Raw genomic sequence first — 287,425 nt, forward strand, 5'->3', positions numbered from 1 at the left:
TATGTGAGTGTGATTTGAACTTTTGTTATTTATTTAATAATTCTAAATGCACATGTTTGTAGACTTCTTCAGTTTTGGAAATGAAAATCAGGTTATTTAAATAATTTTTTTCTCTTATCTGACTGGCAAGGGGCTTTGCAATGTATTCTTAATGAGAGATAAGGTACTTCCATTCTTGTCCACTTTATTTTACCAAAGTATATCTTTGTGGTATTAGGAACTGTTGATTTTTTACTTTTGTAAATACCCAGGTTTCAGATATAGTTCTTTCTTTACCTTTTATTCACTATATGGGGCTGACACTGGTTAACAAAATTATACAGGTTTCAGGTGCACCATTCTACAGCACATCATCTGTACACTGTTGCTCTTTTACTTTTATAAATATATGAATGCCAGATATAATTCTTAAGAAATCAAAGTTATGCTGTTATTATTAAAATTATTTTATCTAAATCTTTGGGCAAAATCAAAGAAATAATCTAATGCTCTTAATTATTTTTTATCGCAACAACTGTAATGGGAAGGAAAAACCCATATAAATTGTATATTTTTATCTTGTCACTGACAAGTTGTATGACCTTGAATTTATTCTTTATCTCCCTGATGATGGAACAAACACTGAACATCTACTTCACAGAAATAACGTGAGTGTAGAAGATCAGAAAGCACTTTATTAGTTCAAATAGTGTTACTTTGAATTTCAATATAATTGGAAATCAAAATTTGAAACAAAACTCATTTGAGAGTTTAAAAAAACTGAGCTGTTAGTAATTTTCAATATAATGATATGGAGATTGTTTCTTCTCTGATAAATATGTGTCATAGAAGTATTAAAATATATTTAGTGATCAGCAGGATTTATCTAACAGAGAGAATGCAAACTTCAAAGAAGTCTGTAGACTACTCACATTCACTCCATAGAGGAATAAAATTTTATTTGTAGGATGTAAAAAAAGTATAAATTTTATTCATATATTTAGTTGCTTATGCAATCATTTTCTCTCTAGACCAGAGGTTCTCAATGGGGAAATTTTGCACTTTAGGAAACATTTGGATACATTTTTGGTTGTTTATAGCTGATAAAGAGGTATAATTATCATCTAGTGGACAGAATTCAGGGATGGTGCTCAACACCCTACAACAAAAAATGTTCTGCCCCAGATGCAATAGTGTTGATTCGAGAAATCCTGCCCTGGAGGCTAAGGTTGCAATCTTTTTTCTACTTTTTAAAAATTATTTACACTATTACAAATGTCCCCAAATAGGATTGCAAGCTTGATTTTCCTAAAGTTGCACACCTGGTTGTGTTTCTTTAGGGAAATTGCCATGAGTTTTCTAACTGATCTTTCTCATCTGTAGGTAAAGAGTAAATATTACTAGAATATGGAATGTTAAGATGCAGAATACTGGCCTGTACTTTCACAGCATTTTGAAAATATTAAGGACAATAGAATTGTGAATAATTATGAAAACTACTCTTAAAAGAGTTTTGTTTCCCAACACAATTTCCAGAATTAACACACATTAAGATGAGAAAATATTAAGTATATGAATATGAAAATTTCATAATTTTGCTTTATTTATGAAAACCCCAGAAAGTATAGTTTATTGTTAACAATTGAGTGTCTGTCCATGATGTACAATAGATACAGGGAAGAGGAATGGAGCAGAGATGGGGGAAGTTACTTACACTCTGTGTTGATTCGTATTGGAAATGCTGATGTTTTTCCAATAATGATTGCTGATATGAAGTCAACTGAGTGCATGACCATTTAGTTTCTGAAAATTCACTGTACAATTTAGTGATGGTAAAATTTACTTTTATGTTTAAGTTGTGTACCCATTGTTTGTGAAAAAACTTGAGAGACTTGAAGATTATCATGTAAAACATGGTTGCATTTCTGATTTTTCAACTTGTTGATTAAACTCTCTACATGTGTCTTTGAAGTTGTCTGTGGGGGAGTGATTATAATTAATTTTATCAGCTTTTACAATGATTATTTCCACTCTATTTACCACATAAGAGACTCTTCCTATATGCTATATATAGTTTATAAAAATGTAGGCAAATAAACATGCAAAATTTTTGTCACTGAAGAATATATAATATGTTTTAATAGTTTATTTCTATTGTATTTTTACCATTCATCCCCCTTATACCATCTTCCACCTCCACCAACCACCTCAGCCCTGCAATCACCACACTGTTATTCATGTCCATGAGTCTTTTTTTTGTTTTTCCTCAATCCCTCCACCACCACCTCCACCCCCAGAGCTGTCACCCTCTCTCTATCTATGAGTCTGTCTCTATTTTTCTTGTTAGTTCAGTTTGTTCATTAGATTCCACATATGAGTGAAACCATAATAATTAACACTATATTTGAAAGTAGAAAGTAACATCTTTAATATTGGGTATGTCTTAGCCATGATCTCTTTGAATATTCCCCCTTTCCCATGGTCTCTATTCTACAACTCTTTAACTCCTATTACATGAATATTGAAAAATTTTATCCTCTCCTCCATGTCTTCTAATCTGGTTCATAACTTCTATCTTTTTGTATTTATGTGATACATCCTCAATGATTACAAAGAAATGTCACTTGAGAACTAAACAGAAGTAAAATATAATGTAATTTTGAAGTAGGGAAATACAAAGCCTCCTATTCACACATTTAAGACACAATAAGGAACATGATGTTTCAGTAACTATGATATACCAAGTGTTATAGAACCCCTGGGCTGCCCCAATTGAAAACAAACCCACGGGCTCTTTAGTTAGGGGTCCGATTGCCCGCCGCCAGAATTACAACTCTTAATACTTTAGTTGAGTGAAAAGAAAATTATTTAACAGTTACACATATCCTTGCCTCCCCCCTACCAAACCTAGCCAGTTTTAGGAAGGTCAGAAACACCATTTCCCTACTTCCCAAACACAGTTCAGCTTTACCAGCAGCTGCCAATCATTCAATCTGATTGGGGAGGTCCTTTCTGTGCTGTGGTGCCCTTCAGCTGTCCATACAAAACCGCCGGGATTCTCAGCCTCTTTGCAAACTGTCTTCTTTCTGTAAACCGCATGGATCTCCTCTCCTTCTCCAGAGCACCCCTGCGAACACCCGCCAGCGAGGGAGACAGCCCCAGAGCGCGCCCCCCCTAAAGTGTTCGCAGCTGCCTATATATCCCTGACTGCGTCCTCTGATGCAGTGGGTGTTGCCAACAGTTCCGACCATTCACAGAACCCCACATAGGCTCTGTGTGCTTTCCATGCCATCACCTGGTTCAAGACTCCTCCCATCCACCTGAGGCCTTGGAAGCATCCAAGCAATTTTGCATAATGAAAGACACCAGCCACCGGCCTCAGGCATGTGGAGGCATTCTGAAAGCTGCTTCCTTCTCCACATCCCCCAGCCGCAAACTCCGGGGATTTTTGGACTCCCCTGTTTCTGTAACAAAAGTACAGTGCAATTTAAAATAGGACCAGACTTCTGGCCAAGATGGAGGCCTAGACAAATACGCTGCGTCTCCCTCCACAACTAAGAAGAAATACAACTACCTCAAAACTAGAGACAACCCGAAGTTCCAGAAAATCTAGCTGCATGGAAATCCAACAAAAAATATATAAAGAAGAAACACTCACCCAGACAGGTAAGAGCGGCAAGGCTGGGGCAGAGAGGAGAAGGTGTGGTGGTGGCAGCAGTGGCAGCAGCAGCTGCAGGCCAGCAGAACGCACAGTCACACATTTTAAAAAGTAGGGAGGGACACCTGGGGAGCGCTCCTAGCACCAGGCCAGACTGCACAGCTCACAGTGCCAGCACCAGGGAAAATCAAGGCTCATTGCTTCTGACTGTGCAAACCAGTGGGGGTTGGGGCGGAGGAAGAAACTGCTGGTCTCTCAATAGAGTCCACTTGTTTAAAGGGGCCCCAAGCTCCTAGAATGTCCACAAACCCACCCACTCTAGGAACGATGGCCAGGGCAACAGCTAGAGAGGCGCCAGTCCCATAGGGAAGTGGGAGGAGTGCCTCGAAAAGGGGCAAGTGCTGGGCAAGCGGCATTGTTCCCTCTCAGACCCCTCCCACACACACAGCACTACAACGTGGTGAAATGGGTCGCCCTCTACTGACGAATACCTAAGACTCCACCCCTTACAAGGTAACAGGTGTGACAGCTCTACCTAAGACACAGGCAAACAAACACAGGAGACTGTCAAGATAAGTAGACAGAGAGATATGGCCCAAGAGAGAATAGATCAAGTTTCCAGTCAGAGAGCTAAGTGACAAGGAGATAGCCAACCTAACAGATAAGGAGATAGCCAATCTAACAGAGGTAGCATTCAAAACACTGATGATAAAGATGCTCATAGGCTTGACAGATACGCTTAAGTATGGCAGACACTTAAGGGAAGAAGTGAAGGCTATGCTAAGTGAAACAAAGGAAAATCCACACAAAACCAGTGGTGAGGGGAAGGAAACCAGGGTTCAAAACAATGATTTAGAACATAAAGATGAAAAAAAAGTCAACCAGCACAGAATGAGAAAACAAGAATTGAAAAAAATAAGGAGAGGCTTATGAACCTCTGGGACAACTTTAAACATGCCAACATTCAAATCATAGGGGCCCCAGAAGGAGAAGAAGAAGAGCAAGAAATGGAAAGCTTATGTGAAAAAATCATGAAGGAAACTTCCCACATTTGGTGAAGGAAATAGACATACAAGTCCAGGAAGCAAAGAGAGTCCCAGACAAGCTCAGCCCAAAGGGGACCACACCAAGACACATCATAATTGAAATGCAAAGGGTTAAAGATAAAGAGAAAATCTTAAAAGCAGAAAGAGAAAAGAAGAGAGTTACCTACAAAAGGGTGCCTATAAGACTATCAGCTGATTTCTCAAAAGAAACTTTGCAGGCAAGAAGGAGCTGGCAAGAAGTATTCAATGTGATGAAAACCAAGGACCTACAACCAAGATTACTCTACCCAGCAAAGCTATCATTTAGAATGGAAGGGCAGATAAAGTGTTTCCCAGACAAGGTAAAGCTAAAGGCATTCATCATCACCAAACCATTATTACATGAAATGTCAAAGGGGCTTATTTAAGAAAAAGAAGATCAACACTATGAACATTAAAATGACAATGAACTCACAACTATCAACACCTGAATCTAAAAAATAAAATCCAACTAAGCAAACCAGAATAGGAACAGAATCATAGGTATGAGGATCATTTGGAGGGTTATCAGCTGGGAGGGGGAAGGGGGAGAAATGGGGAAATGGTGCAGGGATTAAGAAGCATAATTGGTTGGTACAAAATAGGGGGGAAGTTAAGAATAATATAGAAAAGGGTGAAGCCAAAGAACTTATATGCACGACCCATGGACATGAACTAAGGGGGGTGGGATTGCTGGAGGGAAGCAGGGTACTGGGTGGAGGGGAGCAAAGAGAAAAAAATGAGACTACTGTAACAACATAATAAATAAAATATACTTAAATAAATAATAAAATAAATGAAATAAAATAGGAGATAGATGGAGGAACAAAAAAAGGAGATAGGGGAGTGAGGTAGAGAGACAAGATAGGAGACTGTAGACTACATAGACTTACCTTCCTTCTAGGGCCACACAAAGACAAGATTTCAAAAAAAGGTAGAAGAGAGTCAGGAAATACGTTGTTTTACACGTTGAAGAAGCAAGGGCCTGGCTCAAGGGGGCCATGTACTGGGGCAGTAACCCAGCAGAGAAGAGAGGCATGTGAAGAGCTTCAGAGAAAAGTATGGTGGTGAAATAATTCAGAAAATATAAGCAATGACCTTCCCCTCTTCCTGGAGCATTCAGTTGCCTCCTTGGCTAATTTTTGCATTGCAGTAGTCAAGCCTTTGGTTTTATAACTCAGAAATGGGGTGCTTAAACAAATACCAGAGAAAAGAAGGATTTCTTCTGGGATTTTGAGTGTCGAAAATCTAGCTTTTAGCATAAAATATCTTGGAATGTAAGAGCTAGCTTCTCTAGAGTCTAAATGGATTCCCTTTACTGGGAGGGTAAGAGGGAAGGCATGAAACTCTGAGGATGGGTTTCTGTATGTCTCTACTGCACGTGCTAAGCCCTGGAATGGCCACAGTGAATCATCGTACATCTGTGGGATTTGAAAATCAACAAAGCTTATGCCTCTTTTCCTGGTTAGAGGGCAGAGCCACAAGACCCCATTAAATACATAGCTGAGTGGTATGTCTGGGCATGCATATGGCTTTGGAGTGTTAGAGAGACTACCACATTTAGTAAGTTCAGAAGCAGAAGTTGCTGAATGAGGTGTCCAGGCAAATATGAATTCAGCCTCACAATTTCCTACAACCTAGAATAGTAAAAGGCACAGAAAGAAAGCTGTATGGAAATTAGGTTCAAATAGCCTGAGACCTGTTTAGACTTGACAGTCAAGAATTCTATGATTTTTAAACAGAACATGAATACTACAATCTTAGACAATTTAAAAAAATCTAGGCAGGTGGGGAAATGGTGATAGGAGGAAGAAATACCATTCTCTTTTTATAGCAAGTAATCAATACTCTAGCTAAAAGTTGATTTCCACCTCTTAAGGCTTTTCATGATCTCTTTCTTAAAATAGCCATCTGTCTTCACTGCTATATTCTCAGCACCTAGAACAGATTCATACAATTCCTGCCTCTTAGAGTTTTCATCCACTTTTTTGCTTGTTTATTTTTAAAGGTGTCACAAGTTTTATTCCCTAGGAAGCAGAGTCTGAAATGTAGCGTGATGTGCTTAATGTTTATTAAGGAGTGCCTTTAGGATCAATCAACATGTGTGGAAGGAAGACGACAGAAGCAGGTATGAGCAGAGATGAAGTTTGAGCCATAAGGCAGATCCAAGGACAATCCTCCCACAGAGACTCTGGAGAGGAGCCCTTCAGAGTTATCCCAAGCTGGGCCAAGATAGCCAAGCATTGGTATTCCTGCATCAATGAGTCATTGATGAGGGCTATCACGGGAAGGTGAGTGTCTTAGACCAGGTGATCCTCTGCAGCGGGGGCCCACAAGAAGGGGTGGAGAGACAAAGGCTTGCTGCCAATACCACCCCAAAGGCAGGGTCCCAAAGTCCTTTTGTGAATGGGGATCTCTGTAGTGTCCATTTCATGAGGTAACTGCATTTTAAAAAATTTAAATCACTTATCCAAGGTCATACACCTTAGATCTGAACTTAGTCTTATCTCACTCCAGATCTTTGTGTTCTATTGTACATGTTGGTGTAAGCTCACTCCTAAATTGGTGAGAGTGGGGGCTGGGGTTCAGAGGACTTAAACTCAGGTTGTTGGGCTAATACTGTGCAGGTCAAGATGAAGAAACTTTGTGTGGCGTGGACTCAGTCCTTTAAGAAATGCCCAGGGTTTTGCTCAGCTAGGAACCTGCAGTGAGAGTGCTTTGTATTGAATAATATGATTAGCAGGTTACCGCTACAATTTGAAATTGCTACCCACCCACCTTTCCACCAGAATGATATTCTCCAAATATTATATAGTCAGATCAAACTAAGTTCAGCTGGAATTACAAAGCATATTCAAGTAATTCAAATTATGGCAAATACTGACTAGATCAGCAGTCTGCAAAAAATGGGCCCCACTAGCAGTATCAATACCACCTGGGTATTTGTAGCAGTTGACATTATTGGGCCAACCTTAGACACACTGAATCAGACCTGGTGGTGTTAGGGTACAGGTGATACTAATGCAGGCTAGAGTGAATGTGAGAACTACTGATCAGATGATAATGATAACTAGTAGGGAAAACAAACTGTGTTTATGATCCACAAATAAACTACATAGAAATTATTTCATTTAAAAAAATTTGTATTTTAGAGAGGGAAAGGGAGAGAGAGAGAGAGAGAGAGAGAGAGAGAGAGAGAGAGAGAGAGAGAGAGAGAGAGAGAGAGAGAGAGAGAGAGAGAGAGAGGGAGAGAGAGAGAGAGGGAATGTGAGAGAGAGAGAAACATGGATGTGAGAAACATTGATAGGTTTGCTTCCTGACCACACCCTGACCACACCTGCAACCCAGGCAATGTGCCTGCCAGAGAACCAAACCCATGACCTCTTGGTTTAGTGGTCCATGCTCCAACCAATGAGCCACACTGACCAGGGCTAGAAATGATTTTTTAAATGGTTTGTTCACAGTATTTGTTTTGCTTATTAGACCTTTCAAATGATCACAAATTCCTAATTAGTAAGGTCTGAATTAATGGAGTGAATTACTTTCCTGGGGACCAGAGAGGCAGGCTGAGTACAGCTCAGCACAGGGTCCCACTAGTAATAGCTTTAGCATTTACCTCTCCCTATCAGGTAATTAATGGATCCAAAATGATTGCTAAGCAAGCCTCCCTTACATTTTTGTTGTTGTTGTTGAAAATATTATAAAATTGGTATCTAAAACCAGACAGTTCATGGTTAATCTGGGGAAATTACTCTATGCCCCTGTTGGAAAGAAAATAGCTAGCCCTTAAATCTGAGTGACTTTCACTTTTTCACTAGAGTAGAGGATTATATTGTAAAGTTGAGGTCTTACCCTTGGCTCTATCATGGTGAAACACATTTATAGGAAGGTGAGTTCAAACTGATTGCTTGCTATATGCAAATGTGTGTCACCCTCTTAGACTTATTTAAGAAACACTGGAGCTTGACCTGCAGACATCACACTCTGTTAGGCACTGGGGAAGGGGAAGGTGAGGTTCTTGACCTCTGTCACTTACAAGCTCTCTGAGGCAATAAGGCAGATATGCATGCACTAGCTAAGGAAAGAGTCTGAGTAAGTGGGACAGATGATCCAACGGGGGAAGTCTAGGCAGAGGGAGCCCCATGGAAGGACTTGCCGGGAAATGTATCAATACTTGTTGAATAGAGTTTGAGCTAGACCTTGAAACTAGAGGTGATCTGAATAGGCAAAGAAGAGAGGAAATATATTTTACCAGGAAGTGTGGTGCATGAGGAAGAGGGTAAGCAAAGCTGTGAAGGGAGTGAAGGAGCCTGCTCTTCTGGAGAATGAAAGGAGATGGACTTGGTCAGCATGGACTCAGGACTGATGTGGAGGAGGACATTGTGAGTAGAGAGGCCAGCTTCGAAGGCTGGAGGCAGGGTTAGGACTTGCACCAGAACTTGCCTGAGAAGCATTTGAGTTAGGTAGTGTTGAATCTAGTAAGCCCTGCTGCCTGGTAGGGGCATTTGGTATATTCTTAATCTGCCTCTACTGCACATCAGAATATATATTTACACTAATGACACTGAATCATGAAGGAAGGGCACATGGGCTTCAATTTCCTTTGTTTAAGAAACCCTTGAAAGTGTATGGTACAATGAGAAAGAGTTCTGTTTAAAAATATCAGCTAAAATAAAATTTTGCCAGTTCCAAGATGAATCCCCTTTGCTAACTATTTAGATAACTATCCAGGATCACTACTTTCCTGAGGGATGACCCAGACAGCCAAGGTCTTAATGACAATTAAAGTGTTGAAGTAGGATATTTTTAATATTCTAGTCTTAAGAAGATTCATAAGATTAGGTAGATTAGAAAATCCTCAAATTATGGCATACTCATTATGCATGATATTTAAAATATTCTACCATCAAGATGGGGAAACAAAGTTCATAAACATATGACGGTTGTATTATTTGCTTTGCACACATTCATTCAATAAACAATTTCTTTCTTCTAGTTTTATTGAGATATAACGGACACACCATGCTGTATAAGTTTAAGGTGTACAGGAAATGATTTGACTTATATATATTGTGAAATAATTACCACAGTAAATTTAGTTAACATTTGTCATCTCATATAGATATGCAAAAGAAAAAAAATGTTTATTTTCCTTATGATGATTACTCTGTTAGGATCTACTCTCTTAACAACTTTTAATTATATCACACAGCAGTGTTTATTATAGTCATCATATTGTACATTACATCCCTAGTACTTACTTAGATTTTTTAAGTGAGATATAATTAGCATACAACATTATATTAGTTCCAGATGTTGTACATAATGATTTGATATTTGTACATACTGCAACACAACCACCACAATAAGTCTCATTAACATTCACCACCACACAGTTATATTTTTTTCTTAGGATGAGAAATTTTAAGATCTATTTCCTTAGTAACTTTCAAATATACAACAGAGTATTATTAACTGTAACTGCCATGCTCTACACTACATTTCCAGGACTTATTTAGTTTATAACTGAAAGGTTTTGTACCTTTTGACCACCTTTATCTGCATCTCCCACACCCTCCCCACTGCCTCTGACTGCAACCAATCTGTTCTTTGTATCTATGGGGTTTTTGTTTGTTTGTTTTGCTTTTTCTTTTTTAGATTCCACATGTAAGTGAGTTCAAACAGTATTTGTTCTCTATTTGACTTACCTCCTTTAGCACAGTTCTCTCAAGGTCCACCCATGTTGTCACAAAGGGCAAGATTTTCTTCTATTTTATGGCTGAACACTATTCGGTTGTGCATATACATACACATGCCATATTTTCTTTATCCATTCATCCAGGGACAGACAGGTTGCTTTCATGTCTTGGCTATTGTAACCAATGCTGCAACGAACATGAGGGTGCAGATATCTTTTCGCATTAGTATTTTCATTTTGTTTGAATAAATACCCAGAAATAGAAATGCAAGTTCAACTTGTAATTCTATTTTTAATTTTTTGAAGAATCTCTATACTGTTTTCCACAGTGGCTGTACTAACTTACATTCCCACCAACAGTACAGTGTACAAGGGTTTCATTTTCTCTACATTCTCACCAACACTTATTTCTCTTCTTTTTGATGATGGTTGTTCTAACAGGTGTGAAGTGATAGCTTATTGTGGTTTTAATTTGCATTTCTCTGATGATTAGTGATGTGTATTTTTTCATGTACCTGTAGGCATTTAATGCTATAAATTTCTCTCTTGGAAGTGCTTTTGCTGCATCCCATAAGTTCTGGTATGTTGTATGTTCGTTTTCATTTGTTTCAAGATACTTTTTAATTTTTCCTTTAATTTCATTTTTGATCCAGTGCTTATTCAGAAGAGTGCTGTAATTTCCATGTATAGTTAGGCATACTTCTGAGATATTGTGGATTTAGCTCTAGAGCATTGCAATATAGCCAATATTGCAATAAAGCAAGTCACATGATTTTTTTTGGTTTCCCAGTGCATATAAAGGTTTTTTTTTTTTTAACAATAGGATTCTGTAGTCTATTAAGTGCAGTAGCATTATGTCTAACAAAGGTACATACTTTAATTTAAAATACTTTCTTTTGCTAAAAAATGCTAACCATCATCTGAGACTTCAGTGATTCATATTTTTTTGTTGGTGGAGGGTCCTACCTTCAATTTGTAAAGAATGCGCTATCTCTGCAGCGCAATAAGTGAAGCACAATATTGGTGACTTTTCCAATCTCCCTCCTGTCATTGATTTCTAGTTTCATACCACTATGGTCAGAGCAGATACTCGGTATAATTTTAATCTTTTAAATTTGCTAAGAACTGTTTTGTGACCTAGCATATGGTCTCTCCTAGAAAATGTTCCATGTGCACTTGAAAAGAATGTGTATTATGCTGTTGTCCAATGGAATATTCTGTATGTCACTTTGGTTTATAGTGTTCAAATCCTCTGTTTCCTTATTGATTTTCTGTTTGGATATCTATCCGTTGCTGAATGTGGGGTCACCAACCATCCTTGTAAGGCTGTTTAGTTGCCCTTTTAGCTTTATTAGTTTTTGCTTTATATATTTAGGTGTTCTGACACTGGGCGAAAATATTTGTAATTGTTATAGCTTCTAAATGGATCGAACCCTTTATTATAATATAATGACCTTCTTTGTCTTGTTTTAACATTTTTGATATAATGTCTATGTTGTCTGATATAAGCATAGCTACCCCTGCTTTTTTTTTTTTTTTTTTTTTTTCCTTTCTGGTTACTATTTGCTTGAAGCATCTTTTTTCATCTCCTCACTTTCATTCTGTGTCTTTAGACTAAGGTCAGCCTCTTACAGGCAGCATGATATATTGGATCTTGTTTATTATCCATTCAGCCATTCAGTGTCTTTTTGGAGAACTTACGTTCAATTTAATTTTTGATAGGTAAGACTTAGAATAACATATTGTAGTTATGGTAATTTTTAATACATTCATTTTTAACTTTTAAACCAGAGTTCTAAGTGAATTATGAACCACCATTAATTACCATATTATATAATCTAATTTTGTATACATCGGTGAGTTTTCTGCAACCTTCTTGTGTTTTTATAATGTTAATTAGTGCCCTCATATTTTGACTCAAAAAATTCCCTTTAGCATTTATTTTTAATATTTTATTGTTCTATTACAGTTGTCTCAATTTCCCCCCCTTTGCTGTCTTCCAGATTTAATGGTGCTAAAACTCCCTCAGCTTTTGTTTGTTCAGGAATATTTTCTCTCTTTCATTTTTTGGTCATAGAATTCTTGGTTAACAGTTTATTTTCTTTCAATAATTTGAATGTAATACCCCATTCTCTCCTGACCTGAAAGTTTCTGTTGTGAAATCCACTAGGAAGTTCCCTTGCATGTAACTTCTCTCTTTTCTCTTACTGCTTGAAAAATTAGCTTTGTCTTTGACTTTTAGCAATTCAGAAATAATATCAATTTAGCCCTATTTGAATTCAACCTATTTTGGAACTTTGGGACCTCATGGATTGGGATGTTCATTTTTTCCCCCAGTTTGGGTATTTTTCAGCCATTACTGCTTTAAATATGCTTTCTGTCCTTTTCTCTCTCTCTTCTCCTTCTGGAATAACCATAATGCAAATATCTTTTTTTTTTTTATTGTCTCCTATAAGTCCCATAGTCTTTCTTCATCTTTCTTCATTCTTTTTTATTTTTGCACCTCTGACTAGACAAGTTCAACAAGATAAAAAGGCAATTAACTGAATGGGAAAGACATTTGCAAACAATACCTCTAATAAGGGACTAATATCCAAAATATGTAAAGAATTCAACAACAACAACAAAATAAACATAAACAATCCTATTAAAAATGGGCAGAGGACCTGAATAGACCCTTTTCCCAAGAAGACAAACAGATGGCCAACAGATACATGAAAATGTTCAACTTGGAGTCTATTTCTGAAGCTCTCTATTTAATTGTTCAGTTGGACTTTTCAGCCCTAGGTTACTGTTTGTCATTTATGGTTTCTACTGTGCGTTCCTTAGTGTGCTAAATTTCCTTTAGAGGATTATTCTTTTCTGACAGGTCATAGATCTCCAGTTCTGTAGGGTCAGTTATTGAAACTTTATTAGTTTCCTTTATTGGGGTCATGTTTACCTGATTTTTCACAGTCCTTGATTTTTCATGTTGGTACCTACACATTTGAGTAAGTGATGTCCTCTCCAGACTTTACAGTTCGCCTTGGCAGAGATAGCTCTTCACGTCAGCTTAGTGCGGGTTTTGGATGTGTGTGCTGGTAATGTCCTTGGGTGGGTGGGGCTTGCTATTAAGGTATATTTTGGGGGTGAGGCCCCTGCCCAAGCTCTCAGGTTGGGGTGGTAGTGGGGCTGACTGAGAAGAGTTGGATTGGTCTGCTGGCTTAGTTCCCTGCCCAAGCAAGGGTGTAGGATGGGGCTCCATAGTTGTCTGGGTTCTCTGATCAAGGTTACTAGATGGTCAGGACTGGGTATTATACTTGGCAGTAGATGGGGCTATGAATGAACTTTCCTGCCCTGGTGAGACAATAGGATAGGCCCCATGGCCTGTGTGACTCATGGACTGGGGACCAAATTAGGCAAAACTATGTGCTGAATTCCCTGGCCAGACAAGGCTACTGGCTTTGCTCTGCAGATGGGGAAAGCCATGACATGTGTTGAATGGGCTGTGGCAGCTTCCAGTGTTCTCTGGTTAGGTTTCCAGGTCGAAAAGGTTGAGGCAGTATTTAGCAGTAAGTGGGGCTTACTAATTAGTAATGTTAATTAGTTTTCCTGCCTGTGCAGAGCAGGAGAACTGACTCTAAGCCTGGCAAGGCTCTTTGTGGTCTTGACTCAAGCCAACCTATGCCCCATGTTCCTTGACCACTGAACAGATCTGCTGGCTTTGCTCTGTAGGCAGTCAGCTCTGCTTGCTGTTCTCCCTGCTTGAGTGTTGCTGGGCTACACAGCTTCCAGTTGTTCTGGCTAGGCTTTCTGGTTGGGAGGGGCTGGGAGCTATACTCCGCATGGGGTGGGGCTAAGAACTTAGCACCCCTACTGAGTGGAAGGGGAGCGCCAGCTCCAAGCAGCCTCCCAGGTGTTCTTGATCAAGCTTTCTGGCTGGGAGGGACTAGGAGCCACACTCAGCAGTGAGTGGGGCTCTGACTCATAGCTCCCCTGCCTGGGTGGGAGCAAACCAGACTCCAGGCCTGGCAAGGCTCATCATTTAGGGACCCAAATGAAGCAGACCTTCACCCTGCCAAGTTCCTTGGTCATGGCTCTGCAGATGAGCAAAGAAAGCTATTGGCTGGGACTACTCCTCAGGCACTGCAGGTGGGAACTCAGTCCCCAAAGATCTGAGAGCTGGTTGTTACAAGCTCCTCCCCTTTCTCCATCACAATCAAATGTCTAGTGCTTAAGTCTTGCAGATTCTCCTACAATCCCTGGGCAGTGAAACCTAAGTGGGGGTTCCTAAGAAGTGACCCACAATTCTGGAGGAGCTGGGTATTCACACTGATCCTTCTCTTTCCCCTGGAGGAACTGTAGGACCTCTTGATGTGGTGCTGCACCAGCTTGGGGGAGGGGCCACCTGGTGAGTGTGTAGCCAGCCAGTCTTCTCACTCTTCTGTTGAGGTCTGTTTTGGTCTCCATGGTGCAGTGGGGTGCTTCAGCTTCACCCCCATGTCCTAGTATTCTCTTAGTGGTGTTGTTGCCCACGAATACTTGTTTTCTGCTTCTGAGAAGGAGGAAAGTTGGGAATGACCTATGTTACCAACTTGGTGATGTTATTCCCAACACTTGAATTCTTACAAAGTCCCTCAGAAACTTCCCCCTACAACCTTCTTTGCCTTTCTCCCTGAAGAACCTAAAAACATCTTAAAATATTCATCACGTCTTCCCTCTACCCAAAATAGGACAGGTGAGTAAGTACATTCATTATGCTGCTAAAAAGAAATGAAGAAAGAGCAGGTGGGTGTGAGGGAGAAAAGAGGAAGGGAGGGAGGGAATGAGAAAGACAAGGAAGAAAGGAGGAAGGAAAGAAAAGAATTGAATAATGGAAACATATCAGGAATTGTGATTGCCAGAGGCACTCGAAATTGCAAGAGCAAAGGCAGCATTCCACCCAGTTCTGACTGTTTATGGGCTCATCTCAAACCCAAGGAGGAGCTCACAATTCCTTCCCCTGCTCCCCCCCCCCCCTTTGCCACAAGCAGTGGGTGAGCAGCTATGGATATGTCAAATTTAAGGACTTATTGGGCCACGATGCTTGGAATAGAGCTTCAGGCATGGCAGCAAAAGTTACAATGCCAAGTCGTAGAGCAAGTTGTCTTTTCATAATTTCTCTCTGTGCTTTATCTCTTGAGACTTTCCTTGGAGATTCCTCTCCCTGGGGCTGGTGTGAAATACTTCACAGGCTCCTTGAACAATGATTAAAAAGAAAACTCCATCAATAGCTTCTTGCCTTAGTTCCAATAGAATGCACCTCTTTAGTTTAGGCCCTGCTAAGGTAGCTCTCTCTCCCAGGAAAGTCCGATCAGGAGCACTAGAAAGATGAAACTCAGAGGTGGCTGAAGTTCTGGCTTGCCCAAAGCCACTGAGGGGTGAGAATCAGTCAGCTCAGGTGATGCCACAACTAAACCCAGGCAGTGTTTGGTGGGTGTGGTAATGGGAGCACTGTCCTCTCCCCAGCTGGCCAAGGAAGGGGATAATAGGGTTCGAGAGCAGGTTCTACAATCTCTGGAAGAAGAGTAATTACAACAGGTACTGCTTAGAAACACCTTTTTTCCCGGGAGACAGTCCCTGTCCTAGGATTAGCAGAGCATTCTAGTAGGCGGGATAATAAAAACCTTGTAAATATCATTGGTCACATTTCCTCAACAAAGTGTGTCAATGGCATTTCCTAAGCTCCTTCTGATTAGTTGGCATGGTACCCTAAGAAGCAAGATGGAAGAGGTGGGTTAGAAAGAAAAAATGGCATCTCCTTGCAGGGTCAATGGATTTCTGAGGGCTGTTGGGGAGTGACAGACCTTTCTTTCGATTCCACTCTGCCATGATTCCACTAATTCTATGAGAAGGAACTACAACAGAATTTCAGAAGATCCAGCTGAAAATATTTCATGTGCATAAATTTATTTTAAATTTTATTGCATCACATTGTACAAGCATTAAACATGGCTTCATGTTGGATGACTATTTAAATGTGAAAATTCATCATTCACGTCAGTACCTTTTGGCTATTTACAAGTAAGGAATTTTTATGTACTTTATATATCTCTGTACTTGTATGTACATATGTAAGAATACATGACTATACATATGTACACACAGAAATACATCTATGGCCATACACATAGCTATAGATATGTCATATATAAGAATCTCCTCAGAAAGATCTGAAATTAAAAAAAGAAAAGAAAAAGAAACAGTTGTAAACAGGGTCTTGTTTGTGTTGTTTGGGTGACCATATGATGACATTCTAGTAATGTGTGTCCAGGGGTCCGAATACCCTTTTTAGCCCGGTGTTTGTAAAATTCCCATGGGATAGAATGCAAAAAAGGTAGCAAACAGGCTGAAAAACAGGCCCAGTAGACAAGTTCCCCTTGGGTTTAAAAACTGGAGAATGAACTGCCCATGACGTGCATGCTTGCTTGGTCGAGAATGGTCTATGGAGAGATAGTGATTGAGTGCCGGGCTGCACGGCCATTTCTCAGGCAGTCCTTGAAGGGGGCTGAGGCCCCCTGCCGCTGCCGGTGTCTGCGACATGCACTGCACTTGCGTTTTAGTCATTCACTCGAATGTGCTTTTGCACAGCCAGAAGTAAACAGAATTCAGGTCCTTGGCCTGGAAATGAACTATTACCTGGAGAGGGAAAAGAAGGCATTAAAATCCTATATACACACGCTGGTTTAAGAATACAAGTGCAATGGTTTGTACTCACCGTGAATCAAAGGCGTTCACAGAATTTGTAACCCCAAACGGAGTCATGTATGGTATAAACATTATTGTGCCTGCTTTACAGAGGAACAGACTGAGTCAGTCAGAAGCAAGGTGACATCGTGTCAACTGTTAGGGGAGTAGAGACAGATAAACACTATGCTTTTATTTATTTTCTTTTTAGAAATATGTTTATTTTTAGAGAGAGGGAAAGGGAGGGAGAAAGAGGGAGAGAAATATCAATGTGTGGCTACCTCTTGCACACCCCAAACTGAGGACCTGGCTCGCAACCCAGGCCTGTGCCCTGACTGGGAATCAAACCGGCAACCCTTCGGTTCACAGGCTGATGCTCAATCCACTGAGTCACACCAGCCAGGGCCAAACACTATGCGTCTAAGCAAAACTTAGAAATGGCCTTGTTAGGGAGAAAGCACATAATGATGAGGCCAGAAGAAACTCCCAGCTGGTTACTGGCCCTGCAGTGCAGCGCAGCCCTGAGGTGTAGAAAATGCCACCTCTGTGCCTTAGTGTCTGGTCCCTGGAGCTCCCGGGAGCAATTCTCTTCACTAATGTCTGCTTCCCACCTCGACTAAAGCTGTCTGGCAGCCAGCCGTTCTCCTCCAAGGCTGGGCAGAGCCAGAGAAGAGATAATTAGAATAGGCGGGAGAGCCAGGGATTTGGGCAAATTATAGAATCCCAGAAGGGTAAAGCAGAATAGGCTCTTAAAGTATGGTTTAGTCCAACTTCTTCACTTTTGCAAATGTGGAAATCAATGCACTTCAAAGACACCCCAGGTCATACTGGCAGAGAATGGAAAAGCCAGGTCTAGGATCTGGTGGACTATGATGCAATGCATAGCAAAAATACAAATCCCTTCCAGTATTCTATAGGAATTGTCTCACATACAGTGACTATTTGAACTGCATATTAGTTCTGCCAAAGAAGCCAGCTCAGAAAAATTAAGTAATTTTCCAAAAGACGTATAGCCAAATGGAAGATCAGGAAAACAGTAAAATTACTAAATAACAAAACATTTCTTGCCTTTGGGGAAGCCAAGGTCTACTTTGGGATCGAGGCAGGGCCAGCAGTCAACATCGCTATACCACTGTTACTGCTGTGGGCCGGGGGCCTAGGTGAGGTCCTCCAAGTTCACTCTTAAATCCAATGCATGATAACTTCCTGGACTCTTAAAATTTCACTAATTTAATGACAAGCATTTCTACAGATATCTGGTACATCTTCACCTCTATGAAAAGTGAAAAAAAAACCCATACCTTTTTCCCTGTATATCTCATTTTCCTTTTAGAGGCCAAATTTTGGAAAAATGTTTTCGAAGTTAGTCTTCAAACAAGTGGAGAGAAATGAAGGGCAAGGAAGGCAAAATGAAATGCTACAATATTCATTTCACAAAATATCAAAACTGAGAGCTTATCTAATTATTCTATCACTGAGGAAACGGAGGCCCCGGGAAGATAAGTGACTTGTCCAAGGATACAGTAGTAATTGACTCGCCAGAATGAAGGTTTCAGAAGAACTTTTTGATAAGATATGTGGGAACATTATGGAATTTTCGTACAATGCTTTTATCTGTAATCCATCCAAACTTTACTAATTGAATTTAAATGGGTGCCATGTACTTAATTAACATTGTGCTAACAAGTTGTAAAAATAAAATTACCATTCATAGAGTTTTTTGTAGAGATGCTTACAATTGTGCTGAGGAAGCCTGATAACTCTTTGAGAAATCATAAATTGGCAATACAGATCAATATACGCCAACACACGTACTGATGCAATAACCAGAGAAGTTCATAAGAAATGAGTCTCAATGGGCTAAGTCCAGGGAAACTTCTTGGAGGATATGGCTTGACATGGATCAGTCTGGGAGCCAGCAGTAAGTGGGTGATGGAGAGAATGTCATCCTGGGTGAGATGAAAAGGTGACTTTAACTAGAAAGAAGGGCCATATGGCCCTGGGAATGTTAAAGAGCATGGCCAGGCCGGAGTAGAAGGGACAAGGCTGATTTCAGAGAACACCTAGGCCAACTCATGAAGAACTTGACTGACTGGCCAGAGCGTGGCATGAAAGCAGAGAAGAGTTGCACGTGTTGTGTGTAACGGGAATAACAAGTTAAATTTACATTTAAAGTAGGAACCAGGCTGGATTTGGAAGCATCTAAGGAATTATTTTGATCCTTCTCAGTAAAACGACAGCAAGCTTTGATTCAGGGCATTTAAAGCTCCCCCTCCCAACCAAGGAGAGGTTTCTGACCATGAGCGCCCCTCTCACCCACCTGATCACGGCCACTCGTTGTGGTGTGCTTTGCCATTTTTCTTCCTTTCCTTTCGTTCCTTCTGGAGACGCTCCAGTTCTGCTTCATACATCATCTCCTGAATCAAGTACTTTTCTCTTCTCATTCGATCCCTTAGATCTTTTGGGAGGTCTGGGATCAGGTATGAAATGAGGTGCTTTATACAAAACACAAGGTGCTAAAAACACAGAGGAGAAAGCAACAGAGTCAGGGCTACCGTCTATCCTTAGCCAGAAAGAGCGCTGGCAGTTGGCTCAAGAACTCCTCTCGCTCCAGGGACATGGAGCCCCTCGAGTGTCGGGAAAGTGGGGTGAGGCCAGGGGAGGTGTGTGTGTGAGCAAAGAATATCTAGGGATAGGTGAGAACTGAACTTGGTCTGATGGCACCACATAGGGAATGAGAAGAGAAGTCAGAAAAGGACGTCAAAGAATGCGAAGGCCAGAAGAACATATCCTGTGGAATCAGAAAACCTGGGTCTGAATCCCAGCTCTGTAGCTTTTACTACTTCAGAGCTGTCTTATCTACTGGAGGATAAGTTACTCTGAGTCCCAATTTGCTCATCTACAAAATGGGTATTATTGTGAAAATTATAAGAAAATGCTTAAAAGATGCTTTGTAGATCAATAAATACTCTGCTGATCTGGATTGTAAGAATTATCAATGAGTTTAGAGAAGTGACCATTTCAGGAAGAAACGTTTGGGGCAGGTAAACTCCCACAAGTTCTTTACCTGCAAAGCTAATAGCCAAAACTCTAGAATCATTGTCACTTCTGTTCACCTATATGACGGTGACCAATAAAGTACCAGATGACAATTTTAAATGCCCTTACAATTCTAAAGTTTTAAATAAATATTCAATCATGTTCAAACAATACCAGTAAGTATTCTTAATTTTATTTAAAACTTGGTAAATGTGATGACTGCTGGATGGCTTATGATCCTGCCAATTAAGAAGATCTCTGTATATTCCTAGTATTTTTAAACAGTTCAATTATGATATGCTGAAAAGAAATGGAAAGTTCTAGTTGATAAGCCAAATAACCTAATGCAACTCTGTTTTTATTTTGCCTGAGAAATTTTAAGACAGTGATGGGTTAAAAAAGTTTTTAAAGAGGGACTGAGCCATTGATAAGCTAATTCCCAGGGAAAATCAGCTTAATATTATCATTCTTGGTTCCCTGGAGTGAAGGAAAAAAAAAAAAAAAAACAGTGATGGAATAGTTTCAAAGAAGTATTAGGAAGCTTCTAGTCCAAGCCAAAATGCAGACTTGGCTTGTGTTAATTTAGCTTTAATATATGTGACAGGAGATGCAATTTCTATTTATGAGTACAGTTATAGAAATGCAAACTATTTTTAGCAGCAATTTTCTTAAAGACTAAAAGGAAATAGGTAATATATTTTTATTGACACAGAATACATGCAATTACTAGGTAGACTATACTTTTGTATAATTACATTTTTTAAGTCCATTTTGAGTCTTAGGTAATGAATATTTATTTGTATGCTTAAACATAAGTAAAGTCATAATGCTACCCAACCAGAGGCGGCCACTTGTAATATCCAGTTCACTGTTTTCCAAACTATGGCCCTTGAACACCTGCATCAGGATCATCTTCAAAGAGTACGAAGGAACAGTCGAGGAAACTGACCTCAAACACAATGATGAAGGCCAGTCGAGCTGCCAGGACATGCCAGAACTGCAGTGTGTAGCCGTAGGGCACCAGTGAGTGAGGAGGGTCCCGGTAGTCTCGGTATCTATAAGTATACAGGAGAATGTCACATTCCAAACTATGATTTTTCTGACTTCCATGTATCCTTCACTCCCATTTCTGTACCCTAGGCTTCTGATGTTTTGCTTGTCCAGCAATGTTTTATTCTTCTTCTGATAAAAGAATATCTCTTCTCCTCTGGGGACTCATCTGTGTGGCTTGGGCAGGGCTCACCCCCTCCCCTGACCCAAGCTCAGAAGATGAGCCAGACCCGATCAGTGAGACTCATCACCAGCACTTCTGTCAGATGGACACTTAGCGAATTACCACCAAGCCCACAGAAAGGAAGAGCCTGGAGCTGTCGGTGGCCATTACAAACTATAGAGAGAGCCTACTCGAGAATGAAGCCAATAGAACAGAGAGGCAGTATCTTAATGACTAGAGGCTTGGGAGCCAGCCATTATTTACGTCAATATCACCCCTCCTACCTCCCAGCGCCTTAACAAATGAATTTCATTCTAAGTCAGTCTATACGGAATTTCTGCCACTTGTCATTAAAAACTCCTTCCTAATATATGCTCCAATTGTAACTTGTGAGTCAGCATCAAATTCCACAAATGTTTCTTGAGCATCTTATTAGGGGTAAAGCATTATCCTAGGAACTTAAATCCATGTGATTTCATTTTATCTTTACCATACCATTCCTATTATAACAGGTGGGAACATTGAAAAGTGACTCTCGCAACATCATATAGTTTTTATGTGTTTTGAATCCAGTGTTCTTTTCATAAGCTCTAGAAATGTGAAAAGATCTGAAAATACTGGCTATTCCAATAGTTCTGCTGTTGGATATACCAGATTCCCTTGTCTGAATAAAAATTATGATTATCCATATTCTTATATAATATAGTACTTAACCTTAAGGTCAGCACTAATTTGCATAGGAGGATATAGGACAATTTCTATTCAGAATATCTTTGAAAAGTATCAAGGACTAAAAATATATGAGCTTTCACTATTGTTATCATCACACTCTTCTTTATTATATATTATTAGTTTCTATGAATTGTAGTAGTAATATACCATAATTATTTTGTCAGTAAAGTGATATTTATGGTGAGTACCTGGTCTGAAATTAAGAATGAATCAGTTAAAAAAAAAAAAAAGAATGAATCTGTTAGTATCTTCTGTTGGTTATATGACAGTGAGGATTAGGTAATCATCTAAAATACTGTTCTTTCTACTATGTAATTACACCATCTGTTTTTGTCATCGGTCCAATAATAATGCCTGAAATTTTAGGGAGAAAATTTTACTCAGGACTAAAAGTTTGCTTGGACTATTCTAACTTCTTTTTACTTTTTTAATAGAACAGCGAGTCAAGATCCAGGAATTGGCCCTGGCTAGTGTGGCTCAGTGGGTTGGGCATCATCCCTAAAACCCAAAGGCCACCAGTTTGATTCCTGGTCAGGGCACATGCCTGAGTTGTGGACCAGATCCCCAGTTAGGGGCCTGTGAGAGGCAAGTGATCATTGTTTCTCTCCCTCTCTTTCTCCCTCCCTTCTCCTCTCTCTAAAAAAGAAAAAAAAAAAAAATTTTTTTTTTAAAGAACCAGGAATTATTTTCTGCAATTAAGATAAGCCCTGGCCAGGTAGCTCAGTTGGTCAGAGCATAGTTCTGATACACCAAGGTTATGGGTTTGACCCCTAGTCAGGGCACATATAACAATCAACCAAAGAATGCACAAATAAGTGGAACAATAAATTGATGTTTCTCTCTCCGTATTTCAAATATGGTTCAAATAAATATTCTAGAAGAAAAAATACAGTATGCGTTTAATTACACATGTCGTTGATTCTTAGACAAAAGTATATATATGAGGAGGGAGCCTGAATTGTTTCAAGAGTCACCTTCATTGATTCCTTAAACCTTTTCCACAGTCATAGTCACTAGAATAGGACAGTCTTTTCAGGACCCATTGGCTGGCCCCTTTCCTGTTTCTCTCTCCTCTGCTCCCATCTCTAAGCCTCTTGGCGGCTCCGCCTCCCAGCTTCTTAGACCCTGTTTGGCCATTCGCTTGAAGAGTTTTGACCAATCTCTTCCTCCTCTGATCCCGTCTAAAATTCACTGGGTGGAAAACCATGAATTTTTCTTGACTACTTCCAGAAAATACAATTCAGATGTGTCATTCTTAAAGTTCTTAAAATTCCTCTTACAAATTCATAGCAAATACGTTCATTTATTCAGCACAGCTGAACAGATTTGAATCTATCAATCAACTATTAAGTATAGTATGAAAACTAACACGTCTATTTGTAAAATGGTACACATATAATATGCAAAGTGAAAACAGTTTTTTTTTTAGGTGGTGATTTTACATTTTAATGTATAGGTTTTTAATATTTTAAAAAGTAATGTTCTTTACATTTTTTTTTTAATATTAGAAAATACATTCCTGGCTCTAGTGATTTAGCAACATTTTAGATAATTTCTAGGTAAGGATCCAGTTGTTGAGAATATGCATCTGTTTTTTCAGCTTCTGTGTAATGTATACCCACTGGTGGACCCATCGGAGAGGGCTGCTAACCTGTGCCTAGCAGAGTACAATGTGCCTATGCTGACGCTTAGGTTCTGAGGACAAAACTCAGACGCTGTGAAATTGTGAAGAAGTTTCAGTCTTCAGAAGCAGCAGGTTCCTGGCTTTCCTGCTCTGAACTCGCTGTACATAAAGTCAAGTTTCTCTCTAAAAACTTTCTATTGCAAATAAATAAATAAATAAATTAGACAACTAACTTATACCATACATGAGAACAAACTCGAAGTGAATAAAAGACTTCAATGCAGGTTGGGAAACCATAAAAATCCAAGAGGAGGGGACTGGATGAAAGAAGGTGAAAGGACTAGATAAGAACATACATGCATGACCCACAGACACAGACAACAGTGTAGTGATGGCCCGAGGGAAAGGGGGGTGGGGGCTGGGTGAAGGCGGACAAAGGGGGGAAAATAGGGACATCTGTAATAATGTCAACAGAAATGAAGTTAAAACAATTTCTTATCGTTATCCTAAGGGAATTAAAGATCACTGGTGCTAATGAGCTGGCTGTCATCTGATTCATTGCCTCCAGAATTATGCACAGGCAAGCAAGCACACCGGAACCAAGTTTGGGGCTTGCTTGATTAATATGATCTTGGTTAATACGTGAAGTTACTCTGGATATCAGTTTTCCCTACCAACAAAATTAGGGTCTCCATCTCACCCTGCTTTTAAAATTTTGGACTCCCACTCTTGTATTAGTTTTCTGATTGTTGCAAGTGGTCCAGCCCACCCCTCGTCCCCCTGGCCTTTCCCATGAGGCAGAGGTTTGAGGGAGGACCATACTCAGGTTTCATGTGTGCCCCATGTCTCTGATTTGGATGCAGTGCTATTTATTTGCATAATGACTAGCTACATGTTCCCTGGCACTTGTACAAAGAAAATACTTCCCTGTCCTGCTGTAGAAAGAGTCAGAAAGCCAAGCTTCAAAGCTAATTAAATCAAAGTGTTACTCCTCTAATTTTTCAGTCTAGTACCTTCAAAGGCCCTAAGTATTCCAGTGTTGCTAATGTTTGGAGGAATGTTTTTCAAGTGAGTCAGAGTTATTTTCATAAAATAACACTTCCTTTAAGAAAGTAACACTTTCAATTCCTTGGCTTCAATTTTACATGTGGAAAAGCTGGGATGTTCCCTTTTGACTTAAATTAGCGCATTCTCTAAAGCTGCTTTCATTTCTCAAGAAATGGATGACCAGCTTGCAAACATCATTCTTCTAGCACTGGGCATAGTTAAGGTATTCCCATTTTTAAACTGTAAAAATACAAGTCCATGTGCATTTGAAAGAATGATAAATGAACCTCATGCGACCCCCATCCAAGTTAAGACCTGGAATGTGGTCAGTAGCTTAGGAGTGTTTCACTGGCAATTCCAGACACCCTGAGAGGTAACTGTAGTAATTTTCTGCTTTTCTTTATAGTTATGCTACTTATGCAAGTGCTCCTAAATAAAACAGTGCTTATTTTTGTCTGCTTGGAACCTCAGAGAAATGGAATCATACCGTGTTATTTGTGATTACATCTTGGTTATGCAATTTATTTTTGAGTTCTCAATTCTATTCCATTTTCTGTTTATCTGTTCCCTCTGACAACACCACACTGATTATTGTTATTATATACTTTACTTTTATTGTTGACATTATTACAGATGCCCCTGTTTCCCATTTCCCTCATTTAATTACCATAATTTTATACTATGTCTAACATAAGGTAAAGTGTCTTGACTATTCATTCTTTGCATTTCTGTATAACATTATTTGGGCCCTCAGATGCTCAGAACTGGCTTAATCATAACTTAAATTTTTATAACTAACCTAATTGGCCTATTTATGCTGTTTTTCTCTAACTTTTACATTTATATGCTACTTTAAGAATATAATGAACTCTTGTAAATCTTTCATTTGGCCCAAGAATTAAAACATGACCAGAAACTTACATCGACGTCTGTGCTCCTCCCTCTTTCCCTTAATTCCCTTATCCTGAATTTCATTTTTATAATTAACATATATTTATGTATGTATGTGTATATCCATCTGTCAGAATATTTTACTGTGTAGTTTTGTTTGTTTTCAAACTTTCTAGAAAGGATGTTATACTGTATGTCGTCTTCTGACACTTGCCTTTTTTCAGTTTCATGCAACTATTGTAAGACTCACCCATGCTGTTTCATGTAGCTAATTTATTTCATTGCTATAAAATAGGTCTCGGTATGAATATATTGTTGTTTTATGTGGTGTATATTTACATTCATACTCATAGGCTAGCCATTTTTCTCTTTTCTTTCAACTTCCGGTAAAACCTTGAAATACAAAGCTCAAGTGTATCTGGTTCAGCAAAAGCCCTTTGGGTAAAATCTAGCTGCAATGTCTGCTGCCGCTGTGGGTTCTGCCGTTAGTTGTTACTTAAAAAATTGTTTTTTCCTGTGAGGAGAACTTTTAAGATCTACCCCCTTAGCAACTTTTAAAAATGCAACACAGTATTATTAACTGTAGTCACCATTACATCACCCACCTTCTTTATTTTATAACTGGAAACTCATTCATTTTTTACCACTTTTACACATTTGGTGCATCCCCCACCCCAGCAACCACCAATCTGTTCTCTGAACCTATAAGTTCTTTAGATTCCACCTACAAGTGGGATTACACAATACTTGTTTTTTTCTGTCTTATTTCACTTAGTGTAATACCCTCAAGGTTATACATGTTGTTGCAAATGGCAGGATAGCCTTCTCTTTTATGTGAGTGATATTCCATTACACACACACACACACACACACACACACACACACAATATTTTCTTTATCTGTTTATTCATCAGTGGACACTCAGGTCGTTTCTATGTCTTGATTATCATGAATAATGTTTCAATAAACACAGGATGCAGATATTTTAAAGTATATTTTATTGATCATGCTATTATGATTGTCAGAGAAGGAAAACTCTGACTCCAAAAAACCTCCGCTGCCTTGCGGCATACCTCTTCAGGGGAAAGGCTAAGGGAGTAAACCCCGACAGAAAATCCGGAGCCGGAGTCCCTAAGGCGGTTTGACGTTGTAGTCAACACCGGCAACTCCTGCGGCGCACCTGAACCCAAGCTGTATTGACTCGTCTTTCCCTTGGACCCTTTAGCTGCGAAGAGAGGGGGGGTCTGCTGCATGGGCAACAGCAGACCCTCCATATCACCCTGCCCAGGCTCTGTAGCTTCAGCGTCATCGCAAGATGTCGATTCAACACGGGAGGAGACAGATACTACCATGTCACTCCCGAGTCGGACTGCACAGCCATTCTCGGCGGTGCAGATAGACTCTTAAGAAGCTACACCATCGTCTCTCGAGACGGACGGCTGCCGACGACGACGATTATGATTGTCCTAATTTTTTCTCCTATGCCCCCCTCTGTCTGGTACCCCCGTTCCCTTCAGCAATCTCCTCCCCGCTTAGTTCATGTCCATGGGTTATGCATGTAAGTTCTTTGGCTTCTCCCTTTCAAATACACCCCCCTATTTTGTTCCTACCAATTATGCTATTAATCCTTGTACCTCCCCCCACCTCTTGTATTTCCCCCTTCCCCCTCCCAGCTGATAACCCTCCAAATAATCTCCATATCTATGATTCTGTTCCTGCTTTGGTTGTTTGCTTAGGGTTTTTTTTTTGTTTGTTTTAGATTCAGTTGTTAATAGCTGTGAATTTGTTGCCTTTTTAATGCTCATAGTTTTGATCTTCTTCTCAAATAAGTACCTTCAACATTTCCTGTAATATTGGCTTGGAGGTGATGAACTCCTTCAGCTTCACCTTGTCTGGGAAGCACGTTATCTGTCCTTCCATTCTAAATGATAGCTTTGCTGGATAGAGTAATCTAGGTTGTATGTTTTTGCTTTTCATCACTTTGAATATTTCTTGACAGTCCCTTCCTGTCTGAAAGGTTTCTTTTGAAAAATCAGATGACAGTCTTATGGGAACTCCTTTGTAGGTAAATCTCTGCTTTCCTCTTGTTGCTTTTAAGATTCTCTCTTTAATCTTTGGCATTTCAATTATGATGTGTCTTGGTGTGTTCCTCTTTGGGTCCAAATTGCTTGAGACTCTCTGTGCTTCCTGGACTTGTATGTCTATGTCCTTCATCAGATTAGGGAAGTTTCATCTCATTATTTTTTTCAAGTAAGTTTTCAATTTCTTGCTCTCCCTCTTCTCCTTCTGGCATCCTTATGATTCAATGTTGGTACATTTGGAGATGTTCCAGAGGTTCCTAAGCCTATCCTTGTTTGTTTGAATTCTTGTTTCTGCTTCTTGTTCTGGTTGAATGTTTATCTATTTCTTATGTTCCAAGACATTGGTTTGAATTCCAGCTTCCTTCCCTTCTCTGTTGGTTTCCTGTGGATCATTCTTTATTTCACTTAGTGTAACCTTCATTTCTCCCTTTATTTTTTTTCCATACTCTATGAGTTCTCTGAGCATCCTGATAATTCATGTTTTGAACTCTGCATCTGATAGGTTGCCTATCTTTGTTTTGCTTAGTTCTTTTTCTGGGGTTTTGTTCTGGTCTTTGATTTCGGCCATATTTGTCTATTCAATTTAGCAGCCTCCCTGTGTTTGTTTCTGTGTATTAGGTAGAGCTTCTTTTATGTCCTGTCTTAGTAGCATGGCCTATGTAGAAAAGGCACCTGTATAGTGTATGAGGCAGAGCCTCAGGTAATTGCCAGGGTGGGACAACCTGCTTCACTGCTTTATGGTTGTGTGGTGAGGGCTCAGAGAGGGGACAATATCACCTGGTTTCTGGTGGTTCATCCGGTGCTTGCCCTGTTTCCAGTCACTTCTTCTGTGTGTGACTGGTGCCCTTTCAGCTGCTGCCCTGGTGGTGAATCACTGATTGGGTGGGTTTGTGTACATTCTAAGACCATGCTGGCCCTTTAAGCAGCAAAAATATGGCAGTTTCTTCCACTGCCCCAACTCAACTCCCACAGGTTTTTACAGCCAGATGTAATGGGAGGGGGGCGGTCTATCTTCCCAGCAGTGCTGGAACTCTGGGCTGTGCACTCTGGTCTTGGGATGGGATCACTCACTCCGAAGGTATCCCTCCTGTCTGTTCTGTCACTGCTGCTGCTGCCACCTTTCCTCACCATGCCACCTCTCTGCCCATCTGGATGAATGTATCTTCTTTAAATCCTTGGTTGTTGACTCTGTCCCTCCTACTTGTCTGGATGCATGTGTCTTCTTTAAATCCTTGGTTGTTGGACTTCCATACAGCTCGATTATCTAATGGTTCTGGGTGTTATCAGTTTTGAGATCTTGTTGTAATTCCTTCTGTGGTTGCATGAAGAGACAAAGTGTGTTTACCTGCACTTTCATATTAACTGGAAGTCCTTGTGATCCCTCCTATGTTTGTGCAAGGAGGTGAAGTGTGTCTACCTATACCTCCATCTTGACTGGAAATGGGATGTAGATATCTTTTTGAGTTAGTGTTTTTGTTTTCCTTCAGATAAATACCCAGAAGTAGAATTGCTGAATAATATAGTAGTCCTATTTTTAATTTCTTGAGGAACTTCCATAGTAGCTGCACCAATTTATATTCCCAAGAGCAGTGTATAAGGATTCCCTTGGCTCCACATCTTCACTAACACTTGTTATTTCTCATATTTTTTATGATGGTCATTCTAACAGGTATGGGGTGATATCTCATTGTGATTTTGATTTGCATTTCCCTGATGATTAGTGATATTGAGTTTCATGTACCTGTTGGCAATCTATTTGTCCTCTATGAAAAAATTTCTATTTAGAGCATCTGCCCACTTTTAAATTATACGATATTTATGTATTTATTAGCTATTGAGTTGGATGAGTCCTTTATTATATGTGCTGCCAAAGTGAGTGCTATGAGACCTTTATATACCCCTTGTTAGACATATGATTTACAAATAGTTTTTCCCATTTTGTAGGTTGCTGTTTCATTTTTGTTGATGGTTTTCTTTGCTATGTAGAAACTTTTTAGTCTGATGTAGTCCCACTTATTTTTCTTTTTGTTGCCTTTGCTTTTGGTGTCAGATTCAAGAAATCATCATCAAGACCAATGTCAAAAAGCTTACTGCCTACTTTTACTTGTAGTTTTATGGTTTTAGGTATTATATTAAAACTTAGTTCATTTGAGTTAATTTTGGTATATTGGTCCAGTTTCATTCTTTTGCATGTGGCCATCCTGTTTCCTGACACCATTTATTGATAAGACTGTTCTTTCCCCCATAGTATCTTCTTGGCTACTTTGTCATAAATAAATTGACCATATATAAATTTATTATCATTTATTTATGGGCCTTCTATTCTGTTCCACTGACTTGTACATCTGTTTTTATGCCAATATCATACTTTTTTGATTAGTATAGTTTTGTAATATAGTTTGAAATAAGAAAGCTGATGCCTCCAGCTTTGTTCTTCTTTACCAGTTTGGGGTCTTTTACGGTTCCATACAAATTTTAGGATTCTTTGTTTTATATCTGTAAAAAAAGTCATTGGATGTTGATAGGGATTACATTGAATCTGTACATTTGTTTTGGTAGTCTAGACATTTAAACAATACCATTTCTTCTAATACATGAGCATTGAATATCTTTCCATTTATTTCTTCAATGATATTAATCAATGTCTTAGAGTTTTCAGTGTACTGGTCTTTTACTACCATGATTAAATTTATTCCTATGGATTTTATTTTTCTGGTGTAACTGTAAATGAAATTGTTTTCTTAATTTTGCTGATGGCTTATTATTAGTTATGAAAACACAACTGATTTTTGTAAATTGATTTTGTATCTACAACTTTACTGAGTTTATTAGTTCTATCAGTTTTTTTGTAGAGTACTTAGGGTTTTCTATATATAATATGTAACCTGCAAATAGTGACAGTTTTACTTCTTCCTTTCTGATTTGCATGCCTTATATTTATTTTCCTTGTCTAATTTCTCTAGCTAAGAATTCCAATATTATGTTGTCTTGTTCCTGATCTTGGAGGAAAAGCTTTCAGCTTTTCACCATTGTGTATGACATTACCTGTAGCCTTGCTTGGTAACCACAAGCAAAAACTTACAGTAGATACACAAAAGATAAAGAGAAATTAATCTAAGCACGCCATAAAGAGAGTCATCAAACCACAAAGGAAGACAGCAAGAAAAGAAAAGAATGGAGAAACAAGAGAACATCCAAAAAGCAAGTAAAACATGATAATAAGTACACTTATTAATAACTACTTTAAATGTAGGTAGACTAAATTCTTCAATCAAAAGACACAGAGTGTCTGAGTGGATTTTAAAAAAAGACCCAGCTATATGCTTGTGGTTACCATAATGATTACATATAACAGTCTTAAGTCGATAACAAATTCAATTTGATCATATTCTAAAGCTCTACGTTTTTGCTCTCCTGCTATGTTTTATGTTTTTGATGTCACTATTTACATCCTTTTAAATCTGGCCAATCTCTTAACTAATTATTTTCATTATAATTACTTCTATAACTTTTGCCTTTTAAGCTTCATACTAATTTCATAAGTGATTACCACCTTTTCTATATATTTACCTTTACCAGTGAGATTTATAGTTTTATATTTTTTCTTATTGGTAATTTGAACCATTTTGTGTCAGTTTCTAGAAGTCCACTTAACATTTCTTGTAAGTCTGGTCTAGAGTTGCTGAGCTCCTTTAGCTTTGCTTGTCTAGAAAACTCTATCTCCTCCAACTCTGAAGGACAATTTTGCTGGGTAGAGAATTCTTGGTTGGAGGTTTTTGTTTTCAGCACTTTAAATATATTGCATCACTCCTGGCCTGTAAAGTTTCTGCTGAAAAATTTGTTGATACTCTTATTAGGGTGCCCTTGTATGTAACAAATTGTTTTTATTTTTCTGCTTTTAATATTCTCTCCTTGTCTTTAACTTTTGACATTTTATTATAATACCTCTGTGTGGGTCACTAATTTGGAACTCTATGGACTTCCTGGATCTAGATGTCAGATTTAAAAATTCTCCAGGGGATTTTAATGCATATTAAGGTTGAAACAACTGCTTTAAACCAACTCAGTCAGAAAGGGATGTCTGAGTAAAACCTCCCTACTTAGGTTAAGTGTGCCATGCTCACCTGCAGTACTTGAGAGGAGTCCCCGAGAACTCACTGCCATCAGACTCAGGCTCAGATCGGTTCTCAAAGTCAGCAATTCGAAACACAGACAGGCTGGCATTCACATAGCCAACCATGCACCTAAAAGAGAAAGCAAATTCTATAATTAGAACTCCTATTACCTCTGCATCCAATTCACTTAAGGCTCTTCCTAGAATTTGCTACAGTTTTGCATGCCTTTAGCTTGCTCTACACTATCATAAGCACTCAAGTTAGGGTACACCAGAAAACCCTGGGTATGTTGAATCAAGAACAGTCATTTCTTTTGTTCATTTCTATGCAGAATCATCATACAGAACATCACTACCCCAGTCAATGCCTCAGAGAAATAAGTGAAAGACAACACTGCATAATCAGCATACATTATAGGTGTCGCTGCTCCTTTCATTGATGACACACACAGAGACAATACACACGCACATATAAACTCATTACTTCATTAATGAATATGTATGTTCTCATAATGCCGAGTATAACTGATGTATATATCGTCCCCCCTCTCCAAATCACATCTGTGCCAGTTACGACAGAATATATTCCCTGCATGTATCATATGCTTTCATGCCTCTACTCAGTTTTCCTTTTCTGTTGGGATTCCCTACTCATTTCTTTAAAAGTAAAAGCAGTGCTCATCCTTCAACAGCCAACTGAAATGCCACACCTTCTGGGAGGATGTCCTAACCACCTGTGAGAAGACTCATTCCCTCCTCCCTATGGTGCTGCTATCCATCACAATTGGCATACAGCTTGAACTAGAGTTGGCTGCATACATGTATGTCTTCTCCTTTGGACTATAATTTTTTGAAGCAGAACAGGTGTCCTGGATATTTTTGTATCCTTGGAGCTAGGGCAGTCTCATACAGTGTAGGAATCCAGTAATATTGATTTAGTTGATTTGATTGGAGGCAAACTAAAGTACCAGAGATTCTATCAAGGCTTCGGAAATGAACCAGGAATTAAAACTACTGCCTAGACCCCCCAGGGATTATAAAGCTCTTGAGGACATGTCTTTCATTCTGTACCTGGGGTCAGTATATTATAATACTAAATACTTGGGCTTTGGGGTCAAACTGTAGCTCTGTTGCTTTTTAGGTATGTAATCTTGGAAAATTATGTAACTTCTTTAAGTGATGAAAGTCCCCACCTCATAGGGTCATTAGGGGGATTAAACGAAATGATACACATATACGAAGTAAGTGATATAGTGCTCAGCTTATAGCAAGATCTTAATAAATGTGAGTGGCTATTATTAATTCATTTTATTTACTTCTTGTACCTAGCAGGAGGTCATTAGTAATTATTGATTGATTGAATAAGTCATGGTCTTTACACACTCATTATTAACATTAACTGGTGTGACCATCCCAAGTTGCTGACCACTAAACCCAAATGATGACATGAACACAGTTCTGAGAGCACATGGGTTCCATCTGTTGTCACTTCTCTTTTATTTTTTATTTTACTTGGGTCCTTTCTATCTCCCCTTTTTCTTTCCTTGATGAGACTGGCTAAAGGTTTATCACCTTTATCTCTTCAGAGAACCAGCTCTTAGTTTCACTGATCTTTTCTATTGCTCTTTTAAACTGTATTTCAATTATTTCTGCTCTGATATTTATTATTTCCTCCCATCTTGGTACTTCGGGCTTTGTTTGTTCTTTTTCTGGTTCCTTTAGGTATAAAGTTAGACTTTTTAAAAAAAGTTTTCTTGTTTTTGAGGTAGGCCTGTATGCTATGAATTTCCATCTTAGAACAGATTTGGTTGTGTCTCAGAGATTTGGGGTTGTTTTGTTTTCATTTTTGTTTTTGTTTATTTTTTTCTTTCTTTCTTGATCTGATTGCTAACCCATTCATTGTTTATAGCACATTATTTGGCCTCCATGTGTTCATGTTTTTCAGTTTTCTTCTTGTTACTGATTTATAGCTTCCTACTATTGTGATTGGTGAAGATTATGATTTCAGTATTCTTAACTTTATTGGGACTTGTTTTGTGGCCTAAAATGTTGTCCATATGGGAAATATTCCATGTGCACTTAAAAATGTATATTCTGCTCCTGTTGGGTGAAATATCCAAAAAGGTAAATGAAGTCCATGTGGTCTAATTTATCATTTAAAACCACCATTTTCTTTTGATTTTCTGTCTGGATAATCTATCCGTTGATGTCAATGGGTGTTAAAACCCCTATTATTATTGTATTACTATCTCTTTAGGTCTGTCAGTGTTTGCTTTATATATTTAGGTGCTCCTACATTGCTTTATATATTTAGGTGCCCTGGCTGGTTTGGCTCAGTGGATTGAGCGTCGGCCTGCGAGCTAAGTGTCGCTGGTTCGATCTTCCAGTCAGGGCACATCAGAGAAGGAAAACTCTGACTCCAAAAAACCTCCGCTGCCTTGCGGCATACCTCTTCAGGGGAAAGGCTAAGGGAGTAAACCCCGACAGAAAATCCGGAGCCGGAGTCCCTAAGGCGGTTTGACGTTGTAGTCAACACCGGCAACTCCTGCGGCGCACCTGAAGCCAAGCTGTATTGACTCCGTCTTTCCCTTGGATCCTTCAGCTGCAAAGAGAGGGGGGGTCTGCTGCATGGGCAACAGCAGACCCTCCATATCACCCTGCCCAGGCTCTGTAGCTTCAGCTTCACTGGAGAGGACACTCCAGCGTTGATTCAACACGGGAGGAGACAGATACTGTGTCACTCCCGAGTCGGACTGCACAGCCATTCTCGGCGGTGCAGATAGACTCTTAAGAAGCTACACCATCGTCTCTCGAGACGGACGGCTGCCAACAACAACAACATTGGGTGCATAAATGTTTAGAGGAATTATTTCCTCTTATTGGACTGAGCCCTTAACGATTATGAAATGGCCTTCTTAGTCTCATTTCAGCCTTTGTTTTAAAGTCTATTTTGTCTGATAAAACTGTTGCTACTCCAGCTTTTTTGTTTATTTGTTTTTGTTTCTGTTTGTAGGTAATTCCTTCCTTTCTCTTTACTTTTAGTCTGTGTGTGTCTTTCAATCTGAAGTGGGTACACGTCTCATTTTTAAAATCTATCCAGCCACCCTCTGTCTTTTGATTGGAGCATTTTAGTCCATTTAGACTTAAAGCAATTATTGATCGGTATGTACTTTTGCAGATTTTTTTGCTTTCTGATTATTTTTCTTCTCTGTTCCCTTATTGTTCTCTTGCTCTCTACTCCTGTATGTTATTTTCCATACTCTCATGTTTAGATTCCTTTCTCTATTTCTTGTATATCTCCTGGAGATTTTTGGTTTGTGTTTATCATGTGTCTCACATATATACCAAGCTATGTTTATAGAAGTTTTAAGCTGATGGTGACTTAAGGTCAATATTCTAAAATTACTACAATACTCATCCCCTTCATGTTTATGTTTTTGTCACTGAGAAATCTTTTCTTTCCTATCTTTTCTCATTCATATTTTGGATCTTTTATTCTTAAACAAATCCCATTAACATTTTTTTTGTCATACTGGTTTAGTGGTGATGCACTCCTTTAGAATTAGAAGATAAAAGGTAGAGCTATAAATATTAAAAGCAGCAGAAGATTCTCAAGTCAAAGAGAAAGGTTATTAAAAAACCCCAGAGAGCCCAATAAAGCTGAAATAAGAAGGCGATTAGATAAATACTTTAAGCATTATGAATGCTGTCTTAATCTAACAGGCTGTTAATATTCAAAAGTTCTGATTTACTATAACTGTGTGAATATATTCCACTTTACTTTTTGGTTCTCCCCCAAACAAGACAGGTTTCACCATATTTGGAGTAGGGAAAGAACTGAAATAGCCATTGGGATTTAACCCACCAGGGAGTATGTTCGATGAGCTGGAGAGCCACTTATTGGCAAACGCCACGAGGGCTGTGTGGCTCAGGATGGAGAGCACAGCATGAGCTTAGGCATGGGGTTAGGCTTAGTACATTCATGTGGAAGCTACACTGCCCTGTGATTCCGGATTCACTTCTCTTAATCTCCACTCTTCAAAGTAAGGGTAATAATGCATGACCCAGGTTTGTTTTGAGAATCAGATGCAAAACATATGTGAAACTGGTTTGAACAAAGGTAAGCTTTTCTAGGCTAAGTCAAGCAGAGAATGTTGAACAATGGTCACAATTAGAAAGAAATGCGTGGGTAGTACAACACACATCTTTGAATCTCTCTTAAAATGGGATGGTATGCTCATTAAAAGCTGCTACATAATTAGTGTTTAATGGCCACATAGTTAATATTGTAAAGAACTTTATAAAAGCCTCTTCAAATAGCTGGCCTGTGAGCATTATTGCATTTGATCATCTATGCCTTAGAACATTTACATAGGATTAATGAAATTGAGCCTAGGCCAGGTGTACACTAATTCAGTTGTTTTGATTCAGTGACACTTGAATTCTTGGGGCTACCTGAACTACAATGGCTCTAGAGAAAGACTCAATTTGGCTCAGACCAGTGAGCCAGAAGGCAGGGCTGCCTATATGAGTTGGCAGGAGCGCACATGGAATGATTTATGGGGCACTGAAAAGACCCCATGATCCAAACACACACCCCACTCTGACCCACAGACACGTAAATGCCATAAATTGTATTAATTATTTTGACATTACCCAGATACGGACTTCTCTTCCATGAAAGTAAGTTAATACTTTCTGTCTTTTCCCCAAGTCTATAGCAATGAACGCTATGGTACATGCTATAATTTTGCCAAGGCTTTATCTGACGGGAAATACAGAGCCCTGACTTTGGTATTCGCTGAGGTGATACCACAGAATGGAGCTCCCTGGGAGTTAAGTTCACCCAATTTGCCTGTGGTAACATAGACACCAGTCAGGTCAATAGCCAGGAAATAATCATTCAGTTACTTATTTCACAAATATGTATTGAGTACCCGGTGGGTACTCAGCACATGGTTATGCATTTCCCATGTAGAATTTGCAGAGTCTACATACATATAAAGACCCAAGGGGTATCAGATTGTAACTATCCTTTTACAAACTCATAACAATGGCAAAACATACACTACATCATGTACTGCTCTTCTGCTACACACATTACAATACCACATCACACATTTCTGAATTTATGTTTAGGAGATGGGGAAAATGATTCATTGTTGCCCTCACAGTGGATTTCATTTCAAACTAGTCTGACTCTCATCCCTTCAGTAGATCAGGATGTGTTCACTTTGGCTGAAAGTGTTATATAATAATTTCACCTCCCCACCACTGGACTTCTTGTCCTTGTTTTGTGTTCTACGTGCTCCACTGCAGAGGCTTCTGTCTGAGTGTCTACCACCACACAATGGCCAGGCAATGGCGATTCCATGATGGTTTTATAGCGAACTTACTTTTGCCCAGCTTCTCCTTGGCCTGCACAAGGTCCATATTTATAAGCGTACACCAAGCGAGGGATGAAGTCAGATGTTATCGCTATGACAAATGCATTTGTAATAACAGAGAGAATTCCAATGCCTTCAAGAATTCCATACCAAATTCCTATTCAAAGAGAAGTGTTGTATTAATTCCAGACACACAGCAGAGGTAATATGAAATTAATTAGGGTAACTATTTTTCAAGAGTTCTTTCCAAGGGTCCTTTCATCTTCCCAAGTACTGACACTTGCAAACATGAATACTTTGTACTTGCAAACACCTTGGCATTAAAGGAGTGTCCATTAAAGTGCCAATGCTCATGACTTAAAAACTCAATCAGGATTAGACACAAGTAGAGAATTCTGGTCAATGATGAGGCACCAAAACCCCCCTCTGATATTACGCTGCCACCAGTTCCTCAATGTAGACACAGGGTCCCTCTGGCTCATCTTTGTGGGCCCAGTTCCTGACACACTGACCCAGGGTAGGTGCTCACAGAATGTGTGTTTATTTCATACGGCAGTTTAAAGACCACTGTGAGCCAAATATATCCACACTCAATCCTCTTCCCCACAGATTGACTGAACACCTGCCTGCCCTGTACTAAGCACTGGATGCAGAAATGAATAAAAATGCAGTCTCTGATCTCAGGCAGCTCTCAAGAGGCTGCACCTGATTCAACTCAGCATCTCTAGTCAAAGACCAAAGAAAGAAGGGGAAGGGTCTAGACAAGGAACAAGTATAAAGGACTCATGTACATGGACAACAGGGTGGGGACTGACTGTGGGAGTGGGGGTAGGTGGACGGGGCAGGGGAAAGCAATGGGGGAAAAACTGGGACAACTGTAAATGAAAAACAATAAAATTTTAAAAAATGAAAAAAAAAACTGGATCATGCTTCATGTGACTTAGGAAAACATTTAAGAAAGAGCAAAACAAAATTAAGCTATGGAAGATCTACAAGTAAATAAGGGAAAATCAAAATTTTAGATTCCAGATTCCAAGGTCTTAAAATAGAAATAATTAAATTGAGAATCTATTTAAATACACATTCTCTAGCATGGGAAATTATAAACATCCAAATAGGCAGTTTTACTTCCTATCTGAAATTATTTAAAGCTAGTGAAATTATTCTTTTGCAAGAGTTTACTTATGGAAACCATAAGTAAAAATCTAAAGTTGGTGGCTGTTGTTATTTTATCTACCGGATGATTAATATCTTTTAAAACACATACCCAAATCCAACTTACCTATGTCTTTGGCCCTTGAAGCTAAAGGTCGCCTCCATTGTGTGACAAATTTGTAAGCATCGAGTCGAATTTCAATGATGTTATTCAGTAAGGCCAGAAGTGGTGCTAGGGGAAAAGCTGCCACAAAGATAGTTGTGAATCCAAACTGAAGAACTAGAGGCAAAAAAGAAGAAGGTGCATTGGTTTCCCATGACTATTTTCAAAAGGATAATAATATGAATGTCTCATTGTTTTAACCACAGTTTCCCCAATACCAAAGCACGGGGAACAGAAAGATGGGCAGGTACTGGAAAAAGAGGCACTCCCGGTGCTGGAGTGCTGGCATCCTAGAAGCAATGATCATACCCAGGGTCCAGATCTTGTTTTCGAAATACCATTCTCTAATAAAGGGACCAGGGATTCTTGGAGAAACGTTTAATTCCAGCGTTAGGCAGGGAAAATATGAGACGGGCCTGGAATCCCTTGTGATGTCATAAAGTTAGGAAGTGCTTGAAAAAGGACAGGATGGGTCACAAACCCTGCGTCCTGGGGCCGCGCTTGTGCGGCAAGGCACTGAGCTCTCAGCGAAGCCTGTTTCCTGACTTTTCAAGGAAGTGGCCTTGAGTCACTTCAAACCTCCTTCTAGCTGCCATCTTGTGTCCCTGCGGGTGCGCGCTTATTCTCAGCTGCTCTGCCAAACCCCCCTGAGCACCAACACTAGTCACCCGCGCGGCCCCATTTTCTCTTCAACCAGATGAAAAAAAATGTCTTGAACCAAGAGAAACTCGCCAAACTGCAGGCCCAAGTGTACACTGGTGGGAAAGGCCCCGCTCGGAGGAAGAAGAAGGGGGTTCACAGAACAGCTACAGCAGATGATAAAAAAAAACTTCAGTTCTCCTTAAAGAAGTTGGGGGTAAACAACCTCTCTGGCATTGAAGAGGTAAATATGGTCACAAACCAAGGAACCGTGATCCACGTGAACAACCCTAAAGTTCAGGCATCTCTGGCAGCGAACACGTTCGCCGTGACAGGCCACGCTGAGACAAAGCAGCTGACAGAAATGCTGCCCAGCATCTTAAACCAGCTTGGTGCCGACAGTCTGACCAGTTTAAGGAGACTGGCTGAAGCTCTGCCCAAACAGTCTGTGGATGGAAAAGCATCACTTGCTATAGGAAAGGATGATGATGATGAAAATCCAGATCTTGTGGAGAATTTTGATGAGGCTTCCAAGAATGAAGCAAGCTGAATTGAGTCAACTTCTGAAGAAGTTAAACTTGAAGAAGTTACTGGGAGCTCCCATTTTATATTATGATCTGCTTTTTCAAATTTTGTTTATGGATCTGATAAAATCTAGATCTCTAATATTTTTAAACCCTAGCCCCTTGGACACTGCAGCTTTTTTCAGTTTTTGTTTATACACAAATCATTCTTTGCAGCGAATTAAACTGAAAAGCCTGGGAATAAAGTTTGAAACCAAGATTAATAAAGTTCTTTGCCTATTGAAAAAAAAAAAAGAAGGTGGGACACATCAATAGGGTGCAGGACAAACTTGAAAGAGCGCCTAATAACCAAAGCTGGAATATTTTGTGCCACAAAATTATGGTAATGGATTATAACCTGAAGATTCAGTATCTATGTCTGTACTGATACAAATATATAATGATCTAAATAAATAGTTGAATAAATAACTTAATGGGGGAGAAATGGTCATTCTTCCTTATGGTAAAGTTCTAATTAATAAATGTAGAAGGAATGATGAAAATAGAAAATCACCACTGATCAAATATCATGGTAATGATTGTTGAAGGCAAGAACCATTAAAGAAATGTTAAAACTAGCAGAGAGAAGCATATTTGTACAGTATTAAAGTATTTACCCACATGATACTTATTACAAAGGAATTTAAAGCACCACTGTAACCAAGCGATCAGAGTTAATATCACCAGTAAGAAGACATACCAACATCACATACCCTGATATGATATGCTGAGAAGGAGACAGAATCATCTCTGTGGTACTCTTGTCAAAAATGCATATCCTCAACCTAATCATGAGTATACATCACACAATCTCAAATTGAAGGACCTTCTACAAAACTACTGACCAGTAATCTTCTAATGTCAAGATCATGATCATGTCAAGATTATAAAAGACAAAGACTGAAGAACTGTCTTAGACTGGAGTAAACTAAGGAGGTAACAGCATCTAAATGCAATGTTGAATCCAGGGTGGATCATGGACAAGAAATAAGATAGCAGAAAAACTGCCATATAAGTGATATCATACAGAACTTTACTTTCTCTGGTTTATCTCACTTAGCATGATATGCTCAAGGTATATCCATGCTATTGCCAATGGCAAGGTGTCCTTCTTTTACATAGCTGAATAATATTCCATTGAATTTGCTACTTCTTTATCCATTGATCCATTGATGGGTACTTAAGTTGTTTCCATATCTTCGCTACTGTGAATAATACTACACTAAACATGGTAATTGAATATATATCTTCAATATCCTGTCTTCATTTCCTTTTCAAGAAGTAAAAAATTGAAACTTCTATTCAGTTAAAGATACCATCAAGAAAGAAGTCAAGCCACCAACTGGGAAAAGATATTTGGTGCACTGCATATACCAGTATATCTGACAAAAGATTTATATCCAGAATAGGTAAGTAAATTCTATAAGTCACTAAGAAAAAGGAACAATGAAAATATTGGCTTGAACACGAATTCACAAAGAGGATATCCAGATGACCATAAGCATATGAAAAGGTGCTCGGCATCATTAGTTGCCATGAAATGTCAGATTAAAACCATGATGAGAAGATGCCACATATCAACCAGGATGGCTAAAATGTTAAAAAGGATGACAACTAGCAAGTTTTAGTCAGTATGTGGGATAGCTGAAGCTCTTATACTGTGAGGTGGGGTGTAAACTGATACAACTCACTTTTCAAAACATTGTAAGTGTCTGCTGAACATCACCAGTGCATATCCATAACCTGGTAACTACACGCCTATATAAGTTCCTTTCAGAAATCTGTATGTATATTAACCAAAACACAGCTGCATTATTTGTAAGAGCCCACACATAGAATCAACCCATGTGTCTATCACCAGTAGAACAGATGGATAGATAACAGTGCATTCCTATTTTCAGGGGCCCTGAAGATCTGCAAACGCACAAAATAGTTCATCTGTTGTTACACTGATGCCGGCACTCTCACAGGTAAACTTACCTTTTTTGAACTCCAACTCAACAGAGGCTTTGATTCATATTAAAATGCATCGATCTAGCACATTAATCTTTAGCCCTCCTAAGAAGTACATTTCATGATATGGGACAGTGGAGATTGGTTGGTGGAGGTTAGGGGGTTCTGTGAGGGGCAGAGGAGAAAGCTGGGGAGTACCTGGGAGTGGAAATGCAAAAAAAAAAAAGACCAAAGAAAAGAGAAGAGTGATTGTCAAAAATAAATTGTGCCTCTTTCATAATTTTGCTTCAGGTATACATTCTAGGAACACTTTACAGCAATGAAAATGAGGTTGTACTACCTGTGACAACATGGAAGAATACAATAAGCATCATATTGAATAAAAAAAGGTATTTACAAAAGATATGTATTGTACAATTCCATATATATAAATATCAAAAGAAGGCAAAATTAACATATGGTGTCAGAAGTCAGGAAAGTGGTAAGGGAGGGTGTTTTGTCCCCGAGAGGAGGGGACAAAAGAGCCTCTTTGATACTGGTAATATTCTATTTCTTGACCTAGCTCACAGGATGGCAAACCTTTCCTGTAGAGAACCAGAGAGTAAATATTTCTGGCTTTCCAGGCCATACAGTCTCTGTCAAAATCAGTCAACTGTGCTGTTGTAGTGCAAAAGCAACAACAGATAATACGTAAATAAATGGGTGTTTCTGTGTACCAAAAACATGTTATTTACAAAAACAGGCAGTGAACTGGATTTGGCTTATGGGCAGTAGTTTATCAACCCCTCTCCTACATAGATTGGTTATATTTGCACGAAAATTCATTGATCTGTACACAATTTATATACTTCTAACACTATATCAATGAATAAAGTTTTAAAAATATAACAAAGCAGAAAGTCACTAAGAAACAACAAAGCAACAAGAAAGTAAGAAAGCAATAAGAATTCACTGAGACTTGTTTCTTGCTGCAGAGACACCGCAGTACTCGCAGCACTCCAGGTCTAGCCATGTAAAAGCTGCTTTGCAAGCGCTCAGTGTACCACCGTTGCTTGTTCAATTCCTTCCTTATGGGAGAAGAGTCCATTAAGAGATCTCGAAGTGGTGATTTCTCTTAATGAATGCTCTTTATTAAGTTTTATTATTAATGCCCAAATTGATTTGTTCTCCAAGTTATATTGCACTGCCATTTTACAACTGAAACTCTGAAAACATCAGGAAGTACTTAGGACATAAGCAAGCTAAGAAATATTATAAGCATCAGTTCTATTATGTCTTTAATTTTCAGATTCCTCCAATTAAGAACTGCTTCTTCCAGAAGTAATGCATCTTGCCTGTTCCTACCCCTAACTTTCACTCCAATGTTACAAAACTTAAACAATTTAGAAACATAAATTACTATGCTAAGGGCTTTGGATTTCATTAACTTTTCTCCTCTGGGAGATAAGATTACAAAAATAATAATAATACTATAATATAAAAAGTACAGAGAGCACATTATGCGCCAGGCTTTGTCCTAAGCCCTTTCCATGCATTGACCCATTTAATCCACACAAAGACCCTAATAAGTAGTTACTCTTATTATTACTCACAGTTTAGAAATGAGGAAATTAAGACAAAGAGAGATTAAGCAATTGCCCAAGGTTTTGTAGTTAATCAGGAATAGGGCTGAGACCTGAACCCAGGTAATCCATTTGCAGACCCCATGCTCTTACTTCTACACTACGATAAATAGCTTTGGTTTGATCAGAGAGAAATCTGGTTTCTTAAATAAAAGTGTAACATAGCTGGAGCATTTGTAAGCTCTCCCCAACTCTCTCCAAGAGAAATGAGTGTCCCCACTCTACCCCGTACTGATTCATATTGCTGCGTCTTATGATACTTTATTACACTTACTCTTTGTATCTCTGACTTTCCCCCACTATCCTGTGTGTTCTTGGAACGCTGAGACCCTGCCTTGTTCTCTCTCACACCTCCAGGTGCCAATATTGTCTGCATGAACACAACATGGCTCAACGGATATCTGCTGAATGAATGAATTACACCGTGAGTGATAACTCCTTTCTCTTCGGCGCATCAAGTTTTCCAACTCATTTTTGTTCCCTGGTGATTTATTGCAATAGACAGAACGTGATGTCGGGCCAAGTCTGATGTGTCTATAAACTTTTTGCACCATCCCCATGGATTGGGCTTCTTAAAACAAGACACTCTTCTACGTTTAGCTCAAGAATCCCCACACACAGAGGGCCTGGATGAAAACTGATAGATTTTTGGCTACATGTAGCTAGAGAACTAGGATTTGCATTTATATGAAACAGGATGAAGGATAAAGTAGATATTTCCATACTCATTTCTAAGTATTCATCGAAGAGTCCGTAGGCATTCATCGGCTGGAGGTTGTAGTCCTTTTCCCACTGTGGGAAACTTATTTTCCTTTCAGGCCCATGCTCTTGTCGAACTTTTCTTCTAGTCCACCAGTTCTGAATTAACCTGCATGATGAGATCAGTTCCTTTAAAAAATACATGCCTGTTTGTAAGACTTAAGCCATAAGAAGTAGGAGCATTTGAATACAGACTCATAGTTTTAAAAAACCGAGGACAGGATGCCAAGGAGATGAAGCCTTGGAAGAGGAAGAAAATGACAATGGAGGCTATAGTTCATGTGAGAAAAGAGATTGATGAACTTATTTTAATCATTCAGGAAACTGTCTCATGTTCAGTGTTGCCTGTAGGGTTAATAAAAGACTGAGAGCATCTATACGCCGCCCCCGTCCCCCCCCAACCCCCACCGCCAAGTACAAAAACAACATACAAATATCTGAGAAGAGGAAGATTTGGCCTAGCTGGCTTAATTTAGGAGCCATGAATAGTCACATCACATGGGTGCTGACCTGCGTATTCTGACTATTCTGACTTGGGGGTGGGGGGCTAGACAATCTGCAAACCCACAAAATGCTTTTTTTTCGGCACACTGAAGCTTGCCATCCCACAGCTGGACTTGTTTGCTTTGGGCTTGAGCTCAACAGCGGCTCTGACTTCCAATAAAATGCATCTCACCCTGGGAGGTCAGCACATTGATCCTTAGCCGTGCTTGGGAGTGCATCTTAGGACAGGGAACAGGATTGAGGAAATGGGAGGGGCCGGGACTGTGTGTCGTAGGGGGCAAGGTAAAGGTGGAAGGGTTTCCAGGGGTAGACACACCAAAAAACAAAGCAAAAGCAAATGTGAAATGGAATGAGCGGCCGGGTAGGAAAGACCAGCTCTGCCTACTTCGCAGTTTTGCTCTATGTCCGCATTACTAGAAGATAAAATAGTTCTCTTGATGTCTGTAACATTTTGATAAGTTATGGTTTCTACTTTAAAGTACAATAAAATGCTTCTAAAGTTTTAATTTTATGCTTTATTTTCTAAAAAGTTTTCTAGAAAACATAAAAGGCTTGGAGTACATTTTCTAAAATTAAATCTAGAAGGGAAAATGACCAGTAGTGGTCCTGCTAGGGAGCAAAGGGATGACTTTTCAAAGTGAACCAAGTTCCAGCTAGTTTTTCTGGCTGAGTGGTCCTCCCTGGAACCTGGAGTTCTCTATGGAGACACCAAGCTGATACGGAAATCAGTAGGTGTGGAATTAAAGCACAAATAGAAGTCACTAATGTCCCTTTAACACTTAACTGACCAGAGCTGAGAAAACACAGCAGATTCAAGGTCATCCTTACAAAGGTGATGCAAGTTTTTGCCGGTTATCATCAACATAAACCGTTATCACCAGGTAATAATATTTTTCTCCTGGTTAACATGTGCTGATTTACAAATACTCTGGTTTCTTTTCTGATTCACTGAACTTTTCTCCTTTCCATAAGTTTCTTTTCTGCCCAGTCTGAATTTAAGGTGGTTAAAAAATTGCCATTCCTGATTTATCTCAGGGATTGGGGAATAGAGATCTATGTTAGTAGAGACTTGTAATGCTGGAGCTAAAAGGGTCAGAGACGTCATTTAAAGCAGCTTGCGTGCAAGTACCCAGTATTTAGGGGCCCAATCTTCTTAAAAAGTATTCACTTTTGTTCATGTGACTTGTACTATGTCTTCAAAAAAAAAAAAAAAAAATTTTTTTTTTTTTCCAAAAACCAAATGTCTTTGAAAACCTGAGCATAAACTTAGTTCCAGGTACCCTCACTGGCTTCGCTGCTGAGTCTGTATTGCTTATCTTACTTGCCACGCCTACGTAAGTCAATAACGAGCAATGCTGCCTCTCAGCTACAGACACAAAGGTACTTACGGGTAGCCAAGTTCCATGAAATTATTCCAGGTCTGCTTTAGCACCATTATAATACCCATTTGCATACAGAGATCAATAAGGCATCCACTAGGGTGGCACTGCGAGGTAAGCAAACAGAAATTCAAGAATCAATGGAGAGGAATAACGGGTATCTGGTTTCCAATCTGGGCCAAGTTGCCCGAAGGCTGTTTAATGCAGGGCTTTAGGAAACAAGGAATGATGGGAGAATACAGACCTCTTCTAGTCTCCACCTGTTTATCAGCCTCAAGTAGGCACCTGGGTGTCCTGCAAATCTTCAACACAGAAAAACAGACCATTAGCATCCTGTAGGTCTAAGCCTTCCGTGACCATTATAGTCAGATTAGCAATCTTCCAATAAAAATGACTGGTAGGGTACATGTCAGGTCTCGGGGAATTAGAAGACTCTCCAGAGCTGTCATGACTGCAGCTTCTGGAGTTCGGGGAATATGCCTCTTCTGGCCTCTCTGTCGGGCTGCTGACCACAGAGGCCAGTTCTCATTCCTTGCTGTGACTTTGAACATTTTCTGCTGAATATCAAGTGCTCTGGTCTGTGTAAGCAGCAGGTCAAATTGAAACACATTCTGATCTTTTTGAATAATAGTGATGCTTTTTTATTTTTATTTTTTAATCAGAAGATTTAACTAGAATTCCATTTCGAAGTACCTAATACTGAGGCAAGGCCACCTCATTCATTTCACCAAAACCCATCCTCGGCCCGTCCCAGGTTCCCGTCTGCTCAGACATGCGTCCTGGTATGATGAACTCATGGGACATGAGTGAACGCGGGACCCTTCCCAAATCCTTGTGACTGCTGGATGCAGGAGTTACCCAGGCTGGCATTCCATATCACTCCCTTTCCATCCCTCTTCTGTGAAGTCAGGGGTCAAGGACATGCTGCAGGCCACCCTGCCCCTCAGACCACCTGCCCCTCTAAGTGTGGGATCTGGGGCCCGGATTCAGGTGCAGGTGGAGTCCACAAGTTTTAAGTCCATCCTTCCTATGTGCAAATAATTTTCCTCCACATAACCTTAGCAAGAAAAGGCGCACAGGTGCTTACTTGTGAGCGAAAACCATTTCCTGAGATGGGAATGGAAAGGGAAAGGAGGAAGCTGATCCGTTTTTACGCTTTGAATAAATCACACCGAAGGAGGGGCTCCTCTGTCGCCTCCCGTCAGTGGCCTCTGCGTGTCCCTTCCCGGCCCAGGAGTGCGGAGGGATCGGGTTCTTACCTTCCGAGGAAGAACGCGATGTAAAACGTGGAGCTGTTCAGATTGACAAACTGAAAAAGAAACATTTTCAGGGTGAAGCTGTTCTCCCACTCCGACTCCGTGCGAGGCTGTTCTGTGGAGGAAAAAGGAAGCAGCGTCTGCAAGGCTGCCTCTGCCACCCACTCAGCCCCGTCTGTCCTCGCCCCATACACACGGGGTGGGAGCGGAGGCAGGCCATGGGGGCTGCAGGGGACCCAGTTCGCCTGCGGATGGCACGAGGTGAAGTGGGCCACCCGCGGGATCCTCAAGCTTGCAGACCCAGCCCACCAAGGGTTTGGTGGGGAGCGGCTACCGACTTGTTTGAGGGGACGGAATATACAGTTTGTCCTGCTGTTACAGGACGCGGAGACAGCTGGGCTGAAGCAGCCTCACCCCCAGTCTTGGCGCCCTGCAGGAGACTTGCCCTTTGCTCTTAGTCTTTGCCTGTCAGTAAGGCCTGCGTGGGGTCAGGTCCCCTCCCAGCTCCTGATAATTCCTTGGTCTCGACTTCTGTTGCTGATGAAATACCAAATGCCGCTGGGTGAGAGGGAGTCAGACGCCCATCTCAGGAGGCGGAGGTATCTGACTTCCTTACCTGTCATCCTCAGCTGCCATGTTTCATTCTCAAGGACAAACACCAAGATGACCTCACCTTTGGATCTTTCACCACCTCTATCTCATCATTTCCTCAGTTGCCAGTTCTGGTCTCGTTCCATTTTGACTTCCATACAGCAAATGCTCTTTGAACATTGTGATAGGAATGAAAATATGGACCAAGCTTCCAGCCTGACACCTCATGCCAGATGCGCTCCTCCCTCCCCGGAGCTGCATCCTCATCCCCAGCAATGCCGAAGACAGCAGATTTAATGCAACAGCGCTGTCTCTGTCTCCACATCCCCGGAGCTTCTAGTTGCTCATTTCCACCCATTCATTCCTTTCCTACCAAATTACAACGCTTCCTAGGAGCGTATCAGAGAAGGGAGGGGAGAAAGGAGGAGAATCTGATTTAAAATGGTTTCAATGTCAGTTTCGGAACAAGGCTACCCAGCAGTGAAGGGAAGAGAAGAAAAAGGACTCTTAAAGGGTTTTAGCTTTATTTCACCCTGCTGCTGAACTCCTGGTTACACAGGAGGGTCTCCCAGGTTGTCAGCGAGCGGGGTGGGTCCCCAGGTGTCCCCGCCACAGCTGAACTGGGGCTATGTCTCCACTGGCATCTTTGCCAGGCTGGATCCAGGTGCCACAGGGCACAGTCTACCAAACACAGGAACCTCTTCTGTGGACATAAACCTCTTTCTTCCTGGCAAGAGCTGGTGGTGGTGGAAGATTTCAATGGCATTAAAAGGAGCTAGGCCGAGTGCTTAGCTCTGAGCTGGTACACAGACAGGCTCAATAAATGGCATCTTGTATTATAATGATTCGAAATAAAAACACGTGCTTTTTTATTTGGACAAGCTACATACGGGAAGGCACTAGAACAGGTGATGTGTGGGAACATGTAATTTCCTCAAATGGCATAGAATAAAAATGACTAATATCTCAATAATAAAATTGGGATGCTTTCCATATCTTGAAAATGTGGAAAATGGACAGTGCATAGCCGGCTACCAGGTTATCCTAGTGCTTTATGGAGCGAAGGAAATGTTCTGAGGTATGACTCACCCTTTTACAAAGGACAGCGACGGTCAGCCTGCCTACATTCCTGGTGGAAGGCCTCTAGTCTTCCAAGCAACTAACTCTGCTGTGATTGTATAGACCACGAAAACCAGATACATTTTTAAATGAACAAAAACATGTAGGCAGTAGCAAATGAACACTTTTCTAAATGGTTCTGGGCACTGTATACACATGTAGTTTTACAATACTATATATTTTTATGCATGAGAAGAAAACCGACTTTACATTAGCTCATGATAGATAAAGTTTGTGACAGGTTTTAAATCTTTAGCTAGAAAAGATTCCCCCAATGATTAGGCATATTTAAAATGTCCTGTTGTGGGCAAAGAAATTGCTGTATGCAATTCAAAATAAATGGAATATTTGTTTTCAGCAGAGTTTCAGAAATGAATCTTTGAAAAGGTACTTTTCAGACCACGATACTGTACCATGACATAATAAGGGCTTCACTTACCTAAATTGGTCAGAAAAAGCGCAACTCTTTCATAGAGCTGTAAAATAAATTTCATGCATTTAACAAATGAACTGTAGATGTTGTAAAATCTGTAATTATAAAGGAGATAAGTAATCAAGTCATAAATGAAAATAATTTTATATCCATCCATTGAGCAAACAATGAAAATAATTTTAATAACTGTGTTCTTTCAGGGCAAGACAGAAAGCCTCAAGGTCCCATTTCACTATTTTTAAAACCTTCTCCTTTTGGAGTGGATAATTCTGGGATGACAGAGCTAGCTAGCTACCTGCCATCGCTTACCAGCTTGCTAATTGATGCTGGGTAGGTCACAGCATTCCTGGGCTTCAGCATCCTCAGGGAAGAATCTCAAAGACTCATTTTGATGGCAAGATCCTGTAACCCTGCTATTTATGGACTGCTGGATTGTCTAGACTATAGCATTCACAAATACTGAAGTGATCACACATTATTGGGAACTCCCAAGATTATGACCCTCTGCTTTTCTGTTAGTTCATTGAATGCACCCTTATCTCACCTAGCTATCTGGTAAATGGAGGGTCCTGAGAGGGGAGGGAAAGGAAGGTGTGTGTCCGCACGCATCTATGTTTGCCAGTGCAGGAGGGACAGGTCACATGAAGCCAACTCCAGGTGATTCCTCAGAGAGGATATACATTGAGAAAATGAACAAGTGCCTTCTCTAAAATGAAAGGTGATAAATAAAAATGAAGAAAAAACTAGTCAGATGGATTTGAACAATATAAAAATAAAGTAGTAAAAATGCACTGGTTAAAATCCCCTGGCTGGAATTGTAACTTTACCAGCCAGCAATCTGTCGGGCTTGGGCGCACTATGTCATCTCTGCTTCAGATCATCATCTTCCTCATATGTGGCTGAGAAGGGGTATCAGATTCATTGATCTTAAGGCACTTCCTGACTTTTGAATTCTTTATCCAAGCTTTCTGATAACTACATAAACAGGTAAAATATGCAGATTTTTTATGACTCTGAACTTTCAACAATAACTATGGTTTGCTATGTTAAGATATAATTAATATGGCCATAGTATCAAATTTTGCTGTGAGAAATCTCCGACTCTTGGAGTGCAATGTTCAGAGAGACTGATGTAATTTTCAATAAGAAATCCTGTGGTATAGATTTGTCATATATTTCAATTTTATCTGAAAAATGAAATGCTCGTAAATAACAAATTAAGACAGACATTTTAACCAAGTATATTTTACTCTTCCAAGTATACCTTATCTTTAAAGTCATTTAATTATTTAATTATCAAGGAAAATTAGAGTTGACTGGTGAGACCATTCTCAAAAATACAATTATTATTACCTAGTTTATCCTTTATATCTTTCATGCTGGCACACATTTGTCAAAGTGTCTCACTTTATTTTACACACTTGTCCCAAAGGTCTTGGGAGCTGTTGACATGCCAACATTATTTTGATGTGGAAATTGAAGAAATGAAATTTAAAAACAAAATAACCCAGGGATTGACATACAACTAATATTAACCTTTTGAAAAATAAGTATATGGGAACAAAGTAGGGATCTGTGAACACTTCATACATTTGTTGAAGATGTTGAAGATACAAGGAGAAGGACAGTGAGGTTTTGTGTGAGATGCAGCAGGACAGGGCACGTAAACAGAGAGACTGGCGGACAGCATCGCTTCAGATGCGTCATTTCTGGAACAGGTCTGACTTCTCATTAGGCAGTTGAGATAGAAACCATGGATGGTTTGCTCTGATAAGAGCAGTGGAAAAGTTAAGGGTCAAAACTGAATTCCTACACATTGTGAGTGTTAAAATCTGAAACTGATAGAAGGCTTTCTGATCTTAAGTAAATTTCCAAAGAAGCTATGAGTACTTGTAATTTGATCTTGTCCACTTGATCGATCCATGTGGGCTTGTTCTGATGTAAGCTATATTTTCTGGTTTACTTATTTTTGGAGTGAGGCATTGTGGTTTCCACTGTTTATAATATAATTAAATGTCTAATTCACATTGGTATGACTGAATGAAAAGAATGGTAATAAATTTTAGGCTCCTCTTGGGATATAGCCTTTGTTGGCATTTGTCTCTTCGACTACCATATTGATACATTCTTTAGTTACCAGTGAAGTGTAACGAAATTGAAACAGCAAGAAAATCCATCCTATTCACTTCATCTTTGAAGTTTTTACTTTTTAAGAAAAGAAATAAACTGAAAACTAGTAAGTGCCCCTTAACCAGTCATTAAGGGGCATAATATTTTGTAAAACAATATGACTTTAATTTTTAAAGTACACACTAAGTAAGAGTAAATGCACATCATCAAATCTTAAAAATAGGCATTCTTTATAGGTCTGCTCCTTCAGTTATGATTGGACAACTCTAGCAAAATGTCAAAAACAGGTATGTTATCTGTAACACTTATTTAAAATTAGAGGCTTTAATTAAAAAATTAAAAAACCAATTGAGCTCTTAAGGTTTTTATATTCAATTAATGAAGAAGTATTAATGATTGATTTTTCCCCTAAAACCAATATGGCCAAAATTTTAAGTAGTTGAAAACAATTTATATAGCTATAAAAATCTATATTATTGGGTCATGAAAATATCTTGAGTAATTTCAGAAGTCTACATTAGTTCTGAACTGGTCAAAGCTGCTACATTATAGTCATTATTCTGTCATCTGTCCTTTATGCAATAGTTGCTTTTTTTAAGGACTTGGTTTGTTTAAGATATTCTGATGAAAATCCTTCAAACTGTATTACATACTTGGTTGCCTTCATAGTGGAACCTGCGAAGCTTCAGGGAGTAAGACAGGACTGCAAATGTGGAGCTGGGATGGGAATGTTATCAGAGACAGGCAGGGGTGGGTAAGGTGATTGGTTCCTGCACAAAAGGGTCCTCAATGACACTGCTTTGAGAAGTCCTATGTATACTTTTTGTTTTCTTTCCTTTCCCTTGATATGGCTGTCATTTCCCAGCTTGAAATATTCTTGCCTTGGTAACCTTCTGGTATTCTAATTTGATGTTGGCTGAAAAATCAGAACACCACACATATTCACACTGTATCTAAAATAAACGAAAATACACTCTAACGGCATTCACAGAAATAATAAATGTTAGCTTTAGTATGTGGACCCTGCATCATCTATTTGGGGGACTCTGACATCTTCTGTTGTTAGATAAAACATAAAATGCCTACTAGTCTAGCAACCAGCACATAGTAGGTGCTTTGTAATGTCCATAATGATACACCTTTTCAACTCCATACACTCCCTTCTTCATTTTTAGTTTGTTTACTTCCTTTTTCTCGCCTGTGTCTCATGAAGGAGAGCCTGCTGGATAAGCAATTTCCAGTTAAATGAAGTGTTTCTCTGACAACATTGGCACCTGCTCAAAATAAATGAGCCAACATGTATTTATAGACTCACTGCCTGTGTACAGAAATTTATCTCTTAAGATGTATAAATTATATTTTAATCAGATATTACAGAAAAGAGATGATAAAAAATTACAGTTGGCTTTAATTCATTGCATCCTACCTGGCCACAGAATCTTTCATTGCTCTGGCTGTTTGGTGAGTTTCACTGCAAATCACTCACCTTCAATATGTATAATCCACCCATACCTTTAGACTAGTGGAGTCATGTGGTGGAGGTAGGGGGAGGGGAGTGCTAGGGTCTGCCAAGCATCCACTATCAATCTCCACTTGACAAGCAGTTACACAATCATCATGTCAAAATGATCACCAACTGCTCATTTTTCATTGTTGTAACTTGTGGATTCTAAAAATTTTCCTAAAATAATAAATTCCTCCTGTGTATTCTAATAATAATAAACTACCTATATTTCATTAGCTCAGTGATTAACTAATTCACCTAAGCATCATAAATAAACTTCTTCATTACTTAGTTAGGTTGACTGCTTTTAGGAATCACTCAGACTTTATTGGTTATAGAATTTGAGACTGTTTAAAGAGCTAGCAATGACGGCCTGAATAGATAAAACTGTATTGATAACAGTATTAAATTACTTGGCCTTTAGAAAGCCCTTTTCTAATAATGAGAGCATTTGTCATGGCCCAGATTTAAGATGCAATATGAATGAGGGTGAGGGAACTATAATTAATTGAACATGTCTAGGCTTAACACTATGCTTGGCACTCCATATGCATTATCTTATTTATTCCCTACTATGAACCTCTGAGGTCAACATTTTTATCTATGGTTGATCTCAAGTCTAACAATGTCAGCCATTATCTTTTGTTCTGAAAATGATAATGATTTACTGAGCGCCTACTATGTGCTGGGCTCCGTTCCAGACATTGGGAAATAACAGTAGTAACAGAAACAGACAAAAGTTTCTGCCCTCATGGGCTGACATTCCAATGCAGAAAACAGATAATGAACAAAATAAATGTAAAAAAAATAGCATACGGGATGGTGAGAAGTACCATAGAAAAAAATAAAGCAGGCAAGGAGATAGAGGATTGTCAGATGGCAGGAGTGGGCTGGAATTTTAAATTGAGTGGCCAGGGAAGCCATTAGAAAGTAACAAAGACTTGAAGGAGGCGAGGGACCAGTTGCTATGCAGACCTGGCGAGGAATATTCCAGGCAGAAAGAAGAGCAAGTAAAAAGTCCTAGGTTTAAAACACGCCTGGCACCTCCAAGGAACCAAGGCAAGGCCAGCAAGGAGCAGGAGAATCTGGTGAGCAGGGAGGAGACAAGGTTGGAGATGTCACTGGGGCCAGGTCAGGGGGAGCCCGAGAGGCCATGTGAAGATGTAAACTTTTATTCTGAGTGAGAGCAAAGACACTGGGCATTGATAACAGAGGAGTGACGTGAACTGATGTCTAGACAAGAATCTCACTCTGTCTTCTGTGCAGAGAGAGGACAACAAACATGGAAGCCAGACCTGTGAGGAGGGCATAGCTGTAACCCACGTGAGAACTAAGGATGTGTGAAAAGTGGCCAAATTCTGGAAACATTTTGCTGGTGGGAGAAACAGCAGAGTCAAGGAAAACGCCAAGTTTTTGACCTGAGCAACGACAATGGGGGAGGCTGCAGGAGGAGCAGGTCCTCGAGGAAGATGGGGAGTCTGGGTGTGAATGTGTTAGGTGAGGACGGTGGAGTAGGCAGTTGACATGACTGTAGGGTTTGAGGGAGACATCTGGGCTGAAATGTACATTTGAAAAAAGACTGAAATCAATATAAGCAAGGTAGCACCCTGAAACGTTCCTTGCAGGGTCCTCTCAAGGAATGCTGCAGATACTGACAACCTCCATGTCATTCAGATTCCAAAGAAAATGGGAACCAATACCGCTGGACTATGTTAGAGATTCTGAGCTGGGCCTTTAAATAAATTCTTTTTTCTAAATTTTTTCCAAGAAGTATTCAGTGTTGTCATATTGGATAAATAAGAACACTAAGGTTCAAAGAGGGTGAGTGCCTTGTCCATAAATCTAATGCGAATTCCCCAGACCCGAGTGTATCTCATGCCAGGCACTGCTACATGGCAGTCTGAGGCCAGGCCCCTTTAGCAACAGAAGAAAACTACCACCTGCAGCCCACGTGTTATCTCTTTGGCTAGTTACCTTGCAGCTCACTCACCACATTCAGCAGCATGATGATACAGAAGTTGATGCACACGGCAGTCCCTGTGGTTGCAACCTGGGAGTTGTTCCTGATTAACGCCCACTTGAAGGCAGCAAAAGTGCTGACGGTCACCACCCGGTAAATGACGATCCCAAACACGGCAGCGATCACCACGCAGATCTGGCACGAAGACAGAGGACAGCCAGTGAGCACCGTGGGGGGATGTTTCAGGAAGAGAGTTCCTGCCACCCAGCTAATCCTCTGATAACCAAAGAAAATAAAGCAACTGTGGTCCTGACTCAAGAAAGCACAATAAAATGCATAGTTTTCATTGTGGTTAATACTTTCTCTCATCTGTATGTAAATGAAATAAGTCAGAGAAACACAGATACCATATGATCTCACTCATATGTGGAAGTTAATGGACAAAATGAACTAACAAGCAAAATAGAGACAGACTCATAGATGGAGAGCAGGCTGACAGTTGTTGGTGGAGGGTGTTAGGGAGCTGGATGTGGGAGTGAAGGGATTGAGCAAAACAGAAAAAAAGGGAAAAAAATGCATGTTTGTATTTTCTTATTCAAATAGAAAAAGCATAGTGCTCAAAAAAGCTGATAAGCTTTGTAAGCTGTGGGGTAACATTTCATCAAACAGAATATTAGATTGAGCAGATGAACAAATATTTATTATGGAAATCTTACGATGTCGCTCTTCTGTTCAGAACTATTTACCAGTTTCCTTTTCCTTAGGATAAAAGCAAAGGCCGTATGATGACCTGCAAGACTCTTGCCGGCCCCACTGAGTACAATTTTCTCTGAACCGGGGGGCTCCAGATCTCCTCTCGTTTCCAGTGGGCTCAGCACCCTCAATCTTCAAGACCATTTCCTTTGCCTAAAATGCTGAGGCACCCACTCCCCTGCCAAACACACTCGCAGCCTAGTTAACAGCTACGCAACCTTCACACTCAGCGTAAAACCACGTCATAATTCAAGCTTTTCATGACTCCCCAGAATTTTTTGTTTGTTATATGGTACCTATATCCTTCTTTCAGCATCCTACTTAAAGTTTCTAACAATGTGTCAGTTTGATTATGGGCAGTTTCTCCACCAGGGCAGGGACGGTATCTGTGTGCTCACGTGGTTTCTGCAGGCTCTCAGCATAATTACAGGTGTTCCACCATTTGTAGCTATGTGGTAGGTATGTAATCTTTTATTAATCAGATATAAAAACAGAGTGAACAGAGGCATCTTTCTCTGAAGATTTTATGGTATTGGAGAAGAATACCGCCCGTCTTCTAGCTCTATAAAATAATGATAATCTAAGGCTTTAAAAAGTTTTGTGACTTTCATTAAGTGACTCACTTAATATGTCAGAGACGAGACCTTTGCCTGCTTAGCTATCAAAACTGTATCTCAGAGCTGCGCCTTTGAAAGGCCTTTGCTGACTTACAGATTTCTTTCTTCGTAGAAGCATGCCTCTGTTTTACACAAACTCCATGAGTGACACACACTAAAAGCTTGAGCCTGAACCCTCACCAGAACTGGTGAAACTATTATACAGTAATAATAACCAACACAGAAATGAAAAACCGCCCATGTCGTAATCCTAGACTATGATGAATTTCAGACAAAGGTGGCAATATGGTGGAATGGACACCTTGCTAGACTTGGAAGTCAGGCCTGAGTCCTGGCTCAGCTCCCACCTAACAGTGTGACCTTGGGCAGGTACCTTGTCCTCTCCATGGCTTCAGCCTCCTCTGTTCCATGTTCCTCATCTATGTCTAAAAATCTTCTTGTGAGATACAAAAATCAGGATAATAACTTTGCATGTACTTAGAAAAGGCACAGTATGACGCAGTTGCTTAAAAAGGAGTCTCTGTAGAAGGGCAGGGATCTGAATGTGGGCCTGAGCTGAGGGACCTGTGTTTGCTGCCTGCCCTTTCATCTCACCAATTTCCTTCTAGCTAAAAAGGGTGGGTTGTCTGGATCTGCTGTAGACTTGTCCTTCCCACTCTGCTGACCTAGGATATATATGCACGCACTTGCCATTTGAGAAGATGAAAGGAGAATTCTCACTATTCTTTGTGATTCTAAAATAACATTTCTGAAAAAATTTGCATGTGTTTTGTTCAGTAATTAACAGGATCAAAGTTGATCACAAAATGACTTCTTTTTAGGAAAAATTAACAACCCAGCTTCAGGGTAGTATTTTTCAAACTGATGTAACCATTAGTGAGTCTGGAAATCAATTTTATGTGGTTATATAAAAAAAGACTATAATAAAACAGAAAACATCAGACTATATTAAATATTTAAAAAGACTAATATAAAACATAAAAATCCATTTATTGCATATTATAAAGGGGAGCATTTTTCAGTTATTCTGTTTAGGTTTCTATATCTATTTGTGAAGCACACACTGAGTCAGGACAGAATGTATTTCTCACATGGGTATGGTAAAAAAAAGTTTGAAAAACACTGCTGTAGGTCCAATCTAATATTTTTAGTTGCTTTCAGCATGGCATAGACAAATGGAAAGAATATCGGATTAAAGTAGAGGATTTGAGCTCCTAGCAATTTACTGGCTCTTTAGTGGCTATCTTGACAAGCCCCTAAGCCTTTTGGGGTCTCAGTTGCTCCATCTGTAACATAGGGACAATATCCTTATATTAGCTTGCAGAGTTGTGGTAAGAATTAAATAACAGAATGTGAAAAAATGTTTTATAAAGCTATGCAAATGCCTGACGTGATTATTGTTGCTACCATGCTACAAGTTTGTACTTTATGAAATAAAAGAATTTTGTAAAAATGTCTCCAACCATAAAAAATATTCCTGATGCAGAAACAATCAGTCGGCTGCATTTATCTGCAAATGCTTGATATGGTTCTGGCTTTCCCGAAATCGGATTCATCCGCTCTTTCTTGGAATACTTGGCTTCAAACTGGGGCCGTATTTCTTCCTAAAAAACAAGCAGGCACATTTTTTTATGCTCTGAAGAGGTATACACATACTCACACACCCAAATTATTTACCTCCCAGGAAACCTGAGTCAATGGCTGCTGCATTGATCAGTCAAACAATGAGGTGGGCTTGAGACCCAGGTATACATGTTTGGAAATTGGCCACTTGAAGAAAAATCTAAAGAATGATGATATAGACATTATCATCACAGCAATGTGATTTAGACTAATAGTTAAATGTCTGTTATCTTATTAAACTGAGAATAAGAAAAGGGACCACCTGTCCAATCTCCAGTGGTTTGAAACAACTAATAATCTCTTACTTTCATTACCAGGAAATAATATGAAGATAAGCACAAATCTGAACAGCAAAATGTTCAGAATTCATTTTGTGAGTTATAATGGCGATATAACTCTCCGTATTCTTCAATCTTTTTGTTTTGTTTTGCTTTTTATTTAGGCAGCCAAAACCATGGTGTCTCTATTTTTTAATAAGCTCCTATAGGAGTCATTCAAGTTAACCATTGACTTTAAATATATTCTTAAGTGGTTTTGAAAACAAAGTAAATACCTTTCAAATCCAGCTAAAATCAAAGCTCCTCCAACTCCAAATCAAGCTGAGATTTTATTTCAATTATTTGGGCCCCACTGAATGTGAAAAGCTTCTGAGTAAAAAGCAATTATTGGATTACAAAAAGGTAATCAACAAGAGGGTAGGCTGAAGTGGTTCCAGTTAATTAAGTACATGTTCTATCTGAGTGTCTTGGAAGACGAGAGAAAATGAGTGGAAATGCTGGGGAAAGAGAGACTGAGTTCATTTAGGCAGAAACACTCAAGACTCGGATGAAGGTACTGGCAGAAAGGGAAGAAGCAGCAGACAGGAGAGAGGCGGTGAAGACCAGGCACAGTCTGTGTAGCACACAAGGGACAGCCTGGCTCCAGCTGTCAGGTAAGCCCAAAGATGGGCTTCACTCAGGGACGGGTGATGGGGAACGTCAGGGGAGCACACAGCTAAAAACAGCTTCTGCCCCCTTTCCTCTATTTCAGACAGTTTCACTTGAGGATGTAAATAGAGCAGACCCAGCATCTTCTGCTTCTTTGGGAACCTTTTAATTTATTAGGCTGTGTCTTCAAGAGTTGCCGAGTTAATCATCGGGGAACTGAGGCCAATCACGGAGCCTGGGTCTTATGAGCTGAATTGTGTCTCCCACATGAATTTATATATGCAAGTCCTAACCCCCTAATACATCAGAATGTCATTGTATTTGGAGACAGGGTCTTTGTGGAGGGAATTAAGTTACAATGAGGTCATTAGGGGAGCCCCCTAACCCCAGGTGACTAGTGTTCTTATAAGAAGGGGAAATTTAGACAGACCCACAAAGACAGTGAAAAGGCTCAGGGAGTAGATGGGCATCAGCAAGCCAAGGACAGGGGTCTGGAACAGATCCTTCCCTCACAGCCAGAAGAAACCAACCCTGCCAACACCTTGACCTCAGACTTCCAGCCTCCAGAACTGTGAGACAGTCGGTTTCTGCTGTTTAAGCCACCCAGACTGTGGTACCTTGTTATAGCAGCCCTGGTACACTCATACCCTGGGTTACTCCCGAAGGAGGCATGCAGCAAGTCTGGGCATTTCCCCACAGCAAGCTGACAGGCACAGGCTAGAAAGGTGTTTCTGCAATGATGCTCAAACTGAGAACTGGAACCATCCATGGCTGCTGAGACGGGCCCCTGCGCCAGTGTATGCTGCGTGAAGGTAGAGTTCAAGTTCTTTCCCAGCCTGGGAGACAGAGGGCTCCAGACCGACAAGGCATATTGATCCTAAGGGGCCCACATCTCAGGCCGTCCAAAAGGGCCAACGCTGACTTTTAGAGTGCTTTGGTCAATGCCACCAAAGTAACACCATGCTGTATAGCTGAAAGAAGAAAATTCAGAAAGACCTCTTTTCTTTAGAAATGAAAAAAAGTCCAAAGGTGAAGTAATTTGCCTTAGATGACATAGTTGCTGAGTGGTGACTCAAATTCCCGGGAGAGAACAGTTTCCATCCAATTTGGAAGTCGCTGACATGAGCACACGTGACAAACAGCAGAGCAGCTTCACCCGGGACGAAGTCCCGAACGCAGCCTGGACGCTGCCCGCCAACTCCAGTCACCTGGGCGGTTGCTTCAAACCCAGGAGTCATTTTCTGGGGAACACTCACAAAAGCCTGAGAAGGGCCTTATCCAAGGAACAGGGACTCCTGAAAATCCCAGAATGATTTCTAGATCTAAAACAGCCCAAATTGTGTTCACGGGCATGAAGAGAAAAGGCAGCCAGCCATGAGGTGTGACTTGGAAGAAAAAACAAACAAAAATACCTCTCAAAAGTATCTCCCCCACTAAGCCTACCACAGGGCTAAAATTCTCATTTATGTTTCTAGAATCAATATATAGGCCTGGAAGGAAAACACCCATTAATACCCATCGTCACATCATAGATGATTAGTTTATCTGATTTACTGGTACTGGCACAGCGAGGCTCTTAGGACATGGGACTCAGGAGGCAAGAGACAATGAATGAGAAGGACAGAAGAGTTCAGGCCTGGATCGGCTGGCAAGGGAAGTAGGGTCCCTGTGTGGTGACCAAGATGAGCATGAACACTTGAGAGACTTCTAACAGGACTGGAGCAAGACCCGACCCAGGTTAGGACAGGGCACAGTGTACTGGCCTAGCGCAGGGCAGTGATGGAGCTGGGAAGTGTGTGGAAAGGTGAAGTCTGAGGCACTGAGGTTACCGCTCCTTGACAGTTTTATCTGTCAAGAGCTGGCCCCGCACTTAGCCACATCCATCAAGGAGGCCACGTGAGAAGTATATGCTCCAGCATTTCCCACTGCAGGTGATACTTCTGGGTTTGTGCACATCTGGGCACTGTCCCGGGTTCTGGAGGGCTCCCGGAACTTTTCCTTCCTTAGAGTAGGTCCCTTATAAGGTTTGCTTCCATGTTTCTAAGGTTGTAAAACTATCACCCTCCTTCTGCTAAAGTAAAGAAATGGATGATATTTAAGAAAACTAAATAAATCTTACTGCCAATCCTTTGGATGATTCTACTTAAAAGTAAAATGATTTACTTAGCTATGGAATTTCATCCCATGAATCAATTAAAATGTCTTTAAAAAAAAAATCTGCTAGTAGTTTTATTCTGCTTGGAGTTTTCTCCAAAAACAGATCCTGATAATGCTGCGTGAGTAAACCTGACTTCTGCCACAAAGCGGGGCGTGGTAACTCACGGGGACTGTGTATTTCTTGATTTGCTTTTTTAAAAAAAATTGTGAAGTAAACAATACAAACCTCCTCTTCTTCCCAGTCTATCAAATCCCAGTCATAAGCAATTACTGCTCTCCGTCTTTTCCAAAACTCCAGGAAGACTGTCGCTGGAACAAGCATAGAGAGATATGGACATTTTACAATAAAGCAAAGCTGGTTACTGTGCCACTAAATAATGAAGCCACGGAAAAAGACTGACAGATGTTTGGAAGCATTCTTGAATACCAGAGCTCCCGGCTAAATGTAGCAACATTAAGGAGGAATGTTTTCTGAGAATGACTAAGTTTGTATCTTGCCTAATGAAAAATTAGAGATTTCATTTCGAATTTATTAAGCTTGTAGCATGCGTAACAAAAGATTAGAGATTTCGTTTAGAATTAAATTAAGTGGATCTGCAAGTGGAGGCAGAACAGACTTATTAGAATGACAAAGCTCCCAGGATGTAAGAATACAGAAAACTAGGTTACTAGCACCTCTCTAATTGACACAGTATTTATTTTTAATAGCGAGAGGCAGGCAGGGGCGGAGGAAAAATAAAACTCAGTATTTGATTGGCAGTGATCACTTGTCCCCCAAATCCTCTTCCCAGTAACTATCTATGTAAAATGTATAGAAAATGCATTTTCCTATGTCATTGAAGGAAGCTATTTTATTGGAGGAAGAAATCCTACTGCTTCTCTTCTTCTCTAAACCATCTCTTTATTATCACAGTGAAGGCAAATGTGTGTAAATTCTTTTTTAAAAATTTTTTTAAGTATATTTTATTTATTATATTGTTGCAATAGTTGCAATTTTTTCCCCTTTGCTCCCCTCCGCCCAGCACCCCCCTCCCCCAACAATCCCCCCCAAGTCCATGCCCATGGGTCGTACGTACAAGCTCTCCTGCCTTACCCTTTCATATATTCTTCTTTTTTTTAAATAAATAAGTAATTAATTTAACAATAAAAAGAACAATACCTCCCTCTCAGACTTAAGACCCTTTATAATCTTTTTTTTAATTATTTTTTTTATTTTTGGTTTTTCAATTACAGTTGTCCCATTTTTCCCCCATTTCTCTCCACTACTAGGATTATACCTTTATAATCTTATAAAGGAAAATGGGCAAAGGTCTTGAGCTCTTCTAGCTGCTTCAAGCTGGACATGGTCGTCATCCTACCTACCCGTGGGTCCAGAAATCCCTAATAAGAGTGGGGGTGTGGAGGGGAGGGTGGTCTTCCCACATGGGGAAGGATCGTGCAGACTCCAGGTCTGTGTAAATTCTTTAAGAACGTTTTCCAACAAGTGCTGGCCTCCTCACTCATGGAAATATGGGGATTATCCTTACCCAGACGAAGTAACTTTCTACTCAATTATATTTTAAAAATCTACTCAGATAAACTATTGAGCACTATACAAAGAGAGAGATGACAAAATTGATGAAGACATAATCTTGCTGCCTCGGAAGTCACAAGCCAGATGAGGGGCGCACACACATATGCACACTTGTATTTTGAGGACAGTTGTAACTAAGGATAGTGTTAGGTTTGTGCCAGGAAGAACGGAGGAGTCGGGTGGACCAGCTTAAAGCCTTTACTGAAGGATGTTCAACCAGGCAGCTGAGTCACAGCAGACTGCAGCACCAAGGGAAGGGATTAGAGGGATTTTTAAGGGCTTGGAGCAAACCCTCGGGAAGACGAGTCACCCTGCTGGTTGGCTCCAGGATCCAGGATATAGGTGTTTGCGAAAGAACAATGTCCTCTGGTTAGCAATGGCTGTCAGGAGACTTGGAGTCCTTGTTTCTGGGAAATGATTAAGCGAGAGGGAAAGGGGCAACTGGGGAGTAATTAGTTCTCAGCAGGATACCGGCTATGCCTCAGTCACCTCTGTTAATAGGGAACCTCGTGATCAGGTGCATGGCCGGGGTCGCAGAGCCTCTTTGTGTTGGCACAGGTAGTGGCCCTGGTCCTGCGTGACTGCAGGCCACAGCTCTGAGGACACAGTGACTGCTGGCCATAGCCTGTTTTGCAAGGCCTGACTCAGGTGGCAGGTCACAGGACAGGCAACGTAGGGTCTCTGGCCCTAACAGATATCACAGGGACACCGTAGGAGACAGAATCGGTGAGTCTATCTCAGTTGGGTTTTGCTATGTACTTAGACTTACAGGGGCAAAAATATGTCATAAATGTGGAATTGGTTTCACAAGGTAAATATCCAAATGCTCATTCCAAAGAAAGATAATGACAACTTTCTTCTCTCCTGTCCTGCCTTGTTTTTATACTACCTCCTCATTAATGGTGTTCAGACATAGAACATATGTTTTTAAAACAAATAACTGGAAAGATAAACTAGGGTGATTTGATAATAGTTAAGAGCTCACTGGCATGTGACCCAGACATTCATTCCTAGGTTTAAAATCTAGTTCGGTCCGATACAAGCCGTGCTATTATTGGCTCTTAGGCATAAGACCTGGGTTCTGGGCATTCAGGTCCAATTTTAGCTAGCCCCCAATAAATCTGCTGTCCCCACGGTACCCACCGGCGCCAGCGACTGCCTATGTCCTTCAAAGATACCTTTATCTGCAGACAGGAATTTAGCAACTTCTCTGTTCTCAGAATCAACTCCTGCTCCTAATCAACTCCCCCATTGGATCATCTGCAGGGGAGTTCCGCCAACTCCTGCTCCTCTTAAAACCCCTCCCTTTTATTTTTTTAATTTTATTTTTATTGTTTTTCTGTTACAATTTTCCTACTTTTCCCCTCATTGCTACCCCCTACCCAGCCCAGCCCTTCTCCCTAAGTCCATCCCGACCCTGCTGTCCATGTTCATGGGTTATTTATATTAGTTCCTTTGCTAAACCCTTCCCCTACTTATCCCCCCCCCCCCCAATAACTGTTACTCTGTTTCTTGTTCAATTTTGTTCCTTTATTTGTGTTGTTCATTAGTTCCCTGTACTTGGTGATAGCACATGGTATTTTTCTTTCTTTGCCTGGCTTATTTCGCTAAGCATAATTCTCTCTAGTTCCATCCATGTTGTCACAAATGGCAGGAGTTCCTTCTTTCTTTCTGCTGCATAGTATTCCATTGTGTAGATGTACCACAGTGCTGGAAAACCCCAGCCTTTTTGCTGTTTGGGGCTGACGCCATTTTGGTCTCAGCCTACCTGTTTGCAACTGGCCAAATAAATCTTTTAAATTCATGCCCTGTTTTCCTGTTGTTTCTCCTCTCACTCTGCCAAACTTAATATTGGCAAATCAATTACCTTTCCTAACTCTCCATGTTCTGTTAAGTAAAAGAGAAATAGCAATATAGGTCTATGATCCCTATCTGCAATGCCAATATTCAAAATGATCTAAAAATTCTAGGTTTTCCCCCAAAGTTTAGAATAAACTCATCTTGTGGCAAGCTCTGACCTGGGCTGACATTAGGTTACTAATAGTCTGTGTTATCCCTCTAAGTGAGGATGTCCATACATAGAAAGCAGCCATATCAAGGTATTTGAATCTGGGGTCCTTCCCAGACCTCATGGGGTATCACATAATATATGATACATATACCATAGTGCCTTTCTAAAATATTAATGAGTAGTTATAGTTAAGAAAGCCTTACCTAAAACAATCAAGTGCTTAATTCTTTTTATAAAAAATCCTCACCTCAGGATACGTTATTATTGATTTGAGAAAGAGAGACAAAGACAGAGACAGAGACATCAATGTGAGAAACATCAGTCGGCTGCCTCCTGTACATGCCCTGACCAGGTATTGAACCTGCAACCTAGGAATGTGCCCTGATATGGAATTCAACCCACAACATGGTATATAGGACCATGCTCCAACCAAGAGAGCCACCTAGCCAGGGCAAGTGTTTAATTTTTGAAGAGGGAAATAAAAATAATAAATGTCTTCAGAGGTTAATAAAAGTGCTGATGCGGGGCAGCCATTTTTCACTGGAGTCCTTCCTGTGAGTCTTGTTGTGTCAGGGGTCCCCAAGACCCTCTCCAGCTGTGATGATACACGAGGAGGACTCAGAGGACTCAGAAATGGTGGTACTCATGGCTACGATTTATTACAGTGAAAGGATACAAAGTAAAATCATCAAAGAAAAAAGGCAAGTCTCATCCTGCAACATGCACTCTGTTATGGGTTGAATTGTGCCCCCCGCCTCCCAAAAGATATGTTGATGTCTTAAGCCCCAAACTCAGAATGTGACCTTACTTACTTAGTTCACATTTACTAGTTAAAATGAGTTCATACTAAGTAGGGTAGGCCCTTAATCTGATAGGATTAGTGTCCTTAAATGAAGAAAGAGACACACAGGGAGAATGCAGGTGAAGATGAAGTGGAGATTGGAGTGATATATCTACAAGCCAAGGACCACCAAGGATCACTGGCTGTTACAAGAAGCTAGGAGTGTGGCATGGAATAGATTCCTCCTCAGAGCCATCCAATCCTGTTGACATCTCAATTTTGGACTTCTATCTTAAAGAACTATGAAAGAACAATTTCTGTTGTTTCAAGCCAATCAGTTTGTGGTGTTTTGTTAACAGCACTTCTAGGAAACTAATACATACTCTATGTCTCTATTGCACTGAGTACCCTTTTCAGAGATTTGCCCACAGTATTCTCAGCTCAGAATGTTATCTGCACCTTCTCCTACCTCCCTCTTTTGCCTAGAAAATTTAAGACTTGGTTCCAATGTCTTGTCTTTTCTGCTTTTCCTGTTTGACTCAAGAAGTTGGCGCATGGACCCTCATTGTCCCATTGTAAATAGGACTTAACACCCTATATTATTACGACCAATTCTCCCTTGATATACTACGAGATTTTTGAAAGCGGAGATCATATCTTACTCATTTTTATATACTCAGTCCCAAGTGGCAGCGAGTAAAGAAATATCTTCTGAGTAGAGAAATCTCAATCAGTATATCCTACAGAATATGCATGAGATGATGGACAAACTTTGGAATGACTCTGGATAGGCAGACCAGATCTGGCTCAAAATCCAGGCTCCACCACTTACCAGCTGCTGGCTAATCTGGGAGAAGTAGAATAACCTCTCTGAGTCTTAATAACCTCATCTATAAGATGGGGATAGTAATTTCTTCCTGGTAGGTTATGAGATATTGACGAGGTATCATAAGTGACTGAACCTACCTACCCAGATGGCATGGTTTCGTAAATGTATACTTTTTTGGTTTCTGAACATACAATCACCATTTTTGTTAGACATATAAATAGGATTATAAAAGATAAAAACAGTTCTCCTAGCATCTGTTTGTAAATGATGTGTCAGTATGGGTTCATCAGTTTCAACAAATGTACCACTCTGGTGGGAGCTGTTCAAAATGGGGGAGGCTGTGCAGGGGATACATGTAGGGCCAGGGGGTATATGGGAATTCTCAATTTAGTTGTAAAACTAATTCTGTTCTAAAAACATATGTGTAAGAAGATAAAATTAGTGTAAATATCTAGACATAAAAGGCCAATTATTATAAAATTTATTTTCAAAAAAAGGAGACATACTTCAGTCACAAGTTCCTGACAGGACCATATACAGAATCTTTGAATTTGCATCATAGTCTTGTTATTGATTAGAGAGCTCTGAGAGCCTTGATTTGTTTGCTTACTAGGGATAATTTAATTTTGGGTAACAAGGAGAGTGGGGAAAACAGAGGAAGGAGGAAAGAAAAAACAGAAATGAAGACCCGAGGGAAATATTCCGCTTTCTGACAAGTCTCCACCAACATCTAGTTTCCTAATGACTCATTTTTTTTCTTTTGCCTAGGAAGAAAAGCTAATTTAGGCCATAATTGCTTTGTCCCTTTAATCTTTCTGAACAAAAATGAGCACCGAGGAGAGAGCCACATTTGGTTCCAGCCCAGAGCCCTAGGCTCATAGGACAGCTCGAGAGTCCCCAGGAGGCTCTGCTGTCCCAGGCGTGTGGACATGAACAGAGGCGGTGGAGTGCTAACCCCAGGCAAAGGCCCTCCTCAGCTGCTATGGACGGGTTCCCATGGGAGCCCTATTGTTCCTCTGGTGAACAGACAAAGCAAAAGGCAACAAAACAAACACATCAACCCATTTCTCTTCAAGGTCCTGTAACCACTTACATCTGTTCTCAACAACTGTATCTAGCAATTTCTCAAAAATAAAGTTCCTTTTCTTAAATGTTGCAACTTGTCAACCATAAAGGATGACCCTGAGAGCATTAAACTGGATTCCCCTAGGACGGACATACTTTTATAGGACATCAGCATTGCAAAGCAGTATACACGGGGCTCAAAATTAGTGGTAATAGTCCTTCATCCTGGCTGGTTTGGCTCAGTGGATTGAGCGTTGGCCTGCGAGCTAAGTATCGCTGGTTCGATCTTCCAGTCAGGGCACATCAGAGAAGGAAAACTCTGACTCCAAAAAACCTCCGCTGCCTTGCGGCATACCTCTTCAGGGGAAAGGCTAAGGGAGTAAACCCCGACAGAAAATCCGGAGCCGGAGTCCCTAAGGCGGTTTGACGTTGTAGTCAACACCGGCAACTCCTGCGGCGCACCTGAAGCCAAGCTGTATTGACTCCGTCTTTCCCTTGGATCCTTCAGCTGCGAAGAGAGGGGGGGGTCTGCTGCATGGGCAACAGCAGACCCTCCATATCACCCTGCCCAGGCTCTGTAGCTTCAGCTTCACTGGAGAGGACACTCCAGCGTCATCGCAAGATGTCGATTCAACATGGGAGGAGACAGATACCGTGTCACTCCCGAGTAGGACTGCACAACCATTCTCGGCGGTGCAGATAGACTCTTAAGAAGCTACACCATCGTCTCTCGAGACGGACGGTTGCCGACGACAAGGACGGGAGTCCTTCATCTTAAAGATCATATCTCTAAGTAGAAACAGGGTTACAAACAGTATCTGACCCTAGGGGTAGAGTGTAGGAGCCGAGACTTGCCAGTTTAACTCTTGGCTTTGCCATGTCTAGCTACTGCCTCAGTTTCCTCATCTATCACATGGGGGTAATAACAGTCCTAGTACCTTCTTTGAAGGTTGCTCTAAAGATAAACTGAGATGATACTGTACAATGCCTAACACAGTTCCAGCACATAATAAGCCCCCGATTAGTGTATACTATTATTATAACATTGTTACTGGCCGTTCCAGATCTCTGCAGAAGGCATAGCCCTATCTACAAAGAAACACCTGGGGTAAATCATTCTTTTTCTCATTCTTTTCCTGGGGACAATATACAATTTAAGTAAGCAATATGTTGTCAACTAAAACAAAGCAATTCAGAGGATAAATTATTCTAGGCTTGCATTGCCTGCAGTGAACCTAAACTGTTCCCTTGTGCCCAACGGTTATTACAAAACATCTGTCAGAGGCTTACTGAGTACCTTCCAAAGCCCAAGGACTGACAAATAGCCAATCCACCTACTCACAACCTCAGAACTTCTCAATGCCATCCTACATGCAGCCACCACCAATCAATCAGTTGAGTTTGGCAGGGATAAAATAAAACCGATTTATTATGCCCAGCATAAGACATTCCAACTTGCAAGGAAGGTATGCAATCCCCTTTGTGACAGCAGCATGGGTGAGGGGTGGGGATGGCGGCCTCTGCCTTACGAGCAAATGGCATCACACCAGAACTTTACTCTTACATATAAGTTCAGAGGGAAAACTGTGGGAGATGGAAACATTATTTCAGTTAAAGTATATCTAAAATGGGTGAAATATTCAAGTGGGTAAGGGGAGCTTTGTATGTTAACTCTTCTAGAATGCAATTCTCTGTACAAAGGCATTAACTCATTACACAGTAGACTAGTAGCCCAAAGCAGAGCTTCCCCATGAGATGACAAGAGTAGGCAGGCTATAGGTCTGCAAGAGGTAATAATCCCTTCAGCCCACGGGGTGGCTAGGGCTGGGGTCGCTTGGACAGTATTATCCCATGACCTGAGCGGGTTCCTTCCTGTGTATCAGTACACTGTGCAAATATTACCCTTTTCTATATGTGCTATGACTTGAAAATGTTTGAGAATCACTAGTTTAAGAAATAAATATAATTTTAAAAGTCTCCTCACTTGTAATCATGGCAAAATTTAAAGAGTGGGTGGCTTATTACGTTTCCTGCTCAGGGCTACCAATACTAATATGGTCTAGAAAAACCAAACACACATTTGTGATCTGAGAGCTCAGTCCAGTAACCAAAACTCTTATTAATGCTTAGCTTCCTTTGTTTGCAAGGGAAGGACAGAGACGCACGGATAGTGAGGGCTTTCCACAAGGCCCACCAGGGGAGGCAGGAGTCACATGGGAATTAAAGACGAGGCCTCTTCAGAGAGAGGCTATGGGAGGGAGCCAGTGACTTGATAGACCTTTGTCCCAAGAGACCCTGGTCTTCACACTGATACCCCACTAATAGCATGGCTTGGCTACACTCTCTCTTGCTTCTCTCTGGGGAATTGTCCCACGTTTTCTCCCAGCTGCCTACTAGTTGTCTTCTGCACCCAGCATTCTGTATCTTTTCTACTAGTTCTTTGTTTCTGCTTCTCTGTAGGTTCTGATTTCTCGACTTCAGTCTTCTCATAATTCTTCCCGGTCCCTATTTCTACATGATTATCAATCTCAATCTCTCTCTTCCTCCCTCACACTCTCTCTGCATCTTTCCCTGTCAGTTCCCACTGCCACGTCCCTGTCTCTGTCCACACTTTCCAATCCATGTTCTTAAAAATGCAGAACCTCAGGTCTTCTCCCAGGCCATTCACCAACTTACAGTTTGACTGATCTTGAATCAAATACCCACTGGCTGAAAGGGGCTAGAGTCACAGACATAAAAATATATCTCTTTAACAGGGCTGTGATGGTTGGGACAACTTTTCCTTGATAATCTCTATGTAGGTCAGCCTCCTCAAGGGAACAATGTTTTACATTTCCAATTGTCAAAGAGCATTTAAACACATTCATCCCATAAACAAATCCTTTGGGTAATTTTCTTCTATTTTCCTTCTCTCTTTTCTTCCATTCATCCGTCCACCCACCCACCCACCAGATATGAACCTCTCTGTCTTTAGAAGAAATGCATGAGGTCTCCAGTAACAATAATGGCTCTTGAGGATCATGAACCTCCAAGGAAACATAAATTATATATACATATCATTATAACTTCCCCCCAAAATGATATAATCCAAATGCTCGGAAAGTTCAAAGAAGAAAGACATCTTCTAGCTGGAGCAGATGACATTTCTGCTGGGCCCTGAAAGATAGGAAGATTCTGATATTCATCCCACACAGATGGAACAACATGAGTCTAAGCCTCTAGTTAGTAGAGTTTGGTAACATCAGAATTCAGATTTGGTATTTTAAATTCTAGAAAAAATACATAATCATTGAAAAAAACTCAAATCCAACTGAAAAGATATAGTGTAAAAAATTTGTCCCTGGTCATTGTTCATACTTACCCTTCCATGAATTCTCCTCCCCAAAGGTAACCAGTATTCATGGTTCACTATGAACTTGTCCAGACTCTTTTCTACACCATTAAGTTAAAGCTTTATACTTCCTTGACTAGAAAGAGAACCATTGAAATAGACCCCATTTTACAAAGAAGTGGGTTAAGTAATTCTTTAAGTGAAACTTCCATCATACCTTGTTATTATGGGGTTGTTGGCTTGCTCTTATATAGAAGGACTCAATTCAGCCTTTTAAGTAGCTCTTGTTTATAGGGGATCATTTCGACCAGAAGTGGAAGAAAGCCAGAGGTGGGTACTCATCCATTAGCCTGATGAAAAGATCCTGCTTACCATAGAAAGTCCTGTATTCACTGAGGTGGGCATTGAGATATCACTCTACCTTTCAATGTACCATAAGCGTTATTTTTGTCTCCAACAATGGAAGGCTGATGAAATTGTTGAAGGTTAAAACAAGAGAAATTTGACATGTTTCTTTTTTACAGTATCACTTTTTAAATAAGCCAAATGAATTATTTATCAGCTTGTGTCTAATAGAGCAGGCAACTGAACTGACTCCAGCTTCTTCCTTTCACATCCAAAGTCAGATTTCTAAAGGAACATATCACAGAGCATATGAAGGGATCTCAAGTTACATGGATGTTGAACACTTACCCCAGACTGCCATGAAAACGGCAAAGAAGACAGTGGCTCCATTGTCAAAAAGGTGGGTGACCTGGGAACAGGATGAGTCAGAGTTAAACTAACTTTTTATATGTTAGATTCCAATTCACAATTTTTTTTCAAGTTCTGTAAAAACAGATGTGAAGATACCATAAAATTTTCAGGATTTCTTTGGAAGATACTCCTGTTGGATCATAATCAAGAAGAGAATTTCTCTAACTGTGAAGTAGTTTGGATATGGAAGAGAGAATTTATTCCCTTTATGCGGGTACCAGCTAGTTGTACATTTATCAGCAGCCCCACTATTGCTACTAAGAATTTCCTTTTGTGCACTATAAAAACTATTCTATGTTGACATATGTACATAGATAAATTTAAGACCAAGCAGGTATTATTGTTGCTGCTTTAAAGGTTTCTGATTTCCCAAGCACTGTTTTTTAATGCTCTATTTATTCACTTTGGAAATATAACTATTATGTGCGTAGTTTTGAGCAAACATTTTCTGGGCTGCCCTCTGGGTTTCAGCATTATAAAGAGGAGAGAGCAAACCATTAAAATAATCTACTTCCATCTGTATTAAAGTCTTGGGTAATCATTATATTTACCTACTACACATAACACAAGATAGCTAAGCAAATACTTTATTGTTAGAATAATATATTCTATCGCAAACACCACAGCAGAAAGCAAAAATAATCTTGCTGCAAAACTGCCAAGCTCATTTCTAACTCCAGGGTAAATCACACCAATATCATGCCACATTGAAATGATGTAAACGTTCATAAAATGTAACTTTTTTTTTTTGGTGCTTTATAGCTTGCTATAAAGTACACTTTACTGCCCCTCGGAGAATGTGCCAAGCATAAACAGATCTTTTCCTGCTCTATCAGAGTGTGCAGTACTTCACAATTTTCCAACCATTTATGCTTTCTCTTTCTCTCTCTCTTTTTTTTTTTGAACATAGAAGAGAAGGCAACATTCAAACATCTAATGTGAGACAAAAGTCTAAAGCTGATTTATTTCATAGGCCATTGGGTGCTCAGCATCCAATCAAGCCTGGCAGTTCCAGTGGCTTGTGGTTGCTGTGTGCTCTCCGTTAGGGTATTCGCTGGGCATTGGCAGAGCTGTAGCCAGCACTGCTGGTGTCGATTCTGGAATGGATTGTGATTACTGATATTGCTGGTTGCTCATATCATCTTTCCCTCCTTCTCCAGGTTACAGATCTCTCCCATGCAGTTCACTGGGGGCACAGAGTTCATACAGAACCACTCTGACTCCTTCCCTGGGATATGTATGCCAACATTTAGAGAGAGACATTTTCCTGCGGTAGCTATCAATTTGAGAACATGTGAATCAGGAGGGTGGTGAGTTAATAGGGACTTCTGGTTCCTACTAAGATGGTAAGGTAGCATAAGCTGATGGATCCCTCTGCCAAAATCAATCTTACAGAAGCAAGGTGGTAGATTCTAGGAACCAATACCCTGAGAAATACCAGGGGAGATGGAAGGTTGCTTTTAACTGAGGGTGTGAGGGTGGGTGGGTGTGTGTGTGTGATGGCGGTGTATGGGGAGAGTTAGGTAGCAGTCCCCAACCAGGGTGACAGCACAGTTTAGAGAAATACCTAAGTTCTATTTCAGCCTCTCCCTCAAGGGTCATTGCATGACTGATTTCCCCTTCCTCAGAAATCTGCTGCAATAGGCCGGGCTGGTGTTCTTGGGGTAATATCAGGGACGCTCAGAGTCCTGCTCACCTGAGCAGATGGTGACAGTAGGTGCTGCCATCACAGGTCTTCCCTTCTCAGTGCATTGCCTCTCAAACCCCAGGGCTGGTAGATTACAATCAAGGGAGATCCCTCCCCCCAGTTCGTCTCTGTTCTAGGCAGGTTTAACAAGGCAACTCCTACCAGAAAAGTCCTCTGGAAGAGTGGCAGCACACAGTGATGTTTGGGACACATTGTCCTCTCCTCTCTATAGACTCACCGGGATGGAAGATCTAGAACCTGGCCTCTGACCTTTACCCAAAGTGCTCGTTACTTCCATGGGACAAACACCTGCTGGCCAAAATTATGGAATATGTGGGAAGACAGTTGCCTCCCCCAAATTTGAAACTAGGCAACATGTATCTTCTGAAACAGAAGGAACATATAAGCCTGGAGCTATGGGAGTCAGCAGCCCCTTTTTCCATCACGGGAAGAACCTGTCTGCGGAATGATGATGCAGCAGATGGCAAGAGAGCGACACCTAGGGGCCTGGAGGACTGGTTCCAGGCATGAAGCCCTTGTGCTCAGATAGTATGAACTACATCGGTGTCTTTTCCAGGGAAATGAGCCAGTAAGTCCTTTTCTTCTTAAGTGAGTTAAAGGTGGGTGTCTGACCCTTGTGAATACAAGGGTCAGGGAGAAAACTTCCCGATCAGCAGAGCAGCCATTGATTAAATTGATTCCAATGTCCTCAGTCACAGGAAATCAGTCTGGCATTTCTGATAAGTTTTTCTAAATAAAAGTCTGTATAAGTTTAATTCTGTCATTCTGAGGCTTTTTAGACTTCCTTTTACTAAGTTTCTAGGCAAGACCAAACTTAAAATCCATAATCTAAACATCTTGTGACTCAGCGAGGCACAAGGACATAGTTTGTAGTCAGATAAACCAAGGCACAGCTATTTACTGCTTCGTGGGCACAGCTATTTACTGCTTCGTGATCACGGATGAGTAATTTTTTGCCTCTCTGTGTCTCTGAGAAAAATGGGAATAATAACATCAAGTTTCAAATTGCTATGAGAACTAGAAAGAATAAATGTAGGTTGCCTAGCTATATTTATAGCATTATTGTTCTAGATGCTACATTCAGTAGGGTAACTGCCCAAAGAAGCCCCTATAAAATCTGATGATCCTTTTAAGGAATTATCTTAGATCTCCTAAAGACAGAACTTCACTCAAGGCACGTATTTCCATGTAAAAAATAAATCATCAAATATTCCCACAGCAACTACCACCACCAACTGGGTCTCTGAGATTCCCCCAAAGCAGGACTTTTGTACCTGAATCACTCAGGCTTAACTCACAATCTATAAACAGAAACTAAATTGTTGACAAAACTCTTTTGATTTTCATTAAAATCTATATTTCCCTAGTTCACTCTGTTCAGTTTTTCCTCATCCACTCAGGTCTATTTGTATGTTCTCCAAAAGTACGGAGAGTATTTTGTGCTTTTCTGGTTCCTTGTTGCACATACCAGGAGTCCAAATCTTTTTAAAATCACAGCTGGCTGCTGTGGTCTCAGCTCTGCACAGGCTGGCCACCTGCAGTGCTAAAGACATCATAGATTGGCAGGGCCCTGGGCTGCCTATCAAATGTTCTCTCATTTATAAGGAACAAAACTCTGCAATGCCAACAGTATAATCAGATGGATCCAAACTGCAGTGATCGCAGAGGTTCAATAAAATCTGCATATCTAGAGTCTGGGAAAGTTGATAGGCAGTGGGTCCTGGAAAAGTCTTCATCAGCCCATACTTTAGCCATTGCTATGCATTAGTGACACTGCCCCTAAGTAAAACACCATAGGAATGATTAATATGTCCCAAGTTTTAATGAAGGCACAGCATAGGAAAGGGAGATGCAATAACCTATCATAGACATGATGGTACTTTATGTTTCTTTGGTTCAAAACACTTTCATGTGTACTCTCTTTGGTCCTCATGACATATCATGGGGGGAGAGGGCAGGTGTGCATTTCAGAGATGAGAAAGCTCAGCCTCAAAGAGGCTCTTCCTACGCAGAGCCAAGGAGGGAAAAGTAGCTGACCTAGCCTTGACTCTGCCTTTTTGCCAATAATGATGATGCAAGGGGAAAATGATGGCAGCTCTCATTTACTGATATCTTATCATTCACCAAGCACTTTGCTCAGTATGCATTTTATTTTAAAACAACTGTGTAAAACAAGCATCATAGTCTCCATCTTACAAATGAGAAAACTGAGGCGCAGAGAGGTTAAGTAACATGCTCCTTAACTGACAAGTGGTGAAGAGCAGAGTCAAGATCGAACCTTTCTCCGACTCTAACAACTGTGCCTTTTGCACTCTGCATGCTGCAGCTTAGTGTGATAATAATTAGAGCCAGTACATTTAATACACGTATATGGTAAAAAAGATACTTGAATTAGAATACTGAGCGATGGAGGCAAATCTATCCTACAACATAAACTTGAGAATCAAAGCCCAGAAATGACAGAGAGAATATGGTTAGGCCTCTGTTCCTCCAGGGAGTGTATGCAAAAGTCAATCAACCTACAATGCAGCATATGTGAAATCACCTTGGCATAAACGCAGCTGTCTGACAGCCTCATGAACGGACAGTATTTATCACACACAGGACACATGATGATATCTGTAGCTTGGCAGACTTCTTTACTGGAAAAGAGAACAGAAAAGGACTGCTTTTTTGATGATATAAGAACACCCTCTCTCCCAATTACATGAGAATATTCAACCAGTAAATAAGATCCAGTGGATTACATTTTTGTCCTCCAAAGCTTCTTAGCCTTAGCTATAAGGACGTCCCTGCACAATTTAGTAATTTGATAAACCTACTTATTTATGAGGCTGTTTTCTTGTCTTTACATATTAACAAATTAAACTCAGAAAAATACACAAAGCAAAACATTGATTGTCATCTCCCAAATTATACAAAAGTCAATCACAACACTGCACAGCTTTGAAGCAATGTCACACTGAATCATGAGAACAATGAGATACTTAAAAGTGCCTGCCTCAATTTCTATACACATAATAATGGAGAAATACATAAAAATATTAGGGATTAGTTCTGGGAGAAAGGTACATCTCATTAACAATTTCACCAGACAGTAAAATACATTTGGAGGCAGGACGATCAATGACTCGTTTTTATTTTTGCAATCATTTCTAAAAGGTGCACTTATTATTTAAGAGCACTGTCCAGCCTTGTAATAAGATCTCTGTGAATACCTTAAATTCTCTTTTGGCGAGAGAGCCAAGAGAACAAACATCAACACTGAATCATCTGGAAGGCCCCAGCACTTGGGTGAGATGTCTTTCTGGTTTAGGTTTAAATGGTCCTCGTACAAGCACAGAATTTATACAAAATAATTGTAACCTCATGCTTTTTCAGTGTTAGCAAAAAGAAAAAAGTGAAAAAGTCAGAAAGAGCAAATTTTACAGCGAATGGAAGAGATTTGTTCTGTGGCCATATCATGGTTTGTGTGTCCAGAAGTACACACTTTGTTTCCTTAGTGGCTGAAGACCATGGCAGAGAGGGCATTGAATGGGGAGACTTCGTAAATTGAGCCTTTGAAATTTTTCCAAGAGGAGACTGAGAAGGAAGTTAGGAGGAAACGCAAAGTGGGCCCATGGTCTGTGAACACCCCCAAAGCACACATAGCCATCATTAAATAAGAGTAAGGGCAGGCTCCCCCACGCTCCCCGTACCTGACTTGGCAGTGATCCAGAGTGATGACGCCATACAAAAAGACAAAGAGTCCAATGAAGGCAGCTGGGAAGAGCATGCCAGTGTACCAGCCCAACCAGGCAAAATACAACCCAATCTTCTCTCCAAAGTACCGCCTGTGTAAGACACAACAGCCTTACAAGTTACAGTGAAGTGTTCAGAGTTCGGTATCACAACATTTTTCTCAGTCTTTTCCTTTGTAGAGGCCTTGCAGAGAGACATGGAGACAAGGTAAGCCAAGAGAATGGGACATTTGACCAAATCTAGGCTCTGGGCTTAAACTTCTTCTACTCTGTATCAGAAACAGAAGGAACCCTTTTTATAAAACAACATATACAAGCTTGCTCTGAGAAAATAGAATAAATCCAAGTCCATGCAGGAAAGTAAAGTGCTGTTATTAACCTAAGACCAGAATTTGAAAAGTGGGTGCCAACATCTCATTTTTGCCATTTCTGAGTGTATGTCTGTTTGTAATGTATGTATTATCATTATGTGTTTGTTTAAAAAAGGAAACAAAGTTATTGTGAAAAAGTTTAAATATCCCTTTCAGAAGGTGAAGGGATTAGCCAAATAACATATATGAATGATCCAAGGACATGAAAAACAGTGGGGGGATTGACTATGGGAGTGGGGGTGGCCTGGGTGGAGGGGAGCAAAGGAGGAAAATTTGGACAATTGTAATATCATAAGCAATAAAATATTTAAAAATATATCCCTGTCATTATTTTGTAGCTTTACCAGACATTTACAATGCTTGAACCACAAGATACTGGAAAGAAAAAAAAATTATTTACTGAAGTGCAACATGAATATGAGATGTTAGGGAAAAATCCAGCCATTGTTACTATAATGAGAATAGTTTGTGCAACATTGTTGTACCCTGGCAGTCAAGGAGAGTGGACTGGAATGTGCATGTATGAACAATGACGACTTCACTGTACTAGTCAGGGGAGGCGGTAGATGCCATTGAGTGAGCACATGTACTGTGTGGCCATCACGTTAAAAATGACTGAGCAAGTAGAGCAACAGATCTGCATCAAATTTTGCTTTAAGCCTGAACATTCCTCTGTGGAAGCTGTTGGGATGATTCTGAAGGCCGCGGCTATGGGTAACTGGTAATTGGCAGCTTCATCACAACAGCGCTCCCACTCATGTATCACGTCTTGTGCAGAGCTTTTGGTGAAACATCAAATCACCTGGGTGACTCAGCCCCCCACAGCCCAGATTTGATGCCCTGCAACTTCTGTTTTTCCCCAAAACTAAAATCGCCTTTGAGAGGGAGATTTCAGACCGTCTATGAGATTCAGGAAAGTATGACAGGGCAGCTGATGGTGATTGGTAGAACTGTGTGAGGTCCCAAGGTGCCTACTTTGAAGGGGACTGAGGTGTCATTGTCCTATGTACAGTGTTTCTTGTATCTTCTTCAATAAATGTCTCTATTTTTCATACTACATGGCTGGATACCTTCTGAACAGACCTTGCAAATACTTAGAACAACCTTCCCTTTTAAGGGATAACTTATAACAGGCTTTTATATCTATCTCTATAAAAGTCTTTTTTGAGGTTAACCAGGCTACTTAGTGCCCTGGATCTGTGAGGTTTGAAAGTGTCCAGGATATTCCTTGTTTGTTTGTTTGTTTTTAAGTTTCTTAAACATCAATAGTATGATTAACTTGTGTTAGAATACAAACCAAATTGTGCTTTCTGTGCCTTTCAACTGCTACGCTTCATGAGTTGGAAGGTAATTATTTCTTAGCACAATGTAAGAATATTCTAACTAACTTTTTCATTCTCATTCTAAACAAATGTTGTTGACCATCTGTTTCTAAATACTGACTGCGGCTTTCCTTTCAGAATGTCCAATGGCTCCTAAGAACATGGGATTCTTTATCCATCTTTATTCAACAAATAAAGAATATCTACTATGTACCAAATACTGTGCTAGGTGCTGAGAATACATTGGCAAAAAAGATAAGTTTGGTCCCTGCTTCTATGAAGCTTGCTAGGTAATAGGGGAGATTCACCTAGATCAATTAAAGAGAGAAATTTATAATTACAATACAAAACTAAGAAAAGAGCTAAAAAGGAAAGGAATGCAATTTTATCAGCATATGTAACAACCCCATTTGACCATGCAGGTCAGGGAAGCCTTCTTTGAAAAGGTAACTATTGTGCTAATGAGTGAAAGTTAGCTAGGTGGGGTTGGTGATAAGAGAGTTTCTAGCAGAGGAAAGAGTATGTACAAAAATCCTGTGGTAGGAGGGACCAAGTGCAGCAAGGGTGGTATGACTGGAGTATTGAGAACAAGGGGTGCACATGAGGTAGGTGAGGGCTGGGCCTCAATAGATCTTGCATTGATCTTTGTCCTGAGAGAAATGGAAACTCATGCAAGAGTTTTAATAATCAAGGGACATGGTCAGATTCACATTTCAAAAAGATTACTCTGTCTGCAGGGAAGAGTATGGGTTGGAAGGGGCCAAAATGAGAAAAGGGATACCAGGTAGGGGACAACAGCCTTAGTCTGGGTTATAGGGGAAGGAAGCAGTATAGCAGAGGAAATGCTAGGAGTGGTCAGATTGGAGAGACATGGAGGAAGCAAAACCTATAGGCCAAGGAATATTTTAGAGACCCGATTCCCTAGATGCTCCACAATCTCATTCTACTCAAATCTTGCTTGTGCTGTTCATCACCCTTCTCTCTGGCCAACACCAGCCCATTGCTCTTCCAGGACTCATCCTGGCAGAGACCCCGCACAGAGGCGCTGACCCACACTCATCCTTTCCACTTTTCTAAATTATTATAAAACTCACTGCCTCCATCAGATGGTTTACCTAATTGTGCATAGTCTGGTATTATTTTATATTTGTCTCAAATAGGCAGGGCCTGTTTCTCTAAAGGAAACAGAGGTTCTCAAAGCCAGAGACTGTGGCTTCTGCGTGTCTTTGCCAATAGTACTTGGCCTTGTACTAGAAACTCAATGGTCAGTTAATTAATACTCATTGACAAACTGCAAAGTCTTAATCAAAACACTGTCACAAATAATATGTTTTGCCTGGGGGAACTTTCTGTAATTTTTAATCAATATAATGCTGTAATATTAAAGTGAGGCTGGGAAGAGAATTTGCTTTTATTTTTTCCCTCCACTGTTTTACTGTGTATTGAAACTAGTCAAAGGAAAATAATTTCATCTCAAAAAATATTTTCCACTCACCCAAATCATTTGGATTGTTTATTTTACCAATACAAAGAATGGGACACAATTCATCAATGCCCTTGAATCAATAGGAGTAAACATGTGGTAACAAGGACTCTGACAGGAAAAATGGCTACCCAGGGAGATGAAACATAAAGTGAGTTGTCTTACTGCCTCTGGGCTCATTTTTTGGAGGGCCTCTGTAAAAGTGAAACAAATCCAGCTAGTCTAGGAAATGAGACATAAATTTCTCTTTAATAAGGAATCCATGGCGTGTGGATTGTCGCTACTGAGTCTTAATAACCAGTCTCTAAATAAATAATGAGGTGTCAGAGTAGAAAATGCCATGGTGGAGGGTGGGGCATACATAGATGCTTAAAAATACATTTTCACTGCACAGTTTGCATTGGTTAAAAGCTGATATACTCTTTTGGCCTGCTGTATTAAAATAATATTGAAAGGTTATTGGTTTCAAATGAAAATTAAAATAAACATGCAATGTATTAGCATGACAGCCCCTCATATTTATTACTTACATCATAGTAACTAATATTCCATTTGTCACTGATATATGTGAGCAGTGTTACCTCTCTACCATTGTCACTGATGATCTGTCAATAAGTCACATGGGTGACATGCTCCTTATGGAGTTCATGGGAGGTCTGGCTAATCTCACTGGCCCCTGCTAAAGCCTTTTTGGAGGAAACACCATCCTCATCAGAACGAGTTCTGATTTACCAACAACGACCCATGTGCTCTGAGAGTCACCTTCTTGGGAAGAAGCCAGATTTGAGAGAGAACTGTACACCTCAGACCGTTTTCTCTTGTCCCAGCAGACAGTCTGCCCTAATCCTTCTGTGTAAGCTTTGTTTGTGCAGCTGGTTAAAAACTCACCTTACAAGATCCAAAGGCTGGTATTTATACCACACGCCCCAGGAGGCCCAGCACTCATAGAGCAGGTGTCGGTGGTTTTCGGCTCCATGGGTTCTAATGGAGTTTTTACTTCTGTAACTTCCCTGGGACAAAGAACACCACTGCTCGTGAGGTGATACCCACACAAGCCACAAGGACAGTTAACAGTAATACTAGTCTCCTATGGCAGGAGTAGCAATAGAAGTGATGTGAGAAAAAAATGAATCTGTACTACGGAAGGAAAAGAAGTTGGATTAGTTATTCTGGTCATTATCTTGATTATCCTGTGTAGTAAGAAGCACGTGGTTGCTAGAATCAGGCAGGTTCAAGCAGAGTTCAAATTCAGTTCTGCTACTTTTTAGCTGGGAGACCTTAAACTCTCTGAGCCTTGGACTCCTAGTTCATAATGGAACTGATAATATCTGTCTCATTAGGTTTCTTCTGGGGTTTAAATGAGGCCATGCCCAAGAACTTACTACTTCTCTTTCCCACTTGTGTCAAGAGTACTTGGTAAACAGCCATAGCTGTAACCTTGTCACATGGCCTTATCTATGAGAAAACACTAGAATGTAAAAGCTGGAAGCCACCTCAAAATTGGAAAAATTCAACATGAATTTGACCTCCTCACTGAAAAAAAGAGGAGGCCAAGGCCAGAGAGCTGGGGTTTTATGAATTCAGTTCATGGCAATGCTAGTTTCACAAACAGAAAAGGTATTTCCTCGAGGTGAAGGGACTATGGGAAGTCGTTATTCAGCGGAAAGTAAACAGGGCCGAGAGACAAGAAACTTGGGTTCTAGTCTCAGCTGAACCACCAACTCCCTGTGTGACGAGAGGTGGGCTAACCTTTCTCTAAACCTCGAAATTTCTTTAAATTTTAAACATGAAACAAGGACACCAATATCTACCCTCCCTGCCTTCCTGCCCCTGAAGGGTGTTATGAGGTTAAATAATATAAACAAATTAACTTGAGAGTAAAAAAGTAAAATGAATGATTATGTCATTTCAGCTGCTATTATTAATCTGGACGATCTCTTAATAATATGGGGCTTTACCAAGATATGAAAACCACAGAAGCGGCCCTGTGTTACTCTGTAAAGTTTTGTAACTGGTCTCCTCAGACACCCTCTTGCCCACCACCCACTCACCTGCCCAGATGCGTCTGCCCACCTACCACTGCTCAGACACCGCCCTTACCATGGGAAAGGGCTGGGCAGTGGGAGGGCGCAGTCCTCACTGAAACTGTTTTGGCAATGCCGACTAATAACTACAGGAATCCATGTGATGTTTTGGTGGGAAATCTATCTTTTCAGTTCAGAAACACCTGCATGTGGTTCCAGAAGGGAGAAGGAGTAGGTAACTGGATGAAAGAAGGTGAAGGGATTAGCCAAAGAACATGTACAAGGGAGGACCCCCCCCAAAAACACCCAGAATTTATTTATAAAAAATTGTGTATTTATTCTTACATGTTTAAACTTCAGTCATCTTCAAAGTACTCTCCATTTGAGGAAACACACCTATCAAGACATTTTTTTTCCACTGCTCAAAACAGTTTTTGAACGTGTCAATTTTGATGCCTTTTAGTGCCTTGGCCATTTTTTTGTTTGACTTCTTCCACATCAACAAAATGTTTCCCTTTGGGAACTTTTTTTATCCAGGGAAAAAAAACAAAACAAAACAAACAAACAAAAACATTGCTTGGGATGAGATCGGGTGAAGAGGGAGGATGGGGCATGGGGGTCATACTGTTTTTGGTGAAAAACTGCTGAACAACCAACATGGTGGGCAGGTGGCCCTATAAATCACCCATCATGAAATGGGAAAACACATTGAAAGTCTTCAAAAAAAATTAACTGAAGCTGAATGAAGCCTCTCACAACAACGCCAGCTGGCACGCTGATACAGATGGGTTCCTAGAACACTCACCTAATGTGGGAAGCCTGTATGTACTACAAGGGGCCCACTTTCCAGAAGATAATTTTGTTTTTTTTTTGCATCCCCTCTTGTATGCATAACCCACAGACACAGACAACAGTGTGGTGATGGCCAGAGGGAAGGGGGTGGGAGATGGGTGAAGGTGAACAAAGGGGAGGGATAGTGACATCTATAATAGTATCAACAATAAAAATAAAATTTAAAAAAATAACCAAAAATGAATATATATTTTAAATAAATACAGAAAGCCATAAAAGGAAAAAAAGAACCTTTATGTCAAAATGTTTGCTTTCATGATACTAAAAGGATCATTCCAAAATTGTTTCATGGCAAACTGTAAATAGGGTCTCAGACCAAAGCTACTAGTTTTGTTAATGAGTAAGGTTTTAAAAATTCTAAATCACCTTTCACATCCTCATGGTGTTTGAAATAGAAAGAAGAAATATTGTTAGCTAAATGAAAAGACTTGCCATTTGGGGACAGTTGAAATTCTCCTCTAAAGTTTATCTGCAAACTGTTAACATTATTTCTAATAGGAGACTGTTCCTAAAATCACTGAGTAGTTTTCCCCTGGCCAGTTTGTGATGGTCTAGAGGGCATGCACCATAATATATTTATATTTGTATTCTCTTTCACATGGTGACAAGCATGGAGTAAGGGCACGATGCTGTGAAAAAGACAACAATCTCTCACCAATAATAAAAAATCCAGGTGTAAAGAGAATTCTGGGTGAAATAACCCAAAATCTAATGGGGAACTGGAGTTAAGGGTAATCACAGTTACATTCACAAAAGTCCTAATATATAACAAGGGCATGTAGTAAGAAAATAAAAAAGGAAAAAAAAGATAAATGCATTTAAAAATCAAAATGTATACATCTTAAAAGAGCAATGATAAGTACAATACTATTAATTTCCACTTACCACCCTTTGGTTACCAGACACTGCATAATGGCTTCCTCCCACTCTTTAAAGAATAACTATACAGTTCTTTGTCGCAGAGACTATATATTTCAGAAACATTTTCCCCCTGGGTCTAGTGACTCATGCAAATTTTCAATGCCTCATTAATTTTATGACTTGAAGTCCCTCAGCTATTCATGCTGAGTGACTCCTAGTTCAACTATTCTTGCAATTACATAAAAAGGCAAAAAGATATAAACCAACCTATGCTGGGTCACAAGGCAAGTAGGCCTAATTATCTACTGCACAAATTAAATTTATTCTGAACAAATGTCAAATCAACAAACTCAATTAATGACAATTCCCAGAAGCTGTTTCAAGAACAAGAAATTGACAGAGAAGGAGAAAAGGCAGGACAATACCTCGTGCAGAGGGAAGGCAGCTTCATAGGAGCCATTGGTGAGCAAGCGATTCAGACCTGAAACAACAGAAAGTCCAATTCGAATTAATACAGAGTTTCAACTCTCACAGCATTCAAGATTAATGTAAGGGTGGTACTTTTTGGAGAAAACCATCTAGGTTTTCAAAAGTGATGAAAACCCACCTGAGAATACTAGCAGAGTAGATTTGCTAGCTGCTGGGAAACTGGAATCAAGAGTTGGGAATTTTCAAACAGAAAACAAGGAAGCACACCTAGTACAGTGCTGGGCACAGAGACTGGAATGTACTGAGAGAAGTGAACGTATCTATCATATAAGAAAAACATGATTTTCCACCAGGAGCTCCTCTGTTTTTATCCAGAAGCTTCAAAGATGGACAAATCTAACCACTCTGCATTGGACTAGTGGTATGACTTTGGAAAAGTCTTCTTGTCCTCAGGTCTCCATGTTCTCATCCATAGTATGGGGGAGGGATATTAAATATATGGATACATCTCTTTTAAACAGCTTTATTGAGGTAACTGACATATAATAAACAGCATATGTTTAAAATATGCAATTTGAGAAGATTTGACTTGTATACATACCCAGGAAACCATCACCACAATCAAAAGAGTAAACTTATCCACCACCACCAAAGTTTGTCCTGCCACTTTGTAATACCCCACTCCTCCCTACGCCATCTCCAAGGCAAAGTACTCATCTGCTTTTTGTCACTATCCATTAGTTTGCATTATTATCTAGAGTTGTATATATAGAATGATACAGTACTTTAACTCAGCATAATTATTTTGAGATTCATTCGTATTATAGATCATTTCTTCCGATGGCTGAGTGCTATTACATCATATGGGTATATAATTATTTGTTTATCTAGTCCCCTCATGAGAGACATTTAGATTGTTTTCAATCTTGAGCTATTACATTAAAAAAAAGTGCTGCTATAAGCATTCATGTACAAGTCTTTGTATGGAGATCTGCTTCCATTTCTTCGGGGTAAATAGAAGTGGAATGGCCAGATGACATGGTAGATGCATGCTTAACCTTTTGAGAAAATGCCAAACTGTTTTCTGATGTGTTTGTGCAACTTTACATTTTCATCAGGAGCACATGAGAATTCAAGTTCCTCCAAATCCTTGGCAGCACTTGGTATGGTCAGTTTTTAATTTCAGTCATTCTAGCAGTCATGTAGTGGTAGCTCTTTGTTTTAGTTTGCATTTTCCTAATAAATAATGATGTTAAAGTCTTCTCATGTGCTTATTTACCATCAGTATGTCTTCCCTTGTGAAATGTCTGTCGAAATCTTATGCCCACTAAATTGTTATTATTGAGTTATGAGTGTTCTTTACATATTCTAGACGTCTTTCATTAGACGTATGTTTTGAAAAGTTTTTCTCCTAGTATGTGGCTTCTCTTTTCATTCTTTTCAAAATATATTTCAAAAAGCATAAGTTTAAAGTTTGTTAAGTCCAATTTATCCATTTTTTTCCTCTTATGAATGTGCTTTTCATATTATATTTAGGAATTCCCTAAAGGTCACAAAAATTTCCTCCTAGAATTTTTATAGTTTTAAGTTTTCAGTTATATCTATGATCAATTTGAGTTAATTTTTGTATATGGGTTCAAGTTTGTTATATGGGTATAAATTGTTCTAGCACCATTTGTTGAAAACAATCCTTTATCTACTGAATTTCCTTTGAGCCTTTGCCAAAAATCAATTGTCCATATGTGTGTGGCTCCACTTGATTATCTATTCTGTCCCACTTATCTGTCTTCACACCAAAACAATATGCTCTTTATTACTGTAAGCTTGCAATAATTCTTGAAATCAGGTAGCTAATACTTTAACTCTCCATTTGTGTTCTTTTTCAAAGTTATTTGGATATCCAAGGTTTTTTCATTTCCTTAATAATTTTTAAATTAGTTTGTAAATTCCCCACGCCCCCAACACACACATTCTGGGAGTTTGATTGAGATTGCACCGAATCCATAGATTAAATTAGGGAGAACTGTAACATTAACACTATTAAGTTTTCTGATCATGAGAAGGATATAGCTCTGAATTTATTTAGGTCTTAGATTTCTCTCAGCAATGTTTTGTAGTTTACAATGTACACATCTTACATATATAGTATTTTGTCAGTTAAGTATTTCATGTTTTTGCTGCTATTGTAAATGGTATTGTCTTTAAATTTTCAGTTCCTTGCTGTTTGTTGTTGACTTGTAGACATAAAATTAAGTTTTGTATATCCATCTGGTTTCTTGAAATAATGCTAAACTCATTAGTTCTACCAGTCTTTCAGTGGATTCCACTGGAGTTTCTATATAGACGATCAAGTCATCTGAGAATGAAGACAGTTTTACTTCTTTTCCAATTAGGATGTCTCATTCCTTTCCTTATCTTACTGTACAGGCTAGTAGAATGATCAATACAAGAGCAGACATATTTGAACTGTTCTTTATCTAAGGGGGAAAGCATTCAGTCTTTCACCATTAAGTATAATGTTAACTATATGTATTTCACAGATGCACTTTATAAGGCTGAGGAAGATCCTTTCTCTTTGTAGTTAGTAGGATTTTGTCAAATGCTTTTTTTGTGTTGAAGAGGTGATATTATGGTTTTTCTTTCTTTCTTTCTTTTTTAAAATTTGGTAATATGGTAAATTACATCAGTTGATTTTCAAATACTAACTCAACCTTTCAGTCCTGGATAAACCCTATTTGGTCATGATGTACTATAATTTTTATATATTGCTGGGTTTTATTTGTTAAACTTTGTTTATAATGTTTGCATCTACATTCACAGAGGATTAATTTTTAATTTTTTATTATTGTTTTTGCCTGGTTTTGGTACCTTGATAATACTACCCTCATAGAATAAGATGGTAAATAGTCTCTATTTCTCAATTTTGTGAAAGAATCTTGTAGAATTGGTATTACTTCTTTGTTGAATGCCTGATAGAGTTCACCAGTGAAATAATCTGGACCAGGAGTTTTCTTTGTGAGAAGTTTTGAAACTATAAATTTAATTTTTAATTATATATATATATATATATATATATATAATATATATATATATATATATATATATGGAGTCGGGACTAGTCAGGTTAACACATTTTTTTTTCTGTTTTTTCTTTTTTGATTGTTTCAGTTAGGACAGAAATTTTGTGCCTGTTACTCCATTTGGCCAGAAGTGGAAGTTTAATGTGTTCATCTTTAAAGTTTTTTTTCAAACAGAGATTTATGTTACTTCCTGAAATGTACCTCAGGAAGGATAACTGGAAGGATATCTCTCAAGTGGTTTATAAAGAAACGCTCTCTATGATTAGGTTCTGATCAGAGTCCAAAGTCTTAGCCTAATTGGAAAAAGAAACATGCAGTGATTCACTTTGTATTGATGGAGGGTCAATCAATGTTTAGGTACTTTTAATCATACTAACACAGTAATGTGATTTAAGATGCTTGACATTAACACTAAGTGTCTAAGGAAAGCATTTGAAATACAAATATCCATAGGGCTTTGTATTTTGTCTAGCACACAGGAGACCCTCAATAAATGCCTTTGTAAAGAACAAATAAATGATTGTGTAGAAAGCTCATGAGTTCTTGGAGTTTCTATTGAGAATTCCACATATCGCATCAATAAGTTTCAAACATCCCAGATATTTTTTAAAAAAGGATTCACATGGGCCTAAGAAGAGACTGATGACGACCTTTATAAGTTTATCATAATTTATCCAAGTCCTACAAAGTAAGAAAGTAGTTAATATTTGAAGTCTATCAGTTTACTAACTCCTTCCCTGAGCACCAATTTTGAAAATACGAATCAACTTCAAGACTTATTTTATGCATTTATATAAATCTCTGTTGCTCTGTCAATTGCTGTATTTTGAAGATGAATTTCAACAGGTTTGACTTTCACAGTTGCAATAAATTCAGAGTGAAGCTGATACACTCACATAGTGGTAGTTTACACTCCACTGAAATTCTCTTATGAATCATTTTTATAAATCAGTTTTTTGTTATCTAACCAATGCTGGCTCATGCAAGACACCACTTTCAGAAAGCAGTTCAGGCAGAAAATAACATTGGAAAGACATTAATTCTATCAATAAATCAATTATTCCTAATATGTAGTTTCTTTTATTTATGGAACTAAAGATGACAATGAAACATCAGGTTAACAGCGTTTGTTTGTAGTTTTACTTCATATTTTTTAGCATAATGCCTGATCCCGGGTTAATGGTTCATTCTGTAATTGCTTATTACTAATTTTCCAGTTGATCATTACTTATTTTCGAAACACCTGCTGTTCTTAAATAGAATTCTCCATTTTTCATCAAATGAGAGAACTACTAAGAAAAAAAATCATTTCTTACTAGTGATAACATTACACTTCCTGGGTTCCTTCAGAACATTTAAAATTCACTGTCTCTGCCCTTCTTTTGTCTTCATCTTGACTAGTTGTAAAAAATAGCCCACATTTTGGGATGAAAAATTAAGCACAATAATTGCTATGTGGCCTCGTTATACAGTTTTTGACTGTATAAGGATGCTACGGTTGGGCACTGATCATGTTAAAACATTTTCAGTTCAGTTCAACAGCACTTCTACAATATGCCAGATACTGTGCTAGGCAATGATGATATGCAGATAAATAAGGCAACTTATTTACAGTTAAGGAGCTTATTATCTAGACTAGCAAATTTCAGCTGAAGAGTCTTAAACACACTAGGGTGTCACGGTGAGTTATAAGGTGTGCTGCAAATTATAATATCAATATTATCAAAGGCAATAATTAAAAAAACTATTTGCATTTTATAAAATAATCTAGAATAATCACTTCTCTTCCACTCACTTGTTTTCTACTATGTTCATGAAACAATGTTAACTAAAAAAATATGATAAAAGTTAAGTGTAGCATATCTTAAGTTTGTTTTAAAAATCACATGGACAAATAAGGGAAAATATTAAAAAGTATTAATGTAACATTTAAAGTATTTAGCACACCAAAATGTTAAATTGATTCTCTTTAGGTGGTAGAATTTTCATAATGTCAATGAAAATAAACAATTAAAGATAATAAGAGAAGAGTCATAAATGATTAATTATGAGATAAACACACAAGAACAATTGCCATATGAATTCAGAGGAGGGACTAATTCCTTTAAACTAGAGTGGTCATGGAGGACTTTATACAGAGGATGTGTCTGAAGGATACATGACTTCTGCGGAGAATACGAGGATGTGCTAACCCATCCACTACTGATGTTAAGACAGACCTAAATCAGGTTCACGTCACCATTCCAGGTATATTCAGATCTGGACTAAGTAACTGTCTATTTCTCCCTATTGTATTTCAGTTTATACAGCTTGGGATCAAAGTAGTCTTGGTAGTGTCACCATACTAGTGACTCACACCGAGCTACATTCAACTAAATCTCTCAAGTCCGTTCCTCTCCTGATGCTGAGGAACATTTCTCCCACAGTGCCAGGGACGTTGCTTTGCTGAATCTGAGTGTAAGACTTTACATTTACAAACTACCAAATGTTATTTTGTTGGATTTGGCCGAGGTCCCAGGATCCCTGAGATCAGTTAGGCTCTTGACTCCAATGATCAACATACTGAATGCCTCCTTCCAGTCTCCACCCCTCCCGAAAGCTTGCTGACTGGGCTGTTGAGGCTAAGTGCCAGTTATCAGTTTATTGTCCCTTTGCTCCAAATGTACTTAATTGCCTGCTTTGCAATAATGGATCTGGACCTTGTAAATTATTTGTCCTCTGCCAGATGGTACAATGTGAAGCGATGTTAGCAGAAGGCACTGGAGGGACACTGGAGGAGGTAGGAGTTCGTCTTCCTGGCACCAGTATGCTCACCTCAGCAGGCTTCTGCAAACCATGGCTTCTCTGGTACTCGGCTCCTGCAGTGCGTGGGGGCCAGTGGCATGGGGACCTCCCCAAGGGCAGGAGTCCCTTTCACAGCCTCACAGAATAGTGCTGCTGCTGCCACACTTCCCAACGAATGGCTTCCTTGGAACCCCTCCAGACAGCTTCTCCAGGACTGGAGAGGACAGATTCCCAGAGAGTCCTGCTGACACAGCACTACCAGCCAACTGCTCCGCTGCCCAATGAACCACAGCGGCACCCTGTCCAAGAGGGCCTGACGCTCAGCTTTCCTGGGGGGAGTCTTTCTAGGGGTGGTGGCTGCTCCTCATACGTGTTATTCCTCCACTCTTTACTAGCCAAACCTCCACGACTCCAATCCCCTGTCACAGTTCATTTTTTATATTAAACTTTCCCTCTTCAATTATGTGGGATTCTTGTCTCTTGGTTAGACCCTGACTGATATAGGTCATAAATCAAACTATTGAAAAAATCTTGCTGGGACAGAGATAAGGCCAAAGCCACCCAAATCTTCCTGATAATATAATAATCTGTTTAATAAGGCAGGAAATTTGATAATATGGAAGAGTTCTCACAAAAATGTCCAAAATACAAATTGTGGAGGCCATTTAATGGGAACGGTGATTATCTGGATAATTTACTTATGCGTGACAGCTCACATCTGCACTTACAGCTTCCTCTGCCTGGAATGCCTACCCTCCAACCCTCCCTCTGCCCACACTGCCTCTCTCCTGTTGTGTCCCAGCTCAAATTTCAGCTTCTCAGTGAAGCTTTCCCCAACCATTCCATCCCAGCTTGAACTCATCCCCAGCCTTTCCCAGTTTATCTCTGAAAGATGATCTATTTGAATTTTTTCATGTTACTTATTATATTTACTTATTTATTGCCTGCTTTTAGTTCTTTCAACTTCAGCTCCAGGAGAGATCTGAGCATATCTCCCCAAAGTCAAGTCCAGTGCCTGGCACATAGTGGACATTCCACAAGTATTTGTTGAATTGAGAATTGAGAGAATTTCTTTATGATCTTGGACAAAGAAAATAACATGCTATTTTTAAAACAGATCTAAGGACGCTATTACAATAAGATTTTACACTTGTGAGTTATCCATTAAGGGAAAAGTTAAAGGTTTCAACAAATGATACGCATTTCTAGAATGGATGTTAACTTCACAGAACCAAAGGAAAAAGCTTGTAATCCCCCCACATCAAATGTAGCTTTTTATACTAATGTACTACTTACCAATTTTGTTTTTCCCTTCTTCATACTTTATTCTTTGTAAAATATGATGTACAATTCTACTTCTCGTGGCGTTGTTGAAGAAAGTGTCTTTGTTGTGTATGATGAAGCTGCACACATATATTGAAAACACAAGTTGAAGATTAATTGGAGGCGAGGAATCCAACCTTGGGTATTATTTGGTGTTACTCATATAGAGGTGTCTCCAGTCAGCCATAGAGAGGGGTAAGTTTAGAAGAACATGAGAGGGCCCAAAGGCCACACCAGGGGCAGGAAACTCACAAATCTCAGTAGTTTTGGTTCTCAGTCTCCTAAGCATAAACATCACTATGTCAGGAAGGAGACAGAGCTAAACAAAATTAAGAAACCTTAAAATAAACTCATAGCCAGTCTAGGCCTCATATCTTCTTTTTTCCTCAGTATGCTCATTAGATAAATTCAACTAAAAATGCATTTTGTTTTTATCTCCTCTTCTCATGTCTCCCATTCCTGATATTTTCAGAAATTTTATTATCTGAAACTGACTTGGGTGATGAAGACAGGAATTAGGTAATGAGCTCTTGTCTGGCTCAAGAGTGAGGTGAGCATCTAAAAATCACCTCTGTCCATTCCTTTCCTATAGTCTTTCCTGGATGAGACCCCTCCTCTAAAGCATATACTTCAGATCTCTTTCTCTCTCAGCCAGGGGCCTACCCAGCCCCCACAGTTTTTCACAAAGTTCATATACACACACCAACCATGACCTTGGGTTTTCCAGTAGGTGTTGCTACGCTCCTGAGAGGTTTTCCAGGTGATAGCTAGTTAGTTTCCCGGACCACAAAATCCAGCATGAAAGTGCCATGTCTTCCTCTCCCAGGAATGTGTTCCATGATGGAATAGTAGAGCTACCATAAGTATTGTATAATTGCTTCATAAATTGTGAAGTGCTCAACAAACTTTTATTGGGTACTTTGTATGAACCAGACACCATGCGAGGCATACCAATGTTGGTAGCAATCACCCTCAATATCCAACTTAGAAGTCCCCTCTCCCAGCAAGTCTCCCCACTCCTGCCTTGAAAAGAATTCAGCACTGTCTCCTCTGATTTTTTTTCTTATCTTGAAAACACACTAACTTACTGATCATTCTGCACTGCTATTTATTTTCAATCATTCGCTCAGCAAATGCTTACTGAGGGTACTCTGTAAGGTACCGATTATACAATAGTTAATAAAAGAGACAAGATTTTTGTCCCTGAGAAGCTTACAGGCTAGAGGGGAAGGCAAGCCATAAAGGAAATGAACATGATCCCGGGGCAAAAAATGGGCAGAATCAACCTCCTTGTGTGTGCCTCCCCCCCCACCCACAAAACTGCAAGCTCATTCAGTATGAAAGGCTGAATCATCATAATTTCTGTAGCCCTGGGATCTTGTGAATGCCTGGTACACCACCTGGGTACAGATTTCTGAATAAAATATTGCTGTTTAATGTTTTTCTTCAAGAAGATGGATTCTCAAGAGTTGTTCAGATTATGGGAGGAAGAGAGAAAACTAGCTTAGAGAAAGGGTGGATAGGAATGGGGTTTGGTTTGGGAAAAGAATTGGAAATGTGAGTTTGGGGTAACATATAAAGGAGAGAGAGGCCAGAGAACATAAAGGCAACATGTATGGAAACAACGTACAAAGACACATGAACTGCTTCCGTAGGTATTTTCCTCTCACTTTTACTTGTCATGGATTCTGGTACAGAATATTGTTCTCAGAAAAGGTCACTTGACTTGATGGATGAGAGAAAAATGCTATGTGGGTAAATGAGGGAGTCACAGCATTTATCTTGTATTTTCTACAGGGTTTTCCGAAAACATTTTATGTCATCAAGGAGGAAGAGAGGAAAACCAAGAGTTACCTCAAATGTGGTTTCTTTTAGTTTATCATCCTCTGCTTTTTCACCTTGAGACAGACCATTACATTTTAATACTAAATAAAGATGTCATAAAGAAGTAGATGACAAATTTAACAAGCCCATCTGACTCACAATTCCAGATGAACCCTGAAAGCTGACAAACACAGCCATGCCTGACCAAACATCCCAGGTTAAAGCTTATGTCCCTCCTCCAGTACATGGCTTTCTGCTTCCTTCTCCTGTTTAGCGCATTACATTTTGTAAGCTCAGGTAATAGTTCTCTAAAATAAGCACAACAGACAAGCTTCAAAATTGGGTTCCCTCTAGCCTACATACACGTCGTACCTGGAGCCTGGAGATTCTTTAGTGGGAACAAACACATAGAGCTTGGGCCAGGTGCTCAAGCCTATCCCAGATATGTTAACTCATTCAATCCTTACAATAACTCAGGCGGTAAGGACTTCAGAGCCTCATCTTACAGGGGAAGAGTCAGAGAGGTTAAGTAATGTACCCCAAATCACTCAGCTAGTAAGAGGCAGAGCCAGGATTCGAACTCAAGCAGTCTGGCTCCAGAGACTGCCCTCTTATCTACATCACCCACCTGCCTCCCTGGGACAGAACACCTGGAGGTTGGCTCTTATTGGGACCAGCCCAAAAGTGATTCTGTTTGGAATGCTCTGCTTGCTTCCAATCACCCTTTGAGCCTCAGCTCAGGGCACACCCCCCTACAAAGTAATGTGGGGCTATAAAAATGAAGGAAATGGCTTTTAGCTCCAACATCACTCTTGCTGTCCCTTAAGACTACGGAGTGAGATAGCCTCAGTCTAAACCCTGGCCTTGTCACTTGCTATGTGGTGTTAGGACCGCCCCTCACTTCTCTGGGTCTCAGTTTCTTCATCAGTGAAAATGGGGATGACACTGTCATCTCTCACAGTCATTTCTGTAGGATTTGATGAGATGACGAGCACAGCTGAGCCCACTGTCTGGCATTCGGTTAGCTCTCTTAGCTGTCACCCCTGCTGCCGCTCCTATGACATTACATAGACCTGTCTGCCTACAAGTCTGACTTATCAGTCTGAGCTTCCTGAGGCCAGGACCAGACCACTTATCTCTGTATCCCAGCCCTGATACGGGGCTTGGCACGTGACAGGTCCTTCAAGTTGGCCCAGATGAGCAGACCGTTTGAAAAACACTAGCTAGTACTGGAGGCTATGAGACAATCTCATCTCCTTATACCTTGGCCTCTACTCCTGCCTGCTTCCTGGACATCTATCCACTCACTCCACCTTTCCAGATGACATTTGAACCATTGTTTGGTTCAAATCTTTCTGCAGGGTGTGGAGCAATCTCCTTTTCTCTGTCACTCCTTCAAACATGAGCGCTAAGAGAAGAACAGTGATGATTTCCTAGGACATGGTTCTCAAGCTTTTCTTAGCCACTTAGCCAAAACCAACATTCTTCAAATGAAATCTCTCTCTCCCTCTCTCTCTCTCACACACACATGCATGCACGCGCGCACACACACACACACAATGGAAGCTGAGCTCTTCTGGCAAACATAAGACTCAGTGCTCAGTCTCTGAGGTATCCGGGCTCTGCACAGGCTTAAAAACTCAGCTCTGTTTGCACACATTGCTGGTAGGGCAGCAAATCGGTATAAATTCTATGAGAGCTACTTGACAAAGTCTATCACACTTCGGCATATATTCTCATTACTTACCATCTGACCCAGCAATCCCTTTCCAGAAATGTATTCTACAGATACACTCACCCACATGCAAAGTGACGGAGGTGCAAGAGTGTTCATTATGCCGTGGGTTATAGTAGCAAAAACCAGGAAATGACCTAAATAACTCACCAGTGGGGGATAGGATAAACAAATTATGGTACAAATGTCAATGAAATATTCTGCAGCTGTAAAATGATGAAGGGTGCTCACTGTAGACATAAAAAATCTCCAAGCTACTACAGAGAAAAAACAAGGTTCAAAAAGTCACAGAGCTTATTTGTGCCTAAGAGGAAAACATGTATAATTATAGCTATACACATACTGACATATCTTTGTATGTGTGTGCATAGAATGACCGAGAAAGGACACACGCACATCTGGAAACCCTGGTTGTCTCTGGCTGAGAGGGTAGGAAGAAAATTTCACTATACTCACTTAAGGAATTTTTATCACATGTACTAAAAATGGAAACATTTTTTTTAAATGAAATTTTAAAGGGAAAATGGAATTTCTGTTCTAGGTCTGTTCTCACCTTCCCCCTGAGGGGTGAGAAGGGAACACCTGCTGACTTGGTAGAGGAGGATCAACTACATGATCAAGGCTCTAAACATACATCTCCTTCTCCAATGACCTGGGAGGGGTTGGTAATATGTACCAAGACACACAACCAGCAGGTGGTAAGAAGGGATTCAAAAGCCATCTGTCTTGTTCCAAATCTTCTCATTTGTTTGCAAAAGGAACTTCTGGGAGCAGAGGTCTGCCTATGTGCATGTGTGTGTGAAGTGGGCTTTCTAGATGGTTCCAGTGGCCCGGTGAAGAAGGCCCTCTTCCCTTGTAGAATGTAGGCACTATGAGGGCAGGGCTTGGATTACCTTGCAGACCATGTGTTCCCCATTACCCTAGAATGTTCCAGAAATTGTCAGATTATATTATAGATAAATTTTACATTTTTTACCTAACTTGATCATTTTAAAAATAAGTTTATTTTATCATTGTGTTTTCTATGTGGTACTGCTTTGGGGAAAATAAAGGTAATGAAGAGGCTTTTAAAACTTGGTTTAATACCTATTTGGTAGAATTTCTGAGTTGATAAAACAAACAAGAATCCTCAAAGGTATGAAAATATCCATGGTTTAAGCATCTACCTCTGTTTATCTCTATCCTGAAAACCTCTATGGTTTAAAACTTCAAGAAGTATCTTTCTCAAGAAGCAGTTAGCTACCTATAGATGGTCCTGTACAGTTATTATAGACTTAGAGCCACATTGTTGACCTCTATAAATTTAAAATCCTGAGACATATGGCAAGTAGGAAACAGAACCAGGTAACTAACCAAGGTATGTTTCTTGGCCCTGGAGTAGAGGAGCTTGAAGAATTGCTCTGCATCTGTGACTACTATATGCTTCTTACTCTCCATTGTGAATAGAAGCATTGTAATTATCTGGTGCCCATTTCCCCGCTGTCTGTTGGAAATCTAGGGAGCAATTAACTGGTCTTTTTCATCAACAGGTCTCTGGTTCAAGAAGAACCGCACCTGAAGACTGCTTCCAAGGATCCTCATCTGCAACTGAACCTGATGTTGAAACATGAGATGCCGGATGTTGAGCCTGATGCCATATTGGGATGAGACCACTGGGAATCCTGTAACGGGAATGGCTATATTTTCTTCATGGGAGAAATGCGATTCAATCATGGCCAGAGTGGAGGCGGTGGTGGATTGCCAAGAAGGCCACAGCTCTTTCAGTCCCTGTATGCACAGCTCTTTGCAAATGTCTCCCTTCCTCCATCAGCTGTTAGTGTCTGTCTCTCCACCTCTTGAATCCAAGTGGGATTTGTGACTGACTTTAATCAACAGGATGTGGCAGGAGTGATTTTTGTGAGAGTTCTGAGCCTAGGCCCAGGCTCTGTAGCTTTCACTCTTGCCTGCTTGAAATGCTGCCCCAAGACTGCCAATATAAAGAAGCCTGGAAATAAATATGTCAGGAAACTTTCTTAATTAGGCTTTAAATAGAGATTTATTTTGTAACATGGAGAATCAAAGCCAATACAGTTAACTGTCACTTAAATTATGTCTTCAAATTAATGAAAGTCTAACTAGAAACAAAGCAACCAATTATTCTTTTTTACGTGACAAGATCTATTTTGAGAGTTTTTTGGGGCTTTCAGTAACTGCAGTGCAATAACTACTTCTTATCTCAAGTGTACTTGACTGTTCGGTTAAGATTTTCAAGCCTCATTTTAGGATTAAGGTGATAAGCTCCTGGAATATAGAGCAATATAAGACATTTTTCTTATTTCAATGGTCATTTCTAATTGTACTTCATGATATCATCTCTGCTATTTGAATGTTAAATACAGACTAAGAAATACTTCCTCTTGAGACTTCCAGGTAAAGATGGAAAGTTAAACACTTTTATTCAATTTTCCTCTCTTTCAAAACCCCATGAAAATAATAGTAAAGTGTGTGTGTGTTTAAATAAAGGTATAAATCCTCAAGGAACAAAGATAGAAAAGAACAACAGCAGCCAAATATTGGAGTGTGAAGAGAAGACAGATAAGTGGTAATAGACTTAGGAGACCAGGAAAAGCTGAGTCCTAAACCAGCTCGAGGGAAAACCAAGACTAATCATATTTATGCTGCAAAAATCTCATAAAATTCTAGAACTGTGGCACCAGGGACCTCTAGAAGTAGGATAAATAGGATGCAAAAATGGGTACTGGTTAAAAGCTGTTTAGGAAGATGCTAGATGCCCATATCCTCACCTGGACTCTACCAGACAACTGGAGTTTCTTTTTCTCTCTTTCTTCCTTTTTTAATAGGTTAATGCAGTCTCTAAACTGAAAGACATCAGGCATGGTTACGGGTAGAGGTACCATAGTGAAAACTCAATAATCAGTTACATCTTAGAAACTGAGACTCCTAACTATCTTCATCCCCTTAGGCTCTAGAGTACTGGCAGCCAGTCCTTGACTTTCTGAGCAGAAGACCACCAAATTCCTCTCCGGGGAATCTGAGCCACCTAAGATGAAAGATCTAAAGATAGTAACATTGAAGACACCAAAAAGAAACCACCCAGCTATTTTCCTACAATGAAGCCCACAGTGGGAGGCCCCACCTACTACTCTGAACTCATATTCAAGTTTTGCATTTCCTAGTCTTAAGTATGGAATGTCAACCAAAGATTACTAGGTATCTGAAGATATCCATTAAAACACATTAAAAATCATGATGAGTAATGCCATATGTGATAAGCCTCCAGCTAACATCATATTCAATGGGAAAAGTTGAAAGCTTTTCCTCTAAAGATCAGGAACAAGTCAAAGATACCCACTCTTACCACTTTTATTCAACATAGTATTGGATATTTGAGCCAGAGCAATCAGGCAAGAAAAGAAAAAACAGGCATCCAAATTGGAAAGGAAGAAGTAAAACTGTGCACCCCTATGTTCACAGCAGTGCTATTTACAATAGCCAAGTACTGGAAAGAGGCTAAGTGCCCATTAGTAAATGAGTGAATCAAAAAATTCTGGCACAGGGGAATACTATGCAGTAGAAAGAAAGAGAGAACTCCTACCCATTGCGACAGCAAGAATGGAACTAGAGAATATTATGCTAAGTGAAATAAGCCAGTTGGTGAAAGATAAATACCACATGATCTCACCTATAAGAAGAACCTAATGAATGAAATTAACTAACAAGCAAAATAGAACCATAGACATGAAAACATGAAACAGACTGACGGTGACCAGAAGGGGGGGTAATGGTGGAAAGAAGGGGAAGGGACTAGTCAAAGAACATGTATGAATGACCCATGGACATGGATAACAGTATCAGAATTGATTGTGAGAGCTGGGGGTAGGATGGGTGAAGGAGGGAAAAGGGGGAAAAATTGGGACAACTGTAATAGAATAACAACAAAAAAAGAAGTAAAACTGTCACTATTTCTAGATGACATGATATTATACATAGAAAATCCTAAAAACTCTACCAAAGGCTATTAGAATAAATTCACTGAAGATGCAGAATACAAAATCAATATACACAAAGCTATTGCATTTACATACATTAATGAAAAACTATTAGAAAGAAAATCAAGAAAAATATTCCATTTATAATTGCATCAAAAAGAATAGCTATGAATAAATTTGACCAAGTAGGCAAAAGACCCATGCAATGAAAACTATAAGACACTGATGAAACAAATTGAAGGAAACACAAATAAATAAAAAGATATCGTATGCTCATGGATTGAAAGAATATTGTTAAAATGACCATGCTACCCAAAACAACCTACAGATTCAATGTAATCTCTATCAAAAATTCCAATAGCATTTTTCACAGAAATAGAACAATCTTAAAATTTGTATGGAACCACAAAAGACTCTGAATAGCCAAAGCAATCTTGAGAAAGAACAAAGCTAGAGGCATCATGCTTCCTGATGTCAAACTATATTACAAAGCTATAGTACTCAGAACAGGATGGTATTTGCATAAAAATAGACACATAGAACAAGAGATCAGAATAGAGAGCCCAGAAATAAACCTACACATATATGGTGAATTAATTTATGACAAAGGAGACAAAAATATACAATGGGAAAAGGACAGTCTCTTCAGTAAATGGTGTTGAAAAAACTGGACAGCCATATGCAAAAGTATAAAACTAGATTTTATACCATATACAAAATGAACTCAAAATGGATTATATATAGAAATAGTATTTAGCTATAAAAAGAATGAAATCTTGCCACTTGTGACTATATGGACAGACCTTGAGGGCATTATGCTAAGTGAAATGTCAGATAAAGACAAATACCATATAATCTCGCTTATATGTGGAATCTTAAAAATAACATACAAAAACAAGCTCACAGATACAAAGAACAGATCTGTGGTTGCTGGAGGTAGAGAGCTGGGGATTTGGTGGTAGGTAAAATGGGAGAAGGAGTCAGAAGGTACAAACTTACAGTTACAAAATAAATAGGTAATGGGAATACAACGTATGGCATGGTTTCTTTATTTAGCAATATTATATTGCACATTTAACAGTTTCTAAGAGAGTAAATCTTAAAAGTTCTCATCATAATAAAAAAAGTCTATAATGGTGACAAGTGTTAAGTAGACTTATTGTGGTGATCATTTTCAACATCTACAATATAATCATTATGGTGTACACCTGAAACTAATAAGTTATGTGTCAAATATATCTCAGAGAAAAAAATTAAAAAATCATTATGCTCAGAGAGTTAAGATAATGCAATTGTGCAAAAAAGCTCAAAATATGATTTAAAAAACCCCAAATATTATAAAAATATAATAGCTCTTAGAAACTAAAACAAAGTGAGAACAGAAATTAAAACTCAACAGAAGAATTAAAAATAAGTTGAGGCAATCTTCCAGAAAATAAACTGAGGAAATCTTTCAGTTCTAGATAACAAAATGGAGAGAAAAGATAAGTACACAAGAGAATCAGCTCAGGAAGTCCAATATCTGAAAGACAGGAATTCCAGAAAAAGAACAAATCATCCACAAAATGCAAGTATTATTAAAGAAAACTTCCCTAAATGGATAAAGAGTATTTGAGTTGAAAGGGTCCACAGAGTACCCATTATAGTAGATGAATATAGAGCCACATCAAGATATATAACTATGATACTTCAGAACCCTGGGAACAAGCTTCCAATGAGAGGAAAATGGGTTATACAGAGAGAATTAGGAACTTGAATGTTTTGAAGTTCTCTTGGCAATACTGAACTTTAGAATCAAAGGAGCAAGACTTTAAAAACTCTGAGGAACAAGGATTTTGGCTGGATATAGATGTCTATACCTAGCCAAACTATTATTAGGAGTGAATGATAATAAATATGTATATTATTTTTCTACAGGTGCCATAACTATAAAGTACCATGGATTGGGTGGCTTAAGCAACAGAAATTATTTTATTATAATTTTGGAGGAAGAAGCTGCCTCATGGATTGATAGAATATTATATGAGCCTAAGAGCTCAAGAGCTGATATAATAACATCTACTTTATTGGTTTAAGGTAAAACAAACCTGGGTTAGAATCTTGGTTCTGCCAAGAACAGCCGACTCTTGAACCACCACCTCCTCCTACCTCACGCAGTTGAAAATCTATGTATAACATCTGACTCCCCCCAGATATCACTATCCAAAACCTACTGGACTGGAAGCCTTCCTGACAACAAAAACAGTCGATCAACACACATTTGGTGTGTTATATGTATTATATATTGTATTCTTACAGTAAGGTAAGCCAGAGAAAAGAACATGTTAAGAAAAGTACATTTGCAGTACTTATTTAAAAAAACCCATGCATAAATGAAGCTGTGCAGTTTAAACCTATGCCGTTCAAGGGTTAACTGTACTACTTGAATTTAGAAAAGGAGCTTCTCTAATCCTCAGTGTCTTTATCTATCAAATGGCACAACAATAATACCCACTTCAGAGGGAGGTTTGAGGATTACGAGGTACTGCATGCAGTGTACTCAGGTGCACATTTTCCTCATAAATGGTAGTTTTATGATTTTATTAGCTCACTATTTGTCACTTTATATAAAGGTTACTGATCTTCATAGTTTTAACACACCCCAATAAGTACCTGCTATTTTGAAATCGGGTCTTGAAAATTTTATAGAAATTTCTATTTCAATAAAATACTTCAGACACAAAAATGCATTGAGAATAATATCAAACACTTACATGTCCACCAATTGAAGAAAGAAAAGGTTGTAGATACAGTTGAAGTCCTCCTCAATTTCATTCCCCTACCCTAGGAGCAATCATTATCAGGAATTTTTCATAATCCCTAATGTGTACATATTCCTAAATACACAACATTATATTGTATGTTTTAAATCTTTACAGAAGTGGTATCATGCTGTACTCATTCTTCTGCCACGGGCTTTCCTTATGCAACTACGTGAGGTTCACTCACGTTAATACAAGGACCTCTAGTCCAGCCGTGTGCTCTGCTGCTTACAAGTCTACTATTGTGAGGACACTGCAGTTCACTGATTCATTCTCTTCTGGTGGATATTTAGGCTATTTCCACATTTTATCATCATAAACAACACTGTCAAATGCATGTGTGTAAAGGTTTCTCCAGGAAGATATACCTAGGAGTGGCATTTCTGGTATGTATATTTGGACAGGTACTAAGAAAGAAGCAAGAGTTAAATTTGGGAGTCTAATTCACCCATGTGTCAAAATATCCCGATGTGACATGATTAATGGTGAGGTTTGTTGCAATTAACTTGATGTTAATAACAACTAAAGAACCTAAATTTGGGGATGTTTTTAAAAAGAATATTAACTTAGAATAGATCAGAATAGATTTGAGGTACCTTCATAATAACATCAATTTATTCCCATGTATTCTAATGTGCTTTCTAGAGGAACAAGAAACCATAAAGAAACTGCTACCTAAGTAAAAATTACCACGTGTCATGCTAGAAAAATGTTGGAGAGTCATTGGTTGAATCAATAAATATTTTAAAAATATTAATTAATAAGAGGATATGCATTAATGGGTCCAGAGGTTGAAAATCTATCTGTAAGACACAGTACCTCTGACGTTGGGTAGGTGTTCACAGAACCAAGGACTCTGGGGATGTGGACAGTAATTGAATAATTTTGGAGGAAGAAGAGGGATGTAGAGGAAAGAATAAAGGGTTAAAGGAGAAGGAATACTATAGGAAAGAGAAGAAAAGAGGAAGAGGAGAACAAAGGACTATCCTGGAATTGGTAATAATTCAGACCAATCCTCATCTACTTCCACCTTTAGCAAAAGTGAAAATCAACATACATACAACTCATATGTTTTATAATCCTCTATTTTTATATTAGGTATGTACATTGTTAATAATAATAGACAAACGTATTGAACATTTACTATAGGCACTGATACACTGTGGTGCTAATTTTCATATTATCTGAGGACTCTTATGACTCCCAATTCACAGACAAAGAAAATGAAGCTCAAAACCACACAGAGTGTGAGTAGCAGAGCAGCGATGTAGGGACCAGGCCCCACTCACTCCAAAGCCTGGGCTCCTAACCAGAGCTTACGTGAGGTCAACCACTGACCCTTAAGTGTGGACACTGTGATTCATTCATCTTTGTCCAGCCCCACATGGTGCCTGTCACTGAACTGGCGCCTGATGCTGACGGAACTGACATGGCTTATTCAGAATGAAAACCTGGAAGCATTGCAATACTCCCATGTATGGGCGATCCCTTTTATTTGCTATTTAAAAGTGAGCCAGAATGAAGAGAAAAACATTTTTAAAAAATCTATAAGAGTAAATTTGGAAACAGAAATGATTTCCTAATTAATCTTCAGCTCAGAAAAGCCCAATTTAGAATAACCCAGGCTACTGTAATTTAGTCCATAGTGGAATTTTGCCCAAATTACCTAGGCAATTGTCATTGCACAAACTGATCATTCAGTGACTCACAGCTGCTCTCTTGGTCTGGTCTGGGTCCTGGGTCTTGTTTTAATATCCCCTATTGGAGGCGAGTCACCCTGATTATTGAGTTAAGGGACAGCTCTATCTACTTTCCTGAAGTTCATTTCTATTGCTGTGATCAGCAAAGACCTAGACACTCTGCCAAGCATCTACAAAATTTCAAAGTCAGTAAAATTTATTTTCCATAATCCCTGTCTTTTAAAAAGTATTTCTGACCTTCTTTTCCTTTATCGCCTTAATGGCATTCTCTACCTAATTCCAATACAGCCAAAGTACCCCACTATGGCTCTTCCTCCCACTTCTCCTTTATTTTAACTCTCTAGAAGAGATCTGATAGACATAATCATAATGGGATATAAATGAAGAACAATGTTAAATATTTCATTTTTTTCCAGGAATATTTTAGTTTTAGAGGTAGATGACTCTAGCCAAAGGATTAAAGTTCTAACTGTCAAATTCCAGGTCTGAGGGAGTGTACTATTGATTAAGTTATATATCAGCTTCCCTCTTTTATGTTCTCTTCTAAGATGCTGGAGCTGGAACTCAGCCACCTCAATATTCCCCTTTGCCTCTGGCTCTCTGATATGTTCAGCCAGTAGGGGGCACTACAGGAGACTGAAAGGGGAAAAAGGACATGAAGCTACTGTACTTGTTTATTTTCCTGTTTGCCTGTGGTTCCCTTCATGTTGCCCCAGCAGTGATTCTTCAACCTCACAGTGACAATTGGTTCCAGTTTCTTTTCTTTATTTATTTTTTTAAGAAACACCCCCTCTGGACTCACTACATTGCCCCATACTCCAAAGGTACCAGAGCCAGCAGGGAGGCATCTCCTCATCAGAGATCTGGGGCTCAGCTCCAGATCTGAGCTGGGGCCCCTCCTCTGAGCTTCTAGGTTCTGATAACTCCAACCTTCTTCTGCTGCTCCCCGAGCCCTGGAGGCAGTAGCTGCTTCTCTTCCTGCAGTTATTATCCATGGGGCCTCAGTGCTCCTTTGGTGACATTTTAGTTCTCCAATATCTATTTCACCAATTTCCCATATTAATCTCTGTGTTGAAATAACTGTAGGATTCCTGAGTGGAGCCTGAGTGGTACAGGGAGTTAGAACATAAGCATTCTTTGGAGAAGAGGCCTTCTCTCTCTCGGAAATCACATACCACATAAGCAGCCATCCACCAACTCTGCTTGTTAATCTGACGGGAATATTACTCCAGTATAAAGATGATTTCTGAATTTGAACTTTGAAATGCTTTCAACCCCAAGTCTGATTTCTATCCTACATCGTTTCTCACTTGCATGGAAATTCTTTTCCTAACAATAAAGAAGATGCTTGAAACAAAACAAAATAGTACAAGACACCGCCTGAGTCCTAGAAGAGCTCACAGACTAACATGTTATACAAATGTGACAGGGCAAAAACAATAACAACAGATATTCCCAGGAAGACTGCATTGGTATTCCTAATTTGCTGCTTGACTTTGTGAGGATTACACACTTAGCCATTATCACGGACTTGCACCCATCCTCCGTGGGGGAGAACTATAATTCCCCACCCCATTATCATGCTTGGCCATGAGACTTGTTTTGCTTAGTGAAATGTGACCACAGGGATATGTGTCACATCTGAGCAGAAATTCTAAGAGCCAATGTGTGGCTCTACAATTACTTTATCCTTCTTCCATGAGAACACATGTCTTGGGTCCAGGTTGCTTCTTCAGCCAAGTTCCCATAAGAAAGGAGACATGAGAAGCAGAGCCTCAGCTGATCCATAGCTAATCCGTATGTGAGCAAGAAACACACCTTGGAGTAAGCCATTGAGATCTGAGGGTTGTCTGTTACTGCAGCAGAACCTAGCATAATCTGACTGGCACAGTCTCTAACCAAAGGCAATCCTACACTTTATGCCCTAATTTAACCTTTTTTTTTTTCCTAGTGGAGAAACTATGTCAGTCCCCATAATAAAGTGATGGGAAAGAGGGGTGAGGTTTCGGGGGAGGAGAAGAACAATAAAGGAAGAAGAAAGAAAAACTGCAGGCTGGGGTGGAGGAGGAATGTTTTTGCCAGGGGTAGTAAGGAAGCATGTAATGGAAGAAGAAAGGACAATAGTAAGCCATGGCTGAGAACCATGTATGTGAATTTTCTTTGTGCCCCTTGGGAAATCTGAGTAAAGACTGGAATTCCCTTCTAATTATTTTTGGCTGCTGACTGTGCTTTGTGCAACACACAGACATGGAAAGATATAATTGTGGAACAATATGATCAGTTCCATAATCTAAGCATTTACAAAGGCTGATGGGCCTGGAATTCTAATGCCACCTGCCTGAGAAATAAGAGGTTTCATAAAGATGATGGCATCAGAACAGGTTCCCGAGGGAAGCACATGCTTTCACCAGAGTAAGAGGAAGGAGAAAGCACCTTAAGAAGAAGGAAACAATTGTCATGGGATAGTTAGGTGACCTCCAGGCCGATGTTGTAGGCACGTCCAGACCAGAAGGCTGGGGAGGGGAGAAGAAGCTAGGAAAGCTTCTTGCTAATGAGTTTCAACTTTATCTTAAAGGCCCTCGGGAATCTTTGAAAGCTGTTATGCAAGGGAGCAATGCTGCCACATGTGGCAGCCCGTATTGTTCATGGCTGAAGGTGCAAGGCTGAGGAGAGAAGGAAGTGAGGAAATCCAGCCCCTACTTTGCTTGTCAATCTGTGGGCTACGAATTCCTGAAGGCAAGGTGTCTATTTCTAATTCTACAGTGATGCTAGTGGTAGGAGCCTTGCAAATGACCTGTGACACATGTGTGGTAGACAGATTTGGGAGTGGCAAGAGCTGGTGGCCACTTCAGCTAAGGTGGTGTCTGTGAGATCATAGAGGAGGAGCTGGGACAAAGGGCATTTGGTGCTGATGGTGGATGATGAGGAAGATCATAGCATCAAGGCCAGTGAGGCAGAGGTGCCTCACACACTCTAGGCTCATTTGGAAGTCGCTCTGTCCAGCAGAGGCTTCATGACCATGGTGGAACAAACTTTTACCCAGGACATTTCATTACATCTGGGGGAAGGAAGGTGACTGCTCTCTCTAGTGGAGAACAGCAATTGGACCTTCTTCCCTTATGCCTTTTACTGAGGAGGATACACTTGAGAGATACAAGGTCAAGATCCATGAATCATCAATAGTTTGGAGGCGTTAGGATTACAGCTGACAGTAACAGATTACATGTGCTAGTACAGAAGGTACAGTGACCAGTCTGTGTCAGGGTCTATCAAACATCTTGATGCCACACTGGCATTAGGTGCAAGGTTTCATATATTTCTTGCTAGAGAGTGTTTATGTTATATTAAAAGATAAACAGAACAAGTTCTAAAGCATAATAAGCAATCTTTAAAAAAAAAAAATCCACCCATGGGAACCGTCTGAGTGGCTTTTGGTTATTTCTCCCACGCAGCCTTATGTTGAGACTTAAAGACAAGCACAGCCAGAATGCTGGCAGCAGTCATGCTCAGGCTGGGGCTACAGTTTCCCTAAACCACGAGGAGTGGTTCCCTACAGGCCAGTCAATGTGCAGGGGTGATATCATTAATCAAGAGTAGGACACACAAAACTGACGGTGTGGGTGTAGCACTGGGTGAGCAAAGTGGGAAAGGAGACAAACTTGGTTCTATGGAGAAAACAAATTTTTCTCATTCACTAATTTCATTGATTGGAGTGACCTTGACCAAGGTCTCTCTGACCTTCATCATATTACCCATATCTTCAGAGTTACAATGCATCTATGGCATAACTCTGGAATATAGGAGTTATTTATAAATGGTGGTCATTATTGCTTTTATCACTACAGTTATTGCCACTACTACTTGAAGACTGCCATTTGACCGATCACTGTTGTACTCAACTGTTAATGTGATTTATAACTTTTAATTATTTAGACATATGGTCTATAGGGTTCACTTGTACTCTTGCCTCAGGCCCTACAATTGTTAGTAGCCCTTCCCCAGACTCAAAAGAAGTGATTTAAAAGTGATAAATCTGTTGTCTTTCAGTCCCAAACCCTAACGGAGATAAATATGAGAGCCCCAGCATGCCAGCTGCGAATGAGATCACTGACTCTCCCTCTCTGTTCCACTTCTCCACCTCTAAATGCAGATAGCAATGCAACTAGACTCATGGGGAGCCCGATGTCTAGTGATACTCGATGAATGCCGGCTGTGCTATCGCGAATGGAGCATGGGTTTGAAATCAGACAGGTTTGGGCTCAAACCCCAAAGTCTGCTTGTTACCGTGTAGGCCTGGGTAAACTGTTTCACTTCTCTGAGCCTGGGTTCCACCTTCTGTGAAACGAGGATAATGAAATTATGTGGCAGGGTTGTTGCAAAGGTCAAATGAGACAACAGATGAAGAACACACAGCACAGAGCCTGGCACAAGACACCTCCAGGCACAATTGTTTCCTCCCCTTCTGATCTCCCAGTTTCCCCTCTGACCACTATTGTTCTTCTAGATGATGTAATGCATAGTGTAATTAGATAATATACAGTCCTTCCACAGATGCAGCCCTAGCCCCCTGACTTCTCCTTTATGTTAACCCTTCCTTACTTTATTGTACCTAAATTAGGCCAATCTTCCCTTTTCCTATAAGTACTTGCCTCCTATCACTTTGATTTGTAAAATAGCCTATTTCCCATCAAATTTAAATGCTTGAATTAAAATTTTAAATAAAAAGTGTATACACATACATAAACATACATATGAACACACAGTACCATATATTTCTCTACTACAGTACAATATTTGGCACATAATACATTATTTGTTGAATGAATGAGTTGATAAAAACTATATTCATTTACAGATGGATAAAAGGCAGTAAAATATTTCTAAGTGACTTATTCAAAGGTGATCCCACAAATATGAAGAGGACACAGCTAACTACTGAATCTCCCGACACCCAAAGGCATGCTCTTCCCACATGATTAGGTGACCTCTTTGTCCCTTAAACTAAAGTCATTAAATTCTGTCATACTTAAAAGAAGCCACATACTTTTCAGAAGCACCAGTCTCAGGCTGTGCAGCCTGCTTCACTTTCATCTCAGCTTCAAGCTTTCCAGGAGAGAGCTATGGCTCCCCGACTCTATGGATCAATACCAGCAACCTGCAGATTGAGGATTCTAATGCCAAATAAGTGGCTGCAATAAAACAAGTGTTCTGAAACTGCTGCAAGTCACTGGGCACTGAAAGAACATTAATCCTGCCTGAATCAATCTCAGTATCTCTTTGCCTAAAGGACTCTATAAAGATTTCAGATCAATGAAAACAACTAAAAAAAAAAAAAAAAAAAAAAAAAAAAAGTCCAAACACTGAAAAGAAAATACAGAAAAAAAAAAAACACCAAAAAACAGACTACTAGAAGAATCAGTATCTTCAAATACCTATACTGAAAGGGTTTACAAAACAAATACATGTATATTACCAATAAATAAATGTGAAACGGTAATCTTGTTTTAGTTTGGGCTGCTGTAACAAATTACCATAGACTGGGTGACTTTTTAACAACAGAAATATATTTCTAAGATATCTGGGTGCAAGCAAGATCAAGTTCTAGTGAAGGCCCTCTTCCAGGCTGCAGATTTCTCACTGTATCCTCACATGGTGTAAAGAGAGGGAGCTAGTTCTCTGGTCTCTTTTAAGGGCACTAATCCCATTCATGAGGGCTGCACCCTCATGACCCAATCACCTTCCAAAGGCCCCACATCTTAATACCATGATATTGGCGATTAGATTTCAGCATATGGATTTTGGGAGGACACAAACATTCAGTCTGTAACATATCTAGAACACTGAGTAACATTTATTTTAAAAGTAATGCTATTCCAGTTCAGGTCAGATATTTACCTTTGGAAACACCAGTCTTTGCCACCTCAAACTTATATACTGACTGCAAATTTTCAGAAATTTTCCCAAGGATTTTCATAGTAGTAATAGTAGTAGTAGTAGCAGCAGCAATAATAATAATAATAATAATAATAATAATAACTGTTAACTATGGAATGCTTTCTATAAGTCAGGTACCAGACTAAATATTCAACATGTCATTTCCCCAAACCCTACTGCCACAATCCTCTGTTCCTTCCTGCTTTCTCTCCCTGCCCACATTAAAACTTACATGTTCTCTGTCCCAGATAGACCCTTGGAACTTACCAGATTGGCAAATTTAAATAGCTATACTAGGCAGAATAACACTTCCCCAAAGAAGTTCCCATCCTAAGCCCTGGAACCTGGGGCTATGTTAAACTGCATGGCAAGGGGGAATTAATGTTACTAATTAGTTGACTTTAGATTCTAAGAAGCACCAACAAACAATAGGAGTCACAAAAATGGGGAGACAGAGAAACAACCCCCCATCGAAAGGAAAGGTAGAGTCCCCAGAAAGAGTGCTAAATGAAATAGAGGGAGCCAACTATCAGATATGGAATTGAAAGCATGGGTTATGGAGAAGCTCAATGAGCTCAGCGGAAACTACAAAGAACTCCAGAAAAACTACAGTGAACTCCAGAAGAACTATAAGGAACTTACTGAGAATTATACCAGCATCAAAAAGGACATGGAAGCTATCAAAAAGAGCCAGGAGGAAATGAAGAATACGATTTCTGAATTGAAGAACACAGTAGAAAGAATTAAAAACAGGCTAGAGGAAGCAGAAGATCGGATCAGCGAGCTGGAGGACAATGTAGACAAAAACTCACAGACAGTGCAACAAAACGAAAAACGACTGAACAAGACTGAAGAGGCTCTAAGACAGCTGCAGGACAACATGAAACGTAATAATATCCGTATCATAGGAATTCCAGAAGGAGAAGAAGAGCAAGGGATAGAAAACCTCTTTGAAAAACTAATGACAGAAAACTTCCCTAACATGAGGAGAGAAAGAATCATGCAAGTCCAGGAAGCACAGAGGGTCCCAATGAAGATGAACCCCAACAGGCCTACTTCAAGACACATCATAATTAAAATGGCAACATTCAAAGACAAAGAGAGAATCCTAAAAGCAGCAAGAGAGAAACAACTAATAACATACAAGGGAGGTCCAATAAGGCTATCATCAGATTTCTCAGCAGAAACACTACAAGCCAGAAGGGAATGGCAAAATGTATTCCAAGTAATGAAAAACAAAGGCCTACAACCAAGAATACTCTACCCAGCAAGGCTCTCATTCAAAATGGAAGGTGAAATAAGGAGTTTCCAAGACAAAAGAAGGCTAAAAGAATACATCTCCACCAAACCAGCATTGCAAGAGATGCTAAAGGGTCTGCTTTAAGATGAAGAAACAGAGAGAGACAGAGAGGAACACGAGTACAAAGGGGGAAAATGACAATGAATAAGTACTGAAAGAAAGAAGGAACTTCTACCATTTGCAACAACATGATTGGAACTAGAGAGAATTATGCTTAGGGAAATAAGCCAGGTAACAAAAGAAAATTACCTTATGCTATCACCTGTTACAGGAAACTAATGAACAACACAAACAAATGAGCAAAATTGAACCAGAGGTATGTAAACAAGGAATAAACTAATGGTAACAAAAGGGGAGATGGGAGGGAGAGAAGTGGTAAGAAGGGGAAGGGTCTAGTCAAAGAACATGTATAATGACCCATGGACATGGACAACTGGGTGGAGACTGAATGTGGAAGAAGGGGGGGCAGGGTGCAGGGAAGCAAAAGAGGGGGGAAAAAGTGAGACAACTGTAATGGAAAAACAAACAGAAAAATTTTTAGTGGGGGGGGGAAATAAAAATATAAAGAATAGAAATGCAAGTTCAGTGAATATTAGAAGGACAAGGATTTTCCTTCACACTGTATATTTTTCTCCCTATCTGATCCCTCCAGAATTTGGCATTCTAAAGAAGTAAGTAATGACCTAAGTTTCTTTGCATAAAACTAATAAGACCAGCTGTTAATAGAGGTTTTTTGTTTTTTTTTTTTAAACTAAGACTTTGACTGGAATGTCATGCCTAAAGGAGACATGCTTGGGCTTTGGTTGTTACCAAAAAGCCCTGAGCAACTGGGACTGACTTTCAAAGGTAATAAAAGCCCACAAGATAAAAGGCCTGGTACCTTGGATGGATGAGTGGTCCATAGCAATCTTTCCAGGGAAGGAATGAAGGTTGTTTCCCTGAAAGATGGCTAGAAGGGACCTTAAGGCACAATGGAAAACCAGGAGGACCTGGAAAAGACAGGTGTTTACAGGCAAGGCTGAATGCCAGGTATGTGGCTCAGCTTCTGTGCCCCGAAGGGCAGACTGAAGGTCACCCTAAATGTTCCTTGCGTAAGTTTCAGCAATGCAGAACTAAAGATCATAAGTGATCATTTTCTGCTCTTGTTGTGTTTATGCAAATGAACAGGATAAATTAAAAATGGACTTAATGCAGTCCCTTTAATGACAAGGAGGGTAATCTTAGGGAGAAAAATCACGATTCAAGGAAGATCATAATGCCCAGTGGTAGACTATAAAGTAGTGCAACTAACCGTCTTTAAAGTTTCTTTTCATTTAAAATTTGTTTTCATTTGAAAGTTAAACTATGTTTGTGGCATTATCAAAGATGTTTAATTTACAGGCAAGAAGAATGTCAAATGCCTTGGAACTGGATGTCTTTCCGATAAGACAGTCCTACAGATTTAGAGACTTGTATGTGGGTTATGTTACATAAATTAACATGTGTTTTCTGTTTTCAAAGGGCATAAGCCTACAATCTCATTACCTGAGTGATTGTCTGTACGTATAGGCCTCACTTAATCCTGTCTGCATTGCTGCCTCCTGAGACTCAATGGTTTGGCTGAACTAAGTGGCTGGGTTGGTGAGGAACGGGGTGGTCTGTGGGCTTCACTTTAAAACTGGTTTCTCTTTTCTATCCTAATGGCTTGGACAGAAAGAGCCCAGAGGCCTGAGAGGGGGGAAACCTAAAATATATCCCTCAGTCCAAACTAAGTATAATGGGCAAAAGGGTTTTGGACAGGTGAGATGTACCTGGCATACCTTCCTCCAAAGAAGCCCTTCTTTTCCCTAATGTGAGACATTGAAAAATTAATATCTGTCTTTTGTCATCTAGTGGCTACGGATTGAATGATGTCCTTTAACCCTGTTGCCCCCGGAATACAACAAGGATGCCATCTTGTTAAACCAAGCATGCCGTTGTCCAGAGACAGCCAACCAACCTGGAGTCTGCACGATCCTTCCCCTTGTGGGAAGGCCACCCTCCCCTCCACACCCCCACTCTTATTAGGGATTTCTTGACCCACGGGTAGGTAGAACGACGACCATGTCCAGCTTGAAGCAGCTAGAGGAGCTCGAGACCTTCGTCCATTGTCCTTTATAAGATTGTAAAGGGTCTTAAGTCTGAGAGGGAGGGATTGATATTTTTTATTGTTAAAATATTTAACTAATTAATTATTTTTTTAAAAAAAGAAGAAGAATATATGAAAGGGTGAGGCAGGAGAGCTTGTATGTACGACCCATGGGCATGGACTTGGGGAGGGGATTGTTGGGGGGTGCTGGGTGGAGGGGAGCAAAGGGGAAAAAATTGGAACTATTGTAACAATATAATCAATAAAATATACTTAAAAAAAATAAAATAGAGGGATTATCCTGGACTATCCAGGCAGTTCCAATGTAACAGAAAGTGTCTTTAAAAATGGATGAGGAAGGCAGAAGGGTCAGAGAAGGAGATGTGATGATAGAAGTGAGGTCAGAGGGAAGTGATGTGATGTCAGAAGAACCCAACTGCCACTTCTGACTTTGACCATGAAGGAAGGGGCCACAAGCTAAGCAATGTGCCAGCATCTAGAAGCTGGAAAAGCCAAAGAAACAGATTCTTCCCCAGAGCCTTGGAAAAGAATACAGCCTTGCCACATCTTGAGTTGAGCCCATTGGGACCCACATTGGACTTCTAACCTACAGAACATAAGATAATGTGTTTGTGTTGGCTTAAGTCAAAAAACTCATGGTGATTTACTACAGCAGCCATAGAAACTAATACATAATGTTAAGAGAAGAAGACTGGAGCTAGGATGCCTGGCCTTAGAATCCACGGCTTGGGGAAATTGTTTAACCTCTCTGTGCTTCATTTCCTATATAAAATTGAGGATAATGACTATACCTTATTCACAGGGCTTCATGAGTTTATAACTGTGAAATACTTGGAAACTAGTAGGTACCATATAAATATTAGTTATCATTATTCCTTTGATAAACGCCCTATTGATATATTGGGTTGGCCAAAAAGTTCGTTTAGTTTATTTTTCCATAAAAGACACATTTTTCATTTTCACTAATAATTTTATTGATTTGAAGATTTTGAATATGTCAACTATCTCCTGCATTGGAAAACATTGACTGTTCTCTATTAATGTCTCGATTTGACTGCTACCAACTTCAACCGGTCTACCTGACCACGAAGCATCGTCCAGCAAGAAATCTCTTGCATAAAACTTCACAAACCACTTTTGACATGTTCTATCAGTCACAGCACCTTCTCCACACAAATCTAATTTTGCATTTCAGTTTGCATCTTTATCTTTCTTGAAATAATAAAGCATAGTATGCTGAAAATGTTGCTTATTTTCTTCCATCTTCAATATTAAAATGTCTACACAAAAACTCACCAATTTTGATGTTCTTTTTTTTTAATGCATGCTGATAAGATAGCTGTCACAATACAATCTAACAAAATTGTTTAGAATAAAGTTAAAGACAACTAAGCACTACTAGAGGCATCTTACGGAAAAGGCCAAATGAACTTTCTGGTCAACCCAATGTTATACTATCTTCTCTGAGATTGAGTTTTGAGAGCAGCCGCCTGACACTATAATCCCTCAATAAAATGACCCTACTGCTGACAGCCTCAGGTTTTATAGCTGGCTCATGCAGGAGTCTACAGGGTCAGATCTTTAGGTGCCCGTACAATATGCCTGCTAAGCAGCCTGTGGCCCCAGTCTGTTGATACCATATAAAATGACCAAATAGCGTTGCATATTAACTTAATAAAAATGCATACTCATAGGTTTGCTTGATTGCTTCTTAAGCACAAATATATTTGCAAATGGAATGTGAGGCCATTAACTTTTTAATCAGTTCTCAACTTTAATTTTTGTATGCTGCTGTATTTTGCTGAAGCCATGCCTAAACTCCTGAAGAATTTTATGACCTCAAGCACTTAATTAATTCTCCAGAACCATGCTGAGGAACCTACTGGAAACAGCTCCCAGAAAAGTCCTACAAGGCATTTGCTCTAACAGGGTTGCTGAGTATACTATCCACTATTTCATTCAGAGCCCCGTTCCCCATGCAAGAATGTCATTTCTTGCAAATGCTAGGAAAACGGTAGAAAAGCACTGCTTCCCAAGGGATTTTCTTCCTCTCTGACAATCAGCTGACTCAGCTATTAACCATTATTACAGTTATATAGACCACTGAAGCCTGCCAGTCTGAGTCTACTTTCTCCTGAACTTGAATGGCGACTCTAAATGATATTCTCCTTGGTTTAGAATATTTATGTTCTATGTTAGCATTGTATTTTCTGTCTCTAACCCAAATGAAATTCTTTAACAATAAACTCCAAAGGCAACGAGATCACTTTATACCCACAGGCTCACGCTAGTGTAATGCCACTGAAAAATTGTACTTTGGCTCTTCTTATGTGGCATGTGCATGAGGTGGCAGCATTGTGCAGAAAACACACTTCTCTCCTGTTCATCAATCTGACATTGATTGGAGTGACCTTGAGCAAGCATCTATGGTGTAACTATGGAATATAGAACTTATTTATAAATGGTGGTCACTATTGCTTTTATCACTGCAATTGTTGCTACCACTACTTAAAAACCACCATTTGATCAATCACTATTTCTACACCTCAGTGTTGTGGTCTGCTGGCTTTTTCAGTTGAGAGGAAGTTCAAATAAGGCAATTGAAGAAAGGTTATAGAGAATCTTCTACCCGTTGGCCCTTCAGCAATTTTCTCCCATGCTTATCAGCCCTCATTGGCCCAACATCAAGATTTCCATGGTTAATACTTTCTTGGGCACTATGAGCTGTGTTATTTTGTTATTCTCTAGCTCACATTCTAGAAGGGAAAAGAAGGAAATGCAAGCCAATTTCAAGTCAAGTGGTCTTTTTACACTGCCTATTTTATATATGCATGGACACGCGTGAATTAAAATGCACGATGCATGAGTGAAACATCTAGGGGTCAGGCATTACTCCTGATAACAGAATTTAACAGCCACAGGACTTTGGAGAGGGAAAATGGTCTATCAGTAGAACTGAGATCAAAAATAAATCACCAATTCAGGAACAGATTCAAGTTGAACTTGGAGACTACAACTGACTGGCTGTTGACACCATTTTTCTAATTTTCTTCTGAATGTTCCATATTTAGGAGATAAGAGAACCTAACTCAAGAGCCAGGCTCTGTCCTCAACAGTGGCACAAAGACAATAGCCACACTCTGTTAGATCTTACAATCAATGATGCCAGATACACAAGTCCTGTCCTCTGGCTAGTCTAGTAGGGGGAGAGTCAGGTGACCAAATTTCATTTTAAGGAGTCTTTTTATAATGTCCATTTCATGGATATACAGGACCCACATGAAAACATTTTGTGTACAAGCAAGCTTTGCCAAGAGTTATATGTGAGTTATAGGTGGTATATCTCTTTATTATAGACATTAAAAGGCTAAAAACCAAACTGTACATATAGTCATATCATTTCTCACTTGGATGACTGCAAGTACCTCCTAACTGGTCTCTCCTTCTACTCTTGCTCTGCACTATCTGTTCTTAACAGAGCAATCAGAATAGTACGATTCAAAAGTTCAGTTAGTTTTATATTGTATACCATATATGAGTAAAATCACAGGGCTCTTAACTTTTTCTGTCTAACTTATTTTGCTTAGCACAATATTCTCAAGATCCATCCATGAAAGCAACCAATGAACAAATAAGAAAAGCAAACAAAAACTCATAGATACAGAAAGCAGTGTGGTGGTTACCAGAGTGAAGGTGAGTAGGAGGATAGTAAAGGATAAAGGGAGTCAAATATATGGTGACAGAAGAGTTGACTTTGGGTGGTGGGCACGCAATGCAATATGCAGATGATGTATCACAGAATCGTACACTTGAAACCTAAATAACCTTATTAATTAATGTCACCCAATACATTTAATTTTTTAAATGAAAAAATAAGTTCAGTTAGACCCATAATACTCCTTTGTAAAAGCCAACGTCCTGACAACGGCCCACAAAACGGTAGACGCTTGGCCTCACCCCACCTCTCTAACTCATGCTACTCCCCATCTTGTCTGTTTATCTTCTCCGCTCCAGCCACAAGAGTCTTACTTTTCCCCCAAATGCACCCTGGGGTGCCTCACAGATTAGGACCTTGCTCTGGTTGTTCCCCTTACCTGGAACCCCCTCTCTCTCTTACCTCCTTCAGGTCTTTCCCCAATCACATCTCCTATTGGAGGTCTAACTTGAAGAATATAAATAATGTTTTTAAATAATGCAATCTGCACCCTCACCCCAGTGCCAGCATTCTTTTTTTTTAAAATAATTTATTTATTTGTTTTTATTTATTTAGTTATTTTTAGAGAGAGGGGAAAGGAGAAAGAGAGGGAGAGAAACATCACTGTGTGGTTGCCTCTCACTCGCGCCCCCAACTGGGGACCTGACGTGCAACCTAGTCATGTGCCCTGACTGGGAATGGAACCAGCGACACTTGGTTCGCCGGCTGATGCTCAATCCACTGAGCCACAGCAGCCAGGGCTTCCAGTGCCAGCATTCTTAAGTCCCCTCCCTGACTCCTCTTTTTTCTTTTTCCATCATATTCTTCACCTTGTAACAGGCTTGACAACTGACTTAAAAAAAAAATGTTCATGTCGGCATAACTGATGTTCAGAACTGGATAATTCTTTGGGGTTGGGGGTGCTGCCTGTGGTTAGAAGATGGTTAGTAGTATTTTTGCCCTCCACCCTCCAGATGCCAGTAGCACTCTTCAGTCCAAGTTGTGACAACCAAAAACATTTCCAGGCTTTGCAAAATCACGCCCTGACTGAGAACCACTGGTTTGTAATTCATTGCCAGATACTCTCAGGTAAAACATAAGCTCCAGGAGGGCAGGGGCCTTTGCCTTTTTGTTCGCTGTTGATTCCCAAGCACCAGAATGACAATGGGCTTGGAACATGTGAACACAGGAACAGGTATGTTAATATATGAATCCACGACAAACACAAATTTCGGATTCATCTAGTAGGAAGTGGTCAATATTTAATTGTATCTCACCTTTTATGGGTTTTAATAAAAATGGTAATGATAGAAACAAAAAATAGAGAAAGCAATATTTTTCTGTCTGTATCTAACATATTCTTCTAATAGGCAATTCAGAATTCATCTATTTATTGAGAGAATACTGTGCATATCTAATATAAAAAGTGACATGACTCTTGCCAACACTTCCTGTTCTGTCTCCCAGGAGAAAATGTTTATTATGAGTACTGACCTTAGAAAGCAATCATCTCAAGGGTGTTGCTGCTAATGCCATTTCAAGAATGAAGGGCAGTGAGTGACACAGGCCAATGCAGGCAAGGAAGTGAAGAGGAATAAATTAATTTTTAAATGGACTTGTCTGTCATAGTCATTAGATTTGACTAGAGTTTAATTTATCTCTGACAGTGGGTAGTTTTGCCTGAAGAGTGTCATGTGATAAAAGACCGTAGAGCAGTGGTTATTCAGGGGGAACAGGGGTTCAATTTTGTGCCTACCCGAACACTACCACCAGGAAACACTGGACAATGTCTGGAGATTTTTAACTTTCCCGAGCAAGTGGGGAGGGAACTGCTACTAGAATCTAATGGATAGAGGCCAGGAATGCTACTAACCATTCTACGATGCACAGAACAGCCCCCACAATGCAATTATTTAACCCAAAATGTCAACAGTACCGAGGTTTAAAAAATCCTGTGGTACAGCACAATGCTTAAGAGTATGTACAGGATCTAAGGCTCCCTGTCTGAATTTGAATCCCTGCTCCATCACCGAGACAGACTGCCTCATTGTTCAGCAATGCAATTTGCCTCTTCCTCCTGAGCATGTAGGTAAACTCGCTATCCTAGCGCCTCTCAAGTTAGGAGAGGCTGAGTGACTGAGGGGCAGACCACGAAATGTGGGTTAAAGCAGCACACCACTTCTAAGCCTCACCCACAAAATCTTTCTCCAATGCCACTCACATCTCCTTTCCCCTGTCTGTCACCCAGATGCCAGGGGATGGCGCAGATGGTAGATGAAAGTAGCCGGGTACCTGGCAAGACTGCACGGAGCAGAGACATGGCACCTCCTTCCCCGTAGAGACGCACACTGGGCAGTGACGTGAACCGCAATAGACACTGATACCTGGCCGTTGCTCAGGCAGCTTCACCCTCCTAGCTGTGCGACCGACAGCAGGTCCCTCCGCCGCTTTGTGGTTCACTTTCGTCCTCTGTAATACGGTGATAATAATGCCTCCTCTCTGATAAGGTTGTGGTGAGGATTAAAGTACTTAAAATAGCGCCTGGCATCTAGTAAGAGTTTTCCCACCTGTAGGCCCACCTTTGGTGGTACCACAGAATGACCACTGACAGCCTATATTGACCTATAGAGAGATGTACATGCAGGTCTGTTTCTATTGCTTCCAAAACACAGATATATGTTTAAATAGAATGCTAAGCTATTTGTTTTGTAATCAATTCTCAAATTCAAGTTTTTTGTACAATGTAGTTCAAAGTATAAAGATATATATTATTTCCTGCTGCCTTTTCCACTTTTATCCGTATTTCATCCATTTAGCAGACAAGCACTGAGCATCTATCGTACAACAAGCATTATGTTAGGTGTTAGGTACTGGAGACATAATTGTGAGCAAAAGCAGGCACGGCCTGTGCCTCCATGGATTTTGAAGTTTAGCTGGAGAGTTAGGCATTCATCATATGATATGCAAATATTTTAAAAGTTCAAATGTGAGAAATGTTATGCAAGAAACACACAACTAAAAGAGGATTCATCAGGAAGACCTTGCCTTTGGAAAGAGGGGAAGGGGGGTTCTTTTGGAAGAGTTTTTAAAGTTGAATTTTGAAGGACGAATAAAAGTAAACTAGGCAAAGGGGGAGAATGAGACAAGAATTCTAGGGAAAGAAAACAGCATGTGCAAATGCCCCGATGCAGGGAGGACTCAAAGAACTGAGAAAGGTCGTGCCTCTTTGGATCATAAGAGAAGAGAGGTGCACGGCAGTGAAGGCAGACAAAGCTGAACAGGAGTTAGCAGTTAGCAGAAAGGAATTGCGAAGGTGACGTACTAGCCATCCAAAGACTTGGATATTCATCCTAAGGTTTCTAAACAGGGCAAAGCGACATAACTAGATGTGCATTTTGAAAACATCCCTCTGCAGACACTTGCGAGAATGGATTGGAGGTGGGCAAGGATAGAACAGGGCGACCTATTATATTATTTCTAGATTTTGCAAGTGAGGTGATGGTGGTAAAGACAGAGAGAAGCTGCTGGATTAACGAGAGACGCAGGCGATCGAACCATCGGCGCGTGGCGATACAGAAGATGTGAGAAGTGAAGGTGAGGAAGGCACTTAGAATAGCTTCCAGGTGCTCGTTTATGCAACTGGACAAATACTAATGCTGTTCGCTGGACAGGGGAAAAGGAATGTGGACCATGTTTGAGGAGAAAATGCTTTTAATGTGGTTTAAGATGAGTGTGCAGGGAGCTAACTTTACCTCATCTTTACCCTTTACTCACGGTTCCCCTAGTTTCACTTTTATCTATTCATTTATTTTTCTCATTTAACAAATTATTATTAAGCACCAATGATGGGATTCAAAGATGATGACTGTGTCGACAGTCTTTCAAGAAAGTTAAGCATCTAGGAGAAAGCGATTACACTTGATGGTGCTATTAATGAAGAGCTATAGCAGGAAAAAATATATCACCAGGATAGAGATGAGCACACCTCAACCAGAATTGGGGGTGGAGGTTGGAAGTCTTGGAAGGATTTCTGAAGAAAATATCTGAGATCTGAAAGAAGGGAGCCTAAGAGAAAGGGTATTCCCGGGGGAAGGGCATGGGCAGACAGGAGACAGGAGGATGAGTGAGCCAAGGAGATCAAAGCAACTCAGTGGACCCAAAGCCCACGAGTGGGGGATGCGAGCAGGAGACGGTGAGCTAACTTAGAAGTCTGGGTTTTTATTCCGCGAGCAAAGTATTTTTTTTTTTTTTTATTGTTGTCTTATTATAGTTGTCCCATTCTCCCCCATTGAGAGCAAAGTATTTTTAGGGCTTTTTCCCACTTTGATCACTCTTTATTAAACTTCTGGTTCTCTTGTTTCCTTTTCTGTAATACTTCATTCATGTATACACACACCTGTTATTCTCTTTTATTACTAGACAAACACAATATCAAACATTCTGCAAAACCAAGAAATCAGATGGGATCTTGAATCGCATTTGGAAAACCAGCAGATCACGTTATAACCCCCAAAGCTCATTAGCCACCTTTTTCTGATGACTTTAAAGCCACTAATGTCACTCTCAAAGCATGCCGAGGGCAATGTTTTTCTGAGTGCACCCAACAATTGTTTCCAACTTGATAGCCAGTGTTCGGTGAGTCTTACATATACATTTCCATTAAAGAGATGTGGTTTGTGTGGCGTGACAGTTTTCAAAGAGAATGACATCTCTCCTGCCCATAACACTCCAGACCTTGTCGAAAATTTCATCTCCCAATTGCATGATAAAACCGTCCTCTTGGATCCACTAAGGTCTGGTTCTTTGGTTTGCTTCATTCTAGCTGTCCCTTGCTTTTTCCTTAGTTCTCCTGCCTTGGAAGCTCATCTTCCACTGATCGATCACTCTTTGTTTTTAAAACAATAATGCCAAGTGTTCTCACACCTTATTCCCATTCACAGAAAACTACTTGTAGTTCTTCAAACACTCCATTCTGTTTTAGACCTTTGTTCTTCAATATATACACGATTCTCTCTTCCTGAGATATGTTTTCCCCCTTACCCACCTGGACAAGTGTTATCTTTCAAGACCCATCTCAAGCATTTTCTTGTTGTGACCAACCTTCATCTCTTAGCAACCTGCCAACAAATCTGAAGAATGGGGCACTCTGTCTTTCAAGTCACAGCATTATATAGTTTATAATTATTTATAACGGTCTTCCGTCTTTACTATGCTGGCGTCAACATTGTGTACTATTTATCTGTTTACCCTCTGTACCCAGAGAGTGCCTGACAAGAAGCAGGCACCAAACTATCGACTGTTGAATGAGTCAATTATTCAGTGAATGAACACCCGAACACACCAGAAAAGGCTTCTCATACATGTGAGAGAGGTGGCTGAATACCTACCCCACAGGCTGTCTTCTGCATTCATCATATATTTTAAAACACTTACAAAGATATGATTCCTGGCCCTAATACCAAGAGATCCTAATGGGCACGTAGGTGCTTCTGGCTTTCAGAACCCTGTTGAGAAACTTTGTTCTAAAGCAGGAACATCAGAAAAATGGAACTAGCATGAAGACAAATAGTAGGAAAACTCCCTATTCATTTACCTATATATCTGTGAAATAAAATGAAAACCTAGGTGCACATCATATATTTCATTGGTTCCTCATCCATCTATCCACTTATCCAGTTCCTCTTCCATTTATCTTTATTCCCTTTAAGCAAAGCAAACCCCCAGTGCACACACCATATACTTCATCAATTTCTCCATCTATCTGTTCAACTATCCATCCATCCCATCCTTTTTCATTTACTTGTAGCATGTCTTTGAAGTGAAACAAATCTCAGAGTATACACCATGTAATGCACCCATCCCTCCCTCCTTCCATCCAGTTATTCAGGTATCCATCCATCCATCCATCTATCCATCCATCCATCCATCCATCCATCCATCCATCCATCCATCCATCCATCTGCCTATTCATATATCTGTCCAGCCAGCTAGCCAGCAAGCACTGTGCTAGGCACTCTCTCAGCTGGGGGAGAGCAAAGGGAAAATATGAATGTGAATCAAGACTCTACTCCAGAAGAATTTAAAACCAAATAATCACTTGGGTAAGAAACTTCAAAACGCATGACAAGGGTTTCAAGTAAGAGCAGGAACATGCCAGCTTTCCTCTGTCTTTTTCTCTTAAGAGAACACCCACAGGTCCTGATGTCTGATTTAACAGGAAGTCCCTCTCAGTTCTTATTTCCCATGGAAGATTTAACCAGGATTTTGAGGCCAAGCTGTGAGTTTCCTGTCTTTTTCAATGACCCATTTAAGTGTTCACACACTGTGGCTGGTGGCCTCAGCCTGACCTGTGGGACCCAGGATTGGGTTATTTCAGAGGCTTACTGAATTGCTTCCCTTGCAGTATGCGTTATCTGTTTTGATGCACAACATCTCCTTTAACTGTTCTCCTCTCCTTTGCTCTCTAGAAGTCTAGAGACGTTAATTAATTTTCTGTCACTAAGACGTGCCCCCACCTTGTGCTCTCTGCAACCTAACAACTGCCATCTGGTTAAATTTTTTTCTCCAAGTCAGCAATCTTATTTAAAAAAAAAAATTGGTCACCTCTTCCCTCACACTAGGTAAGTAATTTTTACTGAGGCTGTCTCTCTGGCTGGAGCAGGGAGAGCCAGGAACCCCTGAAGTCTGGCTGAGAGAGAGGCTGGGCTGACTTGGTTTATCCCCCCCCCTCCCTTAAGAGGCTGTTTTTGCCTAGCTGTTTACCATCTTTGGCATGCTTTCCTCTCCCACCACCAACCCTGCCATCTGGCCACGATTTCTTGTCATCTCAGCAGCTTCGGAATCAATTCTCTGTGACTTTTGTAAGTCCTCAAAGGCTCCATTACTTAGCCAATTTCTCCCCCTATGTCAAAAGTGATAATTTATTGTTCAGAGACTGTCTGATAGATGAGCCGGGAAGCCAGCTGCTAGGTAATATGGCTTTTCCTGGTGCAATTTAGTTGCTGAAGAAAAGGGAACTGAGACATGAACGAAGAGTTACAACTAACAAACCAACAAACTCCTTTCCAGCAGGAAAAAAAGGTGTAGACTAGCTGGGTGCCGATGAGCATGCAGGGGGCTCTGAGCACCCGGGATGGGCAGAGCCACAAGGCAGGAGTCTGGGTCTCTCTGCATTACCATGCAGAAGGTCGTTCACTTAACACACATGTGCACGAGTCTTCTATCGTGTTAAGTCACTGAGATGTAGGGATTGTTTGTTAGACCAATCTGCTTACCCTGACTAACATAAAAGGGATACGAACAGTCACAGGACTCTCAAGGGAGGAAGGCGCTATATTGTCCCTTGCACACGCCAAGGAGTCTGAGGTGTGCAGAAGAAGGCTCTCCCACAGTGGCCTGTCCTTGGTAAGACAAGGTCTTTCCCCAGAAACACTCACTGATGGATCCTTTGCTGGCTGAAAGGGGCAGTGTAGCAGTCATTCTCCTCCAGGTCTGGCAGTGTCTCCTTGTCCAGCCTCATTGGCTTCTTAGGTAACCATCTCCGAAACCTGCTTATTTGTTTATCGATCCTGTGGTACATGAAAGGCAAGACCAAAGAGTACAGAATGTCAGCGTTATACTGAAACACAGGTGGAAGTCTCCCCGGGGCCATAGTTACGTCACCACGCACTCTGGGCACTCTCCCTGCGTACCTGAAACATGCTCCCCAACTTTACAGACAGAAAGAGGGAAGCCACAACTCCTGTCATCTTTTTGATTTCACCAAGGGGCCTCAATGTCTATGAGATTGCTCCCATGCATGATGCCAAGGAAGGAGCAGAGAGTCACAACAAGACTGGAGGCTCTAGAAAGGAAGGTGACAGTTCCTCAAGCAAAGCAGTAGAGGCCTGAACTTCCTCTATTCTGCAGGGTCTAGAAACACATTCTGTGCTTGGAAAATGTCTTCATCTTCCCTTGAGTAGGGAAGAGCTCTAGCCATAGTTAATTTCAGGTGTGGGGTGGGGGGGGGGGCTGACAGCACACCCAGTAGGGGGACTGTGCAGGCAGCTCTGTGACATGGTTCGCTTCCTGTCTCTCACCCCTTCCCCAAACCCTCTCAGCAGACAGCAGGCTCCTTCCTTTTCACTTCTCTTATTCTAAATTGACCGCAAGGTCCTCATGCTGCTGGGGCGCCTTGACACACATGTATTCTGGCCACAGCACACATGATGTAAAGACAAGGAGGACAAAAGTGCCTTAAAGGTGGTTTTCAAGTCACGGTTTCCCACTGGCTACGTCCCATCCCCTCCAACTTCTGCTGATGAAAACATCTGGCTTCCAAGAGACCAGGTTCTCAATCACTTACAGCACCCACCAGCGGGGGCAAAACCACAGCAGACTTGAAAATGATTATGCTTCCTCGGGTATCTATACCGCAGAGTAGGTTTATTCTCCCCCAAAGCACGTATCAAATAGCACCTCTGTGAGGTAGACTGAACAGGTACCATACTCATTTTACACATTACAGAAGAGGTCCATGGTGGAGAGGAGGGGTCATTCAGCCCCTAACACCCAGCCAGTGAATAAAGCCAGGGCCAGAATGCAGATTTTGGATTCCTGATTTTAGGGATCACCCCATCAAAGTAGCTGATAATAGAACTCATCACATAGCCACATAAAGGCTACAGAAGGGACAGATCCCTCTAGAGAAGAAAATATCTAAATGCCTTCTAAGTCTGTTCACTGAAAGCACATGGAACCTGGACGTGTTTTACTTCTTTTCTAATTTTTAAAAATATTTATGCAGCAATTTATCCTTTTCAGTGAAATTCCCAACTGAAAAAAATTATTTTTATATTAACAATTAACTCCAGAATAAAAAATAATAGCAAACTCTTTCTTTTACCATCTCTTTTATTCTCAGCCTTGCTCCGGCCCCGCCTGACCACCACTCCGCATGCCAGCTGTCCTTTTTTCACAACCCCTATACATTCGAACTGGAAAGAACCCCTCAGCTTCTCTAGGCCCCTCCTCTCAAAAGAGGACCTGTCCCCACCACATACACACACGGAAGTAAAGATCCAACCCAGGGTCACATAGTCAGAAAAGACCAGCAGATTGGAAAGGCCTCAAGCCCTCAAAATGGAAGAAAGTTCCCATTGCCTCCACCCTCCATCCTCCTGGTCCTCTCCCCTCGCTATTAAAAGATACTTAAAATATAGTGAATGATGAGTTTCAGAGAAGCAGGATGACAGTGACTGAGGACGTGGGGCTGGACTGCCTAGATTCAAATCCGGGCTCTGTAAATATTGGCGGCGTGATCTTGGGCAAGTTATTTAACTTTGCTGTGTACCCGTTTCCTTATCTGTAAAATGGGCATGGTAATGACAAATTCACAGGGTTGTGATGATTAACTGATATGTACATAAAGTCTCTAGAACAGTGGCTGGTGTACAATGAGCTATTATATTGGCTATTATTACTATCTTTTTTTTTTCTTTTCAAAAATAAGAATTTGAGCCATTAGCTTGCCTCTTCACTTTGTCTTTTTTCTTTTCAAAGTTACTTGTGCTTCATCAGCATCTATCACTTGTCCAAGTTCCATTATTTAGTCCTTGAACGAAATTATAAATCAGATTTCCTGATCTAAGCTGGTGGCTTTCCCCACGCCCTTCGGCTTTATTTTGTCTGATTGCCTTAAAAGTCATTCAAGAAAGAGGACATTGTATGGTGATGGATGGGAACGAGACTTAGGACAATGATCCTCTTGTAATGTATACAAACGTCAAGTTATAATGCTGTACACCTGAAACTAATATGTTATATACAAATTTTATCTCAATAAAAAAAGAGGACATGGCTCAGAGGACTTCCATAATAGGGTTTTTACCTCCCACACATCTTCATTCGGCAGCACTGATCGGATTACACTGTGCAAACTCACACTCTCACGGACTCTGGGCTCTGTGTGCAATGACTGTGAACGAAATGCAGCTGGGTACAGCACTCAGCGTGGAGAGCGACAAATATAGCTGGGAAAAGTCAGGCACACTCTACAGGAATGAAATGGCAGCTTTCAACAGCCAACTTGGAGCACCACACTTTAACTAAAATGTGGGGATGGTGAAGATAGAGTAAACCAAGGAAATGAGAATGATTAATAAATTGAAAAATGAGGAGCAAAATGGGGAAGCTGCTTGGCATTGTGGAAAGAAGCTGGGATCTGTGATGGCGATGTCTAAATCTGGGCCTGTTGCTTATGTGCTGTGTGTCCTTCCACAAATCATTCACCTTTTGGAGCCTTCTTTGTCAAGGGTTTTTAAATGGGATCATCATTATCATCATTATCACCATCATGACCTTCCAGGCTGTTAGGAGCTTTATAAAAGATGATGTGTAAGAAATGCTTAGGAGAAGCTACCAGGGAGATAGCAGTGTTATTAAAAACTTCTTGAGGACTGTGGAGGCTAATGTAAAAGTGATGGAAAACCAAGGAACTGGGCTTTTAAATACTACAGTGGAAGAAAGATATTCAAAAGGTATCTTAAAAGATTAAAGCCACTGAGACACTAACTGGGGTTTGGGGCTGTGGTTTGACCTTCGCTGCGGCAGCCTGAACAGGAGCAGGAAGACCAAGCATGGATTGTCCACGTGCCATCACGCATGCTGGTCCACGCTGTGTCCTCTTCACAAGGACAGAAACAAGTAATCAAACATGGGTCAGCAGTTGGCGCTCTTTTCTGGTTGGCAGAATGTACCCCCAAAGATGTGTGTACCCTAATCCTTAGAACCTGGGACATGGCAAAGGGGACTTTGCAGATGGGAGTAAGGTTACAGACCTAAAAACAGGGAAAGCATCTGGATTACTCAGAAGGACCCAATCTAATCCATGAGTCCTTTAAAAGCAAAGAACTTTCTCCAGCTAGAGACAAAAGAAATGAGGCAAAATGAGAGATTCAAAGTGTGAGAAGAACTCAACTGGCCATTTTGGCTTTGAAGATGAAGAGGGCCAGGCGGGCAGGCAGCCAGAAGCAGAGAATGACCTTTGTCTCTGAGCCATAAAGAAACAAGAGTCCTACAACTGCACGGAACTGAATCATGCCAATGACCTAGATGGAGTCTGGAAAGAAATTCTGACCACCACCTTGATTTCAGCCTTGGGAGCTGAGCAGAGAAACCAGTTAAGCCACCACCCCCTGGAATTCTGACTCGCAGAATTGTGAGGTAATACATTTGTGTTGTTTTAACACAGCTAAGTTTGCAGGACTGTGTTATGACAGCCAATAGGAAACTAATACACCTCCTATAACAGTCTTGGTGTGACCTTCCCCCTGAGCCATGGCCATGGCTTGTCTGGCTCCCAATGCTGGGGCTGACGTTCCACATGCTGCCCCCACCTGCCAGGCAGGTGGCCCTGGGAACAAGGGTCTGTCTCTCTGTGGCTGGAGGACAGTTGGCTGTACTTCTGCAAACACACTCCCGTCCCCAAACTGCACCACTCAGATATCATTGAGGCTCCCCTTCTACCATGCTAAGAAGAAACACAAAAGTGCAAAAGCCACAGGGCTGGAAAGTGTGATACTTAAGTTAGGCTACCTATTCTGTCAGTGTGGCCTGGGGCAAGCCTTTTATCCTCACTGAGCCTTAGTATCCCCCTCAGTTGCTCTTTAGATACTACACATTGCTTGTGACTTTTTTTTGGGGGGGGTCTCCCCCCTAAAAATGGAATTATCTTCTGGAGGGCAGGCCCCTTGTAGTACAGGCTTCCCCTGCTAGGTGAGTGTTCTAGGAACCCATCTGTATCAGTGTGCCAGCTGGTGGTGTTGTGAGAGGCTGCATTCAGCTTCAGGGTTTTGTTTGTTTGTTTGTTTATTCGTTTGAAGACTCTTTCAACATGTTTGCCCATTTCATGATGGGTGATTTACAAGCACACCTGCCCACACTGCACTGAGTGATCAGCAGTTTTTGACTAAAAATGGCCTGAACCCATCCCCCACCCTCCCTAATCACCCAATCTCACCCTGAGTGACCATTTTTGTTTCCCCCAATAAAAAGTCCTCAAAGGGAAACATTTTGCCAATGTGGAAGAGGTGAAACAGAAAATCAACAAGTTCAAAACTGTTCTGAGCAACAGAAAAAGTCTCGAAAGGTGTATTGCATCAGATGGAGAATACTTTGAAGGTGACTGAAGTACTATCTAGAATGAAGAAAGTGATGACAATGAACTTTTATGCAGAGAGTTCCTAATGGGATTTCTAGCACTAGGGTTCTTACTCGTATACTCTGAGGTCTGTGCTTACATCTCACACCTACTAAACTTCCCTAAATAGGCAGCCCTGAAATGCACTTAAGTAAAAATTGAGAAACTGACCATGCAGGAAGCATCCCAACTTGCCTCTTCAGTATAGGAATGGGGCTTGCTTAATAAAGTCCCCACTGATAGGGAAAAGAAAACATATTGGCGTAATGATTTAGCATTGATGTGGTTGACTCATTGTCATTTTGTTCCATTTCTGCCACTTGCTACGCAAAAGCCCTTGCAGACTACACAGGCAAATCAATAAAGAGAAGATGGATCATCTACTTGGGCATTTCTGGCCTTAACTTGTCAAGTTAACATCTGAACTGAAAGGTGAGAACTTTTAGAGAAAAGCTGTGATAAGTTCAGGTGCTGGCTTATGGCAGCTGAAGTTCTGGGTAGCTGAAAATAGCTGGTAGCACGAGATAAGCAAATGGGCACGGACTTGCCCCCAGCAGTGCTGTGTCCCCCCAAGGCATGCCTTGGAAATGTTCTGTGGGAACCTCTCTGGCCCTCGGTTCCCTCAGCTGTAAAGGGGAGGGGAGTCTACTAACCCTAGGAGTAGTGATGATTCCAGAAAAGGCCACATGCAAAGGACTTCACTACCCCCATGCTAACCTATCAGTAGGCCTTTATAAATTACCTACTATGTGCAGAGCCCCAACCTGGATGCTGTGGGTGTACCCCAAAGAAACAGAGCACAAAGGCCCTCCCCTTGAGCCACTAACCACCCAGGAGGGAGTTGATACTAATGACAACTTAATTAGGTTGAATGAACTAGAACAGGTGACTGCAGGGACACCTGCTTTTCCCCAGACCAAATATGATAATAATAGCATCACGTTTCGAACAGTTAGATTACATTTTCAGGGATGATATGCCTAGAGGGAACATACGGGTGAGTTCTTTTTTCTTCCTCCCTTCTTCATCTTCTTTTTTTCTTTTTACAAATGAAGACTTTACACACAGCCCTACACTGCAGTTATTGAAGCCTTCCTGGACTGATAACAGGGAGATACCAGCAGGCTTGGATTTCTTTTTCCTCTTCTTAGAGCCAATTCCCTTGTATTTACAGCCTCTCCCTGGATAGAAGTTAGGGATCTTTGGAAGTTAATATGATTCTTTTTAGGTCACGAGGCTACTAATTGGAGCACAACCTAAATACCTTAAAGAAGAGTACATAGGCTTTGGAACATTTACGTATATTAATTTTTTAAAACGGGGATGGAAATATACAAGCCATTTTGTCCTGCCTGCATACTCATCTGACAAGATTACAACTGTGCTGAATGGATAATGCAGTAGGGTCCAGCATTCATTCTGCCAACGGATGCACAGAACAACCATAGGCAGGATGTCTCTGGGGAAGTGGAGGGAAAAGGAGTGAGTAGTAATGAGACTTCAGCTATAAGCTGCCCACACCATCAGATTTGTTACTTTGCAATCACTCTTTTATAGACTACATTTGTGCTATTTGGTAAAGGCAAAAATTGTAGGGCACAAGAAAGATGATAAATTCCCTTTGTTTATTGGAGAGGTAACTTACAATGCCTATTAAGTCTGCCCGAAGATAAGTCAAAGCAGCATTTAATAAACCAAGTACTCCAAAAAAAATATGTCTGAACTATATGAGTATGCTTTATGGGATATTGGTGAAAATATACTTCATTTCAGAAACTTTTTAATGGTATCAGTTCTTTTATTCTTAAAGGAGACAGGTTTATTTCAGGGATCTTTTCATGAATTAATGAAATGAAATATTCATATGGATGAAACTAAAAGCTAAATTAAGTGCCCATATTTGGTATGCCACAAGGACTTGAAACTATTGGAAATCAATGTTGTATTACAGCTGTATGGCCGGAACAGCAAATTGTACATGCGCCTTTCAGTTTGTAATATCAGACCTGGCTACAAAGAGACAGAGACTCTTCATCATCTAAATCAGCCTGTTCTGGGGTGGAAGCAAGAGTTCAAGTACACACAAAATGTTTTGACAAACTGCATTTTACAATTTACACCAGACATTGGGCTTCACAAAGTTCCACCACCACAGTGATAATCAAAACTTAACTTATCCTAAGAGGCTATTCTGAATCAAAGTGTCATGCCAGTGTAGTCACATGATCCCCCACCCCCAGAATCTTCTAGCGCCTTTAAATACCTAAATTTGTCTATGGTGGTCATTTATGCACTCAAAGTAGCATCAACTTTTTCAGGCCAGAGATTAATGTTGATAAGAAGTTATTCTTCCAGTTCAAGAAAGAAGGACTTTCCAAGCTCTTATTCACTCAAAACTTCTTCTCTACACACATGGAGAATATATGATTGGACATGTGTCCTCTGCTTCTCTCCTCTCAGCTCCTGTTATAAATCCCATCCTCTCTTTTTCCTTTCCTCTGCCACAAAACTCATCAAGATAGCAGTAACCCTCAAGGCTTCTAATTCATCAGAACTTCATCTGTTCTGTACCAGCTGTCATTGGATTTCCATTACCTTCCACTCAGAGGTCACCAGTCTAAAAATCTCATCCTAGACCAGCAACAAGAGCATCAGTTGGGGTCTTGATAGAGATGCACATTATTGAGCCTCACCTTAGAGACCCTGGGAATGGGCCCAGTGATCTGAGTATGAAAAATCCCTGCCAATGATCCTGATGCATGCTAACACTTGAGAACCAACACTCCATGGAGATTGCTAGCATGGTAGTTACCATGTTTACCGAACACTGGTTCTCAGATCTTATCTTTCATCGGTAGCTGGAGAACAGCCATTCTTATGGAAACTCATTCCTGACACTGCCCCCCCTTAGTTCTCCTCCTACTTTCTACATTGTTCCTTTTTATCCTCTTCCCATTTCTTCCTGTCTTCTTAATGCCGATTTTCCAAGGAATGGCCACTGGTCCTCTCCTCCTCTCTCTCCACATCCTGCCCTGGGAAATTCTATCCGCTCCCCTGGCTAAAGTCATTACATCTATGCCTTTGACCTCAAATGGTATTCTCTAGCTATGGCTGTTTGCCATCAGTTCCAAAGGCCTCAGAACACTGACATCTCAAAACCCTAGTATGAGCCATAATACAGAATTACTCAAATGCAAACTATCATCTTTACCATGCCCGTAACTCATCTGCACGTCCACTCTTTTACCTCCAACAACATTTTCCCAGTCCCTTAGGTATGGAATTCTCTTTCTTTTCCCAACTCCCAATTTCCAAATACCTGCTAAGTGCTAAGTCCTTGTGGCCTATAATCACACTATTTCTCATATACTTTGCCTTTTTTGCTCTGTAGATTATTTGTTGTCTACTCAGAAGGCAGAGCTACAGCAAAAGAGAGGAGATTATGGAGGTACTTCCTAACAGTCAGAGGTGCCCAGAGATGTGGAATTCCCTGTCTTCAGAGATAACCAAACCTGGGCTGGCTGACCGTATAGTTGACGTTCAACTATCTGCTAAGTGGTTGGATTTGATGACACTTGATATCCTTTCCAACCTTGAGATAACATGGTTCCTTTATCACCATTTTCTTTCAAGCCCTCATTGCCCAGAGAGTTAGCACATGTTTCAGTCCTAACTCTGTCTGACTTTAGGCCATTGTGGTCTTTCTATTTTTCTTTTACTTGTGCCCTTCTTTTTCCCCACTCCAATCTTCACACATGTGTATGGAGACTCATTCATTCACTCATTCCACCTACTATGTGCTAGGTGCTGGAAATAGAGAGTTGGATGAGCCATCCTTGCCTTCACATACCACCGGGTGGAAAGATGGGCATCTGTGTAGATTGTAGCACAAGCTGATGGAGGCATAGGGTGCCAATGGGAGAACTGAGAAAAGGCATCATCTATCCTGGTCAAAAGGCCCAATCACGTAGACTGAGCTTTGAGGACTGAGTGGACATTACCTTGGCAAACAAGATGGGAAAGAAACTTTCAAAAGGACCACTAAATGCAAAGGCACATAAACCCAAGTAAATACAATGTGTGTGTAGAAGCCATAAGTGGCTCAACATGGATGTGGCACAAAGGGTTATCGGAGGGGTGGGAGGGGTGGGAGGGGTGAAGACTATTTATAAAGGCTGTGTTTTAAGCTGAAGATTTTTAGCTTTATGTTATTTTCCCACTATGGCGAAGCCAACAAGTGACATGATCAGACTTGCTACTTAGGGAGATGATGAGAGGAGAGTTTGCAAGGGGGTCAGAACAGAGGAGGAAGATAAATTGATGTAAAATGCGCCAGAGGCTATGAGAGCTCAGCTAAGGCAATGCAGTGGGGATGGGAGTAACATATGGATTCAAAGGTATTTGGGGGGGGGGGGCAGTATCTGTAGAACCTGAGACACTGATTACAGGAGGAGGGAAATCATCCAGAATGACCCTTGGGGTTTAAATTAGGTTACTGTGCAGGTGGGTGGTGGAGAAGGCTTGCCTAGGGGAGATAAATGGAGAAAATGACAGAATAAGAATCAGGACTAGCCGCTGGGGGTAAAAGAATGGAGTGAGGAGAGAGTGCAGAAGCAGAAAGGGATGGGAGGTATACAAAGACCTAAGGTTATTATTATAAATACTACATATAATAATCATTGATGCCACGTACTGAAGATCTACTACACCCTAGACACCGAACCTCACATCAGCCCTACATGGTGGGAATTAGTATTCTCATTTTATAAATGTGGGAAATTTAGGCTCAAAGATGTGAAGAAACTTGCCCGAAGTCATCCGGGGCTGATTTAAAGATATGTTTTACATTTAATATTTAATGAAGGCTACTTGGCCAATTTGGGTAAGAGTAAGCAATCTCCCCACTCCCTATTCATTTAAGCATCTGGAATGTATTGCATTTAACAGACTGAGTTCCAATGGTATGTACAGGTAATATGTTTCCACTGTGCCATGAAAGTTGTGAGAATCTTCTCTTGTGCTTTCTTCAGGTTTTACTTAATTTGGGTTTTAATTCACTTCATCCACAGTCAGGCAAATGCTTCATCTAATGAGAGAGTGGAGATGGGTCTATCATACTGGCCAGTGGTTTGCAAAGCAAGTTTCCAGAACCAGCAGCATCAGCCTCACTTGAGAACCTGATGGAAATGAAAATTCTCCAGCCTCCCAGGAGGCCTACGGAGCCAGGAACTCAGGGAACGAGGCCCAGATCCTCCAGGGGATTCTGAGGCGGGCTGAAGTTTGAGGACTACTGATACAGGCTTCCGTGTTGCATCAGGCTTTTACAGATTGTGTGTGTTAGGTGACAAGGGACACATCGGCATTGCAGTGAATTCAAAGGCGGTGGCTCTTGCCTACTGAAAGAACTGCTGATAAGCCTGCTGCCCGGGGACATCCTGGGAAACCGCATTTCATTTCTTTGGATGCCTGTGCTCACACCATACTTTGTTCAGTGTATGTGCCACTGAGTGGCCCCACTGAAATGATCAATCGCTCTGCCTTATCACTCTGCAGAGCACAAACAGGGTGAACTTGAATCCTAAGTCCGACAGAACTGAAATAAGTAGAGGACTTTCAGAGAAATGTAGTGGTTTCCAAGATTAAGCATCAGCTTAGCTCAGGGTGAATGGTCACATAAGGCCAATTAAAAATTTGCAATTAGATGGCCAATAATCATAACAGACTCAAAGTATCAGAGAAAAACACTTTGTAAGGTACTGGATTGTCTAAGCACTATGCTGTATGCCTGAAACTAATACAAAATGATATTGAATGTAGAATGTAATTAAACATTTTTTTTAATTAAAAGAAAATAAAAAACAGAGTTAAAAAAGCATCATGAATGCTTCCCTTTCCTCCCTGGCTTCTCAATAAACAGAAAGAAACAAAGTTTGGAAAGATACATGGTACAGTAAAGGCAATCTTCATCCAGTGGATTCTGTTGTTTTTTGTTTTTTTGTTTTTGGTGGTAAGGTAATACATCTACGTACTTTATTAACAAAATATTGCCAACATAGGAGGCCCCCACTCATGAGGGAACCAGCAGCCATCAGCTTTCCAAGAGGGTGACTATCTGCACTTCAAAATTTCAAATCACATATATAGTGGAGAGAGGAATTTGTGGGGGGAAAAAAATGTTCAGGCCAAAGATGCTCTAAACAGCTGGGATGTTTGGCAATTTATCTAATAGCATGGGCGTAAACAAACAAACAAAAACATAGCCCCAACACCCCTGCACATGAACTGTAGCCTCCCAAGTGTGGACAACTCAGAGGGAATGCTCTGAGAGGGACATTTCATCTCTCTTTTTTTTTTTCAGACTAAGCTGAAATAGCTATTTTTGTAATGTGCATAGTAGCCAGTTTTCCTACATGACAAAGGCCCCGCTTGTATTCTTTGTCATTGTTGGAGCACACAAGGCAACAGATCAGACAAACACTACCATGACAGAGCATGCTACTAACCTGCTCATGAACTTGTACCGGCGGGGCAGGTAATAGATTTTTCTCCTGGAAGAACAGCAAAAATGAAGCCAGTCGAGAAGAAAACCCATCGTCAGTTACAGTTTGAACTAGCAAGGAAGGAAAGGAGATTGAAGATAGAAGCCTGTAAGAGGTGAAGAAGAAAAAACTAAAAAGAGATTAACAGTGAGGAATGTAGTGGGAACATAGGGCATGCGTTTCTGAGTCATGAAATTTTACGAAACATTTTCCATTGATATTCCTCTCTCTCCTCATTATCATATATATATATATATATATATATTTTTTTTTTATTTTTATTTATTTATTTATTTTTTTAATGGCTGTCACTGATCTACAAAACCTGTACAGGGCAATGATTTGGAGAAATTGGTATTTGTATGAATTAAGTGAGATCTCCTTTCTTCTCAGGGATGCAGAGATGGGCTGCCAGCCTGCTGTCAATGTATATAACTTAATGGAACACTATTATACTAATTTTTATATAGCACTTTAAGTTTACAGAATCCTTCTCTCATTTGATGTTAAGAAGGGGTAATAGAAAAATAGATATTTTACAACCAGAATGGGAAAAACACTAACTAGTCAGCCTCAACACCCAGCTGGAAATAACCACACTAGGACATGCTGCCTAACCAGTGGCCCTGGTTATAGGTGAGTTAACAATGTATATAAATAAAATCCTTGGTTTCTTAGACTTCCTTTGCAACATTTTAAATACAAAAGTAAATCCAAAGATTAGAACAATGTTTATCTCAATTCCTTTGAGAATTCTGCCTCGAGGCAAATAGATGCTAGAAGTCCAAGCCTCTATTTTGACTTAATATTAGAATATAATGGCCAACAAAGAAAATCATATACACCAGGGAGATATATTACAGGACTGTGGATTGAAATTGCCCTTCCCTAAATGTTTCCCTAGTTCCTCTCTGCCTTTATGAATGTAGCTGATTCTTTGTCTCTATTACTTTCCACAGCTAAATAAAGAGGTATATTTTAGAACTGGCACCAGTTTTCCTGCTTCCTATAGTCTGACTTGGTCTTACTGGTAAACTGCAAATCAAAAGTATGGAATGATTTAGTCCCTTTGGAACTATCCTTGGTACTAAAACCCTCCCCGTCCTTTAGAAGGTTCCATTGTGGACTTCCTATATATCTGGGCATCTACACTTTCAAGTTCAGCACTTTATTTTATTTCTATCTCGCAAATGAAAATCACTTTCCCTTAGCCTGTAGGGAAAATAAGAATATTCCCTGTGGGATGAAGGTAAATTAATCTTTTTAAATAACTAAGCCATCCACACAAAGTATTTTCTATTGCTCTTGAAATAAATAGCAATGCTTGTGTCTGCACAGTATTTATAAACTGGCTTTTTAAAATTAAAAAAATATTGGTTATTTTTTAAAAAATAGAGTACATGTTCATGAAATTTCTTGAACTTGTTTCTATGGAAGAGGATTTCCATGTTTTTCTAGAAGGGACCTGCCAGTAAGAACCATGAATATCCCCGGCACCACTGACCCCAGGGCCCGACTCATCAAAGCAGCCACACAAAAGACTTCCAAACATGGCACTTTGGAGATGAAAATGCCACTTGGAAAATTCTTTTCCACAGACACTTGAAATAACTGCTAAGGAATGAAGTAGCCAGACATTTTCACAAAAAGCCATGAAATCATTATTGGCCATGAAGGCCTACTGCACTTCCTAAACATCTGAAGGATTTTCTTCTCTAATAGCATTCCAGGCTATCTTTCAGTTATATTTGTTCTGAGAAAGGAGCACATTAGGTTTGCAGTGAGGCAGCAGACAGAGTGGGGATAATACATTTACACCTACCTGAAAGGCATTCTTACATTCATTTGTTCTGCGTATCTTCCAAGCACTTCCCATGGGGCATGCAACTTCACAAAGATAATGTCACTATTTATTAGAGAGGACTGAAACAGAAAAAGAGAAACTAAATTGAAAAAGTATATCCAAGTCTCCCATGGTTTCAGTTGAACTTGTACGGAGTTTAAATTTGAGGCATTCTTCAACACTAAGTTGGGCCATTCCATGTGCATGTATACATTCAACAACTACGCCACCGTGCGTCAGGCACTGGAGGAGACCCAGCTCTGAACAGAAGAGAGATGGATGGCATTTACGTTCTGCAAAACTATTTTTTAAAAGATAGGCAAAACGGTAAAAAGAGAGGGATACATTCAGACCGTGATGAGTATTCTGAAGATAACAAAGTAATGGAAAAAAGAATTATGGGGTTGGGGGGGTACACACTCGTCGTCGGCAGCCGTCCATCTTGAGAGACGATGGTGTAGCTTCTTAAGAGTCTATCTGCACCGCCGAGAATGGCTGTGCAGTCCGACTCGGGAGTGACACGGTATCTGTCTCCTTCCGTGTTGAATCGACATCTTGCGATGACGCTGGAGTGTCCTCTCCAGTGAAGCTGAAGCTACAGAGCCTGGGCAGGGTGATATGGAGGGTCTGCTGTTGCCCATGCAGCAGACCCCCCCTCTCTTCGCAACTGAAGGGTCCAAGGGAAAGACGGAGTCAATACAGCTTGGCTTCAGGTGCGCCGCAGGAGTTGCCGGTGTTGACTACAACGTCGAACCGCCTTAGGGACTCCGGCTCCGGATTTCCTGTCGGGGTTTACTCCCTTAGCCTTTCCCCTGAAGAGGTATGCCGCAAGGCAGCGGAGGTTTTTTTTTTTTTTGGAGTCAGAGTTTTCCTTCTCTGATGTGCCCTGACTGGAAGATTGAACCAGCGACACTTAGCTCGCAGGCCGACGCTCAATCCACTGAGCCAAACCAGCCAGGGTAAAGAACAAGGCACACACTAGAGGTCAAGGTAAGGCCACCCTGAAGAGGAGACATGTGAGCTAAGATATAAAGAAGGAGCCAGAAAGGTCAAGAGCATGGGATGAGGTTCTAGGTGCAAAGGTCCTAATTTTGGAATTTGGTTAGTATGGCCTGTGTTGGAGGGACAGAATGGAGAGCAGAGTGGCTGGAGTGTATGAACCACGAAACTGGCATGAGAAGAGGTCCAAAGGTGAGCAGGGGCCAGGGTGTGCAGGGCTTCACAAGACGGTTTGAACTTAATCCAGGAACACTAGGAAGTTTTTTGGATTTGGGTTTTCCAAGATCACTCTGGCTGCTTTGTGGAACATCAGTTATAAGGGGGAGTTCCAGGGAAAGCAGAGAGAGGGAGAGACGCTCTCAGCCATCCAGGCCAAAGAAAGCTGGTGGGGGAGGGGAGATGGAAGAATTTGAGAGATGTGAGACTTAAATCTGGGTCAGTACCAGGCAAAGCGTTTTCTTTCTTTTTTTAACCTGGATTTTTTACTGTTGGCACTATTACAGATGTGCTCCATTCCCCCGCCTCGCCTTCTCCCCTTTCACCAAGCCCCTCCCTCCCTGGCAGCCCTAACCACATTGTTGTCTGGCCATGGACTATGCATATATGCACACATAGTCTTTGGCTAATCTCTTCCAGTCCTCCCCACTCTCCCTCCTCTCTGAGAACCATCAGTCTGTTCCATGTATCCATGCCTCTGGTTCTATCTTGTTTATCAGTTTATTTCGTTCATTAGATTTCACATATGAGTGAGGTCACATGGTATTTATCTTTCTCTGGCTGGCTTATTTTGCTTAGCATAATGTTCTCCAGGTCCATCCATGCTATTGCAAAAGGTTAGAGTTCCTTCTTTTTTATGCTATGTAGTATTCCGTTGTGCAAATGTACCACAGCTTTTTAATTCACTCATCTACTGATGGGCACCTGGGCTGTTTCCAGCACTTGGTTATTGTAAATAACACCTTTATGACTATAGGGGTGCATGTATTCTTTCTCAAAAATTTTTAAATGGAACTGCCTTTTGACCCAGCGATCCCTCTTCTGGGAATGTATCCTAAGAATCCCAAAACACTAATCAGAAAGAATATAGGGAAAGCAGTTTCAAAGGACCCCAAACCTTTGCCTCCTGTGGGACTTCTTATCAACAAATAATTCAGATGGGGAAATAAACTAAGTCTTCCTACCCTGATAACCACCCGACAGATTTTGGCCTATGACTCTGGCCAAAGGGACATCTCCAATGAGAAGATGTCCCTTTGGAGGTCATTTCCCAGGCAGAAGACTGGAAGGAAGTAGAATAAAGATGAGAAAACAGTGAGCCAAACCAGTGTAAATTAGCCAGACGGCCAATGGTTTATCCACCTTTTCCTCCCACGGCGTTTTCTGGATTGCACTCCATTTAAACTTCTATAGTTTAAGCATGTTCACAGATACATTATGCCTTTGTGGCTGAACTCTCCTTGCAATAGTTTTTATAAACAAGCAAATATTTTACACAACTCACAAAAACAGAAGCCAAACTTTAGGCTCCTGCGCTACAGGAAATTGTTTTTCAGTTGTAGATGATGTCCAGTTATAATTCATCTCCTACATTTTCTTTCTTTTTTAAAAAAATATTTTATTTTTGTTCTATTATAATTGTCCCAATTTCTCCCCCTTTGCCCTTCTCCACCAAGTGCATGCCCCCCACTCCCACAGTCAATCCCCACATTGTTGCCCATGTCATGGGTCATTCATACATGTTCTTTGACTAGTCTCTCCCCCTTCTTTCCACCGTTCTCCCCTTCCCCCTTCCCTCTGGCCACTGACAGACTGTATTTTCATTCAGGGTCTTCTTGTTGGGCTTATAAATACTGTACTTAATACATAAGAACTTCTCAAGATATAAAAATCAAACTGGTGTCAACTACAATGTTCTTAGGATTCTGGTGATGCTAGATTTCCCCAAGGAAGAGAGCTGGGGGCCCAAATCCACGATGGTGGGGGGCACCCTCAATACTGCTCTGAAAAATCAAACTTTCTGGTAGTTCAGGCTGAAATAAGGTTTTATCTTAAAGCTTCGAACAAGAAGTCTCCTGACTATAAGCCCCATGAGGACAAGAAATGTTTCTGTTATTCATGGTCAATTTCTCCGGGCCCAGCACAGTGCCTGTTACAGAGGAAGCACACAATCAATATTTGTGCAAGTCATGAATACGGGTAGTGAAATGCACACAGTCAGCCCTGGCATGGTTGAAAGCTAGGAGTCCTGTGAAGCAGGAAGTGACTGTTGATGAAGTGACGGTTGGAACCAACAGAGCAAGTTACTGTGAAGGAGGGGACCATCCAGAAAACAGACAAGCCCGTAACCACTATAAAAATGATGATCAGTGCTCTGTCCCTGCACAAACCGCTTTTCTGTTTACTAGTGTATTATATTCAGTTCTTCCTGAACAGGGCCCTTGGAGCTGAGAAGCCAGGGGAATGAGCTCAAGGGTATGTGTAACTGTACGAACATATAGAAACATAACTCCGTCTTGTCCCACTCACGTCTGCAGATGCACAGATGCCCTCATTGGAGATGGCCTCATAGCTCATCACAGGAGCGTTTTCGTGCTTTGAAAAACATCACCACTTGTGTTTCAATATATAGTATAGTTAACCCAGTTATAAAGCAGACTAAAACCTGTATTTCCTAAAAATTGGTCTTTTTTTAATATCAAAGATATACTTCACAGTCTAGGAAGGTTTTGTGGCTTCTTCACTTGGAAATTTTAATTGCGATAATGGAATTCTTTAAGTTCACCCAACTTTGCCTCACTATTGTTCCTTCTTTCACCAGGAGAGAAAGAGTAAAAATGCACAATCAGGAAAACAATATGGGAATGTGATTGATTTGCAGAATCTGACTGATTCACAGAATCAACCAAACTTTGAGTTAGAGCAGAATATAATCTTAGAATATACTCTCTTCATGGAATTGCTGTGATTGCTAGTTTTACAGAAAATAACAAACCAGTGGGAGGATAATCATTTTACAGAGCCCCATGAATGTATGAAAACCTTAAGAAGAAAACATTAGTATATTCCACTTAGGGTACCTTTTAAAAATGCCACATTTCAGTACGTGGAAAAGCCAAGTTCATTATCTGAATACTGAATCAACTAAAATTCTAAAGTAGCATCTTAATCCATTTTCTGCATAAGAAGTACAGCTGTTTTGATTCATTTGGCATGATTTTAAACAACTCATTTTTCTTGTTATTTCAATTATCATAATTATAAGACTCCCACTTCTTTTAGTGCTCTGTAATTTTGAAGACACTTTCACACATTATCTCATTTTATTCCCACACAAACCTTGTGAGAGAGGCTTTCCTTCAATTTCTTAAAGAGGAGGGAGAAAATAGGTCTGGTAACCCACTACCAAACGGAGCATTTATCCCAGGCAGAGCTGAGTCCACACCCACATCCTCTGACTCCCTTGTCAATTTAATGTAATAAACTGAGGTTTAAATAAACATATGGCTCTATACATGCTCTGAAGATGCAGAATCCATGAGTTGTTCCTTCACCAGTTTATACAAACTAATCTGAAAAGAATTTCAAATTTTAGAAAAACAAAGCAACAAGAAACAAAAAGGATAATTAGGCTACTGATGAGCTGAGATTTGATTCAAGAATATTAAAAGGTATCTTGATAATCTCGAAGAAAAAAATGTTAATGGAATACCCTTGAATGATAATGAATATTCATAGGTCCTGTGTGTGCACACACATGTTTGTGCATATGCATACACACACATGCTCATGCATGTGTGTCTGTGTGTGAATGTTGGGCTTATTCTTTGTATTCATTTTTTTCAAGGAGAAACTGAACTTCATCCCAGAAAAAAATAAATGTGAAACAGATGACTGCTAATTACATGGCTTATATATCATTCTTTTCTCTGCTGCTGAATGATTACATGACTATCTCTAAATAGGTTTTTCCTTATTATTAAGTATTTCTTGCCACATAAATCCAGTATGAAAGTGCCAAAGTGAAGAGAAATGAGAATGACTTTTTTGAAACCAAGGGTTGTTACATTAACATACTGCAATAAAAAATCCCTTCGGTTAGAACTCTGGGGAGAAGATAAATGGCCGTTTAAAGAAGTTTAGAAATATCCTTAGAAGAATAACTAGAGAAATTAAGTAGTAGCATGGAAATTACCTGGAGTAGAAATAGATACAATCCACAGAAAGCATTCCTCCCCCGCCCCTTCATTCAGCAAGAACACATCAAACCTCTTCTACACTAGATGTTAGGCGTGCAAAGGTATATAAATCAGGGCCCTTGCCTCAGCTTGTCAAAATTTAGTAAGGGAAGGTTAGATAAGGCAATAGTTAGAAGAAGGAAGACTAGGGTGCTATTATCTAACCTAAGCAAATCCATCTCACATCCCTACCTGTCATAACCCCTGACACCATTGCTCAGAAGGGGACACTGAGGGACAAACAGGTTCAGGTCTAGGGTCATGGAGGGAGGGCATAAATTCAGTTTGGAAGTGTTAAGTTCAAGATACCCATGAGAAGATGTGCTGTGGGTCGTTAGGTAAATGAGTCTGGAGCTCAGAGGAGCAGTCTGGAGGCCAGAGATACAAAGTAAGTGTGGCCAGGATATAGACAATATTAAAGCCCACAGGATTGGATGGGGCTCCCCTGGGAGAGAGTGTAAGTCCAGAACCACATAGGGAGCTGAATTGCAGAAGTGAGCTGGAAATGCAGATTCTGAGGTTGGATTGCACATATTCATATTCATATGTCTATCTCTTACCAGCTCTGTGACTTGGGCAAGCCACTGAACCTCTCTGTGCCTCAGTTTGTTCAACTGTAAAATGGGAAATTATAGCAATATCTATCTACTGAATTGTATTAAATGACATATCACAGGTAAGATGCACAGCCTATATCTAAAAACATGTTATTATTATCTCTAAGAAGGGTCACACCATATTGGTGGTGGTGGGAAGAACACAGCAGTCTTCCAAGTTACAACCTGGGAAGTCAACAAATAAGGAACCAATACCTGGGAAGGATTTTCCAGTCTTGGACTACAAAGCTAAACCATAAGAAACCCTGGAAGTCAAGTCCCCAAATCCTGTCTCCTGTCCCTCCACAGTACCCAGCATCTACTACATGTTCCTCTAAGGATATTCATTTATTCCTCAACATTTTCCAGACCAAATCCCTACCCACATGAAGTTCAGTTCTGTTGGGGACACAGACCCTCAATCAACACACCTCTCTGTGCTTAGGAGAAGGATAAAGAAGGGTAACAAAATAGAAAGTAATGGTGAGAAGGAGATCTATTTTAGATAGAGTGGACAGGCCTTTTGATAAGGTGACATTTGAGCTGAAACCCGAAGACAATGCCGAGAAAGGCTGTTCTGTTATCTAAGAAGAGAGCATTCCAGGCCACCAATGAGTCAAAGACAAAAAGCCTGAGGCTTATACTATATGCCTGACAGTTCTACTTACCAAGCATGAGCACAAAGGGTCACATCAGGGTAGCCACTTGCATCTGTTCTGTATCCCTTTAGGCAACTGCCTGGATAGCACTTTCTCATAACCATGCTGCTAGTAAAAAACAAAAAAAGCAAACCCCTAAATGCTGGTGGGGGCAAGAAAGGAAATACTAATTTCCAATCAGGAACTCAGATAAACCTCTGGAAGAAAAAGATAGCAGTGGTAGAGGTGGATGCTTACTACCTGCTGGGTAGTGTCTGGGGGCTTTTGTACACATTAAATAACCGAATCTTCAGGCCAGTTCTATGAGGCAGGCATCATTATGCCCCTCACTGATTGCAGAAGAGGAACTAAAGCACAAAGAGGTTGGGTGCCTTGGCTAAGGTCACACCATGAGTAAGAAGGGAACCAGGATTCTCACCAAGGCAGATGGGCTTCAGAACTGCTGCTCCACAAGAGGAAGCTGGGGCCAACATGAATTCAACTCCATTGTCATCTTGTTTTTTGGAAAAATGCTTCGTTACATATTGTAATCTAGGGTATAGTGCATACAGTTCCCTCTGCATGCTAAACTGAATGTTAAGGCCAGAGGTAAAAACAAACATGAAGCCTGGTTCTGCCATTCACTACCTGTGTGTCCTTGGGAACATTATTTAGTTCATGAGCCTCAGTTTCCTCATTTGTAAAGTGAGGGTAACAATGTCCACCTTGCAGGTTGTTCTAAAGCTGACACAGTTGTACATTAGGTGGTTCAATAAGTAAAAAAGAAAAACGAACAAACAAACAAATGAGACGATATTAAAAGGTTTTTGCACAGCAAAGGAGATATGAACAAAATGAAAAGACAACCTACTGAATGGGAGAACATATTCACTGATACATCTGATAAGGGGTTAATATCCAAAATTTATAAGAAACTTAAAAAAACTCAACACCAAAAATACCCTCCAAAAATTGATTAAGAAATAGACAAAGGAGCTGAGTAGACACCTCCAAAGAGGACATACAGGTGGCCAATAGACATACGAAAAGATGCTCAACTTCATTAATCATCAGAGAAATGCGAAGTAAAACCACAATGAGATGCCACCTCACACCTGTCAGAATGGCTGACATCAATAAACCAACAAACAACAAGTGCTGGCGAGGACGTGGAGAGAGGGGAACCCTAGTGCACTGTTGGTGGGAATGCAGACTGCTGCAGCCACTGTGGAAAGCAGTATGTAGTTCTCTCAAAAACTTAAAAATAGAACTGCCTTTATGACCCAGTGACTCCACTTCTGGGAATATATCCAAAGAAACCCAAAACACTAATTCTTAAGAACATTTGCATCCATATGTTCACTGCAGCACTATTTACAATCGCCAAGATCTGGACGCAGCCCAAGTGCCCATCCGTAGATGAGTGGATAAAACAGCAGCGGCACATTTCCACAGCCGTAAAAAAAGAAGAAAACCTTACCTCTTGCAGCAGCATGGATGGACCTGGAGAACACTATACTAAGTGAAATAAGCCGGTCAGAGAAAGAGAAGTAGTGCATGATCTTACTTCTGTGTGGAATCCAATGAACAATATAAACTAACAAAGTGGAGACAGACTCATGGACACAGAGAACAGACTGACAGCTGTTCAGGGAGAGGGGTTGGGGTCTGGGTGAGAAAGGAGAAGGGATTAAGCGAAGAAAAAAAAAAGAAAGACTCATAGACACAGATAACAGTATGGCAACTGCCAGAGGGAAAGGGGGTTGGGGGCAGGTAAAAGAGGGTAAAAGGGGGATAAATGGTAATGAGGAGACTTGACTTAGGGTGGTAAACACACAATACAACATACAGACGATGTGCTGTGGAATTGTATACCTGAAACCTATATAATTTTATTAATCAATGTCACTCAAATAAATTCAATACAAATTAAATATATAAAAATAATTTCCTTCTTTCTCCCATAGTTACTGAGTGCTTGGTGGATATTCTGCTAACCCATAGATGATGCTAGAATTCTCTGGTGGATCTGAAATCTCGTCTCTGAAATGATGAAGAAATGTGCACTTCTGGAGGGAGATAGGAGCTAAAGTAATTGCCAAGTAATTTCAATTCCTCTTTGCTGGGCTGCCACCTAACCAGCTGTGTGTCACTGGGTGAATGACTTGCACTTTTTGTCCTTCAGTTTTCTCTGAGAAATGAGAACATAAGTCTTTAAAACAACTTCTACATTTCTAGACTCTTATTTCCTTAGGGACACACTGGAATTTGTGAGTGTAGTTCAGAAAAGTTCTACAGCTGTCTTTGATGCAATTCTCTCTACACAATACACACAGACACACACACACACTCACATACACTGACTGGATCCCAGCAGAAAGAAGCCTGGGAGGGATTGTACATTTCTAAATGGTTGCAATGTTCATTCCCTAAAGATGATATTAGCATTAGTGACAGGAAACAGGTGTGTAAAACAGGTACTCTCTACCGCATAGATTTTTTTGTCTTTTTATTTTTTAATTAAATATTTTATTATTATCCTATTGCAGCTGTCCCAGTTTTTCCCCCTTTGCCCTCCTCTGCCCAGCCCTTTAGCAAATCTTTTCAATGAGGCTTCCAAAGGACTCCATCCAGGTCTTAGCCTCATCTACCTGTGCTCCCTGGGTGATGACATCCCTTTCCAATGGTTTTAGATGTCACCTATTGTCTGATGTCTCCAAGATCCATACCTTTGGCCAAGACTTTCCTTCCAAGTTCCAGATCAGCACAGCCAATGTTCAACATGATATCTGCTCTCAGCTGTCTCACTGGCATATCAGGCTCAGTGTGTCTAAAAGGAACCTGCCTCTCTGGAAGCACGGCTCCTCTGTGGCCCCGGATGTGGGAAATGAAGCAACTATCCATCTAGTTGTTTAAGTCCAGGCGTCACCTTTGACTCCTTTTTCCTTGCCCCACCTCCAATTAATCACCATGTCTTCTGGATTCTACCTCTTACATGGCTCTCAAATCCATCCACTTCTCTCCATCTCCACTGCCACCATCTTCCTATAAGCCACTATCCTGTATCTTCTTGACTGCAACAACCCTATAGAGCTCCCTCTAATCCCATTCTTGCCTTGTATCTTCTCACCGACATCAGAGACATCTTTAAAAATGCATATGATCTGTGGTTTCCCATGGCTCTCTTGAAAACCACTAACGTAGCCCATGCATGATCTGGTCACTCCCTTATCTTATGCCACTTTTTCTTTCTCTGGGTTACAGTAAAAAGAGCCTTCACTTTTCTTTCCAAATTGCCAAACTCCTGACAGTATCAGGACTTTCTCATATGCTATATTCTCTCTCATAAATTCTGCTCTGTTGGGTTTCAAGTTATATGGCAATGGAATTCTAAGAGTCCTACCTGCCCAGAACACATCCTGAAAAAAAACTGTGAATATGAGGAGACATCACTCCTGTGATTAGGATGCTAATTCACTGGCTATGAGTTAATCCAAAGGGAGAGGACCCTGAATTGGCCTGAACTAACCAGGTGAGTCATTAACAGTCTTGAGGTTGGAGAGATTCTCCTGTTGGCTTTGAAGAAGTGAGCTAATGTGTTGTAGAAGGCATAAGAAAGTAAGGAATCATGAGGGGCCTCTGGGAACTGAAAGAAGTCCCTGCTGGGCAGCCAGCAAGAAAATGGTGACCTCAGTCCAACAACCACAAGGAACTAAATTTTGCCAATGACCATGTGAAAAGACCTTGAACTCCAGGAAGGAATGCAGCATGGTGGACACCCGGTAGCAGCCTTAAGGGGTCCTGATTGAAAGACCCGGTTGAGTTGAACCTAGACTCCTGACCCACAGAAACTGTGAGATCATAAACATGTTATTTTAAACCTCTAAGTCTGAGGCTATCTCCTATGCAGCAATATAAAATTAATATGTCATATTTCAATTAATTCTCTTGTAACACAAATAAATAATATAATAATAATACAAGAATAAACTGTGTTTCACATATTCACAACCATAAACCTACTTTTGCCCACCCTGTATTTCATTAATGTCTCTAGGAAACTGTACTGCCTCTCCACATCTGTATTCCCAGCACTCAGTATGTTACTAAGCATATAGTCATTGAGAATGAATGTTTCTCAAATTAATTCATGAACATCTTGAGATCCAGACTAAGTAGCTTTCTCATATTACTGATTAGCTTGTTAAAACACTTTATTAGACAGAAAAATTCCATCTTCTTGCCTCTACAAAGGTTTTGATATGGTTTAAATTTAGGGAAGCTCAAGTAAACATTCCTCTAGGCCACAATCAGGAGAGGACTAGTGCTGAGTTGCTTAGCGCAAATTTTCAAATATTTTATTAAGTGAAGAATGATACAATGTGCTCTTGGTTACTCTGCATCAAGCCTGGTAATCCTTTCATCAAGCCTAGAAAAATCACTCCTTTGGGATATGTGATGAAAATCAATGTCTGTTGTATCAGTCAGGATGGGCTAAATTAGGCTGCAGCAACAAATAACTCCAAATATCAGTGGGTGAACTAGAGCTGTGCCATCAATATGGTAGCTACTAACCACAGGTGGCTACTGAGCATTTGAAATATAATGAGTCCAAACTGAGATGTGCTGTCTGTAGAAAATATACACTAAATTTTGAAGACTTGTCTAAAAAATTGCAAAATACCTCCTTGATTTCTGTATTCATTACATGTTTAACTAATAATAATTTAGGTCTATTGAATTAAGTAAAACATTAAAGGTAACTTCACCTGTTTGTTTTTTACTTTTTATAGGTGCTACTAGAAAATCAAAAAGTACACTATTTCCACTGGCTGGTAATAGGATGAAGGTTTATTTCTTGTTTTGCTACACATCCACTGCAGGTCACCTCACTGAAGTGACACCGTGGTTCACAGTGATGGGTCACTGTGCCAGAGGGAAGGCAGAGCTCGGAAGCTCTCGTCAGGACATACGCCACTTCTGCACCTGGCTAACTGGAAAGAAGTAGTCATATGGGCCCATTTGTCTATGAGGCCACCAGAAAGAGAAATTATATCTGATTAATGCACACTGATGTGGACTACCCTTCTGCCATCACCTACTTAGGATCACAGTAGATTTATAGGGTAAAGCAAATGTCTTATCTTCCTCACAATGTAAGCACTCATAAAGTCACTCAACAAATGCCTAAGAAAAATCTCAACTACATCCTAGGCACTATGTTGGTCCCTAGAAATATAGAGAAGGCTTAGAACATTGTCCTGGAGCTCACAGACTTACATTTTAACAGAACAACTACTAAACTAACTACAAAAAAATGTGATAAATATGAACAGAAATTGCTCAAATTTCCTCTGGGGTCACAAGAGAAAAAATGTTCCCTTTCTGGATGCCCCTTCCATATGGTAATAAATTTCTCCTTAGAAGTAAGCATTGTCAATTCTGATCCACACAACTCTGAAGTTCTTCCCCTTGTTACAGATCATCCTAGCATCTCCTTATTCTCTCAAAGTGGCATTTTAGATAAGTTAAATTTAGGGACAACTACATCATCACAGTTATGCTTTATATTATCACAAATAATCAACCCACTGATAATTATACAGTTATGACCCAATCAATAACCCACACAGCATTATGCCCTTCACAATCAGCAGTGATTCAGAGCCATGAAAAAGCATGACCCAGAAAGGATGGAGGCATGAGTCTTCAATCAATGGAGGAGTAATTTAACTTGGGAAATACTTTTTAATGTTCTTGAAAGGTTGTGGTATCCCTCCTAGGCCTATTCTATTTATCTCTTGGTGGAATACTGATCATAATTAGAGGATGCAGAATGATGTATGTAGCAATATAGCTCACAAAGTTGTTTTTAGCTAAATGTTATAAAAAAAGCTGCCAAGAAACAGGGAGCATATATTTCAACATCAGAAAAGTGTAGCTGATAAATTATACCTTGACTCATATCAGTTCCTAATTGGTATAATGATGATATAACTCCTTTGCTTACTTTACAGGGCTAATTTCATTTATAATTAGAAAATATATAGTAGTATTACTATACATGCATATTAGATCATGTTATATATTATATAGTATACATATTCATATATAATATTATATTAGATAATGCATTTGAAACCATATTTTGTAGGTATCAATAATGTGTTCCTGGAATCTGGTTCCCCCCTCCTTTAGGACACACGGGAGTCTGAGCTTCCTGGCCCACTGTAGCAGGTTAGAGCCATATGGTGAGCTCTGGCCATTGAGCTGTGAGCAGAAGCCTTGACTGGGGTTGGTTTATCTTTCCATGAGACAGAGGCAGGCATCTGGACAAGGTTGCTGTAATGCTGGGTCCCTGGTAACTACAAGCGTGGTCCACGTCTTTTTCCCCCTACTATCCTGAGACCAAGAACTAAACCCTGCTGTCTTAAGTCTCTGAGATAAGCAGGTCTTGAGTGATGTGGAGAAGTCATATAAAGATCTGCATGGAACTTCAGGAGATCACAGGGAGGTAGAGATATAGACAGAAAGGGGACCCGGGACCAAGTCCTAGGATGCTCTCATATTTGGAGATCAAATAGAAGAGAAGGGCAAGCAAAGGCAATTGATAAAGGGTCAGTGAAGAAGGGGGAAATCCAGAGAAGAATGCAATGTCTTCTGAGTCAAGAATGTTTTTCAAGGGAAACAAGCCACCCTGTGGGTGAACGCTGCTGACGAGGCCAATAAGATAACAGGAGTGGCATGACCGCTGCATTTGTTCATATCCGATCTCTATAAGAGCAGTTTCTATGGAACAGTGAGGCAGCAAGCCTGGACTGAATAATTTGAAGAGTCTGGCAGGCAAGAAAATGGAGATAGTGATGTTGGACAAATCTTTCAAGATTTTTCTGTGAATTGGAGAAGAGAAATAGGACCGTTGTTGGAGGAGAATAATGAGGGTCAAGGGATCTTTCTTTTTAAGATATGAGTTACAGAAGCATGTTTGTAATGACTGAGTACAGAGGAGAATTTGCTGATGCAGGAGAGAGGGGACAGCTTCAGGAGCAAAGTCCTTGAGAAGGTGAAATGGGAAGGGAGGCCGTGCAGAATAGGAGGGCTCCTGAGGTGGTAGCAGACACACCATTCACACGCAGAGGGAAGGCAGAGAGTGTGGGAGCAGTCGCAGAAGAGCCTGTCTGATTGCTTCTAATGTCTATCAGAGCAGAGAAAAGGTTATCAGTATAGCTTGTGTGTGTGAGGACAGGTGGGACAGATGGAGGGGAGAGGGTTGAGGGCTGAGAAGAAAGTGTGAAATAACAGCTGACCAACTCCCCGGCCTATTCACTCTTTGGTCAGAGGTCACCTTTGGTGAACCCCTTACCCAACGCCCTACTTAAAATCACTATCCCTTCACGCCTGGTACTCTCACACCCTGTCCTACTTTTTCCTTAGTCATATCACTTATCACCTTCTGACATATTATGCTATGTACTTATTAATCATGTTTATTGTTCACTGCTTTCCCCATGAGAATGTGAGTGCTATGGGATGAGTGCCTGTAATTGTGCCAGGCACTATGTATTTATCGAATGATTGAAATTTTTAAAATGAATGAATGAAGGAAAAAAGGAATCAAAGAAAGGAAAGGTGGGAGGGAGGAAAAAAGTTAGTTCACGGATGGGGTGAGGGGAACACTCAACCCACTAGGCTCACTGGGCATTCTTTGGTGCTCATCTGAGACCATGGTCATGATTTAAAGTGGACCAGGCTGCATATTTTTCAACCACACATGTGCAGGCACAGAAAGCCAAAGAAATAAAGGAATGAGAGAATTCAGGTGCTTATAAATAAGAGGTCATAATGACGGACTATGGAATTGAAGCTAAGCAATGAGGGAAATAAAATGATGGCTAAAAAAGTGCCCAGGACAATTAATCAGCAGGCTCATTACCATATTCAATGTACTTTCCAGTGACATTTTGGAATATTGAAACCCATTCAAAGCATGCTTCAGTTTCAAGTATTAGCTCCAAGTATTTAAGGGTTTATTTAGAATTCTCCTTCCCTAAAAAGACTTCATTTTAAAGGAGGATTAAGGTATAGCTTTGGCTAAGTATAAAAAGAAAAAGAAGAAAGGAAAAATCACAACTAAAATTCAGTACTTACTTGCTGATTGCTTATCTTTGTTTTTTTCCAACCACATGAAACACTGTGTAACAAAAAGAATCAAGACTAGGAGTTTTTCATTTTCCTGGAGTTTGTGCAGACAGTGGCAGGGTGGGCAACCCCTCCCAGCAATCACAAGCAACCCTGGATGCCTCAAACGTCACGTATCCATGAGTTCACCAAATGAAAGACTAGATTTCAGAAGACCCATGGGTACTTATTAGAGTCTGAAAAACTGAACCAAGGCAGTCTCAAATGAATGCCAATGTGATTTACTGCTGTGCAATTCAAAATAATATTCTGGCTACACCTACAGACTGTGGAGGAGGAGAGGGCCCAAGAGGAGACCTAATGCATTTTTGAAACACTAATGGATGCGAGGTCTCACTGTGTTGTCTTCCCGCCCACTGGACTGCTAAGGTCAAGGAGAATTGTGTGCAGTACAGTTTCATTCTTCTGCCTACTCTCCTCCCAGACTTCTATAAAACTTTTCAATGTCAACATATGTGGGGAAAAGTCAGAATGGAGAATGCAGGTTAAAAGCAAAATCGCTAGTGAGCAATAAACACCATCTTCTTGGAAGACCGTCATGACCTTGGTTACGTTTGTAGGCAATAGCTGGTATAGTTGGTTTAGTAAAACCCCTGGCCTGAAAGAAATCCAGCAGCATGATGACTTTCTTTAAATACAAGTTCTATGGGATGGATTTGGTTGCCAAGGAGCTAAATGATATTAGGTTGGGTTACTTTGACAAAAGTGACTAAAAGATGCACATCTGAGTAGTATCAGTCCAATCATTAATGCCTAGAACTATTGTATCTGATATAAATCATATTCATGGGAATTTGCTACATGAGCATCAACAATGTGAAAGTCAAGATGAAATGATGACCCAGGCACTGTCCTCACGGGATTTCCACTCCAACTGGAGAAGCCGAGCCCCACAGGGGAGTCACGATGCCTCTGTCGGAAGCTACCGCACCTTTGCTCAGACTCTTTCCAGTCTGGAAGGCCGTGCCTTGCCACTTCCCTCCTTGGTAGGTACCTCTTCATCCCTCAGGACTCAGGTCACTTCCTCTAACCTTCCCGAAACCTCAGGGGAGAGTCGGAAGTCGCCTTAGTGCTTTTATAGGAACTCTTCAGGCTGTATTTTAATCACCCGTTTCATATCTGTCTTCATTGCTAATCATTGAGCCCCCCTCCCCCAAGACACTGCACGCACTGTGGCTGGTTGTATTATCCAGAGATGGCCCTGATAATGGCTTTTATCCCATGTCTTCCAGAACCCTGCCACTTCCAGCGAGAGGTGGAATCTATGTCCCTTCCCTATGATCCTGCCTGCCAGTGGGGTACAGCCCAAGAAACAGTTCGGGGTCTAGGTCATACAAATGCACATCTGCCTTGTTCTGTTGGAACCCAGGCACCATGTCATGAGGAGCCCAAGGCAGAACAGCCTCAGAGGAGCCAGTGGAGAGGTCCGCACGGAAAGGCACTGGGGCCCGCAGCCGGCAGCCTGGCTCAGCTCTGGGCTGGCAGCCAGCACCAACTCCCCAGCCATGCGAAGCAGCCCTCTTGGAAGGGGGTCCGCCAGACCCCTAGGAGTGCTGTTCTAGCTGGTGCCTCATGGAGCGCAGAAAAGCTGTTTCTGCTGAGCCCACGTGCAGATTTGAGAGTGAAATAAACGACTGCTGTGTTAAGTCACACGTTTCGGAGTTGTCAGACAACAGATAACTGGAATACTTCATTTCTGATTCTCACTGCCTGGCACAGTGCCTGGCATATCATGACTGATACTCTAACATCCCTGTAGGAAGGAGTTTTCAGCTTCTTTTTCCTTTGTTCCTTCCTTTTCTTTTCTGCATCACAAACACATGGATGTCTGTCTCTTTGTGTGGACTTGTGACTGCTACTGTCTGACTCTCAAATTAAAGATTTGGTCTCGGTGAATTTAGGCCTTTCATGAAGAAAGAGAATTGTCTAGTGTTAGCGTCAGAACAAAGGTGTGGGTGTGGGGGAGATTCTTTGACTGGGGGTCATTTGCCCAGCCATACCCATGTGACACACTAGGGAAAGCTACTACACCATCACCTTGAGACGCCATGTAAGGTTGATGACTTAAACTGTAAAACCCTTTGGGTAGGGCAGAGAGGTGGCTGGTACAGCTTAAGTGAAGGGCCAGGTAGTCAGTCAGATCTGTTAGGAGGGGACTGGTGGCTGCTCTGTGCTGTGTGTCAGCCTGGCATCTCTGCTCCCTCCTCCTGAAGTCTCCACCCTCCTTGCCAAGAAGACCTGGGACTACATTTCCCAGAATCCCCTTCCCTATTGGAAGATAAGGGGCGCTCAGGTGAAATCTAAAAGAAGAGGCTATTTCTCCCCAAGGTAGGCTGTTAGAAATAGCTGTGTAAGTTATTTGTGTGAGTTAGAGAATCATCTATCTGTGCCACACTCAGACATTCATGAGATCCCTAGTGGCTTCCAGGCCAGCTTCAGGGGCCCTGCAGGCAGCATTGAGAGGTGGCTCCCTGCCCTTCTCTCCCCAGCCTTTTAAGCAGTGGTGTAAGCCTCTGTATTAATCACTTCATTTTTGGAAGACACAAAATAGCTTGCCTTCCTGCAGAACCCTAACAGAGAGAGGGGCGTAGCGGCCACAAGCTCTAGGGAAGACTTTAAGAAGAAACTTTGGTCTGTGGGTAGACAAAGGCGGGAAGACCACAAAACGGGTAGCCCCCAAATGGTGGAAACCAAACTGATAAATTGCAAAGAACAAGCCAGGGAAGGGGGTTGTAACCAAGTCAGGTTTTTCCAAAGGTCCCAACCATGCTCATGGAGTTGATTTGTCCCTGCTCTGTGACCTGGGAGAGGTCATTTAGATGCAAACACCATGGTTTTCCCTGCCCCCTCCTCCAGCTAAAAAAAGCCACCTTCTCTCCTCCTATAGTGCACCCACCCTTCATTCAGTTACCATTCTATTTATTCATCCTACCCTCATCCCAGCCCACAATTGTGAAAACAAACGTAATTAGGAGTGCAAACTCTGAAGTCTCCCTGCCCTCAGTTCAACCACTATTTTAGGGACTGTCCTGAACCCTTGTGATGAAATAGTGACTCCCTCCCAGTATTCCTGCATCTTTTCTCCACCGCACTCATCACACCTGACATATTTATTTGTTTATTTAATGCCTCTCTTCCCTCAATAATAGTAGACACTCATGAGATATTTGATGAATACATGAAAAATGACTCCATCTAGAAATGGAATCATCAGGTGCCACCAACTGCTCTTAAAATGTGCCTAAGGAACAACAGAAAATGAGTTGAGCCTTGCTCCCGGCCTCACGGCGCAGTGCTGCATCATCACTTTCGCAACTAAAGCACACCAGGCTTGGCTAATAAAATTCAGCTTACCATCCATCTTTGTCAAGTTTTCCATTTGTAAGGATTACAGGCAGGAGACCATGGACTTCCATTTGTCTGGACTGCTTCAAAGCTTTGAAATCTCTCCGTCTCATTAATAAATAATTAGTGTCATACCCTGAGTAAATACCTGCAGTAATGTTTAGCCATTTAACACAGCATGTAGCAAAAGCAACTGGGACAAAACATCATAAAGAGAGGACTTCAGTTCCTTCCATAGCTGCAGCAATGTGATGCCTACATTTGGTACGTAATAAATGATGACAATGCTAAATGTGTTTTATATCAGACAAGTTCAATCTAGACCACCAAGAAGATCTTTCAGAGGAATTATGTTTCGGCTTGTGGAATGGTAATAATACTTCATAATATCACTTGAGTTCTTCAGCTGTGCCTTGTCTAATGCTCATATTTTTTCTTTAACGTTGTGCTGCCCTGAGTGGAGGAATATGCATGCGTCACATGAAATATGAGTTGGTTTAGAATAATCCGTTGAGTAAATCAAATCAAGATAACTTTCTACTGGTCATCTTGACCTAGCAACAGAAATGTTTTGATTAAACTTTGTCTTCCTAAACAAGCAAAAGCAGTTGAGGCAATAAGACTTAGGCTCTCAGATCTCGAACTGGTCTCAAAACTTAGAGTGAAAGTAAGAGGGGGTTAGGAGAAGAAGACAGAAAGACAGAGAAAGAGATGGAGAGAAACAGAGAGAAAGACTAAGACAGAGAGAAAGGGAGGGTGCCACCCCCAATTTGATGAAGCTGCCTTAAGAAGATGGGCCAATTAGCGTGAGGCTGATTCTGACAGATTGATAATAGGGCAGTAGTAGGGGACTACAGAAAAGACTGAGTCCTACCCACCAGACCCCTTCAGCTTTCCCTAGACACAGGCCACGAACCCTCGTCCAAGAGGCGATGAGGTTGAATGCCTTAGATTAGGAAAGAGGATGACCAGTGGTTGAAACCACTCCCTCAGTTATCAATACCAACAATAAGCATTTATTGAGCACTTTCCCTTATTTATCAATACCAACATTTATCGAGCACTTATTATGTGCTTGACTCTTCTAAGCATATTATATAATGCATTAACTCATTTTATCCTCCTAGCAGCCCCATTAGTTAGGGTTATCTGCTATTTAATAAATGAAGAAATTGAGGCACAGAAAAGTTAAAAGCCTTACCTAGTTATTTACTTAGAAAATGATAAAACAGTAAGTGGATCTAAATCCCGGTTGTCTGGCTCAAAAGGCCACTCTTAACTTACCCCAGCCTTTCCCTCAAATACATGCATCTCTTTTCTGATTCAGAATCTGATGTTAAGAGTGCTTTGATCAGTTGGTCCACATGAATGCAAGAATGGAATAGCTGCTTTTAATTCCTCCAGCTACCTCATGGGCACTTCAACAAACTACACAATGTTGAGTCCAAAGGCCTAACTCAGTGGTTCTCAACCAGGAATGGTTTTACCCCTTGACTCCATCCTGGGGACATACAACAATGCTTGGAGACCTTTTTAGTTGTCATAACTTGGGGGAGTGCTACTAGGATCTAGTGGGTAGAGGCTCAGGGTGCTGCTAAACACCCTGTAGTACACAGGCCAGCCCTGCACAGCAAAGACTTATCCAGCCCAAAGCGTCAATAATGCTGAGGCTGAGAACCCTGGAATAGAATTAATTAGTGTTACCCAGCCACAGACATGAAAATCAGCTATTCACAGCCTTTCGCAGCACAATTAAAATTCCTTAAACTCAGCACTGGGTTACATCCTCAGAGTGTCAAAACCAGTATGATCCCCCAGAATACAACAAGGATGACAGCCTGTTAAACCAAGTACGCTGTTGTCCGGGGACAGCCAACTGACCTGGAGTCTTCACGATCCTTCCCCATGTGGGAAGGCCACCCTCCCCCCCACACCCCCACTCTTATTAGGGATTTCTGGACCCAAGGGTAGGTAGGACAATGACCATGCCCAGCTCGAAGCAGCTAGAGGAGCACAAGACCTTCGCCCATTGTCCTTTATAAGATTATAAAGGGTCTTAAGTCTGAGAGGGAGGGATTGTTATTTTTTATTGTTATAAAAAATTAATTTTTTTTAAAAGAATAATATGGGAAGGGGTGAGGCTGGGGAACTTGTATGCATGACCCATGGGCATGGACTGGGGTTGGGGAGTGGGATTTCTGGGGAAGGGGGATGCTGGGCAGAGGGGAGCAAAGGCAAAAAGATTGAAACTATTGTAACAATATAATCAATAAAATACACTTAAAAAAAATAAAAATAAATTTAAAAAGAAACACAGTATGATACCGTCTCTGCCGTGAAAGTGATTAGACCAGCCACGTGGATTCTTTGCCTTTAAACGTTGCATCTCCAATTTAGAGGGAAATTTGGCACACGGAAGCAGAATAAATGCCTGTGTGTACTTGTTCTCTCTTTCCACCCTTCCATCAAGGACCCTGTAAATTCCCCCATTGCTGGGATGTCCAGGCGAGCCGTCTGAAACCACCGATCTGGCAGCATCTCCACCACAAACTCTATCGGTGGCAGTGAATGCTGATGGTGCCCAGCCCGGAAGTCCAGCTGCAATGAGTGCCGGAGAACCACCCCCTGCCAAATGGGAGCGGAGCCCACCGCCATAACCTCCACAGACCTCAGCCAATGACTGACTGACATGGGGCTCTTGCTTTAAAGGCGGGCCAGCTCCGTGGTGTGCTCTCTGCTCCAAAACTTCCCTATTGGAGCAGAGAACACATTCCTGGCTTAGCTTTTCTCTCCTGCTTCTTCTCTGCCCACCCCCTCTTCTTCCTCCCGAGAGCACTGCACCAAACGACATTAGCAAGAATCCCCACCTCAGACTCTGCTTCTGCTTAGGAAGCTTTACCTAAGACATCGCTTTTCAAAAAAGGTCACTGCAAGCGTGCGTCAACAGTGGTAACTCTTGAAGGACACTGCTATGATATGAATGTTTGTGCCCCTACACCCCAATTCCTATGTTGGAATTCCAACGCTTCTAGGTGATAATATGAGGGGGTGAGGTCTGTGAGAGGAGGTGAGTGTGTTGTGAATGGGATTATTGCTCCTATAAACGAGGCCCCAGAGAGCTAGTTCACCCTTTTCACCACGTGAGGACACAAAGAAGGTGCTTCCCATGAACCTGAATGTGGGTCTCCAGCAGGCACTAAATCTGCAGATGACTTGATCTTGGACTTCTAGTCCTCAGAATTGTAAGAAATATCCTGTTGTTTACAAGCCACCCAGTCGGGGTATTTTTGTCATAGCAGCCCAAACAGACTAAGACAGTCTCTCAAGGGCTCTCCAGAGCTTTGATGTTCAGGAGAAAATCTGCTTTCTTCACTCTTTGTTTATGAGTATCCTTAATTTTCCTTTCTCTTTACCCCAACCTGAGACCCTTGGTAATATATATGAGTGGAGATACCTAAGTGAAGTAAGGTCTCAGTCTCTGTTTTGAGGCCAGAAAGCACTAAAGGATTGAAATTTGGATAGTTCAGCTTGTCCTGACCCCTATTTATTTTAGACACTTATTAGCATAGTCTTACTGGTGAAGGCAGGGAGGCGTCCTGGTTCTCTCCTCATATTCTCAAAGCTCGGGACCCTGAGGAGATTCTCCAGGAACAACCTGGATGTGGGTGCAGAGCATAAACAGGGATGAAAACAGAAAAGGCTGCATGGGCAGGAAGCCTGGGTGCCAGAGAACAATCTGGGTTGGAGAAGCACTACAAATGTGGATGTCTTTGTGAAGTTTTCCCTTGAATAGGGTAAAGCAAGGTTAACGTGGGCAAGTAAATAGTTATTTCTTTTTTTAGCTCTGGGTTGGTCCACAATTTCATTCCTGATGAATCCAAACCAAATCTTCTAAAACAAGGTACATGTCTGAACCTTGATAATGCTGAACTTGTTACCTAATGTATTCTGAGTTCTTCCAAGAGCATTAAAATAATCATCAATCTCATTCATGAATAGAAATTAGCAATATATAGTTAGTTGATGTTGCTGTTCCTAATGGTTGCACTTTAAGGAATTTCTGAAGTGCAAGGAAAATTTTCTGAAAAGTTTGCCTTGAAAAACTATTTTAAAAGTAAAAGTGTTAATGTACTGTTTTCAGCTATTAAGATAATTCTAATGATGATAATAATAAAGATTTATTAAATGCTTATAATAGGACAGGTACCGATATAGCACTTAATATGAATTATCTAATTTAATTATCATAATAACCCATGAAATAGATGTCATTATGAGCCTCATTTTGCCGATGAGCTAGCTTTCCCAAGAGCACACAGCTTTTAATGGTGGGAACAAATGAGCACACAGATCGTCTGCTCCCTGATACTTATTGCTGCATAACAGATAAACCCAATTACCGCAGACTTCGAGGCTTAAACCCACGCATTCATGATCTCACAGTTTCTGTAAATCAGGAATCCAGGCAGAGCTTAGCTGCAGCCTCCGCTGTGGCGTCACCAGGCTGCAGCACAGGCCTTGGTCAGACCAGCAGTATCATCAGGGGCTTGAGTGTGGGGAGGCCAGCTTCCCAGACCCCTCAGTGGTTGGCGGAATTCATTTCCCTGTGGCTGCAGGAGTGAGGTCCCCGTGTTCTTGCTGGCTGTCAGCTGGGGGCAGCTCTCAGACACTAGAGGCCACCCCACCTTTCTTTGCACACGGCTCCCTAGACTGTCTCACAACATGGTAGCTTTCTTCCTCAAAGTCAGCAGAGGAGAGTCTCTGTAACCGCCAGTTGGCTGAGATGGGATCGTATATGACATCACAGAAGTGACATCCCCCAACGTTGGCTATATTCTGTTGGTTGGCACTCAAGGGGAGGGAATTACCCAAAGGCGTGAAAACCAGACGGCAGGTACTACAGACTTAGCTGTGCTCACCACAACTGCTGCCCAAGTTAAGACTTCCACCATGCTTGTGCCCCTCAATTTGTGCCAAATTTGTACATCATTGGCAATATTTCAATTTCTTCTACTCCCTTAAATTGACTCACTTTTAAAAATAATTATTTATTTTACAAAGAACTTTGGTATCACAGTTATAACTGGAAAATCAACATTACTTGCCATAAAGAGAAGGTGAAACAAAAGCAAAATGAAAAGGTAAGGTAAAATAAGACACAAAGATTTACAGTGTATTCACCTAAAGAGCTCGTTTAATTTTCACATTGGTAAATATGATTATCCTCATAATTACTAATATGGAAACTGGGATCCAGAAAAGTTTAATAAACTACTTAAGACCTCTCAGCGTGTATGTGATTGTACCAAGATTCAAACCCATGGCTACTGGCACCCCACATGCATGAGAACTAGTCTAGAAGGCACCTGACTTCATGATGCACCCCAGTTTTCCTGGTTTCTTTTCCTTCTTTTTTCCCCAACTCTGCCTGTCTTCCCAGCCTGACTGCTAACCTCTGCTACCCTGGGATTCATCTTTAGATACCAGGAATCAACATGATACAGGAGTCAAGAGTAAGGATGCTCAAGGTTTAATCCTGGTTACATTTCTGGCCTTGTCACCAGGGGCAAGTTATTGCTCTGCCTCAATTGTCTCATTTATAAAATGGGGATAATAACAGGAAGTAATCAATGCAAGAGGGAATATTTTAATCATGCTAATTTGTCATCATCTCAAAGAAAAATGTCTGAGACACCAAACCTTGAGTGCTGTGCGTGTTTACTGCAGTTAGATTTTTAATCCCTCTGAGAGGTGAGTGAGAACAGAAAGAAACTGTCCTGTCAGATCGCATTATGTTCTGCATTTCTGTTTCTAAAGCTCTGTCTCTTCCAAGGGCAATGTCCTTGTTTGAGGCTGGGAGAATGAGGTCTCATGCCCAAAGCAAAGGGCTGGCCTTAGCTAGGACCATGGTTGGAAAACCCTCAGGCCCAGAGAGAAGGCTGCATTTGTGGGCACAGATGCAGGCAGGGGGGTCCATGCAATGGAAAGACCTTGTCATTCTTCTCTTATGGCTTCAAGGACATTGCTCCAAAATTATTTTCTTTGCTCTTCTACATCAAGTTTGCCTCTCAAGTGAATGATTTCTATTAGTGTGAAAGCATGCAGTTATCTCTCCCATCTTAAATAGAAAGAATTCTTTTGTGATATAACTTCTTACTCCAGTTATCACCCCATTTTCTCTTTTCCTTTATAGTGAACCCCCTCGGAAGAACCATTTCTATTTTCTGTCCCCAAATTTTCCTCTCCCATTCATTCTCGAGCACTCATTAACCATGGTTTTACTTCCACCTCTCCAGAGAAATTTCTTGCCCAGTTCACCAAAACCCTCGACAAAGCTAAATTCAATGTCTAAATTTCCAGTCTTCATCTTACCCTATCAGCGGCATTTGACACAATCAATCCCTCCCTACGCCCTGAAACATTTTCCTCCATGTACCATACCCTCTAGGCTTCTTTCTAGCTCCTTTCTGCTAACTCCTCTATTCTCCAAATTCCTAACACTGGTGTGTCCCACTGCTCAATATTTGGATCTCTTTTCCATTTGTAGCTATTTCTTAGGTGATCTCATCCATATTTCCAGCCCGGGTCTCTTCCAGACTCTTCTATCCTACTCATCATCTCCACCACTGGGACACCTCACACTTAACATGTCTACAAGGGGACCCACTGCCCTCTGCATCTCTATAAATGGCAAATTCTTCCATTTAACTCCGTAAATGAAAAGTATATGCCTATGATTCCTCTCTTGCATAACTGATTCAATCTGTCTGCAATTCCCAGAACTTCCACTTTCTTCTTCTCAATAGCTCCCCTGCTCAACCACATCTAATATCTTGTCCCAGTCTAATTTCACCAAGCAACCAGATTGACTTTAATAAAATAGAAACCAGATCTTCTCATGCCTCTGCCCAAAACTCTCCAAGGATTTCCCATATCATTCATAGAAAAGCTAAAGTTCCCCAGGGACCACTAAGGCCTGATGTCATCTGGCTTCCATTGCCTCTCTGGGTAATTTTCCACTATTTTCCACCTTTCTTGGTCAACTCCTGTCAAATCAGCCTCCTCACTGTTCATGTGCCTCAGGGCCTTTGCACTTGTTCTCTTTGCCTGGAGAGAGACTCACTTTGCCAACTTTTATAAAATTTTAAGTCCCTTGCAACACTTTCTGCTTTACTGTACTTTATTCTCCTTAGCAATCATTGATGTTTTATATATATTTACTTATTTATTTTGAACATAAGTTCCAACAGGGCAAGGAATTTTGTCTATTTTATTCATTGCTAAGCTCTTAGTGCATAAAGCAGTGCCTGGCATAGAACGAGTGCACAATAAATATTTGTTGAATGAATTAACTATCATCAAGATCGTATGATTTATCTAATTATAGTTATTTTGTAATGACTGTAATGATATGGATTTTCTCCCATGTTCTGCATGCTTCTAAAGAGGAAGAATCTGCTCCATTATTACAACTGCTATTCACACATTCTAAATAATTCAAAAGTTGTCCATGATTTGACTACTTATATGCAGGAAAAGATAAATCTGTATTAATGATAATGATCTCAAGATAGGTACAAAAGTATTAATGATGGGCATAGAATTAAAAATGAAAAGTATCTCAAACAGAAAATGTGAATTAATATATATGTGTGTAGCTTTAGGAAGATCTCTTTAAATAGACAGACACTAAGAAGCAAAGTACTAGATGTTCTTTTGCTTTTTTCTGGGCTAATATGTGTTACAGAATATCAAAGCCAAAGCAAGCACATACCTGCTGACTAATCAGACCGGGGCTAAGGTTTTAAGAAAGATTAGATTTTACTATATCCATCCTCACTTTTATCATGAAATAAAGATTCTCCTAGATGTGCTTCTCTGACATTCAGTGTTAAGAGAGATAAGGATTCTGTTACTGTCAAACTGTTCAACTACAGAGCCTGTCTTTGTCCATTTGGAAGCATAAACCTCAAGTTCTGTATAACATGTTTTCCATAACTTTGGGACATCATGATACACAGCTAATGAAGAAGATACTAGTAATTCACAAAATATACTTAGCGTTAATCATTTCAGATGTACACGGATTCACAGTAAGCTTCCTGGGTTTTCTTTTTTTCTTTTCCCCTTAAAATAAGTTCTTTGTTTTATATATAAAAGGTTGAAATAACTTCTGGAAGCTTAAACCGTCATTAAAACTATATCTCCATTATAGCTATTTCTAAAATACTTGATTTAAATAAGAATGCTTCTGAAGGTTTCTAAATCTAGTAACACCGTGCAGATACAGGTTTACTGTTTAACCACGGGACATTATTTTAATTATTTGTGACAGGGAGAAATTAATTTATCTATAAGTTCCTGCTGCTTCCTAACCCATAAAGGTCCCTCTTCTTGCTGAGCTGGCTGAGGCTGAGAGGATGCACAGCAGAGCTCTGAGGCTGAGTTACAGCCAACCGTGCCGCTTATGCAAAGGGTGTGCATGGCAGGAAAGACGGGAACCAGGCGGTGGAAAAGGCTACTTGGGAAGAAAGCTGCTAGCGGCTGGTACTCGATGGAAGTTGATGGGATAAAGAACAGGGGCGCTGCCACTCGGAAAAGAGCCTTTGGAGGGAAGGAAAGGAAGAGCTGCTTAGAACGTTTTTATGATGTTTTGTCATATGGTGACGTTACCCTTTTCCCAGCTGCTGTTTTGTTTCCCTGGTATACATGAAAAGAAATACCAACCTATTAAGATTTTTAAGACTTATAACCAAACAAAATTATCTTGTGCACAACCAAAACTGTGAAAGCAGTCTACCATCACACCATGGTCAGCCCAACTCTATTAAAAAAAGGGCAAAATAGCCCTTCTCCGCTACCTACTCTAATTCTGATAGAAGAATACTGGAGTCTAGATATTTCAGAAGACACATAAGAAATCTGTTATCTCCTTAGTAATGAATGTGTATGATTTTTTAAAGTATTAGGCTTTTTGAGTGTTAATAAGTCCCGAAAGGACATTGTAAAAACAACCTATCTAGAAGAAAATAGTCATGAAACTTAAAATATAAATCTTTCACTAATTGAATTAAGCTACCTAGTTTTGATGGGAATTGAAATTTTGAACGAGTCAGAATGGATCAGAGAAAGAACTGATATTATTTAGGATCATGTGGCAATTCAGAGCTTTTATTTCTTTATATAAAAATCCTGAAATTTAGCAGTAAGAATAAGAAATGAAGGAATGAATTTTAGGGTTAAAAAGTCAATGTACTATTAATGTTAAGAGAAGAGAGTATATAGTTGCTTCAATAAGAACTTAAAAGAATAAGATGTATTTAATTCTCAGGGAAACCTCCAACTGAGACACACTTTTGAGCAACCTGGTTCCACTTTCCCAAGAACAAGACCCTTAAGATCACACTCCTCTCACCGCTTTTCTAATTCTCTTTTTGGAGACATTCTAGAAAAAAAACTGCTTGCTTTATAAATCCTCAAGAGCTGAGATGAGTCTGACAGATCTGGAAAAATCTGACTTATCTGAAGGGTCCCAAGATCAGCATGCAATCTGCACCGTACCAGGAGAAACCTGGATATCTGATTTCAAAGCTCTCTATCTCCTCAGCCTTGAGGAGCATCATCAGAAATAAAACATTTTAGCTGTCCATTATGTTCTCCTTATTGACTATGAAAAGCTCTAGAATCCTTGTACAATATTTAGGGAAACTAAAGGAGAGTTACATAACCTACCTACCTACCAGGCACAAGTTCTACACACGCACATGGTACTTCTGGGTACACAATAATCTCATTGCAGATTATTAACGGAGGCTTGGCTGGACCTCTTGTGCCTTCCTCACTAAAGTGTTCCTTAAAACTCCCCACCCAGAGAGGAAGGAGGGGAAGGAGAATACTGTAAGGTAACTTGATTCTGGGAACATGAGAAGAACAGCCTGAATATTTCTTAGAACTGCAATCATTTTTTAAGTTCCAGCAGTTTGGGGTCAAGTCGGCCAGTCTCTTCTGGTGTGTGAGGATGACCAAGCTCATTATGTTTCCTGAAATGTAAAAGCAGCCTCCAGTGTGGGAGTGACTGCATTGTATCCAAAGCTTTCCTCAGTCTATGACACCGGAATGCCCCTCTAGCAGCAGATGAAGGAAGTCAGATTAATTTTAACTTTGAAGCAGTCGATTTCAATGAAATCACGTATTTTGATTTTCACAAAATCACTTGGCATTAAAATGCTCTCAAAGTAAACTGTACTGTGAAAGCCTAATTGCGGGAACATTCCCCGAACCCTGCAGATCGGCAAACTCAGACCAAATAAAACATTCAGTTAACATAATGACTAACTGCTTATTTTTCAAATTGCGTCTTGCTGTGATAGATGTATATTTATAGTTTTCTCATCCAAGCAAACTATTTACCTCTTTCTCCATTTGTAATCCTTCTGCTCTAATATTTCTTTCAAAAACTTCTCTCTTTTCAGTCTGGGGGTTGGATTTTCTGTACACAAGAATGTAGTCAATTCGACACTTTCCATCTCTGAAGTAAAGTCCATTTGATTTGTTTTTCTCCCGCACTGTCTGCATGCAAAGAGAAAGGGGCCAGCTTAAGACACTCATAAAACTGAGCCTTGGATGAGTACCAGTAAAGAACAATGAAAACTAAGTGCATCATTTTTCTTGTGTTTTATCAAATATACATTTCTACTAATGAAAAATGTAAACAAGAAGAAACAAAATAAAAATTGGAAAAAGCATTGAGTTAATTGGGCAAAATTTAGGACACCTAGCACTACCAGATGTTGGCAAGGATATATAGCAATTGAGAATTCTCATATTGTACAAGTGAGAGTGAAAACTGATATACTTACTCTGGAAACCACTGGTATCATCCTGTAAAATTGAACATTTGCATAACATACAATCCTAGAGAAATTTTTGATAAAGCAATTAGGAGACATGTATATGAATATTCATAGCAGCATTGTTCTTGAGAGTAGAAAAAAAAATTGAAATCAACTCTAATGTCCATGAACAGGTAAATAACTAAATTGTAGAATATTCATACAGTGGAGTATTTATAGGATGACAGGGCGCCCAAAACTGCGGTTCAAAGACATCTGCAAAAAGGACATGACACAATGCTCCATCAATCTCAACACATGGGAAGTTCAAGCAGACGACCGCCTAGCCTGGAGGCTCGCGGTCAGGCAAGGTACGTCACGCGCAGAGGCTGCGCGCAACGAGGAGGCGGTCCAGAAAAGATCGAGGCGGAAGCAGCGTCAACAGCAGCAACAACGGCCATCTGCCTTCACCTGTACCAAGTGCGGCAGGGATTGTCACTCCCGAATCGGACTGCACAGCCATTCTCGGCGGTGCAGATAGACTCTCAGGAAGCTACGCCATCGTCTCTCGAGACGGACGGCTGCCGAAGACGGAGTATTTATACAGCACTGAACATGAATGAACTGCAGTTGCATCTAATAATAAGCATAAAGTTTAAAAACAGCACTGACAGAAAAAAAAACCCAAATCACAGAAGACTCCATATGGTATGATACCACTTTTATAAAGCAACTAAGTAAAATAAATCTAAAAAGAAGTTATTAAGGTTACACATATATGTGGTAAAACTATTTTTAGAGCAAGACAATAAAAAACACAAAAATTCAGGAAGAGAGTACCTCTGGCAGGGTCAAGGGGTGGGACTGCCTGTAGCTTTGATGGTTTTGATAATATTCTAATTCAATGTTTCTTGAATTTTTTTTCGCCCACAATAAGAAAAGAATTTTACTTCTGTGATATGTGTGTGTAAACGCAAATACACACAAAATATCAAAGACGAAAGTTTTATAAAATAATACCTATTCTTTCTACTTGTATACACACTAATATTAATTTTCCAGCCCATTAAAAAACAATTGGAGTTAGTTACCTACAATTAAGTTGCCACCATAATTTAAAAACACCATCCTAATTTATAAGTTGGATGGTGGTTCAAGATGTTTGTTCATTTTATTACTATGCTTCATGACTTACATATATGTTACATGTATTATTTTGCAGTGGTTACATCTACAAAACTTCAAGAGCAAGAATAGGAGGTGGCACTTTGGTCGAGGCTCCATGGGCTCGTCACAATCATGAACGACACTGAAAGAGACCATCAAGTATGGCTGGCCAGGCTGGAGCCAGCTTCTCAGGCTGACAGGTTTCCAAAACACATCCGTAAACTAGCAAGCAGAAATGGGGGAGCTACCTTTACTCTAGGCCACAGTATATATCAGTTTCCAAATAATAGGATGAAACAGACAAACATGCCAGACCAGTAAGGCCAGTGCTAGAATCCACAGTCTTGCACACAAGTTCCACGCATGCAACCTCATCTAAAAGGGACATCTCAGCCAGGAGAAATGGAAGTATCCATTACCATAGACATATACAACTGATGACCAATTCTCGCTTAGCATTTTTTGGCTTTTGCTTTAAGAGGTACTCAGAAGTCTATCCAAGTAAACACTTTCTTAGTTATTTGCCAAGCAGGGGAACTATCCTATAGATTTATCGCATCAGTGCCTGCCTGCAATAACAGGGCTTCTGCCGAGAGGTAAGGAGGAGGGTTAGCAAAGCCCTAACTTTCCTGAGACTGCTTCCTCTTTGACATTAAGGGGATGAGACTAGTTGCTTTTGGAGGTCCCTTTCTAGCTCCCTCCTTTAGTCCACATTATAGCATTCAAAGTATCTGTGTGAAGAGGATGATGACAAAATGATTATTTTTTCTTTAAAAGTGAAATACACGGATAGTAGGAGTGTGTGATGTTTGTAGGGAGAAGTCTAGAAAACTTGGTAGAAGGAAACAATTTTCCCTGTCATCCCTTCAACGGCAAACTGGCTCTGAAATAACAAAAATATTAAGAATACGCAGTAAATAAATAAATGACTCGTTCTGCACCCCTGTAACCTATGACCAATGCATACACAAAGGAGACATTAAACTCCATGTAGACACAACCTGAGCAACAGTGAATGCCTCTTACAAAATACATCTTTTTCGAAAAGGGCATGTGAACAGATAGGTTTATTTCCAATTACAACGAGTTTCCAGATTACAGCGGCAAAAGGAAACGGAGAGGCTTGATGCAGCACAATCTTCTGAGGGCCAGTCCATTCTGTGTGACTGTTCTAGGAGCTGGGGGATTTACACAAGGAAGTCCACCCTTGTAAAACTTACATTCTACTACTGACACCCAAAATGTAAATTATCTTAAAATAACACGTGGTTTTAAGATTCTTCCTTTGTATAAGCAAAATGTCTTGAGATCTAGGATGGGAAGTGCCAGACTCACAGACAGTTCGTTTTGTGCCTAGGTAGACTCAGGACTGCTGAAACATACCAGACCCATGGAAGATATGAAAGAATATATGACCTGCCCCTTGTTTGCCAGGAACGTACAGTTCAAGATGATCACATTAAACAGTACCTTGGACTACACCTTAACAGGTTCTCATCTGAACCAAGAATTGTGCTTTTAAGGAATCACACATTCTTACCTCTCCCCCTGCTTCCAATCTGCTGGCATCTTCTGAGGTACTGGTCAGGTTTCCAGGGTGAAGGAGAGAATCGTCATCTTTGCAAGGACTGTTGACAGCTTCTAATTCATCAAAAAGGATATTGACATCCTTGGCCACTAGAACCAAAGTAAATATATTACAAGTGAGGTTAAGAATCTGGGATCTTAAAAGCAATAGTAGGAGACATCTCCCTCTGGCTTCATAGTTTTTCATTGTTTTAATAATACCTTGCATGATGGGTATTTCTTTCCTAATAGAAAATGATGTCAGGTATAAAACAATTTTGTCTAAATGGTGTCTTCCTTAGGTGAGATTAAAAACAATGTGAAGCACAGTAAAGTACTTCCATAATATAAATATAACTTGCTTTTCATGATAACAAGAGGTGTTCTGTTTAGCTTTCCTTCACTTAGTGGTTTAGCGTAAGGTCCCACCATTTGAAACTTCTAGGAACCCACTCTCTGTGCTGGCAATGACCTATACTTTTTAACCTTTATTTCATTTAAGTGCCATACAACTTACTAAGTGAACTGTGGTTTTCTTCCTCGGTTACTTACTTAAGGCCTAATAGAGAAAGCACAGTGCAGTAATAAAACATGCAGTTAGATTTTCTGCCCTTCCTCTCTTCTAATAATGGATTAAAATCACAAAGTGAGCCATTCAGAAGTTCTCCCACAAGATGGCTGATGCTAACATGTCAATACATAGAACACTGTATATATAGAATACCATGTTCAAATGCACAGAGCCTTGCAGCATACTAGAAGTTCAACACTAGTGCATAAGAAAATATAGTGCCAGGTATGGGTCTCTGCTTCACCTACTCCAATTATGGACCAATACTGAAGTTCACTTTTTCCTCTGAGGCTTTAAAAATGGTGAAGGATTTTTAACCAACCTGTCAGAAGCCAGTGCACAGAATAATTTGTAGAATATCGAGCTCTATATACCCAAACATACAAAAGTCTTCATTCTTTCATTCAAAGAAATCTTTAGAGATGGGCATACTACATGTCAGGCACAGAGCTATGTGATGGCTGTACCTTGGTGAATAAAAGTGATATGTCTTCTTGCCCTTACAATAAGAAAAACAAAACCAATAATCAAAGAAATGTATAGAGCCATAAAGAACAGAACAGAACCTGGATAGAGAGAGAATAGAGATGATGTATTTAAATAGAGTGACCAGAAAACTATACCCAAGTATGTGATTTTAGGCAATTCATTTAACTTCAAGTTTTTCATCTGTAAAATAAAGTGGGTATGGAAATAAAATTAACATTTATTGCTTACTGTGATAGGCTAAATCATTGCCCCCAAAGGCGACCTAACTCCTGGAACTTGAGAATGTCACTTTATGCACCAAAAGGGACTTCCTAGATGTGATTAGGTCAAGGATCTTAAAACAGAGGGATTGTCCAGGATTATATGGGTGGGCCAAAGTAAAATCAAGGGAGGCAGGAGGGTCAGAACCAGAGAGATTGGAAGGTGCTACACTGCTTGCTTTATAAAAAAAAAAAAAGGCGGGGTCACAAGCCAAGGAATGCAGGCAGCCTCTGGAAGATAGAGAAGGCAAGAAAGCAGATTCTCCCCTAGAACCTCCAGAAGGAACACAGTCTTGCTGATACATTGATGACTGCTGTCCTCTAGAACTATAAGTTGATAAATCTGTGTTGCTTTAAGTCACTAAGTTTGTGGATTTGTTGCAGCAGGAAAAACTAACTAATACACTTACTACAGCTTTTTAGACTCTGAATCTACAAAGAGAAAAACATCATGGTCTTTTCATACAACTTAGGTTTAATAACACCTATTTTGTGTCAGGTACTCAAGGATAGGTGCTAACACTTTCTGAGGAAGTGCTGTATATTCAGTGTTGTGGGAGGCGTCAAGATCAAAGACAACTTCCCTGACCGCCTTATGCACAGAAACTTCCCCTCCACCCAATTATTCTCCATTTCTAATCACTACTCATTCCCTTCACATAACTTTCTGCAGTTTGTAATTATATTGTTCGGTCATTTGTTTACTTGTGGACTAGATATTTACCCTATTAGAATAGAAGTCCCATGAGGTCAGGGACCTAGTCTGTCTTTACTGGTGTACAGAGGTCCTGGAATGGAGTAAGCTCTCAACACTATATGTTGAAAGACAGAATGATGACCTTAGAGTGGTCACTGTCTAATGATGTCTGCAAGATGCATTTTCAAGATTCTATGGCTCTAGGACCCGCATATGCCTTCTAACATGAGTCTTATTCACCAGGCAGGAGCTTCACAGTTTCAAGTTGATACTGATTGAATATTCAAATAGATAGTGATTAAATTTCAAGTAAATATTGGTTAGACTTGAACAATAGGATAAAATATTATTTTAACAAAGTCAGAATACCTGCTTACTATTCCAAACTCTACCACTTAGCTGTGTGAATTTGTGCTCCTGTTTTCTCATTGGAGAGACAAGTATAGAAAACTCTCTTGTGGTGGCTGAGAGGGTTTCATCAGATAATGTACATATTAGCAGGTGGCTGACACATGGCAGATCCAGAAAAAAATGTTGGTTTGTCTGTTTTAGACCCTAGGCCTTAAATTAGCATTTTAGCTTTATCACTTTAAGAAGGCAGAGGAGAAATATAGTCAATTACATTGTAATAAGTATGCACAGTGATGGATGATTACTAGACTGAGCAAGGTGAACGAACACCTTGTAAGGTATATAAATAATGAGTCACTATACTATATACCTGAAACTATTATAATATTGTATACCAACTATACTTAAGTTTTTTAAAAAGTCTAAAGAATATGAAATGGTTGTTAAGAGGGATAGACTGGAATGAGATGTGGGACAAAGGGGGAAGCTAAAGAGGACACCAGATGCATGTGCAGGTGATTGGCTTAGACTGGGGGGAACTCTTGAATATCTGTTCATCCATCCATGAGAACTACCCTATGCTTTTGTCAAAGATAGACAACTACCAGGCCATCTTCTGCCAGTATCACTTTCTGGTGCTGGCACCAACAGGTTCAATAAAGCCTTCTGCATTTGTGGTTCTCAGCTGGACCAAACTGTCACCTTGGAAACATATGGCATTGTCTAGATACATTTCTGATCATCAGGGGTGGTGCTAGTAATATCCAGTGGGTAGAGACCTGGGATGCTGCTAAACATCCTACAATGCACAGAGTAGCCCTAACAACAGAGTTATTCAGCCCCAAATGTCAACAGTGCTAAGGTTGAGAAATTCTGCCCCATATTAGAGCTCCAACTGTTTGATTCCAGAGAGACCATCTGACTTGGGAAAAGGGAGAGAAGCCTTATTGCTGCCCATCAGAAACACTTCTGAAAGTCACTATCAGGCTGATGCCACCTGAATGCTCGAGACAAATCGATATGTCATAGCAATCTGATTATTAGAGAATAAGTGATATTAAGGCACCATTATTACCTGCCAGTCTCTCAGGAGCTTTGGCAGAGATGACAAATGCTGAACTGTCAGAAAATGCTCAGCTGAACACATGATCAGAAAGACGTCTATAGAATACACAAACATTTCACAGACCAAAGAAACCTGTGCCCTTCATCAACATTTCACCATTTTTGCTGATCTATCAGCTTCAATTACATGGTAGATTCTAGAAACAAAATACAATATTCCTTGATGAAAACTTACATTATTTTCTTTAAAGAGAAAACAACCTCCAACTTCCAAAGTTAACCAATTTTTTAAAATCCATTTATTCAACAAGTATTTATCACATTCCTGCCATGGCCAGAGAGCATGCTGAGCTAGGAACTGGGCTTAAGTACTTGCCATGACAGGCAGGTAGGCCTCTGTCCTCACAGAGCTCACTGTCCAGCCAAGATGGATGCGGGGGTCTCTATCCATGGGCATGGATATCACAAACGTACTCATCCAAATAAGGTCCCTTGTTAATGGATCCCATCGCCTCCTTTATACTTTTTTTCTCAAATAAAAGTATTTGATAAGTACCTGCCTGGAACAGTTCTGCTATTAGCTTCATTAAATAAGAAAGGGAGCCAAATGTTCTGAGTAGTCGCTTAAGACTACCAGAGGGAGAGGGAACGCAAAAAATTCCATGCAACCCAAACAATGGACATGCATTATATTCTGACTCAGGAAGGGTTGTGTGAGCAGAACAGGACAGCTAAGGTGGGCCAGGGCAGGTGGAGAGCATGCATTTGGGAAAGCAAGGGAGGTACCCAAATGATTCTATTTTGCCAAAATCAAGCACTCAGCCTAAAAAGACCTGGAAACAAAACAGCGGGGACGCGCATATAACAACTGAACCAGTCAAGAAACTAAAACTGTCTGGGGAAGACCAAAAATCAGCCATAGAGTCTGAGTAATTCAGCAAATTCAGCACAGCAAGGGGATTTCTGAGGGTTGGCTCTATACGAGGATGGGCAAAAGTAGGTTTACATTTGTTTACATGGAAGATAATAATTAACAAACAATAGCACAAGAATAAACTCTCTGCTTCATGTACTCACAACTGTCCACCTCCTTTTGCCCACCCCTGTATTAGCCTTGAGAAATCAGACGACCAGGAAGTAGGAGCCAGTGCTATAAAAGCAAGGAAAAAAACAAACAGTAAATACATTTTAAATAATCTAAAAGAGAATAAATAAAATACAAAAAAAAAAGTCAAGTAGTTCGACTCACTGCTCTTCTCTTTAATTCTCTATTTTCCAAATGCAGCAGAATAACCCCACCTTGGTATTACAGGAGTACTTTGATCTTTTCTGATGCAGAGAAAATAAAGTGAAATTATAGGTCACTGAAGACATGAGAGGGCTGAGCAGCATAATCTAAGTATCTATATTTGTTCTCCAGAGTGCCAGTTCATTATACTATTTTTGTCTTGAGTTCCACATTATTACATTTGACACTCAGAATTCTGAAGGTATTGTGTATTGACCTCAAAGCCTCATTAAAAAATGCAAAAAAGGGACACCTTCAGGAATAATTTAAAATTAAAAAAAAAAAGCATTATTACATCTCAATTTGACCACTTACCTGACTGATTCATAACAAGTTCATCTTTATGTCTAGGGTCCCTTTCAGGTGAAGGCCCAAGATAGTTCCAAAAATAGCTAGGGAATAGGGAAAGCTTAGCGTTCATTTTTAAATAAATAAAAGCTAGTTCTAAGATTATATGAACTCTTATCTTTTCCTTTCTAATGATCTTAGTGAGATTATTTAAAATAACCTGTTTCTTTCTTAGCCTCAGAAGTTAAACATAAAGGAAGTGAGAATAGACAACAATTTATTGAAAGCTGAATGCTTGGTAAGAATTGTTAGGTCTGTTTCTTCCTTTCATCCGCAACACACCTTATCCGACAGGAATTATGAGAAAGAAGTCAGGTCCGAAGATGCTAAGTGTGGCCACTTAGCTCTTAAGTGACAGAGATGAATTCCAACCCAGTTCTGACTCCCAAATCCATTCTACTTCTAACTGACTTCTTTTTTTTATTGAAAAGCATCCTAGTATTCTTAAATCATCTCAGGCCTTTGAGAATAGGAAGTCATTTAACCACCAAACAATTATCTTGTCACAGTTCTAAATAAAGTTAGATTTACATCTATAGCCTGACAGATCTGACACATTTTAAAATTTAACAAATAGATCAAATTAAATGTTTTTAAAAATTCAGGGGAATTCACAGACTCAGCACAGCTTTGAGCACCCTAGGCTGGGATTTACAAAACTAAACACTACTTAGCATTTATGACACTAGCAAGCTTAAGACTCTCCAGATGTTCACTGTTCTTCAAATGAATCTGATAACGTCCCTAAGGCAGAGACTGCCTGGTTTACCAATAAGAACAACAAAAGAAAGAGGGCCTAATTTAGAAAACTCAAAATAAATAGAGTAATTGGAAAGGCATAAATCCTTTCTTAGCTGGCTTCATTCCTTTCCAGTAAGCCAGTGGTTTTCAAAGTGTGTTCCCTGGAACCCCAGAGCTTCAGGAAACAAAGGGTAAAGAGGAAACTGAGTGGGCAAAGTCCTACACCCTCTTCCACATCCCCCAAAACACATACCCCAAACTTCCCAGTCATCTGTTTTAGATATTGAGATTATATGTGAAAATCTATTGGGGGGGGGGAATAACTGGTTCTCCTGCTATAAAAAAATCGGAAACCTCTGTTAGTATGTTATGGCAACAATTAAATGTTTATATTAACATATCCCCAAAGAAACATTGGGGTAAGAAAGCTGGAGTCCTCACTGATACAGATTTGAGAGCAGGCACTTTTTTCCTGCCATACAAGGTTTACGTAAAATACTTTTGAAATTCAAAAAAAAATGTGTGGTCATTAAAAAAGCAATTTCACTTGGTGCTGGCAAGGGGTGCCCACGGTACACTCTGCAATGGGGCCAAGATCATTAACTTGTTCCTTGGACAGCATGTTTCATATGAAGAGCTTCTCTGGCTACCACTTCATTCTCAAGAAAAGACAGACACCTTCATTACTTCTGTAACAGGCCAGACAACGAAGGCCCCTCTTACAAACCTTGGGAATGATGTTTAGAGAAATGTGGGCCTGACTAAAGCTTTGCTCAGTCACCTTGGTTACCTTTTCATGACTTGAAATGAGGTCAATGATGTTCTGCATTAAAGAGCCTCAAAGTCTATTGAACATAATTTCCCTTCTCTGGAAGAAGTGTGAGCTTCGGACTCAGACAAGCCTGGGTTCAAACGCTAGTCCTCCCACTTACTAGCTATTAGATTGGGTTATTTACCTTGGGCTTTAATTTATTTATATTTTAAGTGGCGATGACAGTTTCCCATGCAGAATTATTGAGAGGCATGAAGACAAGGAGGCAGACGACAATTGCGTAGCACTTACTGTGTGCCAGATGCTATGCTAAGGGCTTTGCCTAGACTTACCAATATAACCATCTCCCTCTTACAAATAGGGAAATTCAGGCAAAGAGAATCTAACACTAAATAAAATAATATAGGTAAAAAGGTCAACTACATTATTACCAGACAAGATTACGAATTCAATATATGAGGTCTGTCCATAAAGTATCCAGCTATACATGATGAAACAGGGAGACATTTACGGAATAAGATACAGAATACAAGAAAGGTTGGACATAGGACAATGATGCCTCAGTCCCCTTCAGAGTAGGCAGCATGGGACCTCACACAGTTCTCCCAATCACCATTAGCTACCCTGTTGTATTTTCCTGAATCTCATCAATGGTCTAAAATTTCTTTCCTTTCAAAGGTCATTTAGTTTTGGGAAAAGTCAGAAGTTGCCAGCTCTGGGCTGTAGTGGGGTTGAGTCACCTGGGTGATTTGATATTTTGTCAAAGACTCTGCACGAGATGTGATGCATGAGCAGGTGCGTTGTTGTGATGAAGCTGCCAATCACCAGTTGCCCACAGCTGTGGCCTTCTGAATCATCCCAATAGTTTCCACGGAGGGATGTTCAAGCTTAACGTAACATTTGATGCAGATTCATTGCTCTACTTGCTCATTTTGAATGCCATGGCCACACAGTACACAGGCTCACTCAGCAGTGTCTACCAGCCCCACTGACTAGTACAGTGAAGTCGTCATTGTTCACACACGCGCATTCCAGTCCTCTCTTTTTGGCTGCCAGGTTACATGATGTTGTACACTGTTCTTGTTATATTAACCATGGTTGGACTTTTTCTGGACAGACCTCATATGTCAGCCCCACATTCTCCCCCATTTTCCCCTTTGAAACAGCATGACCCTATAAATTCAAAATAAAAGTGGAAATCAGAACTCAAGAAATTGGATTCAAAATGACTCACTAGATGTCATTGAGAAATGACTCAGTCTCCTCAGCCACAGAAGCACAGAGCACCGCCAATGAAGGAGCAGCTCTATGATTACGTAGGCATGTGTATAAGCACAAATGGTCAGACTATAGGATAACAGACACCCAACAACCCTTCCAACTCCCAGCTCTCATTTCGAACACTCTGCTCTTAGAATCTACTGGACTGTAATGTCTGCCAGGGTATGAAGGATCCCCACAGTCTGTATGTGCACTCACTGGCAACCAGGGGGAAAAGAAACTAAGGACAAAGCGGGAAGGGTGGGCAACACGAAGTGGGGGGAGGAAGAATTTCTACAGAGGGCTGGGCATTGGTAGTAATTTAGGGTGAGAACTGAAAGGTTCAATATCACTTTGTTGTTGATTTTTAAAAGATTTTATTTATTTTTATTCTTATAGAGAGGGGAAGGGAGGGAGAAAGAGAGGGAGAGAAACATCAATGTGTGGTTGTCTCTCTCATGTCCCCAGCTGGGGACCTGGCCTGCAACATAGGCACATGACCTGACTGGGAATCAAACCAGCGACTCTTTGGTACACAAGCTGGTGCTCAATCCATTGAGCCACACCAGTCAGGGCAAAAGGTTCAGTATCACTTTGAACGGTATATTTGCCGATGGTTTAATTTCCTAATACAATAAATGCTCTTACACACACACACACACACACACACACACACACACACACCTGCTTCATAGACCGCAAAGTTTTAATACGTGATTCCCAATCTAATTTCATAATTAAATTATTTTAAAATATCCGTTTCACATAAAATGGCTGGATTTTAAACCTTTGGTGATTAAAAAGCAGGGTACTTTTATTTTAATTGATATTATCATAATAAAATGGGCATTCAGATGTTTAGAATATATGTACAGAGTAAGAATCTTACCAGACAAACTCAAGAGTAAGACTTTCCCCATAGCTTTGTCATCATTACATCAAATTAAATCATTCTCCATGTCCCCATCCCACTGGCGTGGTGAACAATTCAGTCTCAATCATTGCTGACAGTTCCACTCCTCTACCTCGCACGTGCAGGACAGGACAGAGGTTCCAGAGGTCTTGTCAACAGCAGAACATTTAAAGAGACCACCCAGGTCTCCGAGCTGCACTGGCTACTGCTGAGCTGCCCCCCTCTGCAAGTGTGCAGTGGGATTCCTTCACTCGCTCATTCAGTAACACAATGCATCCAGCAGGAGCAGGTAAGATATTCCCTGCTCCGGCTCAAGGGACTAGGGATATGACAAATAGGAAGATAAAACTACCTTCCCAGAGCCTCCCAAGTTTCCTGAGCACTGCAGGATCTGTACCTTCCTCAGGCTGGGGAATCTCAGCCATGGCCGCAGTTCAGGTGACTCAGGAATAGTTCCTCAGGCACAAAGCACAGACATACCCTCCCTTTCCACCCACTCACAGGAAGCACCTGCTCCCACTGTCTATTGAAGCACACTGGAAGGACTGAAGGGGAACTAATCTCAGAAAACTTCTTTCTTCTCTTCTCTTCTCTTCTCTTCTCTTCTCTTCTCTCTCTCTTTCTCCCTTTTTTTCTCTCTCTCTCCCTGACCCAACCCCTCCTCCTCTTCCTATCCAAGCATCACCCACTTAGAAGCTCAGGCTTGCAGAAAACAAAAGCCAGAATCTCAGACAACACAAAACTCCGCTGAAACAAAGGCGTTCGAGGCAGCTGGGATGAGGAGTAAAGAAAGAGAATAAAGAAATGGGGAAAATAGCATCAAGGAACACAAACACACACACCCTTACATTATACTGCCACATACCAGTGCTTTCTTCCTAGAAATCAATCAAGTTGTTTTCGTTTTAAACAACAAAACAAAATGTGATCTGTGAACATTTTAATTTTTCCTGAATTAAACTATGCACAAAAATGTTCAACACCACTTTAAAATATTACGCCTAGCGCAGGGCCTGGTACATAACAGGTGAGAGGAATAGACAGATGAATGTATAAAGCAAGTCCTTTTTCATCATAGGCCATATATCTGATATGAGCGAAGTTGAGAAACAACTTATGGATGGCCAGCCTCTCTCAGGCTTTTTATTTTTAAATAAATGAAGCTATTCTTGGGGTATAAGCACTATAGGAGAAAATGCAAATATATTTTACAATATAGAAGGATGAGGATGAATTCTTACATTAAGAGATAACACAGTAATACAATTTTTTAAATCCGAAGTAGTTCATTCTTATTTATTTTTATTTAGCAGAAAAAGGGTTAAATGCTAATTGTCATATATTAACCATATGGCATTGGGGAGGTATACTCAGTTTCTTCACCTTTAAAATGGAGAAATTAGCACCTGCTATTATTTAGGGTTATTTTAAAAATAAAATTCTTAAAACACTTCTTGAGTCTGGCCTATCTCAGACTCAAGAAATGTTTAAAGTACACACGAACACGTGTGTGCTCACACACTCATTCTTCTAGCTTGATCTTGAAGGCCATACATATCTGTCCATAAAACTCTAAGAAAATGATAAAATCTTTCCATAATCCTGCTAAAAATGTAGGCGAGAAGGAGTGTTACTTATGTTTAAATCCTATATATTTTTTTGTGTTTTTATTAATGATTTATGGTTTATGCTATTACAGGTGTCCCAAATTTTTCCCCTTTGCCCGCTTCCACCCAGCCTGCCCCCCACCTCCATAGTCAATCCCCACACCATTACCCATGTCCATGGGTCCTTCGGGTATGTTCTTTGAGTAATCCCTTCACCGTCTTTCAATCAGTCACATCTCCCTCCTCCTTTCTTACCACTGTCAGTCTATTCCATGATTCTATGCCTCTGATTCCATTTTGCTCATTAGAGTCCTCTTACAAGTGAGGTCATATGGTATTTGTCTTTTGCCATGTGGCTTATTTCACTTAGCATAATAGTCTCCAGTTCCATCCATGCTGTTGTAAAGATAGGAATTTCTTCTTTCTTTCTGTGGCATAGTATTTCACTGTATACATGGAGTTTTTTAATCCACTCATCTACTGAAATCTGGGCTATTGTACACAGTGCTGCTATGAACATAGAGATGCATCAGTTCTTATGGACTGGCGTTTCAGGATTCTTAGGGACTATTCCCAGCAGTGGAACCACTGGGTCAAAAGGAATATATTTTTTTACACGTTTCTCTGTTGGTCTCACAACGTTCCATAAACAATAATCTAAGGTACAGTCTCTTGAAGAACCAAACTGATTTTTTATACTTAGAAATGTCAATGAACTGGTTAAACATCTGAAGCACATATTGAATCTAGACAGAAATTGAAGGTAGGTGAATGGCCCAAACCTTTCCCTCCAGAAATGACCCAGGCTATGTTAGCAGCTTCCCAAACCTACTTAGCATAAAACTTAGTTCTTAACAAGAAAATAGATTAGTTCCAAAGTGTCAGAAAATTCTTAAACCTATAAAAATTTGATTAGCATTTAAAGTGAAGTAACACTTATTCTGTTTTTAAAATTATTTATTTGTTTGTTTGTTTATTCATTTTTAGAGAGAGGGGAAAGGAGAAAGAGAGGGAGAGAAACATGACTGTGTGGTTGCCTCTCACTCTCGCCCCCAACTGGCGACCTGACGTGCAACCTAGTCATGTGTCCTGACTGGGAATCGAACCAGCGACACTGGCTTGCAGGCCAACACTCAATCCACTGAGCCGCAGCAGCCAGGGCTTACTTTTTCTTATTTTTAAATTTAAATATTAAGTACTCACAATCTTATATTCTTCTACCTGTTCATAAAGAGGTCACCATTCTAAACTGTAAAACTATAAAATATTATGTGCAGATGTCTTTACTAAGATATGTTAACAAAAACTACTATAAAAAGTATCATAAACATTTAGTTCATTTTGATATAAATTCATTCAGCCCTAAAAAATGTTTTAAATTCATCTCCTGTACTTGCATAGAAGCCATTTTAGCAGTTAAATCTTTAAATCCTTTCAGCACTGTATAATCTATCATCTTGGACATCAAATAAAGTAATTACATAATTTTATAACTTTCCATGAAGAGTTATTTTCTCTCTAATGTCTCTTAATTTGATTTTTATTCTCCTGGGGAAATTTTTTTTCTCTTTCTTCATGAACCTAATCTAAAGGGATTGCCCAGCCAGAACAAATAGCTAACCCTCTTATGTTCTTCATCAAAAAATAGTCCTCTCAAAATTAGCCTCATCTCCTTTAACTTTAGGCTCCTTCACCTCAGTGTGTTTAAACCCTTAGACTGAGCACATTGGAGACCATTCTAGTCCAGCCTCAAATATTTATCATATCACCTTGGTATCAATACTTATTTTACCCTAAGTAGTCCAAGCTAAAAAGTAGAGATATTATCTCATAAGATCAGGAGGGAAGTACAATGATGAAAGGGGATCACTATTATACAAATGCTTGAAATCTACTTAAAAATTCATATAGAAATGCAATGTTGCAAAACTAAATGTAGCAAAAAATTGCAGTGGTTCTTTATGCAAATCAATGTTCTTCAGATCCAAGCCCTTCAAATGCAAAATTATATAATAGTATTTGTTATTAAAAGAGGAGTTTCATTATCTAGAATTAGAACTCTGATAAGAAAACAGATATTAATTACTTAGTATATGATACCACATCACCCATCATCAGGGCTATATCTATAACTTGAGTAAATATATTAATCATGGTAAAATTCTTAGTGAAAACCATAAAACACAAATAAAGTGGTATAAAAAGAGTAAACCTTGATTAATCAAAAAGGTTAGAAGAGAGGGGTTCACTTCTGAGATGACAGCCCATCATCAATGACTCCTGATGCCCATTTTGGAGAGTAAATTCCTGGTTTTGGCTTACTGCACACCAACATTTACTGCCTACTACATACATCAGAGCAAAGGAATAGTATTCTGGTTTCTTAAATATTTTTCTTCCAGTATGATTAATCCAGGAATCTAAAAGTTTACAATACCTAGTGATTTTTAAAATAGTATAGCACATTACATATACAGAATTTATAATTCCATTACAGTTTTCCCCATGGCTTCTTCAAAGACCCCAATGGTACGTGGCTCAGAGATTCATAAATTAAACCTGCATTTCACTAGCCATCATTTCCGGCCTCAAAATTATTTAACCTGTATCTCTCTTAAGACATCATTGTATTTTTTAAAGCTTGGCGTACAAGGTGTCTAGTTTAGTACCCCTCCCAAATATTATAAGAGCTTCTTCTTTCATGATGAGTTTAAAATTTGAGTGTAACTTACTTTCTTGTATTGCATTAAGAATCTCTGAAAAGTCCACATCACTCTTTGGGCCGTCAGGTAGTATTTGCATATCCAGCTGGTAGCCTTGCAAATCCACTCCTCCTTCTAGAGAAACGAAAGATATTCATGGAATTTGCACTGGTTATCAGAGAGCCCAGCACAGGGTCTCAAGGAGAAGCAATGTCGTACACTAAAATGAACAGCTAGCTATTTGCCAGTAATCTTCCCTCATGGACAAATGACTTTAAAAAAAATGAGGAACATTACCAGTCATATTCTCCTTATGGAACCAAAAAGTTTCAATGCAAAAATAAGGCAACTACTTTATTGCAATACCACATACTTTTTAATATTTATTGATAACTTCCTGGATTAAAAATGACAGCCTGCACCAACAATATTTAAAATTATTTTCAACTTCTACATGGCTAATAACTGACATTCAACACAAACACTATGATACCATATTCTTTAAAATTATAATAATTCAATTGCAGTGAAAAATTTAATATTCTTGATATCACAGAAAAAAAGATATCACTTTTCCCTCACTATAATTCCCTGCTATATCATGTATTTTTTCAATTATATCAGAATATTTGTATTTATTGTATCATATAATTATGCCTCTTGTACTAGTTTTGTCTGATGCATTTTTGGTGTATTCTAAAGAAAAAAGATTTTTTTATGCTTCTCCACACACATACAATATTTAAGGAAGTCAAAGAAACCACAATATCAAAAAGTAACCTTATCATAGACAATAATAAACTTTGGAATGCTTCTTAAAGTACTAGTAAGAACAACTCCAATTTGAGGAGTCCGGAAGAACTAAAAGCCAGTACTAAAATGAACAGGTAGCCTGATGAATGCATAGAAGGTGGCATGCCCTAGCTTCCAATATTTTTGTAGAAGTAATTCTTTCATAAACCCAGGAATTATTCTTAGCCTTGAATAAAATTTCAATTACATCCTTTAAACTCTAGAGGAATAAGACACAGTCACTGCCTTACAGGGAACACTCTTACTAGGAGGGAAATGAGTGCTAGTGACATGATAGAAGGTAAGCTTTAGGAGGGCAGGAACTTTTGTCTGCATGGTATAACCCAGCACTTAGAACACTGTGCGAGGGCACAGAGTAGGACCTCAAAAAGTGCCAAGTGAACAAATGAATGAGTCTATGTAGTGATTATAAAACAAAGGCAACAGAGCTGTAAGTAAAGCTAAAGGCTCAGATTCTTGAGTCAGACAGTCCAGCACTCAAATTCTTATTTCGGTAATGCCAAATCTCAATAAATCTTAGTTTCCTCAAGTATAAAATAGGGATGCTAGTAATAGTCTCACCGAGTAGCCACGAGGACTAAATGGGATAATGCATGAAAAGCTCTTAGCTGTAACATAGACAGCAATCAGTAAATGGAAGCCATCACTATTACCCTCCATAATCATTTAGGAGAGCAGTACTGACATTTATGTACAAACTATTTAGCTACTGAATAATGAGAAGAAAGAACAAGCCATTTTTCTGGGGCACCAGCATGCATTTAGTGACTGACAAGTGCTGCAGACACAGCAGTAAAGTTTTTAAATGCATGCACACAGTTGGCTCATTGCAGACTCTGAGGTTACTTGTAAGACTAAGCTTCTCAGTAGGATAGAACAAAGATGACTTCCTGTTAGCCCACAATTAAAATAGGTTATTTTCCCCATGGCCAACTACTTCAAAAGTTCTGATACTTATCAACCTCTACTAAGGCTAATCATCTTTGTTCTGTCCAATTCCCAAAGACTGCACAATGAGGATTAAAAAAATAATAATGAAGACACAAGAATATTCAATACTGCCTATTGGCCAGGCTCTGTGCTATGTACCTTATTATCTCATTTAGTCTTTAATCTAACTTAGAAAAGGAAGCATAATAAGAAGGTAAAACTTGCCCTAAGTCACACAGTTACTAAGTCGTAAAGACATCCAATCCATGCTCTTAACTAGTCTTTAATGCCACCTCTATCCAAGCAGTCACAAATGCAGGCTGTTAGAAACAAGAGAATTGGATTTACCAATAGTCCCATGACCTAGTACCTAAAAAGCAATGACTTCCTAAACAGATTAATAAATAGAAGCCTAGTTTACTTACTTACTGTTTGTAATAGTCAGTAGTTCATAAATTCAAGCAGTAGTTATGACTACTAAATAGCTTCCATCTTTAATAACTAAAATTCCACAAAGTTTTAATACAATTTTTTTTTTTTTTTTTTTTTTTTGCTGGAAGACAGTATAAGAGTAGATGAAGTCACAAAATAAGAAACACAAGGGAGGCCTTCCGATCATTAAAGTCTGTCTTTAAAGAATATTTAGTGATATGAGAAATGCTTAATGTATAATGGAAAAGTGAGGGAAATGGATGTAAGGAAACAATTTATAGATATGTCTCAAGCAAATTATAAAACATGCCATTTTACATGACTAGGAAAAAAGACAGAAAACTCCAAATGAGTACAGAAGTTATCTTTTAACTTTAAGATTATGGGTACATTTTAGTTTATTCTTTATCTTTTCTATGTTTTTCACAAGAAGTATAAAATATGTTTTATAATTTTAAAGTAATTTAAAAATTCATATTGTGACCCTGGATGATATTAAGTATTTAGAGTTCAGGATTCAAGACAAAGACTACCAATGTTAAACTATTAAGAAAATAATATAAGATTTTCTAAATGAATGTAACTCTTGAAATGTAAAATTCAAGTAGCTTCGACTTGCAGAATGCAATGTTGTCTTCATGGTAAACATTAAGATCACATTTAGAATCCCTAACATGTAAGGTATTTTTCTTTCTTTGCTCTAGAAGATATATGAAATACACTTACATAAAGTATAATATAATGTTCTGGAATTTCTGGCAGTAAGTCATTTCTTTAAGTCTACCATGACAAAGTAGGAGCTGCTGTAAGACAAGGACTTTTGTAAACTTTCTCCGTGGGAAGTGATCACTGTGCAAGGACACTCTTCACTTTTAGCACTCAGCGCCCAAATGAAAGAGACTAAATGAATTCAACATACAAAAAGTTGTAGGTCTACTTGGAACTTTTGATATTTAGTCATTTATTGTTAATCTTAGAATTTTGATGTGATTTCTAAAAAGTTGAGAATCTGAGTTCTTCCTATAGTCATGGATGACTCTACCTTGAGTTAAAACACAAAGCTCTGAAAAACTGGGCAAGATGGTGAAGGTGGCATGGTTTCAAACCAAATAACCTTTAAAATAAAATATTATCCCACTTGACCTCGGTAATTGACATCCAACTAAGTACAATCCCAAGGAAATGAAACAAGTCACATTCAAGGGGGAAGCTAAAAAAGATTCCTACAGATGTGAAGAACATACTGAACAATTTTTAAAAATCAAAAATAGATACAAAATTCATGTCATCTCCACATTTGCCTTTAACTTTTCTTACACTTGATTGATAGGAATATTTCTACTCAGATCTTAATCATGATTCTATAGTATGAATAAAGTTGAAGCAGTTTCAAGAAGAAGTGACCTTGATAGCAGCATTGACTTTTAATAAAAGTTTTTCAGCTGAGCAGACAATATTTTAAAAATTCATTTTACATTTGTATCTAGTTTACATGGATTTTAGCTAAAAGCTTATCTACAAAAGGAACCAAAGAAACAAGTTCCAAACATGAGCAAATATGTCCATGCCTCTCCCACCCCATCTCTGTCTGTAGAGATCCCTTTCTAGTTCTTTAAAATAATTTTTATTGAATTTACTGCAGTTACATTGGTTAATAAAAATATGTAGGTTTCAAGTGTACGATTCTATAATACATCATTGTTACATTGTATTGTGTGTTCACCACCCAAAGTCTAGTCTCCTTCTGTCACCTCTTATTGTTACTTTATTCTCTTCTACCTCCGCCTACCCCCTTTCCTTCTGTGAATCATCATACTGCTGTCTGTATCTATGAGGTTTTTGTTTTTTACTTAATTCCTTCACCCAGACCCTGAACCCCTCTTCCCTCTGACAGCTGTCTGTTCCCTGTAGCTATGAGTCTCTTTCTATTTTTTTCTTTATCATTTTAACTGTTATTCTATTACAGTTGTCCCAATTTTTCCCCTTTTGTTCTCCTCTGCTCATCCCACCCCCCACTCCCACAGTCACAGACAACAATGTGGGAGTCTTTCTATTTTAAGGTCCATCCTAAATGCTCTGCTTGATCCTAACAAGTAAATAAAATATATTCCATCCACTGAGCCTGTATAGCTATCTATATTTTATCTTTTCTGTGGTGCATATTTTCTACCAAGAATAAGGTAGGTAAAATACCTAGCACAACCTGGGGTAGATGCAGAGAAGATGAGAGTGCCTACTCCTCCTCATCTAGCTCTTTTCCTCAGCTCCTACACCCTCAGGCAGGCTGCCACACGATGAAGGCCTGGGACCAAAGTGCATCCATCTTTTTATGTCCTACACAAACTGGAAAAAGGCCTTGGAAAAAATATTAGCTGCTCAGTTATTGCGTTTACCACAATTTCACATTATTGGTAACAGTAATGGACATAGACAAAGAAAATGTCCCAGTTTTCCTTTCCAGGCCAAAATTTTAAGGCATCTTGACAGGTTATCTACAGATGACTTTGAAAGACATATTATAGATCATGCATTTGCTTTCTTGTGAAATCTTTTAAAATTTTGTCAAATAATGAAGACAATCTTAATGTCCCAAAAGGCTTATAATGAAAATCAACAGTTGCTAAACCCACCTCCTTCTCAACCCCAGTCCTATTCCCCCTGGTACCACCCCTTTTGGGAATTTGCATTGCTACTTCTTCTGGATATTCCTGCATGTGTGTTCCATTGCTTCTTCATCAGTTTTATACATTACTTATTGTTTTCTGCTATGACACAAGAAAATATAACTTACATTAGTGCTACTTGCCCTTGCCTTCCACACCCACCCATCGAATCACTGTTCTTAGTTATTATATTGCCTCAGTTTAGTAAGTTTAAATAAATTATTTAAAATTCAATTTCTTGTTCAATCAAATGTAGACAGTTCTTATATTTTCCAATTAACACAAAGTGGTACAAAAAGCAGATTTTGACACTACCCTGACCTGGGTTTGAATGCCATTGTTGTATGACCCTGAGCCATTAAATAATGAGTTTCATTTTTCTCATTTATAAAATAAAGAGGGTAACATTGTTGGAGGCTCTAATAAAAATTATTAAAAATAATTTGACTCATAGTGTTAAACCATCATAATCCACTAAAGTTTTTATGTGACATATTCATTCTCTGCACACTGAGGGTCAATTCCAAGTTTAGAGCCTAAATTAAACACACACAAAAAAAAAAAAATCAGTAAAAATTCTGTGATTTGGACTTGGAATAATTATTTCCTGTTTAAGCAGAATTAAAGGAAATTGTGACAAATCAAACCATACCTTCTCCATGAAACACAAAAGATGGGGACTCCATAGAGCAGGCTAAAGGGGACAAATGGTTTTTTCTGTGATTTCCTCATAACAAACGATGCTATATCTTAGCTTCTATCTACATTCTATTTATCTGCTGAATTCAAATTTGGTAGTTCCTGTCCTGAGAGGTATATTTAATATCATCCCCCAAATGCAGCATATTTCACAGAATAGGAAGCAGGGATATTTCAAAACTTAATATAACTATATAAAATGAATCCTCAAATATCATATTTTTGGACTTACCAGGCTGCAAAGACACCATTTTGAAGCTGGGCATTTGCTTTCAATTCCCCAGAAGTGAACTCGGTATTTCTATGACAGTGTTAAGACCAAGAATGGTATTAGGAGGGGAAGGAGGTACAGACTTTCCCTGCATCCACCACTGTCTGAGATAAATCTTTGAAGAAGGAAGAAAGAAAATGAATTCAGTTCATCTGGAGGATCTGCAATCGAAAACCCTAGATTTACATGTGGAATATTTCACTGGTTCGAGAAAAACTTTCCATGTCTGTTTCTTAGTTTCACTTATAGTGCTTCCCAAAATCTCTTTAGTGTGCTGTAAGTTACAAAGGCTTCACAGCAGAGGATGCCTCATAAATGCTACTATAAAAAGACACACCAATCATGCTCTTTTATATTAGTGTTGCATAACTATAAATCTAGTGACACGACAATATCTTTTTATTTTTTTAACAGAAGAAAGCTCCGTTTTGTATTAGTAGGAAAAACCAGATTGGTTCACCCACACTAGTCACTACAAAAGCTACAGATATTCCTTCAAATGATTAACACTGAGTAGTTTTAAGGACTCAGTTCTGGACTGGGTCCTGACTGGAGAAGCACATTTGGCTAATGGCAGGTGGATGCTTCCCAGGTTGAAAATGGAAATAATAACCCCCTGCTTCAGCCACTAATGGTTGACCTTCAACAAAATTGCTTCCCTGTGTCCCTGCACTGGCAAGATAGTCACCTCCTAAATGATAATGCATCTCTGTTGCTAAGAGTTCTACAAAGGGCTTGGAAATCTGAGCCTCAGAGCTCCAAAGAGCAGGAAGAACTTGTTCCTCCTACATACAGAGCTCGGTGGGTGGGGGTCTTCCAGTCTCCTATATGCTGAGGTCTTTGCTAAGATGACAGGGATCCTCAGAGGAAGGAAGGAGAGAAACTAAGGATCAGGAGGGGTAACAGAATAGAAATCATGAAACTTTCAGCATCACTGTCCTGTTGTTTATTCTCTTAGCTTGCGTGATAAATCTGGGTGTACAGAAGGGACTGGGTTGGATATATGAAGGAGTATGTCCATACAAGACAGCAAGCCTCATGAGACCTTGCACATCAGCCTCTCACCTCCCAGGGAATTAAGTACAGCACAAGTTACTATTAACTGATTACCAAGGTCAAAGGCTTAAGCTAGGCTTAGGGTTTAGGCCTAGTTATAGCTGTATGATCTTGAGTTGATAATTATTTAAATCTATCCAAGCTTCAGGCAGAAGACGAAGTTTTAAATTCCACAAAACACAATATTCTCTCCAGAAGTTAATCACTTGGTTTTCTTTGTGGTTGTCTTTTCTACAGCTTCTTCATTCACTGTGTGTGTTTGAATGGTTGTGAAAGGATTCTTCAGAAAATTTTCTTTCAATGCATCATATAGGCACACATATATGCATATGTCCCTCAGCAAAAGGAAAAGAAAATGCAAATATCAAAGGGAAGAATCTGGTATGTATTTTTAGATAATTCCGCATATGATAGCAAGGAGTACAGAACCCAATGCCCACATTTGCAAAGGCCCAAAATAGCTTGTTTTCCTAAACACCCCCTATTTACTAAGCTCACATTACACATCTTAAGGGAAAAGAAGAAAAATGCAGTTACAGAGGGAGCGATTCAAATGAGGGATGATTAGTGTTATTTCTGACCCACAGCACTAACGGTTCTGAAATACGTCACATTGACCTTCATCGCAATGAGAAATAAAACAGAAGTTCCTTTAAGTTCTCAACATTTTTCTTCCACATAATTTCAAAGCCATGTGGAAGATATTATCTTCCAGCCACACCAAAAATCCACTCCACAATTTCATTCATTCTTCAGATTTATTTAAGAAGGATGGTCAGATTCCTTGGGCTCAGTAAAGTATCTGCCACAATTAAAAAAAAAAAAAGTTTGTTTCCAGATAAGGTGATAAGAAAACACCAAAATTTCACACTCAACGAATTCTCATCTTCAAGAGAAAGAAAACTGTCCCAGTGGGGGGAAAAAAAAACACATAAGAAATTAAGACATAAGTTTTAGTTTGGGTCTATCAATGACTAATTGTGTTCTTCGGAGCAAGCAGTTTCGTTTCCTGAGCTGCAGAAAAAGAGGGGCAATTCCACCTCACCGACTGCAGCCAGCACTAGATGAGATGTAGGAGAAATAGTTGTGAAAGCCCTTCGGAAACAGCGGAGGAACACCTCACATAAGGTGGTGGTGATACGATGATTACTGTTGTAAAGATCGGCCATACAACTACTTTTGTCTTATTTTTCTGCCTGAAGAATAACTTGAATCTTAGCTCTCATCTTGGCAGAACCAAGGACAAGTCAGCCATGAAAGACTTGTTTGTTGACTGTCTTTTGCTTTTTAAATCTTTCCTTAATTGCTCCTCATCTCTCACTCTCCCCACATACTCTGGTACTGCTGGTTTTGTTTTTTTGTTGCTTTTTAGCATGTAGAATTCTGTCTAAAGCAGAGATTTTACATTACGATAGCATCTTCAAGGTAAAGTTGTGGTATAAATTTAAAAGCACTAGACTGAGGACTCATTTGTTCTATAATTGTTTACTTATAAACAAACTAAAATTGCAATTTTCAATGTTATCTTTAAATAAAATTTATTCTCTTTTTTCTAGACATTTAGTATGTTTTTTCACCCTGTGCAAAGAATTTTTTTGCAGTTTGGCTAACCATGGCAGTGTTGTGGATGGCGTGAAAAAGCATATGAAAGGCACTGTCTGAGTTTAGTCTGTTCCACTATTTGAGATCAGGCCTTGATAGGAGGGCCAGAAAACAATCTTGGAAACTCATTGAAAACAGGAACGAGTTTTGTTTGGGACTAGAAAAAGAGAGGATGAAAAACCAAAGATCTATTGCAGCGTAGAACAAAGAAAAGGTACAAAGTGGAGCAGCATTTACATAGAAAGAAATAATAACACATTAGGGTGACTATGTATGTTTTCAGTGGAACCCAAATGGTTTCTTCTTCAGTATAGTCTTCTTGTGCTTTGAACTCTCACAGGGCCTTTCAACTTAAATTTCCCAAGGCTTTGTTATACTAACTTGCTAGAAATATTGCTATGAAGTTGCCTAAAGAAGAAGGCAAACAGCATAATGAATGAAAGAATCAAACCACCAGGGTTGGAATCTTGCCTCCTCCACTTACTGACTGTATGTCTTTGGGCAGATTACTTAAGTTTTCCGTGCTTTAGTTTCCCTAACCATAAAAAAGGATAACAGCATGAGGATTTTATGGGAATTAAGTGAGATAATGAATGCAAATAGATCAATAACTTTTAAGGTTGGAAACATGAGAAAATGCTTAATAGACTAGCTGTAATTTTATTATTATTGAACATTTAATTTCTCTGTATACAGCACTATAGATACTCTAGTTCACTGGAAACATCTTAGAATTTCTCTGCTATGATATAAACTTGTCCTAGCAATTAAATACCACAGCTATTAAAGAGGGAAAGTATTGTTTAGGTGTTAGGTCTTATATGAGAAACTTACAGCCAACATTATATTCAACAGGTAAAAACTAAAAGCTTTCCCCTTAAGATAGGGACAAGACAAGGGTGTCTGCTTTCACCACTTTTATTCAACATAGTACTGGAAGTTCTAGCCACAGTGATTAGACAAGAAAAAGAAATTAAAGGCATCCAAATTGGAAAGGAGGAAGTAAAACTGTCATTATTCACAGACAACATGATAGTGCACATAGAAAACCCTATAGTCTCCACCAAAAAACTATTCAACCTAATAAGTGAATTTGGCAAAACAGCGGGATAAAAAGTAACTATTCAGAAATTGATGGCATTTTTGTACACTAAAAATGAAATATCAGAAACAGAAGCTAGGACAAAATCCCATTTACTATAACAGCAAGAAAAATAAAGTACCTATGAATAAATTTAACCAAGGAGGTGAAAGACCTGTACTCGGAAAACTATAGAACACTGAAGAAATAAATTAAGTAGATACAAATAAATGAAAGTGTATACTGTGTTCATGGATTGGAGGAATTAACACCATTAAATGTCCATACTACCTAAAGCAATCTAATAGATTCAATGCAATCTCTATTAAAATATCAATGGCATATTTCACAGATCTAGAACAGATACTTCAAAAATTTATATGGAACCAAAAAAGACCCCAAATAGCTTCAGCAATCTTGAAAAAGAAGAACAAAGTAGGAGGGATCAAAATACCTGATACTAAACCACACTACAAGGCAATTGTAATCAAGATAGTCCAGTACTGGCATAAGTACAAACACATAGATCAGTGGAACAGAATAGAGAGCCCAGAAATAAATCCATGTCTCTATGGTCATTTAATATTTGGCAAAGGGGGCACAAGCATACAATGGAATAAAAATAGCCTCTTCAGTGAATGGTGTTGGGAGAACTGGACAGGGACATTCAAAAAAATGAAACTAGATCACCAACTTACACCATATACCAGAATAAACTAAAAATGGATAAAAGACTTAAAAATAAGTTGTGACACCATAAAAGTCCTACAGGAAAATTTAGGCAGCAAAATTTCATATATCCCATACAGCAATATTTTTGCCAATACAGCTCCTAGGACAAGGTAAATAAAGGAAAAAAATAAACAAATGGGACTACATCAAACTAAAAAGCTTCTGCATGGCTAAAGAACCCATCCTCGGACTTCCGGCCAAGATGGAGGCTTAGACGGACGCGCTAGGTCTCCCTCTACAACTAGAGAGGAATACAACTACTTCAAAACAAAGGATAACTAGAAATTCCAGAAAATAAAACTACACGGAAGCCCAACATATGAAGTTATAAACCAGCGGCGCCCTTTGGGCAGGTAAAAGTGAAAGGGGGCGGAGCTGTTTGCGGTCGCACCTGGGACAGCGGCGGGGAGAACAACCCCGGCTGCAGTCGAACCCCCGGCAGCTCGCGACCCCAACGCTGGGGAAAACAGCCACCGCATCGCCTTGAACAGTGAGGCCCAGGGGGGCGGGAGGACGGATCCCGGTCTCCTAGTGGAATAACTGTGTGAATCCATCTTGGACCCCCGCCCCCAAAGAAAGCGCCACAGGGCTGCGAAATAGGTCGCGGACAGGCGCTGGTCGCTGGATTGTGACGAGTACACAGGCACTGCCCCCTACAGCCGGCCCAAGAAAACAAAACGCATCTGTCAAAATGAGGCAGACAACTATAGAAATCCCGGTGACACAGCTCACCAGGCAGCAGATAGAGAACCTGACAGATGAACAGATAAGAAACCTGTCAGATGCTCAGTTCTGGGCCATTGTTATCAGGTGGCTTACAGAATTCACAAAAGATCTGGAAAAAGATGAGAAAGAAGCGAAAAACACTCATAACGAAAGGAACAAAACCACATACGAGACAGATGGTGAGGAAAAAAAATCCAGAGTTCATTTCAACAAACTGGAATATGGAGAAGGAACAAGAAGTCAACCAATGCAGGGAGAGGAAATGGGAAGCAACGATGAGAGGATCAGAAACCTCTGGGACAGCTATAAAAGGCCCAACATAAGAATCATTGGTTTGCCAGAGAGCGAGGAAGATGAACTAGAACTTGAAAAATTGAGTGAAAATATAATAAAGGAGAACTTCCCAGACTTGGGGAAGGAAATAGACTTACAGGTCCAGGAAGCACAGAGAGTTCCAAAAAAACTGGACCCAGGGAGAACCACTCCAAGACACATTATAATCAAAATGTCAAAAATTAAAGATAAAGAGAGAATCTTAAAAGCAGCAAGAGAGAAGAAAAGAATTATGTACAAAGGGGTCCCAATTAGACTATCAGCTGACTTCTCAAGGGAGACCCTGCAGGCAAGAAGGGACTGGCAAGAAATATTCAAAGTAATGAAAATCCAAAACCTACAACCACGAATACTCTATCCAGCGAAATTGTCATTCAGAATAGAAGGACAGAGAAAGTGTTTCCAGGACAAAATAAAACTGAAAGAGTTCATTAGATCCAAACCACTGTTATATGAGATGTTAAAGGGACTGGTTTAGAAAAAGGAGGATCAAGACAATGAAATCTAAAATGAAAACTGCATCACAAGAAACAACAGAAGCTAGGGAATTGAAACAAAGGCAAACTAAACAGGCAACGAGAGTGGAAAAAGAACTATAGTTACGGAGAACATATTGGGGGGAGGTCAACAGGGAGGGGGAATGGGGAGAGGGAGGGAGATGATATAGGAATTAAGGATCATGGTAGGAGGGAATGGAATAGACAGAGAGAGGTTGAGAAGAACTGTATGCACAACTAATGGACATGATCTAAAAGGGGGGGACAACTGGAGGGAGGGGGGCCACCGGGTGGAGCGGAGCAGGGGGAAGGGAAATTGGCACAAATGTAATATTATAATCAATAAAACACATAAAAAAAAAAAAAAAAAGAAGAACCCATCCTCAAAATGGAAAGAGAACTGACCATATGTGAGAACATATTTGCTAATGCTACATCAGACAAGGGTTTGAGCTCCAAAATATTTAAAGGACTCATCCGACTCAACATCAGAAAGACAAAAAATCCAATATTTAAAATGGGCAAAGGGCCTGAAAAAACACTTCTCCAAGGAGGACATACAGAGGGCCCATATGCATATGAAAGGATGCTCAACATCACTACCCATCAGAGAGATGCAAATTAAAATTACAATGAGATACCACCTCACACCGGTTAGAATGGCCATCATTAACAAATCTACAAACAACAAGTGCTGGTGAAGATGTGGAGAAAAGGGAACCTTAATGTACTGTTATTGGGAATGCAGACTGGTGCAGCCACTATGGAAAACAGTATGGAATTTCCTCAAAAAACAAAAAATGGAACTGCCTTTTGACCCAGCAATTACGCTGCTGGGAATGTACCCTAAGAATACTGAATTACCAATTCAAAAGAACCTATGCACCTCTATGCTCATAGCAGCACTATTTACAATAGCCAAGTGCTGGAAACAGCTCAAGGGCCCATCAGTAAATGAGTGGATCAGAAACAGTGGTACATTTACACAGTGGAATAGTATGCAGAAGAAAGAAAGAAGGAATGCCTACTTTTCGGAAAAGCATGGATGGAACTGGAGAGTATTATGCTAAGTGAAATAAGCCAGGCAGTGAAAGACAAATACTATATGATCTCACCTATAACAGCAACCTAATGAACAAAATAAACTAACTAACAAAATAGAACCAGAGGCATGGAAACATGGAACAGACTGACAGTGACCAGAAGGGAGGGGGGAGGGGGATAATAGTGGAAAAAAGGGGAAGGGACTAGTTAAAGAGCATGTATGAATGACCCATGGTCATGGACAGCAGGGTGGGAACTGACTGTGGGAGTCGGAGTGGGATTGGCAGAGTAGGGCGAAAGGGGAAAAACTGGGACAACTGTAATAGAACAACAATAAAATATCTTAAAAAAATAAAGGGGAGACAAAAGAAGGTTAAAATTACTTGGGAAAATAATCAAACATAATGAAATATCATTTTACAAAGTCTACAAGAGGATAAAGGACATAGTCTACGACTGGTGACATTTTTCTAGGACTATACAATGGGCCTCACAGATAAAGGAATAGCAAGGGAAGAAATATTTTAGATTTCAGAAGGCTTCTAATTTATTTTATATGGCATAGTCATTAAAGTGGGATAATTTGATCCATAGCCGCTAAGCTTTGCAGTTTCCAATTCTAAAAATTTCAACCAATGTTTCAGTTTACTCTGCTCTTGGTCCTTATAGTCCCAAGCCTGGCGCTCTTAATGCTCATTATTAGCCAATAAGAGGGAATAGAAAATAATATTCATTAATTATGAGTGGCTAAAAGATAAAGTCAAATAAAATCAATACACAAGAGAAACATCTGGCACAAGCAGAAAGAAAGAGAAAGCATACAAATACAAGAAGGTGAAGGGCCTTGTGTCAGGGAGCAGAATGTAAGTCCTCTTACTGGTATCTGGCACAAGTTAAATGGGAAACTGGTCTATGGTGCAGTGACTGGGCAAGAAATGATTCTAAACATATGTACTTTCAGGCTTCAGAATTTTGCCTGTGATGATGGTGACAACAAAAACGATCACAACCATTTATTACTGAGCACCTACTACGTGACAAGGATCACTTCACATGAATGAATTTGCTTAATTATCATCACAATGCTGTATAGTGTTGTCAGATAGTAAACATAAAAATGAATTGTTACCAGTTAAATAAATTCTGAATTTCAAATAAACCAGTAATAGTCTTTTTCTTGTAAGTGTGTCCCCCTGTAATATTTGGTACATGCTCACACCAAAAGGTAATCATAGCTTATCTAAAATTTAACTGTGAGCTTCATATTTCATCTGGCGAAACTAACACTATGAGACAAGCATTAATACCCTCCTTTTGCTGATGAGGAAACTGAGATTCAGAGCCATTAGGCCATTTGGTCAAGTCTGAATAGCTATTAGGCAGCATATGTGGGTTTAAAATAGCTAACAACAAAGCTTTCATTCATAACCAGTATAATGTACTATCTCTGCTATAATGCTCTTTCCTATATCTGGATGGCCACTTGCCATCCTCCTGTTCAAATCCTAGTAGACCTTCAAGGTTCAATTTGTAAATGATATGCCTTTTGAATCCTTCTTAAATTTTCTGCAATAAGAATGTTCCCATAACTTTATTTATATCTCTGCTCCAGCCCTTAATACAGTTAGACTTCTATTCTAGCACATTAAGTACAGATTCCTGCAGTGGACATTGTTCCCCATCTATTTTCCTTTTCTAATATCACCTCTATTTCCTTTTGGGGAAGTATCTTTCCCCTACTGTGTGCAGCCTGAGAGGGAGGAGAAAACACAAGGTCCTTCCCTCCTACTATAAAAGCTGAAGGAGAGGTCTCCTTCTGTCCCCATCCTTTCTCTCATTACCCTCTACTCAACCAAGGGAAAGGTGCATGGCCAGTAGGATGTCTCTCCTAGGTCTTCAAAATTTTAACCAAGTAATGCAAAACTGAAAAAATACTCAGGGTTCATTTATTCCAGATAGTTAAATAGTTCTTTTCTTGATTTTTTGTTCTTTTTCCAAGGCTGGTTCTCTAGGATTTCTTTTCATATCACTCAGATTTTAATTCCTTCTTTGCTTGGATTAAATAATTGGTTTCAGTTATTTATAACCAAAGAACATTGACTAATCATCTCTTTGGACATGACTGTGAGCTCCCCAAAACCACGTGTAATAGTGTTCTATACCATTTCAGCCCAAAGGAAGTATCTTCCAAATAAATACTGGTTAGTACACAGTAGGCACTCAGAGACATTTGCAAACTCAAAGGGAAATGAGCTAAAATTATGTAGGGTGGATGGCACAGATATATATAAGACTGTCTCATTCTTTCTTTTCATACTTAACAACCAGTGGGTGGGCTTTCAGAAAGCACTTTGGGAATTGGGATTATTAACTTTGAAAAAGTAGATGGATGACTTAATAGACCCAGTATGACTGAAATGTCCATGCTGTTTCTAAGATCTATGACTCACTACAAACAAGAAACTCAGTTTGAGAGCTCTTCTATAATTTCTCAACAGAACTATGATGCATTAGCCTAAGTACACTAAAAATAAAAGGGTGAAATTGAAGTCCCATCTACCTTGCAGAATAAGAGTTTTAAATATGCATTCTTTTCCATTTTAATCAGTTTTATTGATTCATACTTTCAGTTGAAAACAAGGCACATTAAATACATCCTCTTATTGCTGTATCAATGCATGCAGCTCATTCCATGTATCAAAAGTAAAAAACAAAAGGCAATAAAACACTGAGATAGTTATAAAAATGACAACCCAGCCCCAACACAGTATTGAACAATTCAATCTAGAGCAATAACCCAACACAGTACATAAATGTACCACATATGAAAACATGCAGTGTGTATATCCGCTTCTGTACTGGGCTTATTCTTGCTATTTTAAAAACAAAATAAGAGCTTTTTTACTCCCTTAACAGGATTGACACAATGCAAAGCAATGTTATAGTGTCATTGACATCACTGTCACTACATACGCCAAAAAATGTTACAAATACATTAAAAAGAAGAAATAAGGTCAGTGATCATTCTTACAGTATGTGTAGTGAAAATCAGAATGAAATTTTCATTGCACCAAAGAGTAAACTACATGATTCAGAAAAGACAAAACAAAGCTAGAAACTAAAGCATATATTTAATAGTAGAAACACTGAAGTTACACTCAGTATAAATGGATTGAAAGCAAGAACGCTGCACACAGCATAATGGATACGGGGCAGGCAACCTTGGCTTAACAAATAATCCAGCATTAGCACTACTGTTATGAGTGTGGGAGGGGATATTTAAAGGAGCATCTGGCTCTCTGCCTCAGATGGGGATTCCTTCATCTGAATCCCCTAAAGGCTCTTGAAAGAAATCACAGGATGATAAAGTACAACCTCTGCGCACCCCACCACTCTCACCCCATCAGAATCATCTATATCCCATTTATATGAAAAGGAAAAAAAAAATTCTTTTGCACCTGGAGTAGGTTTTGAAGGGATTTATGCCCTTATTTCTTGTCTCCATTTCTGAAATCAGGTAAAGAAGCTGTACAGGTTTAATTAAGAATTTACACAAAAAATGTGGGGATGTTTTTTATTCACAGTGATGACTTGGAACCAACTCATCTGCAAGATGAGTCCCTGGGATTGGTGAAAGAGCACATGTGGTAGAATTAGCAGGTTTTAAGCAAAAATAAATATACTCAAAAGAAGGAAAGTACACTTTCATCATTTGAAAGAAGAATCAGATTTACTTTGTATAACTTCAGAATGCAAACATGTATCCAATGGGTGGAAAAGATTAGCCAAACGGTAAATAATCATTTAGTAGTAAGAACCTACTCTGAGTAATACATTTGGTTAGGGAAGATGAAGAATACAAATATAAATTTAATATAATTCCTGCCTTCCAGAACTATAAGATCTAGAAACTAGTGGACTTTAATAAGGCTTCCAAGTTCTACAGAAGATCAATTCTGACCAGTGAGATCTAGAAAGGATTTTGGGGAGAAAGTGGAATTTGGGCTACATTTTGAGAAACAAGAAGCAGAGATTTATTGGGGGAAGGACCATTCCATAAGAGAGGGAGCAGCCTGAGCAATGACAGAGAAATGGAAAGTAAAAGCCTACTTGAGCAATACTAAGAGGTGTGGATGGTTCACGTAGAACTGGCAGGTTAAGGAGTATAAAAGCCAGGAAAAAACAGGGGGAGGTTAAAAGGCAGAGGGATCGCAGGCTGTACTTTCTTCTGGACAGCCGTAAAGATTTTTAAGCAGAGAAGGGATAATGTTAATCATCTTGTTTGGAGACCTCTGGGGTGGTCTGAAAAAATAATTAAAGAGAGCCGTTGAAGGCGACTCCCCCAAACCCTTCCATTGGGCCCTCCAAAATTCTCTTCCCATCATCAGCCTTTTTTCAGATTGTCCCCGTCACCTTCTCTAATAAAAAAGCCTTGTTCTTCCCAGAGGTCACTGCTTCCCTGTGGCTCTTTCATATGGGACAGTTTTCTCCTATAGCCCTGACACCAAGGGATCTGAAGGAGGTCTCTTCCTTGAGTCTTCTTTTATTATTGAGGTGTAATCAACATATTATTCATTGCAGCTGTACACAATAATGACTTGATGTTTGTCGTAGGCAGCTGTCCGTCTCGAGAGACGATGGTGTAGCTTCTTAAGAGTCTATCTGCACCGCCGAGAATGGCTGTGCAGTCCGACTCGGGAGTGACACGGTATCTGTCTCCTCCCGTGTTGAATCGACATCTTGCGATGACGCTGGAGTGTCCTCTCCAGTGGAGCTGAAGCTACAGAGCCTGGGCAGGGTGATATGGAGGGTCTGCTGTTGCCCATGCAGCAGACCCCACTTGATGTTTGTATATATTGAGAAACGATCACCCCAATAAATCTATAATAGACAGCATCCATCACCATATGCAGTTACAATTGTTTTCTTCTTGAGATGAGAACTTAGAAGACTTCTTTGAGTCTTAATGCCACTTCAGACCATTGTTCTTCCCTCTTGCTCAGACACTTCCCAGCTTTAAATCTTAAGTTGTTATAATGCATTATCTTCTATCCATTATCACTGTGTTTACCTGCTGCTTCCCAGGTCATGCTCCCTTGTTTCTTGATGAGGTTAACTCCTGGCTTATTTTCACTCTCTCCAAAACCATTCAATTCTTGACAATTTCAATAACTACGTAGATGACCCTTCCAAAACCCTGACCTCTTAGTCCTAAGAATTCTTTCCTCCAATGATCTTTCCTTTCACTATTACAGTCACTCATTGCATAACCAAGTCCAGACTGGCGTGTTACTAATAACAGTGCCCCCCTCCATCAGTGTCATGCATCCCCTCTCTCATCACTGCCTCTTATCTTCTCAGCTCTCCCTTCCATTACCCCATCTCAACACCTTTTCAGCCCTTCTGGAACCTCTAACCAACTGAGCCCAAGAGCTTTACACTGTTCCTCACCCCCTTGATGCCTTCCCTTGATGGCTTGACTTCCCTCTTTACAAAGCTTAAATCACATATTCGATTGTTATAATTATTCCCTTTCATGCACTTTTGATTCCCGAGCTCTGCTAATTCTTTGGGAAACTCACAACCTTGACTAAATATAACTCCCCGTCTATTCTACATCTTCATTCATGTGGCTAAACAAGGTTAAAGGAAAACACACAACCATGGAGACTAGTCCTACTTTAATCATGACCATAAATCTCAAACAACCCTTGAATGTGACTGGCAATCATATGTCCTCTGTTCGTCATACCATCGTATCATCACATTGGATCTCTCTCTCTCCCCCCACTTTTCTCTGCCCCTCTCTCTTTGGCTCCGTTCTCAGTCTCAGGGATGACCTTGCTCCCCACATTACAAATGAAACTGACACAGTGAGAAAAGAACTTCTTAGATCCTCATCACACCGCCAACATCCAGTCTCCCTTCCCATCCGCTATCACAGATAAACTATTCATGATTGTATCATGCATAGTTCTCATCTCTCTCACCAATGTCCATATCATGAATTCTCCCCTCTCTCCAACATCATGAATTATCTGGTGGAGATTTGCTATTTTGAAAAGAAACTCTCTCTTGACCTTACTTCTCCTGCTGTTCCCCTATTTCTTCATTATTCTTCACAGAAAAACTGCTAAAAAAAAAGTTGTCTATATTCAGAGGATCCAATTCATATCCTTCCATTCTCTCTTAAACCTATTTTAATCAGGGTCTCATTCCTACCACTTCACCAAAACTGCTCTTATCAAAATCACCACTGATCTTCACTTTACTAAAATCAATAGCCAATTTTTAGTCTTTGGCTTGACTTTCAGCAATATTTAGCCTAGATAATCAAAACTCTTTTCTTGATAAACTTTCTTAACTTCCAACACATACAATTTCTGGCTTCTTTCCAACCTAGCTGGACATCCTTTCTTGGTCTTGTGTGCTGTTGATCGTGTTCTCTCTCACCTTTAATATTAGAGTGCCCCACATTTCAGCTATTAATCCTCTCCCCTTCTCCATCTTTCTTTCTTTGTCATCTCTTTTCATCTCACTATTTCAAAGACCATTTGTATGTCAACAACAGTCAATTTTGTATCTCAGTCCCAGACTAATCTCTCAAACTCCTGACATGTTTATCCCACCATGGACGTGATCTTGCCAGTTCTCAATACTATCAGGTTCATAATCAGACTTCTGATCTTGGCCCTAATTTTGCCGTAAAGTCTACCAAATCTGCTTCCCCTGCAGTCTTCTCTATTGAATATTAATCCAATTTCCTCAGACCAAAACCCCTGGAGTCATCCTTAGGACTCCTTTTTCTCTTACCCCATATATCCAATCCATTGGGAAATCCTGTTGGCCCATCTTTAAAATACTTGGAGAATCCAAATTCTCACCATAGTTTCTGCAAACACACATCCCACCCCACCCTCTAGGGAGAGCTACTATCACCTATTGACTGGATCGTACGGTGGCCTCCTCTCTGAACTTCCTCCTTTCGTCCTCTCTATCTATAGCCTATTCTCAAACAATAACCAATGTTAAATTATAAATCAGATCATAGGATTCTTCTGCTCCAAACCCTGTAAATGCTTCAACTTCACACAGGGTTTGAGGTCCTTACAGTGGCCTACAGGCCCTGCTCAATTCGATTCTGCTGATCTCCCTAAGCTGATGTTTCCCCCTTCACTTCAGATTCAAGGGTATTTGTGCTGTTCCTCAAACTTCCAGACTCATCGCTACTCTAAGGCCTGTCCGCTGGCTAGCCCTCTGCTGGAATGAACTTGCCCACTTACATGGGTCTCTCAGCTCCTTAGAGGCTTTGATCGCACATCTTGTCCACAATGTGGCCTACTCTAACCTCCTTATTTAAAACTGCAATATGCCATCCTGCCACCAGAGTCCCCTACTTTTTCTTTTACCCATAATACTTATTCTCTTCCTAAAAACTATGTAATTTACCTATTGTTATGTTTTTGTATTGTCTGTCTTTCCTGGCTATTATATGGACTATCTCTCTCATTATTGTATCCCAAGTACTGGATGGGTGCCAGGCAACCTAATAAGCCCCCAATAAGTATTAGTTAAAAGAAAGACAGATAGAACAATTAGAAAACTATTGTAATTTGTCAGTGATAACCCATAACTCTGGGAAAATTCATTTACAAAGGAAGTAATTGTAATAGTCTGAAAAACAGCTAATGATGTTTCAGTTCAGTCCTGCCCTACACATATTATTGGAGATACAAATATAAATAATCCGGAATTCCCACCCTTGAAAATCTTATGGTGGAGAGATAGATAGGTAATTTTAAAATATTAAAACATAATGGAACAAAACCAGGGCATCCTAGAAAGAGCAGCATGATCAAAGGTTGGGAGACATAAAACAGCACCAGGTGTTTGAAGAGCTGAATTCAAGTCAGCTTGATCAGATGTCTAATTAATCTGATTAACCTGATTAATGGTCTAGTGATGTGCCAACTTGCCGAGACTATAGTCCCCAGTTACTCAATGAACACTAACCTAAGGAGTGCTGTGAAGGGGTTTTGCCAATGTGATTAAAATCAATGATCAGTTGAAATTAAGTAAGGAAGATTGTTCTAGATAATCTGGAGAGGACAGGTTCAATCATTGGAAAGGCCTTAAATGCAGATCTGAGGCCTCCCTGAAAAAGAAGAAATTCCACCTGTGGACAGCAGAGTCACTGACACCTAAGAATTCTGGTCTGCCCTTTCTGACAGCCTGCTCTATGGATGCCAGGCTTGCCTAGATAGACCTCACCATCATGAGCCAATTCTCTATAATTAATTTATAGAATGTACCTTTTATTGGTTCTGATTTTCTCATTGAACCCTGACTGATACAATAGAGCATAAAGTTTAAGGTAGAAGAAGGCAAAAAACGAGGTAGTGTTAGGTTGAGAACTGGCTAGGAAGAGAGAGAGAAGAGGAAACAAGGGTAGATTATTCTGTGAGATGTTTGGCTTAGAAGGGAGTGGGAAAGTGGCAGAGATGGCAAGTAAAAGAGAAAGTAGCACATGAACATGATTAGAATGGGAGAGGCCTGAGCGTCTGCCATGGACTGAGGGAAAAGAGTCAGCAGTAGGGAGGGGGAAGAGAAGAGAATGAAGGGGACACACTCTCCTGAGCAAGGCTCAAGAGAGGGGGTTGACCAAGGTCACAGATGAAGGCTATAGGTAAAGGCTTATTCAAGCTCATTGGGAGGACCCTCATCTTCTAAAAACTGTAGGAAAGTGGGAGAACATGGGACTAAACACAGATACATTTGGAAATGAAGGATAAGGAATCTTCAGTAATTTATGCCCAATGGCTCTGGGGTTTCTTGGTGAAGTTAGGAAATAAGGTCATTAACTGAGAGAGAGAGAGAGAGAGAGAGAGAGAGAGAGAGAGAGAGAGAATAGCATGGCACGGCTAGAGATGAAGGCTTGCTTTAGCTTGTTTTAACTGGGGCTGGGTGGCCATCTGCCAGGACATTACACAGAGGAATCAGGATTGCATGATATTTATATTAAATGATTTCTGAATTCCCACAAAATTCAATGTTTCTGTGAGTCAGATGGACATGACAGTTGCCTTGTTCACTGATGTTTCCTCATCACCCAAAACAATGCCTGGCATACAGCAGGCACTCAGGAAATGGGTTGAATGAATGAATAAATGAATGATACTTTAATGAGCTTCCCATCCAAACAAGCAAGTAAAACCACTTTATTAGATTTACCTGCTTTGATATAGACTCATTTTAACTTTTTTTTTTTTTTTCATGTTTAAATGCTTTCCATAGCCTTGAAACTTAATATGATCCCCTAATCTGAGGACAATGTAGGCAGGTCAAACCAGACATCTTGGGCTTCAAAGTGGGCTTTTTTTCAGTTTGAGTTTTTCCTTGGTCTATCCTACAGCAAATTATCAAGAAAAAAAGGCCACATATGTTTTGTTTTATTATACAATAAGCTTTTGTTGAACCGAGCAAGTTTATTCACTCAGACTTTCATTTAGAACTCTACCACTGAAGGAAGAATGTAGCCTTAACCATTCAGACACATCAAGCTTTCTCTCTCCTCTTATTGGTTTCGGTGACGTTTTTTTACCACTGAGTCACATGAACAAAGAGAAAGAAGCATGACTCTTTAAAAAAGTAAGCTTAACTGGAATTATGACATAATTCAATGATAAAAATATAACACAGGCTGTTTTAGGTTGCTGCTAACAGGGATTCCTGTTGAACTTTCCCCATGCGTTACCTGGGTGGAAGCCTTTGGTTTTCCCATTAGTGACTCCAGAAGAGCTTGCCTCCATTTTTATTGGCCTTCTAATCGGCGGGAGCGAGGAATGCCTGACCACAGGCAGGCGACGGGACCCTGGGTGGCTTGCCACACTTCGCCGGTGATGGATTTGCAAACGCTTTTCAGCCCCATGAATAGATAAACTTAAACCTGGAATGAGAAATAGCACCATTATATTGAATAAGTCAGTTCAGAATGGCTAAAGTGCCATATTATTTTGTGGCATGAAATCCACAGAGCATAAGCAACTATGCTCCAAACTCTTAAATTTCACTAGTGATACCAATAGATTTCACAATACATTATTTAATGAACACTGCTTCATTCAAAAGTGGACAACCGCATCATGACAAGAGTTTTATACACAGGGATCCAAAGAAGACAAATATGTATGTTTTTGGCATGCTACTGTCAGGGGCTTTGAAGGCTTATGAACTATTGCTGGGGTAGCTGGAATTTCAATAAAAATCAAAAAATTTGTCAAAGAACATGTATGAATGACCCATGAACATGGACAACAGTGTGAAGACTGATTGTGAGAGTTGGGGGTAGGCTGGGTGGAGGAGGGCAAGGGAGCGAAAATTGGGACAACTGTAATACAATAACAATAAACAAGTTTAAAAAAATCAAAGAACTTTCACTACAGGATTCATGTAGATGCCAGAGTTGAAGACTAAACTCAGAATTACACCTCTGATAACCTTAGAATTATGTACATGTCTAGAGCTCTTTTACTTAGAAAAATTTCAAATATATCAAGAGCAAAAATAATAGTATAATGAACCCCATGACCCACTACCCAGCTTGACCATTATCAATATTTTTCTATAAAATTGAAAAAAATGTTTTTCCAATTTTTTTTTATCTATATCACTTCCTTTGTTGTTGGTTTGCTTTTGAGGTGCCAGAGTAGTTTGAAGCAAACCCCACACATCATTTCAATCTCATTAAAAACAATATTAATTGCACCAACTTACATTGATTATGTATCAATGTCGATCACCCTACTGTACTGATGATACATATGAAATATATCAAATTCTGAGTTCAAGGTATCTTTTTTAAAAATACATTGATCAACACTGGAGGTTGCTAAAATCTCAATTCATTATTCAAAAATTGATAAGTAAAGGGAAATAAGCAAGCATTTGACCTGCCTTCCCTTTACTGACCATATTTCAAGATAACCAAACAGTTGACAAGAGAAAGTTCTTCACTCTAAAGAGTCCCTTCAAATAAATTACTGATGGGAAAGAGAATTAGAAAATCATTTTACAAGCCTCCTTGAACTATGAAAGGTGATATGGTTTGTCCAAAGCAGCCCTGTGAGGACAGAGCTGGAATGCACTCATGAATGACCAAATCCAGGTCTTTTCTTTAAAAAAGGCCAAGGAAAGGTGTCAGTTTTATTAACACCAACCAGCCAGGGGAACTTGGTCAGTAATCATGCCATTTAATAGTGGAAAGCTAAGCTTCACAAAATCACAGATTTTTTTTTTTTTTTTTTTTTTTTTAATTAAGAGGAGACTCTTTTCTTTTGGAAATTGAAGGTAGAAATTTAAAGTTAGAAGTTACTCCAGTGCCCTATACAAATGAGGTAACTGGGCCAGGAGGGTAAAACAGTCCATTTACATATTACCAGTACTGGAAGGCTATAGTGAGACATCTACTAAAGACCTAGACAATAAGGAAATGAAAAGCCTGCTCAGAGGTCAAGTATATATCAGTAATCATGGGTCAGAAGTTTGAAGAGTTGCCTTAAATTTTCCCAGAGGAGTGGGGGGTGTAGATATGACCTGGGCCAATTTGTAAATGGTAACAAACTTTAAGAAAGGATGACTCAAATCAGAATGAGGTTTGGTCAGCCAAGGAAGCATAAAACCAACCAACCAGCTGACAAAACCAACAAAACCAGTGTAACAGAGACAAACCAGGCAGCAAGAATTCCAAATGCACAGCCAGATGGTCCCGACACACAATTTTACTCTCCTTTATCCACCTAGGTGCCTCGCTCTGACAGTGCTTACCAGACAACCTTCAGGTGAGAACATTAGGATGTGGCCTCTATGCAGGGAGAAGGTGATGCAGACAGGGTTCTCAGGGTGGGCTAGCAACCTGGCATCCTGGGTTTCCACATGTCTACCTCCCAGGAACTGCTTAGTATGGGTTTGCCCCCAAGATCTGTTTTCGAAGCCCATGTGCTGTGAGCCTGAGCCTTTCTCTTGGGAAATCCACGCAGGTAAGTCCTGCCATGCTGCGTGACCCTTTGGCAATGCATGCCCTACTCTGGTGCTCAGGTTCCTGGGCGGGTGTATCATGAAACTTCCGGTGTCTCTATGCGCAGGACTAACACCCCCCAGTGTTGGCCTGGTATTCGTCTACTCCTCTCTGCTCCCCACCACTGCTGGATGCTCCACGTTTCCAAAGAGGTACAAAATGAATGTCTGTAGACCCATCAAGATTCCAGAAGAAGGCAGACACGTTTTCAGGTGACAGATGAAGGGGCTGGGAGAGATGTCTTAAGTCAATGTCAGAAAGTACATGCAGTCTCAGTCTGCGAATATGAAATAGGCTGCTCTGCCCCAAACAATTCCTCTTGTCCCTTTTGCAGAAGATTATCGTGCTGAAAAGACCAGGACTGTGAGTCAGTGTGGCACTTGTAGCTCTTATATAACTCCTCTCCAGGAAACACAAAATGACAAATAAGAATAAAAATTACACGGTGGAAATAAATAGCATCGGTGCTTGAAACTGTTGAATTTCATGTTTGAAAATATATAATGATGGAGATCATGGGGAAATGTTAAAAATAAAAAAGGATTCTTGAGTATTACCAGGAAAGGATGTATATGAGGAAAATGGGTATATTACAGGGGAATTGGAGAGGAACCCCTGATAACTGAGTAAATGCATTCAGGTCCTCCAAGAATTAGTAGCTCTCAGAGGTACAGATAAAGGGTGAGGACCATCAGAAGTTTGCTCACACAATGGCCAAGTCCATGGAAGGGAGAGATATATGAACAAACAGTACACAAAACAGAAGACATACTTCAAACATATGAAAACATTAACATTTACAGAAGATGCAGCAGTCACATCTTCAGAAATGAATTGTCAGCCAATAAATTACATCATCCAATTTGTTCTCAATTACTTAAAAAAAATGTTGACACTTATTATGCATTAAATGCCAGGCACTGTGCTCAGATATTGTTATTCCATTAATGCCTCATCATGACCCTAAAGAACAGAGAATTGGTATTAACATTTTACAGATGGGAAACCTGAGACTTAAGAGGTAAAGTTACTGGTTCAAGGTCACACATGTGATTAACTGGAATCTTAACCCAGCTCTTTTCCATTATACTGTGTAGCCTAATGAATTAAATAACTGAACATAGGCTAATTGTTTTAAGTCTGTAGTGGTTCTGAATAATTTAACAAAGTAGGGTTGGAAGGTACATAATCTTATCAAGGTGCGTTTGGAAGTTTTAGTATGCTAGCACTCCTTTGACCCAGACTCTTACAGAGCTCTTGTCCCCACATTTTGCATCATGCTGAAATGCCCTCTGGTTTCTTGACCAGCTACCAAAATCCTTAGTCAGTAAGAACCAACTGAAACCTTTCCCTGGAAGCCCTACCAATTCCTGGCCCATAGTCAACACCCAGTTAATTGCAATTGACCCTTGTCATGCAATGCCCTTGTCCTGTCATTCACCTGCCAGCACGTGGATGTCACATTTCTCCAGGTAGCTCAAGAGTCTCTAAGGGCAAGGATCACACTGTATATTTCTCTGATTCTTTCCTCGGCTCTGAACAAAGTGCATCCCACACAGAAGGGAGGGATGACAGGCCCCCTTCTGCCCCTCCTCCCTCTGCATGTGGCATTCTGCATGGCACACAGACTCCTTGGGCACAGGGAGAGCACAGGGTCAAGAGCCAGTCAAGGAAATGACACTGAGCATGTATGTTTGTTTACCTGTGCAGCAAAAACTTAACTCAGTGCTCCCTGCTTCACTATGCCCTCATCATCATCTTCCCTAGGTTTCTGGAGGCCTGACTTGACCGTCCTCCTCAGCATCGGCAGGCAGCTTCCTCTCCAACTCAGCTGAGAAGATAAAGCCCAGGCGATGCAGAGTTTCTAATCTTCCCTCCATTCTACCTCAAAATATCTTTAAAAATACCTTTTGCTCTTGAGACCAGTCATCTACCTTACATGATCAAAAGACCTAAAGTCAGAACCTGGAGAAACACACAACTTTCAGGATGAGAAGCGGGAAGTATAATGTGTGGTTCAAATGCAGGCGCTGGAGTCAGAGTTTTGGGGTTTAAATCTTGGTCACACCATTTACCGCCTGTTTTACCTAGTGTGAATTATTCAGTCTCTCTGTGCTTCAGTGTCCTCACCTGTAAAATGAGGATAATCAGCTTATGCCTCACTGAGTTGTAAGAATGGGTTAATACCTCTAAAGTTCTTAGGGCAGCGCCTGGAATATGGCAGTTGCTTGGGTGACAAGTTAGCTGTCACCATTAGCTTCTACCATATCAATGACTTCCCCTTACTCTTCATTCTCACACCCCTTAAGCCCTAGCTTTCAACACCAATACCTCTGCTCATATGTTTTAAAACTTTTTCTGTCTTGTTCCCACAGCCGGTGTATTAGTTTTGTAAGGCTGCTCTAATAAATTACGTAATTCTAGTGGCCTGAAACAAAAAAAATTATTTCTGAGTTTGGAGGCTAGAAGACAGAAATTGAGGTGTGAAGAGGGCCGTGTTTCCTCCAGAAACTCTGGGGACAAAGTCCGTTCCTTTCCTCTCGCAGCTTCTCATGGCGCCAGCGTTCCACGGTGTTCTTTGCCTGTGATGACATCCCTGCAATCGCTGCCTCTAGTCACATCACTCCCTCTCGATGGCTGTATCCAACCTCCTCTGCCTCTCTCTTAGAAGGACCATCCCTCACGATTTAAAGCCCACCCGATGATATATCTCAAAATCCTTAACTGAATCCCATCTGCAAACTCTTTCCACATAAGGTCACATTCATGGGTTCTAGGGGTCGGGACATGGACATATATTTGGGAGCCGTGGTCAGCCTCCTACACTGGGCATTTCCCGAAGTCGGACCTTGGTCTTCCCTTTCTCTGCTTCCTCTCCGCACGGGAGCTTATGCACCCCAGGTGTCCAGCTCTCATCTCAATGTGGCCAACTCCCCAACACACTCCTGCTTTGCTCTGGCCCCTGAATTTCAAGCCCACCATTCCTATCTGGTCTGAGTTTCCTCCTGAGAAATTCAGTGAATCCACAGAAACACAAGAAATGCTTAATATTCTGATAACAGAAAACGAAGTTCATACTTCCTTGAACCTTCTCGCATATTTTGTTTACATCTCAGAAATGCTATCTATAATGTTAGCATTTTCCTCAATAGAATAAAATTCTTTGGTGCACCTTTTTTCTGGCCAGCTTCCAAGGTGACTAGTTCTGGCTGCGTCGCGCGGTAGAAGTGTGCCTGTAAAAGTGATCTGCTTTCATCTAAATGTCATGCCTGTGATCCAGAAGAGTGCTGTGCCACAGGGACATTTGCCATGCTGTCACTGTTTCACAACTCGCAGCAACAACATCTATGTGTTGTATCGCTCTCCTTGTCATTTCTCAGATAAATTATTCTTCAAATCACTGAAACACTAGGTTTTGATGGTCACCTCCATGAACCGAACATAAGACTCACCTATCCCTAATGAAGAAAAAAGTCATCGGTGGAATGGGATATTTATTTCTAGCGTTCTCTTTTTGACAGCTGAAACTACAAATTGGAGGTCAAATCCTGTACTTTTTCTTGTTGGAACACTAAGAGAATAGGGGTGAGAATTCTTCTGGCTACTCTCAGGTCTGGATTTACTTTCCCAGTCTCTCTGGAGCTCTTCTAACATCCTCTCTTATTTGGTTCAAAACACATTTTATAAAATGTTTATAAAATAGGCTGATACCCTCCCATATCCTAGGGAGAAAGAAAAGACTTAAACCCATGGGTGCAACTTGTCATTAGCTTGGGTGTGTTCCCATTAGAGGGCAGAACCTGTGCCATCCCAGTGAGACGTGCTCAGGTGGACCCAGAGCAAGCAGATCCTGAGGAGCTTAGAGTCTCAGAAAAGGTTGGGAACAGCCTGGGTGCAGTGCAGGGCCCAGGCGCAGATGCTGAGATGAACCCCCCAAGGCCCCCCCTCAGGAGGCCTGAAGCTGGAGCACTGCTTCATCACAGCAGGCCTGGTAAGAGGCTCTGCTGCACCCCAACCTTCTGCCATCACACCAGGTCCTTGGCGGCACCATGTCTCCTTCTGTTCAGTCTGCCTGCATCGTGTGCATTACACAGATCTGGCAACACCAGCGCATCAAAACCAGGAAGAACTTCCTGCCAAGTCCCTGTTATTTGTAATTTTGTGACAGTTTTCTGTCTAAAGCCACATAGGCAGCCAAGCACTTTGAAAAGAGACCAAAACTGCTCAGCACTAGATAGAGATCATATTACCCAGATTTCACTTTGGCTCAATGTCTATATGAAGAATTTACAGAATCAGAAAGTGTAAGAGCCTAGAAGAATGTTTATCCTTGAATTCAATATAAAGTACTGGAGATAAATTTCTGGGATTTCTCTAGATTCTTTAGAGCCTTTTCATAACTTCTTTCTCTCCCACACGGGGGCTGATTTAGAGTCTCTTTTTCCCCCCTGCTACAGAATTCTAACAGAAAGACTTCATTTCAGGAAACCACAGAGACAGACTGGATTACTGTCCCCAGTTTTTCCTGTCTTTTCTCTGCCATGTGACCCATCAATACTTCCCAGCAAAGAGGGAAAATATCTCCCTTGCCCCACTGATTTTGGAGTTGGTCGTCAGGACTTATTTTGGCCAAGAGGATGTTAGTGAATGAAAGTGGAGACATGAAATGTGCTTGCATAGTTTTGGCTTGGTCCCTGGTGTTCCTGCAGTGTCAGGCACATGTCCCAAGCATCCATAGGCCCAAAATGAGACACACAGAACAGCCTCGACCCTGACCTGCAGCCCTGAGGCACGCCTTACTCACCCCAGCCAAGACCCCTCAAACACCACCTGTTCAAAGAGCCCTGAAGAGAAAAGGCATCAGGATGTGATCCACTGAAATGGGGGGCTATTGGCACTCAGCAGAGAATTGACAAATGCAGCCCCAGGAACAGTCTTCATAAGGTGGAATGAAACAGAACTAGTGGTTATAGTTTACCACTTAGGAGTGGTAAGTTCACAAATAAAACACCTTCTTCTTGCCTGAAATGTTCCCTTCAGACCCCCAATTCAACACATTCTTCTAGAATTAGCTCATTCATTGCCCTTCTGAAGAAGTGCCATTACCCTCCCCCGCCACCTCCTAACCAGCCTCTCACCCACACTACCTGTGCTAATGTGTCCCTTCCCTGTACTCTGTATCAAAGATATCAAAGATATGCACCTGCATTGTAATTGTCTGCATATCTGGCCCCTGAACCAGGGACCAAACTGAGTCTGTGTCTCATCAAATGGCTGTCGTTACACATGTTCCTTCTAGAGGAACAGAGGGAGAGAGGAGCAAGTGCGGAACACAGCAGAGGAATGGATCATCAGCTAACCTTCTCACATCCTCTCAGATTTTTCTCCTCTGTGACGCTGATTTTGCTTGGAGAATGCTTCGTCACTGGAGGGGAGCCAAGACCTCTGAAGCAGGTAGGCATGGGGTAGAAGTGAGGAAACAGGGAAACAGGGGGGCCTTGGACAGCTGAACTGTTTCCACTCTCCCGCCCCCACTCCCGCCAGCCCATCAGCTCATATCCTCCATGAAAATTACCCATGTGAGCATTTTTTCCTTCATAAATGATAGTTTTAAACTCTTTAGAAATGATGCTATTCGCTGCAGGCTCCCAGACATGCTCTCATCATCTGTAATTGGGCAATCTGATCAAACTTTTACAAGTTCATGCCTAAACGATGTTTCTCTCTATAGATATTTAACACATTTCCAACTTCAACTAAGTGTTATTCCTTACCACCTAAAAATAAGATTATATGCTTGGACCCATAATTCCATTCCTAGAAAGCTATCTTGAGAAAATTACCGGACACTAAGACCTACATGCAAAGATGTTTCATTCAGAATTACCTGTAATGCGGGGAGGGAATGGAAAGATGGGCTTCCCTGCTGTACAGAGACCGGTGCAAATTCTAGCTCTGTGTAGCAGTAACTGGGAGACTTTTGGTGAGTTATGGTTGCCTTCAGAGTTCTGCCTCGATGTCTTCCTTTGTAAAATGGGAGTTTAAACTAATACCTCAAAAATTGGCGATAAGGACAAAAACAATGTACGTGTTCACACAGCATGGTGCCTGCCATGCCATAAGCACTCAGAAATGGTACTTACTATAGTAGTTACAATGAATAATACCGACATTATAACTGGACTCCCTATTATGAAGAGTGATACTGAAAACTAGAAAAATACCTGTTAAGAGGAGAATCGTTAAATAAATCACTCATATGTCAGAAGGCGACGCAGTAAGCATGTTGGTGAAAATGGATTTTAATATAGGGAAATGCTTTCATTCACTCATTCTTCTTTCTTGCTCATTGGCTGACTTTGTCATCTGAACACTGATTTAGAAGGACATGGAACCATCGAATGTTAAAGTTGAAAGGGATGGATTTACAAGGCTTTCATGTCCCCACTTGGGCTCCTTTCCATTTTCTAAGCTTTTTATTTTATTTTATTTTTAAATTACAGTTTACATTCAATATTATTTTGTCTTAGTTTCAGATGTACTGAACAGTCATTAGACAATCATTTACTTGACAAAGTGTTCCCCTTGATATTTCCAGTACCCACCTGGGACCATCCAGAGTTATTACAATATCATTGCCTGTGTTCTCTAGGTTGTACTTCCCATCCCCGTGACTGTTTTGTAACTCTCCATCTGTACTTGTCAGTCCCTTCATCTTTTTCACCTGGAAACCATTAGTCTGTCCTCTGTATCTATGAGTCTGTTTCTGTTTTGTTCTTTCGAGTCCACATATGAGTGAAATCATGCAGTATTTGTCTTTCTCTGACTGCCCTACTTCACTTAGTGTAGCCCTTACCATTTGCGACAGCTCCTTCCATTTTTAAGCCAAAAGGTTAGAGATGGTCTTCCTCCCACTGATATTTTGTTGGCACCCACTCACCTCAAATCCACTTTCTACCCTCCTCCCCACCCTGTGCCCTGGGAAGCTGACCCCTACAGACTGCACCATCAGGGCTCCCTCCAGGAGCCCGGTTGGCCTCAGCCGTTGCGAGGCACCAGGGGAAGCTGCAGCGTGGGAGCAAAGAGTTTGTTACTCTGCCCTGCTCCCTCCCTGCATCAGCATTTCTGTTGAGTGACCCCCTCCCTGGCTTGGTTAATATTATCATTGTCTCTTTAGACATAGTAAAGACTCCTCACTGTTGCTAGATGCCGAGTGCTTGATCGTCCCGTGAATTTCCTTAATCTTTGCAACCTAAAAAGTCCCTTTATTAACATCTGCTCATTTACTGGAGTTGTGTTTCTACCTGAACCTTGATGAGCGGAGCCTTCAAATTCCATCTCTTTCCATTTTAATAGTGCATGGTTCTACATCCTTATACATTAACACCATCACTGAAAGGCTCTCGGGAACTTCATGTTTGCTGTCCTTTACCTTAAAAAAAAAATTCAATTGTATTTATTCTCCTTACACAGAATCAGAAGTGAAAACCACTACCAAACTCCATGTAGAATGGTTTGAGCTGATTGATTTGGCTGCATACTTCTATGCCTATAGCATTCTAAATTAAAAATAAATAAAATCTTAAGAAAAAAAACCAATTACAGTATTTTCTCACTAATTGTGGATATTACATTCTAGACAGCCCCACGAAGTAGGAACCTTACATTTATCCTACACTCTTAAACCTACATAACCTTAACAACATACATATATAGTACCGCAAAATCCCGCGATATAGCAAAAAATCCGCGATAAATAATTAACTATAATATTTTTAAAAATCCCGCAATACAGTGAGGCCGCAATAAGTGAACCGCAATATAGAGAGGGACTACTGTATTTGTCCTTTTTCATAAGAGAGTCCATACAGTTGTGCCCGGGCAACAAAAATAGCTAATATCTACTGCACATAGTGAAAAAGTATACACTGCAATCTTAAATTTCAGTGAGTCCACTTATTAAATGGTCTCACCAAGTGAGCAACTTATATAGCCTAAGAACATTATCCGTTAAGATCCTTGGACTCAACTTTGTAACTCATCTTGGTAGTCAATGAAATGCTCCTAAAATGAAACACAAAATGATTTCTTATCAGTACCATCAGACGATAAGCAATAGCTGTCTAAAGGGAACAGTGTGTTATATAAGTGAGTGTAGGGAAGTGTGTAAAATTTAGTGAAAGTTATTTTTTTTTACAGAATAATTTATTTCTACTGACAACTACTGAGCCCTACCTCTGCTAGGCCCAATGTCAGAAACAATGATGATGGGAGTGGAACCGATCCGTGTCTACAAGAGGAGTGTGTTATCACAAGTAATAAAGGTATGCAAAAGTAACTCTAACAGACAGAAGATGTGAAGGTTCATAAGGGAGGTACAGAACAGAGTATGTAGCTCCAAAGGGAGAAAGGGGTTGCATACTTTTCCTGCAAAGGGCAAGTTGGTAAGTATTTCTGGTTTTGTGTGCCCTATGATCTCTGTTGCAATTACTTAGCTCTGCTGTTGTATTCCAAAAACAGTCATAGATAATCCATAGATGAATGAGTGTAGCTGAGTCCCAATAAAACTTTATTTATAAAAACAGAGAGTAGGTTGGGTCTGGTTTGTGCGCCGTAGGTTGCTGAATCTCACTAAGAGTCTGAGGTAAGACTATGAGAAAAGGCTCCACTACTGTCACCAAGCTTGGGCTGCGGAGTTAAGCCTCTAACAGGCAGAGACAGAAGGAAAGAGCATTCCTGGCAATAAAGGCATAGGTACAAAAGCATGAAACAACAGCACAAAATCAGGAGAGAAAGAGGTGTCCGGTTGCAAGCATGTTTAAGATACCAGAACAGTCACATTGGCTGTTTGGACTAGAAGTAATTATAATGACAACTTACTTTTGTATGGAATTTAAAATTTTAGAGAATGTCTGAAAGTTACACTACAAGCACAATCTTCATATTAAGGCAATGAGGAGTCGCCGGCATGATGCGAAGAGGGTGGGGGATTTGGCATCACCAGAGCATAAAAGTAGAGTGTGTAAAATTTGATAGCCCTTTTTTATGCTGAAAGTTGAGAGGAAAGAATCAAAATTCATTTTGGATGTGAAGATAGAAAAAAAATAAAAACATAAATGGGATATTTTGATAGGCAAGATGTTGGTTTGGCTTCAGAGGTGCTTGGCCTCTGGCTGCCTTGAGACACCCAAATAAAATGTTCCCCCAGCGCTGCCAGAAACAGAGATGTGGAGTTTGCAAATGTCTCTGGCTGGAGTGCTTTAAGGAGAGATTAATGCTAAAGCTCCGAGAAAGGCTTGCAATTTCTGGAGAAAGGAGATCACAGATAAAATCTCCAGGGCACTTCAACAGAGAGAGCAACCAAAACACCAACAACGCACTTTGCGTCTGTTGAGGGTTTACGAGGTGACACACTGTTCTAAGAGTGTTAACGCCATTAACTCATTTAATCGTCACATCAATCATATGTGATACACGCACATCCTTTACCCTAATTTTACAGATGAGAAAATTATGGTACAGAGACAGGAACTTGCCAAAGGTCACGGCCAATATTTGAACCTAGGCAGCCTGGCTAGCCCACGCAGCAACACTGCTCTCAGCAGGATAAGACAGTCAACAGGACTGCATGCTCAGGGAGGCTGAAAGGTTAAGAACTAAGAAGAGAAAGGTTTTAAGTGAACTGAGACAGAAATGAATGGTCAAATACAAGAAAGAGTGAGGTGAGGCAGTGAGACACTACGTGCAGACAGTGAATCCCATACACCGAACCTTGGTCCTGTGGCAGACCGAATAGTGGCTCCTCAAAGATGCCCAAGTCCTCACCTCTGAAATCTGTGAACACGTTACCTTACATGGCAAATGGGATTTTGTATATTTGATTAAGGACTTGGAGGTGGGGAGATTATCCTGGGTTACCCAGGGAGAACCAACCTAATCGCACAAGTCCTTAAAAGCAGAGAACCTTTATACACACACAGGAATAGTATGCAGCAGTAAAAAAGAACGAAATCTTGCCATTTGCAACAACATGCATGGTGAAGGTATCATGCTAAGTGAAAATAAGTGAGACAGGGAAAGAAAAATAAAGTATGGTTTCACTTTAATGTGAAATCTAACAAACAAAGGAGCAAGCAAAACAAAACAAAAACAGGTTCATAGGAACAGAAACTGAGGAGGTGGTTGACAGCGGGGAGCAGAAGGAAAGGAGTGAAAAACGTGAAGGGCAATGTTGTCAATAACATTGTGATAAATTTGCATAATGATTGATCATCATTAAAATGTTGAATCACTATACTATGCACCTAAACTAATATAACTAATGAAATACTATAAACCAATTACACTTAAATTAAAAATAACTAAATAAGTAATTTAAAACAGGCAGACAGCCTTTGCTGGAGTCAGAGATGCTATGTCATTGGCTCAGAGAAGGGCCATGAGAAGAGAAATGTGGCAGCTCTAGAGGCTGGAAAATGCAAGGAAACAGATTCTGCCCTACGACCCCTAGAAGGAACACAGACCTGCTAACAATTTTATTTTAGCCCAGTGAGATCAAACTTCTAACTTGCAGAACTCTAAGATAATACATTTGTGTCATTTTAAGCCACTAAATCTATGGCAATTTGTTACCGCAGCAATAGAACACTAATTCAGGTCCCTATCTCTGCTTAATATGACCAATATTCTTGATAATAACATCTAGCTCTAAAAGTCAATGTAGCTTTATTCCCAGTAAAAAACATAGACAATAAGCTCCTTGACATTGGTCTTGGCAATAGCTTTTTGAATTTGATGCCAAAAGCAAAGGTGACAAAAGAAAAATAAACAAGTGGGACCATGTCATACTGAAAAGCCTCTGTACAGCAAAGGAAACCATCCACAAAATAAAAGGACACCCTATGGAATGGGAGAAAATGCTTGCAAACTGCATCTCTGATTAGGATTTAATATCTAAAAACCAGGAACTCATACAATCCAATAGTAAAAAACAAAAATAGAAACAACCCAATTTAAAAATGAGCAAAGGTACTGAGTGGCCAACAGGTAAATGAAAGATGCTCAATAGCACTAATCAGGGAAATGCAAAGCAAAACCACAATGAGATCTCACACCTCATGCCTATTAGGCTTGTTAGCTAATACTGTTGGAATATTATGTATTTTGTAATAGTGTATACATATTACTCTGTCTCCTCTAGACTGTTCTTTCATTGATGTGTCCCAAGTGTCCGGCACTTAGAAGGCATTCAGTAAATTTCTGTAGAAGAATAAAAGAAAAAGAGGAAAGGGAGGAGTTAAAGAAAAATTACTGAATGCCTACAATTTCTCCTGATGCTGGAAATACAAGATAAACAGGAAATATTCTCTGCTTCTTTTCCCCCAATTTTACTGAGGAGTGACTGACAAATATAATTATATATATTTAATGTGTACAATGTGATGATTTTATATATACATATGCATGTGTGTGTGTGTGTGTGTATATATATGAGGGATGCCCCCAAAATGTAATTATCTTCTGGAGGGTGGGCCCTTTGTAGTATAGGCATCCCCCACTAGGTGATTGTTCTAGGAACCCATCTATATGAGCATACCGGATGGCATTGTCATGAGAGGCTGCATTCAATTTCAGTGAATTTTTTTTGAAGACACTTTCAACTAGCAGCCTTAGCAAGAACAGTTACTAAATGTTGCCTCTTGGCTCACCAAGCCTAAGCTACTTACTGCCTGGCCCTGTGCAGAAGCTGGCTGAGCCATCAGCTCACATAGTTAACTTCTTTGTGTACGGTAAACATCTTAAGAGGTACTTCAGTAACGTTAAATATACAGAAAAATGTCTACATATATACTTTCTTCGAAGAGCAAATAAGAATGCTTAACTTTTAATTCATCAGTTATGTATTACACATTTACAATGTGCATAACGCTGTGGTAGGTGATGAAGCAGATGCAAGAGAATGAGGTCTGTTCTCAGCTCTGAGGGACTCCCAATCTCATAAGTAGATCACAATTAGATTCACAAGCACCAATCTCATCCCTGATCCCCGAATAACACTGGGGCCCAGAGTTATCCAAAGATATCTGCTCCATTAGTGTAGGTTGAGACTAGTCCACAGGTGCCCAAACGTCTTATGTTCTTGCTCCTTTATCTACAACATGATCTCCACTTGGAGAGAAATTATATAAAAGGCTAAATTGAGTGTATAATAAAATACCTAATATTCACAAGAAGGTATTTCAGTGACTTGCTTCACTGTCAGATTCTTTAATGGCACTAGAAAGTTTAGAGAGTGAGATGTATGGTACTCAACTCTAATACATTGATACCAAGAAAGACCCTTTCCCCATTGGGGGTCCATGTCTTCATTCATTAGGCATGCAGTAGGCACTCTGATACAGCAATGGAAAACAAAATACCTCTGCCCCCAGGACTACAAAGTCCAGCCTCATTTGTGCTATAAAACAAGCACCTTCCCATGAGTTGGTTTCTTGAGACATACTGATTCAAGTACCATAGGCAGAACTTTTCAAGATCTGAGGCCCAGTAATAAATATTGACTGGTGCATCAGAGCATGCATTATTGAGAAGGTAAAATTTAAGACCTATCAATGTTTGACTCATTTACGAACTTCTCATTGTTTTTTGAAAGCAAATAAACGAAGCAAAGCTGATGCTCCTTTCAATAAAAGGCAAAATACATACAATAAAATAAATGCCAGCTAGAGAACAGCACTCTTAAAAAAAATTAAACTATTCCAGCATTGACAATAGACAATATGCTAACTTGTGCATATTCTACAGCTTCAGGAAAAAGATATTATAATTTTTCTTATAGGTAGAGGGAGAGACAACTCAATTCTACCTTGATTCTAAGTGGTTGATTCTGATTTGGCTGGATGGGACCCAATTTGTAAATAGTAACACCATTGACTATTTACGCATAAGTAGGGCCGCCATCTAGTATCTGATCAGGAGATGGAGCAAACTTCCCACTGGGTATTGTTCTCACCAAGACGTATCATCAGGTATGGAGGGCAAACTGCGTCGAGAAGGCAAAGATAATTAACACCTATCCAGTGCTCACTTTGTGTGGGACACGACATTGTGTGCATATTACCACAGTGAATTCACTGGACTCTAATTCCTGGGGGATAAGATTGGGTCGGATTCATCACTACCCTTCTCAGCACCTTTCGCACTGGTTGGCAGGCTATGGGTGCTCAGTAAATGTCCAATCGATTCTCACACTGTTCTGTAAGTCGCATGGCCAGTAGGCAGGAGAGCTGACGTTCAAACTGTACTACTTTTCCCACCATACCAGCCTATCTTTAATGGGTAATATTGCTTTGCAATTCTGAAAGCCTGGATTTGGTGACTAGCTGAGAAACAACGTTTTTGGATAACGCCAGAAAAAAAACTGAGATCAATGTTTCAGTGTTACTCACTCACTTGCTCACCCCTGGGAGAGGGAACAGAATAATGCAGAATCTACACTGATTAGTGTTTGAGATCAAGAACAGCTCTGAAATATGACGTAGCGTTCAAGTGCTTGGGGTCTGGGTTCAGAGATTTATGTCCAAATTCTGGTAATTACTAGGTTGTTACCTATTTCTCTGAACCCCAGTTTCTTCATATGTAAAAGAAGGACAACAGTAGAACCAATCCTGTGTAAACCCAACCCTCCTGCTACCTTACACTTGCACTTGAGCAGTTTAAAGATGCTAAAATGGCATCACTCAACCATGCTGACTGTAAATGGGTATTCACAGAATCACAAATGGGAACTAAGAGCAGGACTGCCCAACAATCCTACCCTTTTCTAGTATATTTTGATATAAGGAGTTCTTACAAGTTGGTGCTCAATAAATGGTAGTTGTAGATAACATGATTAATAATAAAAAGCTCAATGTCATTATTGCAGAGACAGTCTAGTTATTCACCAAGCCTGGTTCTTTTTTTCCCCCGAACACACCGGCTCCCTACTTTCTAGTTTGTGTGCCCATGGGTCTGAGTTCTGGCCCGTGGAATAAGGGCAGAAGTGATGTGTGCCACCCCGGCTCACAAAGCCTTCCTGCATGAAATCACCCCCTCTTTCTCTCCATAGTCTGCAGGCTGGTTGGTGTACCCCAGTTTGACCTTGGACACCATGTATTGATGATGGCAGAGCCTCGCCCTGGCTCTCTGGAGGGAGGGCAGAGCTTCACTCCTTCCTGCAGGGCAGATGGACTTGACCTGAGTGAGAAACGTTTATTGTGCTCAACCACAGGGATTTTGATATTTATCTGCTATAGCAATTAGTTACTTTAATACTAACTCATCACTTCTCTGGCAGAAGGTCTCTGGGGTGCATTCAGTTTCAAAAGCAGAAGGAGCCTCAAAGGACTGGCTTAGAAATCACAGTGAGCAGGATGTTGGAAGAAGCCTCTAAGGGTATCCTTTCCAGTTCTAAACTGTCCTGTGTGACCTTAGGAGTCAAGCTAAGAGTGACCTTGGGATGTTTGTCTTTTTGTTCACTAGCACATAGTAGGTACTTAGTAAATAAATGATAGTGAGGAGGAAAGGCCCACAGTGACTTAGGACAGAATATTCTTTGCTTTCTATGGGAACTGCAGGGAAGAACTTAGATTATGATATGACAATTACTTTCAAATGACTTGTAGAAATTACACCATTAAGTACTTTTTAGATAGCCAGTATGTCCCATTTTTATAGCAGCTAGAATATAAATTAAAGTGCACATAAGGTCATTTTTGTGGTTTCTTCCTATCAACATACACATTAACAAGGCTGTTACAGTAACATTAATTTATTAAAACTGAAAGAGTAGCTAAGTTAGACTTTCTTTTTAATGATTTGCTTAGCTGAAAATGAAATGCATGCTAATTCTGCAGCTAATCTTCATAATTACTTAGCATCATAAAATGAAATGCAAATGGTTATTTGGGCACATAAACCAATGATCCTGACTCTACTGGTTTGCCAGCATCGCTCAGAAATGGAGCTGATCTCAAACTCACACGTTCACGCTCCCTGAGGGCTAGCGAGCATCTTTTAACTGCTCCGACTCACTCTATCTTTTGCCGCTCCCTGTCTGCCCTGTGGCAGCATCTACAGTGTTGTGGCACAATTATTGTGTTGTTACATCTGCCTTCCCGACTGAAGGAAGGGCAAGGCAGCACAAGGTCTTCCTCTCCTTTGATTCCCAAAGCTTAAGTCACACCTTGGCATTCAGTAGGCGCTCTATAAATGTTGAATGAACAAATGAAAAGGGATCGAAAAAGTTAATTTAGTAAACATTTGGCTGCTGAGACTAGGAAAATAGCCCCATCAACTTAGTAATTTGAGTTATTAGAGGCAATTATATATAAATGCAAAGATATTTCAGCGAAGTTTGTCTCTCAATATTTACTTTGTTGGCTGTCACACATATACTAAGCAGCCCTATGTACAGAATGGTGAATAATTAAGTCTGCTCTCAGGGCACTCAGTCTATAGGAGGAGAAAGACTCTTAAAAAGGTATATTATAAGCCACGAGTTGTTTGGTGTTGTAACAGAAGTGCACTGGGTCATGGGTCTGGGACCAGCTAATGGCCTCCAAAAGTCTTAAAATCCATTTCATCAGAAAGCTGACTTTCAAGCTGTAAATTAAAGGGTATTTAAAAAGTTTGGCATGGAGAGAGAGGGGTTCTCACAAACAACACCCAGTTTACTTTGTTTGAAGTTTGATTTTGAAAAATTGCTATTCATTTTAGCACACGGCTTCGAAAGTTTCACGGGTACAGTGGGTCATGTAATGGCTCTTTGTCTTGTCCAGTTCTTCTTTCAATAAAACAAACATGATGAATAACCTTCTTTCTTTTAAGAACAGCTCATCAAGGATTTAAGGTGATACGAAAACTCAGTTATCACAAGGTGATGGATGGAGCTAGACTACCAGCAATAGCTCTAGTAAAAGAATTTGCAGGGGACAATTAATAGTGCGCTACATGGGGAGCACCATATGTGAGGACACTAATGTTAAGAGGCACGTGTGTCACCTATGAAATGAGTATTTTGTCCTCTCCTCGTACTGAATAGGAATCATGCAATGAAGGTGGAGAGTAAGTGTGCCAATCCCCAGAGAAATAAGGACACATCTCAATAATACCTGAAAAATACCATTGTAGAGATGTCTTCTTTAGAACCAATAAACCAGCATCCTTAACTTATGGAATCTTACATACATTCAGAAATCTAAAGCAATTTGAGGAACAAACTAGAAAATAGTTCCTGCCTTGAAGTAAGGCATCTAGAAGCCTGGATATTGATTTCCTAGACTATGGATCACCCTGCCACACTACGAAAGTTTATTTATTGTCCCACAGTGTCTAAAAGCAGGGCTTGCAAACCCTAATTAAAATTTAAATGAAAGCAATAATCAGATACAAGGGACACATGGCAGAGGGATTAAAATAAATTATGTTGTGATGGTATTTGAAAGAAAATAAAAGATCAGGATGGTTTTCTTTTTAAAAATTGCAAATATAAGGAATGACAACCTGTCATGTTTCAAGGACTATGTTGTAAAAAAATTAATAAAAACTGAAAACAAATCCTCACTCTATTCATTTAGTTTTCAATAGACAACCAAGGCTGCTTAACTAAATTCCATCAGCTGTAGAATATGATAAAGATGTCTAAAGAAAGTGAAATAATTATCGTATGGACACTTTTAAAAACAGGAGTCATATGGTGCTCTGGAGTTTTAAATAATATACATTTAAAATGAGATTTGCTGCATTAAATATTACAGGAAAATGACATAAGTGCTAACCGTGCCCCTCAAGCTAGAATCCTCTCAGCTCCTCTCTGGCAACCCTTCCCACACAGTTACATCTGCCTTGGGTTCCAGCTACAGTTCATTCCCATCACGGCCATTGGCCTCTATCTCTTTATGAAATTCTCTTCAAATTATCCTAATATAAGCATGTTACCTGTTTTCTATTGAGACCCTGAAGTGGAATTCCAGTATTAGACTGCTCACCTATTTGGGAAATGTAGGCAGGAGCTCCTTGCTAGGAGGAAATGAAAGACCAATAACCCAGGGCATCAGTTACTCAAACGGTCACATGGGATGAAGTGCAGGTGGAAGGGAAGGTGCTGGGAGGTCAGGTGGCTGAGGCACTTAATGGCTTGATGACAGAAGTTATTATAAAGATGATCAAGTCTCTTGGCTTCTTCCCACAGCCCTGGAAGGTGTATGAAAGGAAATGAGAAATGAAAATCCATGACCCTACAGTTGAGAACAGGCATGAATAAGCCAGAAAGTCTCCAAAGCCACTCATCCTCTCCAGTCTCAGCAATCCGTCATCTTGTAGAGTCGCAGGGCACACATGGCTGAGGACCAAGCCCAGAGCCTGACTGTCAAGACTGCTGAGCTCCAGTGCCAGCCACACAGTTAGCTCCACTAGGTGTCTGGTATCGAGGTTAGGTGCTGCTGGGAAGGGAGTGTGGCCCTGATAAATGGGATGGCATCATTCGCGCAGACATCACCAAAGCTGACTCTTCTGAACCCACGAAACCTTCCTGCACATGGGACAGATCTCTTCTGAGAAAAACAGCCTCTCCCTGCATGATAATCTCTTGGTGGACCCACCACAACCTCCTCTCATTGCCCCTAGGTCTGTACGTAAGCTTCCAGCACAGCGCAGAGGGAGAGATGTAAGACAGGCAACACGCCTTAAGATTGACAGAACCTTGCCAATCTGCACTGGCAGAAACCAGAAGACATGTATGAGCTCACAAGGGCCGGGGGCCGAGGAAGAAAAAAATATGACATTTGATTGTGTTTAATTCATTAACTGGGTACACTCACCCAGAATTTAAGATTTAATGTTTTGGTATGAGCACCAATGATCTGCCAACTTGTCAAATTAAAGCCTGGGCTCAAAAGCACCCTACATTTATGCAAATTGAACTTTCTTGCCATCCTGCGGAGCAGAGGTCAGCGAACTATGGCCCATGGGCCAAGTCTAGACTGCCGTCTGTTTTGGTACGATGCACAAATTAGGAATGGTTTTTACATTTTTTAAATGTCAAAAAACAAACAGAACAAAAACTAGCAGCCTTAGCAAGAACAGTTACTAAATGTTGCCTCTTGGCTCACCAAGCCTAAACTGCTTACTGCCTGGCCCTGTGCTGAAGTTGGCTGAGCTGACTCCTGCCATTGGGGAAAGACTTCTAAGCCTTACAGAAATGGGTGTGCTGAAACGGATCCATTTTGAGCAACTGCCACTCCCAAACCACAATTCCCACATGTCGACAAGACTAGGGGAGAAGGCGGGGGGTGGGCACCCTTGAAAAGCTGTGGTGGCTGCCCCTGTGCGGCGGCTGTCCTCTGCAGGCTGGAGGTGGTGGTCAGGGAGGAATCAGGTCCTGTGGTTTCAAGGGTGAAAAAAAGATCCAAGAGCAGCAGAAACCAGCTGGTGGCACTGGACCCAACAAACCACAGGGATGAGTGGTGACCAGAGCCTTGACCCACAAGGATTGGGAGTGATGACAAAACGGTCACAGGATTCCAAGAAATGAAACACACGGGCAACCTATGATGGTGCTACTTGACCTACCCAAGAGGCAACGTTCTAGTTCTGATGGTCTGAAACCTCGTGCAGTTACTATGGTGGGGATTCTAGCCTTCTACCAAGTTCCACTGGTCCTCAGCTTCTCAGCAAGCGAGGGCTGGGTCCCTTTGAGAAGGAACCTGCAATACTGTCGCAGGTGGAGATTGTGAATCAACCCTCAAGCCTTTCATGAAGGCTATTTCCAGAGCGACTGCACTGAAGAAAGGGAAATACTCAGAACTTTCACAGTTAAGACACTGGGTCTGAACTTACAGTGCTCTCGGGATCACTCTATGAAATATTGCTGTGGTGAATTCAATTTGGGGGTGGGGGTTGTGGAGATAGATGACAGATAGTCTTAGCTTGAATCTTTCCCATAGGAGGTCCAATGGCACCAGAGACCCATCCTGCGGCTAGTTCCTCAGTCCCAGAATGTATAATGGAAGTAGATTCATTTATCAATTGGAAAATTCCCCACACTGGTTCACTGATTCATGGATTGAGGGACAAATGGGAATTCCTAGCACTACCCCACCCAATAGAATAAACTAAAATCACTGCCACACACCTGGAGGAATCACAGAGATCGGTGCGCAATCCAGGACTTGAGGAATTAAAGAGTGGGTATTCCTAGCTTATCTTCATTCAACTTAGAAAAAGCCAAGTGGTTTGTGGGGACTATAATGAGACAATCATACATTGAACCAAGTGGCATTGCCAATCACAGCTGTGGATCCAGAACTGGTATTTTTGCCCCTATTTCTTTTCCCTTGTTAAAATATGCTTTTACTGAATGTAGTGGTGATGACAGTAGCCAGTAGCTTTGTTTATTTGAGCTTAGCTTCTCTTAGCTTAGTTTTTAATGTCTGTACTTGGCACAACAGAGAAGGAAAACTCTGACTCCAAAAAACCTCCGCTGCCTTGCGGCATACCTCTTCAGGGGAAAGGCTAAGGGAGTAAACCCCGACAGAAAATCCGGAGCCGGAGTCCCTAAGGCGGTTTGACGTTGTAGTCAACACCGGCAACTCCTGCGGCGCACCTGAAGCCAAGCTGTATTGACTCTGTCTTTCCCCTTGGACCCTTCAGCTGCGAAGAGAGGGGGGGTCTGCTGCATGGGCAACAGCTGGCCCTCCATATCACCCTGCCCAGGCTTTGTAGCTTCACTGGAGAGGACACTCCAGCGTCATCGCAAGATGTCGACTCAACACGGGAGGAGACAGTTACCGGTTATAAGCTCATCCGATTGGCGAAGGAAATGAGTGCCAGGGGTCTCCTCTGACGGTGGGAGAGGTCATCGCACCTCACTGGACAGCTACCGCCCGCCTCAAGCTGGGCAGCCCCCAGCCAATTAGGTGCCGTCTCGCCATGGCTCGCCTGCCCCACTGGGTGCGTGGGGATCAGAGAGGCGTCTCTCGAAAAGTGGGCCACAAAACACTCGCACCAGGCAATTCCAAGCAAACAACAAGAAAGAAGCCTCCAGCTCTTCGCCTCGCTAGCTGGAACATCAGGACCATGTGTCCCGGACTTACTGCAGACCTTCCGTGGATCAATGGTGCCAGGAAAACCGCTGTCATCGACAGGGAACTGGCACGACTAAACATCAACATTGCGGCTCTACAGGAGACCCAGTTGGCCGACAGCGGAACTATCAGAGAAACCAACTACACCTTCTACTGGCAAGGGAAGTCTCTGGACCAACCAAGACAGCACGGTGTTGGGTTCGCTGTGAAGAACACGCTTGTTAACTCCATAGAGCCACCCACAGGAGGCACAGAGAGATTACTTACCCTCCAATTGTCAACAACTTTCGGCCCAGTCAGCATTCTTAGCGCGTATGCCCCAACCCTCTGCGCCACCACCGAAGAGAAAGAACAGTTCTACCATGCACTGGACGAAGCGTTATCCAAGATCCCCAGAAGTAACGCTCTTTATCTCCTTGGAGACTTCAACGCAAGAGTAGGAGCCGACCACATGGCCTGGCCCACCTGCCTCGGAAACTTTGGGAGAGGAAAGATCAATGAGAATGGTCAGCGACTGCTTGAGCTTTTGTGTCACCATGGCCTGTGCGTGACAAACACATTCTTCAAGTGCAAAGAGATCCACCAGGTGTCATGGAGGCACCCCCGCTCCCGCCACTGGCACCAGCTTGACCTCGTCATCACCAGAAGAACGGATATTGGCAGCACCCTCCTCACCCGCAGCTACCACAGTGCAGACTGTGACACGGACCATGCCCTCGTGGTAAGCAAGGTGCGCATAATGCCGAAGAGGTTGCACCACTCCAAGAAGAAGGGTCGCCCACGCATCAACACCAGTTGTGCCAGCAACCCAGTTAAGACCCAGCAATTCATCAACAGGATGGAAGATGCACTGGGCGAGGGAATGGCGGCAGATGACATTATCGAATCTAATTGGCCACGTCTTCGCGACGCCATATACAACTCCGCCATTATTGCTTACGGGAAGAAAGAGCGGAAGAACGCTGACTGGTACGAGGCTCACTGGGAAGAAATGGAACCCGTGATCGAGGCTAAGAGGAAGGCCCTACTGGCTTACAAGGCCACGCCCACTCCCAGTACACTTCAAGCTCTACAGGCTGCCAGGAACAAAGTCCAGAAGACCGCCCGCCACTGTGCCAACACCTATTGGCTAAACCTGTGCAGAACCATCCAGGAAGCCGCCGATATAGGCAACGCACGAGGAATGTATGAGGGTATCAAGAAGGCAACAGGCCCAATCCCCTCCAAGATCGCCCCCCTTAAGTCCAAGACAGGTGAGGTCATCACTGACCAGGAACAGCAAATGCGGCGGTGGACCGAGCACTACCTTGAGCTGTACGCGACGAGGAACACCGTAACAGACACTGCTCTTAACGCCATCCCAGACCTACCAGTCATGGAGGAGCTAGACACCCCACCTACTGCGGCAGAGCTCGGCAAAGCCATCGACCGCCTCGCTTGCGGGAAAGCACCAGGAAGCGACGGAATCCCTCCAGAAATCCTAAAGAGCGGGAAACCAGTCCTGCTACAGCCGCTCCACCATCTACTCTGTCTCTGCTGGAAGGAGGGTTACATCCCCCAGGATATGAGAGACGCCAACATTATCACCATGTACAAGAACAAAGGAGACCGCAGTGACTGCAACAACTACCGGGGCATCTCTCTCCTCAGTGTCGTCGGCAAAGTATTCGCCCGGGTCGCTCTTGCCCACCTGCAGACCCTTGCTTCCCGCGTCTACCCAGAGTCCCAGTGTGGCTTCAGAGCTGGCCGCTCAACAGTGGACATGATCTTCTCCCTACGCCAGCTGCAGGAGAAGTGTCACGAGCAGCATAAACCACTCTACCTCGCCTTTATCGACCTCACGAAGGCGTTTGATCTGGTCAGTCGAAGCGGACTCTTCAGCTTGCTACGGAAGATTGGCTGTCCACCACATCTGCTTGCTGTGGTCATGTCCTTTCACGACAACATGCACAGCACGGTGTCCTACAACGGCGCAACCTCTGAGGCCTTCCCAGTCAGCAGCGGAGTAAAGCAGGGCTGCGTCCTCGCGCCTACGCTGTTCGGAATCTTCTTCTCCATGCTCCTCCAATACGCCTTTAAGGACTGCAGCGAGGGTGTCTTCATTCACACCAGATCCGATGGCAAGCTCTACAACCTGGCCCGTCTACGAGCCAAGAACAAAGTCAAAGAGGTGCTCATCCGTGAGATGCTCTTCGCCGACGACGTAGCCTTGACATCACACTCCGAAGAGGGACTCCAGCAGCTAGTCACTTGCCTTTCCCACGCATGCAAGGAGTTCGGACTAGCCATCAGCCTGACGAAGACGAACGTTATGGCTCAAGGCACGGGGACTCCCCCATGCATCACCGTCGACGGATACACCCTGGAGGTTGTCAACGACTTCACTTACCTCGGGTCCACCATCTCAAGCTCTCTGTCAGTCGACTTGGAGGTCAACCGGAGAATTGCCAGGGCAGCCACAGTTATGGCCAAACTGAACCGGCGAGCGTGGAACAATTCCAGCCTCACTGAGAAAACCAGACTGCGCATCTACCAAGCCTGCGTACTCAGCACTCTCCTCTATGGCAGCGAGACGTGGACCACCTACGCAAGGCACGAAAGGAAACTCAACAGCTTCCACATGAGGTGCCTGCGACGCGTCCTGCATGTCGCCTGGCAGGATAAGGTCCCCAACACCGAGGTGCTGAAGCGAGCCAACATGAGCAGTTTGCATGCAGTTCTTAGTGAGAGATGCCTCAGGTGGCTCGGCCATGTCAAAAGAATGGATGCAGGCCGTATTCCCAAAGACCTCCTCTATGGCGAATTAGCAGAAGGTCAGAGGATGACAGGGCGTCCAAAAGTGCGGTTTAAAGACATCTGCAAAAAGGACATGACACAATGCTCCATCAATCTCAACACATGGGAAGTTCAAGCAGGCGACCACCTAGCCTGGAGGCTCGCGGTCAGGCAAGGTACGTCACGCGCAGAGGCTGCGCGCAACGAGGAGGCGGCCCAGAAAAGATCGAGGCGGAAGCAGCGTCAACAGCAGCAACAACAGCCATCTGCCTTCACCTGTAACAAGTGCGGCAGGGATTGTCACTCCCGAGTCGGACTGCACAGCCATTCTCGGCGGTGCAGATAGACTCTCAGGAAGCTACGCCATCGTCTCTCGAGACGGACGGCTGCCGACGACGACGATTTTTACTGTAGATATCAACACTAATGTGGCATCAGCACGCAGCTACTGACCAAGCAAATGCTATTTGGCCCCATTTCCATCACTAAAGGAAATTGAAATCAGTTTGCTTTTGGTTACTGGAGAGAAAAGTACACCTTCACTGTTAGCATCAGACCTCTCTCTCTGTCACACTACCTCCTGGAGCACTTCTGCAGACACCACCATTCAAGGGCTTGCAGAATGCCTTTCCCCTTTTCTGTGTATCCCATTCGCCATGGCCTTTGTCCGAGGAATGTATTTTAAGGCAAGAGAAGTACAGCCCTGCACTTTTGTCCACGGATTCACTGATCTTACTATGTTCCCCAGGTAAATAGCACTTTACATAATTTATCTCCTTAACCAGAATGCTCAGGTCCAGAAACAAGGAGGAGTGGTGAGTCTTCCTATTCTAGCTCTAACCCAACACCTAATAATCTACTTTTAGAATTTTCACTTCCCATGACGTTGACCACCCAACCTTGAAAAGCCTACTGTCTACAGGAGAAATGCTTCTATCAGGAAATACAGCCAAAGTTCTAGTGAGTTAGAAGCTGAGGTTGTCCCTGGTAGTGTGGCTTAGTCAAAATACTACTAAACCAATGGGCAGAGAAGAACTCACTGATTAACCCCATATACTAGGGTGGAACTAGGCTGCTCATACCACACGGAGGACTGTGCTTGGAACCAGGGAACAGCGGAGTAAAGAAGGGGCCACCAAGAATGGAGATTCTGCAGAAATAAAGGGTTAGGTCACCCTTTCCAGTCCCCTCTCAGGGGAACATGGAGTGGAGATGGGAGAATGTTTCTACTATGGAATCAAGTACTCGGCAGCTGTGTTTACTTTGTTCCTTTGCGACTAGTTTGAGCAGGAAGTAGCACCAGTAACATTATGCAACCAGGAGCCATAGCTATTGGGACTTCCTGTGTCCCCTGTGAAGGGAACAAGAAGTCTTCCCTTAGACAAAAGACAAGCACATATTCTGAGGGACAAAAAGGAGGGAGTGCTGGATACCACCCATTCCCCTGGGAGATGTCACCACCCTTCTCCATCCCGCACTGGGCACTGAGAGGCTGTAACTGGAAGGGATTATATCAACGGGCTCCCCTGCTCGCCCTTCCCTGTGGGACTGGAAGCCGTTGGCTGTGTCTGCTATGCCCCACCCTAGTCTGCCAGCAGCTTTCTGTCCCCCCACCCCCACCGCCCCTTCAGGGTTAGGGGAGGCAAACGGAGCTCCACTTTCCCGGTCCCAGAGCGCTGCCTGTACTTGTGGTTTCCTTACACCGTGCCCGCACCTTTGCGAATGGTCCCGTTATTACAGGCTTAAATTATCCTACTTCCATCTGTTTCCTGCTGAGATCCAGATTTATTTAGCATCAACAGGGGTAAATAAAATGCAGCTTATTTGAGGCATTGTTTTGTTTTTCTGAACGTACGTACACAGAAGCCCTGGCTGGTTTGGCTCAGTGGATTGAGCGTCGGCCTGCGAGCTAAGTGTCGCTGGTTCGATCTTCCAGTCAGGGCACATCAGAGAAGGAAAACTCTGACTCCAAAAAACCTCCGCTGCCTTGCGGCATACCTCTTCAGGGGAAAGGCTAAGGGAGTAAACCCCGACAGAAAATCCGGAGCCCGAGTCCCTAAGGCGGTTTGACGTTGTAGTCAACACCGGCAACTCCTGCGGCGCACCTGAAGCCAAGCTGTATTGACTCCGTCTTTCCCTTGGACCCTTCAGCTGCGAAGAGAGGGGGGGTCTGCTGCATGGGCAACAGCAGACCCTCCATATCACCCTGCCCAGGCTCTGTAGCTTCAGCTCCACTGGAGAGGACACTCCAGCGTCATCGCAAGATGTCGATTCAACATGGGAGGAGACAGATACCGTGTCACTCCCGAGTCGGATTGCACAGCCATTCTCGGCGGTGCAGATAGACTCTTAAGAAGCTACACCATCGTCTCTCGAGACGGACGGCTGCCGACGTACACAGAATATGGTAAGTTCAAATGAAGTAGTTGAGGCAAAAGCACAGCCTGATTTGAAAGGAGTCTGTGTGTGAGTGACAGATAAAGAGGAGGTTCCTGCTGAGGATCCCAAGGGCAAGTTGTAGTGACAGTCAATTCAGGGCTGAGAACTCCATATCTATGCCCCTGACCCACCAACTGGGAAGCCTTTAGGACAAAATTCTGGATAGAAATAGGAAATAATTGCTTATAGCACATGGTTGTTGCTTCACTACCCAATATCTATTCCTTCTTCTTCTGCTAACAGCATGCTGACTTTCCCTGGGGGGCCAGGGCCAAACCTCCACTACTCTATCTCCATGTGATTTAAGTGAAATGGAACCAACACGACCCCAGATCTACAAGGGGACAAGTGACCCAGGCCTCCCTGGCCAATTAGGTACTGATTCAAGAGTAAACATATGACAGCACTGAAGTTCTATTTGGGGACTTTTGCTTCAGTGACCTGAAGCAAGGCATCCAGGTGGCTGGAGCCATTGTCAGTCACCTTGTCGCTAAGAGTGGACAGCCTGTCTGAAAAGGCAGCCAACCCAGAGGGAAAAAAAAAACAAAAAAACTGGAGTGATGGGGAGCAGCTCTGATGCCACTGTTTGAGTCCCCAAGGTGAAACCTGGCCTGCAGCGACATAGTCCTTTGGACCTCACTTTTGCTTAATGAGTTTTGTGTTGGGTGCTCTGCCACTTACAAGGGAAAAAGTTCTTAATATCTGCGACATACCAAGGTCAAGGGTGATGGGATTGGTCTGCCCTGTATGCGGGCATGAAGATGGTAGATTATAAAGAATTTAAAAACAATAGTAGGACCCACTGAGAGTCAGTCTGCTTTTTATTATTACCATTCACTGGCAATTTTAAACCTTATTACAATATTTCTCCCCCCCCCCAAAAAAGAATATCTTTCTATTAGTCAAAGTTCCTAAATAATTGTTGAAGTTACTGTTAAGTTTTAATAACACAATATTCATGTAAGCTTTAAATTCACCTGTTTTTATCGATTATAATAAACATTGTATTCTAACTAGAAATTAATTCAGAGAACTCTCAATGATATCGTTGTCCTCCAGAGCTAAGCAGACTCAATAACACACCTTTATTTCAAGTTTACATTTGTTATGGAGCATAGAAGACATGGACCCAGCTCAGCCTGCAGAGTTAAGAGACACTTCCCAAAAGAGCCATCCTTTGAGGTGAGCTCTGACCATCAAAGCCTTCATCTCTGGCTGGTTTCATCTAACAGATTCCTAACCAGTCACCCCTTCCCTCTTCTAACCACCCTAAAATCGACTCTCACCACATCACCCAGATCCTTTTAAGACATGCCTGTGTTAAAAACTCACAGGAGCTTCCCACTTCATTTAGGCTAAAGACCAAATTACACCAACCGAAAAGCCCTGCGTGACCTGTATGACCCACCCCAGGCCATCCCTCTGAGTCTGGCTGCCCTGCAAGCATGCTCCTGCCTCAGAGCCTTTCTATGGGCTGTTCTCTGTGCTGTCCCCTGCTACCGCCACCACCAGCAATTCCAGATCCCAAGTGCTCATGGCTTTCTTCCTCACTTCCTTAAGGCACCAGATAAGCACCTTGTGAGCTAGGCTTTCCTTTCCCTGCAACAGTTAGAACACTGCCCCATCCCTCCCCCACAATTTTATTATTCACAGTAGCACTTATAGCCAGAGGATACACTCTATTTGCTTATTTGTGAATCATCTGTCTCTTCCCATAGAATATAAGTTCCAGGAAAGCTGTACTCGCAAGGCTTAGACCAATGCCTGGCCTAGAGTAGGTTCTTCATACATAGTTGAGAATAAATGAATGAACCCAGGAAGGGTCTGGGGCATTGGAGAAACTGCTTAGACAAAAAAAAGACAAGGGGAAATGTACTCCATTTAGGAAATTTAAATTTAAGAGAGAGGCTATAGAGAGTGAGGCAAGCCGGGACCAGATCACAACAGCCTTGGGTGCATATGTCCTTCCACATGCCTGAACTCCTTTCTCGGAAGAAACTATTAACACAAGTGCTGGCGGAGGGCCAGGGATTGAGGCCGAGCTTTCACAGGACGAAGGTGAGCACACAAAGCAGCGAAGTCGATAATCCCTCGACACCACAGAATAACATGCATTAAGCACTTTTAGAACCCAATAAAATTCTTTGCAATCCCTGGTGAAATAATAAACTTTGAATCAATAACTATGCACGAGCCAAGCTTTAGCATCACAATTTCCTCCTAATTGTAATGCCCAGTGGAGAGACGGTCAACATGCAAGCTCAGCAAACTGCTCCAAATTAGTTTATGTGCAAACGCATCATCCCACCAGCCAAACTTGCACTAATGCTACTTCTTTAAATAAAGCTTTTTTAAAGGCCCTGGCAGCAGGGAAAATGCAACTTGGGAGTCCAGATTCAATTGCTTCTTTGTCCATGGAAAATTAGCCAAAAAGCTACCAAGGAGGTGAAGTGTCAGCCATGCACCTTGTGCAGCCACAAATATTAAGACATTAAACATCATATAGTTACTGAGCACATAGTATGTCCCAGGCAACTTTTTGGTCTTGTTCATTATCCAACTAATACCATCTAGTGCCCACTAATGTCACACATAATGCTAGGTGCCCAGGATGGAAAAAGAGAAATCAATCCTGCCCTCAGAGAGCCTCCTGGACCACAGATCTATAAACACAAACTAATGTGCAATAGTTACATGCTACTACAGGGATGCAGAAAAAGTGTGTTCTTGCAGTGAATGCTTATACATCCTTTAAATTTTTAAATCTTCCTGTCATCTCTAATTCTTGTAATAGGAGGTACTAGGAGATTTATATCTGTTATACATTTTTTTATGGGCATCAGATGTTAGAAGTGTTTTCATGTATTAGTCAGGATGGGCTTAGTTATGCCACAGCAACAAACAACTCCCAACATCTCAGTGACTTAAAACAACAAAGGTTTATTTCTGGCTCATGTTACATGTTCTATTACATGTGAGTCGGCTATGGAACTTTGTTCACAGAACCACTCAGAGGCTCAAGTTGATAAAGCAGCAACTATCAAAAGTTAGAATATATTAAAGCATGCATTCATTGGCTCATAAGGCTCTGTTTGGAAGTGACATGTGTAACTGCCATTCACATTTAACTGGATGTAACAAGTCATACAGCCATATCCAAATTCAGTGAGTAGGGAAAAGCAGCTGTACTGTATCCCAAAAGGAGGAGGGAATCAAACATTTGTGGGCAGCCCTGAAGATCACACTGAAGGAGTAAGGGAAATGGAAGGTGGAAAGTGCAATTCCCAAATATGTAGACGATGTTACTTTTTAAAAAATCCTTGCCCAAGGATATGTTTTTTTAATTGATTTTAGAAAGAGAGAGGGAGAAGGAAGAGGTGGAGGGAAGGAAGGAGAGAGACAGACAGACAGAGAGAGAAACATCGATGTGAGAGGGAAACATCAATTGGTTGCCTCCTGTATGCACCCCACCGGGAATTGAACCCACAACCTAAGTAGGTGCCCTGACTGATGTGTGGAAACAATGCTCCAACCAACTGAGCCACCCGCCCAGATCTATGATATTACTTTTACCTAAGTCTTGCCTTTCCATGAGAGTTTCTGCTCTTCTTCCCTGGGAGATGCACAATGACTCCTTTTGTAAAAATCAAGTATGTGACATCTTCTTTTTCTTATCTGGCAACTGCAGGAATCTTGCCTCCAATATATGTCCCAGTCACTGCTGTTGGGGTTAATTAGAAAATGAGGGAACTGAGGATAGAAAGAGAAAAAGGACACAGGACAGATGGCAGAGGAGGAGGAGTTTTTACAATGAAGCTACTGGCAAGAAACAGGAAGCTGATGGAAAATGGACCCCAAACCCTGAAAAGCCATTCAGTATCTGTCAGAAGAAAGAACTCTAAATCTTATAAGGATTCTAAGTTACAAAGCCACTGAATATTTGAATGAAGAACACTGAAAAGAATATAAGGGCAAAAGCCTTTTCATGTGCAAACTGTCACCAAACAGAAGTTATTGAGGGGTCTTTTTTAAACTCTAAAGGAGCATAAAGTTTCTAAGAAGCAAAGGAGAAGTAGGAGTTAATTATACAATCCATGTCAATATAGAAAATGCCAATGTTCTCTATTTAGTATGAGGCCTGTAGCTTTATTTTAGCAATATAAAATATTATTTATATGGATTTTCATCAACTTATTTAAAAAGTTGTTCTGCCCAACCCATGAAGCCCTTAACCTCAATTTCTCCTACCAACGCCCCAGACAGGCACTCAGTTGGTCAGAGCACTGCCCCAATGCACCAAATTGTGGGTTCCATCTCTGGTCAGGGCACACGCAAGAAGCAACCAATGAATGCATCAGGAAGTGGGACAACAAATCGATGTTGATGTTCTCTCTCTCTCTCTCTCTCTCTCTCTCTCTCTCTCTCTCTCTCTCTCTCTCTCTCTCTCTCTCTCTCTCCTTCCTTCTTCCCCCCACCGTAACTTCTAAAATCATTAAATAAAAATTTAAAAATTCTCCTACCAGCAATGACAGAATTTATATTTTCATACATATATCCCTGATAAGGAATTAAGGAGCTGTTACATTTCAGGTTTTTGGTTTGTCTGTTTTTTTCCTATTCTAATGGTTTGATTTCAAGCGAGTGCCTTTAATATGATCTTTAATCTCTTTCACTTTGTCTTCTCACATTAACCTCTTTGGTAAGAAAATTCTTTCATAAGAAATGCAGTGACATAAATTATTTTATAGTTTTGATGTAAGGAGCCTGTAGTTCTATTACAAACTCAGAGAGCTTCAGAGATGACCAATTTCTTTCTTTCATCCGACATCAAGCCTCTCCTGACATAGGGCACTCAGCCTCTTATTTCACATGAATGGTTCGATGATGCCATTGTTTTGAGAGCTGAACCCTGAACATCTCAATGTGGCACTACACCTGTCTGTCCATCAGCCTCACAGCACAGCAGGGTGGCTTGGAGCATATGGGTGAGAGCTTCAGAAGTTGGCAAGCTCCAGGGTTCAATTAGTTAGTGCTCTGTGCCTCTGTTTCCCTGGATAAGAGTTGTAGCAGGACTAAATAAGGTCATGAATGCAAAGCATTTAGCACCTTATGGAGAAAACAGTGAGTGCCCCATAAATGTTAGTGGCTGTGATTCCCACCTAGAATTGTCATTCTGTAATGAGTTCCACTGCCCATAAGAATTTCTGGTTCTGCTTTGCCTGTGGGCATTTGAAACTATCTATTTAAGAAGGTTTTCTGACCCTTATAAATGCATTTCTATAACCTGGAAGCTACTTAGCAATAAAGACGGATTAGTAAAAATGTGACAATGAGCACAGCCCCAGGCAGTGACCTCCAAAAGTACCTGGATGTCCTCTCAGGCACTTCAGGAACACTAGAGCCACCACATGCCCTGGGAAGGTTTCTCCACTGACACGTGACACCACGCTGCACTGCTTCTACTGAGACAAACACTCCACCACCTAAAATCTTGATGAAACCAACTAAAGAAGACCAGATAAGTCCACCTGAGAATCATATTTTGCTCATTTCTCCCTCAGCCTTACGCCCATATCCAAATCAATCAAAAACTCCTGCCAAGTTTCCCTCTTAAATATTTTAAGATTCTCTGCTGTCCTAAAAGACAGAGTCCCCACTGTTAACCATGGCAAATATGCTTCATATCCTGCCACTCTCTGCCTCACGTGTGATTCTCACACAATATGAAACTGCTTTGGCTCCTGCATTTACCTTCCTGCTTCACACCTCATGTCTTTGCTCATGCTGCAACACCCTTCCCTCACCACGGTCTTGGTATACCTGTCAAGCTATTTCCTACCTGTCCTTTGTAGTACAAACACACACATCATCTTCCACAAGCTTTCTTCACTACTCCCAACTTGCCAAGCTGAAATAGCTGCCCCTCTTCTGTGTTCTCAGTACCTTCTACCCAACTCTATTATCATTCTCACCCTGCTGTGTTACAAGGATTGATTTTTATATTTTCCCCAACTAGCTATGAGAGCTGGCCCTACATGTTATTCACCTTACATCCTCCCAGTGTATGAGCCATGAACAGATACTCAACAACTATTTCCTAAAAAAAGGAGCAAGTTTATCCTCAAAGGTACTCCTCCTCATCAATGTAAACCTGGAAAAGTTCCTTATCTTCTGTAGCAATCATTTCCCTTATTGATAACATAGAAAACCAGCTGGCTAAGTTTTCTGCCAGCCATAAGGTACCATGATTCTACAATGCATCCTTTTCTAAAACCTGCATTTGCAATTAGAGGCAGAGTTTCAAATGTTGGCTGATGATGTCCAAAATCATTTAGCAATGTACTAAAGATTTAGACCCTAACAACCTTCTTTAACTAACTTCCTTTCCTGCCTGCTCTTTACCTTCACCCATTACTCCAGCCACACCATCAATTTCAATGTTCTCCAAATGCAATGTAGACTTGTTCATGACTGTGGTTCTTTGTCCATTAAGTTTTCTCAGCATGGAAGAACATTGCCCAGTCTTCCTTGCCCCGGGAAAGTCCACTCTTTCCTCTCCTGCAATTGTAATGCAGGCTCTTCTGTAGAATTTCTTCCTTGGTTAGATTTTGAGCACAGCACTTATTCCTTTTGCCCTAATATTATAAAAGTTGTTACCACATCTTCATGCTTGACTGACTTCCCTGTGAGTTCCTTGAAACTTGAATTAGGCCCTATTCATCACTATGGCATTCAAAATGTACAGAGATTTCCACACAGTAGGTGTTAAATAAATGCTTTTTGTTCCATGTGAACAATTCCTGATGTCACTATAAAATGAGAAAGTCCATTCAAAAGACAAATTGGCAATGCCTGGAAAAGAATTTGTAATAACATTCTACTTTCTGATATTTTCGCCATAAATAAAAATAATGTAAGAACAGTATACATATAAATACTCTGAGAGAAATTATTTATAATAATGAAAAACTAAAACAAGAAACTCTCTAAGCATTATAGAGTACAGCAATTCAAGAGACTATTGGGGAGCCATTAAAAATGAAAATAGGAACACACAGGAGACTTCCGGCCAAGATGGAGGCCTAGACTGACACGGTCCATCTCCCTCCACAACTAAGAAGGAATACAACTACTGCAAAACCAGAAATAACCAGAAGTTCCAGAAAATAAATGGAAGTCTAACATATGAAGTTATAAAGAAGTGGTGCTTGTCCAGACGGATAGGAGAGGCGAAGCCAGGGCGGAGAGATCAAGCTGTGCTAGTGGCAGCAGCTATGGCGATGGCGGCAGGACAGTGGTAAGCACAGACAGCCGTATTTAAGGGGAGGCGAGAAGCACCCAGGGAGCACCCCCAACTGCAGATCAGACCTGTCAGCTTGTGATTCCAATACCAGGGAAGGCGGATACACATTGCCTTGGACTGTGAGGCCCAGAGGGGGTGGTGACAGAGGAGGAGGCTCCTGGTCTCTCACTGGAGAGCGAATGGCAGGAATCCATCATGGACCCCTACCCCCACATAAAATGCCACAGCGTGGTGAGACAGGTTGCCCAGTTGTTATGAGTGCAGGGGGCTCCACCCCCTATAGCATAGGAGGTGTGACAGCCCTTCCCAGGAAGAAAAGGTAAACACAAAACTGTCAGGATGGCACAGATCACGATAGAGATCCCGGTGACACAGCTGACCAGACAGCAAATATCTAATCTAAAGAAGCAGCAGATAGGAAATCTTTCTGAGGCACAGTTAAGAGCTTTGGTTATAAGAATGCTTACAGACCTAACAGCAGATCTTAAACAAGACAGGGAAGGAATGAAGGCTAGTCCTGCTGAAATAAACAAAAACACATATGAAACAAGTGATGAGGGAGAGAAAACCATGATCAAATCAACAAATCGGAACATAGGGAAGGAAAAAACAGTCAACCAGTGCAGAAAGAGGAAATGAAAAGTGAGGAAAATGAGGAGGAGCTCAGAAACCTATGGGACAGCTATAAGTGGGCCAACATCCAAATCATAGGGTTGCCAGAAGGTGAAGAACAAGAACTAGAAATTGAAAAAGTATGTGAAAAAATAATGAAGCAGAACTTCCCTAACTTGGAGAAGGAAATAGATGTACAGGTCCAGGAAGCACAGAGAGTTCCAAAAAAACTGGACCCAGGGAGAACCACACCAAGACACATTATAATCAAAAGGTCAAAAATTAAGGATAAAGAGAGAATCTTAAGAGCAGCAAGAAAGAAGAAGAGAATTACATACAAAGGGGTCCCAATAAGACTACCAGTTGATTTCTCAAAAGAAACTCTGTAGGCAAAAAGGGACTGGCAAGAAATATTCAAATTAATGAAAAGCAAAAACCCACAACCACAATTACAGTATCCAGTGAAGCTGTCATTCATAATAGAAGGGCAGAGAAAGTATTTCCAGGACAAAGTAAAACTAAAGGAGTTCATCAGATCCAAACCACTGTATTATGAAATGCTAAAGGGACTTGTTTAGGAGATAGAAGATCAAAACTATGAACATTAAAAATGAGAACTGTATCACAACAACCAACAACAGAAGCTAGGGAACTGAAACAAAGGCAAACTAAGTAGGCAATGAGAGTGGGAAAAGACTTATAGGTATGGGGAACATATTGGGGGGAGGTCAGCGGGGAAGGGGAAGCGGGGAAAGGGAGGGAGATGGTACAGGAATTAAGAAGCATAGTAGGAGGGAGTGGAGTAGACAGGAAGATGCTGAGAAGAACTATATGCACAACTGATGGGTGGAAGGGAACAAAGGGAAAAGAAATTGGGACAACTGTAACAGCAAAATCAATAAATCATATTAAAAAATAAAATAAAATGGAAATAGGAAGATTACTTTAAAATACAGAAAAATGTAAATCAGAAGAGAGTTAGAACACAAAATTAAATATACGCTATTATTGTAACAACAGAGCATTGTGTATAAAGATTTCAATGCTATCTAGAGACAAAGAAATAGACCATTCTGCCCCAGTTATGGGGTAATGGGGAAATTTTTCTATTGTTTTAGGAACCTCCTCCAATACTAGGATAAAGTTGTTTCTAGTAAATAATAATTATAGTAATAATGATAAAATCTTAAAGACAGAAAGTAGAAGTTAATAAAAGTAAAAGAAATAGAGAAAAAGAGTAATGTGCTGAGTCAAGCTGACATTACTAACACATGGAAATGACACATACAGATACAATAAAGTAATACAGGACCAAGTCTGAAAATAAGAAGTGGACTACCACCACTGCAGAAACAAAGGAGGGAATCAATTCCTGAGCAGGAATTAATACACATGTGGTCCAAATGGGTTTCAGATTATGAAATATGAACCTAGGAGCTTGGGATAAAGCATATGAAGAGATAAAATAAATGGACTTGGTTACAAGTGAGGTGAAAGCTGGTATTAAGTCTCCGTACATGAAGGCCAGGAATGCAAAGGTCACCCAGTCCATGAAAAGGGCATTAGGTAAACTCTGCCCACTCACCTAAGAAAGTAGAAGGAATCTTGTTCGTGGCATATGCCATGAAGGACGGAAAAAGAGAAGTCACCGGGGAGATATCCAAACCCCAGGCTTGACTGTGGGTGGGTATAAAATTCAAATTCACATCTGCACACAGGGAGAGTCCTGATCTGAGAAATTAAAATAGAAACCAGTTCAAGATCTAGGTTAGTTCGAGACAAACATGAATTGGCCCTGAAACGACCCATACAGGAAACAGGAACTCCTCCCCACCAATGCACACATGAACAATCACAACAATCAAAACTTCCACTGAAAGTAAACTACAAAGGAAAGCTAAAAATCAGGCGAGGAAATGGAACATGATGAGAAAGATTTGATAGATAAAAATAAAATAATCTGCACTCCAACCACAGAATAAATAGAAAAAAAAATTAAAGACTGTAAAATAAATATGTTAACTACATTGAATGAGTTCAAAGTACTAGGACAGAGCTCTATGAAAACAAAATATTATTAAAAAGAAGCTAACAAAATTAATTGGTTAACTAATTAAACCAGGAAGAATCATGCAGAATGCAGCACAGAGAAATGAAGAAATGAAAGATATAAATGATCCATTAAGAAACATGCTCAACCTTGTACATATACAAGTTCTAAAATGAAAGAAGAGTCCAGAACATGGGTCTCTAACACTTTCAACCTAACCACAGCGATCACAACTCCACACTGCACTCCTTTCAAAAAAAAAAAAAAAGAGGAAATAGCTAAAGCAAATAGAGAACAATCACCAACAAGGAAAGAGTAATTAGGGACGGATTTTTCATCAGCTACAACAGATTCAGAAAGCAATGAAAAATTATCTTCTAAGAACCTCTAAAAAATTATCTTCTAAGAATGAAGGGAGAATAACCTACATTAGAATTCTACAGTCAGTAACATGAATTCATGAATTCATTCATGAATGAAGCAAAACAAAGACATTTTACCACCCACGGAGCCATAAAGATGCTCCTTGTTAAGAATCAAACAGAACATAAGGGATGAGTGGAAGTCAAAAGCACTAATAAGCAAATAAGGCGGTTATTGTGTTGCTAAAGCTACATAAAACTATAAAAGTATTGTTGGGTTAACTCAACAACAGTTTGACTTAAATGATTTTTTAACTTGGTTGAGCCTCTGCATTAGGATTTGTCACATAATATAAATGCAATCTAACTGAAACTACAAATAAATGAGAAAGGAATGAATGCAAGTTTTTTAATATATTACTCTTTTTATTAATTACTGTTTTAAATATATTAGAGCAAATTTATTAGCAAGAAAACACAAACTTCAAAAGACAAATGATATTCATGATAGATACATACGGATGAAAAGTTCTAGGAGAAAATTAAACACAACTGAATAATAAAAAGCATAAATGGAAGTGGACAATTTTCTGATGAACGATAAACTAGAAAAATTAACTTAAGGAGTAAAAACTAGATAACTAAGAAAGAAATTGGAATCATATCACTTTCCTCGAAGTCTCTGCCCCCTCCCACATTTTCTGACCTCAGCTCCACCTCCCACCCCTAATGGGCACCTTAGCTTTGTAGCCATTCCTCCCACATGCCAGGTTACGCCCACATCAGGTTCCCTTCCCTGGTTTCCCCTCTGCCTGGAGGTTTTCCTTTAGACAGTTAACAGTTTGTCCAACAGCTAGAGCGATTTTTAAACATCAGATCACTCTTCTATATAAACCCTTGTGATGGCTCCCATGTCATTAAGAGTAAAAACCCAAGTACTCAAAATGATTTAAGAGAGCTGGCATCCTCCTGCCCCTGGGGCATTCTCTTTTGGACCTCATTTCCTGCTCTCTCCCACCCACTCACTCTGCCCCATCCACTGAGGCCTTCTTGACATTCCTTCAGTATGCGGAGCATGCTCCCATTAAGAGCCTTTGCACTGGCAGACCCTTCCTCCTGGAACACATCCGTCCGTCCACTTAGCTCGCTCCCTCACCCCCTCAAGTCTTTGCTCACATGTCTCCTGATCAATGAGGTTTTCCCTCACTTCAAATACCCCTCTTGGTTGATTTACTTGGCTTCTTTGCATTTAATAGCATCTGATGTGTTATAGAATTACTCTTTTAAGAAATGTTAGTTTTTAAGAAAATTATTAAAATATGTAGGAGAAAATATAAGTAAACATCTATCTGCATGGTGAATGTGGAAAAGGATTTTGAAACACAAAATCTAGGAAAGCACTCACAAAGAAAAAGAGCAATAGATTTAGATTTAAATAAAATTCCTTGAACTTGCCTTCTTCCAGTTGCCCTCAAATATGTTCAACTCACTTCAACAAACTGTACATATTAAGGACATCTTACACAACTGGAAAGACCATGTGCTTGCTGGTCAGAGCCCGGAGGCCCTGGATAGTCAAGGTACCACTGCATTGTTCTGATCACAGTTAGTAGGACAATTCATATAATCCCTATTTTTGGTAATTTGGTAATATTGCAAGACACGTATCCAATGATCTAATGAGTTAGAATTTCCCTACATTACATATATACATGCAAAATGACATGTACAAGGAAACTAATTCATAGATATATAGAGCTGGAAATAGGAACCTGAATATCCATCAATAAGCGATTAGCAAAATGACTTGGGATACACTCATATGTAGAATACTTTGAAGCTGTAAAAGAGATAAAATGAAGGCTTTTATGCACTTGTTTACATCAGATGTTTACCAAGATACAGCAGCAAGAAAAAGCACAGAGTAGAACAGTGCACAGCATGTGTTAGCACTTGTCTTTTTAAAGTCTTAAAACTGAAACACTGATTGCCTCTGGGTTACAGAAATTGGTGCTGGGGGACACACAGGGGCAGGAAAAGAACTTTTCCCTGCATACCTTCCTGTACATTTAGAATCTGTAACAGGTGGCTGTATTAACTATATGAAGATAAAACAAAACACTTAAAGAATATGTACAGGATTCTTTAAAGTTTATTTTCATTTAAAGTTTGTTTTCATTTGAAAGTTAAACTAGGTCTGTGACATCCACAAAGATCCTTACTTTACAGGCAAGAAGAATATCAAATGCCTTGCAACTGGATGTCTTCCCAATAAGACAGTCTGGCAGAGCTGGAGACTGGTTTGTGGGTTATGTTGTGTAAATTAACATGAGTGTTCTGTTTTCACAGAGCATAAGCCTATGATCTCATTACCCAAGTGATTGTCTGTATGTATAGGCCTCACTTAATCCTATCTGTGTCGCTGCCTCCTGAGATTCAATGGTTTCGCTGAACTAAGTGGTTGGGATGGTGAAGTATGGGGTGGTCTGTGGGCTTCCCTTTAAAACTGATTTCTCTTTTCTGTCCTAATGGCTTGGATGGAAAGGGATCAGAGTTCTGAAAGGGGGAAAACCTAAAATATTCCCCTCAGCCCAAACTAAGTATAGTGGGCAAAAGGGCTTTGGACAGGTGTTATGTGCCTTGCACACCTTCCTTCAAAGAAGCCTTCTTTTCCCTAATGTGGGACACTGAAAAATTAATCCCTGCCTTTTGTCATCTAGTGGCTATGGTTTTAATGATGCCTTTTAACCTGTTGCCAAATCTGTTGCCCCCAGAATACAACAAGGATGCCAGCCTGTTAAACCAAGCACGCTGTTGTCTGGAGACAGCCAACTGACCTGGAGTCTGCACGATCCTTCCCCATGTGGGAAGGCCACTCTCCCCTCCACACCCCAACTCTTATTAGGGATTTCTGGACCCAAGGGTAGGTAGGGCAACGACCATGTTTAGCCTGAAGCAGCTAGAGGAGCACGAGACCTTCGCCCATTGTCCTTTATAAGATTATATAGGGTCTTAAGTATGAGAGGTGAGAATTGTTACAGAGCGGGGGTTCCCCCCAAATAAATAAAATAATAAAAATATTTTTTAATAAAAAATATGTACAGCATAATTCAATTATATGCTTTTCTGTTTACCTAATATTCACAATAACAATGACTGCTAATGGCCCAAGTTCTTTCTTTGTTCTACTAAAATATGTCTCTCTACTGTAATAGGCACACATTCTCTGACTCAGAACAGTGGCAAATACCATATCTTTCTACCCAAAGGATTGAACTCTTTTATTTTCACTATCACTTAATTCACACATTCATTCATTTAACTATGTATTAGCTGAGTGCTCTCCATGTGCCAACATGGTCACAGGGACTACAAAGTTGAAAAGACAAAGGTCTTATTGTAAGGAGCTCACAATACAGTAGGGGAGATAGAGAAGTTACTCATTCAGTCCACACCTACTGAATGGACACTCACTATGAGCAAGGTAAATCAATACAATAACTATGAAAGGAAAAGGAAGAGCGCAGTCCTGAAAGGAGCCCAAATGAGGGGAGCCCAGCTCAGTCAAAAGAGGTGAGAGAAGTCCAAGAGAAATTATGCAGGGCATGGAAGGGGTAAGAAGGCTCTACCATGCCCAAAAGCTAAAAAGACCCATGGTATATTCAGGAACCTGCAAGCAGTTGTCTTGGCTTGAGAATGTGAGGGGGTCATGAGCAGAAATAAGGTAATGCAATGGGCCAAGAGAAGTGAGCTCACGAAGGACCATATTCATGGATTGGGATTTTAGCCCAAAAGTGTCAAAGAAACACAAATGCTTTGAAGCGTGTAGTCCCAAATAGTAGTTGTCAAACGTGGTCCTATATCAGCATCACCAACAGAGTTTGGTTTCCAGGTACCACCCAAGACATACTGGATGAGAATTTTAGGGCATGGGTCTTTGAAATTTTTTTAGGGTTTTAAGTTTGTCTGGTGATTCTGATACTAAACAAAGTATTGGAACCACTGGTATGTAGGATCTCCTGACACAGAGGTTCAAATGACCTTGTTGATGACTGATAAAGAGATGGGAGAGCAGGTCTCAGCTCCTCCCTCCCAATGGAAGTGGTGAGGAAGCAGAAAGCTGGCTTCACTGGGCTGTTCCCAATACCTGAGACCAGAGAAAATGGAAAGCAAGAACAAGAGGCTAACCCAAGGCCAGTCGCCTAAAGGGGAGCATTACAAGGCTCATCTGACAAGGGGAAAAAGCAAATGGGAGCCCAGTTGCTATACAGTGGATACGAAGAATTCTTCTTACTTAGATCTGTTTACAAGTCAGCACAAGACACCAGAGAAGAGAGTATAATTTAACATTATTTTTTTCTCAGCCACAAATTTGGAATTGCAGACTCATATTAGGCACTGAGATATAAGCGGCACATACAAACTCAAATGACCTGAAAACTGGGAAACTTTTTTTTTCATTACGTGAGATAAAATGAGAAGCAGCAACTCCCTACTGTACCAGGACAACATAATGCTTTACTGAGGACTGGCAAGAGCTTCCCTTTCACAACTCTTTAATGCACATTTCTATTTTGGGCTGTCTTCCTTTCTAAAATTTGGCTTGGCCACGGTTTGAGGTATTTTACAAGACATAATTACACAGCACTCTGAAATGAAAACAAAAGAAAAGGAACAAAAAAAATAAGGAAAACCAAACCACCCCACAAAGAACTATTTTTAAACATCTAACAGTCTTAAATCTAGATGAGTCACATACTAAGTAGAAATACCACCCACAATTCTGACCTGCATCATGTTTTCTTCCAGAGAGCTAAGCATACATTTGTTAAATATATTCATTCCCTCATTTCCATGGTGTTTATTGAGCACCCACTCTGTGGCAGGCACTGGGATAAATGCCATCAAGTGGTGATCAAGACAGTACTCCTCCTGCCCTCACTTCACATACTGGGAAAAACAGATATCCAGGCAAAAGCACAGGAAGATGGCGTTAAGTACTGTAAAGGGGGGGGGGGGCACAGGATACAAAGGGAACATATAATATGGGGACTTAATCCAGCCTACAGGTCATAGAGAGTTTCCCCATGGATGGAGCAGCTGATGGCAATTGGGAGAACTGTGTGAAGTCCCAAGGAGTCTACTTTGAAAGGGACTGAGGCATCATTGTCCTATGTGCAATGTATCTTCTTCAAGAAATGTCTCAATTTTTCATATTACATGACTAGATACATTCTGGACTGACCTTGTAATATGCTATCTAAAAACAACTCTATAATAATACATATTATGTTCTTCCATTTTTTCAATTCTCCTATTCATTTAATCTGGCGGCTTCACAGCCTCTTAAAAGCACTACGCGCTCACTGTCTCCATCTGCCTTGTCACCTGCTTTGTGCTCTTCAATCTCTCCCTCTCTCTCTGACTCCAAATCCCACCAAAACCACTTTTATTGGGGAGCCATGACTTCCAGCTGGCCAACATGATGGTCATTGTTTTCTCTCAGCTTCTTAATCTTCCAGGAGGATCTGACATGATGGAAAACTACAGAGGAATTGGTGTGAAATGACATTCAGACCTTATCCCTTTCCTGCTTGGAACCCGTAAATGGCTTCCTAACCCATACAGGATAAAATGTAAACCCAGTTTCCCTCAGATCTGCAACTTCTCGTCATTCCTGTCTCTGCCCTAAGTATCTCGCGTCTTCCCTTATGGCACTACCCCATTCCATCATTCTGTTTTGTTTTCCTCATAGCCCTTAGCTAAAATCTTCCTGGTTGATTCCCTTGTTTAATATCTAATTCCTTCCTCTAAAATGTAAAGTCCATGAAGGCAGGTGCCTTGCTGATCTCATTCACCTCTGTAACCCTAATGTCCAAGCAATATCTGACATATGGGGGACACGCACTAAATAAATGCTGAATAAATGAATGAATGAATGGATGTGGCATAGATATCATCAATATGCCTTGTCTTGCCTTTGACTTTAAGTGAAAGGAAGAGAAATAAAGTGATTGGTGGGTTTATTTTTACTTTCACTTCTGTATGAAGAGAAGTTTCTAATAATTCCACTATTCTTTCCTTTTGGCCAGTTTTTTAATATGAACAACTCATTACAGAGCTCAGGTTGAAGTCCAAATCCCCACAAGCCCACTCAGATTATTCTATGCCACTCTATCAGCATGGTGTAATTACTTACTCTACAATGACTGATGGAACCATTTCTTTTTCCTTGTTCGAAATTCTAACCAAGTTAAATGTGATTTTGTGTGTATTGGAGGAATAGAAGTCATTCTTAATAAAAGAATTTTCTGTTGCCATCTAACGGTCCACCAGCCTTCTAAATTATAGGGTACTTTTTTTTTTTTTTTTTTTTTTTTTACCTCTGGCAAGGCTTTTTATTTTGGTGAACACCTTGATAAGGGTTTGGATATATAAGCTTGGGGCCAGAAGTTGGGGAGTTAAGCTGCTCTATCAAAAGAAATTGAAGTTCTCAGGAAAAGATGGTGTAAAGGATATTTCCTTAAATATAGATTAGAAACAGTTTTACAGAGTTACAAAATCACAGTAATAGAGATTGTCAACCATCCAGACACTTCTTCAGAGAATGTGTTCAGTCCTGACTTGCCTTGACAACAATTTCTTCTCTCAGAATCATGACTTTGATGATGATGATGATGATGATGATGATGATGATGATGATGATGGTAATGGTGGCCACTTACAATTATTAAGGACTGACAAGATCCCAAACACCATCCTAAGCACCTAGAGTGCATTATTTCAGTCTTCTTTACAGTTTGCCTAGAGTCACCTGGAGAGTAAAGGACTGAGTTGGATTTGAACCCAGATTTGCTCATGCTCTTGATCACAGTTCTAACAACAAGGAACCACTGGCTGGTGATGCTGGTGTGACAGAAACTTTAGGGGAAAGAAATTGTGTCATCTTGAAGTCAGTCCATGAAAGAAGAGAAAGGCTGGGCTAAGATATGAACTTAGGATTGTAACGGAAGTGCTTATTCAATTTAGAAGTAAAATATCATGAAACATCATAACAATGCTCAGAAGTTCTACATAGAAACCTACCTACCTCAAAAGGATCCAGAGACTAAACAATAAGATCTTAATACTCACACACACTCTTGCAAACAGCTCTAAAGAAAAGACAAAATATCAGGCTTCTTGAGAAAATAATGTATGGCTACAGAGGGAACTTTTTGTGGATTCCAGGCTTTAAAACAACCACTTAGAAGATGGAAGGGGAAACGCATAACAAAAAATGGAACAGACAAGTAGCACTGACCTATAAGAAGAATGTCAGAAAAGTTTAACTAAAGCCAGGAAAGAGCTGGAGCTTGTGAAAAATGCCAAAGATGACAAAAAGGTGAGGCTGCAAAAATAAACAAAAAAGAACAGTCAGAGCCAGAAAATAAATAAAGAATAGTATGTCCTTGGCTTTGGGTGAGGGGTGGACATTGCAGTATTAGCATTTGTCCGAAGCTATCGAGGATGTCTGGCTGAGGTATACGCCAGTGCTGGGTCCACTACTCTGGTTGACTCAGCTATCAGAAAGAGCTGACACCCACAAAGAAGCAATGTACCTTCCTTAAAACACATGGACAAAAATGTCATAGAAGATGCACAACCATCCAACTTTTAGTTATTCATTATCATCTACCAAAAGCAAACAGAAAAATGTAGACTAACTATCTGCATCCCTCACATATATATAGCAGGTGGGATGCAAGGAGAGGGAGAGAGACCATGTCTTCAGGAGCGCCTGCCTAAGAAAATTCAAAATGACCAAAAGTATTATGGGAAACTACCGTGGGATCTATGAAGAAGAGCAGTGCAGTTATGTGCAAAGCATTTTTAAACAGGCAATAAATAAAGTAGATTAACTATAAAAACAGCATGATACAACCTGTGCTCTCAAGGAAATTAAAACTTCTGGAGCTCGAAGGGCAAAACTAGTAAAAATCACTTTGTTTGGCCACTAATCATCTATTTCTACCTCTTAACAGCACCCCAGTTTCCTTTTAAGGGCTCATCTGTCTCCTGCTATGTGCAGTCTTTGGGGAAGGGGAAATCCAGGTGCCAGACCTCCCACTAAGGCAATCAGAAGGGCAGAGCCTCCCACTCACTGCCCTGGTATGGCTGGACTGAGCCCATTACACAGCCTCTTCCTATTTGCACCCTGAGTAAGTGATACAACAGTGGGTAAAGTGGCTGGAGCTCATTCATCTCAGCAGTGTTTTGCCAATCAGATTGCGTCCTGCTCTGGGACCACTCACCACATTCCCCGCTCCCCATCCACATCTTAATGCCTTGTTCCCATCCATTTCCAGCCCTGGTTCCCCAGGCTCTGGTGAGCCTGGTGGGCTACGCATTGCCTTCCCCAACTTCTTCTCCCTTCACGCAAGTTAGCCAAATCCATTTCTAATGCCTTTATCCAAAGAACCCCAACTGATACGACATGAAAAAAGAAAATAATCTAGGGCAGTATCTGTTAAGTGATAAGTAAGTTTCCCTATTTGGCTCCAAAGAGGATGTGATCCCACAACCTCCAGGTAAGAGATGTGACCAGACCTTGTCTTGGAATAATGGACAAGATCTAGAAGGGAGGAGAAGGATGAGGCTCTGAGGCAAGGGGAACAAGATCGGTATTTTAAGGCGTCTGCCACACACCTTACTCAAGAATCTGCAACTAGTAAGAAAGGAGTGAAGCTTAGATTAGAGGCAAGATCAAGTGAGGTTTCAAGGGGATATAAGTTTCAGTGACTAACAGAAGAGCCACTTAATTAGAGGGGATCTGAAAAAGACTTGAGATTAAGGAGAGCTAAATTTATATCCCCAGGCTATGACTATTCATCTCTGATTCAGGAATGAAAGAAAGCTAGAAATAAGCTTGGTAAGAACAGATCTGAATATGTCATAGTGAATGAGTTCTCTGAAATAGTCAACTAATGTATTTATGCATATTAATGACGATATCTCCCATTTGTTTATTACTCTTTCAATGGTTTTTTTTTTTTTTTTTTTTGAGCTGCATTAAACCCCACATATTGGAACAAAGGGGTTAAATGGAAGAAATAATTATTCTTTGCTTTTCATCTCTCATTTAAAAAAATACATAATGTGGGCACCATAAATTACATATTCCATTTTCATTACTCTGTCCAGTCCTCAATACTTTTTTGAAACTATGTATCCCCTCCCCCATACCCTTCACATGGGCTTAGTTTTAGTGTTCATGAATAAACAGAGAAAAATAAAATGTTTTGGAAAAAATAATACTTGCTTAGAAGTAGCAGTCCCAGGCAATTAGTCTGCTGGAAAGTCTAAAGCCAGTTGCCTACACAAAAATTTAAATATTTATTGAGCTTCAGTGTTTAAAGCATTAGCCAAAAAAAAAAAAAAAAAAAATACAACTCAATACATTAGAAGTAATAAAATGGATCTGGGAAAGAAAGCAATGATTAAAATCTTGTTTCCTTTACCTTCTCCTTATCTTAAATAGTATCTTTAAGACCATGTAGCCCAAAATAGTCCAATGAATTCCTTCCTGTTGTGGTACGATAAAATGGCTCAGCACATCTTGTGTTTCTGACTTGGCAGGTGGCTAGCTGAAATCATTAAGGAGTAGGTCTGAACAAATACATAAGCAAAAAGCACAGCAAGCAAAGAACTATTAGCTGACTGAAGCAGATGCTCCAACATCAGCAACATAAAATAACGTTTACGTAAGTGAACACTTGACAAAGGTTTCTGAGAAACCAGAATGACTCCTGAGATGATGAGTACAAGTTGGCAAATGTCATGAGTTCTACATGAAGGGGGTGAGGGGGGTGTGCTTAAAGAGACATTTCACTCAATGCCAGTTCTCTCTACAAGGTGTTTAAAAGAAACTATGTGTCTTACTTCTTTACCAATGGACCCCAATGCTTGCCCCCACCCATCATTTAGGAAAGAATTTAGTCATGGATGCTATAGAAAGGATCCCTGCATTGGAAAAATAATCAGTTAGGACCTTATAGGGCTTCTCTGGCACCCTAAAACATAAGGCTACATAATTCTCCTCGAAAGGTCATCTGTGTTCTTTCATAAATGACATTGTTCAGAGTGATCTTAAAAACTTACCCAGAGGATCAGGAGAGAATGAACTTCCCTGCCTTCTTCCCCCTGCAGGCTGTGTAGCAGAGTGGTTAAGCACAGGGATGACTGAAACATGTGGGTCTCAGTTCAAACCATGGCTCTGACATGTGAGCAGATTTTAGGATTGTTAACTGACAAATGGCTTCATCCATAAGATGGGAATAAAGACGGTGACTACCACATTTTATTTCCCAATAAACATTAACAATATTCCCATAAAAATTCAGCTGGACATGCTTCAGGGTACAAAGGCTCAATAAATTTTAGAAATTATTTTGTCCCTTTATCACCCCCTAATAAGGAATGTGCAGCCCAGAGAAGTGAAATGTCTTGATCAGGGGGTCACAGCTGAGCGGCTTAGTGGCAGAGAAAGCCATTCATTCAAACCCATGTGTCCCTATATTCTGGCCAGTGGGCATTTCACTATATCACAGCCTGATGAGTCAGGATCAGAGATTTACTTTATTAACTACATTTTATTTAATAACCATTTATTAAACATCTCCGATGGTCAAACTTTTGCACACCCCTTTCCTCTCTGTCAGCCCTTTCTTACCACACTCTGGAGGCAGTGCTGAAATTGGTTTCTTTCTCCCCCACCCCATCAAAACCAGCTCCTCATTTCTCCACAGGTGGGAAAGACTGACTCTAGGACCTGCCCTGGGTCTATCACACATTAGGCACCCAGGAAATACTCTTTAAGTGACTTCACTTATGAAGCTACATATTGAAAAACAGAAAATATCAAAAGGAATCAATATGAAATTTTAGGACATCTCCATCAGGAAACTCATGAATTAAACATTTTTGGGGGGAGGGACCATCTCTAGGTATGTCTAAAAGGTACAACGTACAAGCTTCCGCATATGCAGAAGGCATTATGCAAGCCACCAGACATCGGGAAAAGCGGCTAAATGTCAGCTGTGGGATGTTTGCCACGACCTCAAGGAAAGGCCACCCATTGTAACTTGGCAATGTTGTAAATGTCACCGTGTTTTCTACTGAAGTGCTTTTATCAATAACCACAGGATCTCTATAAACTTTTAATCATCAGTTTAAAATGGCCTATTTAACCAAGTTATAATGCATTACAAAAGGCATTGTACCAAAACAAGTTACAAACACAGTAAAATTTTTAAATGCACAGTACACATGTTAAACTCTTAGTCAGAGGGAAATACATTTTTATGCTACTCGCTGAGATGCAAGTCTAGCTTACTTTGCACAAGAGCCAGGTTTCTGTATATGATTTATAAGAGCCTTCTGTTATACTCATGGAAACAACAAAATTAAAATCAACTCGTTTTTGGTTTTGGGAATCCAGACTTTGGGGCTCAAAGGAGATGCATAAGCTAAAAGAGAAGTCCCAGCAGAGCCATCAACAAATGCAAGTCAAATGAACCACATCTCAGGATAAACATGCAAGAGTAATGAAACAAAAAGGGAGAAGCCTCTCTCAGTAGCCAGGTCACAGCTGATGGCAGGAGAAGGGTCTTGTGTGAAACCCTTGCCTGAGCAAGAGGAGGACCTAAGAGCCCTGGCAGAGAGGCCCATGTGATGTTCACTGTTGCCCAGGAAGCTTCCCCAGGGGGCTGTTCATCTGCTGTAAGGGCAGAGGCCTGAAGACATGGGGAGATTCACAGCCAACTGTGATGTTACGCCAAGTAAAGGAAAAGGCCTTTTGAGATCAGGTAGGAAAACATGCTGGGGTCCTACTGAATGGAAACGATAAAAGACTCAAGTAGAAAAAGAAATGCAGCTGACTCCTAAACATGGTCTAACTTCCAAAGCACGCTAAAAACATCATCTTCCTGGGCAAAGGCAGAATCATCCCCTCAATACCACCCGGTCTTTCCACCTCACAGTCTTCTTACCAGGGCTCTTTAGAAGAGAAAGATGGTCTCCCCGCATCATCCTGAGCCCCTAACATACTGTTGACTTTAAGAGCCCATGGGTCAGCCACCAGTCTGACAATGAGAAACTATCTCACAGTTGAAGAGCACTTTCTGGGAATCCTCACAGTAACTTTATAGGGATTATTAAACTTATTGCACAAATGAGGAAATGGAGAGTCAAGAGAGATTGCAAAGGTAACTTGCCTGAAATTACTCACCAAGTAACCAGCAGAGTTTAGTTTTAAACCAAGGTCTATAACACCAAAGAACTTGATTTTAACCACTAGACTATGAAAACATATATTGACTCAGCTTTTCCATCCACTGATTTATTTAAAGAAATCAAAATATAGGTTTTTCCCACATGGCTCTCTATCAGCAGAATACTCTATTAGGGTAATTGAAGTTTACATTAATCATGTGGTAAGCTACAAGTATGTTAGATTGGAGAGAAGAAGAAAATTGCATATGTATTTCTATCTCCTCCTCTCACCCCTTGCTCTGATGGGATTCCTGTAACTCTTGGCAATAGGATGCTGGTGTCCCCATTACCTTTGCAATACATCACATGTCAAAGTTATAAAGAGTGGGGATGCTTCATGTGCTGTTATTTCCCTAAACTAAAAGAGCATGAGAAGCAAAAACTTGAAAGAATCGGGACTCGTAAGAACAAATACGAGTCATTTTGCACGTTGTTTTTCTTAAAAATCTGTCCCCTACACACAGGTAAAATCACTTAGAAGACCTGTGGGCTTTTTAGAAAAGTGAGGAAATGCTGAAAGATGGGCAGGAACCAGCCAGGACCGTCCTCACAGGACTCATGGCCACACGGCAACTGAGAAGAAGGTTTTCAATGACTGAACACAGTCCCTACAGGTGAGACACCAAAGGCTCTCATCATTGCCTTCTCCAATTGGAGAAAATATTGGGGTGGGGAGGGAGAATTGGGGAAATATTAAATGCAAGTTTATATAAAATGCTAAAAAGCATAGCAATACGAAAATGATTTGGGCCTTGGAGGCTAGACATCCTCACTTGCCAAGCCCACTAAGACTGCGCACCCTACTCTGAATATGAACACCCAGCACCCCCTAGTGGCTGGTGCACATTTATAAAATCTATTTTTTAAAAAAATTGGGAGCACGTATCAAACCTTGTTTCCAGAAATAGACTCTAGAAACAACTTACCTTTTTCCATATGAAATGGGTTGAGGAAACACCTTTCAAGAAATCTTCAGTTTTTCTAGGACATATATGTGTTAGAAGTGGGGGTAAATATTGAAGGCAAGAACTATAGGATGGAGGGACTCAGCTTCATGTTAGCGTTCTCCTGGGGTCTCACCAACTCTGCAGCTTCTGTGAAGTCCTCTGCATCTTAAATAGCTGGACTCCAGAACCATGTGGCACCTCCCAACACCAGAATTAAAAACATAAAGTAACCAATACTAAAAAAATTTTTCTGTTACTTAAAATAATAATCTGATAGAATGAGATGGGTTTATTTACATAAGCAAATATTGACATTTTATTTTACCCCAAATCATTCATTTGTGAATATAATCCCATTCTTAACAAATATTTATTGAGATCCTACCATGTGGCAGGCATTATGCTAGGCAGAGTGGTAACTTAAACAGAAAATTACAGAAAAAGGCTACTTTCCTTGAGTTTACATTTTAGAGGGAGAAACAAGCAACAACATGTTTCATTAAAAGATAGCATTTGTTAGATTATAGATATGCTAAGGGAGGGATATCAAGGAAAGAGGAGACATAAACTGTTATGTGGGAGGGGTTTCTTTTTTGCTTTTGGCCTCTTACAGTTTAGGTAGGAAGGCTGAGAGAACTTAACAAAGAAGAGACTTTGAAAGAAGACCCGAAGAAAGTGAGGAAGTGAGCCATGCATATGATGGTGGAAGAAACATCCCAGCAGCTTGGGGAACAGCAAGTGTAAAGGCCCCTAAAGCAAAACCTAATTGTGTGGATTCAAGATCACCACAAGGGCCTGCGAATGGCTAAAATGGGGTGCACAGAGGAAGAGAAGTACATGATTCAAGACACAGTCAAGAAAGCTATATCAATATAACACCAAAAGCACAAACAACAAATGGAAAAAAAATCAACAAATAGGATTGATCAAACTTAAAAGTTTCTGCTCAGCAAAGGAAACAATCAACAAAATGAAAAGGCAACCTACACAAAGGGAGAAAAGTTTTGCAAACCATATATCAGATAAGGGGTTAATATCCAAAATTTCTTAAAAATTCAGACAACTCAATAACCAAAAATGCCCCCAAACAATCCAATATAAAAGTTGGTAGAGATACTGAATTGACATGAAAAGATTCTCAACATCACTAACCATCAGGAAAATTCAAATCAAAACCACTACTAGATATTACCATGCCTCTTAAATGCTGGTTAAGGACGGAGAGCAAAATGAGCTCTTGTGCACTGTTGGTGGGATTATGTAAACTGCTTCAGCCACTATGTAGAACAGTGTGGAGGTTCATCAAAACATTAATAAGACTGCCATACAATCCAGCCATCCCATTGGTGGAATAAACAAAGAGAATAAACACATTTTATGAAAGAGACATATTGCAGCATTATTCACAATAGCCAGGAGGAAAAAGAAAAAAAAAAACCTTCCCATTGCAAACACACAGATGGACCTTGAGGACATTATGCTTAGTGAGATAAGACAAATACTGTGTGATATCTCACATGAAGGATCTAAGAAAAATAAAACCATGAAAGCACAGACTAAAAGGGTCTTTACCAGGGCCTGAAGTTGGGGGAATTGGAGAGGTGTTGTTTAAGGGGACATACTTACAATAGATAACCAGTAATAGATAACTAGCCCTGGAGACCTAATACAGAGTATAATAAGTCTTCAATGTCAAGGACAGGTTCTTGGAACTACGACTTGAAGCAAAACAATGCACAACAAAACCAATTTTTTATCATAGGCCAACTGATATAAAGAACAGTTAAGTTTCAACAGCACATTTTTGCTAAACACACACACACACACACACACACACACACACACACATACACACATCAAACTTCTGAATATAGATCCAAAGACTTCTAAGACTAAACAGTGAAATAAATGTGAGCTATACATACACTTAAGAAAGACTTGTACAAACAAGTAAGATAATGATTTTCCAACCTGTTTATTCCAGTTCAGAGTTTTGTATGGTCAAAGCCTATCTCAGCAGCTCAGGGTACAAAGCAGGAACCCACCCTGAATAGGACACCCTTCCATTGCAAGGTGCACACAACACACACCCCACAGTTAATCACACTGGCACCATTTAGATATACTATTTTCCCAGTATGCACATCTTTGGGATGTGGGAGAAAACACACACATACATGGGGAGAAGATGCAAACTCCATACAGTGAGCCTAGAACCAGGAATCCATTTTATTTTTCATCAACATTATAATGAAACAACATTGAAGGAAACAAGGTTATTTGAGAACTTACCATGCAGAGATTTTCAGACAACAAAACTGTATTACAGACATTAAAATTACAAAAAAAAAAAGTGTATATCCAATGATTTTTTAAAAAAGAAACCCATGTCATGTAAGGGTCATTATAAGGACTTTGGCTTTACTCTGAAGCAGGAAGTCATCATGGGATTTTCAGCAAGAAGTGATGTGATCTGACTTAACATTTTACAAGGTTACTTGAGAACAAACTTCAAAAGTGGGGACAGGAGGAGCAGGACATAAGCAGAAAGACCAGTGAGAAGCCTATAACGGTAAGAGATGGTGGTTTGAACGATCCCAGTGGGGTGGTGAAAACTGGCTAGATTCTGAATGCATTCTGAAGGCAGACCAGACAGATGAGGGCTGTAGGAAAGAGTGCAGTAAAGGATAATGCCAAAGTTTCAGCTTGAGTAATAAGGAACAGAGTTGTCATAAAGTGAGACGGGGAAGGAGGAATTCAGTCAGGAACTCAGCTTTACTCATGTTACGTTTGGGACCTCTACTGAGATCCCACATTGGAAATGAAAATAACAAAAATATTACTGAAAGATTTATATGTTGAATTTGCGACCCAAGCACAGCTAGGGTAAAGAGACCAGACCCTGCTGTTTGGGAGAAGGAAAAGATTTCTACAACTTCCTGCCGGCACTGGTTCAGCACCATGGACAGTGCTTGACAAATTGGTAGGGACTGACTACAAAAAAGAAAAAAAAGAGGAAGTCATAATACATCTATGAAGAAGATTAATGAAACTCAGTGCATCGATGTTGACGGATATCACTGATTTTCTGTAGCAATTTTATTAGTTGCATCCATCAAGTTATTATGCTCAATGGATGAGTTCTGTGAATCTTTTTCTGTGGCCAACCACTATTTTCCAAATACTTTTCTTTCTCAGCTGAATCTTCAGACATATTTGTTTTTCTGTCTGTAAACACATATTTCTGGAAGCCTGCTTATGCATTTTCCAGTGTTCCCCTCTCCAGTAATTTTCATATTTCAATTTAAAATTTTATTCTATATTGTCATTTGTTTGTAAACATTACTCATTTTCAACGAATCTATGCTTCTTATAAAATATCACATCAACCACAGTGGAGCTGATAATAGGTGCAACAAACCTGCCCATCTTCGGAGGCTGGTTGGATTATGGATGATTACATTTCTCTGCCTAATGATCTCCTTGGTCCAAATTCCTCAGTGATGCATATTCCCAAGATGGTTGCTTTTGTTAACAAGGCCCATGAGAAAGTAATTTCATACAATTTAAACTTTGTATTTAATAAATAATAGCTAACATGTTATAAAAAATAACCCATTAATGTTCCAGGGGAACATGTGAAAAGGTCCAGTTACTGGCTGTGCATAATCAACAACCGAGAATCAAATCTTCCCTTTTAAAAGCTAAGCACACATGCAGGCATAGTTCAGACCATTTATCAAAGTGGCATTAGTGTGAATTAAATGAAAATATGTTCAAACCTATAATTAAATGTTCAAATTTTCATGCCAAACCGAAAGGCTGGCTGTTGAAGTCTAATTCAATGTCTAACTTGGTCCAGTATGGACTTTCACATTCTCCAATACTTCCTACTACAGAGTCTCTACCATACCTCAGCGATATCTTATTCATCATAAAATGTCCACTCTGCTTCTTAAGATATTTGATCTAGTTCTTATGGAGAAGTTTAATGGGTTTCCAGCTCAGCCAATTGATGTGTGTATGAGTTGGGGCACATCATAACATCTCTTAGCCTCAGCTTATACATCATAAATTAAAAGCCGTGTTTCAGAGTAGCTGGAAAATTAACTGAGATCATATACATAGAGTGTAGCATAGCCAGGCCCATAGTAGGCCCTCAAATACTAGCCCTCCAGATAATCGAGTTATTCAATATCAGTTATTTTTCTTAAATGGTTTACTATTCACTAGATTAGAATACTAATTACTTTCATTGCTACATCAATAGCAGCTACAACCTGATTCCTTAAATAAGATATTTAGTATTCTGTGTACGAAAATGCATACAGTTGGCACATATATTTTCCTATGTTACTAACTGATACCAGTTAAATTATTTTGATTAGAGGTAAAAAGATACTTTACTAAGAGAAATAAACATGAGAAAGCTCACCATTTTATAACACATAAATTTGACTTCATACAGTTTTCCAACATAAATCTACGGATAATTTACACAAATATACTTTACTCCCATCTAGATATTAAAAATCTTTTTGAAAATGGACATCACTTAAGCAAGTTAAAAATAAAACCAAAAAACCCGAGTTTAATAGTCATATTATACCTCCTTTGATGCTGAATCTACTTAATAGTCAATACTAGAATTAAAACAGAGTATCTGGCATGGGGGTTTCTATGACAACTTCCTTTTCTGGTTTGTGAAGCTGTTTCCTCTTGAAGTAAACATTCAGAGTTTTGTATAATTCATTAGTAAGATCTTCCCCACTGGCTGCCAATGTTGCTCTATGCATCACACATTTGAATGTTTTGGACAACTAATTCATTCCCGTCTCTGATGAACTGGCATTATCCAGAGTCACATTTCTGTAGAATAGAAAACTCTCTCCAAACCAGTTAAGTGTGGAATCATACTCTAGGACCAGAAGTCATGTATGCCCTTCTGAGAAAATGTGTTTTTTTTAGAAAATCTGTCAAGTCTACAAAACAAATTCAAACTAAATAGAAAAAAAAAAATGTTTAGCTGGAATTTTTGAAATCTGTGCTGTTGTCTTTTTATTTTTATTCTTTTACTTTTATGCCTAGAGAAATTTCCTAATCTTGAAAAGGAATTTTTAAAAGCTTCATTCATTCTTTTATTCATTCAACAGGTATTTATTAAGCCCGTACTCTGTAGTAGAGTTCTTCTTGTTAAATTGAGGAATTTGAGACTTGTAGGAATGAGTGACATGATTGATTTAAAGAGAAGTCAAATCCAAATCCAAAACCATATCTTTCTGCTCCTAATCGAATGTTCTTTCCACAGCACAATATGCTGGGAATATCATGGGCATAGATGATACACTGGGCATCTCTGTTCTGAAACTCTTACAGAGCTTCCAAGGCTCTCAGTTGTGAAAAATAAGCTCAAGAATCCTTAGTTTAATTTTATACTGATGTTGTTTATCAATTATTTATCTACCCACTCACACTTAAAATAATTCTCAAGAACCCCAAAACTTTTTCCAATCAAGAAAAGCACTGGGTACCAAGTAGGGTGGGGAGGGGGGGGAGATGGGGGAAAAAACACTTTCATTTAATGCTGTTGAACATGGCAATTAAAAAAGGTCTTTAAGGAGAAGCAGTTTGAGAATATCTATCAGAATTTAAAATACATATAACTATTGAGTGATCAATTCTATTTCTAGGTATTATCCTAGAGAAATAACAGCTTATGTACCCAAGATATATGAGGTCTGTCAAGAAGTACCCAGCCATTTAATATGAAAAATGGAGACATTTATTGATGAAGATACAAGATACAAGAAACATTGGACATAGGACAGTGACACCTCAGTCCCCCTCACCTTGGGACCTCACACCGTTCTCCCAGTCGCCATCAGCTGCCCCATCCTATTTTCCTGAATCTCACTGATGGTCTGAAATCTCTTCCCTCTCAAAGGTAATTTTAGTTTGGGGGAAAGCCAGAAGTTGCAGGCACCAAATCTGTGCTACAGGGGGGGCTGAATCACATGGGTGATTTGATATCTTTCCAAAATATTCTGCATGAGACGTGATGCATGAGTGGGCGCATTGTTGTGATGAAGCTGCCAGTCACCAGTTGCCCATAGCTGGAGCCTTCTAAATCGTCCCAATAGTTTTCTTAGAGGACTGTTCAAGCTTAATGCAAAACGCGACGCAGGTTCATTGCCCTACTTGCTCAGTCATTCTGTATGTGACAACCACACAGTACACAAGCTCACTCAACTGGCATCTACTGCTCCCAGTGACTAGTACAGTGAAGTCAGCACAGGCCACTCTCTTTGGCTGCCAGGTTACATCGATGTCATGCAAACCATTCCCATTATATTAACATTGGCTGGACTTTTCTTAACAGACTTCACCCATAAATGATGTTCACTGAGTCGCTATCTATAACAGTAAAAAAAAAGATTGGCAATAACCTCATGTTTATCAATAGTGGAAGACTTACCTAAATTACAGCATGTTGCATTTGTGGTGTAGAGTACTACACTGCTGTATATAATGAGATGGACCTACGTATCCTGGCTGTAACTCTTCCAAGACAAATTTATTGAAAAAAAAAAAAGTTGGATAACTAAATATATTATGATCCATTTATACATTTTGAAATTCATATATATGACTCTTGCTCCACTTCTATTTCCTTTTCTATCTCTATGAGTATCTGAACACATATTCCCCAAGAGTGGTGTTAGGGTAGCAAGGGGATAAACTGAGTCCCTTCCTCTTTATTCTTCCATGATGTACTGATTTTTTAATAATAAACATGTACTGATTTCATAATTTAAAATAAATGTAAGTACTATGCTGGGAATATCTGTTTAAAAAGTCCTGTCTCCCAAACAGCCGAGAGAAAGGCAAGGCCCTTCTTAGTGATCCTGCCACTGAAGTCTACTGTCCTAGATGAAGCTCATTGTATGCATCGCATTTGTTTTATTAGTTCTTGGAAATTTGCTCCTAAGCTTTCATTACCCATATGATGGCATATTAAGGTACCATATGGCAGCCTTCTAGACATGGCTACACTGCATAAACCATTGCTATAAATAAAACAGTTGACAATTACCTTCGGGCCATCAATAGAGGGATTTGGGAGCCAATCAGAAATACAGGAATGTCTCTTCAGTTCTAACAACCATAAGCACATTTTATCAAAAGTGTGCTGGCTGTGGCATAGTTAGACAATGCTAAGTAAATCAATGCCAAGGCTATTCATTAGTGCTGACCAGTAAAAAATAAAATATGAGAAACGATGCCCAGCTGAGCACAGGGCAGACAACTGGACCTTGCATCGTAAGTGAAAAAATCAGCCAGTACAACCAGCGTCGGGATGACAAGGCAGAGGAAGAAAGAGAAGCATCTGTTCCTTTATCATTTTCCTCATCAGCACGTGAAAAAATGATTAAGAATACAACTCTGCGTTGCAAACCAGGGATGAATAGGCCTTTGGGAAACCCTTTGGAATAAAACCCAATGATGCAGGTAGGCCAGAATCTCAACTGCCGCCTTACATTTTGCATATACACCAGTTCTATTTGGAGGGGGAGGCGAGAAGTGACTGACATAGCAGTAGAGAAAAAACTGTCCCGACACCGCTGACGGCTGTAAAACACCCAATTTCTTTTATCATGAGGAGTTACAGATAAGCTTGCTAACTCCCATTTCTCCCTATTTTGAGCCAAGTGTTTGATTTGCCTTGAAACACAAATGCCACAAATGTATTTCAACACAGGGGGAAAAAATTGTTTTGTAATCATCCCATCTTCGCTCTGTCAATTCTCATGCTACATAATAATCAGAGGAAGGAAAGGGGGAATTGGTTTTGAGAAACCGATTTTCTCCCTGGAGGTGAAAGAAAACCAGGTGACCCATCAATTAACTGTTTGAAAGAGTTTCTTAGGTAGTCAAATTAAGGAGTGAGATCTTAATAGACTGAAGAATGAATGGGTTCCAGCAATGTGCAGGCTGAGGTCAGATGGAAGAGTTCCCACTCAATCCTAAATATCTAAACTTGCTAGATAAAATGTAGCTACACCACCACCAAAGCTGTAAGTGTCAAGTCAAGCTGGAAGGAAAGGAGTGGAAGGGCAGGAGGCAGGGACATGGAGGGAAGGCAAGAGGGAGGAATTCAAAGGTTAAGAGCAACAAGCAGAAACTATGCCAGGGCTTCCTTCAGAGAAGAGCCTGAAGCCTGAGGACAGAGAGGTGATTTAAGAGCCACTGCATGTCAGATGTTAAGAATAAAAAGACAAATAAGACACAGCCCACCATCTCAGGAGGCCGATGTGGGCTCCAACTTGCCATCTATGGACGGTAAGTCAAGTGTGCATGGTTTTGGGGGCAGGCGGGCAGAGAAGGTGAATAGGGGGGAGGTGACTAGCCAAGACGAGGATCAGTCTTCAGAAAACATTTTAGACAACAAATGAAAAATATACCTTATACTTAGAAAAAATGTAGTTGGCAACTGTGTCATTGCTTTTGAAATCTATGTTCAGGTTTTCTACATCAGCCTTTATTTCATAAAAATATGAAGCAGATATAGGCCGTAACCATTAATACCAAGAATTTAAAGATACACATTTGTTCCAAAATCACTTTGGATTTTTTTAGCACTGATGCTCATTCGTAAGTGATCCTAAGCCATGAAATTAAGTTTTCTAAAGAATCATTTTAATAGCACTGATAAATCTTACTTTAAATTATAGGGATGAATATCCACCTTTGAAAGTTGCTATTTGCTGAAATATAGTTTGCAACTAAATTATAATGTTTACGCTCTAACACTAAATAGTTTTCACCCTTCCCTATAAATACTGCTAGCACCTCTCTGACAGAATGCGAAACCGTCACACTGCTGAAAAAATTAACATCTTCATCTACCCTGGATTTTCTACAACTGTATTTAACTTACACTTGAGAATGCTGAATCAGAAAAAGAGCAGAGTTATGTTACTATGTTGCTTAGTTCCTTGACAATTACTAGGCTGCCACTTACATACCTACTACACAACTGAAGTCATTGAATGTCCTCAGCCTTATATTATTCAGGTCATTTTTAAAAAATACATGACCAGCCTATGTTTGAGAATGAGCAATACTTAAGAATGGAAAAGCCCCTCGTCTAGCTCAGAATTTCTCAGTCTTGGCGCTGCTGGGAAATTCTGGGTGGATGGCTCTTTGCTGTTGGCAGCTGTCCTACAGAATGCTTAGCAGTAGCTCTGGCTCCTGTCCACTAAATGCCAGTAACATCCCCTAAATTGTGACAATCAAAAATTGTCTCCAGACATTACCAAATATCTTCTGGGAGGCAAAATCACCTCCAGTTGAGAAACACCAGCCTGGAGATTTGGAAGTGAATGACAGAGAGGTTTAGGAATTTACTCAAAGCTGCAAATCTTGAGTAAGGCATCACTGGGAATAAACCCAAATTATCTGAATCTTAGACTAATGTTCCTTGTTACCATATTAGGTAGCAAAATGGTCATTTTAATGATCATATTTTTATATGATGAAGCTCAGTAATAATAAACAATTTTTTTAAACCTTAAAAATTAGTTAACTCTATTTGCACTTCATGAAGTCTTCCTCACCCTCTATTTCCTTCAGCTAGTTGAAGGATATCTACCATTACAGAAAATGAACCTGGAATAATTTAAGAAGCCCAACTTTAGATAAACATATTTAGGCTTCCACTGCTAATATATCTACTACTATAGCTGACCAAAATTTTTCAGGTTTGATAATAATACTCATATGTAGCCAAAATACATATCTATTATACCTCCAATAATTTAAAAATGCAATTTTTACATTAATCTCTTTAGGCCTCTGCCAAGTTTCTGTTCTTTATATCCAAACATCATAAAGGCCTGTCATTAAGGTATAATTCTATACCTGAATGGTTTTGAACTTTGCAAAACATAAACTTCAGCACATTGTTCTTCAGTAAAACAAATACTGAATGCCTAGCTTGTTCACTTTGCTAAGTCCTGTGCATAAAGGCAAATGACACACAATGCTTACCTTTGAAACACTTATAATCCAGTGTTTAACATATGCAGTTAATTTTTAAATAATTCTATAAAGGGTGCCATGATAGCAAAAATCAGGGGCAATGTTTCCAAACTAGGTGCTGGCAAAAGTTTCCTAAAGATGGCTGCATTATAGCCAAGTTTTGAAGGATGTTGTATTAGAGTGCCAGCCAGTCAATCAATCAAAAATGACAAGAGCATATCGACAAAGATTACGGCAAAATCAAAGGTAAGGAGCAATGAGACAGCGGGAACTGCAATCTGTTATTCAACTTCTCAGACTATGAAAGGAATGATCAGAGATGAGGCTGGAGATCTAAGAAGAGGACAGCAGGTAAGGGTTTTCCAAAAACTAATTATTCATTAACATGTTTCAAAGCATATGTTTCTTCATAAAAATAGGATATATTCTAGCATATATGAATTATATATAAATATTTATGTTAAGTATTGGGTTGGCCAAAAAAGTCTGTATGGTTTTTTCCATAAAATAAAAGACACATTTTTCATTTTCACCAATAACTATTGATTTAAATATTTTGAGTATGTCGGCTGTCTCCCACCATTGGCTTCTAGTGGGTAGTGTTGCTAAACATCTTCCAATGCATAAAACAGCCCCACAGCAAAGAATTATTTGGCCAAAAGGTCAATAGTACCAAGAAACTTTGTAAAGCACTTGCGACATGTTTGATCAGTCATAGCACCTTCTCCATATACTGTACAATTTTTTTTGCCTTTCAATTGCATTTTTACCTTTTTTAAACAATAAAGCATAATACACCAAATGTGTTGTGCATTTTCTTTCATCTTCAATATTAAAATGGCTGCACAAAAATTCACCAAGTTTGCTAAGTTTTTTTAATGCACGCTGACATGACAGCTGTCACAATACAATCTAACAAAATTGTTTTCAATGAAGTTAAAGACAACTAAGTGCTACAAGAGCCATTTTATGGGAAAAAAATTTTGGCCAACCCAATATATTATTAATAAAGCCTACACATGGCTGTAAAGTAAAAGTTATGTTTTTCATATGGGGCATAATCACATGTTATGACTGCTGAGTTATGACACAGCTCTCTGTGAAGAAGCAGCCAGAAAATAATGTGGATAATCTATTGCATTCTAGGCAAATGGGTTTTTCTATCACAGTTTCCCACAAATGAATCATTCCCATCACAATCCACAAGGTCATAATTTATAGATGTCACCAACTTAACCAACTTATTGTCAATCAACAATCTTTAGTTTCTCCACAAGACTCATTGCTGAAATTGGCTAATCTTTAGCACATTCATCCATTTCTCATCTCTTTATTTAAGTTGTCTGGTTTTCAAGAATTAGTTGTGCTTTGTCCCCAAACCATGTTATGCCATATATACTTATTATTGTAATTATGTGATTTTAATTAAATAGCATGTAAACCAATGAATGTGAGTGTAAAAAAGAGAGTTGGTGTTTCTATGAAAAATAAGTTGAAAGCTCTGGAAACACTTCCTATATATATAAAAATATTTCACATATATAAAAAAATTCTATAGAATAAACAACTGTAGTAGTGAGGGAAATCATAAAACACTAAGTGAATTCCACACTTAGGTTGTTTTCATGTGTCTAAATCCTCCTAAGTGATGAATTACAGGCATGAGATACACAAGAAAGATAATGTGGAACACAAATTTATGGATTTTTTTAAAAATTTATTTGTTTGTTTATTTTCATTTTTAGAGAGAGGGGAAAGGAGGAAGAGAGGGAGAGAAACATCACTGTGTGGTTGCCTCTCACTTGCGCCTTCAACTTGGGACCTGACGTGCAACCTAGTCATGTGCTCTGACTGGGGATCAAACCAGCGACACTGACTTGCAGGCCGAAGCTCAATCCACTGAGCCACAGCAGCCAGGGCTTAAATTTATGGATTCTTATTTGAAGAATAGGTCTTATACCCACACCAAAAGATTAGCAAATTGGCTCAATTTAAGTTGTTGGTTAAAATAAAATGTTCAAAAAAATGTATATATCACATTGTTTTAATGATTATGATTTAAACATCTTTCTCCCTTTCCCTTGACCCCCCAAATCTGTCCTAAGCATTTAGAGTAAAAAGGCTTCTAACTCTGTTTTTGGTGACATTAGGAAAGTCCGCTGCACATCATCTGTTAGCAGGGAAGTGCAAATTAAAACAATCAGATACTACTACCCACCTCTAGGCCAAAATCCAGAGCACTGACTGGTTAGGGTATGGAGGAACAGCATTTCTCATTCATTGTTGGTGGGAATGCAAATTAATACAGACACTTAAGAAGACAGCTCAGCAGTTTCTTATAAAATTGAACATACACACTCTTATATGATACAGCAATCTTGCTCGTTGGTATTTTCCCAAAGGAGTTGAAAACTTATGTGTCCATACAAAAACCTACACACAGATGTTTACAGCGGTTCTATTCATAATTGCCAAAATTGGGAGCAACTAAAATGTCCGTCAGTAGTTGAGTAAATAAATAAACTCTAATATATCCAGACAGTAGAATATTATTCCATGCTAAAAAGAAATGAGCAATCAAGCCCTGAAAAGACATGGAGGAACGCTAAATGCATATTACCACGTGAAAGAAGCCAATATGAAAAGGCTCAGATATGTATAATTCCAATTACATGACATTCTGGAAACAGCAAAACTATGAAAACAGTAAAAAGATTAGTGGTTGCTAGGGGTTGGATGGAGGAGGGATGAATAAGGAGAGCACAGAGGATTTTTAGTGAAAATTCACAGCTGAAACCATAATGATGGACACACACCGTTATACATTTGTCCAAATCCATAGAATGCACAAAACCAAGAAAGAACCACAATGTAAACTATGAAGTCTGAGTGTAGGTTCATCAATTGTAACAAATGTAACAGTCTGTAGCAAATGTTGATGATGGGGGGAGGCTATAAATATATGAAATATCTGTACCTTACCCTCAATTTTGCTGTGAATCTAAAACTACTCTAAAAAATAAAGTCTTAATTTTTAAAAAATAATAACACCCGCGGTATGAAAGCCAACGCCAGTCTAGCAGATACAAGTATGGAATCCAAAAACTGAACAACAAAGTTTCCTATTGTCACTCACGGCTATAAACTTTGTCCATCCTTTAATAAGGAGATGTGATTATATTACAGTAAAACCTCATTTCGTTTTGCATAGATTATACTTAGATACACAGTTAAGTTAGCTCTTTAGTAAATCTGCTTATAGCTTCATTATCAGAACTATTTTGATTCTTCTCAATTGTTTTGTTTTCAAAATCTAAAATCATATCCAAACCAAGGTATAACCAGGCTCTAACTAGACTCTGCCTAGGCAGGGATTGCCCTTGGTTCTGTTCCTTGGGGATCAGCTAAATTACTGAGATACCACAATCACAGCTAGAATGTAAACTGCCTGTTAGAATCTTACTAAGTAGGCAAGTTTTACAAGTGTACCCTAGAGTCAGATAATCAAGTACTTTTTACCTTGTTAAGATGTATTTTGAAAGGTCTCTACAGCATACATTTAAGCAACTTGAGAAATTCCCAATTATGCTCATTAATTGAACTTCATATTTTCCCAGATTCCTACAAAATAAGGATCCAAAGGCAAACTGGCACACAAGTAGCAGTATAGTAGTGAAACACCATGGGTTTCACTAAATTAAATGTTATATACCAAATGCTCATGGCACCTTTTAATGACCATTTGAGATCTCTAGCTAAATCATGGATATTAATTGTCTATCTAAAATATTTATATATCAAAATAATCACTTATGTAAATAAAAACAAATGTGTTTAGTACATGCAGCTCAGTAGGTCTTACCGTGGCTCAGTGGAAAGAAATGTGTACACTCCCAGCAGCCCCTGCTCCTCATTCACCACCGTAACCAGCACCATCAAAACAACTGTCAACACCACTACCCAGAACTTCAACTCCAACACCATCAACAACCCCAACACCACCAGCAGCACACACACTCACACGTGTGCCTCTGCTATAAATCCCTAATTTACTTAGTCAAGAACAGAGACATTAACAGTAAAAAAAAAGGCAGCTACACAAAATAGGAGGTGCAGCATATCTTTGCATAGATTTTCCCCTCTTTCTTGGTTCCTGATGGGGCTTGTTGGTACTGCCAATGACCCTCCCTCTCCACATGCGTAGGGTACTGCCAGAATTAAGAGAGAAACCTAATTCTCACCAGATTTCTCTCCTTGCCTTCTCAGTTTTAGTGCACCACTCCAGAAGAATTTATGCTAATGACCATGTTTTTCCTTGAAAGTGGTGCTATGGACATCTTCTGATCATTGAAGCCAACTTGAAATGAGCAAGGTTATATTCCCAAGACAGGGAGATGGGGAAGAGCTGGGAAGCAGAATCAACACCAAGCATCCCGAGCAACGTCTCCTCCCCTGGTGCTTGCAGTCACCCAGAAGCCCAGCTGTGCGTGGCTACGTCTACCTCAACACGTTCTAAAATGAATTTGACACAGTTTAAGACATACAAGTATTCAAACAAAATTTTAAGATGAGCATTTTAATAAAAAATACAAACAAGATAAACACATGAAAAAAATAAAATTTAAATTAAACAAAATCAATATCAAGGAAAAAGGGGAAAGGGGAAAGAAAATTTTTAACTCAAATTCATTAAAACATTAAACAACAAATGTATGTTCTCAAGATTTTATGCTAAGATTCATTATTTATTCTTTACTACCTGCCTTGTTCATTGATAAAATGTAGATAAAATACTGAACTAGATCTATGAAAACTACATGAAATGCAGTCCCACTCACTGAATAAATATTTACTAAGTGCCTACTGTGTACTTTACCCTGGCTGGTTTGGCTCAGTGGATTGAGCGTCGGCCTGCGAGCTAAGTGTCGCTGGTTCGATCTTCCAGTCAGGGCACATCAGAGAAGGAAAACTCTGACTCCAAAAAACCTCCGCTGCCTTGCGGCATACCTCTTCAGGGGAAAGGCTAAGGGAGTAAACCCCGACAGAAAATCCGGAGCCGGAGTCCCTAAGGCGGTTTGACGTTGTAGTCAACACCGGCAACTCCTGCGGCGCACCTGAAGCCAAGCTGTATTGACTCCGTCTTTCCCTTGGACCCTTCAGCTGCGAAGAGAGGGGGGGGGGTCTGCTGCATGGGCAACAGCAGACCCTCCATATCACCCTGCCCAGGCTCTGTAGCTTCAGCTTCACTGGAGAGGACACTCTAGCATCATCGCAAGATGTCGATTCAACACGGGAGGAGACAGATACCGTGTCACTCCCGAGTCGGACTGCACAGCCATTCTCGGCGGTGCAGATAGACTCTTAAGAAGCTACACCATCGTCTCTCGAGACGGACGGCTGCCGATACCGATACCGATATACGATACTGTGTACTGTTCCAGGCATGGGGAATACCAATGACCTACACACAAAATCCTTGCTCTCTAGTCAATGAAAACAGATAATATGAAAAATAAAAATAAAAATAAAAAAAAAAAGAAAACAGATAATATGAAAACAAGTGAGTATTATACAGTATGTTGGAAGATGGTAAATACTATGGAGAAAAATTAAGCTGCATGGAAGACAGAGAATATCAAGAGGTGGGAAGTGGTGCAATCACAAATAGGGTGGTTAAGGAAGATTCCACGGTGGATTTGAGCAAAGAGTTGAAGGGAAGGGTCAGCCAGGAAGATCACAGAGAAGAGCAGTTTCAGGCACAAGGAATAACAGTGCAGAGATGTGGGGCTGGAAACCGCATGGTGATAGCTGAAGGACTGGAGCAGAGGGAACTGGCTGAGTTGGGGAAAAGTAGTTTAAGTTGGAATGAGGACATCGTTTAGGTCCATGGAAAAGTCAAAATAGGATTTTGAGCAGAGGACTAAAATGAAGCGACCTCGGTTTTGACCAGATAACTCTGAGCGTCCATGTCGAGAACACAGAGTGAGGGCCAAGTTCAAAGCAGGGAGGCTGCCGCAGTTGACCCAGTCGGGAGACGACATTGACCAGGGCGGTGTGGAGGAAGGAGTGAGAAGCTCTGTATTACGGTACGGCTTGTCTTCTGAACCTCTGTTCTTCATCTAAAGAAAGGACTAACCTTCTATCTTTGACGTTTTCTTTTGGGCAAAGCAAATAGAAGGCTAATATTATTCTGGTCATGCTACATGAAATATATTTGTGATCTTCAAACTTCTTTGCTCACGCAAGTCCTAAAGATTAAACATAAAACAAAAACCTATGCATTCCCTCCTGAATTTTTTACTCCCCCCCATGAAGTTAAGTTGAAATCATCATAAACTGACACAGGATTACAAAGAATATAATTCCTGGCATATAAGTTTTAAAACAGAGCTTTAGTCTCCCACCTTGACAGTTAATATTGTGTTTCAATCTGACTGGGTGCCCAGATTTTGGTCAAACATTATTCTGGATGTGTCTGTGAGGGTGTTTCTGGATGAGATGGACATCTGAATGAGAAAAGCAATCTGCCTTCCCTAATGTGGGTGGGCCCCATTCAGTCAGCTGCAGTCCTGAAAAGAACAATATGCTGAGAACGGAACTCATCCTTCCTGACTACCTTGAGTGGGGACATCGATCCTTTCCTGCCAACTTTTGGACTGGGACTTACGCCATTGGCTCTCCTAGGTCTCTAGCTTACTGACTGCAGATCTTGGGACTTTTCTGCCTTCATAATCACATGATTCAATTCCTTATCATCTCTTAGTATCTCTCCCCCTCCCTCCACCTGTGTGTGTGCATATGTGTGTGTGAAATATGTGCATGTGTATGGTATTAGTTCCGTTTCTCTAGAGAACCATACCTAATACAAATACCATTATCTATTTTTAAAATCACTGACCAAGTTCAAGCTCCTACTTACCATTTGAAAAATTTATATGGTTAGTTTTTTTCCTTAATTCTTATACTCAGATCACTTCCCACAGAACTTTATCCCAACATAGTATATGTTTATGTTGGCAAGTCTTTTATTGCTCACACTACCATACTTTTTTGGCAAGAAATATTTCAAATTGCTGCTCCGTTCAGTGCCCAGTGCATTTTATACCACTACACAATACACTACAGTAATATTTTGAAAGGATAAGAGAGATTCTTTTCTTTGCTAAAATGGGAAAGAGTAATTGTGAAGGGGGAGGTAAGAAATGAGACTGAGGATGTAGTCCAGACTTTGGGAACTGATGCCTTCAAAACCTTCCATACTTTGCTAAGTGTCTGGATATATCCCAGGAATACTTCTTTTAAGTCCCAGTGCAGGACCACCTATTTGTGTACTACAGAATCTTCTGTGCGCCATCATGGCGTAGCTCCTTCGTTCCCCCAATGCTGCCAATAAGGAGGGCAGCTTGCCATTCAGGCGAACGTGGTTGCTAGCAACCCAGCTCACTCTAAAGGATGCTAACCCCAGCTTTGATGTGACACTCAGCTAAGGCACCAAGTCTCTCCTTAACTGGCCCCACAGAATAGCTGCACTCCAGGCTTTCTGAGTCTGGGAGTAATGCCACCTCAAGTTCAATGTCAATGAATAATTCTGAAAACCTCAGCTGAGAGAAACAACACAGGGAAGATTGCTTGAAGGACAAGTTTTCCATCTACTCTTCATATAGCTGTGACAAATCGGATCAGCAGGGAGCGGGCTACCTAACCAGAACATTGCAATTGTAAAAGAGCCTGATACAAAATTTTCCTTTGAAGCGATGCTATTAACATAAAGTGTTTTTAGGAGGATCAGCCTTATAAAACTTGATGATTTTCATAAAATAGTTCAGCGTCCTCTTTATAGAGATTCCTGGCAGAAATTCTTGTCTGAAGTTGGGGACAAGAGTCGTTATACTCATCCTGGGCTACTGGTTTCCCTTTACTCTTGCAAGTGGTTCCTCTTCCACTGGCTGATGGAAAGCTGAACGATGACGCCTAAAGTTGTCCCTGTACCTTACACTTAGGTCATTGTGGCATGCAGTTTAATTGCATTCCTGGTTCCACTTTGCTTCCACCATTTCTTCCTTACTTTTGGATCTATTTTTACTATGTCAAATAGTATGTATTCGTGTGAGCACCCTAAATTCCTCTGGTATGAGGTTATATACATATGAATACCCATATACATACTTTGATGCTGTGATCTCATGCTCCATCCACATCCATCTACAGAGCTACTGTCCTTCAAAATATTGCCTATTTTTAAATGGTTGCAGTCATAAATATGCTACAGACCAAGTTAGAACACAAGGTACACTGTTTAGGGTCGCCAAAAGAAATTCAAAACTGAACAGAGTACAAGAGTATTTAATCAAGGGAACAATAACAAAAAAACAATCTGTTTCTAGGTTTTGCTCAACAACCATTTTGGGGGCTCCTACTTTGTGCCAGACACTCAGCTAGCTATAAAAAATTAAAAGGAAGATAAGAATAGTTCACGATTCAAAAAGACTACTACAGCCTGGGGTGGGAAGAGAGGAGAGGAGGTACATATGCATATATGTATGTACGTGTGTGTGTCTGCATATATGGACACATTCACACACATATACGGTATATCATGAATGCTACAACATAAATCTGTATAAGGTTATAAAAACAGGGGTCAGTTAATGCCACCTATGGGGATAACAGAAGAAAGGTTTTTTACAGACTGTCCTGGTTTAAGGGACTCCTTTTCATACATCACTCCGAAGAGTGATAATAAGTGAAGAGTACTTTAATTTTGTGATTATGATGACAACAGATTAATTCAAGAAAAAATGAACCCATCCAGTCCAATGAAGATGACTCTAGATTTACTGTAAGTACAGTAAACTGGAAAATAACATGTCAAACTATATCACATTATCAGTGTGGCCAAGAGAACAGTCTCCATTCCTGTCCAGTGTTGATCTCTACTTGTCCTACCCTGTGGAAACTTACTCAGTCCCCAGTGACTAGGGCAGTTTGGGGCATGGTTTTCATCCTCAATTTTCCATGGGAAATCTTAAGCAGCCTAAAATCTTTCAAAAGGCAGGGTCTGACAAAAAGGGTATCTGGCTGGGATCCATAAAATCTTTCATGAATGTATTTTCAGTTCCATGACATAACACACTGCATGATTTATAAAAACGCACTCACTGTTTGGGACGGAGGGCACTGCTGTCACTCAAAGGTAACTTCCAGAGATGGGGGAACTAGCCTTGACTCAACTCTGAAACATTTTATACCTTTTGCTAAAGGAATAAAGTACCTCGGCTTTAGAAACAACTCTTTCAGCTAAAAGCACTTGGGTAAAATGTTAGGCAATTTATAAATTTCAACCACATTTTTCCATTTTCCCATACTCTCAAGATCCATGATTTGTGGGTTCTTTCCTGTGTCCCCCGCATTGTTCTTCCCCCACGTCATTTCAAATGGGCTGCCAACTTCTTTTATTACCAGAGCCCTAATGACTATTTGCTGAAAATTCTCTGGACGTGAAATGGTCTAAAATTAAATTTAAGTATAGTCTGTTTATCAATTTTATTGCTCAGAAATGTAGACGCCATTTACATATTTCCAATTGCCCCTATTTAACACAGTCTCCCAGCATAAACAAGTTCCCAGAATTCTCTACTGAATCATTTCACACATTTCAGAGTGGTGTACAAGTACATTGATGCATAAAAGTTAACCCTGCACAAGTTCACGATGGCCCACTCACCATACTAACTGCATTGACTGCTGACCCTAAAGTGGCCCTCCCTAGCTACCGTTTCTCATCTCACCTGAAGACATTATTTCCTTAGCAGCAGTTATCTAATCTGTGCCTGCCCATTCTACTTCCTAGGTACATCTTCCTGCATCCTCTCAGCTCCAGCTTGGAGGCAGATGCATAATCCTACCACCCTGGGCCAACATCACCTCTCTTCTGAATTTCTGCTTACACCCTGACTCCCCACGGTCTATTCTCCATACAGCAGCAAGTGAGGTCCTGTCAAGGCTGGCAGTCAAATCATGAAACCACTGTGCCAAAGACACTGGCTTCCCATCTCACTCGAAGCAAATGCTAATTTCTACCAGGACCTCTGGCTCCCAGCATCCTCCTGTCACTCTGCTCTAGCCCTCCTGGCTCCCTCGCTATTCCTTAATCTGCCAAGCACAGTATCTTCCCAAGGCCTTTGCCGGGCTGTTCCCTCTGCTCAGCACCCTTTCGCATATATGGCCTGGCTCACACCCTCCCTCACTCCCCCATCAGGTATCACCTTGCTGAGAGGCCTGCCCTGGCCAGCATAGTCCAGGCCACGCTCCCTTTCCCTTTCATTCAGCTTCGTTGCATTTAAAATTGCCTGACATATCAGTTTATTCATCAACTCCTTTGTAAGCCTCTTCCTAATTGAATACAATCTCGTTGGAAGCAGGGAGCATATTTATCTTATATATACTGCTGCATCCTACCCTGGCTGGTTTGGCTCAGTGGATTGAGCGTCGGCCTGCGAGCTAAGTGTCGCTGGTTCGATCTTCCAGTCAGGGCACATCAGAGAAGGAAAACTCTTGACTCCAAAAAACCTCCGCTGCCTTGCGGCATACCTCTTCAGGGGACAGGCTAAGGGAGTAAACCCTGACAGAAAATCCGGAGCCGGAGTCCCTAAGGCGGTTTGACGTTGTAGTCAACACCGGCAACTCCTGCGGCGCACCTGAAGCCAAGCTGTATTGACTCCGTCTTTCCCTTGGACCCTTCAGCTGCGAAGAGAGGGGGGGTCTGCTGCATGGGCAATAGCAGACCCTCCATATCACCCTGCCCAGGCTCTGTAGCTTCAGTTTCACTGGAGAGGACACTCCAGCGTCATCACAAGATGTCGATTCAACACGGGAGGAGACAGATACCGTGTCACTCCCGAGTCGGACTGCACAACCATTCTCGGCAGTGCAGATAGACTCTTAAGAAGCTACACCATCGTCTCTCGAGACTGACGGCTGCCGACGACTGCTGCATCCCTAGAGCCTAGACTAGAGTCTGGCCTTTTGGGTGATTAAAAGAAGTAATTGTTGAATGAATGAATCTTACATAAGGTCCCTTTGTCATTCCTAATGCCTAATGAAAATAATCTCTTACTGGGTCCTTTAGTATAATCGCCACACCAATATTCCTTGTTGTATACATGTCTTTCTAATTTGGACTGCATTTGGCTACCAGAGCAATGTCATCCACAATCTGACCTTGTCTTTCTCCTACTCAAAATTTTCTCCAGTGCCTACAGAATATAGCAAAACCCCCATTGCCTCTAATACTAAGCTTTTTGATATCTCACATGTGCCTACATGCTAAGCCTCATCTACTTCATAGCCCCATAGACTACATTACTTGCAGCTCGCTATGTATCAGTGTCTTTGCATGTGATAGCTTTTCCTCAGTCTGGAGCAGCATCCTCTGCTTTGCAAATGGTCTCAGTTCAGACACTAACTCCTCAGTGAAGCTGTCTCTGCCCCCGGCCAGCCATAAGCCCTCCCCTTCCATGCTCCAACTCCATCTTGAACATATTTTCAAGAAAGCACCTTATTTTATTATAATTATTTATTTTCAGGCCAGCTTTCCAGTGAGCAGCAAACCCATTAATGAAAGGGACTATATCTTATTAGTATTCATATGCCTAATGCTTGGCCTGTAGTAAGTGCTCATTAAATGTCTCCTGAGTTCATTAATAATAGACAAATTAATTAATGATAAGACAATGTTACAGAACACTTGCAAAAGGATCTGAGCAACTGGTGCTCTGAATTTGGGAATGTGGAAAATATTTATTAAATTCAATTGTAAATTTAAAACAAATGTTTTTTATAGTTAGATGGGCAGTTCAAAATATGGGCTTTTAAGGGAGCAATAAAAGAAACAAATGAGTCAATCACATCTACCTGTATAAATTTTCAATCTCTTTCCCCAGGTAATTTATTCATTCTACAGTGCCTGACACACACTCCCATTCTCTTCTCATCCCTCGATACTCGTGGGAATGTGTGAAGACTAGACAAGGACCTTCCATACGACCATTTTGAATAATTTATTTAAAGAAAAACACTATCAAGATATATAAAGGACTACTTAAAAACATTACCAAGATTCATAACAGAGTGTCTTAATAAATAGGAACATATATCCTGTTTAAAAACAGGTTGAAACAAGTGTCATTAAAAAATTCTCCCTAAATTAATCTATAAATTTAATTTAACCCTTCCCCTAAAAAAATTTTTTTTAAGAACTAGATAATTTCTAAAGTTCATACAGAGAAAGAAAGCATGTAAGAAGATCCAGAAAAATCCTGGGACAAAAAAAGAGCAAGAGAAGACTAGCCATACCAGATATCGCAACACATAACACAAGGGAAGTTACCACACTGTGGCGCTAGTCAACAAACTGATGGTCAACAAAACAGAGCAGAAGCTCCAAAAATAGTTCTAACTGCGTAAGGGGGTTTACTAGATGATGCTACACGTTTGGGCAAACTTCACCCTGGTCCAAGCAAACATCATCTTTCTCAAGAATTACCACATTGCAGGCAAGAGAAAGATACATTGTTCAAGAAATGTTTGGAGGAAACACAGTAGTTATTGGGGGAAAATAAAACTGGATTTGTATTTAATTACTATACCAAAATAAGTGTGAACCAAAGGCACAGACAAAAATAAAATCAGAAAAATACAAAAAGAAACTGTGAAAGAACTAGTTTTATGTTGCCAGAGTGAGTTAGACTTTTTTAATTACCCCAAACTGGGAAATTACAAAGGAAACACGCTACTCTTTTAACTACATGAAAATAATTTAAAAAATCTTATGCTCATATATAATATCAAAAGACAAAGGTGAGATTAGGGGAAAATATACGGGGAAAATCATAAGAATATTCATTTCTTTCACATATAAACAGCTGCTAAAAATCAAAAGGGCCAACACTCAAATTTTATAAGTGAGCTCACAAAAGGGCATGAACAGATTGTTCAGGGAAGAGGAAAATACAAAATAAACATATGAAAAGATGCTCGAATTAAACTTTTCACCTAGCAGATTAGCAAACATCAAAATGATGATGGCTTTAGAAAGGAGGCATTCCCCATTGCCGGTGGGAGTGTGAATAAGCCCACTTCCATCGATTTGGTAAGTGCTGTCAAGATTTTAACCTCACATGCTCTGGGACCCGGCCATCCTGCTTTTAGAAATCTTTCGTCCACGTTTATTGGCACATTACCCCTTCTCCTCAATCACCTTCCTCGTCTTCACCAGTCCCATCTCCTCCGCTATTCTCTCCAGGAAACTGCAGGTACCGCGCGGCTGTGGCCTGCCTAGACCACACACCACCTGAGGAGCAGCCATCCCTAACCCCTCTCAAATATCAAAAAATTATAGAAATAAATTTAAAAATAAGAAGTTAATCTTATTTGCTGCCATCTTTGCCCAGTTTTCCCTTTTTCTGCCAGAAAGCCACTTTTCCAAATTACAACACGCATTTAAGAGACTGATAACAAAAACTGTGAGATCCCTCTAAAAAGCTTCATCATAAAATCATTAGTCGGGAACACGAAGAAGAAAAAAATATGATCATAATTATTAAAGAAAAGTTCTGCTAAGCTGGTAAATATACACATACATATGAGAACTTCTCCAAACTCCTAATTTTTTCCATAAAATAAAAGACACATTTTTCATTTTCACCAATAACTTTATTGATTTGGATATTTTGAGTATGTCAGCTATCTCCCACACGGTATAATATTGATTGTTTTCAATTAATGTCTCCATTTGATCTCTATCAATGTCAGCTGGTCTACCCGACCGTGGAGCATCATCCAGTGAGAAAAAATATCTCCAACACAAAACTTCGTAAACCACTTTTGACACATTCAATCAGTCACAGCACTGCACAAATGTACATATATCTTTTTGCATTTCAGTTGCATTTTTACCTTTCTTGAAATAACAAAGCATAATATGTTGAAAATGTTGCATATCTTCCTCCAATCTTCAGTATTAAAAAGGCTGCACAAAATTCACCAATTCTGATGAGTATTTTTTACATGCACACTGACATGACAGCTGTCACAATACAATCTAACAAAATTGTTTTGAATGAAGTTAAAGACAACTAAGTGCTACTAGAACCATCTTATGGAAAACAACCAATTAACTTTTTGACCAACCCAATACTATCATATTTAACATTCACAGCAACTCTATAAGGTAGGGACTGTTAGTCACCTCCATTTTTATACTTGAGGACAATTATATTCCCTAGGTCCAAAGGTGAGTAAGTGGCAAAGGCAGGATGGGCACTGGACTGTCTGCCCTAGAGCCCAAGCTCAAACCAACACCAGGAGAGATTTTCCTGTAAATCCTAATAATTTTACAAGCAAGGTAGAACATATTGCTTGAAGTAGAGTGAAACACTGATACTGAATTAAAGATCACACAGAATAGAGAGTGGGAATTTGCAGAAATACATAAATATTGCTCTTTGTTTCCAGGCACCATTTCCATTATACAGCTCACACAGATGTTCTATATTAGGCAGAACCAGTTTCTGTAAATGTTGCTCATTGATATACATGTGTCTCTCTGGTTTTCTCCTCTCTCCTTCCCTCCCTCCCAAATTGAAATTCCTTGCTAAATTTCTTGTGTGTTCATTCTAGCTCATATCCACCCCTCTCTCCCAATGAGCTGTTCTCGCTAGTGATGTCAGCCATGCCTCTGTCCCTCTCAGGGGCAGATGTCCCTGCACTCAAGCTACCAGGCTCACAGATTTGCTCCTCAAACTCAAGCAAGAAACTGGTCCTTTTCTTTCCCATATTCTTCATCTAAATTCTGACAGCTTTATCCTTGAGAAAAATACCCATGAGCCTTGAAGTCCATGGTACTTTTCCTTTACATCAATTCAAGAACTAAATGCCTGATTACCATTTTTGTTCCTAGAACTCCCAATTGTTTCAACAGCTAAACTTATGTAGGGGAAAGAACCCCTCAAGACTGTGGCTAATGATAGACTAGACAGAAAGAAAATATAAAAACAGTGAGCTAAAAACAGTGAGTGGAGAGAAGATAATTTAAACATAATGTGTAAATCAAAGAAATAGAAAGAAAGCCCAAATGTGAAGATAACAGCAGCAAAGACATTTTTTATTTTCTTTTTTTCCATGGTGCTCATCACCACCTGATAGGTTCTGCATATGCTGGGTGTCTGTGTCTCCCGATAGCTCCATGAAGGCAAGAGGTTAATTGTTTTGTTCACTTTGTTGGATCTCCAGTGCCTAGAACTGTGCCTAGAGGGGAGTAAGTTCTCGTTAAGTACTTGTTCAATGAGTGAGTGAATGAATGAAGCTTCTTTTCTATCTCATCATTTCTTACTCCATAAACAAAACATTTGCTTTCATGCTCTGGCCAAGATACCTTGAGAGTTTCCTTGTAACTCCTCAATTTTTTGAGGTTACTTTCAGGCTGAAGGGTCATCTGATCAGAACCAATTCTAAGGTGCACAAAACTTAACTTACCACTCCCTAAACATATGGTCTGATTCTTTCAAAAACTAAAACGAGATTGCCCTGGCTGCTTGGCTCAGTGGATTGAGCATCGGCCTGCGAGCCAAGTGTTGCTGGTTCAATTCCCAGTCAGGGCACATTACTAGGTTGCATGTCAGATCCCCAGCTGGGGGCGTGTGAGAGGCAACCACACAGTGATGTTTCTCTCCCTCTCTTTCTCCTTTCCCCTCTCTCTAAAAAATAAAAATAAAAAAACAAATAAACAAATAATTTAAAAAAAACTAAAAGGAGAGAAAAGACACAGCAGAAATCATACGTTAGGAATGAACTGAATCATTACAGATAGAAAATCCTAAGCCACTTTTCTTCCACATGAAACTAGCTTATGCATGATTATCCTCATTGGTTTGGAAAATTATTGTATTTCTTGTAAATACCACAAAGTTAATTGACAAATTAAAAGAAACATAACTAAGTTATAAGTAATAAAGCACCAAAGGGCCACAGGCTTTTTTATACTCTGGACAGTATATTAACAGGCACTTCAGTGACCTCAATATCTCTCTAAGTCCAAATGGATTGATTTAGGTTGGATTTCCTGGCTTCATTTCCTTGTGATGACTTTGAATGTCAAAGTGTACCCTCAAGGGCAAAAGGGATGGTTGAGAATCTTATACAATTCTGTACTGAGCAACTGCCCTTCTTCCATGCTGAATGTAGACTTACGATTTAATTAAACCTGAGGAGAGATTCTAAATTTCCATTTGGCTTTTTCTAAATCATGTTAATCATCCTCCAACTTTCAGAAACAAATAGCCATTTACATACCATTCCCACCTCTGCCACCAAAGATGCCTCACATTCCCCTGCATTTTCCACGCCCCTTCCCTCAGCCTTCCAGTCTCCCAGCTTCCCCACCAAAGCCACCTCATTATTGACACCTTATCAAATATCTAGAGTCTTGCTCAAGCCAGCCCCTCTTTCTGGAATGCCCTTTCTACCCACTGCCTTACTGTAAGTCTTCAGCCTACTAGAATCTCTATTTATTAAGAGTATGCCTTGTAACCAGGTCATCTACACATGAAACAAATCTTTACTCCTATTTGACCTTTTGGAGGATAGAAATTATGCTACTACTTTTTTTTTTTTTTTAATTTAACTAATTTTTTATTTTCCAATTACAGCTAGCCTACAATATTATATAGGAGTTTCAGGTGAACACCCCAGGAATTAGACATTACATAACTTACTACGTTATCATCCCAATAAATCTCATACCCATCTGACACCATACATAGTTATTAGACTATTATTTACTGTATTCCTTATGCTGTACCTTATATCCCCATGACTACTCTGTAACAACCAATTTGTGCTTCTTAACCCCTTCACCTTTTTCCACCCATTCCCCCACACCCCGCTCCAATCTGGCAACCATCAAAATGTCCTCTGTACCTCTGAGCCCATTTCTGTTCTGCTTGTGTGTTTATTTTGTTTTTTATATTCAATTGTTTGTAAATATATATTCATTGCCATTTTATCCTTCATGTTTTTATCTTTTCTCCTTCTTCTTAAAGAAGATCCTTTAACATTTCTAGTCATACTGGTTTGGTAGTGATAAACTCCTTTAGCTTTTTCATCTGGGAAACTGTTTATATGTCTTTTCAGTTTCAAATGATAGCTTTGCTGGGCAGAGTAATCTTGGTTGCTTTTCATCACTTTGAGTATGGCTTGCCAATCCCTTATGGTCTGCAAAGTTTCTGTTGAGAAGTCAGCTGACAGTTTTGTGGGAACTCCCTTGTAGGCAACTAATTGCTTTTCTCTTGCTGCTTTTAAGACTCTGTCTATAACCTTTGAATTTTAATTATGATGCATCTTGGTGGGGGCCTCTTTGGCTTCATCTTTTTTGAGACTCTCTGTGCTTCCTAGACTTATACATATATCTCCTTCACCAGGTTAGGGAAGTTTTCTGTCATTATTTTATTCAAATAGGTTTTCAAATTCTTGTTCTCTTTTCTTCTCCCAGCACCCCATGATGCAAATGTTGGTACACTTGAAGTTGTCCCAGACGCTCCTTACACTATTCCCTTTTTAACTTATTTTTATTCTTTTTTCTTTTGGCTGTTCTTATATTCAAAATCTCTAATTTGATTCTTGGCTTCATCTACTCTACTGTTGATTCTCTGTAAACTATTCTTCATTTCAGTTAGTGTATCCTTCTTTTCTGACTGGTTCTTTTTTATGATTTCCATGTCTTTTTTAAATGATGTTGAAGTTCTTACTAAGTTTATTAAGCATCCTTAAAACCAATGTTTTGAACTCTGCACCTAGAAGATTGCTTGTCTCTATTCAGTTTAGTTCTTTTCCTGGAGTGTTGTTCTGTTCTTTCATTTGGGCCATGTTTCTTTGTCTCCTCATTTTGCCAGCCTCTCTGTGTTTGTTTCTATGTATTAGGTAGAGCTGCTACATCTCATGAGCTTGGTAGAGTGACATTACAGTGGGTATTCTATAGGGTCCAGTGGGATAGCCTTCCCAATCACCGGAGCTGGGCACTCCAGTTGCCCACACCCCCACCTTGTGGGCTCTATACACCTTCCTGTTGTAATTGAGCCTTGATTGCTCTTGGCACATCAGTGGGAGGGATTTATCCCCAGGCTGAACTGCTGCAAGGACTGGCTGTGACAACTGACCACCGTGGAGCATAAGTTGTGCAGGGGCCCAACACACAGAGCAGGGCTTACTTCATCAGGGCTCTGGTGCCCGCTGAGTCCACCCTTTGAGTGTGCTGCCTGTGTAGGTGTTTGGGTGGTGTTTTGACGTGGTCTGAAGCTGTCTACTACGTATGCTGGCTCTGGGCCCTCTTGGGAGGTGCAGACCAAGGTCAGTCACCACCTGTGTTCTGCCTGGGGCCAGCTGGCATGAGCTACAAAGCGACCTGCAGATGGCTGTTACTTGTGCTGGGCTTGGAGGTGCCTAGGTGATGCCAAGCAGCTAACAAAGTCCAGTGTCTGCTAGTGCCAGGACTGGGGCTGCTTAGCGAGTGGTATAAGGCATGCTGAGGCCAGATGCTGCTTGCTTGAGAGATTTAAGGAAAGTCTGAAGCATAAGCCAAGACAGACCATTCTCATGGGAATGCCACTGGAAACAGCTTGGGTGGGCCCACAAGTTGGGAAGGGTAGGGTCTCAGAGAATCACCAGGGCAGGGTAAAGAGTGTGAGTCAGGGTGATGAAGACTCAGATACAGTATTTACCTGCCAACTCTGGGAAAGGAAAGGACAGGAAAGGAAAGGAAAACGGCCTCTGCCAGCACTTCTGTCTGGCAGAAAGCTGCCCACCCGAGCTCTCACCCTGATGCCAGACACTTCAGTTCCTCCCCATATGTTCCTGGTGCCTTTCAAGCTGCTGCCCCAGTGATAGAACTCAGACAGAGAGAGTCCAAGTAAGTCCACATGCAGGCCCTTTAAGAAAAACTGCCTGGGACTCAACAGCCCTCTGTCCCACTCAACCACAACCCCTGCTGGGTTTCACAGCCCGAAGTTATGAGGACTTCTCTTCCAGGCACTGGAACCCTGGGCCGGGGGGCCTGGTGTGAGGCTGACTCCCCTCACTTTTCAGGGGCAACCTAGGCAGCTAAGACATCTCTCCCAATTTTTATTGGTCACATGTGAATGTGGGACGAGCCCATTTCACATCTCCACCCCTCCTACTGGTTTCTATGTGGCTTCTTCTTTAAACCCCTAGCTGTAGGCTTTCCATACAGCTAGATTTCAGGTGGCTTTGAATGATGGTTGTTCCATAGTTTAGTTGTAATTCTGATGTGGTTGTGAGCGGATAAGATGGCTAACTTTACCTCCACTGCCATCTTGCCCAGAATCTCCTTTTTATAAAAACCTTTCATTTCTGAGGACCTGACACAATGCTTTGCTTAATAAATTCTTATTGTTTAGTTTGTTGAAACTCATTTGGAGACAGAGACATTTTTAGAGGTTTTGCATAGAATTTCTGATGACTGCCAATATCTTCATCCTTCTTACAATCCATATAGTCACATTGTTTTGAAAAATTCAGTCATCTACATAGAGCAGTAGTGACCAATACCAGCACTACTGGTTTTATATAGTCATTCTAATCCACGTGTTCAAGAATTATTGGGCATCTACTATTGCAGTCACTGACTAGACATTGTGGTACAGAGATAGAAATAAAATCCCTGACTTCAATAAACCAATTGTCTATTTGGAAGAGAGAGCCAAGTAGATAGATAATTACAATGCAATCTATAATGTCCTATGAGATCTTTGTACTAAGAAATGTAAGGGGACAGACGGGGTCTACCTGGCTCAGTTTTGCACAATAAGGGTCACATAAAAGCGATAAATGTCAAAAAGCTTCCATGGGAGATGATACATGAACTTGCTCTGGAATTAGTCTGAAGAAAGAGGAGAAGCATTTCAGACAGAGAACATGGTATGTGCAAAGACACTAAGGAAAGTGAAAGCTGTGAATTTCTGAGCACTGCAAATGTTTTGGTTCTTCTGGTACATTCCAGTGGAGTTGTAGGACAAGAGACAGAACAAGAAAGCAAGGGCTTTACATTATGATGGACCTGGTATACATGGCCAAGGAGTTTGGTCTTTCACCTGCAATTTATTCCATGGACATTGTGTTATCCAGACTATCAACTGAGGATTCCAGGAACAAGCTAGTTTGGCCAAAGAATGGAATTGTCACTTCTTAAATCACAACAACAGTACAAACAAGCTAGCTAATTAATCTCTTTTGTTCAGTCAGGTAACAAAATCAGAAGCTAAAAATACTGTGTTGGAAAACTAAGATGAATGTCCCAATGACAGGCAAAGGTGCATTTTTATCAAAGGAACTTCTCCATGGAATAATCATGGGCAAGAACTGCCCAAGCAAACAGTTTTTCAACTGGATTCTTTGAGAAACCACATGAAAGAGTAGGCACATCACTGGCTGAGAGTCAAAAGATGATCAACTCCAAGAAGTGTAACTAGATTCTGAACTTCTTCAGAGCAGTGGCTGCGTCCAGCTGTCTCACCACTGATTGCAACTGCTAGGCATTAGGGTGCACACAATAGTTGCTCAACAAGATTTATGCAAATGAATAGATGAAGGAATGAATCCATAAGTATCATCCCCTCCACAAAACAAATAAATGATCAGCTACATACTTGAAGCACAGGGGAAAATTAAGCAAAATGTTTGTAAAATTCTTGAAATGTTCCTAAGAAAGGCAGAATTTTAATATAAAAAAAAATGCATTTCAACACCAGCATGAAAAAATTACCATAAACATTAGCTTGACGTAACTCACTCTGACTGGTACAGCCACATAATCTGCATGAAATGAACCCAGAAATAATGGACCCCAGTGAGTCAGATGCCACAAAGCAGTTTTGTGAGCAATGAATGGCACAGCAAGTGTCAGCTGTGTTTCATGGAAGGGCCCCACACCAGGAAAGAAACAGAGGTCTAAGTAAGTCCATGAACACTACACTAAACTGTCTTGCCCAAGTGCTAACCAGGTCTCCAACCCTGAGGAAGGCACTTAACTTCCCTGGGCCTCAGCTTCCTTATCTAGAAAGTAAGAGGGTAGGTAAGATATTGCTCAAGGTTCCTTCTGATGGTAGAGAGAGGCATTTTAAGATGTCCCAGGTAAGCAGGTGATCATCACATACACATGAGCCCTGTCCTCAAAGGTTCACCATTACCACGCTCTGCTGAGTAACTCGGATACTCCAGTCACTTCATAGTTCTGTGGGCTTTGTAGGCTCAAGGGAAGGGGGAGCCCATCCCCTCCAGGATGAGTCAATTGCCTTAGGAATTACCATCCACCTCGCAAAAACCAGAAGTAAAAATAATAGTTCACACTTTTTCGTGGTTGGGGGAGCCCTCTGAGATGATCTGGCGCAGGCCCAACGTACAAGATATGAGTTAGAGTCTCACAGCTAGTTAGTGGCTAGAGATGTACAGGAACCTGGGGTCCTGAAGGCATCCTGCTGTGACTGGCTGTGGTCTCTGATGATCTCCAGACACTCATTCACTCTCTGACACTCACAGTGGGAAACCAACTGGACAAATTGAAGTGAATTCTTGCTGTATTACAATATGTCTGCTTTCTATAAGAATGGCTGTTGGCTCACACAAGTCAAAAGGTCACTTAGCAGATGCCTAATTAACGGTCAAAGATTTCTATTAGAGAAAAAGCCCTCAAAAACCTGTCATTATGTGTTTTTAACGATCCCTTGGCTCTTCAGACTTAAGAGCTAATGGTATTTTTGGAGAATTAAATGCTA

General features: G+C 40.4%; 2 protein-coding genes and 1 long non-coding RNA gene across 4 annotated transcripts; 1 reads left to right on the forward strand and 2 right to left on the reverse strand.

The window, feature by feature from the left end:
- Nucleotides 1-16,308: 16,308 nt before the first annotated feature.
- Nucleotides 16,309-18,368, reverse strand: LOC150011183 (uncharacterized). Its single transcript, XR_016510645.1, has 2 exons — nt 17,136-18,368; nt 16,309-17,056 (listed from the first exon to the last, which is right to left on the reverse strand). It is a non-coding gene; the product is annotated as an uncharacterized LOC150011183 (long non-coding RNA).
- Nucleotides 18,369-19,428: 1,060 nt separating this feature from the next.
- Nucleotides 19,429-204,486, reverse strand: ANO4 (anoctamin 4). The gene is made up of 26 exons (XM_090275360.1): nt 204,301-204,486; nt 181,698-181,802; nt 168,578-168,714; nt 165,449-165,607; nt 137,006-137,106; nt 135,148-135,192; nt 123,903-124,034; nt 91,335-91,441; nt 84,171-84,226; nt 80,897-81,018; nt 76,791-76,925; nt 75,638-75,734; nt 71,322-71,382; nt 61,265-61,347; nt 57,796-57,936; nt 54,993-55,157; nt 49,375-49,411; nt 47,229-47,340; nt 46,214-46,271; nt 45,979-46,076; nt 44,053-44,195; nt 38,515-38,667; nt 37,242-37,389; nt 31,856-31,975; nt 21,093-21,198; nt 19,429-19,620 (listed from the first exon to the last, which is right to left on the reverse strand). Exons 1-26 carry the CDS (start codon nt 204,353-204,355, stop codon nt 19,429-19,431), a joined length of 2,868 nt encoding a protein of 955 aa, XP_090131486.1. The 5' UTR covers nt 204,356-204,486.
- On the forward strand, nt 39,248-39,739 carry LOC150011185 (transcription factor BTF3-like). 2 transcript variants are annotated; one of them, XM_090275359.1, is made up of 2 exons: nt 39,248-39,635; nt 39,693-39,739. In XM_090275359.1, exons 1-2 carry the CDS (start codon nt 39,248-39,250, stop codon nt 39,737-39,739), a joined length of 435 nt encoding a protein of 144 aa, XP_090131485.1. The 2 variants fall into 2 exon arrangements, with proteins under 2 accessions (XP_090131485.1, XP_090131483.1); XM_090275357.1 differs by having other exon boundaries at nt 39,248-39,739.
- Nucleotides 204,487-287,425: the final 82,939 nt, after the last annotated feature.

This window comes from Furipterus horrens, unplaced genomic scaffold (assembly GCF_987537825.1).
Source record: "Furipterus horrens unplaced genomic scaffold, mFurHor1.1.pri manual_scaffold_4, whole genome shotgun sequence".
Classification (NCBI taxonomy): Eukaryota; Metazoa; Chordata; class Mammalia; order Chiroptera; family Furipteridae; genus Furipterus; species Furipterus horrens.

Bases quoted from the DNA above. Each gene is read 5' to 3' on its own strand.
- LOC150011185 (XM_090275357.1), top strand. From the start codon at position 39,248: ATGAAAAAAAATGTCTTGAACCAAGAGAAACTCGCCAAACTGCAGGCC.
- ANO4 (XM_090275360.1), bottom strand. From the start codon at position 204,355: ATGGAGGCAAGCTCTTCTGGAGTCACTAATGGGAAAACCAAAGGCTTC. The intron at 91,442-123,902 runs GTGAGTGTTTCT...ATATGTGTGCAG, and splicing joins AGCCAGCAAAGGATCCATCA to CTTCATCATACACAACAAAG. The intron at 31,976-37,241 runs GTAAGTTCGCTA...TTTCTCTTTTAG, and splicing joins CAAGGAGAAGCTGGGCAAAA to GTGCATGGTTGGCTATGTGA.